At 45.3% G+C, this 288,358-nt stretch overlaps 1 protein-coding gene across 13 annotated transcripts; it reads right to left on the reverse strand.

The window, feature by feature from the left end:
• Positions 1-4,685: 4,685 nt before the first annotated feature.
• NFIA (nuclear factor I A) lies at positions 4,686-236,709 on the reverse strand. Of its 13 annotated transcripts, none has more exons than XM_065737903.1 (13): positions 236,480-236,597; positions 231,271-231,802; positions 111,646-111,711; positions 88,434-88,508; positions 79,930-80,047; positions 77,350-77,477; positions 61,717-61,803; positions 60,639-60,677; positions 52,353-52,481; positions 40,331-40,494; positions 37,592-37,757; positions 30,467-30,558; positions 4,686-8,443 (listed from the first exon to the last, which is right to left on the reverse strand). In XM_065737903.1, exons 1-13 carry the CDS (start codon positions 236,504-236,506, stop codon positions 8,426-8,428), a joined length of 1,641 nt encoding a protein of 546 aa, XP_065593975.1. In that variant the 5' UTR covers positions 236,507-236,597; the 3' UTR covers positions 4,686-8,425. The 13 variants fall into 13 exon arrangements, with proteins under 13 accessions (XP_065593975.1, XP_065593967.1, XP_065593992.1 ...); XM_065737895.1 differs by having other exon boundaries at positions 40,316-40,494; XM_065737920.1 differs by lacking the exon at positions 61,717-61,803 and having other exon boundaries at positions 40,316-40,494.
• Positions 236,710-288,358: the final 51,649 nt, after the last annotated feature.

Consider the following 288,358-nt stretch of genomic DNA (forward strand, 5'->3'; position numbering starts at 1 on the left):
GTCTGCGGCAAATGAAAGGCAGCAGACAATCCTGCTGCTGCGCTCATGGCCCCAGCTTCTCCCCTTCTGTACCATCAGGAACTTTTACATTTAAGAAAGAAATGCAGTAGCCAGATTTGCTGCTCATGCGTATTTGTGAGGTCCCAGCCATGCTGCCTGCAGATAGCATGCTCCTCACCGTGCCCAGCACGCACCCATGCCAAAGACTGAATATTAGGGGAAATCTCTTCCCCAAAGAACGATCAGCACTGGCACGGGAGTGGTGGGGTCACCATCCCTGGAGGTGTTCCAGAGCCGTGGGGATGTGGCACTTGGGGATGACACTTGGCACGGCCCTGGCTGCTTCTTTCAGCCCTGGGATATGCCTCCTGTCCTGATGCTGCACAGAGCTGCCAGCCAAGACAAGGCCAGAGGTGCAATTAGGGGCACCAAGGGGACCACAGAGGACAGTGACATTAAATCTGTGCGTGGCCCAAACCTCCCATCCTGCTCCCATACCTGGATTGAAATCAGAAGGAAGTGTCAGTAAAGAATTATTACTGCTTTGTGTGCGGCTGGTATTAAAAAGCAGTCATTTTTTCTCCTAAGAGAGTGGAAGAGCTGCCTGGGACAGAGCTGTGTGCCCTGGTGACCCCATCCCCTGTCCTCACAGGGCTGCCCATCAGCCCTGGCGCTGCCTTTTAAGGAGAGAACGGGCAGAATTGCTCAAATGCAAGAAAATACTTGCTGCAAATGTTAACTTCTGCACCTACCCTTTAAGGAAAAGCTGTCACATGGTGACAGATTTGAGGCACAGGAAAGAAAACTATTTCTACCCAACTCCCACAGAGGCCTTGCAGGGAGGTGCCGTGATGGGCAAAGCACGGCTGCATGGCTGAGCTTTGGGAGCACGGTGGCATCCCCCACTCCACTCCACTCCACTCCACTCCACCCAAAGATATGCGCACAGTGAATTCATCTCTGTGAACTGCTGCTAGGTGCAGCCAGCTCTGGGCTCAGCGCCGATGGGTTCGGTGTAACCGCGCAGCACGGAGACGCGCCAGCCCCGCGTACGCGCCCGAGCTCCGTGCAAAGGAAATAACAACACGGCCCCGTAGCATTAGCAATTTTTTATTTTCCTTTTTTGTTGCATAGGAAATGCAGTACTTGCTTCCAGTAATTGTATTGTAATGTGAGAAGGTGGTAGCACTAATGGTTGAATACAAGAGTTAAACTAATCCACACCAGCTCAAAAAACCTGCGGAGACTTAGTTGAATAAGAATGGATGCCCACAGTGATTCTCAACCAATTACAATTTTTTTTTTTTTTCACAGAACACAGTAAAACTAAAATGGTAACTATGAGAGTCAATACAAGTATACTAGAGGCACGAGGGGCCTGACTCATAAAAAAATGAACGTGACATGGTATTAACACGGGTGTCAAGTGAATTTGCAGCAGATCTTTCCCGCGGCCTGTGGAAATTTTAGTGCCTCGGATTGAAAAGTGACACCGAGGGACTCGGCTGGACCAGGCTCAGCAAACGGCCAGGGCTGGGGACGAGCTCGGCCATGGGGGAAACTGCGGAGCTGCCCAACGAGGGCACTGCTCCTGGGTGGCGTTCCCAAAGCCGGGAATCCTGCAGCCTTTCCCCGGGGGCCGTCCGCAGCGGCACGGACAGGTGCTAGGCTGGGGACGCTTCCTACCATGCTCCATCTAGAAACTCATCTTCGTTTTTTCCCCTCATATTAATCTGTGGATGCAGATAAAAGGGGAGGGGTGGGGGGGGGGGGCGGAATTCACTGACACAATTGTTTTTGTTCATGCTCGAGCATAGAAGATTAACTAAGTGGAAAATAGTCTTCCCCTAAAAAAAAAGCGTACAAAGTACAAAAGTTCACATTGTATACAAGTGTTGTCCTTTACGAAGGTTTTCTCTAGAGCTCAGAGGTAGCAATCTAGCGTATTTCTCTGGTACAGACAGAATTTCCCTTGCCATCGAATAGCGTTGTACCACGAAGTGACGGAACCCCGCCAGGGCCGGAGCGCGGCTTCGGGGCCACGCTGCTCTCGGCTCCGTCTCCACATCCACTCCCACAGATTTTGTTCGGAGTTTGGGAGGTGGAGAGGGGAAGGGGAGGGAGAGGAGCGAGGGCTGTGGGGGGAGGCCCGGCCGGAGCGCGCTAGGGAGAGGGGGAGCCCCAATTTGGACGAGAAAAGCCCACCAGAGTCCCGTGTTAATAGCAACTGAGCTTTTATGAATCGGGCCCAAAGTTTGTACAGAGTTTTGTTTGAAGAAAAATATTGCAACTGTGCATGAAACTAAACAACCACATGAGGTTTTTTTTTTTTTTCTTTTTTTTTTTCATTTTTTTTAAAGGGTTTTTCTTCTATATGAGGAAGTCTGGTGTGAAGAAGGGTCAAGCATGGGTACCTGGTTAACTGCTGCCCATTAAGAAATCTCCTGCGAGATGAGCTCCATCTCGTCTGTGGGGTTAAAGGACTGTCCCTTCTGTTTGAACTGTATGGGATGTTCTTCAGAGCAAGCTCTGCAATTCTTAGGGTAGCTTTTCGAGACGAAAATCTTACCAGGCACGGATTTCTGGTCTCAAACACCATGTCCTGCCCTCCAGGAAAAAAAAAAAAAAAAAGAAATAAAAAAAAAAGGAAAAAAAAAAGAAAAAAAAAAGAAAAAAAAACCCAAAACACAAGTAATACTGAATTTAAGTAAATGTATACCTCCAAAATACTGAAAACACCCCAAATCAAGAAAAGACAGAATTTGCGTTCTCGGTGAAATATCTTTAAACCTATCTGACAAGAACCAAGTCAGAAAAAAAGACTAACATAACTTTGAGTAATATTCATACAGCTACTAAGCATTATGGAATAGCATGCATTAATATTGTACGGTTATTTTACATCACCTATATCAGAAGGTTCTGACAGACAGCGAAGGCTACCGGTGTAGAAAAATCTTACTTCAGAAGAGCAATATAATACAGATTTCACAGGCACTACATTTTAATATATCAGGTATTATGCTGGTTTTCTTATAATTCTTTCTGTCCTAAAGCTGGCATTATAACAATGACCAAAAAGGCAAGGATCGAAGTAAACGGAAAGTAGATACCAAAGTCGATATATTCTTTTCTTTTCTTTTTTTTTTCTTTTTCTTTTTTCTTTTTTTTTTCAGATAGATTAGTGCATAGTTTTTCATGCAGATAAACACTGCTATGCATTTACATTGTTGGAAAGCAGAGTGAATTGAGCCCAAGTTGTCACATTTTTGTAAATCATTTTGCCAGCCTGTAATAGCACCATGTAATGGATTTGCATTAAACATTAAATTGATTTCAGAATTGGTGACACAGTATTCACTACAGTTAAGTGCTATGGAATAGCTTCAATGTTACCTGCTATATATCAAAGCAATTTTCATCCCACTGCTTTTTTATTGGAAAAAATAAAAGGAAAATGTACTCGATACTAATTAGACTATTGCGCAGCCTTGGACTTGATGATGGCATAGCTGGGTTTACTGTCAAACAGTAATACATGCATTGACTTCGAGACAAAATTGGCATTGTAAGCTTGATTTAATGAAAATCCTGCCTAGCAGGCAGTGTTAACTTCACAAGACCTGCCTCCGACAGACCTCATGAGGTTGGTTGTGTTGTTTGGTTATTGTTTAGGTGCCATTGAAGCTCTCCTTACATTGTCATGCCGGTTATGGTTTTAATTTTGTTCGATGGAGGCCTTCTACCAAACCAAAAAAAAAAGAAACAAAAAAAAAGGAAAAAAAAAAAAGATATTTCCAGAGACACAATGCAAAGAAGTACGGTATTAAACTGACATTCTTAAAAATAAAATAAAAATAAAAAATAAAAAATAAACAAAAATTCACCACAAGGAGAAAAAAAAAAAACAAAACTGTTTTAGGCTATGTATCTGGGTTTTCTCGTATCTTTGTACAGTAAATATTTTATAACACTGTTACTACAAAGCTGCAAATATACGGAACAAAGAGAAGTAGAGAAAGAAAACAAACAAAAAAAGCAAAACAACGTGAGAGGGATTTTGCATATTCCTGTGGGCTGACTGAATACTGCGGAGTCAGAGAACTTGGTGGTTCCTTCCCCTGCGACCCCATTTAGGGGGATCGCAGCAGAGACAAAGTGTACCATGGCTGCCTAACTTGAAGCCCGTAAGGTTTCATTAAGAAAGGAAGAGGAATAAATAATGGCATCGCTGGGGTGTGCGGCATGATAAAAGCAAGTGCCCTAGTTCAAAAAGAGGGGAAAAAAAAAAAAAAAGAAAAAGAAAGGAATTAACTGGCAAAGTCAATTCGCGCTAAGCAATTTCTGGGTCTTTCAATTTGGACGGGTGGGTGGGTGGGTGAATGCAGGGCAGAGGATTTGTGCGTCTGACAACTTCTGCAGAGAAGGAGACGGGAGAGGGGGCGGGGGGGGTGGGGTGGGGTGTGGGGGGAAAAGTTGTTCGCGTGTCCCAGAGCCCACGGACGGAGCCCTGCGGGGCCGAGGGGCTGCCCGCACGCGGCCTCTGCACCTGCACGGCGGCTCTGCAGCGGGCTGAGCAAAAAGGGGACTGCATGGGGGACGCTCTCCAACCCCGGCGGGCCGAGGCCCTGACTGCCTAGCTCATGTTTTAAAGCCTTTAAAACATTTTTTTTTTTGTTTCTTTCTTTCTTTCTTTTCTTTTTTTTTTTTTCTCGCCATTCTGCTCAGAATTCCCTAACTTTAGCGTCATCAAACTTAATGTGACAAAAATACCTTCAAAAATACAGCATACCTGTAATGTCCATTTACAATGGTTCTTCAGTAGCCTATACTTCTCAAGCATAGGAATATGCTATACCATTGAGAGAAGAAAAATAACTGTATTTAAATACATACAAAAAGGAAACGGGAAAGTTTTTAACTTAAATCCAGTTCCCAAAGGAAAAAAAATAAAAAGGAAAAAAAAGCAAAAAAAAAAAAAAAAAAAGCAATTCTATGAACGCTGCCTTTATAACGAACAATCAGAAATTCCACTAAGCTAATTTGACAGAAATTTTTCCTCATTTAAACAACATTACAAAAGTCCTGCATTATAAAATAGGGTAGAATAAATCAGTGTAATCAATAAAACTATACAACATACAAATTACATATCTTCTGAGTGGGCAGTTTGATTCTCTCTCTTTGCAGCCATGACTACAACATGCTCACTAAAAACAACTAACTGCCCAAACTATTGCTTAGTTTGTTTTGTTTAAAAAAGGGTGCAATTTTATTGTATGTACAACCAATTTACTGGTAATACCTTGTCTCATAGCAAGGTTCTGACAAAATGTTTGTCTAGGCTTTTTTTCCCTTCACTGTGAAGCACTGAAAGCTGCTATTTTTTTTTTTAGTGCACATATGTCTTAATAAAGTAATGCCCAGCTAAGTGCTATAGGGAAGGCAAAGGATGCTGGCTAGAGGATGTGATACCATATACTAACAATCACACAATACAATAGAGCAAAATGACTACTCAACCACTTATCAGACACATATGAAAATCCAAAACATTTTATTTTTTTTTTTTCCTTAAATAGAGAATAACCAGTAAACAATTTTCAGAACTTGGAAGTTTAAAAACGTGCATATAAAAATGGGCATTATATACTTTTATTGAATGTGGATTGATTGCAGTCTGCTAATAAAAATGGGTGTGGGATCTGAAGAAAAAGGAAGTTTTTTTTTCTTTTTTTAAGGCTTGCTTGTGAAAGGAACAGTTGTAAAACAAAAATTGCTTGAAGCAGGGTTCAGCTTAGTGCTTCACAGTTTGACTGCTTCTCTAAGAAGAGCCCTTCCTGCATGTGCATTCAAAATCACGAAAGTACAAAGACAAACACCTAAAACACACTGCGTCAAGTGCAGCACCAACTTTGGTCAAATAAAAATTAAAAAAAAAAAAAAGAAAAGAAAAATTAATAATCGCTAAGCTTTTCTACATGATATAAGCAGGTATTGCATATTTTCATATATCTGGGAAAAAAAAAAACAAAACAAAATAAAACAACCCAAAACGAAACAAAAGGAAGACTCCAAATAAAATGTAAAATGCAGCAACATCCAAAAATACTGATAATCTAGCATCTACAGATCTCAGAATAGCACTGCCACTGACCATACAGGACAATAAACACTACTCCTATCTGCGGAACAACTAACATCCTATTTAATTCTAGATGTTGGAACTGACGATGGCTGACATAAAAGTCACATTTACAAAAAGTGTCTCCAAATGCTTGACTAGGGAAAAACCCCTTTCAATATAGGAACATGTGCAACAATTCCACAAATAATCGCTATCCAGGGCAAGGCACATTGATATGGAATTTTTTTTTTGTTTTTTTTTTGTGTTTTTTTTTTTGTGTTTTTTTTTTTCGTTTGTTTCGTGCAAATTAAGAAAACAAAACAAAACATTGTTTCAGGGAAAAGATGAGGAGCAAAGTGTCTTCCCAAGAATTTCAGTTACTTGATTGTATAGGACAGTAGTAGAAACCCTTCTGAAGGGTTGAACAAACATAGTTTAAAGGCAAGTGCCTGGAATAGGGATTACAATATTGTGTCTTAATGCACTCTACTTTACCCTACATTAACTATATAAAAATTAGTTACTAACACTAGAACATGCAGAGACTTTCTCTGATTAGCCGGACTTGCCAACCAGAACGTATATATATGTATAGTATAGGAAACCTTCTTAAAGTTGCATGTGAAGCAAAGGGGTGCTCCGCTGTCTGATAGAAAAAATCACTTGCACTCTTTTTTTTTTTTTTCTTTTTTTTTCCTTTTTTTTGTACATAAGATACAGGACGTTTGGGGTCCAAACTTTCTTTTTTTTTTTTTTTTAAATCTTTTTCTTTTTTCTCTTCTTCAGCAAGTGCCCTTGCTTTGAACTGGCAGAAGTTGTACGATCAGCGTTCGTTTCTGTATTGTTTTCTTTGCAGTCCAGAAAAATGTACCAGTTCAGGGACACGAAGGTGTTTTAATTTCTGGACCGTTCTCTTATTATTCCCAAAGGTGTTTGAGAACTGATAAACCCTATATTGCCGGAAACACGTAAAATTTGTCAGAATTGGCATAATCCATTATAGTGACTTTTAGCTTATAAAATTAACAGATATTATGATTTCATTTTAGTTATGTGCTTTGATAACAGAAAATGATTAATTAGCATTTAATGTAGTTAACATATTGTGGTAAAAGCACCATTAGATTTGTATTTTTTTTTTTAATTTTCCTTCAGTTTTAAAGGGATACAAGTCCAACAATAAAAAACATAAAAAGCAAAAATAGCTCCCCTTTTTCTTGCAAGGCTGTTTTTTACCCCAATAATTTAGAGTCCCGGGGTGGAAGGACTTGGAAAACAAAAATAGAATTTTCAACAATCTCTATCTTACAAAGATATTTAGCTATCCAATGAAATTGCACTTTACTCAATTCAAAATTCGATTGTTTTGATTGATTCCTGTCAGTTTCTGTCAAAACAGACCAACTCCCCCATTTCTGCGTGAATTTTTGTGTAATTGTTGAAAATTGTTGAAAAAAAATGATTTTTTTCTTTTTTTTTTACAATGTAAGTGCAGCATTTCAAACTTTTTTTTTCTTTTTTTTTTTTTTCTCTTTAAGTGAATAGCAGTAGTTCGATGTTTTCAATCGCTCTGCAATCGAGTGGAAAATAATCGCTGACAATGCTCTTATGTTCGTGTTACGTTACCTAAGTGCCAACTGTAAAAAAAAAAAAAAAAAAAAAAAAAGAACCCAAAAAAAAGGAAAACCAACCCAACAACAACAACATCAACGTCAACAACAACGAAAAAAAAAAAAAAACCTGCATTTCTTTTTTTTTTTTTTTCCGATATGTTACAGGAAAACATGCTCTATGTCTGTCCGGTACGTTATATATTGCAGAATTCAGCTACTACAAAAGTTATAGTTTAAGTGTGTTTCGTGATTTCTCAAGAAGTCTCACACCTGTATGGGAAATATTGATGAGGATACTGTCAAACAGTTAGGCTCCATATGGAAAGTGTGTTACAACAGCGAGTTGGTAAGCAGCAGCAGAGGCTAGTTCTACTCAGTGTCACCTAACGCTTACACTACCAATGAAACACTTCAAAAGTTATGAAGCCCAACCATTTCCAGCACCATAGGAGAAATTACAACAGTCCTAAGTTGTTTTAAAAAAAAAAAAAATCTCGAAAAAGTTACGGCCTTTGCCATTCAACCATAACGTTTGCCATTTCCATGTACGAGTTTGCTGTCGGTGTCTGCTCGCCTCCCCTTCCGCCGATGTGAAGTCGCTGCGCTGCGATGCTGCTGCTTCTGTGTTACAGAGGTGGGAAGGGGTCAGGTGGTCTGTCCGGTGCGTGGTGGGAAGCGGAGACTTTTATCCCAGGTACCAGGACTGCAAGAGAGAAGAGGAGAGCGTCAGCCCCGCCGTGCGCCCGGCTGCTGCGGGAAGGGCTCCGCGCACCGCCGTGATCCTCGGCTGCCGAGGGGGGGGCTAATTGAGGCTGTGACGAATCGACCTAATTACAAAGCTTAATTAAAAATACTGTACGAACCGATATATTTTTTTACCAGTGACAATCGCTGGACGTAGCTACAGACGAACGCGGGGGTCATGTCATGTTACAAGTTATCAATCTTTTTAATAGATTATGGCTTGGAGATCCCTCCAGCTCACTTTTGTCTAATCCCCTGAAAAGGCGATACACATTCGTGTCTCGGTGCCATTTATCACCCTGCAGTCAGGGTTTTCTTGGGTATTTAGGCATGTGCCAGCATAAGCATCTGTTGCTTTATACTGCCCTGCTTCAACTGTCTCACTGGAACAGATGCACAGAAACTCAACAACAGGGCTGTTTTCTTGGGAGAGATGTGGATCGCTAGAGAAAAGCGAGGATAAAGCAAATCTGGGGGAAAGTGGATCAGCGAAAACATCCCGTATCTCTGGGCATACTCATGCACGAAAACAAAACAGGAACTTCAACTAATAGCAGTACTTTGGGGAAAGAATCCTTTCCCCCCTCCTCTCCTTTTCGAAGGGAAGACACTCCCTGGGATTACAGCTCTGCGGAGCACACAGCAGTGCTGTCCGTACCCCACTCGCACAGATGCCCGGAGCACAGGGAGTGGTTCTGCTCCTGGCAGGAGGACCAGCAGGGCTGGAGGCCGGGGCAGAGCCGTGGGGTGGGCAGCCTGGCTTGGCCCGTGGGGCAGGCCAAGCCCCAATGAATGTGGGCACTGTTAGGCCTGGGACGTGCAGGGGGATGCCACTTGGCACTGATGTATTGCTGTGGGAGTACATCAACAGGCCGTGACTATTTAGGCTGAAGTAAAATAATACAGCCAGAGAGATCCAGGTATTAGAGCTGCTGCTGATACCCCGTGTTTTTCTCCGGCTGCTGTAACATATGAGGTGTATCCGTGCGCACGTACAAACTGATGACAAGTTTTACCAACTTTTTTCTCCGTTCCTTTTCAGGGTCTGACTTGATTGAGAGTATAATCAACCCACGGAGGATTTATTAACATTTCCAGAAGACTCTGAGGCAAGCTTCATGTGATACTTTGAGATTATGTCGTCTTGCCACGGAGGTAGGACCCGGTAAAATAAATAGCACGGTCACAGAAGTTGTCCTGCGTCCAGTACACCTCATTAACGAACTCTTCCTTCGCTCACCCTTCTGAACACAAACACACAGTTCTCATATCGCCTCCATCTATTGCCTGCAGATTTTCTATTTAGACTTAAGCAGGCTGTAATTAAGCGAAATAGTTCTCATATGTAAAGTTCATAAACAGAGCGAAGTTCCTGCAGGAGTTACAAGGCGGTGCCAAGTCCCGCTCCCCTGTGCAGGCCAGGCTGGGTGCCGGGGGCCGCCAACAGTCCCCCATTTGAGGGAGTGCCTCTCGTGATCAGCACTTGAGCGTGACAGTCTCCGGCCGGGCCGGGAGCCACGGGAAGGCCCCAGCAGGGAGTAAAGGGGTTAAAATTCAGAGCCGATCATTCAAATCTATATCGCAGATGTCCAATTGGCTCCCGTCGCCACTGGCCTGGCCACATGGCTCGGCAGCCGGGTGACGGCAGAGCGGCCTCGCAGGTCCCCCTGACTGCAGCAATGGGTTTCAAAAAGAGAGAGCAGGCAGCGAGGCGGGAGCGCGCGCCATGGGCAGGCCCGGCGCTAGGTTGCGCGCCCATCGCCTCTCCCTCAGGCTGAGCACCGCCGGCAGGGCTGCGTGCCTCCGTCCGTCCATCCAGCCGTCCGGACGGCCGTCCCGCGCGGCCGCGCTCCCCCACGGCCCGGCGCTCCTTCACGCATCTTGCTATTCAGCCTGTGCCTCGCAGACAAGGTTACCCCAGAGCGGCTCTGTAATCCTTCACTGAAATAGGCTTTATTGATTGCTCTGGTCTATTGTTCCCTTTTCAAGTCCCCCAAGTTCAAGTTCATCCTGGTGTTACATCATGTCTCGTTGCTAGCAGCAACCAGACAGCCCCAGACGTGACTATCATTAGCAAGAGCCGCGCTGCGCCCTCCCACCGCCCGCCAGCCGCTCTGACGTAGCAGCCCCGCTGCACACACATTGAAGTATTTATTCTGCCTAATTTATGACCTACACAGCGAGAGAGACCCCCACTCCAAAAACCAACACTGTTGTATATTTAATTAATCTGTCTTTCTCTGGCACTTGGGAAAGTTAGACAAAGGCCTAATTATTGTGTTTCGCTCCCCACACTTTTCTTTTTGGGGTGACTATTTGCATGGGAAAAGAAACGGCGCGGCCCCGCGCGAGTCCCCTCCCTCCAAAACACCTTTTTTTTCCTCCCCTGCCCTATTGACATTTCATGAAATACTTTAGCTGCTTAAGGGAATTAGAAAAAAAAAAATCTGATGTGAATGTAACTCCTTCTGAGTCGGTATTCAGTAACACAAATCAACTCATGACATGTTTAAATTTAAATGCTAACCACACACTCGGAGAGTTACTTTAAAGGTTAGTTTTTAATCAATAGAAGTTGCTGACTCCGGAGTTTTTCGCGGCGCAGTGCAGCTCTGGGGCCTTTGTCTCGCGTTAGGCTTTCAAACTTTTTTTTTTCTCGAGATGATTTTAGCAATGATTTGCAGACACAGAGTGCTATTGTGCTCTTGACTAGCAACATGTCAATAAAGGAGTAGAGTTACCATGCACCGGGGTGTCAATATGACTCCTGCAGACACCGCTCGGCCTTAATGCCGATGCAAAACTTAATTAACCCTTACGGGATCAAACCCAACTGCATGGATATTTTTTAAAACTTCTGTGCAGGGGCTCCGCACCGACTTTACTGAAAAGCTGCTTTTAAAGGAGCCAAACTCCGAGTCCCTCGCAAACAGCTGCGCCGCGCTGACTGTTCCCGCAGCCCGGCTTTGATGAAATGTTTTATGGGCTGAGGCAGCAGAACAGCAAGACAGAGAGTGCATTTACTCATCAGATCCCACCGGCACTGCTCTCAGGATACCGTTTTAATTTAGAGCGTCTCACAGCTGAAACGCACACGCAGAATGATCCTCCTTTTCGACTAATCATTTTAATATTAAGATCTCATATCCCCCTCAAGCCTCCTATACATGTCTAAGTCTTCCCGGATTAGTTCTGAAGAGCTCCATTGTCCCTTTGAAGCACCTGTGAAACTTTCCTGCAAGGGGAGAGGGACCTCGGTGCCTGAATAGGACGCCCAGGAAGTGCACGAAGGGTCGTGCTCTGAGAAGCAAGCGTGGTTAGGAGGTCTCGGGGAAAGGAAAGCAGCCCATGTCTGTTTGCTGGGATCACTGCCTTCTTCCTTGCCTTCTTGCGGGGTGCGAGTGGGGCTCTCCTGTCCAGCCCCTTCACGTTCTGTAATCTATCCGTCTGCACCCAGCCAGAGATCAGCGTATTGCCTTTCTTAATTTGAAATCTCCATTTGAATCATGTGCGCTATCGCAATACAGTCGGGATGATATGATCTCCTGGCATTTTCATAAAAGAGACGGTGTTTTATTTCCTCTCTATTTACTCTGCGGTACAGTTTTACCAGCAAGCTCAGAGCTCAGTGAATCCACTGGAGCTGAGGTTGCCACTCGGTGTGGGTGCGGACCATCCTGCAGAGCATCCTGCGTCCTTCCCAGCACTCAAGGTGAAACATCAGAAAGAATTCTGCAGTCCGGCACGAGATCGTCGCTTCCCTTTCTCCAGTCAAATGAAGAAGTAATCTCATCAGGTCGAAAAGTGCTGACTAAGGATTTAATAAAGTGCCTGCAGATGTGTGTCATCTCTAAGGTATTCAACTCATGTAATGCAAAACAGTTCCACACCGAATGTGCTTATAAAATTCCATTTAACCATTGCAGAGCTCTATTTTACTGTTCTCGGAGGAGTATTATCACACTTTTTTTTTTTCTTCCCTAATTTACGGCACCATGAAAGTTGAAACTCTGTGCTGCTAGTATCTGAGAATCCTCACAGTAGTAAGGTTTTATGAACCATAAACAATATCTACTTGACTGAATCCTAAACAGGAAGTCTGAAATGGCAATTACGTGTCTTTGATAGCAGAGTCTATTTGTTTCTTGTGCTGTTCTGAAGATAGCACAGACACACAAAAATCCTTCAGCAACTTCTGACAATCGGGTCCTTTGTATCGGGAACAGTGAGGGAACACTCCGTGATTCAGGATATTTAAAAGGAGGAAAGCTGAAAGTGCCTCATTGACTTCGGTACAGTTTCTGCCTGTGTCAGGAGTGCCGAAACAGGCCCATTGTTTATAAGAATCTTCTTCCAGCAGTCTTCCTGCATGGTGTGCTTTATCCCCAGTTCCTGAGCTTCGTCGTGATTGCAGCTCACACGTTTTCAAACGGAGAGACAATCAAACAAAACTGTGTTAAATTTACCTCTACCTGCACATCCCCTGCGCTAACAATGAGGCCTTTCAGTTCACGCAAAAAGTGAAGGTTGTAAAGTGGCCCTATCTGTTTTTCAAATTAAAAAGTTAAACAAAAGTCCTCAAGGGCAAAGTTTAACGCTGCGGAAGGAGGTTGTTAATGTGGAATCCAGAACTGGGTGTGACAGTTGGCTTATTTCTCCGGGCGATGTGGGTTATTTAAGGACATTCACACATTTGAAACTCTGACAGACTCCTCACACTGAAGATTTTTCTTCACCTCCTCCACTCCAGGCTAGGACCCTTCACTGGCTGTCTTCTTGACGATCCAGGCCCGCTCTGTTGGCTGGAAGTGGCTGAGCTCACGACTTCAAACGCACTCGCCGCTGCGCCACAGCCGTTGCTGCCCTTGGCACAGCTGCACAGAGTTATCACTGTGCCGTCCGGGTGGGGAAATCCACCTTTGATAAGAGCCAGAATTTAAAAACCGTGCAGCTTTAGAGCTCGCCGGCAAAGGGGCTGTTTGAGCAGCAGAGCCAAACCTGAGCTGCGGCCGTCAGGCACCTGCGCGGTCTCATCGCGGTGCATCAGTTCGTTTGTTTTGTTTGGGGCTGACATTTCCGTCACTGCAAGAACTTCAAGGTACTATGAAACATTAACCCCAGGACGGTGCATCGGGGTAACGAGTCCTTCTGGTTTCATAGAAAAAGTGAGAATGTAAACAGTGAGGTAGCAAAATGGTCCATTAGACTTCACCTTGTGAAAGGTGCCGGCAGGGCTCTTCCCCATGGCAGGTCACTTGAAAGGAAGAGGCCAGAGCAGGGGCTTCGATAAGCTTTCAGGAGGGCTGCCAGGGTGAGCAAGGTTTGTGTCGATTCAGCTTCTGGAGCGAGGGCTCCTGCCGACACAGCGTCCGCATCCCCTTTGCCGTGCCTGCACTCTTCCCACTTGTCTATTGGTTTCTCCAGAGTTTCTTCAGGCATGAAACTTGATCCTACTGTGTAAACCAAAAGGTGGATATCGAAGACAAGGTCACCTTTGTGCCTACGCAAGTTATTTTCTTAGAGCTGGGATTAATTATTTAGTAATTATATTTTCCAAAATGGAATACCAAAAGAGACGTAAGTAGCGGGTTGGTCATCCCCAAAGGGACATAAAACAGTGAGTGAATCTTCTGGTTGTCCAAAACCCAAACCCAAGAGAGTTGCATGCCCCACGACGAGCATATTTATACTGTCTCGAGGAAGATAAAACCCGTCCCGCGAGGGACACTAGTCTCCAGGCGATGTGCACAGTAGCTCTGCATCCAATAGCTTTTGCGAGAATGCCAATTGTGGCAAACTGCATTAAATTATGTGCAATAATTCTGTAATACGGACTTCTGCCTGCTGACTATTAAAAATGTATAGTAGTCCAAACCACTTCTCTCCCGGGACCAACAAGCTCACTTCAGGCAAGATTGCTGCTTGGGTTCAAACCTCAAGTTGGGAATAGCTCGTGTTTTCAACCAAGTCACCCCAAACCCTCCCAAGCCTCTGAAAACACGCTCATACAGTAATTCCTGCTGTTGTTTCAGACATCTGAGTGTTCCAGTAAAGTGTCCCAGCTGGCTCCAGATGTTTCCCAAGTATAAAGCAATGCTCTCAGTACTGGACCCCCTGCTGCCCAAACCTGAAGCTCAGCGGATTAAAGATTGACTGTGCTATGACATATTCACATTTAGTCTGAACATAATACAGCAAAGACTTATCAATGGCAAATGTCTGAAATGTAATCCAGCGAGCAGAGTAGGTTGGCACTTTGAATATGATGTATAAATAATGTATGGCAACTTAAAATCTAAATTAGATCTACAGGAAGAGAAAATTTTCCCTTTCTCTGACTTAAAGAAAGTTCTCTCACAGTGAGGTCATTTTTATGTCACTATTTTTGGTTTGCAATTTTGCTTTTGGACAGATCTTCATTTAAGTTTGGGAACACTGCGAGTTAAAGTTTTGCTCCCAGCTTTCTGCATCGCTAAGGGAATGAGATCGTTTATTTATTAGTAAATTGACTCTGAAATCTGCAAAACAACTTCTAAACTTTCCAGTGCATGCGGAAAGCTTGTGGCAGTTACGCTAAATCGTAACCCTTGCTGTTAGAGAGAGAGAGAGAGGAAAAAAAAAGATAGCTGAGTGAAAGACAAAAAAAAAAAAAAAAAAAAAAAGGGGGGGGGGGAGGGGGGAGAAAGAGAGAGAAACAATCCCATTTTGGTTTTTGTTAGAGGACGGCATACTACATAGATCAGAGACTTTTCAAAAAATAAAAACCCCCACTGTACACAAAGCACAGGAAAATGTGAGGAAAAAAGGAAAAACCTAAAAGCAGCTTAGAATGTGTTAACTCTGCCATTCTGTCAGCTTAAAGAGTATTTTATGCTTGATCAACAGCTCTCTTTTATTATGCTTTTCTTTCATTCATTCAAGACATCAAAGACCAGAACCACCAGTGTACCTGATCTACCAGAAGAACTTGTAAGGGTGTTCTAAAGAAACGGGGGTATTGGGAGCCAGACACCCCTGCGGACAAGGCAGTTCAAAGAGAATATTTCAACAATGATTACATTTTGTAAATCTTTGTACGAAAGACAGCTTATTTCCTGCTTTTTCATGAAAAATAGATTCTATCCATTAAAGTGAGCCCACAGTATGAAAGTTACTTGAGATCTGAGGTACAGCAAGCGGATTAAGTGGATGGTGAGATGAAATCTTTGAGAGAGACGATGGCTTTCTCTGATATTTGTTGCTGCCATAAGGTTCTCTGACCGGGATAGAAACTTTCTTTTTTTTTTTTTTTTTTCATTTGTAGGCTCGCCGGTGGCAGCGAAGACATTTCCAAAAGAAAAATAAACTAAAATGAAACAGAAATGAAAACGGTAACAAATAAAAGAACTAAGAAAACAAATGGCTGCAAAACCCTTCTGACACGTTTAAAAGGAAAAAAATATATATATTCACGCTACTCCCAAAATTGCAGCCCAGCCATTTAAATCCCACAGGCGACTCCGAAGTGCTGCACGCAGAACCAAGCCAGCTGTTTACTTTGCAAAGCCCGCGGTGGTTTCTGCATTGATAAACTATATAACCTCACACACACAGAAGGGATTTTAGCTATGCCAGACCTCATTGCTCTGTCCTGGTCTCTTTATGCGCTGTCGCAGGATAAAAATGATCCTAACACAAACCCTGAAATAATAACTTGCTCCAGAAAGGACATCTTTGTAGATATTTCCTGAGTAACTGCCAAAAAGATTTTTTTTTTTTTTTTTGCCCATTCATCCTTTCAAAGTTTTGCTACAGACACGGCCAAAATTGTCTGGAAGTCATCCGAAATGACCCAAATGTGTCCCAGCAAGCTGCTGGGAAGGTGCACCCTCACCTATTGCTGCTCTGCCGGCGTGGGGAAGAGCAAGTACTGGGGCACGTTTTGCCGAGGGAGCAGGAAAGAGGCTTTAAAAACTGCCTTGTGGTTTACGTTCGCTGTTACGATTTGAAAGTAAATACTCTGTGAAGGGCCGTTTAACTTCTGCACTCTTTCCGCCTCACTTTTTAGACTGCCCTGTATTTAATTCTGCTGGAAGTGCACTTCGATTCGCGAAGAAGTGCAACAGCTCTGCAGTTAAACCTCACTTATTCCCTTCCCTCCGTGCAATAAAGCGTGCAAGTAGATCTTGACCCGCTCACAACTTCTCGCAAGGAGCTCCCACCAGAGCGCTCCGTGTATGCCGGGGAATCAAACAGCGCTCTGCCGCTTCCCCTCCCTTCTGCCAGCAAAACCGAGCCAGGCCTTGGCCAGCTCGCTGCCATCTCCCCCAGCCCCACACTGTGCCACGAGGAGGCGGCTCTGGCCACCAGGAGCCCCCAGCCCTATGGGCTCTGTAGGCCCCGCACCGCTGCCCGCTGCCCAGCCCCGCACCGGCAGCGCGTTTACAAGTTCAAGTTCAGGTTTAAGCGAAATAAAACGCTCCTCGGGAGTCTATAGCCAGCCCTCATTTACATGTGATCCCTCTGAACTTCGCCTGCGCCAGCGCGCCCTGTTTCCAGGGCCCACCGAAGGAATGTTTTACAGTTAGAGCCCGCAGTGCTTTCTCAGGCATTTTAGACCCAGAGGCCCAAGTTTCAAGCTGCAGCATTAAAAGTTTCCACAGAGCTACTGCAGAGAGAGGGAGGAAGGAGGGGGGCAGGGAAATGAGGAGAACAATATCGTCTTAATTGTCTCTATATAGCCCCACAGTTAAAGTATTACTTTTTAAAGGGACATAATTTATTCTGGAGGCACGGTGTTATAACAACCAGTACATACTTTCACCGCGGCGTAACCCGCTCCATTCTTCATTGTGCTCTCTGGTTTTGTTGCTTTTGCAGAACTCCTTGTTACCGAGTCCCCCATACTGTACTTACAGTTTTATTCAATTTAAGCCAGTTCCTGCAGTCCTCAGGCAAGCAAAGCTCTCCCGGAGCCTCGGGAGTTTTGCCTGCATCATGACTGCAAAAATAATCTCGCCGCAACCGCCATTTCCCCCGAAACTTCGTTACTTTTATTGCTTTAGACAATCAGGGAAAGTCATCCAAAAAAAATCAACCCCCAGTCTGGGCCTCCCAAGCTCCATTTGCAGCAAGACAGCCTGAGCGCACGCACACACACACGCTTACACCCCCCCCTCGTGCACACACACACACACACACACTCACACCCTGCACACCCAAACTCAGGGGGTTTGCCCCCGGGATGCTTCCCCCCCAGCCCCCCCTGCAGCAGCCCTGCAGCACAGGGATGGGCTGTGCTGCAGCAAAGTCTCAGCTCTTTGCTTCGGACAGTTTGGGGGACAAAAGGCAGTTCTGAACTGTTTTTCTGGCTTGACCTGAGAATCTTTTTAGAGCACAGGGAGCAAAAGGAAAGCGTGCGTGGGGGAAATAATAACCCGGACCGGAGGGGGAGAGTGCTCTGCACCAGGCTCCAAAATCCTCCCAAAAGCCTTTGGTGCCTGGTGTCTGCCCGGCACCGACTGTTTGTGGGTGAAGCAGACAAATGAGCAGTCACGGTGCGCTGCTGGGAAGCCAAGGCAGCACGAGCAGCACATAGAGCAGAGCGAGATGCGGGATGTGTGGGCTAGGGGCAGCGGGGCTGGGAGGGAAGGGCTGTGCAGATGGACAGACAGACGTGGGAGTGGGGGGTGAGGGGGCTGAGGTGATCTCTCGGATGTGAGCAGAGAAAGGATAAATGTGAGCTCTCAGGAGGGGAAGAGGAGTCAGGACTTGGGCAGGTCTGAGGAGTAGCGGGCAAGGAGATGCAAACCATCTCCAAATTAACACGGCCGGAATAGGGGCACAGAGGCAAATCTGGAGTTTTTGCCACATTGACCTCAAAATTAGACACTGAGCTGGAGGAATAATGAATCAATTCAGCAGTGAACCCCCCCCCCCCCCCTTCCCAAACCTCTCCTTAAAAAGGAAAAACGAGAAAGCATTGAGCTGAACAAAACAAGCCTCCTGAATGCAAGAACTTTTGATGTCTGCATTTCTCCTGATGCTTTGTACGTTGCTAAACTGAACAAACTGCTCTAAGAAAAGTTCAAGGCCGTGCACAATCCCTGGGCTCAGTGTTTTGCACACCGGGTGTGCGGGGCCAGCGGTGACACCGTGGCTTCTCACATTACGTGGCTGTGACCTGGTGCCTGGGGACGTGGTGGCTGTGTCCAGTAGGGTGGGGTGACACTGGATCTGGATGACCAGGGCAGGGAGGGTCTTAAACACAGTGGGATGCCTGAGACGTGGTTGGGTGCTGGCCTACAGCAGAGTGATTTTCACACATATGGGAGATGCCAGTGATGGTGGAGTGTAGAATCACTAATTGAGATGAAATTAAACAAAGTAGTTATTTCTGCTCCATCATATTTCTGCGGTATGGCAGGCAGAATGAGTTGCTACTAATGATCAAATTTAGTAATACTAATTAAACTATCTCAATTTAATTAATACTAACAGAGAAAACAGATGAAATTGCTAACGTAAACCTTGAACTGAAAATCAAAAGGTGTCTCTTCGCTTTTATGAGTCGCCGAATGTGGGGCTTTTCTCTGAAAACAGACTGTACAGAAGTGGCTCTTTGTACTCAGTCAGTAAGCTGCTCCATTGTACTGAGAATTACAGCTCTCCTCCCCGTATTTTTTTTGCATGTTACTACTTTTACTCCTCATATTTCTGAAAAGCCTCCAGCCGCCGCAGGAGGACCTGAGCTCTGTTTTGACTCACGCAACATCAACAGAAGTGATAAAGCAGCTGCAATTACTGGGCCAGACTCTGCCCTTGTACTGCTGTTCCCAGCACAAAGAGTTTATCAGGAGCCTGCGGAGCTCCCCCTGACCGGGAACGAGAGGGGTGGAACACAACCTGTCCTGTACCTTCAGATTGAGCTTTCTGAGACAAGAAAATTGGGAAACCCCAAAACTAAGCCTATCTTTACATCAAGGAAAACTGCTTTGGAATTGTTGAGAGATAACACCTGTAGTCACAAAAAAAAATAGTGTGGAGATCCACGACTGCTGTGGCGACAGCCCTCCCTACGCAGTGAATGTGAATGTTACCATTTAGCTCATTTATTTGAAAAAAACTAGGTTTATTCTATTGTGCACATCTATAAGCAACATTTAAACACAAACAAAAAGATAACTATATTTCTAAAACCAACTCCTGCCAATAGCAAATCTTCCATCTCTGGCTCTCTTCTGCCTAAGTCAGGTCCAACACCATACATAACAGACATGATCTTTAACCCAAAGGACTACAGAAAGAAAGTACTTTAAAAAAGAAAAAAAAAAGAAAGAAAAAACAAAAAAGGAAAAGGAAAAAAGAAAAAGAAAAAAAGAAAAAAGGAAAAGGAAAAGAAGAAAAAGAAAAAAGAAAAAAAAGAAAAAAAGAAAAAAGAAAAAGAAAAAAGAAAAGAAAAAAGGAAAAAGAAAAAAAAGAAAAAGAAAAAAGAAAAAAGAAAAAAGAAAAAAGAAAAAAGAAAAAAGGAAAAGAAAAATTGAAAAAAGAAGAAGAAAAGAATAAGGAACAGGAAAAAGAGAAGGAAAAAGGAAAAGGAAAAGGAAAAGGAAAAGGAAAAGGAAAAGGAAAAGGAAAAGGAAAAGGAAAAGGAAAACTATTTTCTTTTTCAAGATGCCTTCTCTATTGCTGCACTCAATGAGATGGAGTTACAACAAACAGCACAGAAGGATATCTGAAGTTGTATAAAGCTGCTCCAAGCAGAGCAGAGATTCTAGTGTTCAGCCTCAGAGGTGGCTGCTTTTCATCGGCAGTGATTTCTTCTTGTTTCTATCTCGTAAATAAAATTACATTTGATTGGCTTCTGAAATATATTTATCTGCATCTCTTCTTCTGTAACAACCATTATTTGTATAGACGATGCAAGGGTAGGTTCATGTAAGTGAAGCTGCCAGAAAATATTATGATTATGGAGTCAATACTGTTTTGAAAAGTGGATATTAATAAGTGAATTATCTAAAGGCTACTTCGTTAAGCCGCCAAGGTATGGTCAGCCTCTTTATTTCCTTATATTAGATTTTTTTCAAAGACTCTTTTTTTTATTGGATTATTTTTTTTCCTGTTCCACCTCACTTTGGGAATCCTATGAAGGGAGCTGTCAGAGCCAAAATGATACTTTTACATGCTCTGAACTGATCACACCACAGCCAGGTACAATTTGAAAGCCAACTCCTGGCACACAGCTAGTAATCCTCACTAAGAACAGACATCTTTGTCAAATTTAAAACATGAGCAATTTTAAGCAAGCTTACAGTCATTTTGCTGTATCATTTTGCTGTATTCCTTACGAAGCTCAAATCCTTCCCTGTACGCTCTTTGCATTGGAGTAGGATGCTCCAAAGAGAGGCGGTGCTCACTGGTTTGCAAAGATTAAATCTGCTGCAAACTGTCTTTCACTTCTCATCGTTCAGTCCCTTCTTAAGGAATGTACCATTAATTTCAGAGCAAGACAGTCTATTTCGTACACTGTTCACTTCTGAAGTTTATTTATTCCTTGACCTCCCTGTTAAGGACATTAAGCAAAGGTGACTCTCAGAACAGAAGAAGCTGTAATGCCTATCCACTGAGAAGCATGTAGGGTTTGTGGCCTTTAGTTTTTGACCTTCACTGTACATTGTGGCCCTGAACCTTTGATTGCAGAATTGTTAAAAAGTATATATGGCAGTTGGCAAAAAATCTGAATGTTCCAGTAAATGCAAAAGCCATAAATTCAGCTGCTGACCTTTTCCATCCAGGTCACATGTGACACCTACTGGAGTTTGTCAGGCTGGGTGGAATTTATGGGGCTCGTATAGGTATCAGCTGAGAAAGCTGAACTTTCATGAAATGCCTTTCAAAGGCGCTTCCAAAACCCCTGTAAAAAGTCAGTATGTCTTTTTTAAGAGTACGCATTCTAGATGCATTTTAAAAGGTCTCATCATGCCATCTCTGCAAACCTTCAACACTCACAAACTTCAGCCCTTAAATGAATGCTCTTTACCAAACAGAGAAATCAGGCCAGGCATGTAATCATCATGATTACCAACTTCCAGCAACCCCTCTCCGAGCCTGCAGAAGACACTGAAGGTCTGTGCACTCCTTTCATTCTCGTGAGCCCCTCTCTGCCCCTCCCTGAAATCAATTGTATTGATGGAGTATTGTCAGTCAGGGAAATATGATTTGATGGTATCCTAAAGCAGTTGCAAAAGAAGGGGAGGAATGCAAAACCTACTCAGGTCCACACCGTGAGCGTGAGATCAATGTTCTCAATAATACGTTTGCCACCATGTAGCACCCTAACTGTCGCAATTAATAATGTAGAAGGAGCTGATTAACTTAAGTAAAGTGCTCTCCACTGTGTAAACACATAAAGATCTATAGGGCAAAAGAGGAGCGAAAGAACAAAACGTCATTTTTATATTTTATGTGGACACATTCTTGCTTTCCATTCTGCTCTTGTAACAATTACTGTAGTAGCCACTCTGACAGAGTCAATAAATCGATCTGGGACCTGATGCAGCAGCGAGGCAGACTAATCCAATACAGCATTATCTGCAATGGAGGCTGGGGCGGGTGGGGGCGGCAGGAAACCAGCGACGTCAAGTAAAAGCAGTAAGAGTACATAGCTATCATCTGGCCTTATACTCCTAGGTTTGATTTGTGTGTGCGTGCATGCATGCGTCTGAAAAAGCACGCAACTCTGCAGGAGGAAAATGCTCTACCCATACTGCTTGTCCAAAGTCCCTGCAGTCTGCAGCAGGCCCCAGGACCACGTTGCTCCACGAGGACCAGCACCTTTTGGTTCAGTCATGTGGGCAGCGTGGCCACGGGCACAGTCCTGAACCTGAGCCATCTGGTGACTGCCTCCTGCACCCCACAGAGGTCAATACCAGCTCCCTCCTTTGAATGCAACCTCTGCCACAGCCACTTGCCCACCGAGAAACAAATGTGGGAGCCCCCTCCCATGTACTGATAGGAACTGTCACTTCTTGTCAGGCTAAATGGCCACTGGGGTCTGGTATTGTGTCTCTGACAGCGGCTGCACTCTTCTTGTGAGGAAGATGCAAGAATCCCTGTAGAGGAGATGGACCAAAATGATTTGGCCGGAGGGGAAGCTTCTTCCCACCCTGTGCAATAAGTGCTAGGCCTTGTAAATCCATGCTAGTGGGGAATATGAGACTGAAAAAATAAAAGACAAGTTTCCTGCTGAATGGAAAAAAGAAAACTGTTTTTTTGGCAGAAGTTCTTCAAGAAGGAGAACATAGGCCATTGTTATTAAGACTTTTCAATGAAAACGCAGAAAATCATTGCCTTTTAGAGTAATTGTTTAGCTAAAGAAAGGTTACACAGCTTGTAGAGAATTTAGGGAGAAATTAAATCTCTCCAACTCATTCATCATATTTCTGCATTTGCCAACTCTTCCCACCAGGCCCACACTTACTTCTTCTCTCTCTTCTCCCCTACTGTGGAACATAAGTAATGGCCATAAAACCCACAGAAAGGGTGCCTTACACACAGGCTTCCTGTTTATTGTAAGGAAGGGAAAAATGCAGTAAGTTTAATTGCTTAGTTTGGGAAATTTGTCTATGTCCATTGTAAATAATTGCATGCTATATCTATTGGAAATAGGATGCTTAGTGTTAGTTTCAAAAAAAAATAAAAATAAAATAACATATCTGAACTGCTCACTGGAGCCTATGAGGAGGAGGGAGAAAAAGCACAGGAGAAAGGATCTCCCCTGCTGAGGAGCAACCCAGGCATTTCTGGACCCATTTGGCTCCAGCCCACTTTGAAGATAAGGCCACATGATGGTGCTGGGAAGTCTTCTATGAACCCTTACCTTTATAGTGCAACATGTGCTTTCTTCTCGAGGCACACTGTTCTCTGCTGCTTTCTAAGAACTGATTTGAGAGTGAAATTTCATACTGCCCCTCGGCACGAAAGCTCAATTAAATGGGCTTTGTGCTCTGAGCTGAACAGACAGTGAAGGGAATGGGAGTTGGGGAGTGCCCCTGATTTCTGGTCACCTTTGTATCCCCTCTCTGTGGAGCATACTCTGAACTTCATTAGCAGCTGTGATCAGAGCGGCACGTTCACACTTGCGCAGCACTGGGGACTGGTGGCTGCCGAGCTATTATGTGAGCAGGGCACATCAAGAGCACCATGACTGCGTGCAGGCTCTTTGCTCCCATCATGGTGGAACCATCTCAATTTTAACTCAGCAAAGGGTTCAGCCCACGTTTCCTTGACTAATTTCCACAAAAGCAAGTTGAATATGGCTAAACACAAAGCACAGGCAGAATCTGAAGTCTTTCGGCCCACCAGGGTCTGAGACCTGGTGGTGCTTGGCAGAATTGACACTGCTTTAGCTGCACACACTCTCTGCAGACCTACATCACCTTTTTAAAGCCATCTTCAGGCCACCCTTGAGGTCAGGTCTGTACAGCTGCACGCTGGGTGGAAGGTGGGAGGCAGCCCTGACAATCGGCAGCTTGGTGCCAATGGTTGTGCAGCAGGATACTTTCTGCCTTGTAGCTTTCAGAGGTCAGGGTAGGGCTCAGGCCCATCCTCCTTCAATGCCCTTCAGCCCCAGCACTTAGTGTAAATGAAGTGTTCACACATACAGCTTTCTCATTTCACACCCTCCAATGTTCATTACAATGGCTCTGGCTCCAACCTTCAGTTTGGATTTCTCATTTTATTTGTATTTATATGTAGGAAAGCATCCCCCAGGGCACAGGGCCCACATGCCCACAAGCAATCCAAAACTCATGGCATTTTGAACACGGGGGCTCTGCTGGGAGTTTCACAGGAGGGCAGCCCTCACACCCCATTGCCCATATGGGAAGCCTGCAGACCTCTGCTAGCTTTGGGAGGGCAGAGACCCTTCCAACTTCAGCAGCTCTGGAAAGAAGCAGTCCCACATACCACAAATGAGTTTGGATCTGTCCCTGCAAATTTCAGTTCCTACTCAGGACAGAAGTTATTCCTACACTCGAATCACTTTCTGAAGCTGCAGCTATGTTTGCTGCTATAGGCCGAGGGGTAGTCAGGACCCCGCTTTCAAGTGCTCTGCAGTTTAAGCTTGTTCCAAGCTTAAAGCCCCGTGTGCTCACCTACTGAGGTTACCTGACGGAATATGTGGTTCTCAGGGGGCTGAACCGGTTAAAACAAGGGCTTTTACATTAGTGGTCCTCATCCCCATTTACGCTCAAACAGAAGCGGTGCATTCAGCCCTTGGGATAAGTATTCCTGCCCAGGAACAGCCACCTGAGCAACAAGTAGCGCCGCCTGGCTTATAAATAGTCCCAATCAGAACCCCCAAAATAAAAGGCCTGATCTCGTTCCTGCAGCCTCTCATGTTCTCTGCACGTCCCCTGCAACGTGCAAACCACACGCACCCCCCAGACACAAGCTGCCTGCTGTGGTGGTCAGCTGTTAGCACACGGCAGCGACAGCACAGCCTCCTGACCTTGCCCTTCCTGCCCGCGGGCCAGCAGGTGCTACGTGTCTGAGTGAGCAACGCCTGGGCTGGGGAAATGGGAGACACGGGAGGGTGCGGAGGCAGAAAGGACAGGCAGTTTGTGGCACTCCTTAATAAAGCCCATCAACGTGGGGCCGGCAGCTCGGCATCCTTTTCTGGCAGCGCAAAGGGCAGGGCGCTGTGGCAGAGGTTCAGCGAGAAGCAAAAGAAGGAAAATCCCTGCCGAAGCAAGGCGCGTGTTTCATCTGTCGGAAGGAAAATGTGTGCACTGGTTTCTTTCTTCCATAGGGTGGCAATGGAACCTGGGCACAGAACAGCCACGCGGTTTCAGCTGCGCTAGCTCCCTGCTCAAGGTGCTGACTTTGATCTATGGATCCCATACAGCGATTCGGTTTCGGCCCTTCTACCTGTGGGACCACCTCCCCCCACGCCCGCCCCAGTGCGGGGCATCACCTGCACTGCATTCCTCCGAATTAAGTGTCTGGGCAGCCAGGCTGGCTGTTATCACACAAGGACCATCTACTCTGGAATTTGCCTCCCTCCCTCCCTCGCCTGACAGAGCTCACATCTGCTAACCTACAGGACACAGCAGAAAGCTCATTTTTTTTTCCTTTTTCATCCAAGTGCCCTTTGTTTTAAAGTGCTGCCAGTGAAACGCTGCAGGTTGCAGTTTGTTTTCTGAAGGGATTGTGGGGAGGGAGAAGAGTCTTCCCCTTGTCTCTAGAAAAGAAAGTAACTGTACAATTAATAGTTTGTTACGCACCTGAGGCACATGGCCTGTCTTTTTTTTTTTAGAGAAAAATAAAAGCTCTGAATAAGAAAATCACCGTCTCATTCAGGGAACACGGAGAACAGGAGCAGCTCTAGAGGAGCTGGCCATTGCCTCTGACTATCTATGCAGCATCCCTTTTGCTGCAGTGCTGTGATTTACCCCTAGCTTCCCACAGGGCATTACTCTTCACAGAAGGGCTTTTGTACCTTTTTAAGGCAAAAGCACGCCCGTACTTCTGAGCTTGCTGCTCTTCATACTGCTAGTTCTCCTGAATAGCTGAGCTTCTTTTTTCTTTTTTTTTCCTATTATATTTTATCACAGCGTGCTAAGTAAAGTTACGGATCTTTCTTAAAACTGGTTTTCTATTATTAAGGATTAGTTCTGTCCTGAGCAGTGCTGTAGTGGAGTGGTTCAGGGCCCCATCTGGGAAATGTGAACGGGTCCCTTCCAACCCCTGTAATTCTGTGATTCGTTGGCTGAGTTGGCTGTAACTTTGGGGTCCTGCAAAAGCAGGACTGGGGGGAACTGCTATTGCTGTTCTGTTTGAAAACTTGCATCCGTTCCTCGAGAAAGGGATAGGAATAAATATTTGCTTTCTGTGCTTAACAGCATTTTAGAAGCCAAGTGGGATGAATCTGACATAAAAATATGTTTACGTTTTCAAGAGTGGTTTTTCCTGAAGCAGCTGATCAGGACGATATATGGCGCGTTTTCTCTCTTAAGCAGAGAAGAAAACCATTCACTTTCTCACAGGTGGTAAAAAAAGCTGATCCTCTGCTTCAGTGGCTGCAGTGGGAGGCGGTCTGTGCTCTGTGCATCCCTGTCCCCTCACCCTGTAGGCACACAGAGTCCTGGCAGGTAGGAGCGATCAGATGGGGAAGGCGGGTGCTGCTCGGTAGCTGTGTTAGCATCCCATGTACAGTTTCCAGGAAGACATAGGGTAAGGAGGTGGTGAGCAGGGCTCAGCCTGGGGAATGATGTTTAGTGGAGCTGCTGTGCACAGAGTGCTTGTGATCCCTAAAGGAATTGTGTACTACAGAGTAAAGTGAGGGCATTAGAGATTGACCCGCAGTGCTGAGAGCAGAGAGTGACGCCACGAGCTCTGGTCACTGCTAGCTTGGTGTTTCCAGCTTCACAAGGTCTGAGTACGTACCCTGTGTTTCATAAGTACTTTTATCACTAGGTTAGGGAAAAACAAATAAAATAATACCAGCAAATCTACTCAGAACCCTTTATTCTGTTGCTATCGATAGGCCAGTCCCTAATTAATGTGATGGTACTTTCACATTCCCCTACCACTCTCCTTATTACAAGCCCTTGGCAACATGAGAGGCATATCTATTACTTAGTCATGAAGCACCCAGACCAGCTTGCTTTTGAAACTAAAGACTGCGTAGCCCAGGCATACTGTATTTCTGATTTGCATATGGAAATGGTAGTTAAAAAGCTGATGCCCCCATACTGCTTGCAAGTCAAGTAGCAAAAGTAAATGATTTATCAAGCAAAGGTTACAACACCTGTGCCTTTTTGTCAACAGACACAGAGGATGCCAAGTCAAGTGTTTCTTCTAATAGCTCAAACAGAAATTCAGATTCAAATAACCCCCTACACAGGACAATTATGTGGGGAGCCACCAACAGTGGTGTGTGCCACACCAGAGTGTGAGTGGTTCAAGCCAGGCCTGCCCGGTGGCCCTTCTGGGGCTCTTGTGGCTGAATCACGACGACTGACTTAAATCAGTTTCATTCCTGCTCTCTTCTGCATGGAGCTGTAGTCTGGCTACAATCTTTGTTAATACAGGAATACAGCCTTTCTCTGAGTAAAATATTGTATAAATTGTAAGACATTCCTTTAAGGGATTATATTTGACGCAATCTGACATAAATTAGAACACGCTGCTAATGGAAATGTCTATTGCTAATTTTTATAATGCCCATTAAGAAAGGCATGTGCTGTTTTTGGTTGTTTAAAAACAGCACAGGACAGAATGATCCTTGCTCAAATCCAGCCACAGCGTTGTACATTTGTCTGCGATTTTATTCCAATGTTCTGTGAAAGCCCTTGAATGCCCATGTATGGGAAATGTGACTTCTGCAGAACAGCACTGTCACATCCCTGTGCACACACGCACTTTTGCAGCACTTTAAGGCTAATGACTGTGATGTATAACCATTGCCTGTAGTCGAATGACCCACCAATGGGAAGAGAAAATCAAGGCAACCAAAACGCTGATCATAATGTTTCCTTCCAACCTGTAGCTGCACTGTAATTTCCCCTGCCCCCCAAAAAAGAGTTCAGATATGGTCTCTGTCGTTACAGCATTAAAGAGTTGCTTAGCCCTTGCGTTGAAGCCTGACTTTTAGAAGCTGTAAGTGTTTGCTGCTTCCTCTTGTCCAAGGGAGCTGTGTGGCCTGACAGTTAGGGGTCCTCAAGACCCACATTTTAACCCCAGTCTGAATGTACTATAAAAACCCTGATGAAAAGCAGCCACCCCAGCTGCTTCTAATAACGCAGCCCTATTTGTTTTTATATTTTCATTTTGAAAATATCCCAAGTGATCCTCCTCACTTATACGCTAACGTCCTGCAAAAAAAATATTACAAGAGGACAGCTTTGTTTAGAGGAACTCTAGGTAAATCCCAAATCATTGCAGCCAGTATTTTTACCTCACTCTTCTGATTTAAAATGCGGTCAACTTCAGAGTTATTTCATGAATAAGTAGTGAGTTTTACTCCCTGATAAATTATATATTTAGTACCAAGTGGGTTGCGGCGGTGCAGCGATGTACAGAAGCACGGAGATGTGGCCGGAGCCGGAGCCTGGGAGTCAGTCTTTTCTCCACTGCAGTATGTTTGACTTTAATTGAAAGCTGTGCTCCAGTATTGTTTTTCATATTACCGGGCTGTTATTCACTATGCTGCATTACAGGGAGGCAGCTCAAGTAAGGCTAGAGCACTTAAAACGATTCAAGTCATAAATAAGGAGAAGAGTTTACAGTCAACAAACTTATCTGGGAAGCCGAGGCTGCAGGATGCAAGGCAGTTTAAAATATTTCTGGAGACTTCATGTTGTTGTGTCCTACTCTACGATCAATTTATCAACTAGTTGTTTTCCAGGTCCTCTGGAAAAGGTAACGTACCATTCTCCAAAGGGTTTCAAGTTTCCTGAGCTCTGAAGGGAAAGACCAAATGCTTAAGGACTTTAGCAGCGTACCTCACCATTCCTGCTTCCTGCCTGCAGAGTATTTCTGTGTACTCTGGTTGTTCCCAAGACCAGAGAAATAGAATTTAAATGTGAAGGCACATGAAAACTTGTCACGTAAATAAACCGAATGAAGGAAGAAGCCTGGAAAGTGGAGTGCAGGCTGCATTCTGCTCGTGTGTGAACAGAAGTCAGAACTGGATGGGTTAAAGCCCCACACTGCGCTGCCGGTGTACTTTCTGTGACCCTATTTAATGCAGTGAAGGTTGGAGATCCAATGTAGTTTAACCTGTGCTGTCGACAGAGCTATAAACTAAAGCCCCTAACAAATTGTACACAAAGAACAGATAGCAAGAAAACACACTGTGTTGCCAGCCTGTGGCAGCAGCCCTGCAAACTGAAAACCTCGGGTGCTCAGTGCCTTTGTGCTTCGTCAGGAGCAGAGGTGCTGCCATCACTACAAGGCAGGGCTGCGGGACGTGACAGCCACGAGTCTGCACACTGATGAGGCAGATGGACAGAGATGACTGGGAAAAAGAGCTACACGTAGTACTGCACAGTTTGCTGGTCACTGAAACAATCACTTTTTTAGTTACCGACGCCACCTCGATCCAAATATTCTTCATGTTCACCTCTGGGAGAACTGTAGCACAGTTAAGCAATCGCTTCATGCTACAAACTGCAGTTGTCCTAATACACTGCTTCTACTCACTTCTTTTATACCTTCTCCCCCTTGATAACGTGATATTAAGCACTGCCTTAATTTTTTCAACATCTGGCTCAAATTAGCTGCTAACAAAACTGCCAACAACTATTTTCTTAATCGACCCTGGGAATTTGATACAGCTTGGAAAAAGCACATTTAAACCTTGTCCTTCTCCTAAAGAAACACAAATGTTTACTTGAGCTTCTGATTCGACCGTAGCAGGTCTATGAATTCAGCTAACCCAGCTTTATAGGCCTGCCTCCACCGGACTGTTTGCTCTTTGTGTAAGGAAACAGATGTGCTCGCAATTACAGAACTGCCTGCTCGCTCAGCCCCCCATGCAAATGCCCAGCCATGAATTCCAGGTTATTTTTTCTTATGAATGTGGAAGTCCTTGGCAAAGGCTCCCGTTGGGTTCGGGGGGGGACTAAGGTGCACGGTTACCTGGCAGCTCTCTCTCAGCTCCTTTGGAATTAAATGCACTGCCTAGGGAACAGCTTGCAGTGAGAGCCTGAAAACGCACTCCTAGAGGAACAAAATGTGCACTAGCAGCAATATCTTAGAAAGCGAGAGAGATCTTTCCAGTCACAAAAGCAGTGTTATTGCTACATAAGCCCAAAAAAAAAAAACCAAAAAAAACCAAACACAACAGACAAACAAACTGCAAGTGACATTTCACTGTAGTTACTGAGACCATGTGGGTGAAGTGACAGTGGCAATGCAGCTGGCTCCGCGGGGACACGTTAGAGGACACTGAAGAAGAAGAGGCTGCAGGCATACAGAGAAGTTGAAAGCGGCCCACCTGAGTCTGTTGAGGGATATTTACAAAGCTTGGATCCCGTGGTCCAACACTGACGAATCGGTTTGCGGGGGAGGTGCTGGGTGTCGAGTAGGCTGTGAAGGGAAGGGACACATGCGTTGAGGAAGCGGCACTAGATTGCACACGAACAACACCAAAACACACCATCTCAGAGCCACCTAAGCAGATGTTTAACATAGAAATGTGCAAACATTTTAGAGAGCGAGAGTTTGGTTTTAGACACTGGAAAGGCTCGGCCCTAATGATGGGGGCATGGCTGTGTGCGAGCTGGGCAAGGGCTCCTTGCAGTAATGGTGCTGCTGGGAGAGGTACTGCGTGAGCCTTGGGGGTCCTGGCATGGCACATGCATCCCTGCTCTCGCTTCGCTACGTGGGGTCTTTCATGGAGGTTGCAAAGCAGCCAATTTACTGGAGTGCTCACTAATTATTTCGTGCTAATCCAGCATTCTCTCTCGATATAAAGTTTTGGTTTCCATACTGCTGTGGTCTGCACTCTCTAAAATGTTCACTTGATGTGTTTGACAAACTAGGAAGATCCTTTTGGTAAAAAATTAATGGGTTGCAGTTTCACTGGGTGGTAAGTGCAATCAGTCTGAAGGCTGAAGCTGCCTTTAAAAACTGGAATGGCTCCCATAAATGTAAAGCTATTAAATGCAATGCAAGCCAAGAACCCAGATTACTTCCAAACTTGAAGTACTTTAATGATTTTGTTGTTGCATTATATTCTCTACTGCAACCATCCACAATGCCACGTACTTCCAAATTCAAAAGCTTTCAATGTGTTTCAGTCTTCCTCTCATTTGAGAATCCCCCATGCAATCTTCTCCTTTGTTCAATTTTTGCATGTTCAGATCTAAATTGAAATAACCTAAATAGACGCCTTAATACTAACAGCAATTCTGTCTATTTTAAATATATTTATGGGAATGCATTCTGCTGAATAAAATCCCCAGACAATCTAACTATCCAATGAAGAGACAAAAAACAATGTCAAAAGGAAAGTTCCGTGCCAAATTCCAGTCAGGCTAAATATAATGTTCAGGCCTCAACATTACAGAAAAATACAGTGAGTTAGGAGTTGGAGAAGACACTGAGCTGTCTGTGCAGATGAAGCCTGTTGCCTTTCTTATGGCAAAATGTTTGGTGAGGAGTCACTGTGTTGGAGGGGTCCCTGGTTTGAGGCTGAACCAACCCAACAGTCCACCTCTCTTACGGAGACCACAAGCAGATGCACAGGATCTGATAAGAGCCACATCATTTACTTTCCCAAATTCTTTACCACCCTCTGATTGCTTTCAGCTGAAGGACAGCCTTGTACTTAACTGCCTGCGGGGGATTTCCCACTGGTGAAAGTGCAGGCTGCCCACGCAAACTCCTGGCATTCCCACAAAACCCTTTGGAGAGGGGTTCCCAAGTCTCCAGGAACGCAGAACCCTTCCCTTGGCTCTCTACCTGAATCTCACAGACATTTCCGGATGCCTCCTTATTCTCACAGCTAAATGAGACAGCAGAAGTCACCCAAAGTCACCCAGGAACTGCACGGCTTCATTTCTTACTGATCTGAAGGGAGATAAGGTGCTCCTGTCTTCTAAGAATGAATTTTCCCAGTTGTTTCTGGTGAGGGGAGCTTTCATTCCAAAACACTTAGCTAAAGCATGCAAAAATCAGGCAAGGACCACCTTTCCCTCACACAGATCTCAAGGCATTCTGAAGTGCACTAATGCATTTTTCTACAGTGACTTTACAAGCTGCAGTGTAGCCTGTGTGTTGGAGCTTCAACAGCTACACTGGTTGTTATTATCCCTGTCTGCAAATCAATGGAGAAGCAAACCGAGTGCATTTGGTGAGTTGTTCTCCTTGTCTTTTTTGCCGTGTTAATGTGCTTAATAATTCAAAGAAGCCAGAAGTTTGGAAGGATTCGTCTCTCTGTTGCTGGTGCCACGTATAAAGATTTTTCTGCACTTTTTTAGAGGTTTTTTTTTTTTTTAATTTAAATACTGAGCCCTGTGCTGTGCAAGAATAAAAATTCCTTTTGCAGTGGGGAAAATCAACAGAAAGCTCAGAAATCAACCATTTGCTGTTTGGTTCCTCTGGTCTACTTTTAGGGAAGCAAAATGAGTGGAGAGGCCGTTGGATCCCTTGGAGCAAGTGAAGTCCCACTCAAAAGGGAAGGAACTCAAGACTTTGTTTAGAGTTTCCTGTTGGCAGATACTTATGCTAACTGTGATAGTTGGTAGAAAATCAAAGGGAAACCATCAGAACAGTCTTAAACGTCTTCTGTGTGCAAACAGATTCTGAAGCATTTAAATAAAAAGCCCCCTCAAACCTTTCTGGGTGAGTAACTTTGTACACCTTTCTTCCATAATGCTTCAAACTATGTTTAACTTTCTTTCTGAAAACATTCGGATGTCAGTGTGGTATTTCCTCAAGGGCACATAATGGCAGTGCTAGAGCCAAGAAGCAGAGCACTGACACGATGGGGAACACGCATGTAGAGCAGGCTTTGCACTGGGCTCTCCCAAGCTGCTGGACCCACTTCACTGCAAAATGTCCTGAGATGCTGGCGCATTTAACAGGCCATGTTGTCTCAGGATGTTTTATTGATGAGGAATGCGTATTAGCAGTGACTCCTGTTACAACACAGAAAAGGGGGCAGTACCCAGTATTGCTTACAGTCTTCCTTGCCATTTCTTAGCGTCTTGGTATATATACCCTTGCCTCCTGATCTCAGTATTCTGTCCAGAGGTTAAGGGGCAAACCACTCAAAGCAGTTTACACTTGGTTATACTGTTTTGTGGTATGCACAGATGCACTAGCCCTGTCGTGGGATCTTCACACTCCTTTTTATGAAAAGAAAAAGCCACGGCAAGGAAAGGAACAGAAGCCAGGTCTCTGAGGCAGATCTCCTGATCTTTATCAGCCTTGCACTATGGGAATGCACAAACCCTGGGCGGTTTGCTCTAGCCCACAGGTAGCCCTCTGGGCTTGACTAGGAACATCTTCCTGCCCAGCCCAGTCTTCCTGCTACTGGAATTCACTGAGGGTTGTTTGCAACATCATAGCCCAGAGCCAAGGAAATGAATGTGATGCCACAAATTTGCTATGATGCTTCACTTCAGGAACAAGCAAAACAGGAGCTGGCAGGGAAAGAACATTTGCTCACACAGACAGCTTTGATATTTAGCCAAAATGGCAAGAAATTGTATGAAAGACAAGACAAACAAACAGTTTTGGGAATGTCATGTATTTTGAAATTGTCGGCAGCAGCAGAATGTTAATTCAAAATATACTTTCCTGAAATCGTTACTATCAAGTATAGAAGTGTTTTGTTTATCAGTTTTGGACTGAAAAGGAAAACTTTTGGTTTGTAATCTGGATGAGCAATAATCTGATGAAGCACTATGTCTCCCTTCCACAGACCAAGTCAACAGGTGCACGTGCTCGATAGGAAAAGCTGTACTCTTCAGAGGACTGCAAGCCAGTCTATTGTGGAACCGTAAGTGAGAGAATTAACTGGAGAAACACGGTGCAATACAGCAATTCCTACCACAGTGCACTCTGCAGCTGAGTATCTTAGAGGGAACTGCAAATTCTAACAAATTAAATGATACAGTCATCACCCTCTTCTTTACAGATGGGGAAAGGAGCGAACAGAAAGCTGAAATGGCTTGCCCAGGGGATGCTCAGTCAATGCACAGCAGAGAAGGGGAGAGAAATCCAATCTGACTGTGAATCCAGTACTATAGCCACCAGATCATTCTTCTCATCCTGACACAAATGCTGTTTAACACGAAAACCCCTTTGTGCTAAGGGACATTAACCGATAACAATCTTGCCCAACAAGGGAAAATAGCGACGTTTTTCCCCATGCAGAATTGTGAACCTCAGAAAATGACATTTAGTTAAAAAATGCCCTTAGCAATGATGGTGTACAGGATGGCAATTTCTTAAGGACTCCAAAAGGGAATGAGGGCTGCAGATTCTAATGCACAGATTCAGTGATGATAGTGATAGAGTCCAACTGGCATGTAGTAAGGTGGTGTTTTCTTTGGGCAATGAAATATCAAGCCCAGAAAATTGTCTGGTTTGAGAAAACACTGTTTTCTGTTTGTTACGGGTTACCAACAAAAGATCAGATCTGCAATAAGATTGTAATTTTGGGGCTGTGTCTGATACTGAGGATGTGTTCTATTGGGATGGCTTTTTATGAAGGAAAAATGGATCCTCCTAAACCTTGTGAAACCCACCTCTGTTGTGTCATCTCACTGAGGAAAATGCTGGCTTTCCAAAGGGATAGTATGTGCAGCTGAAATGTTCAACTCCCAGAGCATGCCTGGCCACCCAGTAGTGGTAAATCCCCAGTGTGCATCTCCAGGGGCTCTTCCTTCCTCGGACACTGCTAATGTTCGTGTTTTGGTTAATGTCACAGCTGGAGAGTTTCACTATTGCTCTGAGAATCATTAACCACCTTGTTGTGATTTTTAGCTCTCATTCCCAGGAGGCCATGCTGTATTGAACAGCTGCTCCTGGCTCCTGCACCCCTCAGGAGGGCCGTATTCCAATTTTTGGTAGGGCCATAACTGTATTTTGTTTCTGCAGAGGGCTTTTTTTAATTATTTTTTTTTCTGCTGGACCAAAAATGGGAAGGAGAATAGAGCAAAGGCCAACCTTTTTCACTCCATTTCCTTGGGCGGGGAGGTGGGGAGGGGGAGGTTCATTTTCTTCCACACTGCTAAGGAGAGAGTCTGGCCAAAATCTAACATCACTCCTCTCTTTGTTGCATAAGTGACTTTCCAATATCCTAGAGCTCTGCAGGGCAGTCAGCCATAACCCAGCGACACTCCCGAACCGGTGCACTCGAGCAGCCCGTCACCATGGAAAACACCTTTTTGTGCAGCTTTTATGAAACTCTGGTGAATCTGAACTTGCTGTTTGTAGGCTAATATTTAGTTAAGAAAAAATACACACCAGCATAAATAGAAGGGTTGGTACTGATTGACACACTGAATGATGTCCAGTGGGCCCTTACTGAAAGGCTAGGCACTTCGCATTGTCCTTCTCTTTATGTAAACAGCCACTTCCACTGGCTTTAGTATGTATGCAGTGTTTTTGCTTTTTCTCTTAAAAAGCATTTCCTACAGTCTACTTTTCTGCAAAACTTGTCCCTAAATTAAATTATATGCTTCTTTACAACTCAATTCACTATTATTCAAAATCCTTGTTTCTTACCAGAAGGAAGATGCGTGCCTGACTATGTACAGAGCTATATGTTTAGATATCAGCGTAGCTAATTAACAAACAGTAATTATTTTCCTAATCCTTTGTTTAAATACCATTAACTAGCTGCTCTTGAGAAAACCTCCATTCGCAATTAACGTGGCAGCTGTCTGCTGAACACTGAGCCACAGTGACCAGCCTGAGCCCACCACCAAGGTGGTGTTCTGCTAACTTCAGTGGACCGATGCCAATTGTTGTGCCAGCTGAGAATCAGGCCAACGCGCCTTTAGCTTGTTTACATGATCACAGTATCACCAAAAATCGGTATTAAGATGACTGCTGAAATGATGTTGGGATTTTTATTTTTCTTTTCAACACCACACACTGCCAGTAAACTGAGTCACGACTCTGATGACAAATATATGTTGACCTACTTTAGTTTTTCCCAGTTCTGAAGACCAGGAAATAGTAAGGCATTGCTGACTCTACAAAGTGATAACATGACTAAACATTAACCTTTTAGATTCCACTGCTATGTCTTAGTGACAGGCCTTAAAAGATGGTATCTCCCATCAGAAAGTTTCAGAACTTTTCGATAGTGCAAGTGTTGGTCTGAGGTCACAAAGAGGAGTGGAGGGGAGGGAATGAATCAACTGCTTGCTTCAACGAAAATGAGCCGATCAGTTCTAAGTCCTGATTCTAGAAGATCGCATTCGCAATCTGACCAAACTGTCTCATACCAAAACCCATTTGATTTTCTCAGCAACCTGGAGCATCTTGCATAGTTTGCGGTTGTGTACTTTTGCGCAGCAGAAGGCAATGCAAAGCTCTAAGGATGACTGGGTTTGTAAAATGCCCCACGGAACCTGAGCAAATCTCCTCAACAGTATGCAAAGGTTTAGAAGTTTCAGCTTCACATGTCCTGAATAGCGAATTCCTCTTTTCGTATCGAGCAGTGGTTGCATATAGCATTTAAATAATAAGCCTGAAAAGCACACAAAGGGATTTGCTCTTTCGATTAGATTGATTTTTGTTTGTGGATGTTATTTGGACACCCTTCACTGTGGAACAAGTCCCCTACAGTTGCCATTAAAGCACTGAAAGCTTCCCTTTTGTTTTTAAATGTCAGTTTGAGCATAGCTTCATTAAATCATTTCACAATTAACTCCCTGCACATCCAGACTTTTTTAAAGCATCAAACCCAGCTGAATTGCATTTGTTTCCCAGCAGAGTGAGTCCAAAGTGGTATCCCCAAGCGTGTATCCAGGAATTTGTATATTTGACTTGTGGCTACACAAAATACATATGGGAGCCGTGTGGGTGGTGGAGAGAGGATGAAAGCTTTCTCCCTGGGCCTAAGAAATACCACAGCTTGCCCAAAACACAGGGCTCAGGAACCACGTCGTACGGGAAAGACGTCTGGGTTAGTCTAAGAAGACTTATTCCCCAAAGAACTATAACTGAACAGAACTCGAAAGAGTTGTTAGTTTAGCCAGTATGTGTAAGCATTAATGCTTTCTGTGAGGCTATCTGTCTGATTTCCGTGTAGTAACTACCCTGTAAGGTCTGTCTTGAGACACCAAATTGCCTCCTCGCATCAGTAAGGGTGCCAAAGGTCCCAGCTCCATGTCCTAACTTAGGCTTTGATTTCTCTTATAGGCAGTTATGTGAAATGCCAACAAAATCAGAGACAAAACCATAACCTTCAGCTAACTCTCTTCTCACTGATATAAAACAAGCTAAGAATTTGTTCACTCGTACAGAGAGCAGAGAGCTCTCCCCTACATCCTCCGATCTAGTCTGGTCCTCATCTCTGACCAGGAGATAGAGGACGACGGCAGCACGCTGTGCGCTGCTGTCAGCCCTTGCTTCCCGCTGCGTCTATACTTACTTGGAGAAGTGGGAGAGGTGGCCCCTCCTTCTGTTGATGTAGTTGGAGGTTTTGTGTCTGGCACTGGCAGAGGCACAGGCCTAGCCATTGGTGGCGGAGGTGGTGGTGGCAACATTGGGGTAGGAAGGAATGGATTGTGCACCTTGCCTTGGCTGCTACCATTGGGCTGCCGAAAAACAAGCAAACAGACAGAAATTATACTAAAAACCAGCTATTCGGAACCTCCAGTAAAAACAGTCCAGTTTCAAACTATGTGCACTACATTTACAATTACTTTAGACAAGAGGTGGCAAAGAGTGCTGTTTCTAATTCTCCATTGGTTTCAAGGAACATTGTGTCAAGCCCTGCGAACCCTGTGAAACTAAGGAAATTCTCACTTTTAAACATTTATCCTACTAGCAACGGGACTGAATTGCTCTGGATTAAATTCTACCACTCTTTACCTTTCCTGCAGCCCCTTACTCGTGCTCAGCGAGAGTTTCGGCAATATTTTCAACCCCTTGCATGCCCCGTATCCATGCCTCCACTATACCCTTAGGATATCAGTGCTTAGGACTCAAGTGTACATTTCTTAAAGATACTGTGCATTAAAAGGAAAAATAAGCATTTCTGGTGGTCCTAAAAGTCATGCTGATATCTTATTACAGGAAAAATGAACGAGTGTATATTAGAGCAACTGTGCTCCTACATCCCTTTTGAGTTAGCGGTGGTGCAGCTCGCAGGTTAGTAGCTGTTAGGATTCTGGGGAGAAACAGCTGAACTTAGAACTGCTTCATTTTGCACACTAGGAAAAATCCCTCCATGTATTCAGTCTGGGATGTGGTCAGTCCCAGGCGGAATGGGCCTAGCCATGTGAGTGCTGGCTTTCAATTAATCATCTGAAAAACCTGTCCGTATGCGAAAGCGCTTTCAAGCATCGCAAAACCAAGAAGCAGGCTTGGAAAAACAATGCCAGCCTTCCCCCTTCCAAGCTGTGGCATTTACGTTTTAATACAGCCTGGACACTTGAAAACCATAACACGGAGAGGTGCCAAATGCCATCATAATGAGAAAGTAGGACAGCCCGTGAATCAGGTGTTCCATTTTAGTGACAAAAATGAGATCACTTTCGACGGCACTCTACAAATTGATCTCAACACAGTTCTTCTGGCACTGAGCATTCGCTTTTCCGTCGATGGTAAAAGCTCAGCTTTAAATAGAGATCCATATTCTAAGTACTGCTAAATAAAATAATATTTTAATTCCTGTTAGGGTTTCCATTAGCCTGAATTACTGGGGACAAAACACTCATCCTGGCAAACACTTGGGACCTCATTTTCATTTCACCTGCTTTGGCACTGACAGAAAGCCTTAAAGTCGTGTAGGTGCAAATCACACCCGTGCTAGAGCAAAAATGGTTTAGGGCATAAATAAAACTCCAATTCATCCACATTTTACTTAGCAGCACTCCTACTGACTTCAAAGACTGCAGTTCCCAGTGTTTGCAGTAAGAAGCAATCCTTCAGGGATATTTATTTTTCCAACATCCAGTGCCATTAATAAACTAATATATTAGTGACATCTCTCAAACACTATCTTGTCTCACAATTAGGTCCCTTTTTTTTGCCAAGAAGACCCCCGCTGTATGTTCATCGTGTGCATGCTAACAGTTCATAATGCTGAATGGTTTGGGATAAATTAAGCAAATGAATACTCAAGGAAAAAGAAAAGCACTATATTGATTTGTTGTCTAGACATAAATGTATCTGCTAACATATTGCAGACATTATTCAAAGCCAGTCCTGGCTGGAATAAGTAGAGTCAGTTTTTCTGCTAGGGAGAGGAAAGCACCGAGGACAATATAGCTTATTAAATAAGTGTAATAAATTAGATGCTAATAATTAAACTAATTCTCATTAACGCTTTCAATCCTATGTACATAAGAAAGAAACAGTAATTTTGCCAGTTATTACTTCATTGGCTGGAAAAAGTTACAGGCATTACACTTCATGAAATATTCAGAGCATTATTTTAGATACTATTTACATAAAATTTATAAATTCTGTGTTTGACCGGAATGTTATTTCAATAATAGAAAGATGATTCACTTTATTTGATTAAAAAAATGAAAATGGTTACTTGAAGCTTTGGAACTCCGCTTAATTTTTCATAGAGATAAGGGGAAAAGATAACTGCTTACAGAAATAACAAACCATAATAAACTGTACTTTTAACATCTTGAGTTCAAGTACTGGTCAACTTGATCTAAAGTGCTATAAGGCAGTACTTTTTTTTTTTAATGAACTTAGCTGATCTGAAACATCTGTTTCTCACCCTCCCTTTTCCTGCTCCTTCCCCCTCCCCACCCCCGCTGCTCTCCCCTGAACTTCAGAAATAATTAATAAAAATTATTCTGCCTTTGTATTTTGTTAACCCTCGTTCCACTGGGGTTACAGTGCATGCAGCTCAGCCATTTGTGGGGGGACCCAGAAGGCCACTGGGTCACTGCCTCCTCTGACACTTTATGTTGATTTCACTGCAGTGTGGTCAAGAGGGTTTTGTTGTTGTTTTTTTTTTTTTTAATATTTTTTGCCACAGCAGCATTTATGCATTTATTTTCTGTTCCAACCATTGCTCGAGGTGTGCTCCTGTGAGCAACATGCTGTTAAAAAAATAATCCCGTAAGCCCACGGTTAATTTTACATAGGACAAACACTTCTGAAGAAATAAAAACGGCTTCCTTACATTTAGGAACCCCACCTGTCCAGCCTGCTGACCAGCGTCGGGGCAGACAAGTTGGACAAACTCTTTCAGAGTCTCCTGAGGATGATAGCGGATTGCTGGGTGTGAGAAGTATGGCCCAGGCTGTTGGATAATGGGTGATGTTGGAAAATGAAGAGTCGATGGTGTTGCATGTGGACTTGCTATAGGAAAGAAAACAAAGAAGTTATAGAGAGTTTTGCCTTTGGAAAAGAAAACAATTCAAATCTACTGTAGCTTTTTTTAGCCTTTTTAAAAAACGGTACCGTACTGCTTACACATCTGATCTTCACAATTAATATATTAGACCACATTGTGTCCTACGCTCGCTCCATCTAGACCCGGGAAGCAGACGGAGCCAGACGTTTTAAAGGATTTTCTGTGTTTTTAGTGGACGTGGAGAAAGAAATCAGCAGCCCTTTGTGAACGTGAAAACTATTCATCACTTTAAGAGCAGCCCCAATCAATCAAGCAATAAAAAATGTATTTGGGAAATTAGGGTTGATTTAATTGGCATTTCATGTAACTTGGATTTGCACATAGGAATCCATTTGGCATTGTACTGTAAATGGCTGGTAATTCAAAGATGCGCTAACGCTTCTTGTTGCTTTTTTTTTCCCATCTCGGTTTAGGAACATTTATTTTAAGTAATCTGTTTTCATCTAATGAACATGCACAAAGTGGCAAGATCATTTTGAAAATTACATTTACATTACTCCTGAATAATGTTAGGCTCGAATCTTCCACAAGCCTCCAGCCTGCACTCACAGATGAGCTTTAATTTGGTGAATTTATAGGCCAACGAGTCGGCCGTGAAAAAGAGAGCTGGAAAATGTGCTGGAGTGAAGGTGTAGAGTGTAATGCACACAAGCCCATTGGCAATGACAAATTTTACCTTGGCCAATTCCAGCAGAGCTGCAAGTGCTGCTGAAGACAGACTTACGCTCTCCTACCTCATGTGGCACCCTCGTCCCTTGAGACAGACTGGGCTAGACCCTCATAAGTCAACAGTGCTTGCCACTGCTCGCTGTCACCACGGGGCAGCAACGCTGCCTTCACAGTGCTGAGACTTCTCCCTTTCCCCTCTAAAAGGGGAATTTTCTAAAATGGGAATTTGCTCTTTCTTTACAATGGCCGAATGACGGGGCTGAGCACAAGCTCCTCTGTAAATCACAGTTTATTTCTCACCCTGCAGTGATCACTGCATCCCTGTGCTCCCTTGCGTGCTGTCCTGGTAGTCCTTCAGGGCTGTCCACGTGCATTTACTGCACTTGTTCACTGCACACACCCGGTGAGATAAAGGCTGAGCAAGGCAGCAATGTCCTACAGAAACTTGCGTGCTGGCTTTCTACTAAGTTAAATACACAAGGGGAAAAACCAAAAGCCTTTGGCATTTTTGGAAGAATTACAGAGATGCAGGAAAGTTAACCAATCAAATATAGACAAGCAAACGACTGTTGCACGATGAATGTCATGAAAAAGCTTCAGTCGTATACAAACTGAAATCTGCTTCTTAGTCTTGATCATCACCAGTTGAATAACACGACACTTTACTATAATTATGTTTTTAGCTTACTAAACCATTAGCAAAACCAGAGCCTGAAGATGTGTATAGAACACATCCTCAGAAACAGCAGCAAGGAATCGCACCGCATTACCCCACGAACATTCATTAACGATTGTCTGGGCAGCACTACCATGCCCTCCTTTCTCCCTAGCAAGAAAAGTTGCCCTGACACCCACGAAAAATAGCTGTACTCATGCCTGTGTGCTGACATGGGATGGACACAAAGCTGGGGAATGCTCACAGCTATCCCATGGCCAAGGCCAATGCCTGGGTGCCTAGCCTGCTCAACCTGTCTGCACTGCTGTGCTTTGCTCTCTCTTCTTGTTTGTGTGTTTTACAAGCACAGTCAGTTATTTCTTACTTCAGGACTAACAGGCTTTATTTTCCAGTTTTGTTGTAGTATATTTAACAACTCTTCGGAAAAAAAGAACCCAAATCCTCAAAGCTCCTAAAAGCTCCTCTTAAGTATGCTCTTTAGACTAAAAGCAACGTGGGATCCGCCTCAGAAAATGCGGGTGCCCACCATCCGAGCTCACTGTCCCAGACAGCAAGAACCAAGAGGAGGGAACAGAACCTGCTCAGACCAGGCCAGCAGTCCCTGCAGCCCCTCAGTTCCACCGATCTCCCCGACACCCACCCCGAGGTGTAGCTGCTTTAATGGCACTTATGTCATACCCGCTTCACAGGTATGAATGCATCGTCACCTCCTCCCGGCAGCAACATTCATTTTGGAGCTTGTCAAAATATTTTGCCACGAATATTTGTTCAGCAGAAGCTGGTGGGAAGCATTTTGATGACTACAACAAATTTTTTGTCAGCATACATTTCTGCCTTTGGTGTAAAACAATTTTTCCTTCTCTACCTTCGTATCTCCTTTCGTATCTCCCCCCTTTCTACTATGCCAAAGGAAAGATGAAGGATGAAGAGAAATGTGAGAAGTGAAGGTTTGCATGGAAAACATCCAATTAAGCAACAAATATCTTGTGATGTTTTTTAACATTTCTTAAAAAAAAAAACAAAAAAACATCTTAGCACCCGGTCTGCCCATGCTATATGAAACTGTTGCATAACTGGCCTATGTTTCCGCACATCTGGGAACAAATGTGTTCCCTTCTTGAAAAGGAGATAGGAATGCTGCTTTAGTCCAGCAAGAAGGAGAAAAAAATTGTACCCAGGGAACAAGTGGAAATTCTCAGACCATGCTGTGTTAAATTTTTCCAAGGTTTGGTTCTGCACACAATAATTTAGGAAGTGGAAATATTCATAGACATGGAAGCAGTAGGTCTTTGCTGCCTTTGACCTCTGCAGGATGTCAGCGTAGAGAACAAAGTGGAAAGCATTTGTCAATGGTCTTCCTGAAGACAGAGAGAAGCAAAAGGAATGCAGAAGAGATTGGCATTAATGATGCAAGAAGGAGAAAGTCTCCTTAGTCTTGGCCAGCTCTGCAGCATGGCCTTCAAGAGCTTCCTGCTGGTCCTAGGAAAGGCTGGGGGAAGGAAACAGGACCAAACAGGCATCAGTCCTCTGTCTGGGCCAGATCTAGGATTCATTTTCTCAGCGTTGATGGATTGACATAAGACATGATGGAATAAGGAACTCCAAAAGGTTTTGTTTTGCAGTCTCTGACTGGGAAATCCCCAGTTTCTCAAGCAGCAGTAGGAAAGGCTGCTTGTTAAGAGGAAGAATCTACTGACATTAAATGGATCAGTGACAGAAGTGTGCCTGACTTAAAGCGGAGAGAAGGAATTCAGTGCTGAAGGCTGAGAACTGCAGCTCACGCACAGACAACTGCTCTGTGGGGTGGTTGTGAGCACTCACTGTGGTGTGCAAAACCACCCTTTCCAACAGGAGCTGGGGGCCTAACACAACTTTGTTTCCAAGCGCATGGATCCTCACAAACATTTTTAATCACCTCCATTGATTGGTTGTTATTTCCTCTACTCTTCCTAAAGGTCATTTCATCACAATTTACAGAAATGCTTGACAAAAATGATAAAGTCACTCCCTCTGCAAACCATGCACATCACTGTGATGTGGGTTTTTCTGCACACAGGAAGGGGCTATAGCTACTTACATGCTTCTGATGGGCTATTACAAGTCTCAATCAGTGACTGTAAATTCTTTGAGATCTTCAAATGGAAGATAAAACAGATCTTTGTCTATTATTTATTTACTTATTGACTTATTATTTATGTATCCCTAAGCAGCTCCATGCTGCCAAACCATATTTCTCTTGGCGTCTTTCAGCTTGTGACATTTATATTTTATTACTGACCTCACTAAATGACATAAAATATAAGTCCTACCACCTATGAAAATAAGTGTACTCCAGATCGGAGCTTCACTTCTACCTACTGCAGGTATGCAGGAGTTGGACTGCCTGGTGTTATTAAATCTGTTATTTGGGTGGGGAGGGGTTGGCGGCAGGAATTCTCCTTCCATCTCAAGGCAAGCATAAATATTTCAATGCACACATGATTCTAATTCCGTTGAAGCTCACTTGAAACATCCCCGACTTTTTATTGCAAATGAGATGATAATGTATGGTGGCCTGCAACAGATATACCAGTACTTTAAAACTACTGCTATTGGGCCAAGTAATTACGCAGTACAGCTGTTGCATGCTATACTGAATTTCTGAGCACTTTATGAGTTTGTAGCTCTGTGCTGCGTAGAAGTAAGAGGGTTTCTCAGGACCTTTCCCTCGAGCAGTCCTACTAAAATCCCATGGGATTTTCTCCCATGAGCACTGGCTGATGTGGCAAAGGGACTCTGTGGTCACACCTGCAGCGCTCAGATTTCTCCACCAGCACAGCCTAACATATGGGAAAAACATACTGATCCATCCACCTCCCACCTCCTCTTCCAAGAAGCCCTGCCAAGCCCCTTCACCTCCAGATGATTAGGATCAAGCTTCTTTCTTCATAAACTCATCTGAAGTCAATAAAGAGGTCATCTTGTGTTGCTCTTGCCCCAGCTGGGAAAAGACCCCGCACTCCTCACCTGTTCAAGGAACTAGTGGCTTGGGGCTGCAAACCCACTGACCCTTCAGTGCACCAGCTTTGCTAGGGAGCAATGATGAGATACCTCCTGCATAAAGTGATGGTGAAGTTTACTAACAGCTCATTAAACATTGATCAACCTTTCTAGAAATAGTAACATTATAATCATAATGAAACAGGATCACTTCTATCAGCTTGTTTTTGAGGCCGTTATAATTGGCTTCATTACGATTAAGAAAGTTTTTTTTTTTTTTAAGTCATTTCCCTGGAAATGTGATAGAACAGTTTGTTCAGCTAGATATTTCCACTTCAGGCTCCTAGGTTGCTTTAACTCCCTGAATGCTGCAAGCCTTCTGCTAGTATTTAAGTGATGCAAGTGCCAGTTCGAATTATGCAAGATGCATCCCACCCTTTGTACCCCAAAGGTACTTATTCTCAAAATTGACCATATTAGAGGACTAATTGGCTAAGCCACCATGCTGGCTGATGTGAAATGCTTCCAAACACCACGAAACAGCTGTGTTTATTGGAAATATGAAGAGTGACTTTTTAATAAGGAGATCTGGCAATAATCCAAATTTGTTGAAAGGAACTTAAGACTTCTGTGTATAATATAATACAAGAAGTGAAGAATAGAAGCCTAAAACAATACCTTCAAGTCCAGAGATTTTTGTGATGAAAGCAATTACCCAAACAAGAAAAAAAATAATTAAGAAACTTGGTCTGGGACTTGCAGAGGTCCTAAGAGAATTCATTACCTGCTTTTCAGTTTCAATGGGAGCTGAGTCCCTGCAACTCTTTCAAAGCTTTCTGAAAGTCCCCTTTTTTTTTCTCACTGCCCCTTAGGAATAGACCTTAGGGTGATAAACGCAGAGCAATCTTGAATCCAGTGTAGCAAGGACTTGCCTTTACTTCAATACGGCACTGCTGGGGGTAGGATTGAGCAGAGCAGGAGCAGCCCTGAGAGGGGAACTGAGAAAGGTGAAGAACATAGGCACTGCGACAGTCCTGCAATGTGGCAAGAGGAACGCAGACATAGCTGAAATATTCCAACTGTAATGGAAGTAGCTGACTGATGTGAGAGAATACAAATACCCTAAATGTGATGGATGGAAGATCTGTTCCCGCCCATGGACGTCAAGAAGAAGGACTGAACTGCAGAATGCTCATCTCTCAGCTCCTGAAGTCAAGTGCAGGTGGGCGGCTAAAAGTGCTGCTGAAAAAACAGATCCAGTCAGGCTGCCTATCTGCCCCTTTTTGCTGCTCTGAAGACCAAATTGTGAAAGGCACCTGGACCTTTTGTTCAGGAAATTAGAGATTTTGCAGCAGCAAGTGGGAGGCAGAAGGACATTCTGCCCACGAGTTCCTAGCAAAAAGGGGGCATGCTCAAAGCTGTGTTTGGGCACAGGGCTTACTGGTGTACCAGCTGCTTCTGAAAACCTGTAGAGCTGAACTGAGTGCTGGGTTCAGATTCTGGCACAGGCAGGGGGCCACTTAACTTCGCTATTCTGAGCAGATTCTTTTAAAACATGTCAACGTTCTCTTACTTTGGGGAGATCATAATGCTAAAAACTGATCACATGGGTAGAAGAATAAAGACTGTACCTATCGAAAGCACTCCTCCCTCCCAAGATAAAGGGTAGAAGTGAAAAAAATTATTTAACCTATTTTTGGAATTTCTATTTCACATCAAATACTGGCAACTTTTGCATATTATTATTGGTTTTAACTCATATGAGGCATTCACCTACATGAGATAAAAACTACAGCTAGGAGAATACATCATGTCTTTCTTATAATGAAATGCAGTTGATAAGTTTACAATAGAAATGTAAATTCTCTTAAAAACCACAACCTTTATGTGTGTGATGATATAATTCTGCTTTGATACTAAAAAGGGCATGGTAATGGAATCTGTGACTTTGGAGTGATATATTGCTGTTAAGTTAATAGGACTCCACATTCCCATTTCTAATATCAGTGTTTTTTTCCCCCCTTTCATTCTGTAGATGGTAAGCTGATACTACATAAACATTGTTAAAGCTATAGTTCCACGCTACAGTAATTCACTTAACTTTAACATGATTTATGGTTCTGTCAATAGAGGAGGTTGAAAATCCAGAGCTCTCATGCTTAAACATGGGTTCCATATTTAAAGCAATAATGTGCTTTTTGTGTGTGTCTGAAGCTAAAAGAATTTAGCATAAAGCAGAGATAAAAATATTACAGTCCACTGCGCTGTTTCAAGCATGTAGTTTAACTTCACAGATACATCAAAGAGGGCAAAGAATCTGAATGCTGGATTGGTAAAAAACTGAGTAACATACTTTGGTCCTGAAGCACTTTATTTTATATTATTTTTTAGGGATGCATGAAATCCTGTTAGTATTTTTAACACTGCCCTTTTCTTTTTTCCTTCTCCTCATTCTTTTGCTCAGTTAGATCAGCTGCTTTTGTCAGGATGCGTTTAAATCTGGGTCCACTGTGTTAATCACCCCCCATTCTTCTTTCTGGCACTTACCCTCCAGGCTATTTGCCTCTTTAGGAGATTAAGCGACCAAGTCATCTTGTTGCTCTAACATGTCCTCACTGGAGCAACATATTAACACAATTCCTCTGCAAAAGAGCCCTCTTTAGAAGTTTGCTGCAGGGATGACAAATTAACCCAGCATGGTGTCCCACACATCTATCTCAGTACAAATTATTAGTGTAATAGAGCTTTTAGTTATGCATTTATCTAGTAATTATTGAACGGTTATACAAAACGAAGCTGAGCAATCATGGCCCTTTATGAAGCAATCTCAGTGGGTGGCCTTACAGTTAATTTAGGATAGGACTGTCTAAGCAGTTCACTCGCACACAAATTAGCTGAACAGCCTGCTCCTTTAAATATTTCCTATGTCACAGGCTAACTCTTTACAATACAACAAAGGTAGAGTTTTAATTACACGGTTCCTGACTTTTGTTTAGCTGAAGCTTTAACCATTTGCAAGCCTTCCTCCCGGTCCTCCCCTGCCTGGGATATGGCAGTGGATGGGAGATTGGCTAGGGCATCCAGTAATTACAAAGCCCTGACCTTGAGGCCATCTGTTAGGAAACCGCTTTTCTTTCAGACTGCTCTTGTTTCAAAGTGAGGGAACGGAGAGAATCAAAATCTTCACCCACGTGCTCAGCTAAAGCCAGGTGAGCCCTCCCTGTATCCTGACCCTAACCTAGAGCATGACTTTGCAGTGGGGTTGGGGTAGCTGAGCTCTTGGTCAGGGGGATACTATTTGGGGTTTCTACTCGACTGCCACTTACATTCCTACCCTTGTGCCATGGCTACCATACTCTTATGGTCATCTTATGCTAACATCCTTTGATCTGAGGTGTCCGTATCAGAATGGACTTCTACTGCTTTGTTTTTGTCCAAATGCAAAGGAAAGTAGAAGGTTATTACAGTCTGGCAGCTTCGAGGGCAGCCTCAAATAATATGCAATGTTATATATACAGTAGTATATTATAAAATGTCCTTTCACACTGTATAGTTTTGGAATTATCAGACGTTATCATCTAGGTACAGGTGAAGTTGCCTGACAAGGACAGCTAACAGCTACTGATAGAGAGAATTTGGACAAAGAAGGGCACAATGTCTTCCCAGATTTCTGACAAGTTTCTGCCACTTAAGCACTAACAGAGAGCATCATCCTGCCAAATTTCCTTGGTAGACCTCATCCTGATAAAAATCTCAGTGGTTATGCTTATTATGGAGGAGATTACTCTAAAGGGAACCACTCTGCTAGCTGACTTTCATCCCTTCTTCTCTTTATGCTCATACAACTAATTACTTGGGTTTTTCCCTTTGTGCTGAATTTCTTGTCTTGTATCTGTGTTTCTCCTTCATTTATCTCCCTAACATACCATCTCACTCTTATTTTTTTATTTCTTTGCCTTTTCTGCCTTGCTTTTTGGCTTGCAGTATCTATGTTGTCATATTCTGTGGAAATGCATGAATGCTCCAGAGCACAGGCTGCTGTATATCCCAGGTTTACAAGATCGTGGTTAATTTAATGTTTCAGCCAGCTCCAAATACGAAGTCACTAGAGTGTAAGTAGCAATGCACGGAAACCTAAAATCACTTTTGTAAATACTGCTGCCACCCAAAGTATTTAAATACTTCACTGTCTGGTAAAGAGTACAAGCAGACTGGGGCTGATGCTGGAAAACTCTGCGCGGGGCCAGCAGTAGATGATGGCTTTGCAGAACTGGAGTACTGTGGTGAGAAACACCAGCCACCAGATCATCTATCTTGAAGGTATCAGAAGTACACTGCGTAGGAGAAAGAGATCTATCTGCTCGAATTTTCAAGGCTTTGAAATACATTCTAAAACTGATAGCAGTGCTAAAGCCACCCTATAGGTGATCAATTTACCATCTGCCAGGCACTGAATCCTAACCATGCCGGTCCAGAGAAGACATATGGTGCATTCAGAGAGTCATGCCCAAAAAACTGCCATCATCAAGTGAGGCTCCATGAATCACTTTGCTAGCTTAGCACCAAAGAAAGTTGGATCTTACCACCATCTGTTGGAACTACTGAGGAGTCACTGAAGCACTGGCATCCATGCGCCAGCACTCACTGCACATCTGGTCCTATGGTCAGCCAGCTCAGATCCTCGCTGCTGGCTACTGCCCAGCTGGGCTGAGTACTGGCAGCAGCACCAATGCAGATAGGAAACTAGTGTACAGCCTTCCACAACACAGAGCAGTGCAGACAATTTCATGAGAAGAGAGGTTTCCCAGCTGGTTCGTTGAATGGAGCATTTTACAGTGAAGAAATCCTCTTAATGACCTATTCCTCCTCCAAGTTTAGTTCCCAAAGTGGCTCATTGTGCGGATCACTGGGAAGGGCACTCCAGTATCCTGGGACATCCCCAGTGTTAAGATGTGCACTGTGTTCTAAGGAATGCTTGGAAGCACCTAAAAGACTCAGGAATATTCCTGAGAAGTTACGAATCGCTGGTTGTCAATGACAACACCTGCCAGGAATAGTCTACAGCTTCTTCTCTGCCATCTAATTTGATCACGCTTTACAAATGCATCTCATATACACATTCAAGTGATAAACTTGCACAGACGAACATCAGAAGATTGAACCTTCTCGTAACCATTCAGTTGGCTGAGGAGCTTACTCTGATGGCGACCTACTTATTCATGACTTCCCTTTCTCAGACATGTGGAGAATCTCTGCAGAATGAGGATTAAATCCAGCTTTTATCTTCCTGAAGACCACGCAGAATGACCTGTCATCAACCATTTACATAATGCATATATAGCTAAAGAGGAAGCAACATATGTGTACTACGTATTTCCTATCTTTACTGTAAAATCTACAAGTTTCAATAACTAATGGTGGATACGAATCGCTCAAAGATGATATCCTCTTATATGATTGTATTATGCTCCTTATGTTGCCACTTTCGATACCTGAAAAGCTTCTCTGTTCTGCTTACTGTCCTAAAGTACACTGAAGGAAATGGGATAAAGAACAAAGCTGGATTTGCAGAAAATAATCCATCTCAACATATTACCCTTTTACTAAGAGAATGACTGTGGTAGAAGTGAAATAAACACAGCCAGTGTGCTGTGGAAGAATACTGAAGAGACACATCCAGCAAAGAACAAAGAATGAGGTCTGGAACAAGATTTTTCAAGGAAGATGACACCGAAAGAATTCATGGTCAGATTCAGAGGGCCCTTTCCTGAAAGCCTTTATGATTTTGAATGAGTACAAAACAGAAGAAGACACTCCAAACTGATGTTGCAGAACACTATTGCTTAACCTACTGGGAAGCATGATCATTAGAAAATATGTTACTTTGCTCCATAGAAACAAACTACTTTTCTCCTTCCAAACAATCCAAATTTGTCAAAAAGAATCACTGCTCATGGAAATTATGTCAGCCATGAAAGTTCTTCTCACATAGCTGATTGGTATCCCCAGGTGCACAGAACGTCTTATGAAAACAGACTGTGGATGAGACTAAAACAAGACCTCACTAGTGACACGTTTCCTCCCCAAACCACACAAAAAATCCAAAATAGAGAGGGTCTAAATAGGAGCAGACAAAGGCACTTAATGATCTGAAAAATGAGTGAGGTAAAACATAGCTAAATACAGAAAGGACCTATTAACTAATCAATCGACAATTCAAATCTAAAAGGCTGAACTTCTGAAAGAGAGGAATTCAGTGTCAGCTGATGTGCACTGAATATAATGTTAATGGAACATTCATATTATTCATACTTATATCACCAATTATCAAGGCTTTTAAAAGACGATACATTTGCCAGATAGCTCAGATCCAAATTCCATGGGAAATCTCCATAGATCTTGGATGCCTAAATACCTTCTGAGGGTCTAGGTGTGGCTCTCTCAAGGCAATTAATTTTTATGGGATTAACCACAATAAATCAAACTACATTAAGTAAGATTTAGCAAAGTCCAAAAAACAATGAGGTGCAATTCTGACCTCACTTCAACTTAGTGCAACGCTCCTACTTCACACCACATCACCTGGCACTGCGCAAAGAAGCTACTTGTGGTTCACGCTGTCCTCAGTAAAGCCACGCTTATGCCAAGCTGACATTTCAAAACAATTTCTAGCAGGAATTGCTAATGCGTCTTCTTATGCTTCACCATTCAACCAATTCCTTAATCTTCTCTAAATGAGACAAAATTCCATATCAGAAAGAAACATGCCACAGCCATTCACATCTATTTTTATGTCTTCCAAAGAGGTTTGTAAGAAGACATCCATTTTTGTACGTCACTATGCCCAAATGTCTTCCTTTTCAAATGCGAACCGAGTATTGCATTTCGTTTTCTAAGTTAATGCAAGTGCACCTTTCTAACAAAAATGTATAAGCACATCTAGACCCAGAGGACATTCCTGTTACTTGAAAATCCAGATGGAAGAGGACTCTGAAGAAAACCAGCCAAAGCATTGCAGGAACCAACTTCACAGCAGTCCGCTAACAAGTCAGTTCTTCAGAACACTGATACCAACAACACAAGCACTGAATGACTTGCAGCAACAAAGCAAGAGTGTTGGAAGACAGGCATGGTTCAGAAGTGATTGATGAGTCCCTGTCTCGAGTGGTTATGCACTGACACAAGCAGAAGACACTCTACCTAATATATTCTGTCCTCTTCCCCACCCTCTTCAAATGAAAACTTGCATTTCCACCTTTGCAACCACTGAAATGTCATGAGGAGTCGTACCGAACGTCTCAGCCTTACAAAACCAAACACGGACCTCGACAACGACAACCTCCAGGTTCTGGAGCTTTGGAAGCACAGCCTGGCACTGAGTGGGTCACACGTGGCGATGACTTTCCATGACAAAGCACTGGGACGCTGGGTGCTGTGGCTAACTTTAAGCTGCCTGGGGGCTCTTGGGTTAAGCCTCACCTCTGGGTCCTGTAATGACAGGTCGATGGTGCTGTGTGAAAGCCGTTCCAAGGGAGGAGGTCTGCGAAGGCGAGGGACTGCTGAAACCAGACTTCTCTGACTTCTTTAATGCAGTTGGCGATGGCATTCCTGGCAAGAATGATTGATAAGTGCAATTTAATAATGCTAGGTCATGGAACGACAGCCTATGCATTGTGAAAGTGGGTGCAGAAGCAGCTAGATAAACTTAAAGGACAAACGAAATTGAATACAACAGCAAGCTGAAAGCTCACTTTTATTTATGGGCTCTTTTGAGGCAGAAGTGGCCATGGTTTGCTGTGAGCAATGAGTACTAGAAGGCAGCCATATTTTTCTTTTAAATCTGAAATATGGATAAGATGCAGCTTATTATTGCCACTGAAACCTACTCTGCTTTATTTTTAGAAATCTGTAATAGCTGGAACATTTGGATTTTTACAGGCTTTTTATGAGTTCTGTCTTTCACTTACTGGTTCAGTAGATTATTGCAAATGGATCTTTTAAATGTGCTGCAAGACTCAAGGCACAACTCGAGAATGAAGTTTTCTGAGTCTAAACCCTGCCCTTCCTTACTCCATTGACTTCAAAGTTATTTGGAAGTAATATATTTATGTGGTTCCCTTCTGCTTTCAAAAATTTTTAAAGGGTGAATGGTATTTGTGTCTTGATATTAGAAGCCACAGCGGAATTATTTCAGTTGTTATTATGCCCTTGAACTGTATCAAAGACTTCCAATGAAAGGTAGAGTTAAGCTGCCAAAGGGTGAAACCTCTCCCACGGACAGGCAGAGATGGTGCAGTGCTGCTCTGAACGTTTTGTTGTATTCCCTGAGATCAAATTCTGCTGATATGCTACCAATCTTGTGTCCCTTTTGGTGGTACCCATGTGGTGCCAAAGAAATTAATGGAATGAATGCACAGGCTCTCAAATCAGAGCTTTTTATTTTTTAAAGTGTGACTTATGCTTAGATAAAAGAATGTTGCAGCATATAGTGAAGACGTATGTGTGTCCATATTATTAACTTTATTTTTATAGACGTAGAGGCATATGGATATTCTGATTATCTGCATGTACTCTGAAAATAGATAATTTCCAATACATACAGTACTTCACAATTTGCATATCCATAAGGACACAGCAAAACCAAGCTGCAGAACTGGTGGCGTTTCAGGTTAGAAAGCAAAAACTAAGATAACGTGGAAGTTGAACTTCCAGCAGCAAAGCCATTCAATCTACTCTGTATTTTCTGGAATCTAATTGTTAAAAATGGAAGAATTGTCTGAACAATATTATCTCTGGACAGTATCATTAACTTTATATTTAATAACACTAGCTTTATAGTCCCTGAGATGTTGATCGCAATAAGCAGGAGCCTTCTTGTTCTTTATACACTGCTCTGCTGGGGTCTTAATGGTTGCAGTGAGGTTTTGCAGTTTATATTTCAGCAAGTTAAATAGTAAGGGAGTGGTTAGAGCTCCAGAGCTGTAATTACTGCTTTCTGTCTTGAAACTGTTTGCTCCGAGGTTTTGCTGTTGCGAGGGTTGTTTCCTCACAGCAAGAGAAGTTACATATATAATCTTTTAAAAATAATAGCTTGAAATGGACAGACATAAGAAAAATGTCAGGTTGGTTCATTTCATATTGCTCTAAAAGATTTTGGGGGAGGGACAAAAGCAAGCGAGTTGGTTCTGTTTGGGGTAAGTGAGAAAAGGAGGCTGAGCTAAGCTTTCTTCAGTGACATTTTCCAATCGAGGACTGGACATTTTCCATGTCAGGATTTAACTTTGTGGCTGCTCTTTCTGTGAGCATGCACATCCAGGACAAGGACACTCAAAAGAAATGTTGTGTGATGTTGTCCCTGATGTCCTTACGATGGAGGAACTGGGGAGGGAAACAGTGAATGGTGTCAGCTCAGCCCTAAGCACAAAATCAATGGGCAGAGGCAATATTTGTGCTCCTGGTGGCGGAGGAGCTGGGCTGCTGCACTGAAAACCTGCCTGCATCTGAACCGTGGTCTGGGGAAGGGGCAGGGAGATGTGGCTAGAAGCTGCAACACATTTATGTGATTGCATCCCAACACTGAAACTTGAAGCACCATAACAAAGGTGGTGGATGAACTTGAAGTATGGCAGCGCTGAGCGGGGCCGTGTTCATCCAGGGAGGACTTTGGTAGGGTTGAGACAGCTGCTGTCATAGGAAAATAGAGGTTTTGTGAAACTGAGTGGACATACGAACTGAAGTCCCGATTATTGGTTCCTACTTTTATTACATTTGCTTGTTATCATCATTCTGACTGCCATCATTATTACTGTTGCTTTTTTTTTTTTTTTTTTATTTCAGGATATTCTGAAATGTGTTGCTTTGGAACAGGCCAACTCTATCATGTTTTTATTTTGTTTGAGGTTTGTAATGACACATTTTATTGTGAGTGATCATATCCATCAGATTTCAAGAAAAAAATGGCTGCTTCCTAGTTCAGAAGAATATGCAAACAGGAGCTTAATTACATCACTTAATATTGACCAAGAGAAAGAATAAGTTGAGCTTGCCAGCTCATTTCCAAAGCATGTTTTGTCCTTTAAGAGGGGAGGGTATGACAGAAAGTTAGGCAGTGCAAAGCAATTAGCATCATTCACATTTTATGTTGCGCTAGCATGGTGCTCTAGCAGCAAAATTCAAACATTCTTTGAATGGGTTAATAAAAGAAGAAATACAGTCGGCATGCAAGAGAAAGGTTTCCAAGAACAAGCCAAAATATGTCCCATTCTTCTAAATTTATCACAGCCATGTCACATTATCCTTGAGACTGCCAGGAATGTCAATTTTTTTTTGCAATTTTTAAAAAAATATCTCATTTAGCACCATATGTTTGGTTAATGTGCCTGATATATCCTGCGTATTCTTTAGTCCATCCATTTCTAATACTCATTTTCTTGTTTCCCCCCTCACCGAGCCATATGTTACAACGCTGGTCATTCTATAGAAGCTCCTTTCAGGAGCTGAGAGGGAAAGCGAGCGAACTCGGGTTTAATCACCCAGAAAAATTTAAATCTGATTCTCCAGCTCCCGCTCTTAGGTAAGCAATCTCAACACTTCAGTTAGCTTTGTAGGTGCCCGGTGCCTATGGAAATCAGGCCACCTATGAGATGGCATGTTGTATATTAACAACTGCAAGGCAGGAACTAAATGACTAAAGATAGAATTAGGTGTTTAATTTTTGGCACCCATGTATGAGACTCTTGGCTAGTTTAAAAGGTCTTCTGTTTCATACCTAATGAGTTTTAACACGTTTAGTGGTCCCCAGCCCTCAGCTTCCCCTCCTGTGTTGCTCAGGGATGCAGGAAATTAAAAAGTTAAAGCTGGAGCTACCAAGGGCAGAGCCCAGGGAGGATGCTGCTGCCTTGCACCGCTTTCTTCAGCACTGTTCCTGTGAGCTGACGAAAACTGGGGACCACAGCATGGAAGACTGGGTTTCAGCACTTCCCATGGTGGTGCCAACCTTTAAGGACACCTCAGAGGCCCAGCTCTCCTCTGCTTCCTCCCTGGTGCAGGGCAGCAACAAATTACTCTATCCCCAGCCCATCTCAGCTGTGCTGGCCGGTGAATAGGGAATGGAGCCAAGGATCCTCCCCATTCCCTGCCTCTTTCTATCCATCTGCTCTGAGCAAGGAATAAACAAGAACAGCCAGGGCACAATGGCTGGGTGACTCAGGTAGGGTTTTCAAGGGTTCCTTACTGGTCCGCACACAGGACTGCTGTCCAAATCACAGTCACACCTGGCATTTGGGGGTAAGGCTATTTCATGACCCAGGTCTGACTCTCCTCTGAATGTTGTTTAGAGTACAAGAGTCGAAAATCAGAATTACTCTGTTTTCATCTTATGGCAGAATAAGTGGAAAAGTTAATTGCTAAATTAAAAAAAAAAAAGAAAATAAAGGGATTTGTGGCACGAAACACAGATGGAAGTCTGAGTGGGTGTGTTTCCTTAACTCACTGAAATCATGCAATTGTGTAAGTACATATATGCCAAACATATATGGTCTGAGCCTGCTCCCATTAACAGGAATCAGTTTTTTTCAACGGACAGAGGGAACCAGATCAAAGACCTTGATGGTGCTAAATGGAACAAGATGTATACTTTCGTATTTTTTTCCACAAGGAAATATTAATTTGACATTGGTTTTTCAGTTGAAAAGAATTTTAATTGCTGTACACAATAAGCAGAAAATTCAGACAACAATAATCTTGAAACTGTTAGCAGCATTATATTTCTATCAAGGAATTTGAGTGCCTTTTCAACATTAGAGCTTTCTGAATTTTCATTAATTTGGCATTTCCCTAAACACACAAGTTATTTTGTTCATTCCACATCATGCATCACACCCTTTTGCTCAATGCACAATGCAAGCATAAATGGGATCCTCGTCCTTGAGAGACTCTGGTTACTGGAGCCATTGCATGGATGTTGAAGTCCCGCTGTAAGACTTTCCAAAACTCTGCACTTCGCAAACCTCCAGCCCAAGTTTAATCAGTGAGTGCCCAGGAATACTCCATGTTCCTCATCTTCTAAGGGGCACGGGAGCATTGTGGTGTGTTTAAGTCCTCTATCTCCTTATGTCTGCCAGTACTAGAAACGTACCACATAAGAGTCTTCCTTGAGTACAGCTAAAGATCTTCAAATTTTCATGTATGAGACTGATATATATTTAAATGGATCGGAAAATGATGTGTGAGAATTGAATGCACCAATCCTTCCCAGAGCAAATAAATATCTATTAACTTACTTCCCTTTTAGCTATACACTTTACTAACGGAGGTACTGAAATGATGATTAACTTTGATGAAGTAAATGTAGTCATAACAGTATAAGAGAAAAATACCCCTCATCTACAAATCTATAGCTCTATCTGTACTTATATGTTCATCCAATTTCACTAGTTAATTACTAACATTATTCTGACCATACACATCTTAAACAATAACTCCATATCAAGTCGGTCCCATTGGTAGACCAGCTAATATCCACCTCCAAAGACGACTGTTGGATAATTACCCCAATACTCCCAGCAGTTCTCTGCCACTAGACTCGCGATGGAGATTCAGAAACAACAAAAACTATGAATGAAATGTGACTTGGATCTACGTTCTCAAGGGACACTGTGAAAAGGAACCACAGAAGCTCAGATATCACCAGGTGAACCATGAACTCAACAACATGCAGAACGAAGAGAAGATGCATAAAGACAAGTTGGCTGTTGAAGATAAAGCTGATAAGAGGGAAACATTTCCCAAGGAATTTTCATCCTTACATGAAAATTATTCCATCTATATCTGAAATTAGCATCAACAGAAATGCTGATTGGCTGCTGTTTTTCCTAGGGAAGTCTCAATTTCAAGTCTCTTGAACTTTGGATGGCTGTGCCACTGTCAGTCATAGCAAATCTGTTCTACTTATTGCTGAGCGAGCTTTATTTGTCTTCAGCTGAGCTACGATCACACTAGCTGCCATCCATCAGTTAACTGTATTAGTTGCTCCAGTATGTGAAAAATACAGTGCTGATGGAAATTCACTCATTCTAATAAAGTGCCCTTTAGTTTCTATGTTTTAAATGTGCGCTTGCTCCTCTGGTCACATTCAGAGTTACCGTGATCACTGATTAACTACCTGCCAGTGAGCACCTCACTTCACAAAGCAAAACCCAGCTTAATGAACAATGATTGTACAGAAGTAAAATGAAAGCCCCCATCTATCCACTTATCAAACTACTGCATATGCATCAGCAACACACACAACCGGTTTCCTCAGAACTCGACATCTGACAGATATCAGGAAAACAGAGCTAATCTATCCATACCCATCAACATCGTATCATAGGTGACTGCCAGATACTTAAGAAGCTATCCAAAAGAAATGTCACAACTCTTTTTCAAGGCGCTACAAAAGAAATGTTCCAAATAAAATAAAGCAAATGCACGTACAAGTAAATGAGCCAAAGAACTTAATAAAAAGAGATTGATTAAAATGAGGACCAGAATGTTCAAAAAGGACTAAGAGAGAGAGGTGCCAAAGGCGCATTAAATGGATTCAATGGCTTTAAGCTTTAAATGCTTTTGGATTCCTCAGCAATTTTTAGCCAAAAATGATCATTCAAGTTAGAATCAGGATTTTGATGCCACTTAGGATAAAGAAGGGTGATATTTCTACTTTGTAAATGAGTACTCCTCCATTTACAAAGGAGAAGTATCAGTTTTACCAGTGACAAATCTTGTCTACAGAACGTTAAGCTGCATGATGCTACATTCCTTATTATTTTAAACCTCTACCCCATCAAAATCTACCTTAAGTATTTTGGTGCAGTGTTCCCATAGAGCGTATGATCTGATCTGCCCGTATCTGTGTTTACAGCATCGTCCGCTTTGTTTTCAGGGCTGTAAGTGAGCCTCCGTCCCTGCCTTGTTGTCCAAGGGACTCATTCAATGCCTAATAAACTGATATCAAACATTTGACCAACTCCCCAAAAACAGAATTTCATTGGAATTTTAAATTTGAAAACTTCAGTAAGGAGTGTAATAAACAGCAAGGCAGCAGCTCGCTTCTCCCTCTAATTGCTGTTACGTTTCCGTTCCATTCTCCATTTTGTAAATACATATTTTAATAAGAGTAACAACTGTTTTCTAATGATGTCTTTAAACTTCATGATGTCATTTAAAATTCATGATTCCATTTGTTTCATTTCAAACACCATTTGAGACTTCTTCAGCGTACTTGGCAGATTAGACATAGCAGCGGGGACATACTGCAGCCATCCATAGGAGAATATACCTTTATGTGGGTGCTTTGGGGATGGAACATCTATAGCTGTTAGGCAAAAAAATTCCATCGTAAATTTGGATGGCATTTACAAAGCCCTCTAAAAAGTCTTTGCATATGATTATAGCTGAGGTATGATATTTTTGCAAGTAAAAGACCCAGAATAGATTTATGTTTTAACTATATCTTCCTGAGATGCATATGGATTCTAAGTTGCAAGTGATGCTAAAGGGAATTTTAGTAACTGAAGAGGATCGAGTCAAATTTTTTTTTCCCCTCAAAAATCCTTCGCTCGGTGTTCATGTGCCATCAAAAGATCATCGGCTATCCAGGCTATATATAACCACGATGGCTACTAAAAGCCCAAGGCATGAGATGCAGGTGGGTAGATATGCAGATTTTTTACACTTGTGACCTTGGTTACTGCATGGTAATGTTTTGAAATGGCTTTTATGATGACAAGACTAAGTTTGGTGCTAATATCGGCTTTGAACTTAATCGGTATACACAGCCATTGAACATATGTTTTAATTAATAAAAGGGCTGCGGACAGGATTGAAAATAACTCAGATAATTTAACATGCACTGCAAAGTCACCTGATCTCTACACAATTTGATGTGAAGAGTCTACATGTTATTTCAAAGAACGAAAGAGTTGCAAACTGAATTCATGTGTCATACCAAGCTGAAATGGATTTATAATTTGACAGGTCAAGAGTGTACTCGTGGAACTGTTATGCATTGCTATGCAGTGGCTTTATGATACGACTGCCCAGATTCGACAGACACATGGCTGAACAGTCATCTCATTCCTCCATAACACAAGAACTCGTTTGGAGCTGATGTAGAGCTGCTGTGCTTTCTCTGGCAGGTACCCGTAGCTGGTGGTAGGCTGGTGTGTGCCTCCTGCAATGGCACTGCGGGGCTGCCACCAGTAACTCCCCAGCAAGCTTCGGCAGCTCCCGCTCAGCACAAACTCAACAGCTTTCCAACACATCAGTTCTCACACGGGTGATATCAGATAGGTGCAATCAGCCTCATTGTTCTGCATTCTCAATGGCTTTGGGATTCTGGGAGGAACAGGGATCCCCCTGGAAAAAAATGAAATGTTCCTATGGCCGGGAAGGCAAGGGCACAGCAAGGCGGCTTTGGCTTCATTTCCAGAGGAGCTGCCCACGAGTTCTGCCCAACACCTCTACATCCACCGAGCAGCTGAAAACACATCTGACAGAGAGGCAGAGGGCTCGCAGGGAAAAGGTCCCTACAAGTTAATGGAAACAGGCATGGGAAGGGCAGAGGTAACATGGCCGGGCTCCCTCCGGGGCTGTGGCTCTGGCAAAGTGCTCTCTTCCACCAGAGAACCCAAACAAGAGGGACAGCTGGTACACCCCCCAACCACCCCAATGTCTGAGCACCCAGAACAAGAGCATTGGCATTGTTTGAATAGGCACACCCACCATGTAGTGCTCCACGGTGTTCGGGGTTTCTTAGATATCCTAATTTTATAAAAGAAAGTAAAAGAAGAAAAAAGAAACAAGGTGAGAGAGAACACTATCATATTTCGTAGCAAGCAGGATACTGTGTGAAATCTTGGCCCAGTGAAGTGATAAAGGGGAAGCTTTCCGTTTGCTTAAGGGAAAACTTATGAGCAAATAGTAACATTACCGAAATAGCACATTGAAGAAAATGGGTGCATTTAGGCTCAATTAAGCTGTAAAAAGGAAAATGGCACTTTAGCTTTACAAAAATGAAGGGACAGAGGGAGCTATCAGAAGTAACTTTAGAAGATTTGCGTGCACGAGGATGCTGCTTCACTGGACCAAGAAAGCTACAGTATGGGACAGGATTTTTCTTTAATAGACACTTTGCTAGATAGCTTTGTTGAACCTCAGAAACTGCTGCTCTGGCATTATGAAATAATCCTACATAACTTGATCTCATGAGCTTAGGAACACAGAAAAATAGCCATGCCAAATCAGATTACAGGGATCCACCTAGCCCGCTGTCCTCTCTCTGACAGCGGTAATTAATGGATGCCACGGAAAGAGGAAGAGACCAGGGAAAGCATACAGTGATAATTCTCCAAAACTCTCTCCCAGCCTCCAACCATTTGTGATTCAAGGACTTCTAAGACAAAGTTGATACCATGGTAGTGAATACTCAAATTCAAATGCACAGATTTACACCCCCCCGCCTCCCCTTTTTGGATTCCTACCCCCATGAGATTTCTACCAGTCACACAGGAGAGGTTTCACAGTTTGGGGCTGGCAAGTCCAGTGCTCTCGCCACTAACTCTAAATGAGCTAACAGCTTTCGAGCCCAATGATGTTATGTGTATAAGAGCATCCAACACTTTTTCCTATGTAAAAAAGTGGCATGTGTGCTGAGGTGCTCTAAGTGTACATACTTTGGGAGATTTTTTTTTTTAATTTTTTTTTAAAAACAAGAATTTGGCTGTAAACTGATATTAACATTTTCCAGTATATGTGTAAAACACATGTTTCAGAAGAATAGAAGAGAGAAACTGTCACTCACTGGGAAGCTTTAGAGCTATCTGGCTCCCTGGGAAACTGCATGCAACTATTCTGGTGTCCAAGGGTTTGACCAGTGAGTTTCCTCTTCCTGCAAAGAATGAATGCAGAAGTAATAGAAAGTCTGAGGGGGAGGATTTTAGCAAATGGCTAAAGGTACTCCTGTGCTGCTAACTTCAGCAGGTAGGAAACGGGTGGTGGGTGGAAGAGACGGGGTGGGAAGGGAGAACAGCCTGCCTTCCCCTCCCGGCTGCCAGCAGAGGGAAGGGGCAGGGGGCTGAGCTGGGAGAGCCTCGCACGCTTCAGCTCAGCCCTCTGAAATCCCTTTGTGGCGCTGCATTGATACGCAACGATGCCGACAGGTCAGCACAGTCCCAGCACTGCATGCAGCGTCAGGACGTTCTGCTCTGATTGCTGGGCTCTTGCTGTGACCGCCTTTCGGGATGGAGCACGGCTCACCGGGATGGCACAGCCTCCTTCGTGGCATTACCACGGCTTGCAAAACCCCGTGTGCCCGCACAGGAAAGGTGACTTCCTAAGCATCAGGCTTATTTCACTACCCACTTCTCAGGGGAGTTTCTGAAGTTTTCATTTTCTGATCAAATTAGTACCTACGTGTCAATTTATACTTAGTTTATAAAAGAAATCAGTAAAATTAGGGAGCCGAAGAAAGGCTTTCCCTTTCATTTTTGATGTCATGTTGACTTGGCAAGACTCTAACGGCACGCCTGACCTATTAGGGAGTCCCTATAACTTTCCTTAAAGCAAAAATTAGAAAGTGATCGAAAAGTTTTATGGAGGAGAGCAGAAATATAATTCTAAGCCTCTTAAAATTGCCTGAACTGTGAAATCAAGTAATGAACACTAGAAAAGGATCTGTCAGCTGGAATCAAAGCTCAGACTAGTCAGCATTTTCTTCCTAAACCTTATTATGGCGAAGATTTTTCATCTCTGCTCTCTGTTCATCCCAACAAATAAACCGACTTGACCTCCACCTGTTACTTGGTGAAGTCTGCTGTCATCTTTGACTGAACCCTTTTCTTCCCCTTCAAAGCCCTCTGCACCACTGAGGAGGTGGGAACATACAGCTGTGCACCGATTCAAGTGGATACCAGCTCATCACCAGACAGCGTTTCACAGCACAAATGACAAGCAACAGAGGAGAGAAAAATGTAGTGCCAATGAATTCTGGAAGGGGGCAACATTTTTCATCAATTTAACAATGAGATTTCATAGAAAGAAGTTTTTTTTCTGTGTGTGTGCGTGTACGTGTGCGTGATACTATGAACAGCATTGGAGGCAAAAACATTTTGCTTATGCTGTAACAACGAACCCACGCTAACACCACGCGTGAGGAACTGCAGAACAGAATGGGAACTATCCGTGTTTCTCTCAGATTGCACAAGTGGACTGCATTAGCTGTTTCAAGGAGGTTCAGCTCCAAACGTGTGCAGTTTTCTGGACTTAGAAGCAAGCCGTGGCTATAGAACGTAACGTGGCTAAATAAAACAAATACACATCACAGAACACAGAACAGCGAGATAGGTCATGAGGAAAACCGAACAGGAGTCATTTCTTCAAATGTATCATCGTGACAAAACCATGCAAGTAGCTTTCTAATACAAAGACATATCAGAAAAAAGCCATTTCATATAGAGTTGGACTTCTCTGGGTGATTAATGCTACATTCAACAAAGGAGACAGTGTCTGTCTAATTACATTAAATACTTATCTTCTAGGGATTGGCAGGGTGTTTCTGCTCAATGTCACTTTTCATGACAATGTAATGATAGATCCGTTTACTTACCAGTGCCATTAGCAAAAATTGTACTGTTTTCTCAACTGCCCTCATATCACAAAAATATTTGATTAACACACTGTAGCTTATCTAATACTCTAAGCAACATATTCCACATACTTTTCTCTCTATTAAAAGAACAAGATTACAGCTTGTAAAAATTTTATTGCACTCACACAAAAATAAATGAATAACGTGCGATATACTTCAAGTATCTCACTGCTTCACAAAATGGCTTTATTTAATTTAAAACATTAACTTGTGCTTTAAACGTCAGGATTTCGGGGGGTGGAACTAGCAAACAAAGTACTCGGATGCACTGCTTCCCATCCAGCCTTTAGTTATTATTTCCTTTACGTATCAGCACGTCCTTTGAAACTTTTAATGCCTTAGGAGGAAAGAAACAAAAATGTTTCATTCCTTTGCTGAAAAAACAGATAAGGCCATCTCCCAAGTGTTTGGAATTCACCGCACCGTGAACTGACTCCTCACAGTCACACTACTGTGCCAACACACAGAGAACAATAACCTCTGGAAGAATGTACACAGCGAAGGCGGTTTATACAGTAACAAGGTAATTTCATAACTCTGTATTGAAAAGAAGGGCTGTGAGGTAACATCCTCGCAATATATATCAGCTACCTGATTTTTACTAACAAGGTTAAACTACTATCTGTTTGTCTCAGCACTCTTCATAATTCACTTTTTAATGGATGGACAGGAAAAGTCAGCAGCGTATGGCACAGATCATTTTAGAAATAGGACAAGACAGCTCAGGGCAGGATCTGTTTCAAACATGCTCCTTCTTTCTATAGGATCACATCAAGAGTCTTTGCTTAGCCATGACAATACTTCCCATCTACTCCCGAATCCTCTGAGGGGATACAGATTCCTGTATCTAAGTAAGATGGAAAATATGAAAAACAAGGAATCCTTTGATTCTTCTTCCTTCAAGAAGGAGGTGTCACCATCAAATGACCCCAGGTTGAATGGCCAGGCTCCCACCGTGATGCTCCATGCGCACGCAGAAGGCACATGGGCAGCCCCACTCCTGGAGGAGCCAAAAACATCACCCCTGTTTTGGTACAGTACTTCATGCTGCCACAAAATGGAAGCACCCAAACTGACCTCCGTTAGGTCTAACTCAGTACAGCGATGTGGGGTTACCTAACACTGGCCTTAAATCCCATACAAGGATGACACCGCTCTCAACTGCCCCACGTGCTCCCAAAATAATAGCAGACTTAGGCTATTTGTTCCCTGAGATGCAAGGGTTTGGGGTGTGTCTGCAATTATCTGGAGATAAGTCTGACACACATTATCCTTCTATCAATGACATTCCCCTTAGTAGCCAACAGATTATCAGCAGCTTTGTAATGTTCCAGGTGTCAAAGAAGAATTAAAACCACAACAATTGCCCAAACAAAGGGACAAAAGATGGGATACGTGTTTCTGAGCCCTGCATATCAATTTAATATGTGCAGCTGACAATGATGCAAATGTCCTCGGGAGAGAGGCAGCGAGATCCGTGCCCAAACATACACACACCACCGTCAGCAAGATGGCAGGGAACAGAAGCAGTAGGATTCCCAGCCCAGGACACATGCCTCAGCAGGCAGAGCAACCCAATGAAACAATCCTCTGGTTGGGGAGAATTTTGGAAGCACCTGATATGGAAAAGGGCCCTAAACAAGCCAGATGGTACTTTTTGCTGGCAGCAGAAAGTAGGAGACAGCCAAAAACATTACAGCATTTCCCCAAGAGGCCAGCAGATCGATTCTGAACCATTATTTTTTTTTAAAGTGACACCATCGATATAAAAAATAATGTTTCTGTGCATTTATAAATGGTTGATTTTATGAATAATGCACTTAAGAAGGCAACAACTGGAAGAGATGAGAAAGGAATGGATTCCCTCTTTCCTGGGGTGGTTGTATATTCAACATTGGGTTTCTATTCAGTTGCTGCCACTGTTTACTCTGAATTAAGTGCCAGTTTTTGTTCAGGGTTTTCCACTTAACGTTAAGGAGAAAAAATCTGTAAAAGTACAGAACGGGCACAATAGTTCTTATGACATGGGAGAAACGCTGTTTGTAAGGCTGCTTTGCCCTCTTTGTCCCCCACAAAGTACTGGGTTTCTCGATGATCATTTTTTAACAGAGGGCAAACATTTATTTACTACCTACAAGTTCTCATTTGGCTGTGGATTTGCATAAGAAATACAGCTGTTTTGGGGATCTTTTAATTTTTAAAAGCTCCAAATGGCCAGAATTGGCAATTCTGCCTGGATTACAGGACTGCTTTCAGGACTCGTTTTGATGTCGGATGTTGAACCTTTACTTTGACAGTCCCAAGCAGTTTCTTGAACAGCACATTCAGATTACGTGTGGCCAAGTGGTTTGCACTCGAGGAATGGAAAAGGGATGTAGGTTCTAAGAGCTGAAAGGGCAGAGGGAGACAGAGGAGCTGTGAAACAAGAGAACGACCAGCACCCTTTGCTTCAAACACGCACCTCACATCAAGGACTGGCCAAGCTTAGAGAAGAGTCAGGATGATACCCTACTTTCCTTTGTTGCTATTTTAGTTCAGAGCAAAGGCGAGTCCTAAGACAGGGTTAAATCTGGACTACATCCAAAGTGCTTTCTCCTGTTTGGAGCACAGTGGTGCATTAGCGTACTGCATTACAGATAAAACTCCTGGAGTCAAACGAGGGTTGGTGTAATAAAATGGGATGTTACACTGAGTACAAAGAAAGATAATCCATACATTTACAATTTCTCCAATCTCACTGACTGTAAATCCTTTGTTTAAAAATAAAAGGTATTTCCTTCCTACAGGTGGAACCTAAGACTTTGCCTCCAGCTCTTGCTGATTTAAATAGCCCCACTCTCTTCAGTTCTGCTGTTGGACATGAGGACTGCAGGTACCACTTCATCTTATTGGCTTTTTGGAGTTCAAAGATCTTAAGGCAAATCCCAGTGAGCCAACTGAAGACTGTGCACAAAACTTCAAAACACAGCCTATAATTTTCTAGCTAATTTTAGCTACAGGACCTCTTGTGTTATTATTTTTTGGTGTATGTCACACTAAAATAGCATCAACCACTGACGTAAGAGAAAGAATGACCTCACCAGGTCTGCAGGCCCAGCCTGAGCAGCATGGGCAAGAGGAGGTGGGACATGATATGCATTACCTGCCCGCCTTTAAGAAGGCGTCAGTGAACTCAGAAGAAAGCTGTAGCTACTATGCACACTAGATGGAGAGGATGAAGATTTTGTGGAGCTGGAAAGCCAAAGGCCACTTATTAGTGGCTGTATAGGGATGAGCTGAGGGGTAGGGTAGCACTGCATTTGTGCCACAACCTCTGGAGTAATGAGTCACTATTACAAATTAACCACTCTGGAGAAATAATACAACTTTCATCACAGCACACACACTTTTCTGCAGGCTTAGAATCTGCAGCCACACACCCAAATCACTGCCACTTATTTCTCTGCTCCTCTGTGTTAACTGACTATGGTCAAAAAGTTGGGCAGCACTTAGCTCTACAGAAGATAAGCAGGGAACAATTTACTCACTATTTCAGGCAGTTAAGAAAAAATAAAATAGGAGCATCAAATAGAATGATCAGGGAACAGATTTTAAGAGGAGAAAAGAAGTGGTTCTTCTTTACACAGTGCTGTGCTAAGCTGGGACTCACTCCCATGGGATGTTGTGGGAGCCAAAATAAAGAATGGGTTAAAAAACATCTGAGCACATCTCCACTGAAGGCTGTCAAACAAAGATGCAAACAGAGCCTCTGGCTCCTGAAACCAAGCTGTTTGCTGCCAACATCTGAGAGGCTGCACTCCGACAAGCAGCACCGAGTTGCTGTCCTGCTGTTAGATTCTTTCCTGAAGTGTCCGCTACCAGCTCTTGTCAGAGGCAGTGAATTGGACTAGGTGAGCCTAAGGTATAGCTGGGAAGAGCTATGCTGCTTGATGTGAGCATCTGCAGACTGAAATGTGCTGCTCCTAGCTGCTGAGAAATGGGAGAACTGCAATGGGCATCCAGCTCAGGGAAGTTAAGATCTCAGGAGTGCTCCTGGTTTTGTGCAGAACCAGTGGATGAGGAACATCCAGGGTCAGTGCTGCACACACAGTGTGGGAAAGGAAACAGAAAAGGAGATGTAATAGAGTCTGCTTCCTGTTCCCATTCCTGCACCATCTTCTCTCCTTCCCCTAACACTCCTCATTGCACATTTTAACTCTGGGTGTGAATGTCTGCCTTAAAGCGAAGCCTGTTTTCTCCTTCAGAACAAAGATCAAAATGAGTACAGTAGCTGCACTGTGTGCAGCGTGCAGTGATGGTTGTACTGGGAATGTTAATAAACAGTGCCAAGAGCAGAGCTTCTGCGTTAAAAAAGGGTGTATGTTACATCTCCCCTTCTCCCCCATTTCATGCAATATTTACACAGCTGTGCTTTGTAAAATGCGTAGGGGAGTTTTTTGTTATTATTTTTTGGTAATTTATTTACCTAAGATAGCCCAGCATCTGTTTTGTGGTGAGCTTCTTTCACAAAGTTTCACAGTTGCCTTGACTGATGCAAAAGGAGGTCACAGTCCTCACTCAGTGGTCCTAAAACCATTTGTTTCAACCACTTGGCCATCCTGTTTGGCTAATTTGTGTTCAGTTCTGTACTTTTGGTTCGTCCTCTGCTTGGAAATGTGCATCCCTTGGGGACTGGTCTGGCTAGGTGAGTATTTTAGTTATCTGTTTTATAAAATGCAGGAGTGCATAGGAATTTGGAATAATATGCATCATTTACTGGCTCTCAATATGTACTGGATATTGGCTCTGAAGACTACTAATATTTTCCAGCTGCCTCCAAAGCCCAGGTTCAGAGCAGCCTTTGCAGTGGGTCCTTTCCCATGACTGCCTACACAGGTGATGGAGACTTTTCCTGTGTCCTGAAGAATTAATAAAGCTGAACACTTCTGTACCAGCATACCAGGAGATAAAATATTGCTTCTGCTTCCCAAACACATTACAAAAAGCAAGTCTGCTGATCTGAACTGCTAAGACAGCACATGAAAGGAATGCAGTCCATTTCCTAACCAAGATCTAATCTATAGAAGAGTTTATAGATCCAAGTCAACATCCTGAATTGGTCCCAGAAGCAAATAAAAAAAAAACTAGTTCAACTTTGGAAAGACAGGTACAATGCTCTCAATGCGTTTAATCCCATTTTGCAATTAAACAGTCCCATGCTGCACTATCAGATGATCTTCAAGGATAACTGCATCAGAGCAGACCCGTCTGGAGCTCTCAGAGTCGTGTTTGACAGACTTCAAATCAGCAAGAAACGCAGAGACATATTCAAACTGAGAAGGCTTCAGTCCTCCTTCTGTCCTTAATACTTGAGCTTTCAGAGCTCGCTGCTGAAAAGATGGAGAAAGTGACTGCTTTTGTCACTACACTGAGGAAGAGTATCGCTTTCACTTAGTGACACAAGTGAAGTATAAGCTATTTCACTGCCTTTGCTTTATTTGTGTATGTTAAACAGGAGAGGTGGCAGAACATAGCTCAGCCAGCAAGGACATCTGAAGAACATTAGGAACGTGGACTATTGATGCAGCACACCCATTCCAGGAATCCCTTCATCTTCAGGAGGTGTTTCTCCAGCCTTTGTCAGAGAAGAGTTTTCTACACACTAAATCTTTCCTATCAAGCTGAAGAATGACTCAGATGAGGCACCCACATGTGGAGCCAGAGATGAGCTCAAGTGCTCTTACGGCTGTCGCGGAACACTAAAGATCTGCTTTTAGCTTGGTCATTAAAGTCTGTGCAAATGGCACGCGTGGCTGCTGGTAGCACTAGGGCAGTGAAAACGTAGCTTTAATTTGGTGTCAGAAGTGAAGCACTTTCTGTAGTTTTTAACTGAGAGCTCCTGCAGGGCTCTACCCATTTTTCATGGATGGACTTCCTGACGTCTGGAGCTAGATGCAAAAAGCAGAGCCACGGCACTGAGTGACTGACTTCCCTGGGACCATAACAAAGAGGTGTCTTACTCAGGGGGCTGCAGCAAGCTGGGTATGTGCCCAAACACCTGCATGGGACTTCTGCTTTTATTCAAAACGGAAAGCAGAATTTAGGCTGAGTCTCAGGGCCAAGCTTGTTGTGGTGTCCACTTTCTGGAGGGAAAAAAGGAGTCTTTGAGAGGTGTGAAAACATGCAGAAGTTTTCGGTCTGAACAGAATTTGCAATTAGTATTTCTTTTCCCACCTCTCACTTCCTTCCATGGTATAGAAACAGTAATGCCAACAGCATGGCATGTTGTCACAGGTCTCATGCTGCTATTGAATTGCCAAAGAAAAGCTGAGCTATTGATCCAGTGGTAATTTGCTGTCAAGATGACTATGTCTATTATAGCAAATGAGTAGTGTTAATCATTCAACTTGATGAACACTATTGCAGGAGACTGACAATGCTCAGAGCACCACAACTGACCTGCTGCATTTTAACTGGCTTCACTAAGTTCTCGATCTGTGCTGGCCTAGCAACTTAGAGCTTAGGTTATCCATTAAGGTGAAGTTCTGGAAAAACTCTGTTTAAAATAAACAACAACTTACACTGGTGAGTAACTCATCAACTATGCAGCAGCCTGATTCTGATTGCCTGGCAAAGAAACACACACATTTTGTACAGTATCTGATAAAAGATCTATAATGTGCTAACACAAACCTATCATGTAGCACCTGTGACTAACAGATTGTGATATCAAAGTCTTGATGCCTAAGTGCTCCTGCAAATGCATTAAACTTTTAGTGGCAGGAACTGTAGACTGCCAGTGACAAGGAGCTGATATGGTATTTCAGTAGAAGTTGATAAAGTGTTATTGCTCTAAGAAGAAACGAAAAATCTTGAAAACCACTGGGCAGCTTGTGTTTTGATGGGACACTGTTATGCAGAGAGTGGGAATGAGGGAACACATGGACTCTATGGAAGTAAAATTATTTAAGAAAAGCTCTGTATTTTGCAGTAGCTGGAGCATGCTCTCATACTACATTTAACTTCAGGCATCTCCCTGTTCACCTGAAACCATCAGCATCCACATGGGCCATGCTTAATTCCATGTACAGTCATGGAAGCAAGAAAGGCAGCACGAGCCTTGACACACTCCTCACCTGTGGCAGAACATGTAAAGGCTGGAAGAAACGGGGGAAATTGTGTGTTGGAGGCAAGAAGTATGGGTCTGAGTGGGAATGGGGAAGTGGGTAAATGGGTCTTAGGCACAGCACACAGCTTAAACAAAGCCCCGGAAGAGCTCCTTAGAGAAAATGAACAGTTGAAGTCAGTGCAAACCTACAAGGCAACAGGCTCTGTCTGCTGCAGCCCTCGTGGTAGCTCTTCAGCTTAATGGTAAAAATGAGCTTGATGAAATTCTCTCTGCTGTGAACCAAAATGTTCTGGCAATCAGAGAAACTTGATCTGCTTCTCACCTCCCATTAGAAAAAACAGACTATACCATGGCCTGGGGTTGGTCTGGTTGTGCAATGTTCCTGCTGACTTGAGAAATTAAGTTTAATGGAGGAAAAAATGTCACCAGTGCCTGCTGATAGAAAGTCAAGGTGTGTAATGAAGCTGCCACACAGGGTAGGTACAATCTTCATGGCTATGTGAGTGTGCTGCCTGGTTGTTCTTTACACCCTGAGAATTGGAGGGCAACACAATGTCATGTTTGGGAAATACTGAGTGAATGCAATTGGCTGGGATCCTGAATGTAGACCTTCTCTGATAAGAAGAAACTGTGATGTTTCCTTCTTGATGTCTTTCATAAATAGGTCTATGGGATTTTTTTTTGTTTGTTTAATTTTTAAATGCAATGCTTACATTTTTCATATTTTCTACGGTCAGTATTTTGAATCTTTGGCAGCAGTGTAGCACAGTCACTGCAAACTTCTCTGAGCTCTCAGTGTGTGATGCTGACTTTTGATGAGCCTATAGACCTTTTGCCTAAGGACGGGTCAGATGCACTCTGCATCACTGATGCTGGGATAGCTATACAGATTTGCTTTTCTACATGGTGCTGGATGACAACTCTGTTTAAGGGCACAAAGAATACAATCTACAATCTCCCCTGTACCACTTCTCTGGCATTTCCAAGACATAACTCTGAACAGACTTTGACAGCAAACTCATCTGATCTGTTCTTGAATGAGTCTTGCAAGACATTCAGTGAATATGGAGAAGAAGCTTTTTTGCACGTTGAAAGTCTTTTACAAAGACAGCCCAGTCCAGATTTCAGAGGACAGTAGCTAAAACTGCTTGGACCAGCTGCCTTCTACAACCAGCAACAGGGAGAGATATGGCACTCATAAGTTAGGGGTGACTGCCACTGCAAGAAGAATACTCCAAAATAAGATCTCAGCTCTATAGCTGCACTGAAATTGCTCAGAAATTGTTTTCAGACAGTCCCATAGATGGTGGCATGAGAATGAACAGTTCTAGCCTGAGTGGCATAGTAAGCAATCCCAAGGCTGACTTTAAAAATATCTTCACTATCAGAGGCGTGTCCAGCACTCTAACAGGGAACTCTAATCCACTGTAAGTTCATATAATATTATCAACCTCATCAGCTGCTGGAACTGTAAATATGTCTTTCAAGCAGGCAGCATGAGAGTGATTACTAACTCCTGAAAGTTTTTTGGGCTGAAAGACTCAGCTGGTTCCCGGGATTCTGAAGGTGAAGATGCACAAGAGCTCAGCACAGTGTGATCAGAACAGCAGGATGGAGCCGGGGCAGGAGAAGGTGGGTGACCATCCCATGAGAAGCCCCATCCATCTGCCAATGGGAGGACTACGGAGGACCCAGTATGGAAGTGGGTGCACTGCTCTAAGTTGGGCAGGACTACAACTGAAGCAGAGCTGACTGTTCCCTCTGAAATCTCGAGGAGGACAAACGCCTTCCTTGGGATTACTGTCCTCTAGGAATCACACTCGCTTGTGGAAATACAGGTCCCGGGACCTAAGATCTAAGTAAAGAAATTAAGAAAATGCTCCAAATCTACATTATAAACATTTTTTTCCCCATGTGACACTATAGAAGTACAATGGAAGTAAAACTGGCAAGTACTATCCATATGCCGTACACCAAAATGAGTGGCAGAGCAAAATGAGAACATTACTCCTGGACTGACTCACAGAACGCATTAAAAAATGTGTAGGTAGGATACTGATATACATAAACTCAGTCTTCTCTGATGGAATTAAAACAGGTACACTTTTAATTATGGCTTACCCCTATTGCCACCAGACCTGACACAGAGCTGAACAGGCCAGCTTTGTACCCGAGTTCAAAGACAGGATGATGCTGCCTTATTTTCCTACTAAGATCATCTTTATCCTCTCTTGCCCTTCTTCTCAGTTAACAAGAGTTATGTACTGAAAGTGCTGAGATAAAGTAATGGTAAGGAGGATACTGCAAAAGGTATTTGAAAAGCAGAAGTAATTTACAACATGTCTGCTTTGTTTTACTTCCTAAGCCTTCCTGTTGTGAGAGGAAATTCATCTTTTCTGGCAGACTCCAGCCTTTCTAGGCCTGAGAGCTCCCCAGGAGCTTTCGAGTGCAGGTAAATGGATGTGAGACTCAAGGAGTATAGTACAAGAACACGGAATTAATGTTGGTTTTCGCTTTGGTTGTCACGTCTGACGTATAAGGAGAGTGCTATATCCTTGCTTGCAAGAAATATCTAGATGTAAAAAACACAAGGCTGAGTCCTCTGCTCATTACTGTGGGTTTGAAATGCCAAGAATGGAAAGGTCATGTTGCTGGTGGGTGAAGCAGATAGGACCTATGCCCAGCAAGGTCTCCGCATGAGACAGATGTCGGGGTGCTGGGAGCCCTGAGGGACCTTCTGAAGAAAGAGCTCCGAGGAAGGACTGTGGCTGGACAATAGGTGCAGCATGGATTCTGCACACAACAGAGACCCCAAGAGTAGGCACAGGGGAAGCATCCACTGCCTAATCTAAATAGCACACAGAGTGGTTTTGTCCTCTTCTGTTCTCCTGCCAGTTTGCACATATGTTCTGAGTATACAGCCTGCCCTCCAAAGACCACTTACAGGGGCAATCACAGGGAAGCAAAGCAGGAAGAAAGTATCCAAAAAGGGAATTTGTTCAAGAGAAAAAAATGGAGACAGATGTAGAGTGACTAGTCACGGCTGGCGGTAAATAACCCTCTGCCTGGAGTGCTCTCTACGAGGAGTTCACATGTTCCATTTCATATTTCCTTTCTAGGAAGTCAAATCTTTATTTTCCTGGCATTTGTTCCTTTTTTCTTTCCCTATATATTTTTCCCCTCTGTATGGTCTGAAATTGTTTTCCCCTTTTCCATTTCTTTTCTGTGCCGTGTTCTCTTTCAAGTGTGGCATTTCTCCAGCCACCATGTGGGCCTCATTTCCCTGCACCAACCCAGGCAATACCTTCTGCTGCAACCCTCTGTGCCATGAGCTCTGCCCTCTATCTCTACACAGGCATAGACATAAGAGTGCTCCACATTTGCTCCTGCATTACAGCCACCACTTTTTCTCACGTGCACACCTCAGAATTAAGCAAATGCAACACACATAGACAGAATATTCATCCTCTCACTCCCTTAAACCTGTCAAGGCGTATAGGCCAAGGAGCTATCTCTGCGTAAATCTAAATCCCCTGTGAGGAAGCAGTCTACTCAAAGGTAATAAAGCCAAAGGATATATTATTATCTTTGGTGTGAATCCTACTGGGCTGAGAGGTTGGCTGCTGGCTCCACTCTCTGAAGTTTCCCTCCCAGCCAGAAAAGCCATCCCGCAGACAAGCCTAAGCTTCCTCTCCTTGGTCTGATTTCCTCCTCCCATTGTTTGGCTGGTAACCCAAAGGACAGGGTTTAATTATGGAGCTTGGAAACCTGGCTTACGCTGCTCTGCCAGCACAGGACAAAACGTCAGCCTGCCCTCACGACCAGCATGGCTGTGCACCGTTGATACATGCCTTATCCCACACAGCATAAAGCGAACTGCATGGAAGAGAAGCCAAGAGAAACAAAAAGATGGTTTCAGTCTTTAGATTTTTGTGAATTTCACTATGAAAAGTCGAAATACAGAAGTTCAGCGATTTCTGTACTTTAAAACAGCCATTGCTTTTGACTGTAAGTTAGATAGAGGGCAAGGCCTTTCGCTGGACAAGAGAGATGTTGGAAAGGATGAATCTGAAACAGAGCATGGGTTCTATCCCTCTTGGAGAGGAACTGTGTGGCAAGTCACCAGGTAATAAATGCATGCTAACATCATTTGTGTGGCTTTCAGATGACCAATATATTTTCTAGGCAGATGTCCCATTGAAGACTCATGAAAGGTACATTTATGGAGACACAGCATCCATGTCAAACACAGAGGACAGATGTCAGTATCAGGCCCACGTGTGGTCAGTGAGGTAAGGCACAGAGCTGTGTGCTGCACTGGGGGGGCAGAATGTGTCCCTCTGTTACTGTGGGGGGAGCACCTTGTAACAGTGACACACTGCTGATGCCCTGGCATGAAAGGACACTCCAGTACCATCTCGCCCTTCACCACTGATGAGCTGGGGCACTCTGGGCAGTCTCCCTGCCAGTCATGCTCTCATGAGTAACCCTGTTTTACAGAGAAGCCGAGGCAATGAATTCAGAGAGGCTGCTGGAAAGCTATGGCAGAAGTCTCAGGGTGGGGCTGTGGCTATAGCACAAAGATTTAGAGTGCATCCCACACAGGCAGGATAAAGCTTTTTCTTCTCAGCTGCGACAGTGATAGATAGCTTGATGAATCTGAGCTATAGCTAGTTGGTACCTGGCTTGAGTTCCTTATGTTGCAAGGTGATTTTCTGCCATTTTACAGGCAAGCCTAGTCAGAATGTGGGATTTTTCTGTGGTGAGGAAGGTCATGAGGAACAAAGTGCCTTCTCTGCCTTGTTACTGCCTCTCTGAAATCCTCAGGACATGGGCAGTTGTACTTCAAATTCCTATCCCATGCACGTGTGTAATGCTTTAGGTTCTCTTCTTGCCCAGCTCAGCACTGCAGTGCCACAATCTAGGAAGAACTTGGATGAGACCAAGGTGATGACCACATGCGGGGAAAACCACCAGAAGTGACAGCAAAATTAATAGCCAACCTCTGGCTGTTGTACAAATGAAGAACATTTGCCATTAATAAAGAGGACCCCAAACTTTGGGGGGAGCTAGCCTTCAGTCTGACAATGATGTAGAAGCAGTGAACCAGTCAGCATTTAGCCATCTGTGTCTGCAGAGGAGGTTGTGATCTCTCCTTTCGATGGGCTCTGAGCTTTTGTTGGTGTTTTTGCCGCTCCATGAGCAGAGTAGTTTCGTACAAGGTGAAGCTATGCCTTACATCATCTGGAGGCTGGAACTGATGGAGAAAACAGCCCTTAGCATCCAAGGAGCAGGGCACCTCACTGAAAACACCAGAGCCTCGGGGACCGCGGCGGCACGGCAGTCACGGGGAGCCTGGCACTTGTCTGCCTGCAGGTCCACCCTCTGCTCCTGCCAAAGTGCCACATCTGCAGTCAATAAGGGCCCACAAGCTGGCTCCTCTTCATTAGAGGAGAGAGGGCAGCTGGCAGGGGATCCTCCAAGGGCTTTCAGGCACGGGAATCAGTCCCCTCCCAGTCTGGAATAGCCCAAATTTGGTGACTTTCTGGGCATGCTGTAAAGGACAGCTGTTTGACAGGGTCTCCAGAGAAAGCTATGGGTATGTTTCCTACATGATGAAGGATATAGGTGGCTGGCCAAGTGCCCACAGACCTGATTTTAATGCTGTTCAGGTTGAATTTACTTTCCTGTGCTGTATAGTTCATAATACACAGTGTCCTGAACAAGCATGTGTTGTTTTAAAACAAACCAAAAACCATACGAATTTAAATCCAAACAAACAAGAAAGGAAAAAAAAACCATATGTGTTGCGAAAGACCCTTTGGGCTGCTTAGAGGGCCTTCTCAGTGCTGGGAGGCTTCTAAACACTGTGCAATGAAAGCACTGCCTGTGTTTATCTAACAAATAAGGCTTCTGTTATTTTTATTGGCAATAAATATTTGAATATTGAGCTGTAACCAAAGTAGAGACACCAGCTTCACCTTATATGCAGCACTGACCCAGAATGAGATTTGCAATAGTATTAAGCACCCAGATGATCTCAAGAGAAGTGACCGACAGACAGCTGAATACTCAACATAACCCAATAGATGGTCAGCAAGAAAGATCATACATAAAAACTCACTGAGAAAAGGCAGAAGAGCTGCTTCCTAAAGCTTATGGAGTTTGATACCGAGTGATGGTCATTTTGATACGAAGCCTGCAATCACACACTTCATGGAATTACAGATGAGATTCTAAGTCTCTTAAAAGTCATTACTAAGCGTCCTCAAGTGTTGTATAATGCTCAGAAACTCCTTCTACCTTACATGAGTTTGGGGATATTTGTTTAAACAAGATAACTGTGGGGCACACCCCAGACAGGTACTGCATTTTTACCAAGCGAATGTTACTGCTCTCCCAAAATTGGATCTGGACATTTTGACAGACCAAGATAGCGTATCTTTCTCTACATTATTTAAATACTTAAGATATTTGGCAAAAATACAGAAGTGACACAGTACAGAAACATTCGCAGCTGCAGGAGCAATAAAACCACGACAGTGTTTTTGTTAGGCTGACCTTTTCTCACAAGAAGTTACAAGACTTTGATAATAGATCACCTTCTATGCAGCATTCAGTGCATTCTGATAACAAAACTCAGCAATATTTTTCTTGGGCTCCTGAAAGCCATGGCTTACCTGGCTCCACTTCATGCCATCCACTTGACTGGCTGCCACTTCCTGGAGAGCGCCCTTGGCTTGTATAGAACGGCTCCTCACCAGGACTGTCCATCTCATCCTCCACAGATTTGATACGTTTTGTAGAGCTGAAAAAGTAAAAACGCATAATAAATGCTATATATGTGTTAAGGAACAAAGGCACTTCTTTTGGGACACAGCTTGAGCCTAATCTGCTTATGGGAACGACAGCACATCGAGGGCACTGAGGAGGTACAAGTCCTGCACAGCTATCCTGCTCATCCAGCCTCCAAGCACCCACTTTTTGTTTCTGATTTGCTTTATTTCCAACGGCTATGCTTTGATGTGAGACACAACCTCTCATGGGGTTAAATTGAGCCCCTAAACGTGTTAATTTAACAGTTTAACATTTAGGCTTTTGTAGGTCAAAGAGTAGGACATTCTTCAAAGAACACAGAGGTCAGTAAAAAAAATTAATTTGTATTGCATGATTTTTGCAATTTGAATGAATATGTTAATGACATGCAAGTCATTTTGTCAGATTTTCCAAACAGCTTATTCTGAAACACACATTACGTATCCCTTCAAACTTTTCAATCTTTTAACTGTAGCCATTTAATTAACCCAGATTTCAGTCCCATAAGAAGTGTAGATGAGTAAAAGATGGACACATCCATTAGTGATTCATGTGCTTACATTATCATACAAGCGTAAGCATTTTACTCCCTAAGTGTTTGCCACCAAGCATAAAATGCCCCACTAGGTAAGTCTGAGCAGCACTGAAGGGTTCCCCTGTCAGATATCACACCTCCCTTCCCTACAGCCCAGGGGACAGGAGTGTCCTTTCAGTGGTTTTTGGTGGTCACTGACTCTAGACTCCAGCAGTTTGGTGGGGAGAAGATCCCAAAGCCAAAGACACCGAGGTTGGCTCTGTTCTCTGTAATGACTTGTACAGACTGCATGGGGACATTACTGAGAATTTCTCTTTTAAGTACTTTTCCAAGGCTGTGTCAGCTCACTTTTTACCCCAAATCTGTATTCTATTAAGACTTAAAGCATTTGAGAACAGGCTCCTTTCATAGAGGGAACTTATTTAAAAGACATAAAAGATTCCAATTCCAATATACTGGTCTAAAAACGTGCAGCCTTCACCTCACAGCTCTTCACCTCAAGCTCTGCACAGGTACAAGAAATCAGCTTGTGAGAAACAGGAAGGACGATTCTTGTGGTATGCGTGGAATGTAGGTTTGTCCATTCCTTAATTTACAGAACTGTTATGTGTCAATAGGGGAAATTGTGTGCGTACGATACAATTACCACCTGATAATTCCACTGAGTCTGTGTATTTAAGAAAAATATATATTTTTTCTTACTGGGAACAGCCTAATGAGAGGAAAACAAACATATTACCGAGTTATTAACTACCCATGCTGTTTATAATTAGGTCCTTATCACTGCTAGCTATTTGCAGAAGAACAGAAGAGCAACAACGGAGCTCTTAAGTAACATTAATAACCCCACATCTTTGTTCAGGAGTCACAATCAAACTGCAAACGGCACTGGTGATGAGCACTGAACACAGGGTGGGTGCAGAGTTTAGGAGCAAAGAAGAAAGAGAACAGTTTTCAACTGATGTGCAATGGAAATTGTAGTCACCAAGCTTCCTGATGTACACTGAGTGCAAGATGTAAAACATCCTTGCCATCGCTGTAAGGTGCAAGAAGCTATGGCTAAGAGCATCCCTCTAAAGCTTTTCTTTTTTAGAAAACAAAAACAACAGCTATATTCAAACTATAGAGCCTTTCAACATGTGTACTTGCTTACTGCAAAGCTGGTGGCACTGCAGACTGAGATAAAAACATAGAACAACCCTGGGCTGAAGTTAGACTTTCTTATCATGTCTTTGAAATAAGTGATCTGTTTTGGCTGTGGGGGAAAAAAAAATCAATCTGGTTCTTAAATAGCATTCAAGACTACTAGAGTGACTGAGCTTGTTTATAAATCTAATCTCATGGATGGTTAAAGTAAAAGGGTAGGGTGAAAAATAAATATCCTTGTCTGGTAGGTGTCATATAAGCCAAAACTGCTATGAAACTCGGCAGGTATCTGCATTAACAATTAACAGTTTTCAAATAGTTGAGTGCAAATTTCTAAATGCAATTTGAAAATCAGAACTCGTTATAGGGCAAGGCCCTAAACCTATGTTGGTTTCACAGATAACACTTTAAGATCAAGGATGCACATAAGTCTACCTTAAGGTTGTCCCGTAACACATCTCAATATGCCCCCAATTCTCTCCTGCCACCAGCAGGACTCCAACAATTCCGGTGGAACTCCTCCCCATACACCCAACACAGGACCCAGAAGTTATACAGGGCAACATAACTGATGTCCTTGAAAGCTTTAACGAAGAACTTTAGCAGCAATCCAGCTGACCATTCACTCTGCGAATCTGAAACAGCTTCCCATCCTGAGGCCCCCAAACAACTTGTCAAATAATTTAATGGCTACTTTCCCAGATGAATAATGATGTTTGCTTGGGTTTCCAAGTAACTCGGCAGTAGGCAGAGATTAAATTACCTGGTAGAGGATGTGCTAGGTAAAGACCTCCTCATTGCTCCTGGGCTCATGCTGTAGTATGAAGAACTTTCCAAATCTGAGAGGGAGAAATTAGGGCCTGTTCCTGCAGCTATTGGTGCTGGGAAAACAAAAGAGAGCAGTCAGTAACTCAAGTGAATAGGGCATGGATTGCACTTCAAGATCATTTTCTTCATTCTCATGAGTGTGTTTATTTTCACAGTGAGAACAGGTGGGACGTGGAAATTAAGAAATGCTAATGGAAACTGGCATTGCAATCAAGAAAATGTAAATTTTATCCAGAATACAATGTTACATGACACAGACTCTTTCTTACACTCCTCCAATGAGACCTTTTCTTTAAAAAAAGAAAAACACAAAACAATTACGACAGCACTTCTATTCAGTTTCTTTAAGCACTGCTTTTCTATTAATATAATTCTAACACGTAATGAAACTTGTTGCTTTTGTTTTAGGACAACGCTGCATTTATTAGTACAGTTACAAATGGGCAGCATCATCCCTGTAGTGTGCTTGGCATAATGTGTGAGCAGTATAGGCAGGGAAATACACACCTCAGGACCTCTGGGGTGTACGTGACATACATCCCCAAGCACAGAGGTTACAAATCTCCCTGGAGAAAGCACAAATGCAGATGAGAAACCCAAGTCCTCTTCTGCCCATGAGCAGCCAAGTTTTGTTCCGGTCTCCCTTCCAGCTGAATCAAAGCTAGAGACATTTGTGCCGAAAGAAACATTATCTGGTGACTACTTTCCACTGTTCACCTCTCACTAAGGTACCCAGCACCTACGTTTTATTGTAAGGGATATGAACACCTTTCATTTCCATGCCCTAAAGCCTTGGTTTTCCATTAAAATATCACGAGCTCCTACACTCTCTAAAGTTTTCAAGCACAAGCCTATGAACCCCACGTGCTGTAATCTTCTGGGATCGGAGGAGTCTAATGTTAAAGTCAATGGATAATGCATTTCACCAAAAAATGCAGCTATAGGGCATGCAGTCCCACAGCTGCTATTGCTGTCCCAGAGCCATTTGCAGGACAAAGCAACTTGGGAAGCTGACAATTACAGATCATGATTTTTCTCTCACATTTCAGAGCCATCTGAAAAAGGACATACTGCACAATAAAAAGCACAAGTTTGGCCTGGAACGTATTGTCTGAGAGCCCCGATTCACAGCAACAAAGGCGAAGCAGTCTCAATGCCACACAAAGATGCTGAGCCAAGTTTAATCTTCGGTCTGAGAACCTGGCCCATTTTCAAAGACGAAAAAATCTTTCAGTCCGATGGGGCAGGAGTGAGGAAATGAAGACAGGATAGCTCGTATCGCCCAGCGAACACGTCTGGGCTGAAACACAGGCCTTCTGGGAGTGCTGCCACTGACTGTAATGGGGCCAGTATTTCACCCCAAGACTTAAGGAGCTCACGATGTCAGATTTGACAGAGGAATAACGTTGCTTTGCAGCTGCCTCATCATCCCCACAAGACAATTAGTTGTTGTTTGGCATGGATCTTTTAAGAACGTCATTGAGACCGAAAGGGAACAGCCTGGATAGCCACAGACTTTTAAAAGCATGAGATGGAAAATACACAACACTATTAAAACTCGAAAAAATCTGGAATGACCATTAAAAGGAATGAAGTTGGGAAGTAATTTACGACAAGAACACTCAAACCCTTTGTTATCTTCCCTTAACTATCATATGCTTCCCGTATATATAGGAGAGGGTGTGTTAAAAAAAAGAAAGAAAAATTAAGCACAGTAAAATTAACTCGTTTTATCAATTTGTGCTTTCTGCAACAGTTTCCTGACAGCAGCTACAAGAGGCTGTAAAACTGATGAATTTGCATGGAAAAAGAAACCAGTGTAAGTAATTTGTGTAAAAGGTAACACGGACATGGACTGCTATAATTCAGACACCCTGCAGATAGCAGACTGCTGCAGTGTGAGCAGTTATAGGTTAGAAAAATGACCACACTGCAGTCAGTCTGACTTGAATGGAAATCAATCATAAAGGTACTCTCTGCAGCATCCACTCCACAGTTTTCAGCAACTTCCTTGCCAAACAGATTCACTGCAAACCCTTCTCTGCTCGGTTGCTCTGCACCCTCTGCCCACCAAAGCCTAACTTCCAGGTGAAGCACCCCTAAGAAGGGAAGCACCAAATCAAAGCACTGTATTTTGTTTTTTTTTCCAAGGGTACAGTGGCATTCCTAACCACTGCAAGATTGATGAAGCTTCATTCCAAATAGATACAGAATGAAGAAATGCTATCTGGATAATGTGCCTCCTCTCACCTCCCTGTGTTATCCCTCTCTCCCCAAATCCCAGACATTTCTGCTCAAACTCTTGCACTGCTCCTAAAGGGAAGTGAGATGTACCTCCAGAAGAGCTGTGGGGTAGAACCGGGGTGTTGCTAATGCACAAAGTAGCAAATACAAAGAAGGATGCTTTCTTTATCTAGGGCTGAACCACATGCAGGAGCCTGTGTGCAACCTGAGGGTTACAAAAACAAACCCCAACTCTGCCCCACAGAGCAGCAGAGCTCCTCCACAGAAGTGGAGGGCTGAGGGCTGAAAGCTGGGAGCTCTGCATCTTGGCTCCATCAGCAGCAGGGGCCTGCTCCACTCACTAAAAACATGCTGCCATCCGTCCTAATGAATGCTCCAGCAAAGAGACCTCCTGATAGCTCAGGAACATCTCCCAAACAGGAAAAGATGTCAAGAGTTCCAGTTGCGAGACTGAACAATGGTCTCCACCTCCATGACTGACCCATGGCCATGGCCTGGAAGGGCTGCTGGAGGAAGGACCCCTCTTCCCTTGGTGTGCAGGGCTGGGAGGCTGTTGGCCCCACAGGAAGGCCCCGTGCTGGGGGCAGGCCAGGCTCACCCCACAGGGCAGCGTGAGGAGGTTCCCCAGTGGCTGATCCCAGCCCTGTTGCCAGCCCTTCCCTCGCTGCCAGCTTGTTAGCTCAGATCTTTGCCTGAAACATCAAGAATAATAACAGAGAAATTAACAAAAAGCCCTCGGACTTAACTCAATTGGAATATTTATTTTGAAAAATTTATTAAATTAGAGAACAGGAAACCCACTAAATAAAACCAGCCAGGCTGGCATTTGTCTTCCTTGGAACATGGCACTCTCTTTTAGTCATGTTAATATTTAGCTTCTCTTTTTTTTTCCCATCTTTACGTATTTATTTTTACGAAGGGCTGGGATATGACTAAGATCATTACACGTGTAATGCTGCAGCAAAGCGATAATGTGTTTAAGGTTAAATGGGAGAAACATGACATCTGACTAATAAACTTTTTCCTGTGTTGTGACTCCACAAACAAAGGGAAACACACTGTGCTGCTGATGCAGAGAGGAAAGGGGATCTGTTTTCCCTTTTTTTTTCCTGCAAGGCATTGTCTCCCACACACCGCACCATACAAAGAGACTGCGCTGAATACAAGAGATATGAAATGTGTGATGTTCATTTTAAAATTACAAGTACAGCCCGCTATTGACCATCTAATTATGCTGAGTTCCATTTATAAACATAGCTAACCACTAAGTTTATAGAGACTTTTTGTGCTGCTTTAATAGGATATTGATCGAGAGCAAGGTTTGAGTGGACTGCCATTGAATTGTGTAATGGCATACAAAAGGCAAGGTCACGGCAACTGTTCACTCTATGCCTGCAGTCTATTTTTTATTATAATCTTTTTTTCTTCAGCTCATAGCCAAGCCCAGACAGAATACTTGGGATAGCAGCGCTTTGCTAAGGAATATAGAGTATCTTTTTAAATGTTAATTTTCGTGCTGCTGACTTCTTTAACAACCTTCACTAGTGCAATGCTTAGTATAGCAGAAAACATACGGGCTGCTGTTTGGAGAGAGCTGTTTTACGACGCTCTGGCTTTCCCTCACTCTCTCAGCGCTGGGATCTCTGCACGGGAAAGTTTTTTCCTTCTCGGGCTGTGGGAAGGCAGCAGTGTCCTCGCGGCCCTTCGCAGCCCTGCCTGGCCCAGACCCCGCACCTCACGGTGGGGCTGGCAGAACATTCCCCACAGTTTGTTTTGGCCGTGCCTGGCCTCTTGATGAGATGTGGGAGGAAGTCGCATTTCCTCCGCTGCACCCACGCTCCGTGCCGGGAGTGGCAGCAATTACTTTCACTTCTCGCATGCGTGTGCCCGTGTGGCAGCGAGGCCAGCTTCAGCCCCTGCCAGCAGCACCCAGCCGGGGAAATCGCTGCCTCCTGCAGCCTGCCAGGGCCTGGCTCAGCGCTCGATGAATGCTCGGCTCCGCTGCAGCAGCCGCTAACCGCAGCGCGGCTGCCTCCAGCCTGGCACCCGCTGTGCTGCAGGATCCTCGGCTCCTCAAAACGCCTTGGTGGCAAAATCACCTCTTACCTGTGGAATGGGCACAACTTGCAAGGATAACTAGCGGAACCATTTCTGTGTTTATACAGAAGTGGTAAGCAGCTTGTGCGTATCCTTGTGTGCTTGTGGTTTCCCTGGCTCGTTACAGGGACCAGGAGTCACCGCACTCGCTCCGTGCAGCTCCTCTCATTGCTCGCAGCTAACGCCTTAAAACTGAAAGCGTGGCATTTTCAGTCCAGGGTGCAGTTAGAATTCCCTTGTTTATCAGCATGAGGGATGATGTCATTTTGACAAATAACACAGCACAAAACAAATATGTTTCATTTGGCTCTAGCGAATGTTCATAAATCCTAAATCTTTCTTCACATCCTGGGCAGCGCAGTTTATCTGGCTGCCTCAAGGACCTCCAAGGGAGGAGATCTTCCCAGCAGCTCTCTGCAAAAGAGCACATGGTGCAGACTCAGTCTAACCGGGACTAACCCTGCCCCGGCCCCCCAGCCTCTGCCAAGCATGGGCTCCCACCCAATGGGACCATACACCAAGAGCAGCAACCAAGTTCCCAGCCGGCGCCTCTCGCAGAGGGCCATCCCCATGCCATGTAGGTATTTTCCCAGCCCGGGCACACAGGGTTTGCTTGGTCAAAACAGGCTGCCCAGTGCACAGAGATGAACGTCTATCAACTCTTCTGCTTCTGAGAATGTTGGTGTCAGCCCAGTCCTCTCTAGTGATGGGAGAATGAATTTCTCCATTATGTGAAGGGTATCTGGGGTGGACCGACAACACCTCCAAAGCTGCTCGCACCTTCTGTCTGCTAATAATGTAAGAGAGCTGGCAGCTTGGTCTGCAACATTCACAGCAGATCGGATGGAGAGAGAACGAGCTGCTTTCCAGATGAACATGTATGATCTACTTTCTCTATTCTCCTGGGCTCTGCAAGATTCAGCAGCTGGGTAGCATGTCGAAAGAAAATCTCCACCTCCAGGACTGAAGAAAGCAGGCTTCTGTTACCAGAGCAGACTAAGAGTGGTTCAATAGCTCACAGAAAGTGTGACGATCAGTGCTGATAGATAAGATAGACAATGGTAACAGCTGACCTTTCGCTTGATTAATTAATTCCCCAGATTTGCATGACCGAGACAACTGCCTACTACTTGAGACTCCTTGCCATGTTCAACTCTGAGAACTTTACTCAATATACCCAGTACATAAATTGCTCTCAATAGTATTTCCTAGGAGTAGCTTCAGATATCAGCAGCAAAGCCATAGGCAAGTGAAAACCATGGGAAATCACATATTTCTATCATTATATTATCAAAAGCAAGCATGGAAAGAATCATGGTAATAAGGCACACACAAAGATGATCTCTGGAAAGCAAACAAGGAGTGCATGAGAAGACAGCAGAGACTAAATGTGAGGGCTGCTATGGACAGGCAGGTTTGTTGCTTCCCTAGCCATGATGTTTTTAAAGATGCAAGGACTTTTTCAAAGTAAAAGCCAGGGGAATGGACCGAGGATATTGTGACTGCTCGAACGACAGACTTAATAGCTGCCGGTGGGTCTGGATAATGGCTGCTCATAAGCTGAGCTCCCCAGCATGACTCATGAACTGGTCTCAAATGAAGACATGGGAATACATAAACCACCCAGCAAGAGTTATATTGAAAAGCGCACTCTTTAAAAGCCCTTACATGCCAATTTAGGCAAATATGCAATTACTTTGTTGCTCCATTATGTTAAATTATTCTTTGAATATTAGCATGCAAATTCATACTGACTTTGCTGGGAATTTGTTGCTAGACTCTACACTAAACATATCCAACTGGGTAGCCATGGTATGTCAGTCTGTGGACTTCTCAGACCTCACAAAGTAAACAAGGTTACGGCTGGTCAGTACACGTCTGGGGCATCTCCAAGGAAAATCCAGGGTGCTATCAAAAGCAGTGCAGCTAAATCAGCTGCTGGCATTCTTTCCTCCGAGTCAGTTCTGAAGTGTTGTCCCGATACGCTTTGCGGACACTATTTTTGGTAGAGGTGCTGGCTTGTGGACAGGGTATAATACGAAGGTCTTGACCTCCCAGGATTATTAAAGAGCTCGTGAAAGCATGCAAACTCCCATGTCTGGGGCAGACAAGAGCTGGATCTTTGTATTTGACGACCGTCACCCCTTTTTATTTTAGATGAAGCTCACGCCAGTCCTGCTCCTTCTGCATGCTGTTGCCCTCTGCGTTGGAGGTGGTACACTTCAACAGCAAGCAGAGGGAATGTCTCAGACACAGTTCATACTTCGTTTGCGAAAGATGTTGAACGCTAGGATTTTTGATGCATGATGTTTTAGTTTAGTTACAATCAAATATCTTGGAAAACTAATAAGCAGGAAACATGACTCTCGTGAAGTCAGTGCCAAACTCGCAGGGGGGTTGGGATCGGGACGGCTGTATGGCTGTAAGTCCTGAAGCAGTGCACTTCCCTAGCAGCCCTGCACACATGAAGCATGGCTGACAGAGACCAGAGGCAGTTCTGCTGTGTAGTGCTCCTACGGTGAAGATAAGATTGAGGTGAAGTGGGATGCCTTACAGGGGGGGAGGGAGAATCCTTTGGGTTTCAGAAGCCTCGTGCTGTCACACTGGAGTAAAGTGACATGACAGGAAGGCATTCAGTGACCAGAGAGAACATGGTTTTGTCCACCACGGCTGCAAGTACCGGCAAGGTAGAGCATGTAGTGCAGCAAGTCAGATGTCAAAGTCCCTCTTTAAGCACTTCAGTAAGTGAACTATTTCTGAGTCCTCCTGACTTTGTCCTTCTAACAAAACTCCCACCAGTTCTCAGGGAAAGGAACTCAGAAGAAATATTTGCTTCAAATTTTATTCTCTCTCTCCTGTCCGTGTACCTCTCACACCCACGTATCTCCCACTGTTCATGCTTTTCTTGCAGCTTCCTATTTCTGACTACAAAGCCAATTTACAAGGGAGTGCAAGCCTTTCCGAAAGAGGAAATAAAACAGGAAAATCCTTACAGAAACTCAGTGTTCTGACTCAAAACCACAGCTTCTTTGCTGGGGTTGTGCCAGTTAGTTTCCAGCCCCAGAATCTTAACTGGATGTTCAGAGCTCTATATTTGAATATCCGTGCCGTCCAGGAGAGCCATTTTTATCACTGGCTGTACTGAATGAATTGGTTACAAACCCAAAGGATGAAAGGGACATGCAGCTGAGTGGTTTTCCTTGAGCAAGTGTGGCAACTGTGACAATGTAATATTCCTGCATGGATGCAGAGAAGATCTCCAAAGGACTGGTACCTACAGCCCTGCTTCAGCACCAGTCTCCCTGCAAGAGGTTATCCACGTTCTCTCCTTGGACTATCTGGATTATGTCATAGCAAAATACAATCAATGCACCTTTGATCAATGGAACAAGGTAGTGACAGGTACTCTTAATTCACTGTTGTTAGTGAGTATCGACAAGCCTGTAATGATCATGCTGCAGTGTGTCATTCATGCTGGGGGCATTAGCATTCTTTAAAGGTCAAAAAACAAACCCTTCTGCAAGACAGAATTCCATATAGTTTAGGGAAAATGCAAGTCTTGGGAACTTAAAGAGTTATGCCCCTGAGCAACTGAAATTCTAGATCTTCAGATGGTACAGCTGCTGGCGTTACTTACAAGCCCATTAATTTCCAGGTGTACAGTACACATGGAATGGATGAACAAAATGTGGAGAACTGGCACGAAAAATTCCTGGCTGAAGCACACAAATGATCGGGTTTGGTGAGAACAGTCTTTGGATCATGTAGGAGATCCAGCAGCAACCCGACCTGCGCAGAAATATCTCTGCACTCTCACACAGAAGCCGCCCGTTTTCAGCTGAGTACCAGATAAGCTTATCAACTTGCACATGCAAGTTTGCAGCACTTCTTTTTATTATTTTTTTAAATTTGCTTCTTAAACTATAGTTTTATTTTCCCCAACGTAGCCCGTAAACAGTGTTCCCCAGAGAAAAGCAGGGAGAAGAGACTCTCAGTTTTTGACACTGTTTCTAAATGGGGGGAGGGACATGATAAAGAACCAGAGGAGAAGACTGGGATTGCAGAAACCACGCAGAACAGCCACCAGATGATACTTACTTTGTGAGACTCTTACTAGCTCGGTCACACTGAAAACACCTGATGTGACAAAACTGTCCTGGAAGCCCAAATGTCCTACAAAACAAACAGAGTGAGAGAACTGCGATTAGCTTTAAGCATTTAATGACAGTATTCTCAAATAGTTTGCTTGCATTTACACTTAGAATGTGACATCTAATTTCCCACTTAGCAGTAATTATTGTTTATGTAGGTGGGTAACTAGTCATACAGCAACGTAGGCTGCTTTGTGGTTTCTATCTAGAGGTTAGGCAAGCTAACATGACACATCAGCAGGGAGATTTTTACATGTTAAAGCATCTCAACAGGAAATCTGAAACAAAAGAGGACTATTTTAATAAACGGTTACCTCGGATGACCCCTAATGACTTCACAATAGAAATGAAAATACTGTACCTAGGAAACAGACAGGACAGCTAAGTTCCATAATCGTTTTAAACATTATTCTCTAAAGAAACATCTGATTAGGATTATCTACCCATTCATTCAAACAAAACAAGATTTAAAGATACACCCTTCATTTGCTAAGGTTACACTGGGGAAATCTTAAAAAAAAAAAGAGGTTGGTGAAAAAAAAACGGAACGAATGCCTTTCCCACTGAGAAAATCCAACATTTAAAACAAGCTTTCAGCAAAAAATAAAGAAAACCAAATCTCTGCATAGGAAAGGCATTAAGCTGGAACTCGGGACCGTCTTTAGGAGCCGGGGTGCACACGTCCACGCTCACTCCCCCCACTCCCCCCCGTGCCAGCAATGCCTCTACTCTCGGTATCAAAATGTTATTACACTTTGCATAACACTATTTTCCTTCTTCTCTGAAAACATGTCTACCACCAAATGTTCATTTAATTTTCACGGCTATGATCAATGACAAAAGGAGCAGCTTCCAGGCTGCTGCCCAGGGTAGGCGTGCGAGTGGGCTGCAGCGGTTCACGCGGAGCATCGCTGGACCTGATGAGAGGCCACGGCGAGGCCAGGCTGACCTCCTGCTTTTGAAATCAGGGTCAAAGGAGAAATCGCAGGATAAAGAGATTATTAAAAGGACTGTAAAGTCCTGCTTGCCCGCGGGATAAGTGGTGTACCTTGTAAGGTTGTCCTACTTAGAGTCACTGATTCCACAACATGCACACACATATCACTGAATGTTTTGCAGGGGCACCATCTGCTCCATTGTTAATTGTTTGTCAGATGCACCAGGATTTCCCTACGTTCAGTACATTGCACCGTGCAGCAATACCTGCCCACCTCCTCAGACCAAGCAGAACCGTAGGACTAATGCCAGCCCACAATTGCTCTTTGACTTCCTTTTGGGGTTGTTTCCAAAGAAACGCATCTCACCGCTATTTCCTCTTGCAGAACGTGAAGCACGAGGAAGGCACTTTGTGTGCAGGACCACAGAGGGTGATGGGTTGGGGTCAGGGAAGGGCTTGGGGAGGCCCTGGGGGAGGTCAGCAGCTCTCCCAGCCCCTGGTAAATCTGCACCCTGGCAGACAGACCCTGCCCCGCTTCCGAGCGGCTCCTTGGTGCCAGATGAACGCAGTTGCTAAGCTAACAGACTTGAGACAAGTTTCTGCATCAGGCACGTTTTTATACTTCAGCAATAATGATGAGTTCTCAGACTGTGTATATGTATATCTCTGGGCATCCTTGTGTATGTGTATATACATATGTATTATGTACACAAACATATAAATATACACAAATCTGTCATGCTCCAGCTGTAGATAAATGTACTATAAAATATTGAAATTGATGCTGAAATTCAACACAAACAAATTCCTCAATCTGCAAACAACGTTTTTATTTACAGCAAGAGAATAAATTTTTCTCTACTTCAAATGAGAAAACATTCCTACAAGCTTTTATTTTTCCTTATTTTCCACTTCGAAATAGCTCTCAGATAATTGTAAATGCCTTTGTCTCATCTGCTTTGTATTTTACTGCAATAAAGGTGATGACTACATCGTTCTGCTTTTTAGAGACGGTGGCTGGCCCTACACAGTGTTTGCTCATTGACAATTTCCCGAGTATTTTTAATATGAAGACCTACTTTTCATATGCTGCAGCAGACCTGCCTATTGAATTAAATGATCTGTGAATTAAAAATAATTCTCTTAGGTCTTCACTGAAACCACTCATGTGCCTAAAATTAAGCATATGCTTAAGTGCCTTGCTGGATGGGGGCCAGGACGCTTACTACTCCGCAGAGCCCTTTGCAGGGAAGCCAGTCTATGCTGTGTAACTTCTCACACTGTGCTCATCATGACGGGATCTGAGCAACTTCCAGAAGTGCATTCGGCAGTACTACGAACATCTGTCACGTGCTGTTTTTTTCACGGGGCACCATACGGGTGCTGCACCGGTGTCCACTTCCACCTGCATCTCAGGAAGGTTCCTAGCACACAACGAATGGAGGTGAGATTCAGAGAGGTAAAAATAAATCCCAGCTATGGTAAGACCCTTGGGTTATTTTTAAAGGGAAAGCCTAGAGCCCTTTGTGATCATGCAGTAAAACTGTAGCACGGCTACCCCCGCTACCCGAATTTAGCAAGCCCAGGCAAAACCAGGCACGAAAATGCAGCAGAATGGCTTTCAATACATTCTACCTCCCAGGGTCCCCCTGTGTATGAGAAAAATTGATTAAGTTACCTTGGACCTGGTAACTCCTATTATTCATAACATCTTATTTTGCTGAGTATACCATAAATGTCTCCTATTTTTTTTTTTTTCTGCAGGAACATTTCTTATGTGAGTTCACATAATAGTAATTATTAAACAACAGCAGCTAACTAGAGTGGTTAGATTTTCATCCTTCAATGCTGAAAATAAACATTTCACAAATGACAGGTGAATTTCACAATTCTGCCACTTGTTGTTTACTTACAAACATTAGGAAATCAGGGACTCGTTTTGCCAATCATTTATAATAGCTTGGTACCCACAGAGGCGATGCCCTTGGCTAAGAGTTGTATCTTGAACTCATTCTGATAGATGGTTGGTCTCTGAATTTGCAGTTCAGTAGAAGTTCATGAAAGTTTAAAGATTTGCCTGGATAGCTCAGATTGCAAAATCCAGGCCTAAGACTGGAGGTTTTGCTGAGCAGAGATAACAGTGCAAGAAGAGAATGAGCAAATCACGATAAAGAAGCGAGACAAGTCAAAGAGGAATGGCTGGGTGCTCGTGGGATTGACAAAACGTGGAAACATTTTGCACCTATTAACAAAGGTCAAAATGCAAAACCATATCAATCTGCTTGAGCTACTCGACTCTGAGTGAGAAAAATATAGGTAAAGTCAAGCAATTACATATGCAGATGTGAGCATTAAAGAGCTCCTTTACTGAGGAGATGATTAAACATCTTGAAAGCTTGCAAGATTTACTTTTCACACAGCACTTTACTGGAAGACATGCACCGTGATACTTCTGCTACATATCCCAATGATAGGACGTGGAAATTGCTGTATGTAAACTGGTTATCTCTCCAGTTTTGTGTGACAGTCACGTTTAGGTAGGAGAGCAGGTGTTCCAAATGAGGATGAGGGAATTTTCACTCACGTTATAACAAACGACCGGAGCCCATTCACTGAAATTCTGGGTATAAATGAAGACACCTGGGTAGCCAAGGCAGCCCTGACTCAGCAAAGCAGCTACAGCACACGCTTCGTTTTACTCCTGTGTTTGAATAAAGCACACGCTTATCCAGGCTGACAAAGAAAGATGGGCTGACAAAGCTAGGCGGGTGCTTTTGGATATTGTAGAATCTTTGCTTTCAGCCCAAGTCCAGTCCCGCAGGAGTTACGTCATTACACAAGACCTCACTTTGGCTCCTGAGGATGGCTTTTTTTTCTTCCCCAAGAAAAATTCAGGAGAAAAAACCCAGTCTCATGAGACCAAGCTGAATCAAGCAGATCGGGATACCAACTTACAAACACACAGTGCTACCCAAGAGCACATTTCATATAGCGTACAAATGCGATGCGATACAATCGTAGCAAGTAAAACATGAAAACCATCTTTACACAACTCAATGACTGCTTTAATTGGGAAGAAAATTCATAATGCAATTTACATACTCTTTTAGATCCCAGTAAAAGAGGCAGAAGAAAAGGCTTGGATTGCCGGAGCCTAATTCTGATCTCAAAGAAATTTTAAACAAGTCTTTCTACATCGATCAAATGAAGTTTCACCTAATTTTCTCCTAATTTACACTGGCAGAAGAGACATCAGGATTAGGACTTGTTGTCTAATGCTATTTGTTTTGAATTATTAAGCAAACATTCCTATTTCAATGAGTAAACGTGTACAAAGGCAACTAACCTTCGTCCTAAAACCTAGTTTACAGGGAGAGTATTGTCTGCCTTCCCAATTAATGCTGCAAAAAGGAGTCTCAGACGTTGATCGACCAATCAAGAGCTTGTGTTGTAGCTTGAGAAAATCATGACTGATGCAATTACTTTTATGTAGAAGGTCTGAATATGGTCTACAGGTTAAAGTTCACTGGGTTATTGTTTCTTAATTGAACATCAGAAGATGTTTTCAAGGTGCGCGAGGTACTATTGTTATTTAATCAGCAGGTCTCCTTGTGTAATCCCACAATATTATTTTCATTACAAAATGGTCCGATCGCACCATAAATATGCAGGGCATTTTCTAAAGAGAGATACAGCTGGTTCCCAGAAACCCGAAATTAAAGAATAATGGGGAAGAGTTAAGCCTTGGAAAATGAACAAGTCCAAATCCCGTTACTCCCCTTCCTCTGCAGTCCAAGGAACAATGCACTACGCTTTGGAGAACAGCTTTTTGGGAAACCGACTCATTGCTGGTAGTTTGAAATTACATGACAAGTAGTCCCCCAAACTAGCAGCAAAACGATTCCTAAAGCCTTTTTATGTTTGTCATCTCACGACACGTAGCCATCTTAAAACCTTAAAATAGTAATAATCAATTAGGGTCTCAAGCCTATTATCTCAACCAAATGCCTGATTAAAAGAAAAGCCCTCTCTGCTCAAAGTGCAACTCGATTCCTTTTGGTTTTATCCTCTATCTAGATAATCCCATGTTTCACAAACAATGTGGAGCAATACTATTGATTAGAAAATTAATGTCTGTATCACACAGCACACGCAGGCCTTGAGAGAGAGGACGTTATCAGAGGGAACCCGGATCACCCCGAGGACTCCCCAAAGATCAGCTCCTCCACAGCTGCACTGGTGAGGAGTGCGTGAGTGACAGAGAGAGCTCTAATCTGCATTCCACAGCAGAAAGCAAAAGACAGAATATATATACGTCAGTCAAGGACTTCACAACATTAATACTCTGTTTAATTGGGAAGGGAGTTTATTAGGCATGGCCTGACCGGGCCACTGCAGCCACAGGGTCTGCACTCCCTTTGAGAAGCACAGCCCTGGGCACGGCTAGGTGTCCGTGTGCACACACAGGGAGAGGGGTGCACTTTTGGATGCAGGGCAGGCGTGGGGGGCTTGGGATCACCTCAGCAGTGAGCAGCCCAAGCACTCGTGCTGCTTGCTTTGTATCTGAAGCGCTGTGGGGACTCTGTCTGAGCTCACATCTCTCCAGCTCAGATGGAAGGCACCGGGAAGTGGTACCCTAGGTGCAAAAGGTAGAGGTAATGAAATCTGCATTTACTAACAGACCCTATACATAGATCTCCAGAGCTGGCACAACAGCCTCATTTAAATGGCTTTGTACCAAATGCATTCCTCAAATTTGTACAAGATAAACCTTCAGTGGTAGATTATACCACATTTTTAATTCATGGACTTTTTACAGGTTAAGCAGAACGTAACATATTAATGGTGGGACTGAAACCTCTTCTTTTCCCCCAGCAAACACTCCCACTTGCATTCCAGCTTGCAATTTCCGATTTAATTTTAATGCCACAGCAACAGCTCACCTTGGACAAATGACACATTTTCCTAGGAAATAACTGGCCCTTGTGGCATGCCAGCTCTGTTCTCTCTGGCTCACCTACCTGGTGCTGGCGGAGGATTTAAGAAGCACCAGAACTTTCTTTGTGGCCATGGCAGAATGGATTAGACCGTCCAGGGCATGTCGTGTCAGTACAATAGAGGAACACTTTTAAGACTTTAAAGTCATGTAATACAATTCTAGGCTGGATCTTTCTTGTTAAAAAAAGTAGAATGGGAGTGATTGAAAGAGAAAAGGGCCAATATTTGACAACAGAAATCAGCATAACCTCCTAACAGCGGCAGTCATGGATGACTGCCCTTTGACCCGGGGAGATTATGTGGGATTTCAATGACAACAGCTGGAAGTGAGCATGTGAGAATAGAGAACACAGATCTGAGGCCTCCTACAAAAGACTGCACAATCCCTGCCCAGATCAGAGTGTTGATTAGAAATTGTTTCCTGGTCCTGGCTTAATAGAGTGTGATAATGAAAGTTTTGTTAACCCTTCACAGTGTGCAAAATCACTGCTAAATTATTTTCCTTTAAAAAAAAAAAAGAAAGAAAGAAAGAAAAAAAAAAGATAAATGGTGTGTATATAGCAGACAGGAAAACCACTGCTGCCTTCCTCTGCTCGGTGCTGCTGCTCAGCCCTGCTCGGTCTGCATGCTGTGCAATGCCTGCACCAGGTCCACCCGCACACAACGATGGGTGTTATGGATGAGAAGGGGAACCCACGTGCGACGTCTCACTGCGCACAGCCTTTCACGCTCACGGCATTTTGGAATCCTGAATAACAGCACCACCTCATTATTATTTCAGTATGTGTCATCTGGGCTGATAATAAAGGCAGACCTGAGCAAACGTGGTGCCAGCATGGCTGTGTCACCAGCACCACCTGCACGGGTCCACAGCAGCCTCAGCTCTTAGGAGACACAGCTCATTTTATATCCAAGTACAGAGATACTGGAATTAATGGCAACTTATTACTCTTAATGAACCGATCGCAGATTGGAATCAATCATGTCAGGCTTTGCCCAAGCAGAGGACACAAGGATTGCTCCTTTCCCTGGAAGATAATGGTCTTGAAATACTGAAAGCCCTTCAAGTTCATGGTTAAGGACCTTGCACAATGGAAGTCTTTCCAAGATCGATGACAGGCCGTGTGGTTTTCATTTCTGATGACTCCTGACATTGTAGGGTACTTTTCAAAACTCATCTCGGTGAGAAATCAGTTAAATGCAATTTTTTGATGTAACGATAAAAACTAAGAATCTCCATCTCCATCACTGCCATATACTCAATCCGATAAATAAATTAACTGCATTAATACCGATAGGGGCCTATAGTTTGAAAAACAACAGATGTCTTAAATTAGCATATTTCTGTTACAGGTCTTCCATCCAAAAAGCAAATACTAAAGAAAAGAAGAAAAATCATTACAAACGGTCAGACTCGTTTGTCAGCTTATATAATAGTATGCTCCTCAAAAGCCCTTCCAAAGTATGAAGGATGAGATCTAACTGGGATGATTGTTATGGAACATTTATGGCACCCAACAACAAAAAGAGTAATAGAAGGAAAGGCTTGCCTCCTCAAAAACAACTTGGAGTTATTTCTCTTCATGTTTTCACATCAGCCCCAGTTCCAAGAGCAATGGCTGCATGTGCTCTGTCTCCTGTCCTCACTCCTCTTGCTCCCACCCAAGCATCAGCTGTGATGTTCCCACCCAGGTTCTGTCCGTGGATTTGCAGGGAGCTGCTCACAGAAGTGAGGGTTAGTAGGAGACAATGCTGTGAGCACATGCCTGAAGCACAACCCACAGCTCTTGGTGCCGAAGGATGAGTGCCATATCACGTACGGCACGTTAAGTGCAGGGTTTGCTTGCTTTTCAAATGAGAATTTGTTGTGGAGTGTTAATGCCGTAACTACTGTTGATGTTGAGTGTAAAACATCAGTGTGACAATAAATGTAAAGATATCTAAAAACTGGTGTGGAATACTTAGGTATTCAGACTAATCATGGACTGAAATAAGCGCATTTGTTTCAAATCCTGTTTATAACACCGCAGCCCTTCCCTCCCTTAAATCTTCCTCTTAACCATAGTGATGTTTATTGAATACCTGTCATTTCTCCAGCAGCATGTGCCAGCAGCGGCTCACCAGTGCCAGGCTGCATGAAAACCCTTCTGTCTCCTATTCTCCAAGGGGCTCCCTTAGATCAACCACTCACCATACCCAATACTCTGAAACCCATAAATTTGCAGATACAGCAGTCAAAATTCTTAACAGGAAAGTGCACCCATTTTGCCCAGTGTAGCATACTGAAATATCACATGGTGAGAAGCATTTCTCACCATGTGTAAACTGTCAATTTGATTTGAAATTAAAATTTTTGATTAACATGAGCATTTCTGAGCCTCCCGCTGGCAGCAGCCCTATTGCTGAAAAGTGACATGATTTGTGACACACATGCTGTACAGAAGCCCCATGCCAGCAATTGTTAAACCCATTTTCATTCTGCTTTAATACGGTATGACACTCAGGAAAATAATTTTAATATTTAGGAGAAAGAGAGTAAAGGCTCAAGGAGTGAAGTCCTTTATGGGTGTAAAGCAGGATTAGGGCAGCACGACAAGCAGCACGGAGGTCCCTGTGTCTCACAAGGCACGTCTCCTTTCAGCAGCGGGACCATCTGCAGGAGGCTAAGAAAGGTCCGTAGGAAAGCACAAAGCCTTCTTTTAAATCCAGTTGATATTTCAAGCACAGCATGAGGTGCTTTCCACCTAGGAATGCTGAGATGCTTCCACACGGAGAAACGCTTTGACTTCAGTGATTAAACCCTGGAAAGGAGGTAGGGTCATCTGGTTTCCACAGGGCCTGTTATTTTCCCGTGTTTACCACTTCCCCAGCAAGTACCAGTGCTCCCTAACATCTACACGGTGGCTCACTTGTGGAAGAGGAAAGTTTTGTAACTTTTAAGCCTGGGAATCTCCCTCCTCAACGGGGCAGTGGGAAGATTTCTGCTAAGCAGTACCAAGAGAACACGAGAACTGGGGCACTTCTGCAGCCACAGCTTTTACGGCAGCGATAGACTCACTCAGAAGACAAAAGTTCAGTGGGGATTTTCACCAGCGTAAGCCTGTGTCACTGTTGCAAGCTGCTGACTCAACTGTGTCACCTGCCTGTTTCTCAGAGTGGATCTTATTTTTCCAGTAACATCGTGTTCTGGGGAAGTTTATCGTGAAACAAGTATCACGAACAGTCATTCTGAGCAGCAGAACAGCTTTGATAAGTGTCGACACGCATCTGACTTTTCTGCTAGCTCCTAACGCTGCTCATCGCATTGAACACTCAGCCCTGCTGGACCCTGCTCCCAGTAAACACAGAGCCATTCCTAATTGCCATAGTAGAGAGAGGAAAAAAATGTAGGATTTAAAAAATATTAGATGTTGAAATGAAATACCAGCGTGATTCAGATGCAGTGGAAGCGTTCAGTCCTGGGCAGAAAGCCGTGGGCTTGTTTATGTTAATAACAACGCCTGAGAATCCAATCTGCATGAAAGATGTGGTCCTCAATAAAGCCGTGATATATAGTGATTGTGAGTATGTGGATTCTTTTTACATAAGTCTTACGTTTAAATAAGCGTTCTGTATAAACACCTAGTTTTAATTAGTATATTGCCAGGAAATTATACAACTCGACTCAGTGATGCTGTAATTATTTGGGGATCCATAAAGCCCTCCCTCGGCGGTGGCAGCTAGCTGTGTCCTCCACATGCTCCACAGACGTGCACAGCTCAGAGCTGAGCCCAGGGAGCCCGAACCCCTGTGGACACAGAATGGGAGGTCTATAAAAAGTGGTGCCATTTTTTAATTTTGACAGCATGTGGAAGAATTCCCCAGGAGGAGGCAGCGGGGCTGGGGCTGCTGAGAGCTGCAGCTCCCCTGTGCTGTGCCAGGTGATGGGATGCAAAGCCTGCCCTGCATTGGTGCTTCCTCTCTTTTTCCCTTCCTGGCACCCCTCTGTCTTCACACCAACACGCTTAGAAAAGACCACGGCCGGACGCTGCAATAATGGAAGCTGCCCAAGTATCTGCTGAAGATTTGATACTCAAAAATAAGGGCTCTGGGCATGGATGTAAGTCGTGGATCAGCCAGCTCCACCTTACCGCATGGGCCTTCCTCTCCTTCAGAAATGCTTCTTGCACCTTATCTGCTGACAACACCAGTGAGCAAACTTTCATTCACAATAAAATCTATGCAGACAGTGCTGCTCTATTTAATTATTGTCCTTTCCCTTGTATCGCTCAGTGTTTTCTCTGCATAAGGCTCCTCTGCTCCTCACACAGCACACCAACCTCCTCACTTGGACAAGTTTTGGTCCCAGGAAGGCTGACCTCCACCAGGCTGAATGCTTGTTGTCTTTGTGGCCCAGGAGGAATAGAGTTTCCAGAAGCCACAACGTGATAACGCATGTAGCTCCTGAATTAGTAAGCAAAAACCAAAGGATTTAGAAGTGAGATCTCCAAATCCTATCTTGAATAAAGTCATTCTCAAATAGAGTCAAGTCCTAGGCAGCCGAGGAGCCTGTACAGCCCTAGAAGTAACACAGACTCTCCAATGGGGGATCGAGGCTTTTCTGTCTCAATCTAGATCCACTCAACTGAACTACATCAGCCCTCTGCCTCCTCCAGTACTGAGGAAGCCTCACAAGCTCATCAACTGCCTCCCCAAGGAGGGATGATGGACTCGGGCTCGGGCAGGTGAGCATGCATACAGAATCCACAGTGTGTCAGTGGGTGAGCCCCCAGGCAAGGCCCAAAGCAGCAGGGTTAGTCTGGAGGATGTGCAATCTCTGCACAGCTGACATTCTCTTTCTGTTTTATTCTGAGTTTGCATTTTGCAGGGCAGAATGCCCTGTCTACATTCTTTTACAGATGGAGAAAGGACATTTATTAACAAGTACTCGGGCGGACAGCCCAAAACTCTAGACTCCTGGCATGGAGCTATGCGACAGAGAGGGCCAGTGACCCCCATTTGTGTTTACTGTACTTTTACAGACACATGTTGGTGTGATAGGGGCATTCACTTTCTCAGGTTCAGGCCAAGGTCAGGCCAGAACATGGACCAAATTTATTTTTTCTGTCTCTCTGTGTAAACTGCTCAGGATGTAGCCCAAAGAGGGCCCCTGAGTTCATTCACTGCGAGTGCGTTGTGAGGGATTTGACACTGACACAGTAAACAGAAGGGGTGGAGAAGGACCTTCTCCCTCCATACCTAACTTCATGTGCTGGTCCTACGCGTGGCAGGCAGGGTGGTTCCAGGGGAGGTGCCTCCAGGGCTGACATGGCAGAGGTGGGACGTGTTGCCTCGGAGACCCTCAGCTGTCAGTCTCGCGTGGCATGGTGTGATGTGGAAATGCACAAATGTGGAAGTGGGGAGGAGTCCCCGTGTCAGACATCGTATCAATGTGGATGTGGGACAATCTGAAGACAGCACAGGGGTTAGAACTTCAGATTTGGACCACGCTTACCAGCCTGGATCACCTTCCCTGGATCGGCCATCAGGTGTGTCCTAACAGTACTCTGCCTGCTAATGCCACACGCTGGCTTCATGTGAAAGGCAGATCTTTGCTGGTTAGCAGCAGTTGAACAGGCAGAAAGAACGAAAATGGAAAAGGAATTCCACTCAGAGGGACCTTCACATTAAACTAAAGCAACTCAAGTAAAAAGGAAAGCCATCCATTATGGTTTATAATGCATAAACATCCATTTGTTCTCCATTCCTTCTTTGCTTGTGTTATTGAAATACAGAAATAAAGGCAAAAATAATGATGGATGGATTCTGGAAGACTCAAAGTTCAACTCAGGATGGACACAATCCCAGCATTTCAGATTCTTATCTCATCGTAATTGGAATAGCTGAACCTCTTGTCTGCAAAATTAGGCGAGACATCCTGTGAGAATGGGCTCTTTTTCACAGCAGTTTAGTCCCCAGACACATAAAAGAATGAAAACAAGAAATGGAACAGAACATTTTTGCTTTTGAGTAATGGCTGCATACGGGACGTTTTGAACAAGACTTCCCTGGAAGAGTTGAGGAGGAAGCTCCTCCTGCCAGTATGCCCATCCCTAGACACATTCTTCCACAGAGCACATAAACACTTCTCTAAAAAGATAATTTATCTCAGCAACTCCCATTCTGCTGAAGTCAAGGGAAAAACAGAGAAAAAAGTACAAGTGGGTGGTACTTGTACCGTCCATCCCTCTCCCCCAAAGAAATCATTCAACACCACCACGTGCCCTGCTGGACCCTGCCTTGCTCTCTCAGCCTCGGTCCTTCTCTGCCTGCCCCAGGCTTGTTGGGATGTGTGGGTGAGGGCTGGGGGGTTCCTCTAGCAGCAGAGTCTCAGGTCCAGAGAAATTACAGCATGAACCTGAAACATCTCTGTTTAAACTGCCCCAAGGTTCAACACAGAAAGAGACTCTCAGAACACAGTGCATCTCTGCTGATTACAGAGGGAGAGTCCAGATTTTAGGTTCACAGCTGTTGCCTCTCATTTTAATGCCTCATGTGAAACCCAAGCCTCAGAAGTTCGTACACTATGCTAGTGCAGGCCTAAAAAAATTGCTTCACTCGTCCTATCTTGTCATAGGCAATGCCTCCTGACATGCCACGCTTCTGTATTCTTACATTTATATCTCATTGCTGTTTTGTTTATAATTCAGAGAACTGTGAAATACAAGTATTGCTGAGTTATCCTTGTGTTCCTGTCCTTCATCTGGTTCATTTGCAGGAGGGAATAATGATCTGTCACCAAGGTAAATTCATTACCCAGCAGATAATGCCACAGTGTTTCTGCTGCCCATTTCACAGTAAGACATTCTTTTTCAATGATGTTGCATCTCTGTTCTCGTGGGAACAGTTTACGGCTGACATAGCAATAGCAGTAATAACAACTTACATTTATATTGTACACAGGATGATCTTTACTTCTGTCTCCTTCTAACAGTGGAGGCTCCCAGCCCTACTGCAAATGCATCATTCATGGCTGTGACAGGCACAAATCTAGATTCACTAATACAGGGCTGCCTCATTCCTCAGCTCTTTGCTCAGGTTGTCATTTTCTCTCCAGACCCTTTTATTCCGTGCTTTGGAATTGTTTTAAATTGAGTTGTGGACTGCTACCACGCCACTGCTGCAGGTCTGTAAATCTGTGGGGTTCCCCTCCTGCCTCTAACCCCCAGCCGCTGCAGTCCATCACGCTGCTGCCCGTTCTCTCTGGCTTTGTACCTCTTCCCTTCCTCCCGTGGCTCAAACTATGCCATGGTCTGCTGTACAGTGAAATTGGCTCCCCTCTGCACGGCGTGGGGGACAGGGCTAGCTCTCTGCATTCTGCTGTTGGAAATTTCCTAAAAGCAAATTCCCTGTTTTTTTTTTTAAGGTAGAACATGTGGGAAAATTGCAGGTGGTCCACACTGCAAAGCTGGTCAGGTGGGGACACCCCCTCCCCCCCCCCCCCCCCACTCCAACAGGCTCTCAGATGGGCATGCAGCTGTCAAAGAGCCTTCTGTTACAAAAGGAAAAAACTAACAGGGACAGAGGACTGGGTTCTTTGTGAGAGTGCTACATACACAAGAAGCACTCCTGTGTTAAGATCTTAAGAAATGCCAGCACAGGGTTTGGCCCACGGAACGATGGTGTCGACATCTTCGTGCCTGGTCGAGCAAGGAGATACCCAGCTCACCCAGCCAGGCACTGCACTGCCTGTGTCCCTTTGCCACTCTGCAGCACAATGGGGACAGGGGCAGGGCTGGCTGGCTGCCCGGTGCGACCCACTGCCAGGGGTCGGGGCCTGGCCTCCTGCTATGCAAAGCCCAGAGACACGAAGGAAGAATATTCAGATCCCCTCTGGCAGCTTTGCTGTCTCCTTGTGCCTTCAGAGCAAGGTGCTGGCTGTGCGTGACAGCGTGCTGTGCAGAGGATCCCCTTGCTTCAAGTACGAGTGAGGGAGGATGGGAGGTAACGATGAGAGACACTCTAAAATGATTACATTAATTGAGTCTTATGAAAATGGAAAATAGTGGCAGCGTGCAAAACAAAAAACACTATAACTACGTACATCTCTTGGTTGCTAAAAGTGCTTCACTGACTACAGATTTACTCTGGGGCACAGCAGGAAACTTTTCTCCTTTAAATTTAATCAGCACGTTGGGTTTTGTGTGTTGTTTTTTTTTTCCTTCCAGAGAAAAACACCAGTGATCAGATCTGTGCTTCCCATCCACTCCTCAGCGCAGTGCCTGGAGGTGATAGTGTGAACTCACTCAAGAATGCGAAGGCATTTTATAAATCATTTGGTTTCAGAGGGAGGGGAAGAAGGCAGAGGGACGGTATGGTTTACAGCACTTTACACTCCTTCAGCATTTTCTTCAGTGGTTAATGAAGAAATGAAACAAACGACACGGAATGCAGCACCTCCAATCAACCACTTCCTACCACTCCGTAACCAAAACTATCCCAACTCGGAGTGAAGTCGTTGAACCAAAGCTATGGTGCTAATGGAGGGGAAAAAGGAGCGGGGCTGAGCAACATGAAGCAATGTTAAACAATTCACAGTAAACCTGTAAACAATTCACAGTGCTCGCTGAGATAACAGCAGCCATGGGAGTGTGGCTGAGCGTGGCTCCGAGTGGGGCTCCTCACCTCACCTCCCTCTGCCACACTGCTCCCGACAAAGTATGTGTGCACCACTGCAAACAAAAGTCTGCTTCTTGCTTTCCAAGGAACAGATCTGGTATTTTTCCATTCCGCTCACACCGCAGCCAGGCTTCAGAGGGGATTTCATTCCTTGTCTAAACTTTCTTTCTGCTTCCTATCTAGCAACAATTGCAGCTAAAAGGTAGTAAGTGCAATTAAAGAGACAGTGTCTGATTAGCTACAGAGGAGACGAGGCTCTTCCTGGGAGCTCGGTCTCACAGCACTGCCTACTACGGTAACAACGATCCCAGCTTCACTTTCTTCTCTTCACTGGGACACCACTGCTCATACGGATGACTTAATGAAATGAAGACTACTTGGAAACCACCTGATGAAGCCATGAATCTGCAGTATCGGCAGAAAGTTTGTTTTGAGTGTGCAAACTGTATATGAATACAAAGGTTGGAACCTCTAAAGGGAAAATCACGCTGTACCTATAAAAACAGGTATGATTCACCTGGGCGCAACACCACACACAGAAACCAGAGGAAAGTGTGAAATAACTGCATACATTCTCACGGTGAATGCGTGTATTTGGAAAGAGAGTCAACAGAATACCTCCTGCTGGGGTCAGGCAGTCAGAACAAAGAACACGGGACTCGAGAGAGAAAGCACAACTGCTCCTGCACCGTGCTGCTGGGTATGGAACGGGGACCAGCCTTGGGTTTAGGTGCAATGGTACCTGCTGCAACTGAAGGAAGTGTGGAGGTAGGCAGAGATAAGGGGTGTCCTAATGGCCAGGCTGGCAGGGACCTGAGCAGTGCAGAGCTCAGCCCCACAAGGTGTCAGCCTCGAAATACCGCATTCAGCCCTTCTGCAGCTTTCCCAGGGAAAGAGCCAGCACTGCAAAGCTCCTCTGCAGAGCACAGCCCCAAACATGCGTTTTTAACAGCCAGTGGTCTGACCACAGAGGGCAATGTTTCGGCCAAGGAGTGCTTGTGATGGCGGGGTGGCCGCAGGCAGTCAGAGCAGATTCTGCTGCTGGGATGCTGAGTGTAGAGCTCCTGTTCAGTGCCAGAGCCGAGCGGCACTGCCGCACAGAGATGCTACCTAAATAGATGTCAAGTAATGAATGCTTCGGGTAAGCGACTGATTTCAGAGTGTGCTTTTATCCACAGGCCCTGTATTTATAGTTCAAGCCTTTTCAATTAATACGCACACCCTATAAGAATTAAACTACTAATTATCACATTTTACCGTGGTTCACAGAACTTTCATCAGATCTAGTAAATGAAATCACGAGTTCAGCAGAAGAAGCTCTACTGCGCCAAATTATGTCAAGGGTATATCATGTTGATAATAAAAGATCACTTGGTTAGAAGCCTAACCTAGAAGGTTGGGGAGGCGTAAGAAGTTCACATTTTGGATCGTGCTGCTCTGGCGTGGGCGTTTTGTGTTTTTTTTTTCTTGGTTATTGTGGAAGGCAATTTTCCTGCAAGTAAAATTTTCCCTTTGTCTTACATTGCAGGCATTAGGAAATTCTTACACCGAAAGACAAATAGGTAGGTTCGGGGTTTTGTTTTGATAGTCACGCCTTGGCATCGCATATTCTGTCTCTTCCCACAAATAAACTTCCTTCTCCACTGGAGAGAAAATTAATATGAGGCCCACACCACAAATAAACTCCTTTCCCTAAGTGCCCAGCCTCTCGGTGGGCAGGCGTGCTATTCAGAAGCATCCTCTATCCAGCCTGTGGTCCGTTCAGGCGGTAGCAATTACTGCCCCAACCCAACTCGCAGCTGTTAATTAAGCAGCAAGCCTCTCCAGAAGACCTATGAAAAAACGGGTTGCAGTGAAAAGTGGGAGGACCGCAGCCAGCCCCGAGGCACCATGCAGAGCTGGCACCGCAGGCAGGGGACCAACTGGGGCACAGAAAGCCTCGGCCCTACAGCACTGGGGAGGGGAACGGCAGCTTCCCAGGGGGAGCTCCTGGCCAGCCCACATCCACGCTGCCCTCAGCATGGCCCTTGCTGTTATCTTGTGGATAAATAATACGCAGAGAGGAATGGAATGGAGCAACAGAGTATAAATATATTTTGAAACGACTTAGAATAATTGTGGCTGTATTTATGCACCTTATCCACTGGAAAGGTTCACTGCCTTTTTCCCCGTATGTTGAAATAAAAACATATACCCCGGCCACATTTTTATTCCTCCATTCCTTTGCAGCATTCTGCCACTCTGAGCGTAATGAACGTTTCATGTCTTTCAAGAGCTGCTTTGTCATGCTATAAGCATTCATTTCATGCTTTGAATATTTCCTGTCATACTCGCCTTGGAAGATTTTTTTGTGGGAATGCTTTGCTTGTGAAGGTTAATGGCTAGCAGCAGTGAAAACTGAAGTCCTCTGTCAATCCTTCGGTCTCAGACACTGCAGGTCACTGATGAGAAACTCTCCCCTTGGCCCAGTGAGGCTGCAGAGCTGACCCTGGCTGACTACCGCCTATCTTGCCGACTGACAGCCAGCACCCTTCGCTGCTGCCATCACAGAGTCCCCTCAAGAGAGTGCCAGCTCCTGATAAGCAGGCTGAATCCTGAGCCCAGCTGAGCACCTGCTAAATCCTGGAAATGGTGAAGGAGCGCCTGACAATCTGGATCACAAAACCATTTGACTTTGGAGTGTGAATCTCAATGAAAATACGGTAATAGAGAAAAATGGTGTTTTCTTTCCTAGTTATTCAGATGCTTGTCCTCAAAAGTCATGAAACTAGCTGGAAAATAGAGTTGAATGCTGTCAAATTTCAGCCCTAGCCTATTATTATATTGTACTTCAAGTTCTTGTTGGGAGTCTATCTGTAATGAAATAGGATGAAAAAAATGCAAAACTAAATTACATGTAAGATAATTTTATAACCAGGCATATCCGCTCTTGTCTCCTTGGAAAATGCCAGCGCTCAGAGCTGCCCACGTGCAGCATCTCTCTGGGGTGAGGTCATAAAGGTGGGACCTAACCAGACCTTCCTCCTTTGAGCTGGAGAAATCACAGATTAGCTTAGGTTGGAAGGGACCTAAAAGATCATTGAGACCCCACCAGCTCAGAGTGCCCAGGGCCCCAAACAACCTGGCCTTGAACACCTCCAGGTATGGGGCACCCATACTTCTCTGGGCAGCTGTCCCACTGCCCTCAGGGTGAAGAATTTCCTAACATCGAAGCTAAATCTCCCCTCTTTCAGTTTAAGGCTGCTCCCCCTTGTCCTATCCCATCTGCCAAGCTGTCCCCCTGCAGCATGCAGGACAGACCGACCCCAGAACGGCCCTGCTGCTTGGCCACATCCTCGGGCCCAGACAGCGTGCTGTTTCCAGCTCACCACCCATCTCCAAGGGTGCAAATCTGCTCAGAATTTGGTCCCAGCATTTCGCAAAGGTGCAAACAAGCTGACATCACCAGGAGCTTTCAGTTCGTCGCCAGCTATGAGATTCCATATTGAAAATGCTAAGGGCTTTTTTTGAAGCTTTTTCTGAAGCAAAGTTAATTTTAGATTAGTCCCTCAGGCTGTGATAACTCTCCAGTGTTGCTCTGTAAACAAGAGAGGAGAGTCTTCCCGCATTTATAAGACTCTGATGCAAATGATTCTATGAACAAGAGCACTAATAAAAGCCGACGATGCTGCACTACCCTGTGTGCAACTCCCACTGACAGAAAACTTCCTTGGCGTGGCTCGGTTAGGTGCTGCACACGAGGGGTTTCAGGAATGCCAGCCACTCCAGGTGACAGTACCAGACCCAGCACCAAGGCTAAGCTGAGCTGTGGGATGGGAGATGAGGCCTGGCCTGGGGACAGGGCCTCAGCCAGCAACACGTTTGTCTGTAGGAGGAACTGGAGCTACCATTTAAGCTATAATGTAGATGAGTGGTTGGGGTAACCACAAAGCATAGCCGTGTTCTCTGCACAGGGTAGCCTGAGAGGAAGGTTTGAATGGCAGCTTTGCATTTGCGAGCTCCCAGCCCATGGCCTCTGTGGCTGCTGGCTGCAGCCCTCTTGCTGTGTGAAGTGAGAGCACAAGATTTTGGGACCAGAAGAGAGCCCAAAGGAAGGGGCTGGACTCTGCAGCCCTGCAGTTAGGGCAGAGGCAGTTCTGCAGGTCGCTGCTCCATTTCCCAGGCTGCACACAGCCCTCTGCATCCCGAGCTGTGCCAGGCCTGCCCAGTATAGGGGAAACTGCTCTGCAAACTGCAAACTGCACATTCCCACTGATGCCACTGCTTTCTGCTGGAGGAGCAGCATTTCTTCCTTTATTCTTTTAGGCATGTGAATGTAAGCGCATACCTAAGCCCTTTTGGTAAGGTTTTATACCCAAGTCCAGCCCTACTCAAGTGAAGAATTCACAGATGATATTCACAAGTCCGGTGTAATTACTGCAGGGTTGAAAAACGAGTTCTGTGAGTTACGGTACATCATTGTTTTTCTTGTTTTTCATTCTTTTTTTTTTTTTTTTAATGTTACAAAGAACAATGTGCCTTTCATTTCCTGCCGTGCTGTTAAGGTACTTGTAGCTCAAAGCAGCAAGAATACATTAAAACTAAAAAGCATTCGGTTTGAGCATTAAACATTTTTATTTTTCAGATAAATGCCTCTCCCTCTACAGAAATTGTTTGAGCCATGAATTTGGCACACACTCGTAATCAGCTGTAATAATGAATGCTGTCTCGCTCACTTGAAACGGGAGAATTTACCAACTTCTTTAAAAAGAGCTTGCTAATCTACAATTAAAGTGGTGTGCTCCCAACTCTGAGTTACCGAGCGGCTGTGACACATGCTCGAGGAACATCACTTGTCTGCAGCAGATGACGCAGCGTTCCTCTGCTGCACACAGCATTCATTCTGCAGTGGCACTGCTCTGCACTGAGCGCCGGGTGGCTGCCACCAGGTACAGCACTGACACGGCCCCATGCACAGCTGTGCCCTTCCCCAGCGCCAAACCCCTACCGAAGCAGAGCAGGATCAGACCTGTCATGCTTACAGCCACAAACATCCCCTCTTTGCAGATGAGGGGACTGAAAAGTTTAAAACAATCCTGCTTATAAAAAGAAAACCTGTCTGATAGCTGTTGCCACGAATGAAAGGAAGAACGAAAGCCTTAAAGATAGCCCAGTGCTGAGCTTGAGATTCGGTTGCTGCTGATCCCCAGGCACGCAGTCCCTTCGCACACAGCACACTGGCCATTCTGCCAACCTCAGTTCACTGAAAAAATGGTTTGTTTATAAACGACGACCCCCCAAAGCAGTGCATTTAATGAGCTTTTAAAATCGATAATTCTTTTGGTGGTTTTATTTTTTAATTTTTTTTTTTTTTTTGATTGGGAGAATTGCAAAATCACTTTGCGGTGCCAACTGAAATGAAGCTTTTACATACCATTAGGCAACTACAAAAGTGGGGAATTTTCCACACGGGTGTTCCACCCAGCTGGTCAGAGAAAAAAAAAACACATTTCAGCAAAGCATCAGGACACCTGACCCCGCTCCTGCCTTTCTGACGAAGCAGCCTGCTTCTTTGCACGTCCTTCCTGCAAACTTCCTCGCCCACATGACAAACAGACAAATTCTGGGTTTTCTTCCTCTCCCTCAGCTTTCCCATGTTAAGGGGCCAAGGAGATCAGCTTTCTGCCCACTTCCAGGACAAGGTACCTGGGCCTGGGGCCACGCACTCATGACTAAGCCCTGCCCTGCCTGCGTGCTTGCTTTGCAAGTCCATCATGCTGGCTACTCTTTCAAAAAAACCCCAAAAAACAAAACAACCCAAATTCTTAACTTTTCTATAAATTCTTGCAGCAGCAATCAGGTAAGAGACCTCCTGAAAATTATTCTGGCTTCACAAAGGCTGAAGAACAGGTTAGAGGTGGAGTTAAAGCTGCCACCGAGAGCAGAAGATGTCACCATCTTCTCTCTCTGAGATGACTCTGCTCCATAAAATGCAACTGTAAAGGCCACGAGAAAAGAGGAGTGACTCTAAGAAATAAAAGCTTTTTTCTTTTTCTTCCCATGAACTTCACTTGAATGAAGGTTAGATATACAGGTTTTTCTAAATAACACAGACAAATTAAAATGATAAATTAAAATCTGTAGTAGGAGGCCTTCTTTTTCAGGGCTGTATAGCTGACCCTTTTGAACCTACATTACTCAAGGTATGCAAAATATATGTGTATAATAAATAGCTCTAGAATTTATGGAGTGGAACAGAAAGGATATTAACAGGCAAGTAGAGAGGCTGTATAACCCTCACAAGGCCTTTAAAGATTTATTTTTTTAAAACGAAGGAATGCATGCATGTAAAAGGCAGTGCTTAATCGATATGCTTCTTTGTGCCTTACAGAAACACATGCAAAACGACTCCAAACCTGCCCTCAATCTGGTCATTCTGCTGTGAGCATCAGTGGGAATAAGATTATTCACAACACTATTTTTCTTTGATTGTAAAAAATATATATATATTGAAAAAAAAAGCCACCACAACCCCTCCCTGTGTGGGCTCATTCCCACTCTCAGTAAAATCAATTACGAGGCTCCCAGCGACTCCGGAGGGAGTTGGATCAGGCCCCGTGGAAGTGGGTCTACAGCAAGTGCAGAACAACGCAGTTAATATGATTTATTGTGTCCGTTTCTGTGCGTGCAGTTTTTCATTTTCTAAAGCCCGCAGTGTTGCTTTCATCCTCACTTTCGGTAGATAAGAGCTGCAGATCCGTGTTGATCTACAAGCTGGGCGTGCTGCAGGCTGGGGGCTGGATGTGCTGAGCGCGAGCTCGGCGGCCGCCCAGGGGGAGCATCCCCTTCAGGGCCTACAGGCTGCAATGGTAAAGAAAACCTCCCACACGGGCACTGCAAAAGGTGCCTCAGCAGTCGGGAGGATTCATTCTGCTGCGGTGGGGGAAAAAAACAACAAAAAAAAACCCAAAAAAACCCTACCCCTTAGTAAAAACGTGAAAAAGAAAAATCTTTGTCGTGTTTATTAAGAAAAGTCCCTTTCACAGGTCACCAATGAAGTTTCAAGAATTCACTAAAAGCTTGTTTTACAAGGAAGGCTCAGGCTCCAAAACAGAGATATTTCATTTCACTAGGCTTTTACAGATTTTACATTATTAAACACTGACATCACCGCTTTTTGGGCTGGCTGTTGAGTAACGAGCTTCCTTAAGACCAAGAAACTGCAGGGTAAGAAGAACTGTGGTTTAATAGCTGTGAAAGAAAATTATCTAAACATGAAATAATAACATGCTTGGTGCCTAATGCATTCTAAATTAAAATATGATTTAATAAACATGGGCAACATATTCCACACACACACACAAAAAAATCCCAGAATTGGCAGAACAAAAATCACAGTTTAGTCAGTTCTTCTCTTAACCTCACAATCCTTTGGCTACAAATTAGAATTTCTGTGAACAGGATTGATAAGAGAAATTAGGCACTGCCTTTCAGAAACAACAGAAATGTTTTAAGATGGTACACTTAGAGATGAGCAGCATGAAACCCATCAAAACATGAAACCTTTTGCATTTTGATGCGAGGACAATACGGGAACCCTCCAAGCCAAAGTCATAATGGCTCAACGGGCCCTGCGCTCTGTGACCCTGTGACATACACTCCTAAGTTTTCATGCACCTGAACCTTTTCCTCAACTCTTTCTGCCATTGAAACACTGGTCCAGAAGGAGTCCTGATCTAACACAGCCCTTCAACCTCGCTTCAGCATGCAGCTTGGCCAGCGCCCGACACAGTCCTCAAAATGCACACCCACCACACACACAGCTGTAGGGATGCCCTACAGCAAACGGACCGAGAGAGCGGCGCGACGAGCCATAGCGGAGCCTCCCTGTGCTGCTCACCCACAGTACCCACAGCCCTTAAAGCATGCTGACACAGAGCACGGACAATGCTGCTGGCACCCGAGTCACTTGTGTGGTGGGATCCTGCCTGGGATATTCGGAGGTGTGCCCTGAAACTGCACTGTTTGGGAGCACTGCTGCTCAGTTTTGTTCAGCAGGATTTTGCCGCAGAGAACGGGTCTGCAGAAACGTATTTCAAAGCAACCATTTTGTTCTGTGGGACTGCCCGAGGTCCCACGCCACATGCAGAAAGTATAATGCTGGCCGGCCACATACAGAAAGTTAGGTACTTTGTGTGAGAGCATCAATAAACAGAACCGAGCCAAGAGCACACAAACCAAAACAAAAGTGATACAGAGCGCACCCCTAGGGAGGTCATGACTCACGGCCCACGGGACTGGAAGCCTTTGCTACGGAGGAATAAGGGTAAGGGTTGCATACAGCAGGCTCTTTAATGACACCTCCCTAATTTAAATGATTTGTAAAGGGGGAAAAAAAAGTAAAATAAAGCCTCTCCAGGTCTGGAGCATATGTAGCATCTGAGCTATGAGGAGAGTACACAACCTATCTGCAGCTATCCCATGTCAATTATTCTGAATAGTGCTTTTATATTAGACATAGGAAAAAATCTTTATAAATCTGGGCTGTTTTAATATCCCAAAGCAGGAGCAGCAGGTAAGAACTTACCATTTTCTGGCTGGTCCTTAATATCAGCTTCACTTGGCTGGCTGGGACTTTCAGATTGACTTGAATCTGAAAAACATAAAATACAGCCAAAAATTACAGGGTCTGCTGTGGAAAATAGATCAGAGGCGCCAGACTTCCTCAAAAGGCTGAGAGTACAAACTGAGGACAGGAATGCTGCACCAGGACATGATAATGCAATAGTCCTGTGCCTAGGTGATATTTTTGCAAGAAAAAAAAAGGGAATCTTGTTTACAGCACTACGCAGAGTGCTCAGTGTGTGTGTGCATAAATTAAGCTGTGAGAATCCTTCTTTTTAGAAAAGGCAGATTTAAACTACTCTCCTACATGTTTTTTTATAAAGCAGCCTCTATGTTGTATACAAACCAGAGCCTTAATCCAACACATAGTAAAGTCTCAAAACAGATTTTGGAGCTGGTGTATAAAGGTAACCAAGCAACACGACAGAGTCGTGGAGATTGCTGTCTGCCCATTTCTGAAACAAAATCTGCAAAACTGACAGAAGAGCTGAGTTTCCTTAAATGCTTTCACAGAGCTCCAGTGCTCCCAGAGCACCAGCACTGCTCTGAAGGAGGCCGGGAGCTGGATGATCTGCTGCAGGACCTGAGCAGGGAACGGAGCGACAGCTCCCGGCCAACGGCCTCCAACAGCCACAGCAGATTTGCCTAAAATAATAAAATGTCCTAGGAGAGGATACGTGTAAACATGACCGGCTTTCAGTTTTTGCACATTATGAACTCTGTGTTGTGAGGATCGCTCTTCACTTTGAGAATTGCCCTTAGTAGAAGCTTTAGTCAAAAGATGTTTTCCTTCTCAATTATTTCTAACACTCAGAGCTGGAAAAAACGGACCCTTTACCTGTGTGGAAAAGTATATAAAAACAAACAAACAAACAACCAAACACAACAAAAACCAAACTCAGAGTGCTGGTTTTTCAATTAGCTGATAGAAATTTTTCTCCAGAAATTGTTTTGTGATCACTTGAGCCCATCAAAAAACTTCCTGCAGTGAACCAAAACTCAGGACCCGGAAACCACTCGCTACTGCCTCAAAACCACCTCCACTCGTGGCAAAAACTATTCTCTGCCTTCACCTTGACTCCGCAGAGCTTCGAATTAGCTGTCTGAAATCTGACCGCGTTTCAGTGAGAAGTCAATGCAAGATCAAAAGGTCACGACACTTAACTGTGATTAAATTGAAAATCTTACTTCTATTGCAACAGAGTGATAACACCACCCCTTCTTTTTCTTTGAGGTATTAATAGTGCTGGAAGAAGCAGTACCACTGGTGACCTTGGGTCAAGCGATGCTAATTTATTGCTTTAAAAAGGTTCCTTGCTTTTAAGCAAATGAAGATTTTAATTACTGCAGAGCAATATAAAGAAAATGCCTATTTTAAATATTCAAATTTCTTTTTACCTGCTGACTGTACGTGTTAGGTATCATTCAGAGGACAATCTTGTATTAATTAAGAACTATGTTTAAAAAAAAAAGAAGCGCTCACAAAACAAATGCTGATAAACTTCAGAACATAAACATTCAGAGTGTCGAGCAAAGAAAGCTTCAGTGTCGGGGTTTCTATTGAAAATCACTGAAATTCTGCTAAAAAACTGTTCCCCAATGTGTCCGTAGTCTGGTTCTTCTCTTTTATATTCTTCATCTCCAATAATTTCTACAATGGATCTCGGCAAAATAATTAATTCTTACTTCTGCAATTTTGTTTTAAGTATTCATCCTCGAGGTTATGGCTATCGAAGCTCAAGCGGGCGGCAGCGGGGAGGTGCTGGGCACGCTGCCGCTGCCTTCTGGACACTGCATTGTGGCAGGAAGCTTCCCGCTTCCGATGCCACAAGGGTAGAGACAAAAGTAAAATATTAGAAATGGAAAACGTTTACAGTATTTACGTGGCGTTCAAAGTCAACATTCAATGTGTTTCATTTTACAGGGCATGCACTGCGCTTTCGCTCATGACCTAGCTTTTTGTTTTCCTCCTGCAAGCCATGGTTCAATTGGTACTTGCTTTTCTCTTTGAAGCAGGGTGGGAATTCCATGCCAGTGTCTAGGTTTCCCAAAGTTGCCACTACCTGTGGGGCTCGAAACCCCATCACAACCACGCACAACTCAGTGGGGCTGCACAAGGGTTGCAGCCCCTGCCTGGCACCTTGGCCCCGCGGCCGCAGCCCGCAAGCAGAGCCAGCCGCTGGGGTTGGGGAAACAAAGTACTTTTGTTTGCATCCAGGGCTGCTTCCCAACCCAACACTGGGGGCAAGAGAGAGGCTCCACTGTCACACTGTCCACAGGACATTTGTTTGCATGCTGAATTTTAACTTCCTTTTGTCACTCTGCTTACTGGGAGACATTTTGCTCGATTTCGTTTTCCTGCAACCCATCCCTTCTGCTGAAATTAAATATTAATTTCTCAAAAACACAACAAAAGCTTTCAGCAATATCCTTCCTGGGGTGGGACGGGGGAAGGCAAAGCAGGCTGAGGTGGCATTAAAACCAATGGATCTAGCAATAGAGATCACGGTTAAGGCCACCGAACCCGCGTCCTGGGCACACGGCGCTCAGCATTGTTATGCAAGGTGGCATCTTGTGGAAACCCCAGATAAGAAGCCTGAGTTAAGGCACTTAGCCAAAATGTTTATATGCAGAATTTTGTCTCCCTGATTTTATTCAGATGCCGCAGATGATCCGGTACATATAAATGTGCCGCCACATGGTGAAAGGATTGGCAAAATCGTTGCCTCTGTATTTTCCAGGCTTGCCTGGGACGAGCCTGGCGCACCCTCCCAGCAAGCTCGCTGCTTTTTCAGCAGTTGGCAGGAACTCCTATTGGGGCCTTTTTGTTTTGCACACAGAAACTTTAAAATTCCCATTTTGTGAATGTTTGCTGTTCTGCGGGTGCGGGTCCGTGGGAGGGGGACGCCGGTCCTGCTGATTCAGTGCACCAAACAGGTGACCGGAGGAATAAATTAATTTTTGCCCATACATAATTGATATAAATGGAAGATCGTTTTCATAAGCATTTGCATTAAATCAATAAAATCACTTACTATAGAGCAGTTTAACAATTCATTTGATTTTCTCCTTTCTATATATTTGATAGCCACTCTGCAAAACAGTATGCACTTTATGCCTATTTTCTTTAGCAACAACGCTGCCAGTTAAATTCTACCACCTGCAATAATTAGAGCCATTGGAAAACACACAAAACAAAATATACAGTAGATGCGAGCCCCTCTCGAATCCACAGCCCCCTGCGGCAACGAGCTTCATTGGTGCCTTAAGCGAAGGCTGGTAGGAAGCCAAAGAATCTGTATATTACAATAAAGTGCATGTTATTAAGGGGAGGATTTAAATGATTTCAGATGGAGTTGGAAATATTATAGTGAGGGACCTCTATTAGGATTGCTGATTAAAAATAAATAAATAAATAAAAAGTCACCAAGGAATCTAGTTTGATATTTAAGGGAGCTTAGCCTTGAATAGCTCAATGGGTTTTATTTGGGGCTTTTTTTTTTTTTTTTCCTTTAGTTGAAGAAAAGTTGGTGGTTGGAACTCTTAACTCTCACTGTGCTGGAGGTAGCACGAGCAGGGACACGTGAGCCCAGGACAGCGGACAGAGACCCGGCGTCACCGCAACCACAGGGAAACAATCAAAAGAAACAATGAAAACAACGTCAAAGAAATTCTACTCTCTGCTCCCAAACCAAGCACGACTACGGGTAAAGGCAAAAAAGGGGCTGGTGTTCTAGCACTGGCTGCCCTGCTCTGCCTGCTGCTCCGCTCCGGCTGCTCCCAGGCACGCATTACCGGTGTATGCAGGGCGGTGATGCCGACCCCGCTGCAGGGAAGCCCTGCACATCGGCACACCACGTCAGGTTTGGCTGCAGCGGAGCGGGGCCCGGCCTGGCTGCGGGGCTGGCGGCTCTGAGAGGAGTGCTGCTTTGTTTGGAGAGAATGAAACATTCCCAGGGCCGTCTGGCCTGCGGACAGGACCAGTGTCAACAGACAGACGGTGCCGTTCTTTTTGTAGAGTGTGACACAGACCGTGAGGAGTCGGCGCAAACAAATCCCGCACCGAGCGTCATGCCACTTCCCCGTTTTAAACTACTTCCTGGCAGCGGGACTTGGGGAAAGTGGGGCAATTTCTTGGGAACTTATGGAGTGCTTTCCAGAAGGCAGCCCTGGGTGTGCCACTGGGGATCCCTTCCCACCTGCAGAATCTGACCCTGTGCGGTGCCCAAATGAATGGGCGGTGATGGCAGATCGCTCCAAAGCCGACAGCGGTGATGCCGGGAGCTGTGCCTGTCCTGCAGCCCGCACCGGGAAGTGCCCGGGTTACATTTTCCATTCTCAGCATGCTTGGGGAGGGGGGGTGGACATATTGTATAATAAACTGACATATTTTATTCAAGTTTCAGAGTCCTATTTGTAATAAAATATTTATACGGCTGGGTTGTGCTCATGCAATAAATTTTTCATCTATAGTTTTAGGCACGGATTCTACCAAAGATTTATATATGTTTAATAAAAATCTAAATCATGCTCCTTTATATACAACCTTACGTGGTGAGCTTAAGGGATTTACAAACAGAAACCAGCAACAGGACCGAGGCTTTTTACACTCACTTTCCCTTCATTATACATTATAATGTAAACTCGCACGCACCGCTCCGTATATGCCGCAATTATTATTTATGGCTATTTCGGTGGCTACTACTATTTCACTTCAGGAAGGCCCGGCTCTCCGCTGAGCTCCAGCCATCACTTTCAAGCCAACTTTTGCAGGGAGTTCAAAGCACCCCGTTGTCACACGCCACACCGTCACACGCACATGTCCGCGACAGCTCGCTGGGCCCATTGTGCGCCGGGCAGCGCCGCGTCCCTCCGCCTGACACACATGGGCTGGCGGTGGTGAGACCCCGCCATGGCAGCCTGGTTTCTATCGGGCAAGGAGTCTTAATTCCTGTACACTGGGAAAGAGATTATCTTTGATAATGGAAATGTAAATCAAAGCTTGCTGTTGTTTATTCCAGACAGACATTTGTGTGTTAAGTCTGTTTATCAGGCAACACTTTGTCTAAGCCAGGAAGTAGTCAGCCTTTGTAACAAGATGTATGCAAATGATTTTCCCATGAGCCCTTGCCACAAAACTTTTGTGGCCAAAAAAAAACCTCCTTGTTACTCCACCGGCAAGACGCTCCTAAGCCACCCCGTAAGCAGACTAGCAACAAAACAGCCAGCGAGACTATGCTGATGAGCCTGAATGGGACCCAGCCATGTGCCCGCAGTCTGCTGCTCGGCATTGTGCGCACGCCGGGCGCGCCGCATCTGTCTGCCAGGCAGCGCCTTTGTGGCACGGTGGGCGCAGACAAAGCGCCGGGCGGGCTCCTCGGGACGTGGGCCTTCGGGGTGCCCTCCCTCCCGGTGGTGGATGGACGAGGATCTCCGCCAGGAGGACGTGGGACCCCAGAGCCGAACCAACGCGGTTCCGTTTTAAATCAACTTTCTTTGTTCTCGCCAGCCCATAAATGATTTACTGCTATCGCGCGATAGCCCAGAATGCGGGGAATCTCTGTATTCCCATATTTGTTCCTTGATATTACAAACGAGTATTTGATTCACTTCTAAATGTTTGTTTTTAAAACGGTTTACAGCCTTTGATTCCTGCTTATTGATTCATTTCTGGAACGTTTTCTATTTATTCCTTTGCAGTAGCGAACGTTAATTTTGACTTAATTCAAATCGTCATCAAAGGCTTCCTTAAGAAATCCCACAGCGCAGATTTTATTTGTTATAATAAAATATTCCTAAAGTAAACATCGTGCGACTCTGTTTTTTTTTTCCTTCAATTCCGAGAGATACAAAAATCCGTTACCCAAAGGACCGTGATCGGTTCAGCCCTTTTTCCTAGACAAAATAAACACTTTAGGACTTTACTTGTTTGTATTCTCCTCAGCGGTGCTGTATGCATCACCAGCTAAAAACAAAGAAACTTTTAGCTGCTCAGACAAAATGCAGAAGCTCCCCAAACAACGAGGCGGGGGGGTGGGGAGGCATTCACCAAGTCTGACAGTCCATTCAATATGGGGATGATGGCCATAATGCATCCAGGGTCCCCTTGCTAATTAAATATGCATTGGCACAGTTTTGATCGATGCAAGCCATGGATCAGATGACACACCTGCAAAATCTTGAGCCCAGAGCTCCCAGGAAAAGGAAAATACAGGCTGTCTCCTTATCTTTGTTTTCAAAGGCTCTCAATTTCTGTGCTTAGATATCTAATTTAATTCTCTCACCCCTCAGCAAACTGGATTAGGAAAGTCAATACTGCCATTGTGCATCGACAGGAACACACAGCTTTCCTTTTATTCAATTTAGCCATGACCTTTAGACAAAGATAATGACAACTGTCTAAAAGTAAGGTAGGGCCCTAAGGAAGGCCCTGCGGAGGGGCCCCTCTTGCCCGCTGTGTGGAAGCACCCATCAAGCACGGAATAAGTCCCACGGACTTTGCTGCCCACCGCTCTGTGCTGAGGGCCCCACCAGGTGCTGGGGGCTGAGATGGAGGGGTCCTGGCTGCAGTGCTGAGGGAGTCTGGTCCCAGAGCCGCAGCAGAATGTGCTGCTGTCCTCTGTAGAGCGAGGGGAAGGGGCATGACTTCAGCCATCAGGATCCCTACTGGCCTTCCTGTACTAGATAGCATCTTTCTGATCCATCTGCAAGGCAAGGACAGAATGCGCCGCCAGCAAGAGCGGCCTCCGGGCCGTAATCCACTTTGGTGTCTGCAGATACAGCTCGTACCTGGATCACTGATCTGGGCTCAGGAAAATTCACCTCCACGGAGCAGCCTGGCTCCATAAAGCGCTCCTTTCTGCCGTACGGCGTTGGATCCAGCAGCGCTTTTTTAGCTGCATTTAAAAATACATTTGGCATTTCTAGCCGCGGGCCGATATTTTTTTCTCATGTCTTTTTATACAGATTTGGAGGGAAATATATTTGTAACAGAAAAAAATATATATATGTGCAAAGTTGGATTGCAAAGTTTCGGTAATCTTGGGAAATAAAAAGAAGCAGTCTATGTACGAGCTACAAGGAACCATATGGATCAACACGAGCTGCCCTCGTATCCCTGGGAAGTATAAATTAACCTACATTTCATCGCCATAAACCCCAAAATAAGAAATCTAATTAGAGTCTCTACCCTCAGATTCACTTCTACAAAATTTGCCTATCCCCCTCACGCAATGATTTACAGTACTTACATCCATTTCTTCAGAGTGATTTAAATTTATTGAATCATTTCAATTTTTAGAGAGCTTCCATTTGGATCTGTATGGGTTTCTAGACATATGCGGGGCTCAGTTATTTAAAATTAATTGCAGTACAATAATTTTAAATTGCTTCGCGCTATACGAATCTCAAGTGCTTTGAAATATTTGAACCATTCTATTTAGGAGCCATCAAACTGGCAAGCACGGGCAGCAAGGAGTTGTTGTAAGAGCTCAAGGGCTGCACCGACGGCCCCCGAGTGCTGGAGGGTGGGTGCTGGGCATGCTCTGCACACACCGATCGGAATTTATAGAACAATTCTGCACATTTGGCCCGGATGTCAATCTTTAATTAACAAAAACGGGTTCTGTAGTAATTGCGAACCGGTAAAAAATTTCTCAAACTAGAAAAGCACTGTTATAAAATAATGGCATCCATTAAAACTATTACGACTTCTAATGTGTATTTATAGAACGTCCTTTTACCCTGGAAATTAAAACATCTTATTAACATTAAGCAAAGCTTTACGGCACCTCTGTGGGAAAGGTGAGTGTAACTGTGCCCGCTTTGCCAAGGGCTGGGGGCACACAGAGGTGAAGTGATTCACCTCCAGAGCACCGCTTCCAGGAGGAAGGAGCCAGGAGCCGTGCTCACGGAGCACCATGCGCACCGCAGCGGCACTGCCACGGCTCTCCTAGAAAGCCTTCAGCACACTGCCCAGAAAAGGGCTTGCCGAGTGGGGCCAAAGTCACCTAACAAGGGATATTTCCAGGTTAGCTTTCTCTTGCATTTCATTTCTCGCTTATTTTCATTTTCCATTCCTTATGATTCTACGATCTCTACCCTTCTCCTCGGAGCATTGCCTAACTCAACCAAACAGTAACAACAACAGGGTGGCCACTGAGCCGTTTTTGCAATGCCTTACATCATAGAGAAAGGAAGAGGAGATGAAATAGTGAAGAGCACACCGGGTTGCATTGGGAAAAGTCTCCAGGTTGGCCTCTATGCAATGTTACGCTGCTGAGTAAAGTAACATGAGCAAAGCAGGATTATATCCACCATATGGTGAGGCTCCGTTGGCATAGTATGTTCCCCCAATTAATCTCTACCCGTCACCCCCTTGCTATTTATTTATTGTGGCAAACTCATCCTTATGGGACATGGGGCACAGAGCTCCCAGCTCTTCTCCTTGTGCCCAGCCCCATCCTTCCCCGTGCTGGGCTCAGGGCTGCCTTGCCCTGGCCAAAGCACCGAGCTGTGGGCATGGGGAGGTTCAAGACTTCTCCCTGTCAGCCAGGAAAAAGGGAACTGCTCTGATTCCAGACTCTGACAATGAGCACAGCCTCCTGCAGCGGCTTCCAAAGCTCGCCTTTCTCGCATCTCACTAATAAGCGAGCTGTTTCTGGAGACCATCACAGCGTTCCCAGATTTCAGCCCTGCCTCTTGCTAAGTTCTGCCACAGCCAGAGCCGTCCAAGCCTTCCCAGCCAGCAACAACAGAGAAAAGCCCTCACTGGGCAGTGACAGCAGGCACGGCCCCAGCATCCTGCTCTGCCAGCCTGAAGGGCAGGTGCACTGTTCCTCCTAACACAGGATTCAGGTAGGAATCCATACATCAAACAGAACAAAGAATGCTTGAGAGAAATGGGCCCGTTTTTTTTTTTCCTATTAAGGATTATCCTGTTTCACACGAGGAAAGATAATGTTGATAATAAAAATAGGTGTGATTATTTAAGGAATAACGAAAAGGTGAACCAATATTTCATGGAGTTCTTGTCAATAGCACTAAGACCAAGTTACAGATGGGGCAATCTGAACAAAGTTCAGGTGTTTGTTTTTTATTATGGATCTGTACTCGCCGCCCCGCTTTCACAATCCCCTTTCATTTTAATGTACCTGACACCTTTCCTCTTGGCTCCCATTTCAGCCCCTGGTAAGTACATATTTGGTGATAGCAGCAGTTTTTTATTTTATTTTATTTTATTTTATTTTATTTTATTTTATTTTATTTTATTTTATTTTATTTTATTTTATTTTATTTTATTTTATTTTATTTTATTTTAATTTTTATTTATTTTTTTTTCCTTCTGGCAGATGTCTTTTCCTTGTTCTGTGCACTCCAAGGAGTTCACCGTGGCATGCAAAAGATTTCCATTTCAGGTTTTCTTAAGCTTTCTGCAAAATTAAACTGCTGGCAAAAACACATCCAGATATATAAAATTATACAGCAGAAAAAAAAAAAACAACCACCTGCTTGATGGCTCCCTTTCCTCCCTGCCTACCTTACTCTTCTCTTGCCCAGTTCTTGAAAATAATTGCAGAAATATTGCCACCAGCCCAAAGCCTTTCCCAAACTGAAGTCATAGGATTCTGCCTACAAATAACTGCCATCGATTGCTGTTCCATGGATGTGTTTCTACTCTCACAATATTGCAGACTGCAAAGAACAGAGAATTACCATAAAAATCAGGACGCGTTTAGTTGCATCAGTATCATGTTGGCATCAACAACACAGACTCAGGCAGAAAAAAAAGCAGCCTTTTGGTAGGCAGCCTCCTGGTCCTGTGTTCTGCTGGATTTGTACGCCATGCAAGTAGTAGCTCAAGTTAAAACGCTGAGAGAAACAGCATCCTGCATGCTCAGTACCACACTGCAAAGTCTAAGGTACCATGTTCACAAATAATGGAGAAAGGGAACCATTCTGAAATCTCAAAGGGCACCGGGTCCTTACAAATCTATGAAGCAGTAGGACGTGTAGGCGTGGGATCAGACTCCTTCCTCCATATACACATTGAAAAAGATTCAGATTAAACTATCGGTTCCGGAAATGTCACCTAAAATCTATTTATTTCCTCTTGGTCCCAGTCCTGCAAAACTAGATTCTGAGTAAGAAACCAAAAAGCAGAAAAGCCCAGCGCTCTCAGAACCCAGAACTACATTGTATAGACAAAATTTTAATCAAACTTTTAAAGCCATGGTTATGATCCGATGAACAGACAGCTTGACTTGATTACATTTTTAAGTTTCAATTTCTATTTCTGTTTTAAGATGAAAAAGATCATAGAGTGTCAGAAATTTGAATACTGAATAGCAAAAGCTCTTGCAGGTTTAGAAAGCATATAGAAAAGCTGGCAAAAGAAAACGCTATTCCATTGCCACCATCTGCTTTCTGGCATATTGAAGAAACTTTACTAACAGCAACATTTTCTTGCATTAGAATATCTGCTAATTAGTTCTGTTGTATTCTTTTCTTTATTTATTTTTTATTTTATTTTATTTTATTTTTTGAAAGTACCTTTTCCACAGGAGGCAAAATCGCCAGTTTCTGTGTCTGGCTGCACCTCACGCCACGCCTGATAACATTTTCACATTAAGTTCAGTTTACCTCCCATTTTTTTTCCTTTTTCTATCAAAATCCTATCTTTAGCACAGTCAAAGCCTGCAAAAACTTTGCCTTGCTGAGACTAAAGAAAAAAACATCAAACATACGAAGTGTTAAAAATCGCTGAATAACTCAAAGGAAAAAAGATAATTTTGAAGGCGTTTTGGCTGAAATCTATTTCCCTTTGAATTGCATGAGTGTTTTAAAATGTTAAAAACACTACAGAGTGACTAATGAATGTAAAAGAATGATAAAGAGTATGGGTCCAGTTATCAGTGATGTGCCTAAAACAAAATAATTTTGGACAGTCTGCCATGCAAATATTGACTAAAATGTCATAAATAATGTCTGCAACAAAGGGAATCCTGCAAAGGAATATTCTGTTGTACTTAATGCTTTGTCGCATGTGCCTCTTAGCAAGCACCACGCTACCGAGGCTGAGAACTTCACTTGGACAAAGCAAGCTAACGTTACCAGGCTAAAAATATGACTGAAGGCTTTTTTTTTTTCCCTGAAACAAACCTTCCAAAAAAGTAAGAGGTGCAATGTTACGTTTGGAAAAGGGTTCGCATAGAAGTCGGCGGCTCAAAAGAAACAAAGCAGTTGTCCAAAAATAAAAAACAGATCAAACATAACCACCTCCCTGACTGCTAACTGCTTCCTGTGCCATTTTGAACAATATTCCTCTCCATGTGTGTGCTGGTAGGGCAGACGTGCGCGGGGCTTTATCATATTATAGTGAGAGAACACAATTCTGAAGTCTGTCATTGTCCAGAGCTGAGATGCTGCTCGAGCAGTTTGTGGGACCTCAGTCAGACTGCACTCTGCGTGCAGGGTTAGCAATAAAGATGCAATTTGGTCCAAATGATACCAATGCATAGGAAGGAAAGCATGCAGGAAGGGCTTGGGAGCTACTTTCAGAATCTCTGCACTGTGGTCAGTTTGTTATTGAATAGCATCAAACCACGGAGCTGAAATGAAGAACGCCGTGGCAGGTTGCACCAAGGACTCCAGATGTCCATTGTACTGCATGCAATCACAAACAATCCCGTCACCTTTTCTGAAACTCCGCTAGAAAAATTAAGCAGGTGGGACTGCACTGAAGGCTTCCACGTGTGTTTTCAAAACTGTGATTTCTGAGACAAATTGCACGGCCACAGAGATGACAAATAACAAAGATATTTTACATTTCTGAAGCATCTTTCATCCGAGATCAAAGAACTTCGTCAACATTAATTCTCTGAATACCCCTTTGAAACAGAAGTGCTGTTAAACCTATTTAATCTTTATCTAACTTGATCTGCTTCCTTTACAAACCATTAGCTACTGTAGCGTCTAGAGGGAGCGCGGCTCCATGGGTTCAGTGCCCGGACCGGAGCTACGTACCCCTTCAGTGGTAGAACTGACAGCGATGGCGTTCGGGACTCATGACCCCACACGCCGACCAGCCGAGGGAGGAAGGCAAGATTCTCTGCTGCCACGGGGTGAGGGTGCCAGCAGAGGAAGGGAAGCCCCTCAGCTCGCCTGCAGCAGGACGTGCTGCAGGGTTGGAGGCCAAAGAACTGGTTCAACGCAGAGTAAAAAATATTTTACAATACTTGCAGGCCGTGTCACAGCCCATAACGCAGTCTTTGGGCCGAGCTTGTTCTTTACATCACCCAAGGGGAACTGTACTGGGATAAATTTAGCGCCGTGTTTTCTTGAGGCCCCTTTTCCTCTCCCTCCCGCCATCGGGCCCTGCGTGCCCACCGAGAAAGCTCTGATGTCGGCTTTGTAACGCGGATGAAATGCCTCCGCCTGTGTTCTCTGTCCGCTGACCGAGGCGGCCCCGCGAGCGCACGCCAAACCCGCTTTGGATGAAAGCAGCCCTCGTCTGAGAGGTGTGCTTTGTGGTCCTCAGCGGGCCGGCGGCACGGGAACGGTTGGACAGTGAAGAAAAACATTTCAGCTCCCCTGAAAGTTGGACTGTTCCTTTTCAAACAATACAACACAAGATTTGGGACATACTGCTGACACAGCAACATCAGTGCCTCAAAGAAACTGTGGGAAATGTCAAATTTATGGTCCTATGGGTGATTGGTGGAAGGTTTTTTCCCCCCCTTCAGCCAGCCTCTGTCAAAAACAGAGCCTCTAGAAAGTTTTTGGCTACATCCCAGCAAAGCAGAAGGAAGCTGTATCCCACACTTCCCTTGGGACTTAATGAAATATACAGCCTCTGGGCTTCTTTCAATTTGGTCTTTCAGATTGCTAAACCAGTGAAAGAAGGATCCTAGCTGTCACAAACGTCACATGTTTGGGGTCACCTGCTGCTCGGGGGTTCTCATGCCAGTTGTTGACATAATAAGCACCCCTTACACTTTAATTACAATTCACAGTGTGCAAACTCTGCAATCTGCTTTAAGGAAGACGGTCTTTTAAATCAACACTAAACTTTACTACTGTCTGAGCCGAAATGGGAGGAAAAAGATGTCCGGCTGACTGAATAATTGTATTCAAATATCTGTGATCGCGAAGGAAAGTAACCAATATCCAGCAAAAAGAGCAACTGTACTGCATGCACTGCTCCACAAAGCAGGGCTAAAGCCGACGTGCTGCTCGCAGACCTGCGCCCACCCGGCCAGCCCCCACCTGGATACGCCGCGAGCACCAGCAGCGCCTATGGCAGGGCAGTCTGCACGCCCTTTCCAGATGAATTACAACAGGAGTTGTGCAACGGGAGCCTGAACGGCAAGACGTGTTTGTTTTACACTGGAATGCTTTCTTTAGGCCGGCGCTGGGTCTACTTAAAAGTACTTGTTGTTTTGAGAAAGAGATGAGAGTCCTTCAGCTTCCTTGACCACTACCTCCCTTGTGACTGTTGCTCTTACTCCTAGGCCACCGAACATAGATAAATTAGACCATCTAGAGGAGGAAAAGACTAGTCTCCTTGTACGAAAATCCATTTTAGTATCAGTGTACCTAAAAGTGCCTCTCGTTAATTACATCATTTACAATGCCTTGGTTCAACTCGCCTTTTCCCAAGGAAACAAAAAGAGCACGTGGGCCACAGATTCCTCCTGGAAGAACTTCTGCTCAAAACGTTGCCAGCTTGTGGGTCGATGCCCACGGACCACACTGTCCCCATGGGGCAGTGCCCCAGCCCCAGCAGCTGCGCTCCAACCTGCTCGCCCTGTGCTCTCTGCAGGAAACAAAGGAGAAGTCAACAGCACAAGGCAACGCTGGTGCCCATGGAAATCCCACTGAAGGAGTAGCTTTGGCTACGGAAGAAGTCTGCTGTTGTCTGACTGCCTTAAAAAAAAATCACAGTGTTTTTCTTGCCATATACCATAGCCAAATGCTGGCAAGGCACTGCTTTTCCCCTTGGTTGAACAGGACACAATGGGTGCTCCATGCACCTCATCCTGCAGCCCTCCCCAGTGCTTCCTCTCTATCTCTATCAGCGACCTCAGATAAACTCACAACGGTTTGAAATTATCATCAGATTGTGAAGCACTTCAATGAAAATCTATAAAACAAATTTATAGTGTGCATTCATATGTATTATATATACACTTAGGACAAGATTTATCATTTCGCCGACCTTTGAAGCACCGATATTTTTAGATCCAGAAGAAGTGTGTTGATTGTACTACAACCCAGTCCCCTTACAATGGACCAACTCCTCGATATCTTACTATAGGAAAGATAATTGCAATGAATTTTTATTTTTCAGCACATGGGAAGATAAGATTAGACAGTAGGAACATAAAAGCATACTGCACCACATAAAAGATAAGTTTCTGAAAGTTACAATTTACACCCAATGTTACAGATGAAAATGTTCTAAGCTATTTATAGGGCCTTGTGACAGTCCCATTACAGCCCACGGGAAAAGCGAAAAGAACCAGCGCTACCTTTCACTTGATCACTGACCCCATAACCTGCTAATCCTTTGGCAAACAGAAATTACGATTGCTGATAATTCCCATTATCACCAGGTGTATCAGTAACCTGGTCCCAAGGGCTGCACAGACCTCACCATCCATCACTCCTATTTGGAAGGCATCACCTATAAACTGAGGGACTCACCCCAGCAGCTAAATGAGACTCCTCTGGGTGTCCCAATTTGCTTGTGCTGACAGCAGGTCCGACCACATATTTTTTAGCATGATATTCTTCCTCTGTCTTCCCCACCACGAAGTTGCCAGCAACAGTAATTTGTCCAATGCAAGCAATAAGGAGTAACATCAGAGATCTGTGCTTACTTAACACACAAGATATAAAAACCTAAAGCTAAATAGCAAATGAAAAACGGAACGGACTGCTGGGTGAGCAATCCACACGCAGCAGCAAACAGCCACAGCCACTGCCTGCTGAAGGGCACAGGTGCAACAGCAGCAGAACACCACGGAGCGAAGCGGGGCTGCGCCCCAGCACTGAGTGCCAGTCCCGCCGGGCCCTGGGCACAAAGGCTGCTCCCAGTGCCAGGCCTGGCTGCTAAGAACACGCTCAGCACTGACCTTTCAATCACGGTTTAGCTGCATTTTCCATTTTCTTTCTCAAACTTCACCTCCTCTACGGACAGTTTCTCTGAATAGTCTCAAATTTCAGGCACTTCTGATGAAGCCTTTTAGCAAAAAAAAAAGTGTTGCTAGAAATGGCTGACAAGGGAAAAATGTTTGGGGTTTTTATTTTTTTCCCCTACTACACAATTACTAAAAACATATGGTGGAAAAGATTTTGTGCAAAATCGGAGTGTGGTCTGCTTTTCACAAAGCGTACAGGGAGGAAAGTGGTGGCCTCAAACATGGGGTTGGTAAAGGAAAGAGCTACAATGGAAACTATGTCGAAAACGTACCTCTATCAGCCAAGGCAGTAACGCTGCACACAATTACATGGACGCTGCACCAAGCCTGCTCTCAGCGTCTGTGGGTGTGAGCACAGAGTGCTCGGTGAAACCCAACTCATGTTCAAAAAATTAAACCAAAGAATAAGTTATTAAAAAGAGCCTTTGAAGCAGAAAGAAATGATGTGTGAAAGAGAGAACCAGAAGAGTTTATTTAAACACAGAGCGCAGAAATCAGGGGAAACAGAAATTAGGAAATGAGAAGAACAGCCATGGAGGCACCCAGCAGCCTTTTCCTGGAACTGGAACTTCTTATATCTATGAATATTTTATCCAGATTCGACTATCTTTTTCAAGTCCTTCCTATCAAAATTCCAGACATTTTCTTCAATAAAATCAGAAAAGTGATTCAAAATGTACTGGTAGAAGATATAAAATGAGCTGCGTGTGGATATTACAAAGGATCTGGGAACCTTACACCCTTCAGATCTGCTTATTTAACTATTTAGCAGCACAATTTAGAATTTGCATATGACTGGTTTGATGCCAAACCATAAGAACAAAGCGGGGAGTCTCTCTCCTCCTATGAATTTCAAACTCAGGTTTTTTAACTTACTCCTCAATTGCGAACTGTGTTCTCCTTCCCGAATCACTGTGTGGCCCATGGCCTGGTTGGACAAGTACATGCAAAACTTTACAACAATCTGCTCTTCTGTCCCCTTCAACTTCCCCTATCACAAGTAAAAGAGTTTTTTGAACACGCTCAGAAATCAGTGACTGTGCTTGTGCCAAAAGACAGACTTCTCCATTTTGTTTAAAGTAAGCATCTAAAGGCAGTGACAAAACCCAACCCGTTGAGTGCCCGACACTCAATGGCTTACAAGAATTTGGTTCATCGTCCCCCCAAAGTCTATTCTCTGTTAGGTATGGATTTTACTAGGGCATGATGAATAAAACAGGAATAGCAGGGTGGGAAAGGTGACACGGGGAAGACAGTCAGAGAAACTACAGAAGATTACACTGCCATGTTTTGCTATAAATGCCCTGAAACCCAAATTTCTGTGCAGAGGCAATGGTGCACCTCAAGTGCAGCATCCAGAAAAACACCTGATTCAAAGCATGATATGGGACAGCAGAGACCATGGCGATGCTGTTCCCTTTGCCATCCCTCAGTAGTATAGCCAGAGAAAGAGCCAAGCATCCCTTCCTTGCTCCTGGCCCCGTGGAGAGCACCTGGAAAGAGCACTGATGTGATAAAGGCTGGGACAGATATTTGTGTGGTGAAGGACTTTGTCTCCAAAGTTCCCCTTTGTTTCACACACCAAAAATCTACCTTGGAGAAAAGAAGAATGTCTTTTCTTCGTATGTTCACGTTTTGGTTGAAATTGAGGGAAGAAGCTGAAGAAAAATAGTCAGTTTAAGTGTCACAGCACAGTTAATAGGGGCTGAGTCCATTAGTCATGACAGGCAAGCTTGCAATAAATTACAACTGTCTTAATCTCCACTACTAGAAAAATCCTTATCTGGTCTTTCTCCACTCCCTGTTCAGAAGCTATGCCCAGGATATATTCCCGTACAATCTGCTGTGTGCTATTGAGCTCAAGAAACAAGGACACCAGAGGGGTGAACGCACCGAATATATCTGACTTTGCAGGTTTATTGGCCTTACGTAGGTACCATAATCCAAGCAGGAACTCTTCCTGTATCTATGGACTGCCCCTGCTTCACGTGATTTAGAAGAGGGTTATCCTTTAACCTTGCTCTGGGACCCAGTGCCAAGCACAGGTATCACTAACTGCTGTCAGCCCCGAGCCCAGGACTGCCGCCCCACAGGTCCCCACTCTGCCAGCTCGGTGTGGGCAAGAACAAAGACAGCCCTCACCTCGGAGCACTAAGATTTACTGGGCCTACCAGGAGAGCAGGGCAAGCACAGCATCTTCCTCTGCTGCCAAGTGTAAATCTTCAGAGCTCTGCCTTTGACCAGTCGTAAATAAAAATGGGAAAAAGTATAAAGTAATTCAGTTATTCACTTTGTTTCATTTCAAACCCTTGGAGGAAGGAATATATTACATGTACCTTCGTCCTGCATGTAACTTTAATAAATATATAAACCACAGAAAAATATGATTTAGGCTGAAAATACTACCTCAGCTCTAAGTACAATGTCAATAATGCAATGTGATGAGGAATGTACTTTATTGGCCCTCTGTTTTAGAAGCAGGTAATGAAGCACATCTCAGGAGTGCCGAAAAGTAACGCTGAGTTTAAAGAACAGCAGAATGAGGGACTGGGGCACTGTTTCTGTACCCGGCACTGACTGGGACAAACCTCCCAGCCCAATCTGCCTTCTCCTTTCTCAGGACTGCCCCAAAGCGACACATCAGCACTGGCACGCTTTAAGCCTTAGCGCTGCCTTCCAGATCAGATTTACAAACATTTTCAAACGGATCCAACCACGATCTTGAAGATGGAATATTTCTTTATCTACCGCATACCGGAGGAGACTTCGTTGTCTAACTGTTCTATTATTTGTGACATAGAAAAATACGTTTGTGAATGGCTCCATTATTTCAGCAGTTAGCCTTGTGCTGCACAGAAAGTTGCCTTTTGGAACAGCCACTCATTCATTTCTGCTGTGCCTTTGTATGGCCAATGGCTTGGCCTACCAAAAAAGACCCAAACCTTTTTATTTCTTTCAGTGCTCCAATTACTGGAATAGTTTTGAAAGTGGCTTCCACTTTATTTCTACCACATCACTTGTGTAAATGATAGCTACCCACAATAAATCTAGCTATTTTCCAAAGTAGATTGCTCATTAAATATTGTATATAAAAGAGCCCTCTGAGATTCTGCATAATCCACAAAATGTCTTTTAGATATCTTTCTCTACTTGAATAAATACCTGTAATCATGAATGTGAACTGAGTGCTGTGCTTATAAGGTTGAATTAATAAAAACTGAACTTTATGTAAGCCTCAGCTACAGAACATGATGCTAGTGAAGAATTTCAGGTGCAGACAATCAGAGATTACTACACCTGCGGGAATTCACCAATGGTCATGAATGCCCTCAATCTACTTCTGTGATGCAAGTGATATATTCTCTAAGATGATATAGGGCAGGCTCTGTTACTGTGTCCTATACGTTTTTACTGAGCTGAATGTCTTCTTCCTGTTCTACTCGTACTGCTACTTATCTGTAGGTCAAGAAATCATTCCTTTAACTGATGCATTTATACAATGGAGAATATGCCACATGCTCTAAAATTCTTCCTATACCCTAATTTCTCTCTATTTGGATTAGAGCTGCAGAGCCCTGCAAACACTTTAAAAAAAGCAGGGGGGATATGGGTGAAGGGACCAAATGTTTGTGGTGTCTCTGAGTATTCCCTGGTTCAGGTGAAATCTGGCTGCTTATAATAAAGCAGCGGGCAAAAAATCCCAGTTTAATCCTATGGCAAAGTGGCTTTGCCTCCTAGTCACAGTATGCTCTCTGTGTCAGAAAGACGTGCTCCATCCCAGAATTTACTTAAACTCTGCTAAACTGCAGCGATAATTTAAAATGTGGAGTTTTGTGTTACGGATCAGATCCTCAGCTAGATCTGGAATAATTCAATTAACAGCAGTGGAACTACAGAGATTTCTATCAGTTGCGGTAACACTATAAACCTCTTGTAAATAAAGCCTGCATTGTTAATGCTGTCAGTGGTGAAGCAAATTCTCTGACCAGCGGCACACAGACAACCTGGGCAAGCTGATGAATTTCACAAATCATCTCTGAACTTTTACTCACAATCTGCCAGATTGCACACACAGTCAAGATTTTACACGAGTAAAGGATGTAATGTATTTTCCAAAGAAAAGATGACATACCTCCAAAAAAAAATGAAATAAAACAAAAATTAGAATGATTAATAAGAAGGAAGAAGGTGTCTGACACATGGAATGTCAGTAAACTTGTTTGTGATACCGTGTCCATGTCTTTATTCAGTTCTGTGAAACCTGCATCACTATTTGCACGGGACCTTAATAACTGACAACTACTTAAAGACCTGCAGCTATTTTCTCATGTTGCATAACGTAGGAGAGAGAACAGCCTAATTAGTTTACTGCCAGTATAATTTATACTGTAAAACAGAGACCAGTCTCTTCATTCCATTTAAAATCTGTGCTTGAAATCTGAAAACTGAAATCCAAAGCCAAATAAGCTTTGGTCAGGTGTAGGAAAGTTTCCCTAGGAGGGAGCTGGCTCAGTCTCCAAAGGATGTATGCCCTTATCCCTTGCCCTCTCACTGCAGATAGGGAACGATCCAACCCGAATGTTCACTACTAATTGGCAATGACAAATGGCTTGGGTGAATAATGTGCATCCAGGCAGAAGAATTTTGTTTGAGGGGACTCCTGCTAAGTAAGCTTTGCTAGGACTCATCATTTTTGCCGGTTTCTCTCTTTGAAGACACTGAGGAAGAGCAAGAATGATTTGCTGTCCCAGACCTGGAGAACAAACCATCAAAACGTGAGAAGAGGAAAGAAAAACAGGTCTGAAATGTGAAGCACAAATACGGGCAGTCAAAACAAAACAAAACGAGCATCTGGTAAATGGGTATATGAAGCAAATAAAGAAAGGATATACAGGGAGACAAAAGGGGGGTGGGGGGAACCAGCATGAAAGAAGAAAACAACCAAGCAACCACAGAGAAGAGGTGTAAGGATGGAGGCAAAAATGTTTCCTTGCATGGAAGAGGTACGAGTTCTCTGCATTGGTAAGGACAGAAAACCTCTGGGAATAGGTTTTTTCCTGGGGACTGATCACCCCAAAGCAGACTGACTTTTGAGTCCTGAACCTTCATGCTGGTCTCCCAAGAAGGGGAGAAGGCAACCAAGAAGAGTGAAAAGACACAGAAAAGGATGCGTGAAAACATGGCTCTGAGCCATAAGTACACAAAGGACTACAAAACCCCGCAAGGATCACCTATATGTGTCTCTGTGTTGACACAGCCAACTTAAGGGCATGATTTTTGGGAACATGGTGACTAATTCCTTTAGGCCCTTTAAAAGTGAGGCTCATATGTCAGGACCAAACTACCCGCTGCCTACCTCCTAGCATAGCATGTCATTGATGAGGAACAAAAAATCTGTTTGAAAAGCTAATACTGCCGTTACTCTCCGGAGTACAATGTGTTTTTTTTTCCACTCTAATTTCGTTTAACAGTTAACTGAAATCCCCATATTGCTTTCCCCATTCGTGTACCAAAACCTCTCAGCATTAAGAAAACCACAGATACTGTAATAAGTCATGACTCATATCATCCAACATCACCCAAGTAGGAATTACACGTTTTACTGTAAGGATATCTAGGCCATCTCTACATCTAACATCTTATCTACAATAAGGCCAAAACATATCTCTGTAAGTACAGCGGGAAAAAGGAAGTTTTTGTGGTTAAAGCAAAGGCCAATGAGTCAGATGATGTGGGTTCTGTTTCCAGGCCTCACGCAGACTTCCTATGCGATTTTGACTGAATCACTTCACTTCTCTGAGCCTCTGTTTCCACATCTGTATGAAGGATGTCAGAATGTCACATCCATTCATCTTGGTTTCTCAAGTTTTTTGAAACATATGGGTGGGACATGCAAAGTGTTATGATAACTACCACGCATTTGTTATTGTGCTGCGAACAGAATGATTATCTGCTTCTGGATGGAGAAGAAAGTTAACAGAAAGCCCAGCCTCAGATTAAAAAAAAAGCAGGGATTTACACTACAGGGGCAACTCACCTCTGATTTGACCAATGCAGTCACAAGTGAAATAGGAATGCAGTAATACAGAGCCTTGGAGAAGCAAACGCTGACAGACCTCTGAAATCCCTTGACCTTAGTCTAGGTTACTGCACTGTGCTCTATCAGATGCAGCAGTCTTTTTTATTTATAATTCATAGGCATATAATTAAATCTTGCACATTCATTTTGAAAAAGCACAATAGCTAAACCACTAACCCTTAAGCGTAGTCTAGCAGTGGCATTTGGAGAGTCAGCCACACTCTCTCACCTATGCTGGCAAACACATTACTCTGGCTGTGAAGGAAACCACAATGTGGGAAGGAAAGCCTACAAAAGAATGAAAACAGAAAGTGTCTAAGGCCTTGGCAGAAGGACACTAAATAAAATAGAGAGTGGTGACTCATTTTGGCAGTGAATCCACCTCAACCCCTTCAAAGGCTTTGGCAAGAGTCCTCGGAGGAGACCCCAGGCTTTTGCCAAGCCACAAAACACCACAATTATTATCGCAGCAGTCATCAACAAAACAGATTTTGTAAACTGACTTGTTGGCACATAGATTAAAGAAGCTATAAAAAGGAATAACAGCTGTTTGGGTTGCCCTGTGCAGAAAGTTACTATATAAAAAGTACTTTTACACATATCATATAGATATACACACACACACAGATGCACATGATGTGTACATGAAGAATATACAAACAAGCAAAAGTGCCAAAAGCTGCTGAAGGATTTCACTTCTGCTCGTGGAGGATAAACTCACAGGTCTGAAAAGTTGTAAACTAAAGCCCTGATTCTCTTGTCACTCCCACTGCTTTCCCTACGTTCATTCCACATTTTCATTAGCTTCAACAGAGTTATTTCCATTATACAGCAGTAAAAGACACGAGAATCTAGAGCCAATATTGGCCACTTAAAGCAAAGTGCAACAGACCTTATTCTCTTCCAAAAGAAAATGTTTGCATCAAGGAAGCACACTAATACGAGGGGATAAAAAGGCCCAGCAGTCATTTAGTACGAGCTCTGACCCAGATATATCCTAACAGCTCCTGAATTTATCACATTCAGGGGTTAGCTTCAGTTTTCATCAACTAAGCATATTTGAATATTTATATGAATTAAAAAAATCACCTTTAATAATTTAAAATTAGGTTTGCAGCAGATGATGAGCTCTACTGAGAGCTCTAACACAAAGGCAGGAGTCACACAACGAAATAAACTCCTAAAATCAGTCAAAAAGTTGGTGGTGCAGTTTTCAGGCTGACATGCATACTGCAGCTAGGCTTAAGATTTCCTATGACCTGTGGGTTTTTTTACTTATTATATATATCACATAATCATAGAATGGCTTGGGTTGGAAGGGACATCTATCTACCTATCCATCCATCTATCTATCTATCTATCTATCTATCTATCTATCTATCTATCTATCTATCTATCTATCTACTTATCTATCTATCTATAAAACTTAAAGTAAATAGTCATTTGGATTCATAGCTTTTAATTAAAGAGGCATGAAACCATTATCCTGCTCTAATCTTTCTTTCTTTGCTGTCCCCTTATAGTTTCCACAATGATATATTTTTTTTATCATATTGATAAACAAGACTTGCACAGCATTTTGTTCTTTTTTCACTCTTCCCAAATTTGAACTATTCTAAATTTTGGTGACATGTAACATTAAAACACCCTGAAAAATAATTTCAGAGAATCTGCTATATAACTCAATACATGCATCTGGCTCAAGTGAACTCCATCTGCCCTGACCAGTATCCAAGAGTTTTCAATCTTATCTTTTCACCAAAGAATGAGGAGTTCAAATTACATCATTAAAAATAATACCCTGCTCCACGGAAGTACTATGGATATATAGGCTGCCAGGGAAGAGGGTGAATCTGAACTAGAAGGAGGTTTACAACCTCTGCAAAGATGTAAGTGCACAGGTTATGGGAGAAATGTGGGTAGAAACAGCAAATATTTCTCAGAAAAGCATCTGCATCCCTGTGAATTACCTCCATTAAATGGATAAGGGCACAGTACAGTTGAGGCTCCTTGCCATTCCCACAGAAGAAATGATGTGCCCTGTTGACCCAGCAGTAGCACACACTAGGCAATAGTGCAGATGAAGCATTTAGAATAGGTGTTGATCATGTTGCTGCTTTAATACCTTCGCAACGACTGACTCAAGGAAGGTGCTGCATCACCCTGGATGGTAATGCCTGCTTTTCCATTGTTCCATTATGGGGTGAAAATACGCAGAGACCCTGAAAACTCCTGACAGATGAGAATTGGCAAGTTGTGAGCTAAGAGCGAGGCCATGAGCATGGAGCCTTTACTAACACAATCCACCTGAATGCAAGTATTTGCATAGAAAGACTCCGCCATTCTGTTGTTTTAGCAACCATTATTTTCCAGCTGCATAAAGAACCATTTAATGTTTCCACAACTACATGCCCTCAGGCAATTTGTTTATTTACAAGTGCAACCCAAAAATTAGCTAGGAATACATTTGCAGCTTGTACGTGTGGGCAAGCATTTAGCACATGATGATGAGAACACAAATAAAAATCCATACATTGAAAGCTTTTACATCAAAAACATTTGCCTCTTATTCTCATCCCGTGCTTTTATTTGCTTTTTCCCTGTTTTGGATTTCTTTTTTTTCTTTTACAGCCACTTTGGACTATATAATGCATTTTGCAGGCAGCGAATTAGCTAGCACGCCAGCAGAAGCAGTGAGTTTCACCTATCCAAGTATTTAAAAAGCTTGCAAGCACACACTGTCTCCTGTGCAGCCCGGAGATCCCTGTTGAGTCGATGCCAAGTCCCTGAAAAGTTGGACACTGCATCCGGTATTTACACTAAGCTAAAATTCTAATCAGCACTAACAGCAGTGTGTTTTAATTCACCCTTATGATTTTATTTCAATCTGCTAAGTAGCACAACTGCCAGAAAGAAACTGCTATAAACTCCAGTAAACAAATGGGGGAAAAAAAAAAAAAGGGAAAGAAAATAAAAGAAAAATCTTAAACCTGTTGGAGATAAAGTTTGTACCACTTTAGACACAGAGCCCAAAAGGAAAGTCCGAAGCTTTGGTTGACGCTGCTCTCTGCCGATTTCTCTTCTAACATCCTACCTCCTGCTCTTCTCTCTGTTTTCTCCCCCAACGTGCTTGGCACTTTTTAGCCAAGGAAGGAAAGCGCTGATGTTATGTTACACCGGCGATTTCACCTCACGTCCTCCCTGCACAGCGTTCTGCCAAGTGCAGCGAAACAAGAACACAGCACTACTTGAATCTCTGGATGACACTATAAATTGCGGTGCCAAGAGGCCGGTGCCAAGTCCGGCATCTTCCTTATTTTGGGAGAGGGAAAATAAAAAAAAAAAAGAATCGGCAGGAAAATTCTGAGAAGTTGGTCACCATTTTGGACCTGTTCAGTGCAGTCAGACCTTGGCAGCCATCTTACAGCTTGGCAACCATTTTGAGAATGTGCCTGGCAAGCTCTCAGAGCTCGCCGACACTGTTTCAACACAGCGCTGGTTAAATATAGTCCAAATTAAACAATACCGTGTAATATCAGGTAAACTCACCCTTCATAAATCCACTCGGCATGACGGTTTACAAGTACGTCTTTGCAGAGTGGAGGACGTTGTGCTTTTCATCCAGGCCGCACGGTCACCGCGTGCCTTAACCCTTTCTGGGCATGGGGCTGGCGAGCCCGGCTGGGATCCCATGGACCCCACACTGTCCCCTGCAAGGCTGGAGGTGACACAGGGAGACCGTGTCCAGCACAGCACCGAGGACACATTCCCCATTAAGAGGGCCCTGGAAATCCCACAGGGGAGAGAAAGAAACCCCACGTCCGGGGATGACGGGGATATTCAGGGAGACTGTATACAATGCCACGTAAACCAGCAGCTGTTGTGTGAGAAAAACTACTTTCACAGCTTTAATTTCCCGATGAACTTTTCCATGTGCTCCTCTCCCAGAGAAAAAAAAAAAAAAAAAAAAAAGAAAGAAAGTTGAGGAGAAAAATCCCTTCCAGCAGCAGTTAGACATTGCAACGAAGCTGGGTTTGTGAAGGCAGCCCAACGCTGGTGCGAGTTGTAAACAAACACTTCCCTTCTCCTCCCCACCCCGCAAGATCAGCGTGTTTTTGGACCGAGCGCGTTTTCTCTTGGACGGTGCCAAAATCCCAAGGAGGACATTGTGCCAGTGGAAGAAAGGCATGGCTGTTAGAAACCGTGTTGGCCCCAAAGTCGGAAAACCATCGGGCAGACAGAGGCCGGGTGCAGGCAGGATGGGCACGGGGAAGCGCTGCAGTCCCGTGCTGCAGAGAAGGGGTATGGCAGAGAGCTCCATGGCACTGCTCACAGTGGTTTAAGAGCCCCCATACCGAATAAGTTCATTTTTCATATTTAATGTAGTGTAAACACATTTAATAACTTCAGGAGGAATGCGGAGTGAGCGTTTTTACAGAACAAACAGTGCTATCTCCGGGACTGCTGCAGTGAAGTTTAGTCTACATGAGCTCTGTCAGACCTATTAGAATAAAACTTAAAAGATAATACATGGGTAAAATCCAACACTTGGAAAACATAAGTTTGTAAAAAGGCAAATATTTGAAGGTACTAAAAGTGTCCAAGAATTAAAATGACATTTTGGGGAAGTATTTAATATCGGAAGACAAATGTCTATTGGAAATGCTTACTACACATTATATCCTGCTTCTTATCTTGAAATAATTTACAGTGGTACAGAAAAGATCAAGTTTATGCTCTATTAGCATAAAGTTTAAACTAGAAGGGGTTTTTGACCTTGAAGTCTGAATTAAATAATGTCTAGGATTTTTATTCTCCCTCTTTTTTTGCCCTTTTGAAATTTTAATTTGGGGAAAAAAAATTAAAAGCTAACTAATTAAGTGTAATTTCATAGTGAATGAAATAAATTAATTAAACCATAATTGAAACGACAATATTAAATATGACAATATTATGCTGGAGTAGATCAGAATAAAGTCTTGACACTGCTAGATATCTTTTATATTGAAGGACAGTATCTGCAGCCCCATGACGTCAGTCGTGCTAGAATAGTTGGGAATGCATTGATAAATTGCTCCATCGATTCTGTTCTGCTTCACTTACCATAATTATAGCACAGTAATGGATGACATGAGTGATATATTTTTACTTTAGAGAAAAGCCAAGAGTTTGCCTGTTTCTTTATGAGATTAGACCAAATCCCTTCAATTAATACAGAATGATTGATATCTAAAAGTGTACTGGGGTAAGATACTTGCTTCATGTGCACATCTTTAAATGTTATTGGTTAAATATTGAAATAGGATTCAAAGAGCAGTTTCAGTGCTTTAAATAACAGTGTCATTTTGGTAATACGAAAGATGTATTGTCACAATTTTAAAAGACTTCTCTAGGCCTGTTTTAAGTGTTTTGATTTTCTTAGATCTAAAAGTCACATTTGCAGTTAATAATATGAGCCAGGACAACTGGAACTTTTCTCCCAGAATCCATGGAACTCACTCAAATAATGCTCCGAGGGATCGGGGACCCTCAAAGAAGTCCTTGTCAAGGCTACCATCAGTTATGTTGGGGGAGGCCTATATTATGCTTTTCAAGTGTATATGGTCCAGGCTCAGTTTTTCAGCTATGCTTTGTTGAATGCAAGTCCAGCTGAAGCCAACTGATGAGGTCCATGTGAAAAACCAAGGACGGAGTTTCCTTCTGACTACTTGCATCCAGCCCTGCAAACAGCTACTCTTTGAGACCGCAGACGTTAATAAAGAGAAAGCAGAAGGTGACATATGTCTTAGAACCTCAGAAGACCAGCTACATGGTAAACAGCCATATATCCTTTCTCCTCCTGATCTTGTAGGGAAGATGTGAACAAAGACTGGTGAACAAAGATGGGAGTAGATGAGGAAGAGAGATACAAAACTTCTGTCACAATAGATGGATCTGTATTACAGATGCACGGGAGAAGACTCTTGCACTGGGGCTGGTGGGGCTGGTAAGACACTGAGAGTGGTGAGAAAAGAGTCCTGAAAAGATTATTTGTACTCAATAGAAACTTTTTTCAGCCAGTCCATGATACCTTCACAATGAATAATTTCTACATTGTGGTGAGCAAAAAGATGAATGCTTATGGAATTTTGGATGAATCCAGAAATATCTGTTTGGGAAAAAGGACGTTACTGAAATGCAGTCCTAACTCACACAGCATTTCTTCAGTGTATAGTTCAAAAGGACCATAGTTCATTGCTGTAAAAACTTTTAACCTGCCCCCTTCCCTAAAGCAGTAAACGTGTAAGATTGATCTGTACTTATAACTGTTGAATTCATTCCCTTCTCATGTTACAAAGGCTGTCACTGGAAATAAAGTGTAACTTGGGACGACTGTGGCAGCTATCAAACCTCCTCTGACACATTAGAGCGTCTGAAACCCAGACACCCAAGTTTACATCAGAAAATTCCAGCATGTAGCGAACAACTCAAAACCAGCTATCGACCCTCCTATTGATTTCTAGTGGGGAAACCAAGACAGGAAAAGTACCAGAAGAGATAGGATTTCTCTTCCTCTCCTCATCTCTAACTTAGTGGCTGCCAAACTCAGGTCTTCTCAGGCTTAAGCCATGAGAGGTTTGTGTTGCAGCTAGCCAGGATGTCTGCCTAAGATAATTCAAGCTGAAAGCAGACAATGTGCAGTGGGAGCTGATTAGCCACTGACTTCCAGCGTGACCTGTCTCAGTCCCAAAAGAAGCTTCTTGACAGTAAGATATGGAGGCTACAGCGGAGCTGAAAAAAATATGGTTATCTTTTCAGATGTGTTTGAGGGCATCTGACTTTCATACTTGGGCAATTAAGAGAGGTGCTTTTTGCAGCTGGAAAGCCCCAACCCTGGCCCTTAAAGCATTTGGTCATATACTACAGAACAGAGATTCTTTTCAAAAACTCTCTGCAGCCAACATGAAATATAATAAAGATTAAGTAAATCTCAAGATAATTCACAGTATGGAAATAAGGCGTTGACAAAGCCACATATATATTCTTAATTTCTTTTTCTTCATCAGCAAAATCAGTCTGCTGTGTTTCAGTAACTTTGTTGAAAGTATTCCAGATTTGTATCAGCGTAACTGAAGGTACTTTTTGATCTTATGTAGAGGGGGAAATAATAACTATAGGTGTGATTTTGATCATTCATAATTTAAAAAGAAATATCTCATGTTTGCTGCAGAACATTTGTTTCACTCATTATATTCACAACTTAGCTCATATTTTCATACTTAATTCGGACATCGTATGGCCCCTCTTCAAATGAAAGCTTGGTTCTGAATCGATGGGATTTTGCAGCTGAATCTCAACCACAGGAACACCCTTTTCCAATTACAACGTGCGTGGCTGGGGTGTAAATCCTAGTGCATATTTTATACTGAAAGTCACAATGTTAGCAAAGCACTAAAGAAAACCTCCGAAGATCTCCCGTAAAGACCTGATGAGATTGTTGTTAAAAATCACAAACATTTTCAGCCTTTGAAAATGCAACTGTGCTGCAGTATCAGAGCGAGACCATCGTCTGTTGTTTTTAATTTGTTACGTTAATGGGCTGCAAGGTCCAAAGTATTTGACATATATGAACTCTTCTGCTGCTCCGTTCTGTAAAGCTCCAGCATTTTTTACACAGCTCTGCAGGAACACAGAGCATAACGTCTGGAATGTTTTGATCTTATCTTAAGTTTTTAATAACTTTCTTTTTTATATACTACATATTTTACTTTTTTTCTTTCATTTCAAAACTCACTTTGTGGCTGTTTATTCCCTCCCGACTTCAGAAGATTCTGCTCGACTCCATGTCCCCAAAGTGGAGCCGGGAAGGTGCCAGGCCCCACAGGGCTGCCCTTGGGGGGGACTGCATAAATGTGGGGCCCCCCGGCTTCCCTGGCTGAGGAAGAGGAGGAGACAGAGGAAGGGGATGGCTGAGCTGTGGGGCTGCACAGGGCCATGGTGAGGACACCCCGTGGGCAGCTGCTCCCCAGGCAGCCCTGCAGACACTTCCCAGCTTCTTCCTTCATGGCATTCCTGAGAAAGTGATGTGCCTCTCCCGGGGCAATGAATCCACCTTCTCAGATACTGTGATCAGATTGCACTGCACTTGAACAGCCAGGCAGAATCAAGTCCTCAGGACGTGTGCTATTTTTTTTCTCTCTCTCTCTCTCTCTCTTTTTTTTTTTAACAGCAAAGAGAAAATATGAATGCGTGCATTTAGAAAGCTACACCAAACTATTATGTAAAGAGTGCATGTTGGAGAGGGTATTTTAGTTTTTGGTGGGACAGCAGGAATAAGCTTATAAATCTAAGGCCCAGGGTCAACGCTTAAGAAGAGATTACCTCTAAGCTTTACTTATACATTCTATTTTGGCCCAACAATTTACGATGTATTTCTGGAAAAGAGAGCAGCCCCTGCTCATTTCCCACTGGCACCGGGCACGTGGTAAGATGCATCTTCCTGAGAAGTCAGGGGCTAACACCTAAGAAGGGACGGTAAATTCCTGCTGAAGCCATAGAGAAGGCAATCTGATTGAGCTGCAGCAAGGATCAAGTAAATCTTCTCGGCTTCAGGCCGGCACTTTTTCTGGCTCATGACACAGGCTCTCATGCCGTCCCAACGGCTGTCGTACAGCTCGCCGTGACCCTCACCCCAACAGCACTGCCTCGAGCCAAGACCTGGAGGGCTCCTTCCAAAACAAACCCAGACGAGGCTTCTCTGAAGCAATGTTTTCCTGAACCGAGCAAGATGCGACTCCGCTTCCACCCACGTTGTAACCTATGCACATGCCCTGAGGCATGTGACCGAAGCACATGAAAATGTACGCGCCACGCCAAAAGGGAGGCCAAGAGCTTACATCACGAGTTTTCAATGTAATTAGCAAATTGTGTCTGCAAATCTGCACCCCTATGATTTTTGGGGGACACCAGTCAAAGGTGCCACCATAGGGGCTGCCGTCCACACACTTCACTTCACTTCTGCACACTTCAGCTGTGTCACCAAGCTCGCAAAACAAGGCCGTGCAACACGAGCACCCTCACAGCACCACATCGCTGCTGGGATGAGATCCTTACTGCACAGAAATATCAGCAGGGATCATCAAAACGTTACGACAGATACTAAAATGGGATTCTTGTTCGAATGCTTACTTACATTAGACATAAAAGTAATATATTTTAAGTGTGCTTGTAAACATGAGCAAAGTTATTTTACTGACAGAGGCGTTCTGAGAGCACGATGAGGAAGTCACATTGGTACTGCAGCAGCCATCTGAAATAGTGCTAAATGCATTATTTAGCAGAAGTTAATAGTACAGATTAATACGTGGTACACGTGGATTGTTTGAGTTTGTGCTCTAGTGGCAAAGGAGGACATGACAGCGTGTTTGGATGGGGGAAAGCGGATGGCAGAAACCTGCAGCTGCAGCTTCAGCATGGAGCAGAGCAGAGACAGCCCGAGCTCGGTCAGACAGAAACCCACAGCACAGATCTCCATCCTTCCTCCCAGGCTCGATGGGCTGCACTTGGAGAGCCCCTTGAGACTGCGATGGCTCCCTGTGATCAAAAGGAGAAGCGGCACACTAACACCCCTGTCCAGCTTCACAGCAGCATGCTTCCTGGGTCTGCAAACTGCAGGCCATTTCCTAGACGGTAAGGCAACAGAGTGCTACTGCCGAGAAGGCATTCCTCCCTGTAAAAAGGAGGGTGAATGCACCTATAAAAAAAAGGGTGGGTATAACTGCTTGCTTTTTATTCTCCTCGGACTGAGAGGCACATGACAGAAAGCGGAGCGGGATCAAGTCCAAAGCGCTCTCCTCCTTAAGGATACGCTGCGCGGTATCATCAGTGAGTCTCAGCCAATATTGGCTAACAGTCGCTGTCTGTTTGCCAAGCAGAAGTTTGCCATGTTAAACTGTCACTATAATGCCACCTTGAAGAGGCGTTATCATCACTCTTGCGACGATACACGGCAACCGTGAACGGAAAGGGAGGCCGGAGCTCACACATCTGAACAACAGACGACGCTGGTGCTGCGGATAAGTAAGCCAGCCACTGTGCTGCCGCTTATCACAGCCCCGATCCTGCGGGTGGGCATTCCTGCAGCAGCACTTACACCGTTACGTGGCCTCAGAGTATGCCAATTGCTGAATTTGTTAAAAATCCTCAGGATGCAGTAACCTAGGTTTACTGCTTTCCTGCTCTGAATACTGTCAAAAGCCACAAAATCCCCTGAGCATCTCATGGAATTGATTCTGCCCTAAAACACCAGCCCCAAAATTCATTTCCAAGGCATCTTGCCCTAAGACCTTTCGGTAAAAGACAAAGCAGAGGCTGGATTTCCCCCTTTCACTGAGTTTCTCTTGATAGTGAATTAGGTGTATTAAACCCTGCCCAAGGAGAGCATTCCACCAGACAAAAGTGCTGTATGCTGCAGGAGACATATGGACCATATGGGAAAACACTTACTATAGCCACACGGCTTAGCTGGGGTACTGCACAAGCCCCTCATTAATATGGCAAACTTATAAGCCAGACTTACAGAATTCCGGGCCTGAAATTCGGTCAGGTATTGCACACAGAGTAGGAACTTTTTTTCTATTTTTTAATTTAATAATGACCATACAATATTGACTTTAGTAATTACCGACCGGAAAAGCGAACTTCGCATTAACGGCACCATATTGATTTCGCAAACGCGAGAGTACAGAAGCGCTGTTACGTAAACCCAAGAAGAGTTCCAGTTACCAAATCTGAAAGAGCTTGGGGCTCCCGAGGCCTGACGCTCACCGGCCCGACGCTGCTCTCTCCACAGTGCCCCAACTCCTTCCACTCCATCCTTTGTGGAGCTGGAGTCCACTCTAATGGGCCAAATGCAATTTAACTCGTTAAAATAGTTGATTCCATACGTAATACATCAGTGAATTAATACAGCATTCACCGATAGGTTCTGAACTATTCCACCAGCTGTACGCAATGTTTCTAATACTGCAGCTGACATTTCTTTAATTACATAAATACGTTGCGCAGCAAATAACTGCTCATTATTTGGAAACTCCTGCAAATTATGTACAGTTAATTACATTCAGGTTGGTGTATTGGTTATAAATAACTGTGATAAAATGGTGATATCAACGTTGACAGAATTTTAGTGGAATTCGACGTTTTCCTATATTGGAGTAACTGAGACCTATAAGCAGAAACACTGCCTCCAAAAATGCAATTGTAAATGAATAAAATATGTGAGTGCACTGAACTATTTTATTATTTCAACCCGCTATGTATTTTTCTCCTTGATTCCCATTAATTTCATGTTTTGCCTTAATGTATATCCCAAAGTACAGGAGAAAATACTGGAGAGGCTTTTCATTCCTGTACTTTTGTAAAACATTCTGCAAGTTTCTGATTTTTAGAAGCTTGAAAAGGATTTATTTTTGAAGTATCAGGACAACATACTCAAACTTATGAAGGGCTGAAATACAGGCAGCTGACAGATCATTGCTTGTGTACTTCAATTTTAAGCAGCATCCTCTTCCCCATCATCAGAAGAGCTAACTCGTGAGGATAATATGCTGGACATGATGGCCAAACGTTTTTGTGATCAGATCCTTTTTAGGACCAGATCCTCCACACATTTTTTATATGCAGAGGTGGGAATCCCAAACTTTAGAGTCTTGATTCTGCTGAAAGGCCTAAGTGAAGAGCCATGTATACTAAATGGAGAGCAAGCAGTGAGTCCAGCACGGGGACTGTGGGGGGGTGGGAAACCTCAGCACACAAAATAGCTGAACTACAACAGAGCTGTCTAACATACTGCAGCCATTTGCATTCATCCACACAGAGGTTCATAATGAAGCAAGAGCTGAACATAAAATCCTTACAAGTTATGGAGCTCATGCTGTCCCCCTCTATGTTCTCCTAAACGAGTCCGTGCAGTCAGTCCCGGTTTGCCACAGTATAACCGAGTCAAAATGAGCTTCCAGCAAAGGCATACCTACCATCTGCCTGGGGTTCAGCTACCAGCCTCCTTTCCCGAGACTCCCAGAAGCAGCAACCTGAATATCACACCTGTTTATCACGACAACTCCCTTTAACAGATCCTTCTGTTTCCCTGTCCTGACTATTATATCTGTTAGCATCCTGTAGCAGGCAAGGGGAACATGACCTCTTCCCGTACACTAGGGAAGAGGCTGAAATTTGGAGCCACGGTGATGCAGGCTGTCACCAGGTGTGGATTAGCTGTTCCAAGTCAGTGCATGTCACAGGGCTTTGAGGATGTGTGGAGGCGTGATGAAATTCAACACAACAACGTATATCCTCAACTTACCACATCCTTGTCTGAAACAGTCATGGCCTGGAGGGACCATTTCCCATATTATGGTATGTAGTAAAATACAAAAACAAAACACAACTGAAAAGCAGCAGAATAGAATGAAACAAACTGAAAAAATCCAACCAACTAAGCAACAAACAAAAAAACAACTAAAAGGAGACTTGATACCTCTTGCAAGAAAAGTACTGTTAGATGTAAAGCCAGTGATATAAAAGGGGAAAAAAAAGAGGGGGAAAAAAAGAAGAGAAAAGAGGATTTTCTTCAGTAGGGGAAGTTTTTCTGTAAATTGGCAGTGAATCAGTTACTAAATGACATGCCTAAAATCAGGTGGTGGATTATTGGAAATGAAATCTTTGTCCCAGGAAAGCCAACGGCAAAAATCCTATTGATTTCAGAGGGACAGGGTTGTCTCTCTGGACTTAACAGTCAATCATGCAGAATTGGCAACAGAGTCCAAACGTCCCTGTTTGTTATTAGACCACGGAAATCCAAATTAGTTTGCTTCATCTGCACTCGCGACCAGCACACCAGCATTTCTTTTTTGGCATGGAGGTGCAAATAACCAGAGTACGTTCAATTTTTCAAGCCGAGCCACATAAATGAGAGCTCTTCTATTTCTCCCAAGCATTTCAGAGTCCATTTTCTTCCTGGAAGGCACAGGCAGCCTCACCACTAATGGGAGCACCGTGTTTACAAGCAGAGGGGAACTAAGCCTTTAGTGTTTTTGCATATTTGCGATACACTGTGTGGTTGGGACGGAAGGATGGTTTATTGGAAGAAGAAAAGGGTGAGAAATAGCAGAAGAAAAAAATGGGATCCTTAGAGGCTAGCATTACTGTCAAGTACAATCTTCACCTTTCACAGAAAAGCCTTGGTGGGGAACAGTCAAACTAAACTGCAGATACTTAACACTATGTGGTGGTAAATTGCTCCCATTTAAACAACTTTTCATGAAGAACCTTTCCAAATTTAAGTACGTGGAAATCCTTGGGTGGCAAAAGCTGCTATTTTTGACTAATCTTTTTTATCTGAAAGCAGAACCAGCTCCAAACAAATCAAAGGACAATAAGAGAGTAACAAAGCAGAAGGAGAGTGCACGTGTGCAGCACACACTCATGCCAAGAACCAATAAACAGATTCAGAATACCAGTGTGTGCGAGAGGCAAGGTGCTACTAATACAGCACCCAAAGTTCACTGCTTAGATTAAATGCTGCATGGAAATTGCCACACGTTGGCACAGAATGGAGTAAACAAATGATACGAACTGTAACGGGTGCAGGGTCCAAGCGTGTGTCAGTGCAATACACAGAGCGGGACCGGGAAACACTGGAAGTGAAAATTTGAGCCCTGTGAGCATCCCCAGAATGCCCATAGCACATGATACCTGCTTTTAATCTGAATTATTCTCTGCCTCGATTTCTGCTTCTTTTCTCCCATCATAGATGGGACTACCTAGGCTGACAGCCATCGCGGGCCGAGGCGGCACAGATGGGGTGGCTGCAGCTGCCTCTCACCTGACAGTCTACGAAGCCCACCGGGACGCTTCCCCGCTCCCTTTATGTCTGTCTGCCCGCATTTGCAGCAGCGCCTTTCCCCGGGCCTTTATTGAACGTGTCACCGATGCTGCAAGGTGCAGCTCCAGCACGGGGCTACAGAGGGACAACATGCTCCTTCCCCCGTGCGTTCAGCCAGCGGTCCACATTAGGCACTGCTTTACTGCAGCATAACATGCTTGGCTGCCCAGAGGGACTGCAAAGCCCTTGGTGCAACCCAGCAGCTGGACGGACCCGTGGGGCCCACGGGCTGTGTGTGGGGCTGGAGCTCAGGGCCCGTAGGGCCGCGGGTCTGACGCAGGCGCTCACAAAGCTGTTCCTGTGCGGCTTCACTGCAACTCCAAAAAGTTTCCCCCCGCTGTGACTCGTTTTATTGAAAAGTGCCAACCTCTCTGCCTTTGTTTCGTCTTTGGGTTTGTGCCCAAAAATAAAAGAGGGGGTTCGTTTTTCCATGCCCTGCTTTGCCAAAAGAAAAAATTAAAAAATTAAAAAAGTCCAGCTGCCACCTGAGCGGACGATCTTGTTTCTTCCCTCAACTAATGCCACCTGCATGCAGAGCTCCACACATCATGCCCTCAGGTCCAGGCACCTCAGGATTTATGGGGCTGCCGTGTGCTCAGGGCTATTTTGGGTGGAGCTGAGCCCTGATTGCAGCGCGGAAGGTTTTCAGCAGCGAGCGTTCCCAAAAACTGCGCGTACCTCTGCGAAGCGTGGCAGACACGCTGCACATGGCTGCAAGAAGCATGCCTGCACTCCCCAGCCTGCCAGCACAGCCATCACCACCGTATTTATTAAAAGCCATAAAGCCAGGGAAAGGCCCCCCGTTATATTGTCCCTGGCCTGCTTTCTATTAAAGCAGAAGACAATTAATGCAGACTGCATGCCCTTTACTTTGGATGGAGCTAAGATTTTGCTGGCTGCTACACCAAAACTTCCCATGCTGTGTTTACTGAGTTGAATATAATCTTTTTTTTTTTTTTCTTCCTACTTTAATTTCAATATTTAGAATAGCTTAATTATATCTGATATCTCCTAAATGTTAACTTGCTGCCATGGATACTGTACTTGTTTTAGGCTTTACCCATAACCCGAAATGTAACTAAAGATTAATAGAACGCCGAGATATTTTTGGCTGCAAGTGAAATTTAATGAATAAACATTTAAATAAATTACCCCAATAATGAAACAATATGCTATTAATGCCTGAGCTCTGCTAAATGCTTCGCTTCCTTCACAATTCATGCAAATACTGGGGGGGGGGGAAGAAATTACAGTGGTGAACTACATTAAACAAAATCCTTCCTAAACCACACCCATCAAACAGTGTCTCCACAGTATCGGGAACAAAAACGGTGGCTTGTCAGTCAAAGTGTCTAACTACGGCATATGGGTAAAGGTTTCAGTCTGCTATCTCCAGACTCATCTTATGGCCCGGGTTCAACGCTACTGAACTGCTCTCCAGACAAAAGAAGAACTCATTGAAAATGGGTGCTGCGAGCTGTCTGGTCAGCGCGGCCGTGCCGCCTGCGTCTGGGTGCACACAAACTACTGGCACGGGGAACCGCAGCGCGCTTCGCGAGGCTTTAGAGTTTCCTAAGAGCTGAAAAAGAAGCAGCCTGAAGGTTAAAGCTGGCTAGTCAGAATGGCATACTTGGCTGCATATATAGCCAGGTGGCCTGGGCATATTGGCAAACAACTGGCAAACTGCCCAATACATATGGCTTAGATTGCTTTGCTCTTCCCATGAAGCCTTCTTAGACTCTTGAGCAAGCATTCATTTTAGAGCAAAACGCATCCAAGTGTTAAATAAAAGCTTCCCCCAAATACGCTGCATGTAACCTTTTCCTTTAAATAATAAAGAGATAACTATATTAAAATAAACTAATTGTATTTTTAACGCGTTCTCGCCCCGCCTCCGGTCTGTTTCTAAGCAGATCTGCCCCTGCTTTTTGTTAACTCCCGAAGTACCAGATACGCTACTTTTTCCACACGTGCTCCTTTTGAGGGGTGAGTACTCCTGGCAGCATTTAAGCACTTAGCTCACCACACCTCGCACTTGCACTGAAAAGTCGGGCACTGGAGCTACACGTTAGCAGTGTTCTGTGCTGCAGGAGGCACGGCAGATGTGCAGGGCTTCTCCCACTGACTCTGTGCTACAGGCAGAGAGTTGCCTTTACTCTATGCTAAATGATGCTTCACTTTTGAAAAGTGCTTTCTCTCGCAAACTTCAAGCAAAGTCCCAGAAGAAATGTAAAAATGCAAAAAAATTTAAATGAAGCACTCGACACATACTCTAGAGCAAGTATACGCTTAAGCATCAATCCTACAGCACAAGTCCTTGTGCTAAGGCTAGGGTAAATACTGCATTAAAGATTCACAACAGCTTTGGGGAAAGGGCTAAACATATTTAAACAATTAACACATGCCGAACTCTAAGCCGGTGCTTACACACCACTGACTCTAAGCAGAGGTTGTGACAAAGGTAAATTCTTCTAAATTAAAAGCAATGGGACTCCCGTTGAAAGCTCAGTAAATGCTTAAGTGCTCTGACGAACTGAAGCCTCTGTTAATGAGAACCAAGAAATAATTCTCCATTCCAGAAAAAAATGTGCTTGCTCACTCCCATTCCTCTAAAAACCCTTTCTGCTTCAAAAACAGGGCACTGAGGTATGGGAATGCTGTGAGCAAAGTTAAGACAATAACCTTACTTCAGTTTTAATCAGCTATGAACTATGGCTGTAAAAAAAAAAAAAAAAACCCAAAAAGAGAAAGCTAAAAAGTTTTCAAAGGCTTGTTTAATAGCTAAGAATGATCCCACAGGTAATTCTGCATCTCCAATGAATACAAACCTTGATACTAATATGTTTTAATTAAAATCAAGGTCTTGTTAGCATTTTCAAAGCAAGTCTATCACCTGCTAGTAAAAGCAACTTCTAATAACCTGAGCTTCACCATCCCCATCTCTGAGAAAACAAATACACACAGCATATACGGCTCTGGATCTGACCTCAGCCAAATGCTGCAGACATTACCTCTGCTCAATCATTTAATCTCCTTGTCATTCTGGGTTTTTGATAGGGCTCCCTTTCCCCTATACTTTGCTTGTTTGGTATATTTGAATTATGAAATCATCAGGTCAGGGAGTAATTTACTTATATGGATTCTTATTTATATAATGTCTATGTACAAGGAGGACCTGACCTTCACCAGAACCCCTATAAGCCATCATAATATAAATAGCGTACATTATTTACTTAACTTCCTTGCTTCAGTTTCTTTAAGGGGGGAATAATATTTACAGGGATGTTGTGAGGATTAGCTCATTACTTCAAGAGCCTTGAAGATGAAACGTGCAATGTAAATGAGAAATATCAAGTATCAGTGACACTGATGAAATTATCATCACCATTGTTAAGAGCGAAGTTCAAGAGTAAAATTGGGAGAGAAATGTGTCTTTCTGCAAAAGTGCCTTGCCATAGGCCAAATCAAGATGACCTTGGAGCCATCTTTTCCTTCACCTTCCTCATCCCCCTCCTCACTGGCAGAGAGCATCTCTTGGAGCGTTATGAGAACGTCTCCAAGCCAAGTTGGACACACTCCAGGCACAGCCGTCCTCATCCAAGGGCAACACGTGTAGTGCGCTCAGGCAACTCGCATGGCCTGGATGGAGGAAGAGAGAGAGCAGAGCGGTCAAACGGGGAATTGCTGCTGTCCTGCACCCACTTGGCTGCTGGGGCCTTGGCAACTGAGGATTCCTCTTGATGAAGCATACTGGAGGCTCCAAAGATGGGTGCAAGTGGGAAGTTCATGCCTTAGAGACATTCAGATCTGGGCAAACCAAACTTCTGGGTCATGCTACTGCTGGGGCTGAGCAGGCTGAAATCTGAGGACAAATTTCCACGCTGCACAGTGAATGCGCACACAAGAGGCGCGGAGGCTGCCGAGTTTTGCAAGGCAAATGCAAGAAAGCCTTCAGAAGACAAGCAGAGTTTCCACCTCTTAGACATAACCCAAGTATGCCAAGTAAAATCAGTGCTCCAGACCAAAATTTGCTTTCCACCTGGGAAACTGCAGCAAGATGAGACGTCAAGGGGAAAGGGAAGGGGGCAACACCATACAAACCAGGGGGAAATCCTCGCCCGTGTCGGTCGAGGGCACAGGGCCTGGGGCAGCGCCAGCTGGGTGCTGGGAGCAGGCGCGGCAGCCGCCCTGCCCTGCCCGGCAGCGCACACGCGAGGGCTGCGGGTGATCTCATTTCCAGTAGTTGAGTGAAGTAAGTGCGTAAGTATGCAGGATTGGGGCCCTGGAAACCATGGAGAAACTGGGTTTCTCTTTTTATTACAGACAACTGCAGCGCCTGTGGACTGGTGCGGCAATGATCGTTTTCCCCAGAGAATCGTGCCCTGTGATTTTATTTTATTTTTAATATATAAATGTCTCCGTGAGGAAGTTTTGATTAAAAATAAAGACTTGAAAAAAAGGTTAAAAATATTGTCTGGCTAAGTAAATATGCAGATATGAAGCACATGGATAAAAATGAGTGCTGCCATAAACACCGAGCAAGTTTTTAAAAAGGATTTTGCACAAAAGATAAACTTCTCCTCACTGTACTTTGATTAAAGTTTTGAAGCTGTTTATTAGAAGTAATTGCTTTTCCGCAGGGAAAAAGAGATGCATCGATGCAGGACTTTGTTTCTTCTCTTTTGTGTGGAAGCACACGTGAAAAGCGCTTCTACTGAAGAAATACAAGAGCTAGAGTAGTTTATGTCACTGTAAAGATAATAATAAATTAGTGCTCACTGTGCTTGTAAAAGTGAACGGGCCAGCTCGTCCTCGTGCCGACAAACTTAGTAACTTCTCTAAGATTTATACAGGAAGAAATTTACAGAGAGCACACAACTTTTCTTAAGAGCTTCAGAAAGTGGGGTTTTTTTCATATTTTTAATTTTGCACATTTTCTTGTGAACAACCTATAAAGCCCCAAACGGACCCAGGTTTGGGGCTGTAATATTCTTTGTCCTTACCGCTGCCAGCTTTTGCATTTTTAGAAAACTTATCTGGCTCCTGCTGAGCCCTACAGCCCGATGGCTGAGTGGGATCCAGCCCCAGAGCTCATCCACCTTTTTCTCTGAGACAAAAGGTTGTAAAGGAGGCCAAAAGCTCTGCGCTTTGATAACGTTCCCAAACATATGGGAACGTACGGCTTCATGAAACTGCATTTAACAGATGTTTAAAGAAAGACAACTAACAGATCCAGAATGTAGTAATGAGGAAAAAAGACAATGTACATAAATTCAGCTGCATGTCTCTTTATAGCGCTACTAATACCCTGGAGACAAAATGCAAATGAGTCTACTTATTTGCAATATGACACTCTCTATTTTATATTTAATATTTCAGGTCATTACTAAAACTGATTTTCTTTAGAAGCGCTTTCTGCTGGCACCTAAATGGAAGAAGATTTACACAGTCTGTGGCGGATTATACTTTGTCGGTTCTCAGTCGGGGGAAAAAAAAACCACAAAAAAACACAACAAATCTCGACTATCAATTTCAGATTAAAAAAAAGTAAATGAAGAGGCCCCGTACAGGCTGTGCACGGAGGCCCTCCGCCACGCGAGTGTCCTGGAAACAGCTTTCTTTTTTCCATTTTGAAACTTCTGAGCCCAAAATTTGAGTTGGGATAGTTTGGGAGCCCAAAGACCAACTGTTCGGTTTAGCAAACCAACAATGTCTGCTCATTTTGTCCCAATCTTTTCAGCTTAAATATTCACAATGTGCCATTATTACTGAATCATTATCTGCCTTTAGCTCTGACAACAGCATCATAAGGGCTATGAAAGGCTCCTTTCTTCTCGTGATTAGTCTCTAAAACATTTCCTCATCTTACAGTGCTTTTCAGCATCCCAGAATGCACCGCTCAATTACAGTGCTGAAATTAACTGTATGCCACTCTTATTTATTGATAAAAGAATAATCAAGTGCTCCAGCCCATAGCCCGCTTTGGCCACAGGTTTTATATCAAGTTTCAAGTAATGCATTTTTTAACTCTTTGAATTCTTTTCTAAATGGATGGCATTGTCTGCGGCGCGGTGACAACACCGTGTCGCTCGCTGTGTCACACGAGATAAAGCACCCTTCATTTGTTTGGTGTAATCTTGTTGAAAATAGCCTTGTACGGCCAACGCTTTAAAAATTAATCTTGAAAGGGAAGAGTTTGTTTGTCGCTACAACTGGTTGGGATCCAAAGAAATCAGAAGTAAACAAAAGAGAGATATAGAACTTGTTAAACTCTGGTCTGAAAGTGCCTGAGCTCCACACATGCACAGCAAAAGGCACTGCAGTGTGCGCGGAGTGAGGCTATTGTAATCTGTGAGTACAGTGAGAAGACTTACTGCTCCCTTTGGAGTGAGATCCCGGCGTACAAAATATTTAATGCAAAAAAAAAAAAAAAAAGAGGAAAAAAAGAAAGACTGTGGGACTATGGCTTTCCTAAGTGGGCTATTTTGACTTTGACATTAAATTGTGATTAACAGATAACGCGCACAAAGCAAACAGCTTTATGAACAATGGGTTTGCTTCTGTGGAAGCTGGCGGTGAAATTCCTATCAACTTCAAAGGGAGCAGACTCGGGCTCCGAGTCCGTATCACTTCTACCGAAGCAAAAAGATTTTCTATCCAATACCAAGGAATAACATGTAATTGTGCTATAGCTTAGTCCTGCACAAGAATGAAAATAAAAACACTTTCTAAACCTCAAAGATACTTGCTAAGCCATGTATACATTAATCATTTATACCACATGATTATTGTTCATTATTTGGGCAATAACAAATGGAAGGGTGTGGGGGTTAGTGTGGGTTTTAACAAACCACATTCTATTTAAGCAAAGCCAACTATTAAAGAAAGACCTAACTTGCCAAACCAAGATAAATATATGCCATTATTATGATCACATAAAAGCTACTACTCTCAGCATTACAATTTCTCTTATAATTGGTACTATTATAATTAAATGAATGCATATGTTTACAGTTCTTCTTTGAATGGTAAAGTGATTTAGCAATGATGGTGTCTCTAATTTCTTTTAACTGTACTGGCAAACTTCACTTAAACAGTGGTCTAAATACCATGCTCCCACAGTAAATTAGTAAAGCTCCTACTAAAGTGTATATGTGTTCTTATAGGATATAACTGCATCAGAACAGCACAGCTCATCACCCTTAGCATGCACAGGTAAAAATATGTGTTCTCTTCATATGGAATAAAGTACTCTAAAAATCTGATGTAAATTATATATTGAAAATACGAGTGGCTGAGTGGCATACTGGACAAAGGTAGAACACAGGTCCCCGGGAAGGTCTGCACACGTTTAACACAGCTCAGTCCAATGTTTATGTGGAAAGGTGGCAAAGCACAGCATGTTATCTTACACTCTCCAAGCATTTGCTCACACTGTCTAGTCACTATTATAAACCAGTGCTAAGGAAGTTAACAAGAGGCTTTTTTATTTTTTCAGATAATCCCTTTTTATTTCTATCTGCCGCAAGAATTCGTACGGTATCTGCCAACACAATGTCCCAGCACTTGGGTGTCAGAGGGGGACTGGGCCTGGAGACACTTCAGTTGCACAGTTGGTTTTTGGTGCACACCAGGACAAGCCTTAGCTGTGCCCCGTGTGAGAGCCGGAGTGTCCCCAGCTCCTTCACTGTGCCCAGCCCTAGCTGGAATCCCGCAGCACTCCTCCTTCCTAACCGCAGTGAGGATGGTCAGGACCACCTGCTGTTGCTGGACTTAAGGGCCCTACCTGGAGGGAAGGCTTTGGGCATTTGTTTCACACGGCTTGATCAAAAAAGCTGCAAACATTTGAAAGAATCTGGACTAAGTCTGAGCTGTCTCCTCTCCAGTTTGTAATTCCTGAGAGTCGAGCCACGCAGTTGTTTCAGTTTGGGTTCGAGATGTTGATTTGGGCACTGAAGTTGCTAGAAAATAACACCCAGAATTTGTCAACTCAGAGTGAGAGATGGTTGAAAGACAAAAGACCTGCAGGCTGGAACGCAGGCTGCACACAAACCCAGCGTGCCCTGTGGCTGCGTGTCAGCACACGGGCAGACACACCAGCCAAAAAATCTCCTGGGGTTCCTGCACACCAGGTGAATACAACCAGCTGCCCCCATCAAAGACACAGGGTTAGGGTCGGTGCGTGCGGGTCATTACTCGCAAGGCTTCGTGGAAGGTTGAACCAACAAGAACGAAGAAAATAAAACCCCTTCCAGTAAGCTCCATCAGTAACTCTATTAAGGAAAATACGGCACGCTGCAATGCTGGAGTTTAATAAGTGAAACACAGCAAATATGTGAACAGAACTTCTGACTTAATATTCTTTAACAGATGTTTTATAAAGTACAGATTTAAAAGATCTGCCTGTCTTATTGTTCTGGCTGTTGCCATATTACATGGCTGCATTTTCAGTCCCAGATTTTCCCAGCTGTAACAGTTAAATAGCGAGGGGTACAGGCCTGGATGCTGTAGGCAAAATGCCCAAAATTCCTCCCTCCCATGGAAAAACAGCCCGGTCTAAAGGCCATGATGAGAAGGTAGAGTTAATCCTTTTGGCAAAGGAATAATCTACATACACTTAAAAATGGATATGGTCATTTTAATGCACACTATTTTACGAACGATGCTTTAACTGTGCTGCCAATTAGCAGAGCCTTAAAATACCTCACTTACAGAGGCCTGATAACTGTCTTTCCTAACCTTTAGGTGACCTTTTTTGTTTTTGCCCTGCTCATAAACCAGCATATGAACAATCAAAGAAAACGGCACCAAACTTCTCTTCGAATGTTATATATTAAAAAAAAAAAAAGGAAAAAAATACTGAATAAAGAACAGAAAAAAATAGAGAAAAAGCAATGAAACCCAGCTGGACAGCCAACTTTTAAAAAAACCATAAGCAGAAAACATTCTTCTTTAATTGGATGGAGAAGACAAGATCTGGAGTAGGTGCAATTTTATGTCTGCAACAGCGCTTTGCAGAACCCACGCTATTTTCAAAGCATGAGCCCCGCGGAGTGCGATCGGACATCTGGAGCACTGCTCTGGCACGATGCTGCGGGACCCGGGCTCCCATTGATCTCTGCACTGGCAATGGGTGCCCAAACCCCTCCTGTGGTACTGCGTGATGCATTCTGCTCAGAAGAGCACAGAGAAGGGGTTTTGCTGTCAGCCCTGAGCTACGAAGTGCTGCTTCGGGTGTTCGGTCCCCGCGACTCCACAGAAAGTCGAGAAATGAGGTGGTTTTGGAGAGCAGGCTGTGGCAGAGGATTTGAGGCTTTTCAGACACACCTAGAATAGACTCTGCAGTATTTCACCTGAAACTCTGTGTACTCAAACATATGGCTAAGGGAAGGGATACATGCAAAGGCTTACGCATGCACAGTGTTTAGCATCCACCTTCAAAATGTATCTTACAGGAATCGCGGGAGGCCCTCAAAACAGCAAATATTACTCGCTTGATTACTAACATCTTCTCCTTTTATACCAGTCAGTTGAACTCCATGCAATCACTGGGTATTTTTGGTGGCCTCTCAATCATGTCAAAGATCATAAGCCAAGCAGATGGCGTACATCTGGGCTTACCCAGCAGTAAGGAAAATACTCTCCAGCACAGGTAGAATGATAAAGACAGGTTTCAACATACACCATTCATTTTGGACCCGTGCAACAGGGTTAGCCCCGTGTTTCTGTTTACCTGTCTGGAGCAGGCTGACCCGGAGAGGCCAAACAGCAAACATTGCTCATGATGCGAAGCGAGAAGCAGCCTTGCAACATCTCCTGTGCGGTGCTCTGCACCACACTGCGTGTGCCCAGCCGGACCCAAAAGGAAGGAGAGAACAAAGCAGCCATGCAGACCGGGACCAGAGCCTGGCGAGGCTTTCAGCAGAGGACACGACAGGGGGCCGAGCCGCCCCGCAGCAAAACTCACCAGCGGAGCTCTGCTGAGCTCTGCGGACTGGCATCAACCTGCAGCGTGAACCTGCCCCAACCCCTGGGACAGCATTTCGGTTTGTTTTGGCCACATCGTCTGAGATCGTATGAGCAACAGGTTGAGGGCCAAAGTCTGCCCTGGAGCACTGCTGTGCCCATTGACGTAAGAGCCAAAAACCGCTCCTGGCTCGGATGGCCCTAGGAGCTACCTCAAAACACCAAAGAAATTTAGGAATGCTATTAGGAAGGGCCTCTTGCTATTCTCCTGTGAAGAGGTCTTACCCGAGTTTAATGGATGAAATTAACAGCGTTTATTATTCATAGGAGCTGCAGCTCTGTGCCTCCTAACAATGCTTTGGCCTTTTCTACCATAAAACTCGATTGTGAAGGGATCACCTTCCAGCCTGAGTCCTAGGCTCTGAGCCTGAAACGTTACAGGATTGTTCATTTCTGCCACTAAAATGCACAGCACGGAGCGTGGCAGCCCGTGCTACAAGCGCTCAGATGTAGCTAACTTTGCACACAGCCTGACTTAGGCACTGCGCAGCTCACAGAGCATTTGCTTCATTGTACCCAGGATCTAGATGCCATGCATACTTCGTTTGTTCTTTCTTTTCTTTTCTTCTTCCCCCCCAGCCCCCCCCTGAAATACCAAAATATCAGATAGCTGATGACAGGGAAGAAATGTTAACACTGTAGTTTGAAAGTTTTTAACCCTTGCCTTTCATCATCTAACACTTATTCAATCTCATGCCCCTTGCTTCACTGCTTCAAAATCTCCCGTACATACCAAGGCGATGACCACAATGTAAGCTTGTGCACTGACTGATTAGATTTAATTAGATGGATACTTTGTTCGACTGATCTTTCAGCTATAGAGTATTGGGTTACTTAACCATATCGGTGAAAACATTGCTTGCATGTTTGAATGCAATGGATGTGCCACACTGTTCCACATTAAAAAGTGCAATAGTTGGCTAAGTTTTAATGGCTAGAGATTTACAGATAAATGTTAATTGGGTTTGCTCCCCCAGTACACCAGGCAGCGTAGCGAGGCACAATGCACAACTCCAGTCCTGCTAACATCCTTAAACTACCGCAGCTATAGTAAAACCAGAGTCAAACACCTTTTACTTTACTTTTTTTTCCCACACGTTGCTCCTTTCTCATTTCACTGCTTGCGTTCCCTGCTGCCAGCCCTGGTGCAGCACAAAGCCGGCCAACGGGACCGGCATCGCGGCATCGCTCGGCCCCGTTACCGCCGGAGAAACAAACCCAGCTCTTTGGCACCGCCGTGTCCCACAGCCAAAGCACAATAACCGCCCTCAGCACCCAGAGCTCTCTGCAAACACAAGGAGCTCCGCTGTGAATAAGAGCAAAGCAAACCCGGCGTAAGGCAATTACTTTGAAAAAGTCTTTGGGCTCGGTCAGCCTGGCAAAGAAATCCCTCGTACAGCGATGCTGGCAGCCTCCTCCACTGTAACTGTACCTTATACAAATAAAAAATGCTTTTGCCAATAAAGTTCATACTAGGTCCCCCAAAGCAACGGGTTGTTTTGACAGAAATGCCTTTAACACTACGCCTTTTGCCAGTACACAAATGCTGTACACAAAATGACAAATTTAGAAGTAGTACATACTGCCATTACTTGGACTAAAGTTTCTGCTGTAGACGCGGTTCGGGTGAAATGATAATCTGAAAAATGATGTTTATTTCCCTTATCCTTTGTTTTTCTCTTTTTTGTTGTTGTTGTTCTTTTTTTAATCTTCAGCTGATGGTTTGTTCTTCACTCAGACCTTCCAACCAGGCAATGAAGTCTACAACACAACTCTCCTTTTAATTCAATACTCAGAGCCGTGTACGATAGTGCCTTTAAAAAACAGCTCGGTGTAATTATTCTAATCTCGGTGATACCCAGAGCTCAGCTCCCCCCAGTCAATAATTAGTGCGATTGCAGCTTAATACAATTTTCTTTTTCCCCTGAAGCAAATACAATCTTTTTAGATCAATTTGTAGATTGTTACCCTAGAGGAGGACAAGAATGTAAACACACAGTTTTTTCTTTCCGTTGTTATTGTTGTTTTTTTTTTTTTTTGTTTTGTTTTTTTTTAAATACCGTATTAACTCATTTAATTTGCACACAGATAAAAGCGTGACGACGTTTCGTCTCACCCGCGGAGGGGGAGCCCCTACCCGGGCAGGCTGCTCTGGACAGCGGGGTGAGGAAACACGGGAAGCATCCGTGCTGGGAACGCAGCCTGAAGGCTGCCCGTCTTCCTTATGGGCTGAGGGGCACTGCTGTGCTGCTCCGTTCCTCCCCACGGAGCCCACGCTCAGCCCCAGGGTGAGGAGATTCCCGCGAGCACGGACAGGGCCGGCCGCGTCTCAGCTGTGCTGCCACCCAAGGAGCCACACAAGATGCTTTTGCAAGCTGCTCTGCTCGCCCCCCCTCAGATGCGTTATGCAGCTGAAGTCACTCAGCCACGTTTCGGGCAGGTTGCACCTGCACGGTGGGACAAAGGGGACAAAATCCAGCAGCAGTAACGCCTCACTTGATGGCTCCTTCAGACAACCACCGAGAGCCTCAGAGCTGGCTGCAGTCCTGTTCCCCGCGACTGCCTGTGCTGCTGGGCTATGAATAAAAGCAGGAACTTAATGAAAATACAACGTTACAAAAGCACTCCATCGATAGGAAGAAGACGGGACATGATTGTACTTCAACACAATGAGGAATGTGTTGCACAGACACATTTTTCCACTGCCGCTTCCACTACTCTTCTAAGTACACATTTCTGAGGACAGCTCTTAGTTTAATGACTTTTCAGAGACAAAACAGGGCCTTGATTATTCAGCGTATGTAAGAAAATAGCACTGTGACGGACAAAGGAGAAATGAGGGGACCTCCGAAAATGGACACGAATGTTGAACAGAAGGGGCAGCTAAATGAGACACAGCAACAAGTTGCTGCTGCAAAAAAGAAAAAAAAATCGTCTCATTCAAGAGGAGTTTGTGTGAACACCATCTGGGAGCACCTAACAAGCCCCACTGCAGGCTGAAATAAGTCTGCAAACACATCTCTGCCTGGATGCCCTCAGCACAGCAGCACCTGGACTTACAGCACAGGTGAGCCATGGGAGAAAAAAAATTGTTCACAACCTGCATGTATCCTGTTTTAAATGTATACTTGCAACTGTACAATGGCTTTTTTATAAGTTCATAAGGTTGGAAAGGACCTATAAGATCATCTAGTCCATCTAGTTTTTGGGAGTCAATGTTCATCAGTCAGCCGACGCACATTTAAATCATGAATATCTCTGCAACCAGTGCACAATTTGAAATCTTGAAGGAGTTTCCCTGCCACAGCTGTGTGCCCACTCACCCCAGAGCAGGTGGGTCTGTAAGTCCAGGACACCAGTTAACCCAGAGCAGGAGCACCGCTGCCCAGTGGCTGCCTGGCTGGCAATTTTGCCCGCTCAGTGGCTGTCCTGGCATCCCCCTGCGCAGCAGTGTCCCCAGCCACGGGGCAACATTCCCACTGCAGGGTGTGCTTGGACCATTAATCTCTACAAGGGCAGAATTTGCCTCTAATGCAATCAGAAGCAATGGGAAGGAAGGCTGCCACTAATGAGAGCCAGCTTAATGTAACAACCGACTTGCACGTCTCTTATCTGAAAACACCTCCCCCTGGAAGCTGTGGATACATTACAGGCTTAGAAAGAATTACGAATGCATTAATTCTTGTCAGTTTTGTAGTGTCCTAACCCACAGCTGCTTCACCCACTGACCTGGTAGCACAAGTGAGAGCTCTGTAATTTAGTAAATGAGAGCCCAACTGAGCGCCTTGCACTTGGGCTGCTATTTGGTCCTGCCATGAGTGAGGATACCCACTCAGGCACCAAGATCATCATTAAACAAATTTTAGGATCTTTGGTCTCAAAATTAAACCATTTTCTTCTCATCTGTTTTGGGTTTACACTAATGCAGGTTTACACGCGTTGATCCTGCCTGAGTCAGGGTGGGCTGATGTTAACATGGAGAGCATGGAACTGAGGAAAGTGCTGTTGGGGTTGAGGGATGAAGTGCTGACTTTGGGAACACAGCACAAGCCATCCTGTGCTGTGGCAAAGCGATGGGGTGGGTATCTGCCAACAGGTTGACTGGGGATGGAGGCAGCTCGCACCAGCACGGTACCCGTGTCTGAGAGGATCCATCCAGCCAAATCCAGGAATCACTGTGTGAACACGCTCCCATCCTGGCCCTGCCGTGGTTATTCTGCTGCCTGCACCCTAAAATAACCATCACCTGCGCTTCCTAGCACAGCCGATGTGAAGAACCCAGTTGGGGCCTGTGCACACGAAGGCTGTGAAAGCTCCACTCCTTCCGTGCTGCGGGGCAGAAACAGAGCCGCTTCCATCGCAGGAAAGGAGAGAACATCCTGACAAATGCCTGTGTTTTGGACGGGTGACAAAGCTGTCATGGGAAAGAGGCAGCAGCTCCTTTCGGAGCTGGGAGGTGGGGAGCGGGATCAGGAAACTTCTGAGCTCTTCTGACAGCCCAGGTCTGGCACTGGGCCACCGAGCCCCGCTCCTTGCGGCACATCGGTGCTTCACCGCGAGCGGATTGGCACGCGGGGCTTGATGCCTGCTCCATGGTTCCTATGAAATGCATGGAGTGTTCAGAGACCTGAGTCCAGCACTGAGGTTGTTGCACAGCTCACACCCACCTCTGTAATAAGCACAGCCCGCTAAGCCAATTCCGCACTGAGTGAGGCCCAGCTCAGCCTCGAAGTGCCCGCCCCATTAGGGACACTGCTACGTGTACGAGGGCTGTCCTCACACATCATTCACTGCTCTTCACAGAAGGATCACGAAGGGAAGGGCTTGTGTGCATAGGGTGATGGCCAAGGAACCCAGGAGGAAATTAAACTGGAACAGGGACAAAGAGCTTTTAAAGCCCTGCACTGCAAATCCCACTCGTGGGTTTCATACAGTGTGACGTGCCACCCGAACCTGACACCATCCCTGCTCCTCAATGCTGAGCATTTAATTTGGGCTTTGTTCTCCGTGAACACTGCCAGACTTGCTTCTCATTTGCGTTACTACTGCCTGGTGCCTGGCCCCCATGTCTGCATTCAGGAGCCTCAGTGCCAAAGCTGACCAGGGAGAGGGGCAAGGGCCTCCACAGGGAACACGAGTGCTCAAATGCACTGCAAGGAGCTACGTGCCACCTATGGCTGGCAGGAGTAGTAACAGATCTGCCCGGGCAGTGAGTTTAACTGTGGTTTATGGATTAAAAAGCAGACCTTTTCTCTCAGCTCCTCAAGTTTTTAGAACATTCTTTAAAAGTGCGCTTTGATTCATGATGTTAATTGCATTCCTCTGCAAACAGCGGAATTCCAGGTTTTAAATATGCATAGGAAAAAGTTCTAAGAAGAAATATTTTCATAAATGTTAACATTACCAAAGTCACCGTTACTGCTAAGTAATGAGCTTCATATGCAGGATTTCACGGCTGTTTCCTTCTTAACCATTTCTAAAGCTTCAGCACAGCGCAGTGCTGCGGGCCTGACGCACGGCTCCTTCACTCCACTGCAAATTCCTAAGTTTTGCAGGTGTCACACTGGAGCGACACGGTGACGGATCAGGCCCTAGCACAAAGAGTACACTGTATACATTTTTATTGTGCAATTTATTGTTTTTTCCACTGAGCTGGCTATATTGTTTTATCCAGTTGCGTGACAGGATGTCTAGGAAACAGCTGAAAGAATTATTTGCAGCGAATTTAAAACACACGGCATCAGAAAGATGCAGACGCAAAGATGTTTTAAAGCAAATAACAGGGTGCTTACCCCTGTGTCAGGTCAGGAAACTTAACTCCTTCGTATCGTAACGTGCACGCACGATAGGCACAACAGCTCTGCTCCTTTATGATGTGTGCCATTGTCCCTGACCTTGCTTTACCTATATTAAAGTCAAAGCCAGTTTCCCAGGCTTTCCCAGGACACCAGTGGACAGGGAGCAGACAAACAGCCTTCCTCTCCCAAACACGTCTCCCAGTGAACGCTGTAAACCTCTGCAGATGCATCCGTCTCTCTCCACCGATGAAAAACACACCCACGTGACTCGCTGTAACTGAACACCTAGCTCTGAGAGAACTAACAGAGGATTTCCCTTCCAAACCTGGAGAATAAATCTCACTAAATTAAAGAAAACAATCTGGCAAGAATGAAGCTGCAAATATTGTGGTTGAAAGAAAAAAGAGGTTTTGCAGGCTAAAATGTGTGAATATGCAGACATTTCAGAGGTCAGCTACACAACTCTGATGCCAGGACTGCAAATGCCACTGTCCCGTGCGAGAAGAGGGTATAAATAGTGTGATTTTTCTCCTGTCACTGCAGACGTGCAAGGAACAAGTCCCCAAGGCCTAGCTGTAGGGTGGGGTGGCCTTTCCTTGAGGTTTACAAGATTTTGTGAGCTTAAGCAGGACAATGGATATTATTTATACACTGCTTCTGGAGGTTAATCACAAGGAAGTGAGCCCTCAAACCAGTCCCACTGCTTACAGTGAGGACTGAGAAGCCACACTCTCCACTTAACAGCCCCGAGAATATTTCACCACGGCCACAACAAGCCACCAGAGGATACTGGCACTTGAGTGGCAATCACCAGAGTGTCATCATCTGCATCCAACATGGAGATCTGCAGAGCCAGTCAGTACATGCTCTTCAGCTGGGAACATTCCTCGCACACTTATTTACAGTAGGACTTTCATACACTCAAGTGCTCTTGATCGCGTAGCACCCAAATGCAGGATCCCAGAGGGACCCACCCAGCAGCGAATACATACATATACTGAAAATGTGGACAAGCAATAAGCCCAGGGTTACCACGTACTTGTCTCTAAGAAGGTTTCTCCACAGTTAATGCTTAATCAAATTTGTTTTAACCATGGCTTGCTACTGGCCAGCAATTTTATTTACCGTCGACGTCCATTTTGAACTTTTTAAAGAAGATATCAGTATTTGCGTCACTGAAAAAACATCCAACAATATTGCTTAAGACCTCACTAATCCTTAGGCTTGTTTCCTTTTAACCCAGAAAAGGAAGTTTTTGAAACAGTAGCGCTCGTCTTTACAAAATCCTGGGTTTGATTAATCTGACTAGTTAATCTTCACACAAAATGGCATTATTTCCATTTCATGGAAGAGGAAACTGAGACACAAGCAAGTCTCAAAATCCTTGAGGTCAAAGGCAAACTGTAGGAGCTGATCTCTCCACTGGGCATAACCTCCACATCTAACTTCCCAAAAGGCCTTTAAACTGCGTTTATAGTACGTATCAAATTAGAGAGGACCTGAGAAAGTGTAAGAAAAGTCATCCCAACAGTTATTCAATTTCCTCCACTGCTATTCATAGCAGCACCACAAAAAATCAACAGCACATTAGACAATAGCGTAGGTTTGGTGGCAAGGGCTTTACCAGGCTGACAGTCAATATACATTGAAAATAAAACACGTGCCAGACTCTGAACTATGGAAATCACAGAAGCCAACGGAGCTGTGCTGTTTCACTCTAGCCAGGAATCTAACTCAATATCTGCTACAAATATGTAGTAAATAAAAAAAGGCAATGAGCTCTGCTACATAAATAGCTACATAAATACACTGGCATTCTACCCACCAGCAATGGGTCACTGGAAGAGAACCGAGAGCACGCTTCTAGCATTGCCTTGGAAGTACGTGACTGCCCAGAAAAACAAGAACCAAATCCATTACTTTCCTTGTGCAGTGTGTAAAAGGAGTTCTACCTGTTTGCTTTTTATTCTTTCATGTACTTCATCAGTTCTGCAGGTGGGGTGACAACACAAGAACCAAGATCAAGGGATTCATTGCTCCAGTACTTACGGTACAGAACAGAAAATGCCACTGGGAATGCCTGCTCTGGAAATGTGAACGTGCAATAGTGGGTGAGAGGCAAGAGCTCATTCTCTCCATCTTCCTGTCCAAAATCCTACCTCCAGTCCAAGTGCTGCCTTCGGCATACTGCTGATGTTTGTATGAGGGAGAGACCCCTGCCTGGAAGCTTGAGCTGCATGTGGTCCCAGACCTTCCAGCAGCTCAGCATTTCACCATCCTTCACTTCCAAAAGATCTTTCCTCCCCTTGCAAAGGAAATTAAGAAGTTAATTCCCTCAAGATTTATAATATACCTTTTAACTAATTTGCTGTGATTTAGGAGATTGATCACACAAGCTGAACCTCTGTTTAGACAGGGACCACTCCAGATTCCCCTTGGGGACAGGAGCAGAGCGGTTTTTACACCAACTCTCCCCAACCACAAAGTTTGCAAACAAGTTCAGCTATGGACAACTGATGTCTACCACCAATTTATCCTGGTTCCTGCATGCTGTGGGTCAGATACTTTACTGCCGCATTTGCATGTGTTACTGGAAGAGAGCTCAAAAAGGGGACGTCAACCCACTGTGCTACAAAGAGGCAGAGAGAATATATAAATAGAAGAATATATTCAAACATCAGAAGCCATCTTAGGTTCTTTCCCCTTTTCTGTTGCTCCTCTTCTCCTCAGAAAGACAACTTGTTCCACTACCATCACAGCGAACAAAGCCTCGCTTCCTGTGAATTCGTATCGCATGTCTTCATTCCTCCCTACACAACATCCTGCGCTTCTCCCCCAACTCCTTTATGATTCATCTTCCCCTTCCCCGCGATTCCTCCCGTCTCGACCTATGGCCCTCACATCTGGAGGAGCGAGAGGCAGTTTGCGTGTGGCTGCTCCCAAGCTCCACGTGCTGACGGACGTGCTGGGCAGACAAAGGTGAGGCTCGCCTTGCAGACATTCCTCTGGGAGGATGCAGATGGGGGTGTCCCTTCCCTACTCAGCCACCACTTTCAACAAAAGAAAGGAGAAACTTGGTGTCTTTGAGAGCTTTTATCTGCCTGCCATGTTGGAATGAGATTGGTCAAAGGGATAACAGGTACTCCAGCAGTACCTACAGAAGAGGGGGAAGCTGTTGAAGAAACCCAGCTATAATGTGAAAGAGACACAACAAGAGAAATCGCTTCCACTTCCCAAATGATCTCCGCTGAAGTAGATCTAAGAGGCCAAGCCTATCTTGGGAGGTGCAGGGATTCACGTTCTTATGTTCCTCTGAGCTCAGAGGCAGAGGTAAGCCGAGTTGCATGTACCTCTGGTCTTCAAAGCTTCTTTCAGGGCAATCTGACAAGGTTGTGTTTCAACAGGAATATGTTATCTCTCTTTCCAAGGCCGGGCAGAACACTTCCCAACAGACAACTCAACAGGCCCCAACAAGTGATTAAAATAAGTTAGGCTTAGGGGTTATTTTCCCCCCTTCCCCCTATTTCTATTCCAACATCTAAAGCCAATACTCTGGAACCAGTTGAAGCAGAGAGCTTGTTCCAGCAGCTCTGATAAGGACAATGGGCCACCAAGGAGCTGGATGGGGAGGTGAATACTGCCACAGAAGCCATGGCATTGCCCACACCGCCGCCAACTGCGTGGTTCTGCTGGAGGAAGGATGAGCGTGGAAGGAGACTCCGCCATGCAGTGGGCCGAGGATGGTTTATGGGGATGGCAGAATGGATGTGGTTAAAATTTTAATCAGGATGACATGTGTTGTTGACATATGGCAACGCACCACCATCTGGATTCAGAAACAGACCTGGGTTTTCAAGCTGTTGCTGGCCAAAGCCAAGAACATTGCTGAGGTGCTAGGTCAGACTGGCTGGGAAGGGTTTTGCCAGCAATCCCTCTTGACACAGTATTGCTTTCATTAAAGCAGCCTGCCTGCTTACCCATCTGAGGTGAAAGAGGGATCAAGACCGTGAAAAGTGGAAGAAGCAGTGAGAGGAAAGGTCAGAAAAGGAGCTGAGCTCACGCACCCACTTTCTGCCGTGCTTCAGCCTCTGCGGCGCTCAGGTTACTCAGCTGCAGCCACTCGTTTTGTGGTCTTGCAGGGTAAGCCACGTCCTGGGCTCCTGGCAGGAGCACTGTGCTCTGCGTGGGCAGTGTCTGCCTGCCTCCCAGCAGCAGGCATCCAGCACAAGAACAAAGCACCTGAGGTTCAACTCGCTTAACCATTTCACTCCCCTGCAGGCCCACTGTGTGCCACACCACCCTCAGCTGGGGAGAGGGAAGTGCAGAGGGAGGAATATGTGAGCCACATTTCTGTAGACGGATCTAACAAAGTAACAAAAGCAAATGAAATAGAAAATTCCAAGACAACTCTTAAAGGCTTAAAATGTCAGAGCAGCTAACATTTTATCCTAGCAGAATTCCTCTGGGATTAGCTTGGCTTTCCAGGCATAATAAAGTGTTTTACAGTTCCTTTATTTTACCCATCCCATTTCTCTTTTTTATTTGCATAACACTCTCATCAATTAGTGCGTCTCTGTTTGCTCTCAAACAAATCCAGTGCTCATGGCTAAAACTACAGCACAAGAGACACTCAATAAACTCCCGCACGTTGCGAGCCGTTGCCTCATCCCCATCTGATACGCCGCTCACTTGGACGGGTTTGACTCAGCTTCACTGACCTGAATGCAAGCTGCTGGGGCCTCAGCATCTCTGAAATTTGGCTCCAAATCACGAGGTTGCCATGAAACGTGCCTTAGCCTAACAAAAGCCACGGATCTGGGTACACCGGGAAGTGCTGCACTGCCTAACATCTCACTCCACAAGACAGAGCAGGGAAGCAACGTGCTAGCCAGCTTGAGATCAACAGCAGAAATTCCCCTTCCCTTTAGCAAAGCCAGGTTTTCGTACTCTGTCTTCAAAGGGATTACCGATAACATTCCCAACTACAAAGCTTTTGTAATTTTAGTCTAACTCCGCAGAAACAATAAAAATCAGATCCTACAGTTCTCATTTGTGTCTGAGTAAAACACCATTCCCCAAATGCCGCTCTCTGAGAAGAAACTGTGTTGGCACCATCGACTCCACCTTTCCTTTGCTTGGCTGCATGTTTTAAAACTCCAAGCTCTGGAGCACAGGAGGATGAATTTATGATACGGGAGGCATCTACGTGCAAGCTCTAAGAACAGCAATGCAGTTAACATCCAGTTTGTGTGCTCATTCCTCCTTCTGCAATGCAAGAATATGGCTATATTTTAAAGTTTTGTTAAACTATTTTATGGGACAGATCTCAGATAGCATTTTCTATTAGGAATTCATATACGAATGAGAACTACATCACATTTTACTCTACTTGAAGTTCATTTTTGGAAAGCCACAAACAAGTTGGAGATTAACATCAGTCATCCCAGACTTCAGACAACACTGCTACAAGCTGGGAAGTATAGATATTAAAATTTATGTTCATCAGTTGCAAAACTATTAGCTAGTTTGTGCATATCCACCCTAAAAAGCCATAACGTTACGTCCTGATGTCAATATAAAATTTGCAATGGCTTCCTTGTAGATATTAATTTCAGTGAAGCAGTTAGCCCCGTTGCCTGGAGAAGGCAATATTAAAAGAAGTATTTTATTTTTCAATTTATATAAAGAAGAGAACTATTCCCTTGAAAAATGTCCCCTTGATATGTTTCGTAAATAGGTTAATACAATTTGAAATTAAACTTGATTCTGCAGCATGATATTATAATGTCGGCAATGCATTCCAGAAGAAAAGCCAGCATTCATCATCAGTTCCAGCGCAGAGGAGCTATTTCACCCCAAAGCAGCAATGCCTGTGCAATGAGCAGGGATGCTCCTGCCCTGCCAGCCCGCCCACAGCCCTCAGCTTTCAGTCCCTCAGTCCCTCTGGCTGGGAGAGCACTGCCACCCATTTCCATTCACTGCAGTGCTGCGTCACTGCCCCGCGACAGTCCCCAGTTCTCGGGCAGCACAACGCTCTGAGTATCAAAACAAACATTTTCAAAGCCTCAAACCTAAAAGTTGGATGGGTTGAAAAGAGGCTCCTTAGAAAAAAAAACAAAAACCAACCACAAACCAATAAACATCTGTCACTGCACTCTACCTTGGATTTTGTTCAAAGCTGGGGGAGAGAACACCTCTTTGAAAATTTAGATAGGCATTTGATTATGGTTTGACAGTCACATGTTTACCCCAACATTGCGTTTCACTTGTGTCATTTTGCAAACATAAAATCTCAAGGAAAGCAGAACTGGATGCATTATTTACTCAGCCACCAGCTCCATCACAGCCCTTAAATATCACTTACCAAGGCACAGCCACCTCACCTTTCTCTTCAGACATCCACACCCCTACTTATCCACTTTCCTTCATCTTAACCTTGTGTCAATGTTTTCTATCTCCTTTTTCCTTTCTCTCATTCTCTCTGCTTCCCTCTCATTTTTGCAATTGTTATTACTTAACCTTCAGGTACCCACTTAAGCAACCCACCAAATAGCAATAATGATCACACAGAGTCAATAGTGTGGTACGTAATCACCTTGCCTACTGTGTTAATGTCAGTTATCTTTTGCTAATGTACATGACATGCTTTATCTTTGCAGAGTGGCAAGAGCAAATTGCTGTTTGTTTGGGAACAGCTACTGTTGCCACGTCTGTGCTCTTTTACTACAAAAAAGAACATATTACAACGTTAAAAAAATAGTGAGAGCTAAGCAATATGGACTGCCTACTCACATGTAAGAAACCACCAAGATGCCGCTGTGACATCCACACGGCACAGCAGCTGAAGCTGGGCCATAGATGGATGCTGCTCAGAGATGGGGCACACCACCTACAGCTTCGTGTCTTCCTGCAAGTTACTTCTTTTCTCTCCTGATTTATTGCTCTTCGGTTTGCTTTGGTTTGTTTTCCAAGTTCCAAAAGCCAGGTCTTTCCCTGGGAAGAGCACACCGCCCAGAGATGCTGGCCACGGGACAGAGGGGATCCATTGCAGAGCTGGGAGTTCCCCAAGCCCTGAGTGCCAACAAGGTAACCCAAGGCAAGGCAGGTTTCTGGGCGTAAAGCTCATGTAATTCCTAGCAACTTCTAATGCTCTCCAGGCCACAAGGCCACAACCCCAGTGCCGGCACACAGAAGCGTGCACTGCTGTCCTTTCCACCAGCACCCACATCAATACGCTCAGAAACGTTCTACAGTTTGGTTCACTTCTACAACAGCACAGCTTTAACAGCCAACCGCACTGAGAGAAACGACCCAAATACACCCAGGGAAGAAGAGCTTGATGTCCAACCGTATCTGGCCTTAAAATACTGGCAGAAGGGTTGACTTCTTTACAGTACCAGACTACAAAACCTCAATTAAAAAACTGCCAGAAGATTTTTTTATATGTTGTTCCAGAAGGATATAAAACCAGTTATGAGCAAAAGATCAGCTTTTTACATGGAAAGTCCGAACCATAATTACTGCCACACTTAATGTTACTGCACACCAGGATGACTTTAACTCCCACATCATTATTTTTTATTTACTATTTATTTTGCATTTTCTATTCTGTACTTGATAAGGCATAAAAAAATCCAAATTAAATAATATAACATATCATTAATACAGTTTATTTTCCCCAAGGCCAAAAACATAGCAAGCCAGCTTGTTTACTCTTGGCCTATTCTTTCCTGTAAGCAATTCAAAATAGGGACGATAAAGAGTGGTACACAGCACTGCATGGGTTCAACCTGAAACAGCATCTTTTGTGACTATTTGCATTTCTCATGTGAAAAATCTAGCAACCAAGCCATACTCTTAAAAAAAAGCCAGAACAACAGCAGGCTTTTCTAGTACAGGAACACAAGGACATGGGTCCTGTATTTCTTGTAGGCAGACTGAATGTGAGAAACAGCACAGAAACTGTGCACAGTCTTATCTGTCCTCTAGAAAGGTTTCAAAATGCAATCCCAACAAGGTATCTGGTTTAGAAAGTTGGCGTTTATCTGCTGCAGGAATATCTGTCTTAGGAAGACACTGGATTGATAATAGGGATAAACCCAAGGGGAGCACTAAGAGGATAAGAATCAGACCATGCTCCAATGGATTTCGATCCATTCTAGGGGAAATCAAGTTGCCTATATAAAATGTAGAGAGTAGGAAAAAAATGTGGTAGAAAAGGCCTATAGCCATTCGTTTGTGTTCTGGGATGAGGTAATTTCAGGGCTGAGGACAGTTGTTTCCCATTTTTTGCGAGCATGTCCATTGCTGCTCAGCAGGAAATCGCAGCCAACTCCTCGTCTGCCACGGTCTCTCCAGGAAGGCTGCCCTTGTCTCCCGTATGGTCCCTCTAAGAACACACCCAGCCATGGCTCCCTACAGGTGGAAGGACCACGAGATGTTCAGGGACCACTCTGAAACCAGAAAGTTATCAAGAGGTGTGGGCGCATGGTGTTTCCCTGACACTATGGGCCATACTTGCCCTGGCCAACTTCCAACTCTTGTAATTACATGCTGCTGACCCAACGACCCCTCGGAGTTTCCATAAGCTGTGTTGGTTTTCACTTCCTATTGTGTTGCTTTGCACTTTCCAAGAGTTGCTGTGTGCAACCCCAGAGACACCTGCATTTTGCAGATGAAGCTACTAAATGCCGCTTACCTTCTCAAGGAAGCTTAATTAAGTTATTGCTGCAAAGGTGCTTTGCTGCTAGGAGCTAAGCTCAGGACCAACAAACCCAGGTAGCGCTGGTTACTTTAAGAAGAAAACCAGTATTTCTGCATATGTCCCCTTTCCTTCAGAGGTGCAACGTTAAAAAAGCAACGGAAGAGTTTCCCAGAAGGGCTTTTTGCCCTGTTTCCAGCCCTTCTGACCACCCCAGCGCAGCTGTGGGTGCCGCATGCCACACGCCGTTGTTTGTTTTCCAAAGGAAGAGGCGTTAAAGGAGAAGCCACGACGCCTGGGGCAGGTCAGGGATCCGCTGCAGGGAAGACAGGGTTAACCCAGCCCCGAGCACTATGGAGCACGTTTGAAGGAAGTCTCACAAAAGTAATTTTAACTCTCTCTATCTCGCCGCCTCCCTCCTTCCCTTGCTCTCTCCTCCCCGTCTTCTTCCCCCCTTCCTCCTCCCGGTCGTACGTTATTCCTCATTCTTTACATCGCGGTTATATTTACTCCTCGTTCCATTGAAGCCGTATATTGAAAGTGCCAGTTCCGAGCTTCTGCTGTACAAGGGGAGGGGGGGAAAAAAGTGCTGGTATTCAGTTCCTGCGAGCTCTTGCTCACTTTGAGCACTGTTCCTATTACACAATCATGTGTTATTTTGTTGAATTTTGGCATCCATCGAGCTTGCCTGGTCAGGAGCCAAAAAATTAGAGTGTGTCAGTCCACCAGTTCCTCTGCAGAGAAGCGCTCCCCTCGCCCAGCGTGTGCTCTGCGCTCCTGGCCCCAGGCCAGCAAGGGAAATCCATTTTACATAAAGAACGCGCGCAGCTCGAGCGCTCCGAGACTTTTTACCTACTAAAATAACTTTATGGACAAATGCCAGTCTGCGAGACACATGCGGCAGAGAACATTTGGCACCGAAAACAAGGTAAAGCGTTCCGCCGAGGTACCAAAGTTTGCAGCAACGAGGAAATGGCTGTCAGTGCCGTCGTGGCACGTCACGTGTCCTGGCACCGCCCGCCCCATTGGCCGGCCCCGCCGCCGAGGCAGCCGCCATGTAAGGAGCGCAGAGCTTCGCCCCTCGCTGCATTCTTAAAATGGCGGACCTGCCGCGCTCCCGGCGAGGCCAGCCCAGCCCAGCCCAGCCCAGCCCAACCCAGCCCAGCCCAACCCAGCCTAGCCAGCCCCAGCCCCAGCCACGGGGCTTGCTTTTTTTGTAATAATTTTCCCCCTCCTTTCTTTCCTCCCCAACCCCCCCCCCCACTCCTCCCCTCCCCTCCGCTGAAGTTTTTATAAACCTTTACAGATTTGAGTAGAAACAGATTTCTCGCAACTTGCTCCGCGTCTCAATTTCACAGCTCAGCATACACTCAGGCACTGTCAAAAGCTTGACAGCGTTCCAGGGAAAATATTAACTGTAAACTTTCCAACAGGAATTGAAGGCGCATGGCTCCCGTCAGGACGTCCCCTCTGTGGAGGAGCAGGCGATGCTATCACGGGCTCCCAGAGCCCACCACGACCCCGCGTGGTCCCCCCCGGCCACGCTGCTGGGCACAGCGAGGAGGGATGCGGCGAAGCACGCCGCGCGCCTCACGCTCGCAGGCCGGACCCGTCGAACACTGCATGCTCTGATGTATAAATATTTGCCTCTGGCTAAAGTTCAAGCAGCCCTCTGTGGCTGCCAGACACAACAGAAAACCAACATCCAAGGGAAAGTGTTTACTGCGGCAATGGCCAACGCCGCCACTGCCAGCGAACTTGGCCGGCCTGGCCCAAGGGCTCTTATCGCGGGCACCTGGACTGCCGCCATGCTGCCACCCTCCCCAGGACATGGGGGGTCACTTAGCATGCCCACCCGCTCTGCAGGAGATACACCTCACGCACCCGCTGCTCCTCAAAGCCTGCATGGCGGAGGGCAACCTGCGGGCTGCCCCAAGGCGTTAACCCTCCATGAAATAAACCTCACTGCTGTCCCCTTCAGGCGCCTTCTGCCCAGCCCCATTTGCAAAGTCAAAATGTTATCTTGGCCTGAACTGCCTGCACTTACACAAAAGCTTGCAAACAGTCACTCCTCAGCAGAGCAAACTGCCTGCGCACGCTGGAGAGATACAACAGAAAGCAGTCCCATATGGGGATGCCTTTCAGCAGCAAAAATTAATAGGTTTTAAAATATATGGCACTAGTTGGTGATGCAACACTGTTTAAAGGATACAAAAATAAATTTTCTCACCCCTCTCCCACCCTCCAAACCAAACATGTCTTAAGAGTCTTCACCAAATAAGGGTGGTAGCATCCAAGCACTTCAACTCATGAATCAGCAGCTTCATATAGTCAAAAATCACTATGGAAAGATAAGGAAAAGAGAAGCAAAATGTTGCAGAAACTCTGCGTTGTTTAGCATTCACCACTGCTAACCTCCAGGAGAAATGTAACGGCAAATATGCGGCTATTGGTGAACTGACAACCACAGAAAGCTACAGAACTGTCCAAGAAAAAATGGGGGAACTCTACAGGATGCCTGACAGTGGTCAGGGTTGCTACCACTGTGGTCATCCTTGGAACAAGATACCCCAAAACTTGCAGTGCTAAAAGGCAATAAAACAGACACACCAAGCCCTTGAGTCGTTCACGGGGAGACCCAAGCAAGCTTCACTATGACCAGGGAGGAATAAGTGTATCTTAGGAAAAATGTCTCAAAGAAAGAAAGTGTAGTTAGTAAGGAAGGAAGACAAAAAGGAAGGAATGATAAAAAGGAAACCATGCCTCATTATCAACACTGAACTAACATGCAAAGACAGTTACATAAATAGCTATTCTGATGTCACCTTTAATATTTGCAAGTAAGCCACTGAAATATAGGACTTTTATCACAGAATATATATACTAAAACGGATTTTATGCCACAAGGTACACTGTTTGCTATAGCTCTCATCTGGAAAAAAAAATCTTTACTCCTTACTCCTTCCTTAGTCTAGGTTTAAAAAGTTGCAAATACACTGTAAACTCTCGCAAAGAATCATCAACTTATCACATTTTCTATCCCATTTTCTAAACAGAGTTCCTAACAACTGCCCGCCCCATCCATTCGGACACGACCCCCGAGCAGCCGGTGATGTCAGCGCCTTCGATCTCCTTTAGACCTAAGAAGCCCAGCACTAATACTATCAGGACCGGCTTCCAGGAGGCCCCGGCGAATCATGTGAAAGAGGATCACAGAGGAATGTTCTGTTCCCACTGTGAACAAGACAGAATTAACTCTGAGATGCTTCCTTCTGCTGCCCTGTTTGTCTGAGAGGTCAAGACGATTAGCCCTTGTATACTCGGAACCAACCGTCAAAACAAAATAAATGTTAAACCTTGATCTATTTTGATCAGACAAAGGAGGCATGCTTAGGAAGGATCACTGAAGACGCTTTTAAGGTGTAGTGAGTTAGGATTTCTCATTCTGCTTTACAACAACAGCTGCCTGATAACTTTTTCTTTTTTATTTCAAGAAGATGCAAGGATGATTTTTTAAAGCATGATTACCTTTTTTTTTCTGGTAAAGAAAGAGGGAATGTGGATGGAAGAAGGAATGCCTGATGTTTAAGCGATTGTGCATCAAAAAAAAAAAAAGAAAAAACAACTAATGTGGCAAGCTTAATTCATTCCAATTATTCTATCAGGCAGATTTCTATGGAAATGTATATGTTGTTTACCACAGGAAGGTTTCTTTACCAGTCATATCTTTGAAGTCCAAAGATTAAAACAGAGATACACTGAAAGCATTAAAACCGTCCAAGTGCTTTGATATGGTGTTTGTCTACATTATGCAGAAGAAAAGGTACTTACCAGATCTTAATTGACTATATATTTAAGAATGATCATAGCAACATATTCAGCATATTACCAATGGGTATGAAATGTTACACCCAATAAATGCGGTGTGACACGTACCTAATGGGTATTCTATCATGTTCAAAGACTATAAAACAAATACAGCAAGAAGAAAAAAAAAACATCCAATTGTATCTTTTTCATGAGCATCAATGTAAATATAGACTGAAGCAATCAAAATGCTGGAAATACAAATATTCCTTTTAAAGCCACTGAATCCATCACTTTACTAGGAAAGGCTTAGCTATGTTATTTGCAATTCCCTCATTGCACAACAATGTACATTACTGTCTGTAAGCTCTAATTTGGCATGGCGCATCATTAATGACCTGAATGGTGGCTGTTTCACACATACATATTTAATTACAACAGCTGAACAAATTACATATTTATGCTTTATAAAGGGGATTGCCAGTCTAATTCATTTGCTATGCATGCAGGTACAGGGCTCCATCTGCAACAGCATCTGCACAACAAGAGCTAACAATTATCCATTGTAAGTGAGTGAGTGTATCTGGTGAAACCTGTAAGAGATGCAATCGTATTAACCACTTCACTGCCTACAAACTAGTATTTTCTCAATGGACCACAATATTTTAAATAATTTATCAACAATAATACTACTTTGCATTTTCACAACATCCCTCATCCGAACATCTCCAAGCACTTTATATGCTATAAAAAATTAAGCCTTAAACACCCCTATGAGGAAAGTAGTTCTTCTCCCAACAGCGCGTACGGGGAAGGGAAGGCACCTAACCCTGAGGGACGGCTTGCTCCAAGGACATCGTGGGCTTCAATGCACCTGTGCTGATTTATATTATATTAACCTGTGATCCCAAGTGAAAGGTGACGTGCCCTACGTGAAAGGTGAGACAGAAATTCGAGGGCTGAGAAAGAAAGTCAGATCTCCGTTAAATTAATACAGCAGTTAAAGCCTTAGAAGACTTGGCTTCCACGGGCTTTTGATCAAGCTTAAAATTATTATCCACAACCTACCGTCCTTAATTGTACGAATAGTCTTACTGCATTATCTAAAAAGCCTTCCAAAACATGAATAATTATTTCCAAAAAAATTGTGGAAAAATGGCAAGAGATCAGAATAACGGAAAAATATAAATGTGATATAAATCCTCCAGAAAGGAGGGGAGGGCTATCCCGGCAATAACAGTCTGAACTGATGCTTACAAATAAAAAATTAACAGAACAAAATCAAAGCACATAAGGGAGACCACTGAGCTGCCTGAACCAATTAGTGTGACCATTTCAGCATGGATATTTTCTGACAAACTCGATATATCTATGGTGTATATGAAGTAGAATTCCAGCATTAATAGAACAATAGGAGCTATATATTTAGATTCTGGCAAAATGCTTTGAACAAACTCTCATAAAACTCCACATTCTTCTGGCTCGGTTCTGAGGTTATCACACGGATTGAAAACTTGTTGTAACGGACAAAAATTATGAGCAATCACATCCTGAGCTGAACCTGCTCATTTAGTGAAACGCTCTCAGGGAAGGGAACAGCCACGAGGTGAGCCCCATCTTATTTAAAAAATTTGCTAGAAGAAAAATAGTGCAGGAATGAAAACTTAAGGCCCCAAAACAGATGTTTGACGGATGTCCAGAAGAGCCGAGAAACAAAGAAAGGTGCTGGAAATCTAGAAGCTGTCCGAGCACAAAGTGAATTAGCTTCAGTAAAAAATGGACAGTAAGAAAACCAAAGGGGGAAAGAAAAGAAAAAAAGAAGAAAGATGATGTCAAGATGAGCATATGAGTGACAACAAAGGGATGACGATACAAGAGATGCGGTGCTACGTGGCTGTAGCAAAAGGCAGTGGAACTTCAGGGAATGCAACACCTTGGAGAAGTGGGAGATATTTCCTTACTTGGGACATCTACAGGCAAAGCAGATAATCAGTGCTCTATAGGGAAGGCTGCGTACCGACAAGACAAGATCAAACAAGCCTTTTCCATCTCTTAATTTCTTTGGCTTTGCAGGAATGTTAAACAGCTTGAGAATTTTCACATGGTGAAGATATAATAAATCTGAAGATCAGCCCAAGTACAGGGTTATGGAAAATTATTTCAACTTCAATACCTGAAAGAGGAAGCATTTAGGAGTAAATGAATCAATAGCAAAGTTTCCCATTATCATTTACAGGCTCTATTTAGAAATAAATAGGTCTAAATAGGCTCCTTGGCATGGGGCAGCTGCAGGTCAACATTCTACATCAGACACTGTAATTTGCCATAAGTGCAGAGGTGCTCATTAATTACAGGGAAATCTGAAAGTATCCCTCAGGCCTCGGCTGCGGCTGCCAAACTGTTCAGTGAAGTGCAGGCACCCTCCAGGAAGTTCTGCTGTTGCTGCTGCTTTAAAGACATGATTGGGCTGCGCAGTACAAAAGATCAGCTGTCCCAGGATGGATATCTCAATTGGAAAAGCTATTTTATCGAATTAACAGCTATGGTGTTCTGTGAGAGCACCAAGTGCCACAGCTGCTTCCATGTCAGCATCCAACATCATCTGGATCTGCTGGCCTCACCGACTTCCCCGGAACACGCTGCTCTGGCTCTCCCTCAGGCGACAAAGCAAAACACGAGGCAAAGCGACACGATAAGAAATAAAACACAACAATCTCCCTTTTTAGAGAGGTGAAGGGTGGAATAGGAATTCCAGACATCTCCCTCCCTCAGCAGCGTGGCTCCCACTTCCTCTTGGCCCAACCCGCCTCATATTTTGGGATCCTGGCACCAGCCGGCGGCGGAGGGAACTCCACATCGCACCGCGAGCCCGCAGCAGGCAGCACGCACACTGACCGACGGGCGCTGCGTGCACCAGGTTTGAACTGCTCCAAAAGGAACTATAATATATGAAAAGAAGGGGGAGGGAGGTGGAATTGTTTAGTGGACAGATGCCAGACGACATCTCTTTAATTGCATTTGGTTATGTTGCAATGTCTGCTTTTTCTATACCCTTAATTAGGCAAGAAAAATCGGGCCAAAGATCATCCCAATTTCTCCCCAGCTTCCTGGGTTAACATTACACAGGATCAACTCCTGGACCCAAATGCCCTGTCACAGTACCTCAGGTGACCCTGTCAGCTCTGAAAGCTGGTCAACAATCCTCTTAATGCTGGGAAGCACTAACAGAATTGCCAGGGAAAGATGCTTGCGAGAAAGTAAGATTCATTTAGTGTTTATATCCCTCCACTCCCAGACATAAAAGAGTCCAAAGCGATCCGTTATCAAACTTATGCTTAGAAACAAAGGGGAAGAAAGGCTCCGAGGGAGGCTGCCTGCCCTGGGCTCAGCCAGGAGTGCTGCCTGGGCTGGCAGCGAGGTGCAGAACCAGGCCAGCTGGTGTTTCCACCATCAAGGTGTTTCCCTCCAAGGACTTCAAAGAAGCAGTTTTCTGCTCCGGGACCATGGGAAAGTATTCCATCTATAGGAGTAAATCTATTTTGATAATGTGTTTTCTGGGACGGCTTGCTTTTGCTTTCTTTTCTTTTGTTTGTTTTGTTTCAGCTAGTTGGAGCGTTCCTGTAAGAAACCTGGGGTCAGTTTGCAAGTTATGAATCTGAATACTTCAGCAGCAAAGCAGAGCGCTGCATTTTAAAGCCGTTACGGGACTGAACCATCATCATGCTTAACTTGCTCCATTTGCATATCCGATTTTTCTGTGCCTCGTGCCATAATCACTCCTCTACATAACGCTGCAATTTGCAACTGGAGAGATAATAACAATTTAATAAACAAGATTATAACTCCAGGTATTTAATAAAGCAATGGGAATGCGGGATTACAACGGAACGGATAAGGTACTGCACTGAAATTCCTACAGAGAAATTAAAGCTGAGCAAAAACACAAAAAAAAAATAGCAATAATTGAGAACAGATTTTTGCAAATTTTCCAGCCTTGTTCTGTAGGCAGCTATAAGTCTTTAGACTGTCACTGGTAAAATTCCACTCCGATACTCCCTGGTCTGTTGCAGTGTGTGCCTCCAGCTTCAGCAGCTGCTTGCATGACTGCAGTGCTCCTGCAGTTGTGTTCCTGCAACACTCGGAGCGTCCCTGAAATATTAATAAATGACTTATATACAGGGGTCTAATCTAAGAGCTACTAATTAATTGGGCTTTGTTGAGTTGCTTGGAAATGAGATGTTGTTGAAGCATTTAGCATCTCGCCGCGTGCATGCACAGCTGACTAATGTGTTAAGAGCCTCAAGTTCAGATGTCCGACGCTGATCCAGACTGGCGGAGGCCTGCAAGGTGCAATGAACTCTCCCCCAAAGAAGTTTACTGTAAAGAGGCCAAGTCGTACTCTTAAAAATAGACTGCGTTAGCTGGATCCAAGAATTACAGTCCCCTTGGCCAAAGGTGTACAGTTGGGCTGACTTCTGCTCCCTCTTGTCAGACCTTCTTGAGCCCAGAACAGTCAAAGCTCTCTTAAATTAAGAGAAACTGCTTACAGATCTAGAAATTTAATGCCAAACAGGAACAGCTCTGAAAACAAGTCACCATGGGTCAGGCAACGCACTATACCGGGGAAGATGTGAACTTTCAGCATTTGCCAAGCCTAAGCAGTAGATAAATGAATCACAGCGTTCCAGGACTCCAAATTATCTTGGAACTTTGCATTTTGTTGACACATTCATCTCTTGCCCAGGACGGAGCGAGGCTGAGCGCGGCCGCAGCCCAGCACTGTGCTGGAGGAGCAGCAAGCTTCCAGGGAATACTCTGAACGAGCCCAGACACCACTCCAAAAAGGTCACAGAGAGCAAAAACCACGAAAATCCCTCCCACTTCCCATCTGGCAAGCACAACCACCCTAGGTGATGGACAGTATGATACCATTGGTATTTCCTCACATAGCGACCTAACTGTCAAACTGACTTGCAAGGAGTATTTCTACCCTAAAAGCAGCAAAAAGAGCCTCTCAGTAATCATTCTGCTTTGTTCTGAAAGTAACACTTTTACATCACACTATTTTTAGCCTGAATAGTTGATATTTCAATATATATATATTTGGAAAATATAAGTGCGTTAACGCGCTGGAATTGGACTCCTCCAAAATACACTTTCCTTTGGTCCACATATATTTTAGGCTCTGCTACTTTCTGACCTTAGAATCAATTTGGATAGCAAACTATTATTTTTAATAAGTTCTAACTGTTCCTCCCTTCCTAAGAAGCAGAAATCTGCTGCCAACACACAGCTCCAATTCACAAGAATATTTATTGTGCTGATAATTGAACTCCAGTCATATGACTGAAAGGCTAACACAGAAAAAAAAAAAAAAAAGAAAAAAGAAAAAAGCTCAACAGTAATTTCTAGACATCTATAAATTTCTTATTCTTTCTGCAGAGAGGAAGCTCCCTGGGGCTTTCTGGATAGCCTCAGTTTTATTTATCACCCACTCTCTTCCAATCTCTGAATGTCATAATTCTTCCTCTTGCAAAGAGATGAACATGGCCTCAGTCACACACGATCCTTGTATCAACGAGACATTGCTAAACAGCAGTCGTGGTAATGGAAAATCCTGTGGTCTTCCTATCAGTTTTAGTTCCTATTGGCTAAAAAGCTCAAATCTGAGATCTGAACCACACTGTGGCCAACTGTAACCGCTGCTGCCCTCTGAATGTGTGTCAGGGAGAGAGATGGGGCAGTTCTCCAAGGGATGTCCCACGCATCGGGATGGGCAGCCTCTGCAGGCCTCACGCTGCTCACAGCACTGCAAAGCTACTGAGATTCCTGCTGTCATTTCTGCACTAAGAAAACCAAAATACTGTATCACTGCAGTTCATGTACTGCACTAAAAACCAACAGGTTCTACCTAATCAAAGGTACTTGTGTTTCTCCACTAAGAAGTGAACGCGTGCTCGCAAGGAACAAGAATGCCTACTTCCAGAATCCTGATTTTTTAACTAAATGAGCTCCAACTGCAAAAAGGTCATAAACTTTCAAGAAGACCTCCAAGTAATCTTAAATATACTTTGCTATTTTCACTTTAGTTTGTCTACAATATTTTTAATACAAACTTAAAATACTTTTGCAGATTGATTTTATCCTTAGCAGTTTGGAAAAACACGGATTTTTTTTTTAGTGCCTTAAACAGACTTTAATTTAATACCACTATTTTTGGTTCAATCACAATCAAATCTATGTTTATAAAGTCTTCCTGTGTCCAAATAGCTTTCTGTGCTCCGGCACACATTGTTTAATATTTCTGCATTAAAAGAAGCTTCTTATTTTGCTCAGTGTAGGTGACTCTGCCAAGAAATGTCTCTGAGCATGAATAAGCCATGAAATATACATTCAAAGTCAGATTAAAAATATGCATCTTTGAGCTTGGAATCGAGAATAAACACTTGGAATCAAACCTTGGCCCTACTAAGGTCAATAGGAAGAGTTTAAAAGAGGGTTCTTTGTGATGACAGAGGTGGGGCCTGCAGCCTCAGCCTTGCTCACTATCCAGACTCCAGCCATTGCTGCCTTTTCTCCACCGGTAAAGCAGGAGTAATGTCACCCCCTGTAGTGGCAGATGATGCTGGAGAAATTCATTCAAAGTTGCATTTAAACACACAATGTCACATGAACCATCCCTAATTTCAGTAGTTGTTCTTTTTTTCACTCAACTCTTCATGCACCAGGTAGTATCACCAAACCCAAGTTGCACAGCAGGTTGTGAGCTTTTGGGTTGCTACTCTGAGAAAACTGATATGTATGTTAGTGAAGCTGGTGAGCAAGGCTGCGGGTTTCTGAAATGCCCAAGCAAACTATTTTTTTGTTTTTAAAACATTTCTGAGGAGTCAGTCCAAGTCACTGGTCAGACTGAGGTCTCTGCCTACCAACCCGCGCATGCCTCTGAGGAAAACAAGACCTGGACGCTCATTTGCCTCCTTCAGTGCTGCTGTGCCAGTTCCCACTGTCTGACTAACTCCTCCTGAATGCAAACTTTCCCTTTCGCTTGCTTTTGGGTTTTTGGGGTGTTGCCTTGCTGCTTTTTTTCTCTCCTGCCAAACAATATGATAAGTCCAGCCTTGTTTCCCAAACAAATGCAGAACTTAGTATTAACAGACAAGCCAAGTCCCGCTGCAAATGGAAAACATTGATAAGAGAGTACAAAGAAATACTCTCAACTACTGGCCACAATTAAACTTCTTTTCTAATGAATCATTACAGCTGAGCGCACGCACTGGAAAATCATGTCATGGCAGATAGCACCGGACCTCCACTTGCCAGTGGCCTGGGGTAAGCTTGGCTATTCAGGCCCTTTCCACTCTTCCTGAAAAATTTCCGGGGCATTCCAGCTTGGGGCAGTGTTTTTTCTCTAAGTGACAGCCTCAAAGAACTACAGCTGAACAATGTTACTCACAACAACTTCTGGGCTTTTTAAAGCTCAGCCTGCAGGTTTTGCTGTTGCCCAAAGCCAGCTCTGGACAGATCTTTACAGCAGCTTACGCTGGATTCCAGCAAAGAAAGACTCTACAGTTTTATGCGGCCATTTGTCTTGGACATTTCAGCAATATCTGGCTCATTTTGTTTTATGCATTTGTATGTACGTATGCACTTACTGGTGTTGAACGCTATCAGATGGCTGAGCTCAAAAACTGTAGGTGATGTAGAAAAAGAAGAGTCTAGTTTGAGAAGTTGGCTTGCCACATAACCTCAAAAGCAGGAGTCCTACTTAAGACTCAGTTTCCCTTAGTTTTTCCCTTCTGGTATTTTCATATTGCCAATTCAATGCCTGTTTTGCTATAGTTTTTGGGGATGTTTCTCAAATGCAGTCAGGAGTCACACATGAATCTAACTCCCCCCCTCTGGGATGCTGCAAGGCTTCACGAGCTCACAGCGTGCCTTGTTCTGTGCCACTTCCTTACTGTGCTGGAGTGTCATTAATAGCAAAGTCATCTATACAGTAAACTAAATCAAAAACTACGGTAAAGTCCACGGCAGTATGTGTTAAGGGACTGTATGGAAACATTACAACAGCATCACTGGCGCAATATGTTGTGCATTATGCAGATCAATGATTGCCCAAATCAAATAAGAATCAAAGCAGCACACAAAACACAAAGGTAGGAAAAGCTCTGCGAGACCACTCCGCCCACCACTGTGCCCACAGAGTGATCCCCACAAAGACATCTGTAGCCCTTCCTTCTGCTTTCAATGACTTCAGCTGAAGGGCATTTAACTTTACCCCCGGAGAGTACTCCACATCTACCACGATTCTTTGATGGCATGTTTTTTAGATGTACTCCCAAGTCCCAACCTAAATTATCCTTCACTCTCCTCAGTGTTCACACCCTTCATACAATCAAAGATCTTTTCCATCTTCTCCCTCGGGTGAGCTATACATATTTAGTGCACCAGACTACGATAACATTATTCTCAATAAATAGCACACACATAAAGAACCCATTGACTCAGAGGAAGTCTATCTATGGACCAGGTTGTAAAAGGAATAAGTACATGGCAATCCGGCCTTAATCTTCATCCATAAATCAATAATACCAGATACCCTCTGCAATTTCTCTTTGTTCTGACTTTCCCTAAATACAGTCATTAGAGGTTCCAGTAATGCAAATGCAGGATTTTTTTCTGTAGTGAAGTCAAACAGGAGGACCGGTGAACTCCTTTATGTCTCAAAGGGTGCTGCCATACAAGTGATACAACTTCCGTGGACTCCCTACAGACCATCAGCTCATGTTCTTGCTTGGGCAAGGCTGCCTTCGTGGCCCTGGAAGGCACCAAGAAGGTAGAACTCTGCTGAGTGGCTGCACCCTAGGGAGAGTAACCAAGAAGGGATGATTTTTATGATTGTTCATGGGGTAAAAGAAAAGGAAAAAAAACATTTCTGACCCTTCGATGAGGACTGTCGAGCAGCCCAGCATTTAATGGTTTGTATACAATAAAACAGCTATAAATGCATTGCTTATTCTCACTGTAATCCTTTTTCAAACTGGTTCCCCTAATGAATATAAGGAGTATTGATTTTTAAACCCATGTAGGTTCTCAGAGACAATGCAGACTGACTTAATTATAATCAATAAAATTTACAGACAGTGATGCAACCCAGCAGAAATATTCCTACCAAAAAGTATGGCATAAGAATACTCCAGTTTCCCTATTGCACTGCTGTAATATGACCTTAATACATATTTTATTATGTATAGAAGCCTGCATGTCCCTGCATCCATCAGAGGATCACCTGCATCTCCACAGTTAGAACTAATTTGGTGATGTCTACAGTTACCTTTACATATCTTTAATGAGCGAGGGAAGAAGAAAGTTCCAGCAGCCTTGGTCAGAGTTACTGAGAGCATCCCTCTCCTTTTGGATTCTCTCCCATCTTTCAATCTACTGACTCTCATCGTCTTTATCTGAAGCTATTTCTATTGCACTGATAAAGCACTACAGGGCAGAAAGTCTGAGGCGAGACTTGTCTCACCTGATTGTGGCTGCCTGCTGGCTGGGCACTTCCCAAAATGAGCTGCCCTGCTCCATCTCAAGTCAACAGGGAGAAGCAGGCAGTTGCAAAAGCATTCTGGGGAGCTGAGCTGCCCTCGGGGAGTGCCTCTCCCATTTTGCCAAACAACAGAACCAGCCCAGACAACCTCCTTCCATCGAGCACCTATGCTCTGGCAGATAAAAGGAGATGAGGTGAAGTTAAGCACAAAGACTTTGGATCACAGACTCTGGGTGAAGAAGTGGAATGAGAATTTGATGTAGTTCAGAGTACGATGGAAACTCTCGGCATCTTTCTTGAAGAGGCAGTGGAAATCAATGGCAGAAGGAGGAATGGGGCAGAAATCTGAGTTCTAGATTGCCTTCTAAACTTGCTTTGTTCCATTTGTCTCTCCTCTGTTACCTTGCACCCACCTGGATGTTTGGACCCTCCATTCCCAGTGGAAGGTCACCTTACAGCATGTCTGTGCTATGCAATTAAGAGGTCTGTACAGCACCAAAAGGTCCTCAGCAGCAGCAACCACCCTCACCACCGCCCAGGAGCCCTACAGACCTGAGCCGAGTCCTGTCACAGCACTATTTAGACCTACTAATGCGATTACTAGTCATGAAGGGATGACATCTCATGTGCAGCACTTGCTTTCAAAGCCTGTGCTTGACAAAGTCCCACCTTGCTGACACACCACTTTGCACCTTAGATGTCAGGTGCTTCAAGGTAATAAATTAAAAACAGTAAGGCCTCACCTGTGTAGTATGACCAAGAAGACAAACCTCTTGAGATGATGACCATTGTCTGATCAACACAGGACCAAAGAGTCACTTCTCTGAAGGTACAGTGCCCAGACAAAAGAATAAATAAACCAAAGGATTTGGGCAAGGAGGACACAGTGGAAACTGTCATTACTGCACTCAATAGTTCTACAAGAAAATAGGCAGGCTGCCGTCTCCCACTAACTAATCTCTGTGAAATTGCTGTACTACTAATTACCAGTATTAAATTTGAGAGGAAACAATGAGAATAAACAGTTTGACCACTCATGTGGCCCACCTTTCTCTTTTCTAAGCGCTTCTGAAACAGCTTGGTATTAATGGCTGTGCCTTTCTCTCCGTGACAAATGAGTTTGTGTTGACAGTACAGGCTATCTGTAAGTGTTGAATAAGATCTAAGTAAAAAAACAACAAGAAGATACCTTCTTTCGTAAATATCTTTCAGCTGGCACAGTAAATTACATTGATTCAGAAGTGACTCATTTCCAACACTGCACACATTAGCAGCCAGTATTATTCAATTTGAGATTTTAATTTATAACATACTCTTGGTAATGTACTCCTGATACATTCCTCACTTCCCTACCCGGTGACTGACAAAAGATGAAAGATCTTTACTGTATAAATATTTTATATTAAACCCTTCACTCTGCCGTATTTCTTCCATTGTCAGTTCCCATTTGCGAACACTATACATTGTCCCAAAAAGTGCTGATGTAGGCAAAGGGCGTGTGCTTGTACACAGCCCTGCAGTAGCCATAACCAGGGAGCCTGGGGATGCCCGTGTGGGCAGTGAGCTCCGATGGCCAGGGCCTGGGTCATCCTGGCACGGAATAATGAGCCACGACGATGCAATTCAGGGCCCCACAGAGATGCTGCTGGAAGCAGCCATCCCTCAGCCCTGCTCAGGGTGCACAGCGGTGGCTTTGCAAGCAGAAGATGTCTGCTTCTGCCCTCAGCCCTCGACCTGGGTGAGAACGGGAGTAAGAATGGCTCTTTGCTAAGTAAACGTTTCACGAACTCTCCTGTCACCTTGTCTCGGGGTGAAACTGTGTCAGCAGGCAAGATTAGATAACTTGACCTAAATCGTCCTGGAAATCTGTGGCAGACCTCAGCTCAGATCTTCTGACATCCTGTCGCGCGTATTACTGACGAGACCAACCCTAATCTAGTATGAGAATCCCTTTCCAAACAGTTACTTAGTAAGGGCTAAGTGCCACCACCAGACATCCACAATAAAACCCTCCTGGCTGAGGCCAGATTTTGGCTCCTATTTCTGAATTAAATCATTGGATGGCTGTAGCCATCAGCTACGTATATTGCTTCCTATTCTTGCTTGTTAAGCACTTGCTATCTAATCCAGAAACGCTCTCAGCCCCGTGAAGTGCACAAAACAGAAGTTATACATTCTGCTCTGGGCCGGTTCTTTGGGCAAATTAAAGTTGCAGTTTATTGTCCGGTTGTTATCACTCTGCAAAAGGTCCCTCACGCAGCTGCTCTGACTTTCTGTGGTCACCAGGAAGAGTTATTTCAGGACCCCACAGCCTGGATTGTGCACGTTATTTCACTGCTGGATTTGAGGCAGCACATGCGAATGCGTTACCCTACTTAGATACATAAAAAATAATTTCAACAGGGCTAAATTACCTTTATTATCAACCCTGGTAATTCCACCACAGCCATTTTCTTGACTGATGTATGGAACACTATGAAATGAATCCTCTGAGAAGAAGATGGAAAAAAACAAGACAGTGATCAATGGACTCAATTAGTTACAGTATAATTCTACCAAGATGAAAAAGACTGAGGCGCGGTGCAACTTCTCTAGCTCGGCTCACACGACTCATCGAGAGCCCTCCGCTAAAGTGCCCACAACTCCGAATCCACGCGCTGCTCAGGGAGAGGAGCTACCAACATCCGCAGCAAAACGCCGGCGGTGCAGAGAGGCTGAGCCACAGGTGGAGGCTCCCAAAGAGTGTTTTGTGGACTAGATACACATTATGTCTGTATTTCTTCACACATAGAAAGCGTTATAACAACAGCGAGATTTCTCTAATGACAACAAAATAAAACCTTCCCAACAGCACATCCACACAAGGAATAGCAACGCTGTCGCTACGGAGGAACAAATTTCCCCTCCTGTAACTCCCCAAAGGCTCCCAAACTCATGCTTTCAGCATCTTTGGCACAGAGTGCCAAGAAAGCAGATTCCCTTAACGTGCAGGTCATCGGGATTGCCCTCTGACGTCCCTGCTCCGTGCCGCGTGTCACCTGCTTGTCCCCAGGGTCACCGGGCACGCTGCTGATTCCCTGGTGGCCAAGGAGCTGTGGGAGGAGGGGAGCACTGAGACAAGGGGCAGTTAATCACGTTATTAAGATCTTCATCGCCCACAGTACCGAGCACATGGAAACAGTTGGTTTGCAATATCAGAACGGAGCGATCTGCGTATTACGCCTGGGACATTACCGCACCAGGAAATATGTAAATGTCATCATCTTAAAAGATAAAGGCATGTACAGAGCGGGGCCTTTTGCATGTAAAGGAAATAAGATGAATGAAGAAAGCTGATCAAATGATTAATAGAATCCATAATCTTAATCTTATTATTTCTAAAGAAGAAAAGGCTGTTCAGTTAAGAGCTAGTCGTCTCCATTTCATTAAGAACAATTATATTCTGACCGATCAGGATCTACGCCACGCAGCCCTTGCAGCAGACACGTTTCTGGATTTCCTGTCACTTCCCGGAGCTGTTGGGGTCTGGGAGGTGGGCCCAGCTCTGGCTGGGGGTCTTACAGCCCCCTCTGAAGGTGGCAAGGAAGGCAAACACGCTCCTCACGGTGCCACAGCGCTTGCAGAGCTACCCACCCTAAAGGGACTAGAAGAGCTTATAAAATGTTTTCACACTCCGTTGGGTTAAGAGACAGTGGGTATTAATCCTACGGCTGCTGCACCAAGCTTCCTCTTTGTGGTCAGCAGAGAAGCTGTGTGGTTGGGCGGAAGGAGTCCAAAGGCGTTTTTCTTTGGACTTGTTAAAAGAAAAAAAAAAAAAAGAAAAAATCTGTGTTAAAACAAGAGAAAGTAGACCAGTTACACAGCAAAGCACAAACCACAGCCAGTCCTCTCTGCTGTTGCTTTCCCCCTCAATGTGGCCTACAGCGTTTCTGCTTTCCAAAAAAAGGTTTAATTTAAACCATACAGTGCTACAAGCTGCCACGTTTCCAAATTCCACATTCCTTTCTAATCTGTGCACTTCAGAACTGACAAATTCTGCTTCCAACGGTACCCAGACGAGCTGCAATGGAGGGGCTGCTGCAGAGCAGTTGTTCCCTGCAGGGTGAGGAACACCGAGCCCCCGGCCCCGCGCTCGGCCCTTCTGCTCCACCTCCAAAGCCATTGGATTTAAGGGCCGGATGCAATTTTTGTAAAATCACAGCTCTCTGGGGGACTTTTCACACAAAAAAGCAAAACACTTCCAGGGCTCGGGGAGGGGGGGGAATTCCCAGTCTGGTACAAAGCCACAGAGCTCCCCATGGCTCCACGAGAGCGCTCTGCACTGCGCGGCCCCCATTTGTTTCCACAGTTCGGCCCAACAATGCGCAGCCATCCTGCTTTGTCCTCGAGCAGCAGCAGCCCTTGGTGACACCAGAAGGATGTGCGAGCTGCCCAAGGACTAGGCCACAGCCCTCCACCCTGGGCACGGCCCACTGAGATGACCGCACCATGCCGTCCCACAGACATCAAACGTGCAGCTCTGGGTGTGATGTGCACACAAGCACTTCAGCTTGCCCGGCAGCCCCCACACCTCCCGGCCATCGGGCTGACAGCACTCCCCATCAGTAGCCTCAGGGCTCCCATCTTCACCGGCACCCAAGCAACACTATAATTGTAGGGCATACACACACATGCAACTATTTATTACATCTCCTGCAAACAAACCGTAGCAATCTGCTGCGTGACACGGCACAGGAGCACCAAAAAGGCTCCGAGCCGATCTGTGCCGTGGAAAGGAGGACGCGCAGCCCGCCGGGCTCCCCACCTGCTTTCTGCACCCACCGTGCAGCTCCTCCTGCCAAGCCGCCGCGCAGGAAAAGCATATGTCACACCTCAGAAATCATGGCATTTTCAAACTTCACTTTTTCTCTTTGCCTTCTGCTTTCTGATCCCTAAAAGTGCAGGCAGGGAACATTTCAGGCTTTTCTCAAGAGTCAGAAACTCAGTCTTTTTTTTCTCTTTCTTCTTTTTTTTTCTTTTTAATTTTATGACAGCTGAGATGCACATGTAAATCTTGGATACCTGCAACCTTAAGGAAACCATCAGACATCGCAAGACTCACCGGGAGAGCACCAGCACGGTAACAGCATGCATCTTAAACCACCATTTAAATCACTGAATACTTCAGCTCTATGTTTACTTTCAAGTAATGTCAGAAGTCGAGAGTAGAAGGCCAGGTTCTTAGCCAGTGTAAATCCATTTAAGTCGCGGGCTCTTTCTCTGCTCCAGAATCGTTGTGTTTATATTCAGGCAATGCACTCGACAGGCACCAGATGAACGTTCTTAGCCTCAGCTCAATGATTTTTCTGGAAATGGAAAGAGCTTATACGTGGGATCACTGCCAGGGTAGGAACTATGGTTTTCTGAGGCTGTGATTTCCAGTAGGAGCTGGGTCTGTATTTCCCTTGCGCTCCTTTGACAATCCAAGGCTACGTTCATAAACTCGATAAGGTCCTTTTAAAACAACAGAAATAGTATAGAACTGGCACAGAATAAAGAACTACACTGATGCAGTGCACGCCTTAACAAGTCAGCGAAGCACTCGGATTTAATACCAGCGTGAACCTGAATCTTTATCACGAGTGCCAGGGCAGTCCAATAAGGCCTGAAGTTTGAGTAAATGTCAGTCATTCTCAGTTGTCCCACCGGTAGTCCCATAATGGGACGTGCTAGCCAAAAATGGAAAGAAGGCACAGCATCTGCTTATGTTTAATTTATTTTTGCATTTTGGCGTGTTGTCCTGGGAGAATCAATGTTTTTAAGTGGCTGCATCTTTTTAAGCCAACTTGCTGTTCTTCCCTAACACATCAAGGACACGTTTCTGGAAATGGAACGTGCTCCCTTTGAAACCAGGTATGGCAACCTTACGCTTTCAAAATTCAGTTAAGTGTTTTTAGCGTGCGATTCCCTCAGTTTCACTCCGGCTGAACTCCAGATTCCCCCCTTCAACAGAGCTGTAATTCTCATTAAGAGAGCTAACGTGCGCAGATCATAAGCGAAGAATAAATCCCAAAGTGCATAACTCAGCCCAACAGAGAGCAAGGCATCTCAGCAAAGCACGACGGGCACCAAAGTTCACGCAGCTCCTGTGGATGCGTGCAGAATGACCCACAGCTAAAGACATCCCTGGCTACCAACCCTGGCCGCAGCTCAGCACCGGGCAGAAGCAAAGAACGCGTTCATTGTAAGGTGGTGAAAATAAAGGGCAGAGCTGCTCGGTGCGCAGTTTGGGTTTTCGAATGCTAATTTCCTTTTAATAAAAAGCTGCTTGTTTAAGAAGCAAGAACGGTTCTGGAAACACAAAGGTGCACCGGTGTTGTTACAAGTAAATGGGGCTGATCGGTAGGGTTTTTAACAATTTGGTAACAAGAAAAACTGGTCACATGCTGGGACTTTTTATGCCAAGTCTCAGCCAGAGCAAAATTTTATGACCGAGTTATAAACCCTTGAAAATAAGGGTTTATAATAGAAACGCTGACAGACCCTTAATTATAGCAGCACTAGCGGGCACTGTTGTAATAAGGCCCACATATTTTCCTCTTTGATCATTATTTATAGGATGCATTGGAAATCATCCCGTTTACAACTGTAGGTGGAGTTTTATCCATCAGGAAGGGGAGCGCAGCGCCCGGTGCTGCCGGCAGTGACGGATGCCTGCGCTCCGCCGGTTTGTATAAGGGGTTGAAGTTCAGGCTGGTGCAGTGCAGCATTCCCCGGGACCTGCTGCCTCTTTAGGCAGGCGATTAATCACATGATCGATAGACCATATGATTAGGCACTAATAGCTGATAGGAGGAGAGAATAAACAACCATAAATTTGCTTTGTACTGAGTAATCCAAGTGTAAGAGAGGTCAGATAATGGCCACATAAGGTCATGTTGCCTAAGGAGCCCATATGGGAGAGATGGAAGATACATACATTTTTAAATATCTTCAATTACAATTGCATCACCGGGCAGGCCTCGGGCTGCCAATGTGCCCCTCACTCTGAGCACGGCCACGGCGTGCATGCAGCACTCCAGGCAGGCTGAGAGCAAAGCACAGCAGCCTCTTCCACACTGCCAAGAGACCACAGCCCGTGTGATGACTTCGCACTAAATAGCCGTGTTGGTTCGCTGTAATTTAATTGACACCGGGAGGGGCAGGTGCCCGTGCATGGGACAGAAGCGGGATGCTCAGCCCACCGGGCCGTGAACTGTCAGCTCCCACCCTGCAGCTCTCCTCATTCCTGCATTAAAAAAAATGGCCTATTTAGCACTCAAGATGCAAACCAGGTTTACAGCCCTTTCTCTCATTCTTTTTCACAGTAAACGTACCTTTTGTCTATGGCAATGGATTTGAGAAGAAACACAAATGTCTGGGTAAAAGGAAGAAAAAAATCCTTCAGTCACCCCAACAAAGGCAAGGAGTTTACAAACCTTCCCCATCATTGCCTGGGTGCAGGCAAAGGACTTACTTCATTAAGTTGAAACAAAACTCGACCAGTAAAACTGCCAGCTCTGCCAGAGCCAACCAGCAGGCGCCTTGCCGCATGCTCCTGATTGACCATCAGCAGACTATGGAAATCGCTTTCTCTGCTGAACAATCGTGGGGATAAATGCTCTCCTTTATCTTTCGGGCTATTTCTAAAGTCCCCTTTCTCAGCCTCGGGACATTCAGGGGCTGCGATCTCATTCTGTCGCTTCCCAGTGGCAGTGGGAAAGCACACGGTGGCTGCGGGACTGCCCTGCAGTAACTGTGCGTGCAGCCACACAGACCGGGAGACAAGGATGCTGCCTGCACCCATGGTAATACGAAGCCGTGCTTCAGATACCGTGCAGGCCCTTGAGTTTCAGAGCAACTGAGATTTGAGTGCTCCCACAATGTCAAGCAATTCAGAATCACTGGAGTGCTGCAAGAGCCGTACATGCACTTGACTTTGTGAGTGAGTATATGCAGTGCAGACCTGGGCACCTCTGCTGCTGTGCTCCCAGCTCCTTTGTGCCACATTCTGTTCACGTGCAGCCCTGTGGGCCATGCAGTGCCCACTGCACCCACCCGAGGACTCCTGGCTGTGCTGCAGGCCCTGGGTGCAGGCTGGAGCTCTGCAGGTGCTGCCCTCCCCTGCTTCACTTTGGAAGAAAGGCCTCTGCCACTTAGCATAAACACACTTGACTTGGAAGGCCCTGCTAGGCACATTAAACTAGAGAAGGCTCCTCAATAATTTGGAGGGTAATGTAAACAGCGAGCATGAACACAGCCGAGTGCTTAGAGCATGGGCTCTGTGATCTCCATCTGCATCTCTGCGATCCCACTGCAGAGCCAAAGGCACGTCCTCCCCAGAACACCCCCAAGATTGACTTAAAAAAAATAGATTTCCTTTTGCATTTTTTCCTCTTGTTGGACTGCATCCTGCCTTTGCCACGTGCTGAAGATGCACAACTCTGATAACTATCTCTTACCCTTGCAAATAATATTCATGGGTGTAATTACATTTCTCTCTGCTCGTGCAGTTGTCTGGCTTATCCAGCCCGTGCATCCTTAGCCATCTGCTCTCTGGTTTAATTTTAAACATTAACCTAAGAGTAAAAGGGTGTTTCCTGAGATGAATTCATTCAAAACCATTCATCACGTATTTATTTGTGCCACAAATAAAGAGCGGGAGAACAAGCTGCAGATCTTAACACAAGTAAGAAATGTTACCGATGTGCATGGCTGGATTCATGTCTGTGTAACTCATCTTTTTGCTCTTCATCAGGAATTCAGCTGTGTTTGCAGGAGAGGATATCTGTGTGAGCACACGCTTTCCCCTTCCCAGCCTTGGTGGGCAGAGCTGCTGGAGCCTCACGTGCTCCTCGAGGACACCGACATTTATTTCATTAACTTTCCCCCCCAACTTACACAGAGGACCCGCATTCAGAAGAGCGCATGAATAATGCGGATTTCAAAACCGCATTATTACAAAGGATGTTGAGTTCACACACTGTCAACACTAATAAACCCCCCAAAGGGCTAAAATCCAGGACACCTCCCACCCCTCCGTGCCCCCTCCCTGCTCACAGAGTGAGGCCTGCAGAGCCCACGCCCTACCCAGGGATGGGACCAAGGAGGGTTTCACGCTCTGTGAGCCCCACGCCTGGTGCCTGCTCCCTGCCCTCGCAGGGGAAGCAGCAGGGCCAGGCAGTGCAGGGGCAGCCCCAGCCCCTTCCTGACCACTTGCAAGCTAAATTAAGATATGGAAAAACAAGTGAGCGAAACAAACACTCGGAGGAATGGGGTAAGAGTAACAAGGTCACATTGTTACGCTGGCAGCCATTGCCAAACTTGCAAGCTATCTGAAAGTTATTTATATAAAAAATAATTAAAATCAGCTGTCCCATCCTGCCACACCATCTCCCCAGCACAGGTTTGCTCGTGCCTCGCACGCCATGCAGCGGGGAAACTGCAGAGCTGTGGTGGAGGTGGCAGTGGGGTGCAGCTGGCCCATGGCACACAGTCACCCTGTCACCTGTCCCCACCTCGGCGGCTGCCACATGGGGATCCTATAACGAGGAGCATAATGAGCACCATTAAGGTGTCCCCAGCGCAGGGACAGCTCGCTGGTGCTTCCAGGGGGAGCAGTGAATCCATCAGAACAACCCCGTGAGAGGGATCCAGGAGATGAGCTGCACCCTGAGGGCTGCTCCCTGCCTGCTGCCGGCCTCTCATGCTCCAGGGAATGTTGTGGAGCCTTGTAGCACCAAGCCCTCCTGTGCCCCTTGCCAAACTCCATGGAATTCCTGCACTCCAGAGACTCCTGACAGCAAGAGGCAGCAGTAGTGCTTATGACTTCACCTTCTGCTGGCACATCTGAGCCACACTCATTGCCAGAAGGACAATCCCTGGCCCAACATTAGAATTACACCACCTGAAAACAGCTGACCCCTTTACTTTTATTACAGGTGGAAGACACTGCAAAATCCCTGGGTAAGACCGGGGCAGATCCACAACTGCACTCAACCCAAAGGCCAAGCACGACTGGCCCACCTCTCCCCATCTGAAATCACTGAAGCACCCACAGCATTGGAATCACATGTTTGGAGACACCAGTCATGCTGGAGACCAGGAGGCAGAAGAATTGCTCACGGTTCCCCAAACCCTCTGAGATCCCTACACAGAAAGCATCACCAGTGCTGGGCACTTTCCAGCAGCACCTTGGCATGGTTACTGAGGACAGCACAAATATTACGGATGCCCTCCAGCAGACACCTCCCTGGACAGGAGCAAGGCATGAGCTTCCAGAAAGGATCAGCAGCCATCAGAAGCATTTCCATTCTCCAGCTCACGCTGGCAGGCAAAGGAAAAAGGACACAGCCCAGGTTGGCCCCATTTCCTTGCTAACAGGAGGTGTGAGTCAGACCAGCAGCTTCACCTGGGCAGATCAGAGGAGACAGGTCAGCAAGAGGTGACACTCGTGGGCAGCCCTGATCCCTGCTGTGAGCATTGGGTCACCTGGTGCTCCTGTTTCCCTCTCAGCTCACCTCACATGATCGGAGCAGTCTCTATAGCATGCCTGGCTCCTCTCAGCCCATGAATGGGAGATGCTCTATCAGTGACACCAGACTGTGCCTTCCACATCCCAACCCAATGACCCACACTGGTCAGTAGGGATGGAATTGTTCTCCCTGAGCACCAAGAAACCTTGCTCAGCCAGCTTCTGAAGTAATCCCTGCTCCAGGCCTACTCAGTCCCACTACAACCAGCAGGAGCACAGGTGGTGGAAGGAAATTTGAGGGCAGCAGCCCAACCCCTGTGCCCCAAGAGCTGCGCGTGATGCAGACACACTGAGACAGGATGTCTTCCCGCAGAAAGACCGAGTAAATAGTGGATAATGACAGGATTTCTATTATTGATGCTTCAGCAAATCATCTTGGATCCTCAGAGGATCAATTAATCATTGGGATTGTCAACACCCAACTCCATGTTTTAAGTTTTTGCCATCCAGCTCTCTCATCCTCCCCTCCACACAAATGATGCTGGGGGCACAGTGCCAAACAGAGCAGAAAAGAAAGACGGAGAAAGAAAGCTCCGAACAGAGAGGCCGTTGTCGGGGCCGGACCCTCGCGCCGGCAAGGAGATCAAATGCAGCTGCCCCATGGCTGCGTGCAGCTCAGCCCGGGGGCAGGCAGGACAGGGAGCAGCCAGCCAGCCTGCGCTGGGCACAGATAATTAAATCATCCGATTGCCGGGCAGCCCACATTAAGAAGCTCATCGGTTTGCATGTGGCCCCTTGCTGTGGCCACCCGTGAGCTAAGTCTTGCCTAGATGCTAGTAGACAATTAAGACAAATTGTATGGCTGAAGATCAGACCCGAGCACTGCCAATGCCCTTGCCTGGAAGCTCCACTGTGGAATGAGGGCACATGTGTGTGGGAACCAAGGCTCGGAAGAGAGCTTTTAATGAACAACGTGCCAGCACTTGTTGCCAGAACACACTCTTCATTTCAGCTCTTGGAGAAAACAAAACCCTTAAAACCAGAGTTTACTACATTTCACTGCTCTTCAATATGGCTAGAACTTCAGGATGCTTCTCCTCAAGCTAAGTTTGTATCAGTGAAAATATGCTTCTTGTTAAAAGAAACTATTTAAAATGTGGAATCTAAAATCAAGCAAAAATAGCAGACAGTATGTTCAGCTTCAAAATTGGCTTGCACTCAACCAAGTATACCATAAACAGAAGGCAGAACTGACTATTTTTATCTTAACAGCCCTTGGGTGATTAAAATTTGGGGCCAGAATAAACAATTTTTTTCCCCATTCCTTGCAAGAGAATATGTGACATGGGTTTGGAGTCCTTTCTAATTTTTTAACTCCCTTCCTCACTACAAATTGTTTGCATTAGCTGTGTGCCCATATACCCAACTGCATGAAGGTTGTGTTGCACCAGGCATGGCACAAATTACAGGAACACACAGACCACTGTGCCCTACAGAGATTACCATGTAAGATAAGCCAAAGACAACAACAAAGTGCTGTAGGGTGAATAACCCAAAAGAACAGTAATCGCAGAAAATAGTGAGGAAGATGGTATATTTTGTTAAGCTTATCTGGATGGTAAACAGACAACCAGTAAATAAAGAGAAGCTCACCTTCTGCAGATGGTCAATATTCCCCAATAACTCCACAGGGAAAGGGATCTCCAACAAGAGACCCTTCCCCAGTGGTGGTCAGCCCTTAAATGGGGTCTGGGAGATGTGGAGCCAGACTGCACCCCTTCCAATCACACAGGTACATTGCCTTCACCTGTGCTCCTGCTCCTGCTGACTCACTGCTCGTCTCAGGTGATCAATCAGTGGTTCAGGCCTTGATTCAACAATTCCCACACAAGTGCTAAGAGAGAGCAGGTGAGAAGTTAACAGGGGAAGGAATACACTGATACGCAGTGTATGTGGGTTTTCTTTATGAGCCAATCCCTGTAGCCTGAAGGCACACGAGAGATGAGGGTCACAGGGACATGCCTAGGACTGAAAGGACCAGATGGGGTGAGGAGAGGTGACACGGGGACACAAAGGCTGGAGGAGAAGGAAAAGAGGCGGAGCAAAGAGATATGCAAGTGCTAAGGCAGAACATGCCGGGGAGCCAGCAATGAGTCAACAGAGCAAGAAGTAAATGGATGGATCCACAACACAGGATGGCATTGTAAGGGGCAGATAACATTGGGTATCCACATGAGTGAGTTCAAGATGGCCCATGCAGAAGAGACTGAGAAATGCAGACCACAGAATTCACAGCTTTCTAGCAGCCGGAACTAGCCAAAAAAAAAAAAAGCAATTATGTGTTGAAGGGTGGGCAGGGCAAGAGAGAGTTGGGGAGGTACAAATTGTTTGCACGTTTGCAGAACAAAGAGTTGAAGATGGAGGCCAGGTTTTGGCCATCAGTTGGCAGGGCTTCCAGCAACAGGAGGAAAGAGAAGCAGCAATGGGAATGGGAGGGAGCAAAAAAGTCCGTTTTGATTGTGTTAAATAATGCTGATGGTTCAACTGCTTCTGGAGAGGTGGTTTTGGTACCACACTAAGCTGTGGGACCGTGAGGAGGTGGAACAGGACAGGGGCACTGGGCATCACAGGATGAAGCCATGGGAGCAGAAGCAGCTTATCTGAAAGAAGGTGTAGAGGAGGGAGCCTGAGTGGGGAGTGGCTGTTGGACACCTCCAGCACAGAGAGGTTTGGACACTGAGCTAAGGAATCTGAGTTTCTTTGCAGCAGCACCTGGCAGATTTGTTGGGACACAATGTACCACCAATGCTCAGAACTTCCTGCAGGCCTTCAAAACGTGACTCCTCATCTTTCCATTACAAACTACGCTTTTTAGTACTTCAGTTGCGGGCACTACGGTCCACACTTCACAGCGTAGGAACTGCTGTGTCCTGCTGTGAAGACCACCCCAGCAATATTTATTTAAAAGTAACTAAAAAGAAAGGTTTTCTGAAAAGATCCCTTAGAAGCTGCACAGATGTCCAAAACGATGGCAGAGACGTGATACACAGCAGGCCCAAAGAGTTCACACTGAAGGCACCTGACACAGAAGACATTTGTGCTGCTGAATAGCATTATTCTTGGGAACTAAAAAGCCAGCAGAGAAGTGGGTAGGATCACAAAGGAGGGCTGAGCCAAAGGCTGGGCAGCCAGTGCCTTAACGCTGCCTCCAAGGAGGATTCCAGTGGTTTCTACCCACAGTTAATGAATTTACTTGTAGTCATCATCTGCTTTCACTGATCACTAAAGATCAGCTCAGTTCATAGGAAATAATAATAAGCACGGGTTGGGGGAAATTGTCTGACAAAATCTTTTTTTCTCCATCCTCTCCTTCCTTTCTTCTGACACTGATCACCTTTAGACGAACCCTTTTGAATCTGTAGCATTATTTTCTTTTAAGTGCAATCATTATTCATAACTTCCACATCCAGCTCAGGGCTATTCCCCCAGTTGAGCGTGTTCCCGTTCGCACTGTGTCAGCAGAAAGGGCTTCTTACTACTGAAAAGCCGTTGCATGTGCAATAAACAAATAGCCTTTGACATAGTGGTTAATTATATCAGTTAGCGACAATCTCACATGCATGAATGCTGTGCTAATGAAAACACTCTGGCATGCAAAGCAGGATGGATCAGGACATTGAAGTGTCCAACCCTACGAAGTGCAGCAGCACGGCCCATGACGTGCCACAAGACTTTAGCTGCACCCAGGGGGAGCGTGGCTGGAAGGAACTCCATCACGTTGGATGCCAAGTACGGGGATGTTTTAGGAGCTGTGTAGCTAGATTTCACATAAAGGAAGCTGTACGTTAAGAATATAATCCTGCACTGGTGACAATGACAACACAGATTTCCATTAGTGTGTAGCCAACGATGAAAACATCTGTTCAATACAGCGTCTGTATCTCCCATAGAGCAGCAGCTCAGTGCGGTACTGAGGAGCACGGACCCAAGCACGCCTCTCAAACCTTCCAGCCCAGGTGCTCTCCTAAGCCACAGTTCCCATTCTCCCGCACTCCACAGAGCAGGGCCTCCAGTCTGGACACTTCTGCATCCCATTACCTCCCCAAGGGAATGCGGGGACCAAGCAGACAGCCCCACCTTCCAGTGCAGGGTCCCCAGTAAGGGACCTCCCCATGACAGCCGCTGCCATGCTGAAACCTGCTGCCCTGAGTGCCTGGCCCCCATGCACATGTGCTGCGCAGATGGATGCGCGGCTGTGGCTGGCCCCATGCGTGCTCCCTGCACGCTGGCTGTGTGAGCAATTTGTATGTTTACCACAGCCTTTCGCCCAGAACTTCTGAATGTCTGCAGCCAAAAACACAGGAAGGTGGAGGGGGAAAGAAAAGGTGGTGAAAATAAAACAGGAGACGCTCACGGATGGCTACAGAACTGCAGTTGCCATCGTTGTACCCATTCCCATGGCCAGCAGCCCCTCAGCAGTCAAAAGAGGACAGGAACAAGCTGCAGTCCCAGCAGCACACTTCAGGGTCTCCATCCCTTTGGCCAGACCAACACAGAGGGATCCCCACTGCATCCTCAGCCGCCCGGGCTCCCTGCTGCCCCCAGCCCCCGCTGCAGCACATGGCCATCTGAAGGGAGCATCATTGGGCCACAGAGACCCGGCCTCCTTCCATCCCGTAACACTATGCAGAGCTAACCACAGCCTTAATGTCCTGACAGTTAAACTGCTTTTATCTCTTCTGTTTTCCACAAAGTTCTCGCACGATAATCCCCCTGTCATATTTTTTACCAATAAAATATATGAATAGCTAAGCTGGTGGCTAACTTTGCAGCAATATGAGATCTCCCCTTATACAAAACCCCTATCAAGGGCAATCTTTTTATGGCTCTCAGAAAGACCATCTCAATCTTTGGTTTTAACTCTCCTCTCCCCTCATGCGGCTGAGGAAATGGACTGGCCCAGCACTTTGAGTAAACACACCATTAGCAACAGAAAACTTTCCCTGCTTTGTTTGGCCTACAAACGTCCAAGTGGAAACACGGAGGAGCGTTCTTCCCCGTTTCCTTTTAGCCATGGATAAAGCCCACGCGCCACGAAGGAGAAGGTTTTAATTAAAACTGGCACTCCTGCGTGTGCAGTTGGTGGCAGAGCCCCTCGCTCAATACATGACATCACTTTGGACCGTGGCAGCGCGACGCGAGGCTGCGAGCAGGCGTGTGCTTGGTTTTGGCACTGGCAGAGCAATCATAAAAAAGCACTTTAGTGTTTACAAATGAGGCCCGAGCTGAGGAAGGAGGTGCGGGTGCTCCCGGCGGCAATCCCGCTGCTGCAGGCACTGCTCCCTGCTCCTCTCGCTGCCGTGCCGGTGGGGTTGCAGGATGTGCCCGGACCACCCATTGACTTCTTCGTATTTCATCACGGGCATTGCAGCTCCGCTCATCTGCCCCTGCACCTCCTGCACCATTCCCACCAGGGAAAACCTTTGAAGAAACTCCCAGATGTATCTCTGCGCTCCCTAAATCCTGGTGCTCCCACGCTCAGCACCAGCAGCTCTCCTCCCTGGCTGCAAGGAGATTGGGGTAGGGAGCAAATGGGACCATCATCCATCTCACCCATTTACTTGTTATCCTCATAAAGGCAAATTGCAACTGATTGCCTCCTCCTTTCACCTACCCCTCCCTACCCAATGCGACCCTGGGAGCCAGGCGCAACCCTGTGCAGCCCTGTGTTTAACTACAATTTGCTGATTAGCCGCAGGGTGGTGCGTATCACAGGGGGGATCAGATGTCTCCATTCTGATATTTTTTAATCCCTGAATGAGTAATGGGATGCTCTGAGCATTAACACACTGAGTATCCCCTGAAATCTGCTCTTAAGGGCATGCTGGCAACCCAGTGCAGTGCCCCTCTGCTCAGACAAAGGGATGTGGAAGTCCATAGCCCCAAACCACAGCAGTGCTTTGAGACCAGCTGTGGGTGGACCTGATGCTGCTGTAGGATTCTTCAGATTGGAGATGGCTGCAGGGCTGGGGCAGCGGTGGGTGCCAAGGCCAGCACCCTAAAGCAAACCCCAAAGGAGCTGCGGGGCCAGAAGGAGACTGCAAGGGGCTGGGAGAGGTGAGCAGGGACACATTCCAGGTCATGGAGAGAAACCTTGGCACAATCTCTGTAATAAAAAGTGCTGCGGAAAACACACGCTCACTGTGGGAAGCGGGAGGCTGAGGATCTGCGCTCACAGCAATGCTGGCGTCTCAAGGAGAGGTCATCTGCACAACGAGCAAAGAGGGAATTTCTGCTGGAGGTAAATAAATAAGGGCACCGGGAGCACTACGGCCCCGGGCAGCCTCACCCCAGGCGCACATAGGTCTGCAGGACGCTGCTGTTCTCACACAGAGGGGGTTTTTGTGGGTTTGCCAACATTGCAAAACCACGGCGTAAGCTGGGTGAGAAACTGAAACCGTTTCAGCAGTCAGCAGAGTGCGATGCTGCGTGCACAGGGCTGAAGCAGGCTGTTGTGCCTTTCCCTGCTTCGGGACACAGCTTCCCAACCCCTTTCACATGGGACAGATGCTTCTGCTTATGGTTTCGTGGGTAACATGAGTACTTAAAGCACTTGGGAGGATGGTGGCTCATCACGGCACGAAGCTGTGCTCTCCAGAGGGAATCTGCGGCAGCGGCCAGGCCAGGAGGACTTTGAAACTTCCCTTCTTCGTGTACCAACCTCTGGGGACGCGGCCGATCACACATCATTGCAACAGCCCTTTGGGGCTGGGAGTCATCAGGTCATCTTGCCAGGTGGCTGGAAATGCCGCGCCGCTATCTCGACGGGGGAACACTTAAGGAAAGTTCATCCTAATTAATTAAAATTGTGAATTTAAAGTGGATTAATTAAACTGCATTAAATCCCTGTGTAAACTGCTCGCTCAGACTTAAAGTGTCTTTATTAAATTGCTAAAGCAAATTAAACTAAACCAAATTAAGGCCGTTTTATTTCTAAATGACACTGTCTACACGAGGACGTAATGCAGTTTAGCTAATCCACTTTAAAGTTATTTCACATTAATTTCAATTGTCCCTGTGTAGACGAGCCCTAGGAATCCAGTCGCACACGAGCCTGTGTACAAATATGGATAACAACACTGCCATTTTTAGATTGCCTTTTTAGGAAATTATTTGCAAATATCATCTTAGACTAGCAAGCAAAGAAGTGATTTTCAGTGGGACCGGCATGGGGAAGGACAGCGTGAATGTTTCTGCCTTCGTCCCTGCACAGGGAGACAGGGAGGAAAGGGAGGGACGTACCCAGCCAGGAAATCACTTTACAAATGCAAAGTGCGCAAAAGGTGGTCCTGAGACTATCAGAGCAAGAAGTTTCTGCTCCCAAGAGGAAAACTTGGACTTTAAGGATGAAATAGAGGCGATGAGGGAAGCAGAGGGCTCTGGGTGCGATGGCTGCAGGCTCCTGGCTGTGCAGAGAGGAGCTGTCAGAGTGCAAAAATAAATGTTGGTGGAGCTGGCAGAAAGCACCGGGGCTCGGGTTGGGGAAGGGGCCCCACAGAAAGCATCTGGGGCTGCTCCTGCTGTGCCGGAGCCGGGCTCTGCACAGCCCCTCTAAATGAGCAGGTCTGCAGCGAAGCACCGCAGCGCTTCGTAAGCGATTTCTCCTCTAATGGAAACAGCCTGCAACACCCAAACTTCGGGGAGCTGCGCAGGAGGAGAAGGGTTAAGGCAGCCCTGCGGTTTGCAATTTAGTAGCAGTCAAGCCCTCAGCAGTGCAGACCTTCGCAGGGAGGCTGGAGACGCTGAAATAACTGCTGGCTGGAGCTGCGGCACGTCCAGAGGCAGCGGCAATAAAAACAGAGTGGATTACATCCTTTAGAAACCCTCAGAAAAAAAAAAAAAAAGGAAAACAAGAGAGTAAAAAAAAAAAAAAAAGAGAGAGAACGAAAGAAAAGCGTAAACCACAGATTATGTCTGCTGGCTGTTTTTTGATAAGCTCTGTTACAAACACAATGCTAATGAGTGCAAGGGACATCCTCTGTGTGGGACGGCTGCTTGACCGCATTTTGTCTGCATGTGGCTGATTTCCTCTCCCACTGCCAAGCCCTGTGGCATCACTCGCTGCTGGGGCTTTTCCTTCGCCTCCTCGCCTCGCTGCCTGGCCGGCCGTGGCTGTCAATATTTCACCCAACCTGCATGAGTCAGCAGTAACCGAAGGAAAGGACTGCAGGGAGAATAAACATGCCAAGCTTTCCCTGCAAAGCATGTCAGGGTCGCTGCGCATCGGCCCCGTGCCGGGCCCGGGTAGCTCTGCAGCTCTTATATTAACATCGCACGGGGTTTTTCTCAGTTGATCCCCAAGTCCATCCGGCTCCCGGTGTTCATTTATTCCTTGCTAGGGTCGTGGCTGCCCCCTTTTATACTGCCGGGCTCTTTAGGAACCCAGTGGTGATTGCCTTCCCAAGGCATCTACTGGGTTGCGTATAATTCCTCTAATTAAATGTAAAGGAGGGATGGTTTGGTGGAGCACCATTTCATCATTTCCCCTCTTACTTCATGCTGTGGACTTTAATGAGGACCTAAAACACCATCTTGACTTGGCTTTAGTTTCAGGCCAGATGAGCTTCGCTTGTTAAGATGGTCTCGACTTGTCAGGAAAAATAGCTTTGTTAAGGTCATGGAATGCGGAGGGTTTGATTAAAGCTAATCAAGGAAAAGAAACCAGACCGAAGCATTGCGAATCAAACTCAGTTCAACATGTTTAACATAACTAAGCCTCGCCTATCTGTTAAAAGCAGACAGGAGTAAGATCATGTTACCAGAGGAATGCCTGAGCAGGGGGCGCGGGGACAGCCGTCGCTTCCCCTCACCCCAGCGAGGGCTCGGGCTGTGGGGCTGTGGGGCTGTGGGGCTGACGTCCCTGGGGTGAGGGCACAGCGTGGCACAGTCAGTGGGAGCAGACGCTGTGGCCTGCTCATCTGAAGGGGTTTCTGAATTTTTCTATATTCCACAGGTATGTTTTTCTATATTTTACTCCGCTGCCCGGTCTGACAGCTGGCAGCTCCTGCTTCCTCCAGGCAAGGTAATCATTGTCTTTTAGTTTTACTTTGTTCCTACTACATGTGCTGCTCCATGAGCTTGGAGCATCTGAGAGCCGCACAGCCCCAACCGTGGCCAAGTCCCGTCCCTGGAGCCCCACAGACCCCTGAGAGGGCTTTGGGATCTGGGGACAGCCTCAGGCCCAGTGCAGCTGTGAGACAGCAGAGGCACTGCAGGATCGTCCCTTCTTTTCGGTTTCATGCTTCAAAACCTATAGCTTGAGGTGCAGGAGGATTAAGCAGAGGGTACAAGCTCTCACAAGCAAAAGCAACTAAACAAGGCTGGGATTTTTATTTTCAGAGAGGAGTTGGACATCGGGTGTTATGGAAGGGGCTTTTTAAGGATAATTTTCTGCGGAGAAGTTCAGGAACTCCAAACATACACAGGGATATCCTGCTTAGGACAAGGCTTAGCATTAAAAAAATAGTCTAAACAAAAACGCAGGACTACTCCCCTGCTCGGCTCTGCTGCTCGGTGAAAGATGGACAGGAAATTGCCAGCAGTGGCACGGAGGCTCCTGCCAAGAGGGAGCGCGGAAACAAAAGACCCTCTATTGTGTAAGAAAACCTGACATCTATACCCCTCGCTATATTCTGAACTCCCGTAAACCTTTCCCGTGATATATGATTTGCGAGAGCTTTCCACATTTCAAGTGCCCCGTTTCCCTCCCTGCACGCACTCACACACACAACGAGATTTGCATCAACGCCAGCCTTTAAAAGCTGTTATTTCTTCCTCCTTCACAGCCACCCCCCAAATTATTAGCCCTGCCATTAGGAAAGTAAATGAGATATTTGCCCTGGTGAGAAGCAGGAGCAGCCCCGCGTCGCACAAAGGGCTGAAGGAGCTCAATTTTCCTCATTACTCGGCTGGTTCTTCCAAGAAAGCATTCAGCACAGAAGAGGGAGCTTTTTGGTAAAACAGTAATATTTGATATTTCTGCATTTCTTTTGCAAGCCGTACACTGTAATTGACTAACTGGTCACTCTCAATTAATTATATTTAACAAGTAGAAGATGCAGAGCAATGCTCCCTCCCCCAAATTATGTCCTTTGGTTATTTAAATAGGTGCAAGTAGAGGGAAGGGAGAAAGAACAAGTCAGTAAAGTATCAGCTGTGGAAGTTTGTTGGGAACTTTCCAAAAGCCTACATCTGCTTGGCAACAGCTCAGAAAGGGATATGGTTACTCTTTTAACAGTAACACAGCTTTCCCAGGCTACAATATATGAAAAACAGCTTACCCAGCCCCGGGAAGGGCCCAGCAAGGGCTGCAGCTCCGCACAGAGCCCCAAGCCCGGCTGCGGGACCCCCACCCTTCCCAGGGCTGCATGGGCTGGGGGAAGAGGGAGGGGTGGGGGGGAAAGGGCTGCGGTGCTGCCACCATTTTGGGGTCCCTTTTGGCACTGCTGCCACCAAGTGCTGCTCCCCACCACCAAGTGCTGCACAAAGATTTTAGGGGAGGAACTCAGCACACCCCATCAGCGAGCGCCGTAACAGCCGCCTGCCTTCACCACAAGCAGATCTAAAGGTATTGGTTTTAATTATAGCATTAATTGATCTCTTCTTTTTTTTTTTTTTTTTCCCAGCTGCTAATTAGAGAGATAATATCTTGGTTGCTTTACGAGCATTAGAAGTTTTGTTTGCATGGAGATACTTCTGCAGCGGAAACCAGAAGGTGGACTTAGCGGAGAGCAATCGTTTAGCAAAAAGAAGAAATGATTTACCACAGTTGGGTGCGTTTTTATATTTTAATTAATCTTGCTTTGGTCGGAAAAAAAAAAAAAAAAAAAAAACCTGAAAAACTTCACGCAGCTCATTCTGAGACCGGAGTGCAGGGAGGCACGGGCAAGATTTAGTGCCTCTGCCGGGTCAGGAAAACACACGAAGAACCCAGGAGTGAAAACAATAGTGCAGGAGAGCGGCAAGCGCGCTTGGCATCGTGCACGGTGTGCACGTGACGGTGGATCTGCAGGAGGGCCTGTGCTGAGAGCCAGGCTGGACTGGGGCCTCCCCCAGACCTCCCCGGGTTGGAGCAGCCAGGGGCTGCAGCGTGGGGTTGCACCGAGGGCAGCAGCCGGGCCAAGCTGTGGGCACAGGGCTGCAGCCCTCAGCCTCGGCCCCACGGCAGGACGGCGAGCTGCCTGGGGTGACCCGTTTCTGCAGTCATTAGGGCCTGACTCACCAACCTGTTAAGACCCAATTAACAAAAACGTTACACACCAGTGATGCGTGTTTTGTCCAGAACTTTTAATTCCGCAGTTTTTCCAAGTAAATTCTCTCTCTCTATTTTCCAGTCATTAAATCCCTTCCCCTGGGTGCAAGCGGTTGACTTCCCATTGTGTTGCGAAAGGGTTAGCAGGCCAACAAGTCCGAGGGAGAAGGGTGTCGGTACTTGTTGCCACTCTGCGGTGGGAAGAACAAACTAAAACTAAAAATAAAACCCTCCTGGCCTCCCGCACCCGGCGTGCAGCGAGGGGCTGATGGGGAAAGGCACTGGCTGCAGCCCGCACAGGGCTGCGTTTGGCAGATGGGTGCAGCTATTGAGCTGATGCAGTAGTGGGTTTTTGGCTGCCCAAGTGGGTAGCCTGTTGTTTACTGTTTATGGATTTGTCAGTTTTAATTATTGTGAAGTGCCCAGATGCTCTGGCGACCAGTGCCACGAGCATTTAGGGAGCAAATACATAACGAAACGCGCTTGGAAGATGCCTGCTGCCCCCATGCCTCTCCCCGGTCCTGCTGGGGCCCTCAGGGCCCACACACCCAACCCAGCTCCGGCAGGGCCCAGCGGCTCTCCTTGGCCCTGTTTCCAGCCTAGTCCGCCCCTCTTTGTCTTTCTAAGCTCCTTCTGTTCCCCGGGGGGGCTGTCCCAGCTCCCCCCATGCTGGCAGCCCTCACCCAGCCCTGTCAGCTCAGCCCCCAGCTCCCAGGCCGGGAGCAGTCCACCTCCCCACACCTTCCTTTCTTTTACCGTTCATCTTTTTAAGGTTACTGGGCTCTGTTTTATATAACAAGGTTACGTGCATGGCAAATAGCACAAATGTATACCAGACGTGGACATACCGTAGTCCCCCCCCCGGTTACATGTGTACTTTTCATCTGCAGCAATGCTGCACGCGGCCTCCTCCAGCCCGCTCCTCACCGACTCCATTGTAATCCATATTCCTCCCTCGTACGCGAAATGCTTTGCTAGATAAATTCCACTGTATTTCAGAAAGTTTTCCACAGCTCCCTAAGTGTTTCCATATGACATTGTGCTCTACAGGTAACTTGAGTTAGAGCCATTCCTTAAGCAAAACTCCCTGTAAAATTTTCCACTATCTCAGCAGTACTCTATGTGCTGTCATTAAAGCAGAGCACATATATTTCTGAGCGGGATTTGCAGCGATGTCAGATTGCTCGCTGAGCCCCAGTTAGGTTTTATATATATATATATATATATATATATTTTTTTTTTTTTTTTTCTGACTTCCTCACTTAGGTCTTTCGCCTGTTCATTTACTGAAGCCCTTTTCAAGGGTGGAAGATGCAGCTCCCTATAAAGCACACGGCGCAGGCTCACAGTGCATCTCTGGCTGGGAGCTGTGGGATAATGCCAGCCTTGTTCGCGCTGCCTTTTCACTTTGTTCTCAACCGTCGCCGTCCCTTTTTCCACTGATTTCCACAGGAACAGCAGTGAACCCTAAATTACAAACACCTGCTCAATAGATCATCTCCAGGCCTGGCAGCCCCAGAATGGAGGCAATGATCCTCGCTGCTGTGGGGAAGGCTCGGTGCGGAGCCCAGTGCCTGCCCAGCACTCAGCCTGAACCAAAGTGCAGCAGCAAAACTCCGCTGCGTGCAAGAAAGACTTTAATTTGCAAATATACTCGTGAAAAAAAGAGCCATTCCTGCCATGCTGACCTGTCCTCCAGGAACCATTGAGCAGCGAGTGTGATCTCCTAAGCAAAGGCAAAACGTGTAACGTCGAAGCAGAGCGCTAATGATGGAGGAAAAAACCCGAGCTGTGTAAATATCAGGATTACAGCGCTGCGCGTACGGCGAACGCAAAACATCTGGCGGGATGCTGGAGAGAGGGGATCCAAGATGGCAGGGAAGATTAATTATTTTGCAACTTATTCTGGTTTCAATGAACTTTCTCTGGTTATAATCAAGGTTTTAAATGGCATATTGGATGCACGCTGGGCAGTGGTAAGCTGAGGTGGGGTGCTCTGTCTTTGGGAATGACAGAAGCAATCAGCCAGAAACCCGACGTGTAACCATCCTGCGGAGACGGTTACGCTGAAAGAGCTATTTTGCCACCGGTTTAATTAATAAGCTATATGATTGGTTAATTTTATACCACTCTGAACTTTTGTCAGGGAAAAATGGTTAATTTTAGAATGAATGGATTTTATGCAGCAGAAATTGCAAACAAACAAGTTTTTTAAAGGTAGGAGGACAGAGTTCTTGTTTTGCTTTTTTTTTTAAACAAAATCCACATTTTTATTACACAAATAATGCCTATTATTAATAGTTTCCTTCAAAGACAAAGAATCTTCCCTGTCTTCAAACCGCTTTTTAAAAAGCTATTAAGTGCCCTGTTCCCATCCCAGGGTTTTACACATGCAAATACACCCCTAAACGGTTTTAATTTTCTTCTCCCCCCTCATCTATCTCCCTACTTTCCAGATGGACCACCAGCTTCCCACGACTGCCAGCAACAGCTTGTGTATTGTTTGTTTAAAACAAAGATGATGCATTAAATATCATATACAACGTGAGGAGAGGGGTTAAGGATAACACTCTTGAATCAAAGCACATCACTAAGGCAGCCTCAGCCGCAGCCCATCACTCAAAGGGATGTTCAGTGCAACGGGAGATGGGATTTTACCATCCTCTGCCTTTAGGGAGGTCGCTCCGTACCCGCACCGAGGATGCCTTGCATCCAGAGGGAGTTAAACTTGTGCGAACGCTCTTCAAATTATACGGGCTAACCAACAATTATGTCATTTCATTCAAACATTCATTCACCCATCATGTGCCCAGATTAAACAGTAACACTTTGTTTTAAACATTCTTCTGAAATTAGCAGACCAGAATCTCCTTCACCTACATTTAAGCACTCAGCCTTGCACGGAAAGTAGCCTTGCTTGAACTCGGACAGGTCTGAGCAAGAGTTTAGCACTTTAAAATAAGGTGAACTCTTGCCTGCTGTATATTTTACATGCAATTATTAGATTTTTCCTTCCTGTATGCAGAGAGGATATAGAACTACTATGATTTACTTGAAAAATTAGGAATCTGCAGAGAGTATATCTTGTATGCTTACTTATACACCCCCCAGGCGAGGCACGGCGGGCGCACACACCTCGTGCCGCAGAAGAGCACACAGCTCCAGGATGCCCAAGTCTGGCATTAATGCTAAAATCTGTAGTGCTACCAACATCTCCAAGATGCCAGTTTACTGCCATCAGCTTTGTGTGACAGGAGAGAATAGCAGGCAGATTGCGTATCTAATGAGCCACACATATTGAAAATCCACAGCAATCTCTGGAATACATGTGGATTTGTCTAAAACTCTAAAATATGGCCTGCACGGTGTCCTGACTGCCAAAACCACAATGAATTCACTGTTACTGTCACTGATCTCCATGTATGTTACATATGGTTGACATTTTTCTTTAACTCTCATATTTTTTGCATGTGTGAGTATATAAATAGGGTAAGAGAGAGGCTGGGAGCAGGCAGACAAACAAACAACTGGCTGCCATGCACAGCGCTGCCATTAGGCACTGGATTAGTCCAAGGTGTGTTATACCAATATACAACCCCCCTGCCCCCAGCAGCCCATTTTTAAGCACTCATCTGTCCTGGGAACCCAGATCTGCTTTCCACGCTTTACAGGAAACCACTCGACCCTAGGTAGGAAAGGGCTGCTCTGAGTCCTGCTGAGCTCAGCAGGAATCCCGAGGCACCGCAGTACGACACGGGGCACTTCTTAAACCCTGCGCATTCCTTCAGGTCTTCATTTTCAAACATTTAATTCATGCTTTACCTTCCACGATCTGATATTCACATGATATACGCTGCGTTGGCCGCCTGAGCGGAGCACGAACCCCTTTCCCACTCTCTTCCAGAAGCAGGAATAAACTCCCTTTTATTAGAGATGCAATATTACATGGCGTGCTGGCAGAAACGTCCTGTGTGAACTAAGAAATAATATTTCATGCATTCCTTCTACTTTCTAGGCAAATGTATGCCAGATTTTATTCCACCACAGCATTACAAGCGGCACTGCTTATCTCTGTTTCAGTGCACTTCTACTAAACAGTAGGTCAGCTGAAAACTTTGTTTACTGCCTGAGGAGAAGCAAATAGTAGTCATGCATGGTTGGCAAGGGCTTGTGATATGATATATTCACTGCTGTTATATGGCTCATCATATAATTTAAGTCTACTGTAAACAGTCTATTTATGATACGCATCCCTTTTGGACATGCAAATTCTTTGGCTAGCGAGAACAGCACTACTGTTATGGGTATGTTCTGTGAGGCACTCTCCACTGGTAAGTGTTAATAAGAACATAAAAATGGTTCCAGAAGGAGAAGACCTCCCTTACTTTTCACTTGAAATAAAACCACAACAGCTCAAGCGAGGTGTTTCTTCGATGGATTTCCCTGGAGTCCCTCTCGCTCCACTTGCCATCTTTCAAGTCTAGCTGTTCCAACAAGCTGGTTTCTTTGGGCATCCAATAGCAATCGGTTTTCTTTCTTTTTTAAACTATAGCCACTCTGCAATGCTGTGGGGATGGTACCCAAAGCAAAATGAGCTGTCAGCAGCCCTACTGGAACATTGAGGACAGCATGCATGAGAAATTTCAAGAGCAAAGCAAAAGCATCCAGTCCCACTCGGCTGAGGACCCTGGGACCATCCCACCATGGACCCTCTTTGTGGCATTTCTCTCTTGCACTGTGCCATGCCTGCCACCAGCCCACGTCTGTGTTTTAGGATGAGCAAGCCCTGAGTGCTGCTGCCCTGATGCTGCGGGACCAGAGCACAACTTGTTGCCCAACACTGCGTACAAGAGCTCTCTTCCTACTCTGAATGACAACCCATTCATGATTTCCTCTCTTATATTTGCCATTCGGATTCTATAGCAGACACTCAAGCAGCTACATGCTGCTGACCGAGGGCAGGACTTCAGGAGCTGCTGCCAGTTGCGTGCTGCACCTGATTTTGAACAAAGAGATTGCAAAGGCATGTGCCAAAGATAAAAAAAAAAAAAAAGGATGTTATCATTGATTTTTTTAACTTCCCAAAGCTCTGGAGAGCTCTGGGTTGTCTGAAGCCAACGTTTCTAATAAAAAGTCTTGTGGTGGCTTTGGAGACACGTGCCAGCAGAGTGCAAAGCTTCGGGCCTCTCCTGGAACTCTGCAATATGGGACTGATAAAACAACAGGGCTGGATCCGACCACCCTGCCCTAAAAAATTATCCATCTTCCACAAGTTTTAACAGACATTCTTGCTAAAGGGACGTGACAGTGGCAAAAGGCATTAGAAATCTATTCAGTTTTTGCAGGTAAATGTAGCAGTATGACCAGGACTGGCTGCAGCCTTGTTTATCACAGGCGTTACTGCCATGAAGCAGGGAAGGTTAAGGAGAACAAGGACAGCATTATCCCAGGGCACAAAGTGCGCCTGAGCGGATGGGCAGTGGAGGAGTGGGTGTCATCTACATATCTACATTCATTTGAGAACATACCCGTTTAATAGTTTGCTACATTTAATTAAGCTTCTGCATCTCTGCTACGTGGTCTGAAACAGACTGATAACTGCATCCTGCATAGCAGTAACAGCACGGTCTGTGCTGCAGCTGGGCTGCGCAAATACATGGTGCAGGTCTGCGTTCTGCAAGTCTGAGATCTCAGGGAGACAGAACAAAAAGGAACAGTGGCACTCCCACTTTTATTCTCGACAAACTCTGCTATTACAGAACCAGTTAAATAATTTGCCCAAGGCCACAATGAAAGGCTGTGGCAGAGCTGGAAGGGAAAGCAACCTCTGCACATTTCCAGCCACGTGCTTTAACCAGCCCAGTGCCTTCCCCTATCAAGGATTACCATATTCAATACTTTCCCAAGTACTTTTGAATAATTGTAACCACCACTTACTTTCATCTGACTGGCTGCGAAAATCTACATCATCCCTCGGTTTAATTTCTTTCCCCAGGAAGAATTGCATTTGGAAAGAGCAGGAGCAAGCCTGAGCCTGCTAATTACACCACAGTACCAGGACGGAAAAATCATATAAAGGTATTCTTGACATTATATATGCTCGTGTCAGTCAGGGCTTCTAAAAAGACAGGAAAAAAAAAGATCACAACTTGTTCAAAGTAGACCTTACAGAAACACAGCTGTTCTCGGAAACACAGCTGCTCTTTGACTGGTTGCAGGCGTTCTGTGGCCATTTCATGACAACAGTGGAGGTGCAGGAAGAGCTGCCTTGTCCTTCACAGGGTTGGGGTCATCCACAGAAATAGGAGCTACAGGACGAGCATGGGGCAGGGATGAGTGTGAGAGACAGATACCTGCAATGGCTGCTCAGCACTCAGACCATGGGCGATGGATCAAATGCATGTTCTGTGACAGTCTACAGGCAAAATGGGAGGACAGGAGGAAGGGCAGAAGGAAGGACAGAGGAGGGAGGGAGGGAGGAAGGCAGGAAGGAGGATGGCAGGAAGGCAGGCAGGAAGGAAGGAATGCAGGAAGGAAGGAAGGCCTACAATACTTTTTTGTTTTTAGAGCTTTGATTGTAACAAATTCCCTCCAAACTTGTTCCCTTCTCACCACCCATGCTGGAAGCCTGCACAAGAACAGAAGAAGGGGTCGTGCCTAGGCTTTACCTGTCAGCATGTGACCAATGCTCCAAGACGACCCCCAGTATTCATTAAATATCAGCCAAAAATTATGGCAGGTATAAGCATAATTTAAATCATTTAATGCCCTGCAATTTATGCCAAATAATGAAGAAGAATATAACACGATGCCAGTTCTTCTGATGAATGTGATCATGCTTTACATTTCTTTGGAGCTTCTCCTAATGAAGGGCAAGCAGAAATTTCCCCCCTCTAAACACTTTCCAGCTCTGCCTTACTTTCTAGTGCTTTCCCCCACAGTAGACATCATTCATTTTGCTGAGCAACTGCATTCACTTCTATTATGCAGCTATTAATTACCTAGCCCTGATGGCAAGGTGACAGCGTATTGCATAGCCATCAAGAAGAGCAGATCAGAAAGTTCAGGAGGAACTGGGGTTTGAATAAAAACAAGGTTGATATCCACATCTCCGCTCACAGGAGGTGTATGTGGGTGGCAGAAGGATGCCCAGGCCCAAGTGCTGGGGCAGGGCTGGGCTGGGAGAGCTGTACCCCAGCTGCTGGGGATGGCTGAAGGAAGAATCGCTCTCTGTGTTGCCCAGGATTGCTTGACAGGCTTCACAGGAGCAGGAATAAGAAACAAAGAAGAAGGGAAACCCAAAGGTCCTCTGGGAAGGAGGAGCACTCTCCTCTTCTTGTCACATCTGGAGACAGATGTTCTCAATATCCCCAGCTCTGAAGGGTAGGAAGTGGTGAGCAAAACTTGAGGAGCTTGGGTACTCTTGGCAAACAGCACCTTTTTTTTTTTTTTCCTTTTCCCTCAACTTTCTAGAGGCCTAAAATGAATCGTGGTTTTAGTGGGATCCAAATCTGTTCCTAGCATCTTTTCCCTCCACTTGAGGGATCTGCTGCCTGCCGTGCCCTGAGGACAGGGCCCTTTGAAGGAGCAGAGGGCTGCTCTCAAGGCAGTGCTTGCAATGCAACTGAAGAAGACTCACCAAAAACCCACACCTCAAATTCAGACCTCGCACATTTCCAGAGCAGCTGTCACAGGGACCGACGGGCTCGTGTGCCTCTATTCATCCCCTACAAGCACTTTCCTCTTTAAAGGCATCTGGGGTCTGCTCTGCCATCGCTGCACGGGGATTTATGTACGTTGCTCCCATTAGCGTTAATGGTAGTTAGACACATACAGCAATTTCCCTCACGCTTCAGGAAGAGAACAGAGCCTTATGGATGAAAAGTTTGCTATTAAGGATTCTTAATACAATGGAAACATTCTGTCTCTTTTAATTGTAATTTACTTCTAAGTGTAACCGCTCTGGGTTGGGAAAACCAGGATTCAGTCCAATTCAATTATGCAATTCTTGCCACCTGGTAAGCCTTGTTATTTTATAAAGAGTACTGTAGTAGAACTGGCAGATTCATTCATGTTCAGAGCGTAAGCGCCGTATACTGTGTAATCACTGGCTCATAAAGAAGAGTGCAACGCGAAAGTCAACCGCTCAATTATAATGCAATCTTTAAGAAAGAATATGCAAAATCGGTAGGCGAGATTCATCTTTGGTTCAGCTGTTTTATGATTCTAAGTTCCCCGTGATCTTTGCTTTGCAAAGCTTCACGGCGCAGCCTCAACTCGAGCGAAATCCAAGCGCAGTGAGCACCCAGCTCCGCTCGGTCGCTGCCCACGTTGAGACTTTGATGGGTCACCTCCACCCGGGGGCACTGATTGGAGGGGCTGCCACATCACGGGGATGGAGCGAGAGTTTTATTTGGCCTGATGTACACTCGCCCTGACTTAGCTAATGAAGCTGCAACGAGATAATACGGGAAAGAAAAATACGGCCCCAGAGTCCGGGAATGCTTTCATTAGCACTAGCAGACGGGCACCTGACAGCTGATCAAAACGCACTTGCACACCCTATCCCATCGGATGACAAACCCGCTGTGCTCCTGCTTCCCTGAAGTGAAATCCCTCAGCACCGAAAAGCCCCGAGCACCAAAAAACCCTGAGCACCAAAAAACCCCAAGCACCAAAACACCCCGAGCACCGAGCTGCTTGCATCGTTCCCTCGGCATCGTGCACAGCTGTCCCTGCTACGTGCAGAGGCAAAGGGAGCTCTTTCATAAAGGTGAGCCGTGGCAGGAGGGAGCTAAACGGAGCTTTTTTTGCAGCTAACAGTTACGGGGTTTATCGAAGTAGCAGGACTTGCCAGGGGAACAGTTTTAATCTATCCAGGGCAGTAAGTGTCTGCGGGAAAAACTCCCTTTGTCTCCAGCAGCTTTGGATTAAGCCCAAACAATCCGCTTTGCCCGTGGCACGCAGCTACCAGAAGTCAGACGTTCAGGAGGGACGGCTCAGAGCACAGGACCAGGACTTTGCAACAAGCACTGAGAGTTCTATACACAACGCCCCATAAAGTTGACTCGTTTTCTTACGAAAAACATATATCGGAACTTTATTTTCCACTTCTCCGTCCACATTTCTGTGCTCCAAAGTAAAGAGTGAAAACGTGCAGCGGCCTTCGGAAGTTTGAAAGACTAAGCTCTGCCAAGGGAGGGCTGAGGCTCTCCCTGCCTCTCACTGCCATTGTCACCGTGTCCCCATCACGTTCCCAGCCCTCTTCCCGGGGCTGTCGGGTGCGACTCCTCAGGCCTGGCCCCGCGAGCCAGCAGTGGGGCCGGGGGTTGCACGGATGGCACGAGCTCTGAGGACTCCCCACCTGACAGCCTCGGTATCAGGAAGAGGATGTTTTGAACCCTTGCAGCTCGATCACAAAAATGCGAAGTATTAATTAATAGTATAACTTCAGTTTGTATCTGAGTTTGGGCATAATGAACCTGCCAATTTTGATTGCAAAGTAAAAACTCATCTCTTTATTTTGGACAAATAGGGTTAAGCTTCTTAAGCAATTCTTTGTTGTTTTGACTTCAACAATTTATGCAAATGAGATGTTAATTAGGGTAATTGTAACTTAAATTATGCTTGTGTAAACCTCTCCATTGGTAGGAAAGTGTGGGAATCCAGACAACTGGTATTTAAAGCAGCTGTACTAACTCACTTCTGAAAGCAAAGCATACCAAGATCACTTTCATGTCTTTACAATTTGTTTTTATGAGGTGATAACATTTTTACAAATACCATCATTTTTGCTTTTTTATATTGTAAGTGACAGTCTGACATTTTACAACTGGCTTATTGAAAACAAGAATTGAGCACTCTCGCTGTAACGGACATTAACTGCTCAATAGAGATTCACATGCTAATGAGGTGAGAGGGGCTCCAGAAAGTTTTGATAAATGCGACACACACTCTAACTAGCAGTGAATGTGAGTTGACAAAGAACATCTACACCAGGGTTCAATAAAATGTAACCCTTTAAATTAATCATACTGGCAGTATTTAATAGAATGCACAACAATCTCTTTTCTGATGGCTATAAAGCAGAAGAAATGCAAAGTCTCGACAAATGAAAGTTCCCACATTTCCCTCTTCACACTGCTACTTTCATTTGAACTTCTACAATTGTTAAAAAAAGGTAGTTACTGTAAATAACAAAGTAGGAGGTTTAATTGTTTCCTTCTTTTAAAGCGGGATCTTTTCTTCACATTTCTTCGTCTGGATTCTATTGAGCAAATACCCCGGCCCTGAAGACTTATCAGAGAAAGCATAACCCGTTGTGCTCAGAAAATGTAAGGATACTGCGTTGGGAGAGTGGCTTACAGGATCACTTCTTGGTGGGCCAACTTATCCCCTCTTCCCTTTCACTAACTACAGGAAGATACAACTCACAGCTGATCACAGTCAGAACGGGACGTTTGGGGGCAGAGCGTGGACTCTTTGCACCAAACCCCCCGAACTGTGCTGAGGTTTTGTCCAGCGAGAGGCAGAACTGGACCTGCAGAGAAGGAGGGAGAGGTGCAAGATGTTCCCCCCTGCAGGTGTGCCTGTAGGTTGGGTGCTCATTTTCCAGCAGTGCGGGTCCACCCCGCTCCCGACCACGCTGACCACGGCACACGAGCTTGCCCGATCCCAGGAAGCAGAAGCATTCCAAGGATCATCGCAGCTCTCGCACCAGCGCAATGCACTAATGTGTTATTTCTTCTTAAAGCGACAATCCCTAATACCCTTTTTGGGTTTAGCCCGTTTTAATCTTGGCAGGAAGTGTAAATCTGTGCACTCAGCAGCATTACAGGCTTGCTGGCTGTCAAAGTTTTGTCTCGGCCAATGCTTGAGTGGTATTCTTGTCATTTCACCGGGGTAGGAGTCGTCTCAGTCTGACATACAGAATCTCCCAAAGCAGTAGATTATGCCAAAGCACGAGCAGACTTACCCCACTAACTGCACTTCGAGTCATTTTTGGTAACTCACAAACTGACAGAGGATTGCTCCTGTGGGTTCCTACGTGAAAGGGAAGGAGCCCTTTGCCAGCAGCCTCACGAATGCAACTGGACAGGCAGAGAAGGGAAATCTCCACAAATGACCACGGGAAAAAAGATCCCCACTGCCCTCAGCACATTTCCAAAGCGATGAGTGGCTCCTGCTCAGCCCCGAGACCGCCTGTGCCCACACCCAGCCGTGCTCCCTGCGCGGCACCGTGCACTGCTCCGCTTCCTTCTGCGCAGGAACTGTGAGAGTCTCAAAAAATGAGCGAGTGGAGAAGCGCGGACTGCAGCTCAGAAATGGCCATTTAGCCAAATTGCATACCTGTGCTGTGTCAGCTATATGGTAGATTCATCTCATTCCATTGGTCTAATGGATGGCAATTGAATTTAATTAGCAAAACTACTTTGACTTAGTCTCATACTGTGCTGAATGTAATGAAATCTTTCTCCTCTCTCGCTGCCCCCTCTCTCTCTCTTTTTTTTTCTTCAAATAAAGAATGTCCTTAACTGCATTCCACTGCTAGAATATTAAAAGCTATATATGTTACTCTTAAGGACAGAGTACAGCCATCCCCTTTCACAGGCTTCAGATTTAGTTATTGTATTACATAACATAAAATAATTAAAAAGATACTTCGATAGTTACACACAGTATAAATTCAATTACCGCGATGTCTCCATTAAAAGCACTTTTATAGTATGAATAAAATGCAAATCCTCTTTATGGATCAATACCAGAAACATAATTCTAAGCTTCATCCTGAGAAGGAAGTTAGCTTTAATAAATCATCCTCTTAGATTAAAAATAAAAAAAAAAAAAAGTTTCAAAGAGATGTATTTGAAGGTATTGCGTTAAAGCAGCCGCTGGGCTTGGATTCCTTCTGGGCGAGGAGCTCCCACTGCCCCGGAGGATGCACGTGAGGAAGGGCAGCTGGCACCGTGCTGAGCTGCGTGCGTTGACCCAACGGACGGGGCAGCGGGATGCCCGCAGTAACGGGTCCCCCCAAAACCCATTTTAAGGAACAGAAATCCCCCCCCAATGGGTTTGGAGGGAAAATCACTACCAGGCCTAACTTTTGCCTGGCCGGGCACAGCCAGACAAGTTCCTATGATTGATTATGGTGGTATCTCTGTATCTCTGACTTTGAACCATAACCTTTCTTGCACACAATGACAGTTGGGACCTACCATTTGCCATCTGTAGAGATGGTGGGGGAGAGAAGGACTTTGCTTACATTAATCAACCAATTAAGAACAGACTTAAACAAAACACTAAAGCATAATAAAAACCTGACTGCTTAACAGCTTTCTACTTTTAATTGTTGCCTTCCTGTCGGCTGCTCATGGGCCACTGCACCACTGGGGCCAACGAAGGGGACGGGGCAGTTTGATGGGATGCTGGGGATCCTTTGCTGGGCAGGACCCAGTCACCTGCAGCAGAAAAAATGCAGAATGTCCTCATCTGTGGCTGAGGAGGGCTGCTCTGCAGGCGGCCATTTGCAAGGCCAGCTCTGGGCTGGGACCATCAGGACATGGCACCGATGGCAGCGACTTGCTTCTCCTGCCTCTGTGTGACCCACCGGCACAGCCCCCTGATGCCTCCTGGACTTCTGCACCTAGGGAAGCTATAAAAGAGGACGAGCTCATACCGTGGAGAAACAAAACACTTATTAGAAGGAATCGGCTCGAGGCATTTGCCCAAGCATTGCTGAATCAGCCCTTCACCACGAAATGGTGTGTTCTGTTTTAAAGAGGTGTATTTACGGACATAAAACGTAAATAACTCGACATCTGATCAACTAAGAAAATGAGCCGGGTCACTACAGTAAACATATTTTTGTACTATTAAATAATTGCAATACGGAACAAATTTGCAGGGGTTGGCCAAGATGGTCCCTTCAGCCCTACGCTCCACATCTCTTTGTCTATTGTTCTTCTTAATACGTTGCATCTGTAAAAAAAAAAAAACCCAACCTACTTTGTACAATTACTGCACTGAAGTCCCAAGCAATCTATCAAGTTGTCATACATTTTCTTCACGTTAAACCTTTCTGAATCTTTCCTTCTTCTTTTTTTTTTCCTACATGTTGAGAAAATGCAGAAGAAAATTTATTTGGCCCCCAAAAAAGCCATGCTGAAACATGTCATTCATCAAGCCAGGCAACAAGACGTGTCCGCGATAGCATGTCAGGAGAGCAAGCAATCCCCAAAGCAGTGGTATTAAACTTGTGGATGGTTTTTAAATCAACAAAATTCGGAGCATAAATGAACCTGCAGCCAACAGGGCTTTGGAAGAACTCCCTCTGGATTCTGGGATTCTCCCTCCCATTTTGCAGCCTCTGGTGCTCTGCCCACTGCCAGCTCTCCGCCACCCTCCAGACCCTTTTGCTTTGAATTTGCCAACGTGCTGCATCAGCAGTGAGAGGTGAAGTGAAATTGCAAGTCTGTTCCCAGAGAGGGAGCGTGGGAGCTGGGAGCATGCCTAGCAGCACCTCCCTGGGTCCCCACCGCAAGAACAGGGACATCACTTTTTTTTACCCGATTCTCTTCAAAACCCCAATCATTGCACTGCCATGGCCTTTAGGGCTGACTGGCATTGTAAAATAAAGGCAAAGCGTGCACTTTGCCTTGGTGCGAGCTTGGGAGTGCCGAGGCCTTGTCTGTGCGCTGCTCCCACTTCTCACAAGACAAAGAAGCCCGGGTAGGCTCCAGGAAATCCCACGTGTGACCGTAACTAATTCACACCCAACCCCGATCGTGGCATTGTGGGGTCTTTGGGATGATCCTCACCTCTTGCCCAATGTCGTCAACACCCCATGCTTCATTATCTTCTTTAATAATTCCATGGTATGTAATTCATTAAACAGACTCCTTATTTGTAAACAAAATGAGAGCTGCAAATGCATGAAGATGGTCGCACTTCCTGGCTAAATGAGAGGCAGACAAAGAGCCCTAATGATGCACCAAAAACGCTAACCAAAAATGTACTCTTTAAAAAGATCACCAATTTAATGCTTTTTTGTATTTCATTTATCAGCCATGTAGTCATCATTCCCCTCCCTACCACCATCTGTACACACTTTCCCAATAGACCACCACAGCTGTCCCGTTTCTCACACAAACAGTACCTTTTATATGCTTCCCAACTGTTTTTAATAACTGTTCTGTGCACGGCACTGTACTTCCTTTGTTTTCTCTAAAAAATAAAAAAATAAAAACGCGAAAAAGAGATATAATGCGAATAAAAACAGGTCATCACAGCAATGAGGGGAGGAAGGCAATTACGATGTTAAAAGCCTCCGTGCCCGCTGACCCGTCCTAGAACCGCGCCGGCGGCTCTGTGTATCCATTGGGGAGCTGAAAAGTTCCCTACAAAAGTTGCCAAGGCAGATGAAACCCATGCAGAAACACGAGCGTGGCGGCCGAGAAATCATCATCCCTTCTACTTGAGGAAAGAGTATTAAGGTTAAACACTGCTTGTGTGACTGGAGTAAGTTTCTCAAGGCTCCCAAAGCAAACGTAGCAACTTGAAGGCACTGCTGCCCCGCGTTGCAGAACTGCATGCACAAATCCATCCCGTTTGCTTTTTCAGCTCCCAATCTTTTTGCTCTGCCCTGGGATGCTGGCAGCTCCCTGGCTACAGTGGGAGGGCTGCCTGCACCCAGCCCCAGATGGGAAGCTCCCTGCTGCTCCTCTTGCCACGGGGATCCTGCCCCACAGCGGGTGGCCACACACAGCCCAGTGTCCTCAAGTCCCAGCCCTACATGCTGAGAGCTCTCAGCAAGGGCGACAAGCCCACAAGGAGCTCCTCACTGCTAAGAGCATAGAGCCGAGATGGGACACTGACCCTGCTCGTGCCGTCCTCCTCCTACAGCTTCATGCCCTGGACACAAAACCTCACTTTTTTTATCTAAGAGTTTAGTACTAAAGGCCATGCATGTGGAATACAACTGTCCGCTCTCAAAATCCCTACCATGATTGATCCCGTCCAAAAAGCAACAGTGCCCACGTTTTAAGTGGGCTTCAGCCATGTTATTTTGCCTCTCCATCCCATTCAAGTACCCATACTGGAAAGAGCAGACAGCTCGGGGATGTGCGTGTCCATCCCCACACAGCACCGAACTTCCCGGTGCATGTTCGTAACCTCATCTACCTAGGAATAAGCTGGACCAGAGCTGAAGCTGATGTCCTCTACGGGAACAAAGCAACGCCCACCCTGACCACAAAGCCCCACTTCTTGCCCGAATGTGCCGCGTGCCCCCCAGCTGCTGCACAACACCCAGCCCATGCTCACAAGGCTCTGGCCGCTGGTCAGGCCAATCCTCCTCCTCCAACACAAGCCATTTGTGGAGCTTTAAAACAAAACAGTTTGGGATCTACTTTCTAGCTCTGCAACAACTACTTTTTACTTTTGGACACAGTAGCAGATGTAAATAGTTCTGCTGGCTATTTTTAATGAAGTCCTCATCGCGTCAGGAAAAGTCCTTGTCACTACACAATGCCAGCATTGCAGCGGCTATCTCTGCCTAAAAGGGATCACTACAATAGCTGTGCTTTGGAAAACCATCCTGCTACAAAGAATTCATTCTTCTAATTTACTTGAAACTACTTTGCCTTAAAAAGGAAAAATAAATAAATAAAAAGAACTGAATTACATTTAAATTTTACCCTAAGTTTCTAGCATCACTCGGGGATTTGGCTGTTTCCTTCCTTATCAAATTAAAGCCGTACTGGGTAAAACAATCAGACAAGAATTTCAGAGAATATCCTTAGGATGAAATCTGATTGACAATGTATTTCTGTATTGAAATCTCCAGCTAGCGTTTATCTTGACAATAAATGTCGCAACTACCCTAACTTGCCTTTGATACCTTTACAGGGGTTCACACTGCTCGCTCGGTGCATTACAAGGTATTTTGTAACACATGTACTGCCTTTAAACACCAAAATATTCCAACGGTAATTTAACCAGACGCGCTGTTTATTGCAAAGCTCATGCAGCTCATTATCTGTACCTCACACACAAGACTAAATCCGTAGGCGCAGAAAAACACAACGTGAATAAAGCTGTCTCAACACCCCGCTCCGTGCTCAGCTCCCCGTCCCGCAGCCTCCACCCAGCAGGCTGCACATCCCCCTGCAAACTTCCCCGCTGCCCAGGGCTGCAGGTAGGACTGCTCCAGGCCTGGGGGCTGCACGGAGATGCCTCCCGATGACGTATTTCTCCTGAGCTTGCAAATGAGTTTTGTACGTAGGGATGATGGCTGCAGGCATCACTCCCGAGTACCTCAGTGTGGGGTGACGAGGGCTGGGACCAGAAGGGATATGCTCACCACAGAGGATGGTGCAGAGAGGGTTTTGGTCTTGTTCAGCTACTAATGCTATGAGTCACGTTGTTAATATGACAAATGGATGAAACCAAAGAGCAGGAAAAATAGCTACACCTCTGCGGTCATGGCACAGTGCCGCGGTGGCAGGGTCAGGAGGATTTGCTGCAACCCGCAGCTCTTGCAGACAACGCAGCGCTGGTTTTATGTCCCATGCAGTCACGGTGCACCCCGAGCACTGCAAGCCCTGTCCCAGAGCCTGCAGCAGGACTGCGCATCACTGGGTGGGTTCTCTGGGTGCACAAAGCCACCAGTGCCACCAGCCAGGCACGCAGCTTCCCACTGCAACAGCCAGAGTGGGCTGCCAGCACCAGGAGGGTGAGTCGGGCAGGACAAAGCCATCTCTGGTCCCCCGGGTGACACCACCGGCCTTTCCACTGCTGGGTGCCACAACAGAGGCATGAAACCTCCATGGCACGTCCTCTTGTGCGTGAATCCTTCACATGGTGATGGTTTTGAGTGACCTTGTTACATCACTGAAAAATCAGCAAGTTTTGTACCACTGACTCGAGCAGAGAGCGACCAGGCACTGTCAGCTCACCTGGCTGAACGACCCTGCCTTGGGAAGCCCCCGGTCCGATGACAGTTCTGTGATTCACTACAGATATATCTCACCCCAAAACATGAACATGCTGAAACATCCAATCATGTTCTGGCACGCATGCAAAAAAAAGCCCATGGCAACAAAGACGACAGCTTGCCAATGGCAGCTGCTGCACGCACACACAAAATTAAACTATATTCTTCTGAAAAGGGATATTATTATGGCATTTGTTTCCCTTACCCATCACCCTCACCCATTCCCTCATGAAATAAGGGGAAAATATCAACACATATCACACATTAGGAAAGAAGGACAGAGAAAGAGAGAGGTGGGCACTGCTCTTGGCAGGAACGGGATGGAGGGCGCAGATTTTAGCAGCGAATCCAACTGGGTGGATCAGAGCTGAATGCATGGAGCTGCCCTGAAATACTGGCTCACCTAAAAGCGTCGTGTTGCAAATGCAAGTATGACATTCAGGCTCTACACCGCAAGGAGCATAGGGAGGCCCGATGATGCTAAATTTCAGCAAGTTTGGTCAAGCTGGCCCTCAGCTATAACACCAACCTGCAAATGCACTTACATGCGTTAACCAAATCTGACATTACTCATCTTCACTCCCCCTCCCCGGTGCGGCCCTGTCTGATGCCTGCCACGCCGTTATGCAATGCACAAGATAGCCGTCTCCTCACTTGCGAAGATAAATGTCATATCAGACCTCTGACATCATGTATTCTCCAAGTAATTATTTTTGATATCATAAGAGTTATGCAGGGTGCACAATAAAATTAAAAAGTAGAAAGCAAGGTTAATAAGATTATCATGTTGGCATAATAGGTAATGCATTTTGCAGTATATCCTAAATCTGCCCTCTCAGAACGTAATTAAATAACTGTGATTTATATTTTAAAGGAACGCAGACATGCAGTGTGTCCTCCTGCCCACATATGCTAATTGCTCTCAGCCCCAAAATCACACAGTTGTTTGCAGCTTTTTAATCCTCACGTGTATACATAACCTGATCCGGGTCCAATCTATGAACAATGAAGTGCAGGAAACTTTTAGAATAGCATGTCATTAAATCCGTCTCGATTTTATCTCGCTCCTCTGACGGATGTGCTCCGAAGCCCGTGGGGATGCGGGAACACTGAGCTAGACATGTGGGGCATGGAGGAGTGCGGCACCCAGGAGGAACCCAGGGATGGATGCCCTCGGGACCGCCCGGGCTCGCCGCAGGGCCTGCGTGCCATCAGGGCAGCATCAGCCTCCACGCTTGGCTATGGGCACTCTTCCCAAAAGCAAGGGAGCGAGCGAGCAGCACGCCTGTCGCCTTCCAGAGGAAGGACCCGGCAATAAAAAGAGCCAATAGTTGGCAATTTTTTTCCTCAAAATGGAAGGTTTCCATCAGCTCCTCGGTGAGCAGCCCGGCCCCAGCCAACCTTCCCCATCCTGCAGGCAAAGCCAGACTGACAGAAACACAGCAAGCCGCTCCGTTCTCCATTTTGCACTCGCATGCCCGAGGCTGGCACACAAAATGGAGGGCCCTGCACACCCCGCGGGCATGGACCCACCTCGTGGTGGCCACGACGTCCTGCCAGGCCTCCAGCAGGGCAGCCCAGCACTGGGCACCAGCACGGAGCACAGAAACACATCACCAGTACGTGTAAATACCTTTTCCAGTGGGACTACGCTGCTGTGAGGGACCCACTGGGCCGTCAGAATTGGGCACGGGATGCTCCTCCACAAAAAGAAGTGGCTGGGACAAAGCTTCCCCACTCACTGTGGGTATGGAGCCGTCCTTTCGGTGGCTACCATTCATTAACTGCAACCACAGCTGTAACGGATGAAGAGAACGCCACATGGGTGGAAAAAATAAACCGAACCGACACAGCCCTACCAACAGCTCTTCCCTACCCAGAGTCCTCACCGCCGTGAGGAAACACACAGGGTCGGCTGCTGTTAGGAAGCTAAAATAATTTGCCCTGAATTTACAGCCTGTAATTCAATCTGAGGCTCAAGCTCCTGCCCGCGCCGGGCCGAGCAGTGCGGGGGCAGCACCGGGGAGGACGGTCCCCGAGAGCCCTGGGGCAGTGCTGCGGGTGCACGGCCCTCAGAGCGGGGATGGGGTGGGGGCTGCACTGGTGGTGCTGCCAAGGGGAGGAGGAGCGAGGCGAGGGATGCCCTTTCCTTTACATCCGATGGCGAGAGAGACTGAGAATCATAATAATAAATAGTGGGTTTTATGAACAATTAGGATTCCACTGTCTCTTTCAAGGGTTTGAAAAGCTGACACGATGTTTTGGGTTCTCCAGCTTCAGCTTTGAGGCCTCAACCAAGAGAAACATTCAGCCCCGCTGTGTACAGCAGTGACCACAACAAAGATTGTGGTTTCTCCCACACTCGCCTTAAATAGATCTAAATTAATGCTATTCATCATTGGGTGGAAAAGAAGGGAAATATAAAAGTGCAGTCGCTTGTAGACAAGCCAGCAGCATTGGGTAACGCTCTCACAAAGCCCGCTGCTCTCCGGCCAAGGCCGGCTCCCGTCCCCGCACCTCCGGGCAGGAAGGCACGGAAACGGCAGCCTGCCCCATCACCTGGAAAACATCCTGAGCAGATCGCACACGCCTTCACCCAGTGTTTATTTGTTGTTGCTGTTGTTGTTGTTGGAGAAAGGGGAAAGCTAAACCACATGACTGAACTCCTGCCAGGGCTTTGGGACGGAGCAGGCCGTCCTGAGTGCCGCACCACTTAGTGTCTGCATTATCACAGATACTCACTGGCTCGCTTACAGCGGCGCGGGGAGCACAGTTGTCCCGACCTAAATCCTGCTGCTGTCACCTCCCGCCCCGCAGAGCTGCCCACCCCGCGCCCTGAAACAGAAAGCACCGATAGATGGAGATATCCTTCTGTGCCATGCAGGGTGTGGGATTGCCATGCGGCCGCTGCTTGGGAGCTGGGGCTACGTCCTCAGCCACTTCCAAGTGGGGCACAGATGCATACTTTCAGCGCTGCTGCCGTACTGGGACCTTTCACCAGTCTAAAGTAATGCAAAATCTGCCTTCTGCATTTCCTTGAGGGCAGAAACGCTACAAGAAGACATCGTTTCACTTCTTTCCTTTAAACGTATACACGTCTCTGAATGGCCAACATTAATGGAAATAAAATGAGCACCCACTGAGTCCCCAGATCTCACCGGGCAGTGATGTTCCAGTCCCCCAGGACGTGGACAGGGAGCCCAGCACACCGCAGCACCGGCAGCGAAGCTGGCTGAGTGCTTTTGGTACGAGTCAACGCGATAAGCCGTGCGCTCTGCAGAAATGCATAGGGACTATTAACATCACAAACAAAACTTTAAAAGACTGGTTTTGATGCACGCTGGAACAGCCGTGTATTGGAATTAGGTTTTCAAAAGCCTTATATGCGGAGGAAATGTCACGGATGCTTTAAAAGTCTTCAGATACACGTAAAAACGACATGTCTATTACATATTATCTTCACAGAACAAACACCATTTGAAATGTGCCTCTTTTTAACTACCATTATGAGCTGTCTAAAGAGCATTTTGGTTGAAACTTGGGAGGAAAAAAAAAAAAAAACCCACTGATCTTACACCTGCTCTTTAGCAGTGGGAAGTGGGTTCTCAATCTGTTAACATGACCATCTGGCCAATCTGCATATCACGGCGATCTGGATTACTGTACGGAGGAATGACAATAACGTAGCCAAAACAAAAGTAAAACGCATCAAATACTAACAGTAGCGCGGCCCTTTTGATTTTAAATTAAATAATAAACGTGGTATCACAGCAAAGCAAGGAAGTCGTCTAAATAATTAAAAACGAGCCTTCGCTACGGCGTAATTAAGTAAACAATATGGTGTGCGTCCTATAGGAGCCAGCACTACTTTGCACAGCCAGACAGCACACTTTTGCAGAGCGGATGGCGGGGGCTGGAGATGCTGCGGCAGCTCTTTGCGTGATGCACGGCATTGTCACAGCACCTCTCACACCGCCGCACTGCCGGCCGGCCGCGGCTATTAGCGGGATTAATGCAGCAACAATCAATACCAACCGTACTAAAAGATCACGGTGCAAAGCGGGATGTACCTTTCGGCCTCGGAGCTGAGTGATACCTCCAGAGCATTTCGGCTATCTGCAGCCTCGTGCTCTATTCATCAGTTGTTTCAATTGGGGCCTCTCTGCGGTGCTCCATGTAGAAGTGTTTTAAATCTGCCAGTGGGAATCGCAAATGGGTCCGCCAAAAGTTCAAGGTCGTGTGCCATACACCGCTGCCCAGGTAATGGCCACAGACTGCGTTTAGACCCCTCCGCCCCCCCCCCCCCACCATGAATTTTTGCAGTCACAGAAATAAGGCTGACTTTTTGCATCTCCTTCTGCCTCTTATTTTAAATGTTAAGAGAAGCGGGGGAAAAAAAATAAAAATAGCTCATTTGAATAAAAAGCCATCCCCGTCTCTTCCTTAAATTTCACATTTTTAAACGTCTTTCCAAAAGATTAAAAAGCTTTTCTCCCTCAGAACTATCCTGCTGGCACAGCTCGCCTGGGACGGTAACGGCAGCCTTCCAGAACAGCCAGAGTCGGGCACGGCCGTGTTGCTCCCCGGCCCGCCAGCCAGCCCTGCCCACTGCCAAAGCCTGCAGAACTGGGACCCTTCACAAAATGTCACTGCTTCCATGGCGAGCCTTCCCTCCAATCTGATCACATTAGCAGAAGGAACTCCAAAGCAGTAAAAAACTCCTGAAAGTTCTCGGTTGAGTGCCTACTAATGAACAAAGGTTAACTTTATCTAAAAGGTCAAATGCCTGGTGGCTAAGGTTGTGACCTTAACAACTTAAATTGTGACCTTGCCACGTGCCTAGTATATTGCAGATTCTGATACAGATCATCTGGTAAAGGACTGGCCATAAATTAGCTTTACTGTTTGACTCCCACAAAGAAAACGGTTTGCCACAATGGTTTCCAACTTGTCATTTGATACAAGAGCGGAATAAGGGAAAACTAAAAAGCAAACCCAAGTTTAGGGTATGAAAATGCCACCTGCTTTTCGTTAAGCAGATTAGAAACTGCAAACCGAGAGCAACACTCTAAATTTCAATACATTTTTGGTCAACCTCTAATTCACAGAACACCGATCTCCCTTTCCTCTCCTTTCCCTTTCTTAACAAAAATGACATGTCGTTTGTGTATTTGCATATTTTTGTTTTCTCTTTCTAGCCAGTTCTTAAAGGGAATAATTGATTTCAGTAGCTTTGTGAGAAGCACTATTTAAATCTGAGCACATGTGTTCTCTTACAGATGATAGTGCCTACTGAAGAAAAAGCGAGGATTCAAAGCAGTAATTATCGTACATGTGTAGAAGGAAAGGGACATCTCGCTGCTCAAGTCCTCTCGAATAAGGCGCCTTGGATGGGAACGCTCCCTCAAAAAAGAGAAGAGTTAAAAAAAAAGAAAAAGAAAAAGAGGGAAGAAAAAGCACTACGGGTGAAAAGGTCACAATGGTTTTGGCACATATCTCCAAGCACGTTTCAGAGTCTGTGCCTCCTGCCAATACTGGCAACTTCTCAAAACTTTTAAGGAGGTAAAAACATTGTTTAGTGTTTACAAATCTTCTGTACTATAGCAGATGCTTGTCAAATCCGCTATATGTAAGTTGACCGGCCTACCTAATATCTGTGCAGGCGCCTTCCTCCCCACAGCTACCCGGTCCATACATTGCTGGAGCCGGCCCTGATGGAGCTACAGACAAAGGACCCTTAATATTTTCCTTTTGTACCGTTCCTGTTGCGCACATGGCACAAGCTGCCATTACTGCGGGTCTGCGGGAACCAATGGCTGGCAACTTGGCCAATGTTCAGGTGCAACAAAGACTGCTGGGATACCTCGGAGGGGGGAAAAAAAAGAGAGGAAAAAAGGGGAAAAAAAAAGGTAGCCTACAGATGATGCTTCCTGCGCACCTCTGTGAAGCGACGCAGGGGATGCCCGCCCTGCGATACATCCTAAGCAGCGCTTTGTCCCCGTGGTGGTGCGGTAGTGAACCCGAAGCACGGCGAGCACTGCATGCTGCAGCCAGAACCACAGAGCAGTGTGCACCCACTGCTTTCTGCAAATCCGCAGCACCGAGGTCCCGAGCCCCACACGGACTTTCTACAGCAAAGCAGCTCCGACAACCTGTGCGGCCGCTGCCCGTTGATGATGAGTGCAGAAATACATCCGAGTTTGCTACCGAGGGTAGTATTTGCCAGCAGCACGCTGATAAGATGCTATATCCCTAATCACAATATTGAACTTTTACGGTGTCGCTCGCCTGGCAGCTGCATCAGGAAGAGAACCTCTGGCCCTCACAGCGCCCACGCCTGGATTTTCCCTTTCCCCCCCCACCCGTCCTGTGTCCCTGTGATCCTCCCCGTGGGCTGAACCCAGCCGCTGCTTTCTGCTGGCAACCCCTGCCCCGTGCAGGAGGCCGCTCTGCACTAAGGAAATGCAATAGGGACGGGTATTTAGCATCCTAAAGAAACCTAAAAGCCCGAGGCAGAGCCGTGGCCCTGTTCTCCCCGGTTCACATAACAAAGCGCAGAGCAAATAAAGACCTTTGGGCGGCAAGCAGGTGAGCATGGTTGAACCACGCTGCAGGGCTGGGTGCTGGATGTGGGGAAGGCACGAGGAGGGACACACGGTCAGCCCCAGTGTGGGCTGCATCGCGACGGCACCATGAGAGAACATGGAATGGCCCAAAGTTCCCATGCACCCCTCCAAAACAACGTGCTGTTGGAAATGCCAACTCCCACTGCTGCAATTCACTGTTTTCCTATATATTCACATATACGTGGTCGGTATGAATATGATCCCGCCTTCACCCTCTGCCCTCCCCCCCCGCCCAGCCCCTCCACTTGCAGGCCAGCCTGAAGCCAGGCCAACCTGCACGTCCGATATCATACACACATCCCCTATACGTCCCGTATCAGAACACCAGGGCCCAGCACTGCACTTGCTCACGTTTTTCTGCATCCCAATTGCTCAACAGAGACAGTGCCATGTTATTCCCCGCACCAGCCCTCTGCTCACCCTCTCACACATTGAGGCAACCCCAGGCAGGTGGGGGATCCCCGCATTTTCCATTTCATCACAGATAAAAACATTTCAGCCCTCCCCACACTCAGTATTACTCAAAGAAAACATTGTTTCAAGAACTGTCTAGATTCTTCGTGTATGGACTGCCATGTTTCAGGGCTTGGGATTTTTTTGTTGTTGTTAAAAAAATGGTTTGGTCTCATTTTCCCGATTTTTTACCCCGAATGACAACCTCACATTTATTATCGGCCCCTTCCCTGCCAAGTGGGGCTCTTCTCCCTTTCCCATCTTTCCAGGTGAGGATGCCTGGCAGCTCTGACCTCGGGTATCCCAACCCCTCTCCAACTGTTTCATGCAGAACAGACACAAAGTTTATTTTAGAAGAAAAGCGACTAAAAATAAAATGTAAAAAAAAATAAAATAAAATTCCTCCATTGCAGGAAAAAATAAATAATAATAATAATAAAAGCCTGGATAACACTTGAGCAAGGTGCCCAAAACACCAAACCACCGTTAACCCCGGGAAATCAAGAGCTGTGCTCCCCAGAGCCCGGCGTAAAGGGGCGGATTTGGGGCCACGCTCCCGCCCGCCCGCACCGAACCCGCCGGGACGCAGGCGCGCGAGGTGGAGAAGAGGTATAGAAAGGCACTTACCTGCGGCGTGCACAAAGTATGCCAAATATAAATCGAGTTCCTTAACAGAAACTCCTATATGGTGGGGCTGTACGCACAGCCCGGGGTTAGAGCACTGTGGGGACTTTACAAGGCGCTCGCCATCAGTACTTTCGAGCGGAATACCTTTAAATAAAATCACCATAACGAGGTCCAACCTCCAGACCTTATCTGCCTGGCGAAGGCAGTCAATTCTTCTCATCTTGCCCTTCTGGTCTGGATTGGAAAGGACGCAACACGGAGGCTTTTTTCCTGTGACTGTGAGAACAAAATCCTCCCGAAATTCAGGCCTGATATCTTTCCGAAGCTTTGCCAGAAGTCTGGACGCCCATTTCTGCTTTACCTCGGGTTTTTCACTTAAGAGTTCGTCCTTCACGGCCCTCTCTTCCTCTTTTGACATGCGTTTCTCATGTTTTTTGAAGTATTTTCTCTTTCGGGCTTGCAGGTTGAACCATGTGTATGCAAACGCTCGGACGTGAGGCAGAAGTGCTTCGATGAAGGGATGAAATTCATCCTGAAAAAGTCACAGAGAAGCGTTGGTGTCATGCAAAGCACAGCAAGGCCCGAGTACAGCCGAGCGGCCCCCAACCCCCCGAAAGCTGCAGCGGGGCCGGGATCGGGCCCCCCAGTCCTGGTTTGGTGGAGAAAAGGGTGGAAGGAGTTAAAGGCACGGGGCCGGCTGGGTGCGGGGACTCGGCCGCTCGCAGCGCGTATCTCCCTCTGCTCCCTCCCTGACCCCGCTGCTTGCGGCGTCGCCAGCATGTGCCCGCCAATTTGGCAAATTCGGAACACTCGGATGCCAATCCCTGTTTCTGTGGGGAAGTCTGAAGTATAGCAAAACTTTCCCGAAGATATGCTTGGAAATGTCAGCGCGCCGTATAGCAACGCGCCGACGGAGCCGCGCGTGCACACACAGCCGCCGTGCTCTGCTCGCTGCAGAAACGGAGGACAGAGCCAGCTGCAATCTTAGCAAACACTAAATATTATTAAACAGAACAAAACAAAACAAAAAAAAGTGAGGATTAGAGTCCATCAAAAAAAAAAAAAAAACCTCACATATTTTAATCCGAAACTGCGGTCCGTTGGGACCCCAAAGACTTTTGATAAAATAAAAGGAGGCTCCAAAAAGTGAAAAACGCAGTGGCAGAAAACTTTGGCACGACTCATGCAAACGCACCAACAATTATTATTTTTTTTAGCGCGCTGGGCCGTGTTTTCATAGGTTTAAAAAGAAACTCCGTACTTGGAAAGTGAGTTGTGCCATCCTGAGACACTGCTCTGTGCAAGGACGTGCTACGGATCCCCCTCCACCCGGGCACAGAGTAATCACGATTACAGATCTGCTGACCACGAAAAAATGCAAGAAAGACCCCTTTACTTCTGAAAAAATATATATATGTAGATATAGATCTGTATGTAGATACAGATCAGTATCCTCAATATGCGTCACGTAAAGCAGCAGAGGGATGGACCCGAGCTGTGACACGCTGGGGCCGCACTCTCAGTTCCTACACCAAATGAATGAGCGCAGTGCACGTCACAGTGCCCACGGCCGATCCCACTGCTGCACGGCCCAGTCCCACCGCCTGTAGGACCTTGTCCCACCGCCTGTAGGGCCCGATCCCGCTGCTGCAGGGCCGGGTGCCTCCAGCCCTCAGGTTGGGCCCTGCGGGGATGTACAGTGGCTCCTGCACTCTGCAGAGCCGCTGTCCCATCCCGCAGGGCAGCGCTGGGGTTTCACATGAGTTCACTTTATTTTTTTTAATGAAATGATCACACGGAGCGTGTTTCCGACCCAAATCATTTTGGGAAGTAAACACCGTTATAAAAACAGGTATCTCGTGTCCTTCTGATAGCATTATTTGAAGTTATATTTCTTTTCATAAAATGAGGAGAAGTTGAGCACTCAGGAGCAGAAAGACCCATCAGCAGACACTGCCCTAACTCAGGAGCTCCTCCTGACTTCCCCTAAGGCTCCCCCGCACTGATTCTGATGGCCCTTACACTGTAAATACTTCAATCCACTGCGATGTCACAGCGGTCATTTTTACTTTGAGCACAGAATACGCGGAGCCGTCCACCCTGGGCAGTGCCACCCAGGAACCACAGGACGATGGATGAGCATTAAAACCGAAGCAGGTAAAATAAAATAAATCACTCTGATGATTGACACATTCCTTTTTTTTTTTTTTTTTCTCTCTCTCTTTTTGTGTTTTTTCCCCCTCCTGTACTGGATGGAAGAGATCATAGTTTCAAATTTCAGTAAAGTTTATGGGGTGGGGGGGAAGAGGGGGGGAGAGGAAAAAAAATAAAAGATTGCCAAGAGTTTGCAGTCGGCAGATTCACAAAGTGGGCGAAGGCACGCGCGGAGCTGCTCTCTCTCCCCTACGAGGGAGGGAAAGAGAAGGATTGAAGCTCCCTGCGAGCTGCCAAAAGCCCAAAGCCAGCTCCTGCTCCTGTTCCTCCTGCCCCATTTGGGGGGGGGGGGGAAAAAGGACCTCTGTGGGGTCCGGGTTGTGTGCACACAGAGCACGGCCGGAGCGCGGGGAGCACCGCTGCGAGCAGAGCGCTCGCTGAGCACGTCTTGGTGGGGCTGAAATATTGCAACTTTTCTGCTTTCTGCAGCGCTTTGTCCTGACGGATCTCATGTGCTCGGGACTTTTTTGGCTCGACGCTGGACGCCATCCAAGAGCGAGCTGCTGTAACCTGCGCTACAGCGGGAACCTGAGCGGGGAGGGAGCGGCAACACAGGAAAAAAATACATATCTATAAAAAAAAAACAAAAAAACAAAGCAACAACGAGAAAAAAAAAAAAAAACAACCAAAAAAACAACAAGCACACTTGAAAAGAGCTGGGGAAAAAAAAAAAAAAAAAAGTCAACAAAAATATCCGTGTGAAAGCAGGGGCTGGAGGCAGCGGGAGGTGAGCGGCCGTGCCAGGCTCCGGGCGCTGCTCAAAATGGTGTGCGGCGAGAAGAGGTTAATGGCTCACACAGCGACCCGCAGCCCCGGCACGGCACAGCCGGCACCGCCGCACGGACAGCACAGCACCGGGACTGCGGGGCAGGAGGGGAGCGGGGCTGCGCGGTGCCCTTCTTGATTTGGGGATATTATGATAGCTGAAAAAATAAAAAATAAAAAGTTTGGCAAGTGTGTCACTTGCAAGCGTGCTAACAGATGTGCAGAGCTGTCCGCAGCCTGGCTGCAAAAAGAGAGAAGGTTTTTAGGAGAGAAAAGGAGAGGGGCTTTGCCTGTCCCCAAACTCGCCCGAAGGGAAACTTTCGGAGCGTGTGTGCAGGACGGGCGCTGACCCTCGGGCTGCAGCAGGCGGCCGTGCGAGAGGAAAGTTGTGCCGCACGGTGCCCAAAGTTGGCGGCTGAGGCCCTCGGCCCCGAGCTCGGAGAGGGCAAAAGGCACTACCTGGAAACAACGTAACCTGCAGTAGCCCTTCTCAGGCTACACTGTATTTCTGCGGATCCACTGGAAACCAAGCCGGCCGCAGAACCCCTGTGAATATTTTTACAATCCGTTCGCTTGTAAAGCTATTAGGAGATGGGCATGTGTTCCCCAACCGCTTCCGAGATCCTCTGCAGACACGGACGGCGCTGGGGTTTTCCTGACAGATGACACAAAACCTGGTGCCATCCAGGTACAGCGCCGGGACCAACACGCTCCAACTCTGATTTCTGTATCTCCCTTTCCGAACCACTTTCCCTTTAAATCTGAACCAAAACTTCACCCAAATGAAAAAAAAGACGCACACACACACACAAAAAAAAAATTCTCCCTTCCCAAACTCTCATCGATAAAAGCTCCCATCGATCCTGGAGGGGAAAATAGGAATCCTGGAGGGAAAAACAGCCAAGCCACGGGGAAGGGCTGCCCCTCTCCTCTCAGGAATGACAGGGAGAACCCAACGGGGCCGCGGAGGGAAGGAGCTCCTCCGGAGGCCTCTCGCCCTCGCCTCACTTTTCCAAGTGTGCAACAAGAACGTGAGATTTTTTTAATAGCAAAAAAAAAAAAAAGAAGAAAGCAGTGGGGGCAGCGGGTCGGAGAGCCCCATCCCATGGGTCGGGGTTACACATCCCCACAGCGCAGCCAGGCCCTGCCAGCCCCGCACGTGGGGCGACGCGCTGTGCCCCCGTGGCCGTGGGTGCCAGGTTGGGCAGCGGTGTGCGGGGCAGCCCTGAGCCCCGGCCCTGCGGCTGCGGGCACTGGGGGCTGGCGAGGGGGGGAGGGGGGGAGGCCCGCAAAGGGAAGGGGATAAAGTTTGTCGGCTCCCACCCTCTCGCCGCGTTTTGTCGCCAGAAAGCGCTCGGAGAGGCTTTCTTGCCAGCCAGAAAGAAAAAAAAAAAAAAAAAGAATAATAATAAGATAAAATAAAATAAAATTCAAATTAAATTAATAAGAATAATGGAGTCAAAATCTCCTGCAGGAGGAAATAATCTGGGGTAGGAGCCCGCCACAAAGCGTTTCCTCGTTAAACCATTATATCCTGCTAATTGGAGGTGTGCAATTTAGCGTCCTGCAGCAGCGCTCGGGGTGGGGGGGTGAAGGGGGGGGTCGGGGGGGGAGTGCTGCGCGGCCGTGCAACCCCGGGGGCACCGCGGGCTGAGCCCCCCCGGCCCGAACCGCCCGTCCCGCGCACGCGAGGGGCGCAAAAGTTGCGCGGGTGGTTCTCCGCGGGCAGAGAGCGGTGCGGGAATGGGGAGGGGGGGGGGGGCGTGGGGGGAAGACGGGACACGGTACGAGTCGGGGAGAGCCCCGCGGGAAGGCAGCACCCCCTGCACTGAAGCGCTCCGGGGGGTGCGCGGAGGGGCCGAGCGCGGAAATCGCGCGGGGTGAGCGCGGCGGGACGGCGGGGATCCCCCTCCCCCCCCTCCCCCGGAGCCCCGCGGTGCGGTGCGGGGTCGGAGCGGAGCGGCGCGGGGAGCGGCGGCGGCGCCGCATCGATCGCGGATGACCAAGCACCCGGCGGGGCGCGGCGTGCGGGGGGCGTCCCGCAGCCCCTCGGCTCTTAATTACAGCGTTAATAAGTAGGCGCCATTAGCCATGTGCCGACACAAATGGCCGTGCGGGAAAAGGGGGGAGAGGGGAAAAGCAACAAAGTTGAAGTTTCGGCGAAGCGGCCGCGTTCGTGCCCCGGCCCCGGCCCCGCAGCGCGGCCCCATCGCGCCCCGCAGCCGCTTACCTGCGTGAGACAGAGCGGAGAATACATGACTGCTGCGGGGGGCTGCGGGCGGAGGTGTGCGTGTGCGGGAGAGAGGAGAGAGAGGGGGAGAGGGGGGGAAGAGAGGGAGAGAGAGGAAAAAAAAAGAGAGAGAGAGAGGAGAGGAGGGGGAGCCCCGAGCCTGCTTCTTGCTTTCACATTTCCAACTCTGCCAAACTGCAGCCAGCGCGGAGCCGCTCCATGAGCTGAACTTTAACCCCGCCTCGACTTTCCCGCACTACGCGCTCGGCATGCCTGCCCCGCGCGCCGTTAAAGGCATAGCGCCCGCCGCGCCGCGCTGCGCTGCGCTGCGCCGCGCTGCGCGCCCGCTCCGCGCCCGCTCCGCTCTGCGCCGCCCGCGGGGGCGGGGAGGGGCGGGGAGGGGGCTGCGGCTCTACCGCCTCCCTCCGCCCCGCAGCGCGCGGCGCAAAGTTTGGCTGCGGGAGAGGGCGGGTTGGTGGGGGGGGGGGGGGAGTGTGGGGGGAGCACGGGCACGGCGGGGTGCGGGGATGGATGGGGGGGCAGAGGGAGCGGCGCGGCCGGCGGAACTTTGCCGGTGCGCCGGCACTTGTCGTGCGGTGCTTAGCGCGCTTTGAAAATAAGGATGAAAATGAGAATAGAGATGAGGATAAAAATAATAACTTGGGGAAAGGAGATGGGGGGGGGAGGGAGCATCGGGAACATCATTCCGCCTCAATTCCCGGCTCGTAACACCGCTCCGTAAAGGAGAAGCGCCTCCAAGCCCGCCCCGCATTGTTTTGGCAGCGGCAGCGTTTGGGGTTTTTGGGGTTTGGCCGCGCTCCAGCCCGCGCGCGGGGAGTCCCGTCCGCGTGTCCGTGTGTCCGTCCGTCCCGTGGGAACGGCGTTTTCCCACCGCTGTCGTCCCGACGGCAATGGGCGCAGCAGGGGCGGTGCTCGGCGCTGCGCTCCCCGGGCTGAAAATACCGTCGGGGGCTGCGCGCAACGCTCCTTTCCGCCCTCGCGCAACCCCCAAGACCCCCGCTCCCCCGCGCAGGGAACTTTTCGGGCCGCGGGACGGCTCTTTGCGCCCTCTAGGTTTGGGGGTGCGACCGAGCGCTGCGCGCAAGCCGCTCCGCAACCGCACAGAGCAACGCGGGGGTGGGGGGATTAAGCGACCAACGCCGCCTCCAGGAGGGGGTTCCTCAGCGGGGCGCGGATGGGAGCGCAACTTGGTGCTGTTTTTTTTCCCCCTACCCAGCATTTTGGTAAAAGGCAATATTTGTTTTGTTTTGTTTTTTTTTTTCCTAAATAGCACTTTTCTCTCTCTTTTTCTTTTCTTTTTTTTTTTCTCTTAACGTTTTGGGTGTTAAATCCGGAGGTTTCCGCCGCTCCGTCCCTAACTTTGCCGGAAAAGGGGAAAAAAATAAATAAATCCCGGTTTAAAAAAAAAAAAAAAAAAAAAAAAAAAAAAAGGAGCGCCCCTCCCCCCCCGGGGGAGTTCAAACGTCGCAACACCCACCCCCGGCGCTGATTGGTCAGCGGGGAGCTACGTCACTCCGCCCCGCCGCTCCCATTGGTCGGCACTCCGGTCCGTCCCTGCGCGCCTTTGTGCGCGGCCGCGGCTGCTCCAGACGGCGCGCACGGAGCGGGCGCGCACGTACGGGCGGCGCTCGGGGGTGGGGGGGAAGGGGGGGGAATGAGGGGGGAGCGGGGGAATCTGCCGAGCTCAGCGCTTTTCTGCGCTCCCTGGAAAAAAAAAAAATCACTAAAAAAAAGAAAAAAGCCGAGCCCCGCGCGCAAACCCCGCGATCAAACCTCGCGCAGCGCCCGCGGATAACGGCAGCGCGGTGCCGGGCGCTGCCTGTGCAGGGTGACGCTTTATTTTAAGTGAGAAAATTGTTCCTAATCGCTAAAATAAACTTGAGCCGTTGGGAACCCGGAAGAGAATGGGCGCCGCAGCCAATTGCCGCGCGCCCTCGGGTCCCTTTTTTTTTTAATTATTATTAGCCTTTTTTCCCCCTCCTCCCCCTCCCTCTGGGGCCGCCCGGCGTGGGGCTCCGCGCTGCGACTTTACCGAAGTAACCATTTCTCTACTCCCCCCCCAACCCCCCTCCTCCCCCCACCCGCACCTCCTCCTCCTCCGCCTATTTCCGGAACCGCGATTTGCATCGCCGCCCGCCCCCCCCCCCCCCCCCCCCCCTCCACCTCCTCCGGGACCCTTCCCAGCTCCGGGGAGGGGGGGGTCCGCATGGGCTCACCTGCCGGTAGCCGCCCCCCCCCCCCCCCCCCCCCCGTCTCGGAATGCTCTGCTCCTCCGCTGTGTGCACGGCCCTTGCTGTAAGCTCTGTGCTTTGCGCGCACCCCCACTTTGCTCCGCAGCCCCCGTTCTTTGCTCCCCCTTTTGCTTTGCACCCTCCCGCTGCTTTGCCACGCTTTGCTTCGCACCCCCTTTTGCTTGTTATCCCCAGCTCTTTGCACAACCCTTACTCTGCACACCCCCTTTGCTCTGCCCCTCCCCTCTGCTATGCATCCCCCCGCTTTGCACCCCTTTGCTTCACATCCCAAGTTCTTTGCACCTCCTTGTACTTTGCACCCCGTATCCATCCAGCCCCGTGCTGTAACCCTCTGCGTTGCACCCCCCGTTACCTTCACCCCGTTACTTTGCACCCCGTTGCCCCATCCCTTACATTGCACCCCGCTTGGCTTTGCATCGTCCCTTGCTTTGCACCCTGCTGCTTTGCACCCTCTCTAACGCTGCACCCCCCTGTTTGCACCCCACTGCTTCCACCCTCCCCCCCCCCCCCCCCCCGGAGCTGCTCCCAGCGGAGCAGTGCACACCGTACCCAGTGCCCCCGAAATAGCCCTGATTCCATCCCTGAAAGGATTTCCTGGCTTTGTGCGCCTTAACGCGCCTCGGCCAGCGCTGCAGAACAACGCTATTATTCACAGCTCCGAGGGTACAATCTGCTAAAGTCACTTAATAAAAAAAAAAAAAGAAAGAAAGAAAGAAAGAAAAAAAAAAAACCTTCAAAGGGCGTGAGAAATGCAGGCAAACAAACAGCGGTCTGCACGGGTCCCTTCATTAGCAGAGCCCGAGAACTGGGAGCCCCCACATGCGTGATAACACTGCGAGATTGAGGGGGGGTGGGGTGGTAAAAGTGGATCTGAAGGTTCGTCACTTTTTTTTTAACCCAATTTACAGAGCGGTGGGCCCTCTGGATGGAGTGCTTTCAGTGGGATTTAATGACACAGAGCACTGAGCTGAGAGCAAAAAAATAAAGGGAAAAATAACCCTCAGTGCTGGCCCTGAAGAGGTGACCCCAAAGTTGGTTGCAAAGAAATGGCCTCCAAAGAAATGACCCCAAAGTTGGCTGTGGTTTTCTGCGCTTCCCCTCGCGGTGACTCTCCCTGGGCCAGCTCCGGGCAGAGGGATGCGTGCAGCATAAATGAAACCACCGCGTCCCTGTGCTGTGCAAACACACGGTGGAAAGTGGCATAATGAGGGATTTCCACCATGTTTATCAGCCTACAAAGAGAGCTCTGAGTGGGAGGGATGGCTGTCACCCACAGGGACGGGTGTGCGACTGCAGACGTTGCTGGGGCAGAGGCAGGGACAATGGCCACGCTGTGCCCGGTGGCATCGCCGCTGCTGGGGGTGGCTGCTGGGGCTCTGATGGCCTCAGAGATGGGTGCAATCCACCCCAGTCCCATTGGGGCCTTTGGAGCCTTGTGCTGCCCCGACCCTGGTCCCCAAGAGCACAGAAGCCCCATAACAGCGGTGGAAGTCACAGCCACGGTGCTGAGCACCCAGCCAGGAGCTTTGGGATGGAGCTCTGATCTCCACATTGCAAGGAGGAAAGTTAAATCAGCAAACTAAGGTATGTTTTTGGAAATTCTCAACTTACACCACTACATGTGTGCAAATGCTGTAGTGCACACAGCGATTTCTGCCTGCAGGTGAGTGGGATAATGGGCAGCACCAAGGCCCAGCCCCAAAAGTGCCTGGATTTGGGGATCTGGGATCCCTCTAAGGCATAGAAATGGGATGGAACTCAGCACTCTGCATCTCACTCCATCCCACCTTCACAGTGTCACCAGGGCTGGCATACACAGAGGGGCACGGACCCATCCTGTTGAATGTTTTCACCTATCACCAGCAGGCACCCTGCAGCAGCCTTCTGCATGGCACGGGCACTGCTCAGCTCAGCAGCTGGCAGCGTGCTGAGCTCAGCCTCCAGCACAGCTTTGCACCAGGAAAGTTTGTGCCAGAGTGGCTCGTGTATGCACAAACACACACCGTGCTTGCTGCAGTCCAGGATACACACGCACTGTCATATCGATGCAATAGATACATTCCTATTGTTGCTGCTTTCCACGTCAGGACGTTTTATATTTGGGATTTGCTTAGAAAGGTTGAGATTCTGTAGTGGTGTGAAAACAAGGCCGTGTGAAGTCGCTTGCTAGGCGTTACAGCATCCAGGTGATACGGGTTACGCCTGATGGGAACCGGGAACACAGCACAGACCGCTCCACCTGAACCAGCAGCACAGTTTGGCCCTCACTGCTGGACGTCATCTCCCCACCTGTGAAAACCAAACCAAACCCCACAGCAACCTATGGACCGAGTCACTTTTTCCCCCCAACTTCCCTGTGCTGAAGCTCTGGGAGGAGGCAGCAATCTGAGGGCCCTTCCACACAGAGCTGCAGCAGCCAACAGGTGCAGGTTTATGGCTGCTCCTCCGGCACAGCTCATCGCGTGGCATTGCTCTCCCCATCACCCCGCACGGGGTACGGCCGAGCTCTGCGCTCTCTTCCTGGTGGACAGGGAGAGGGGAGGTTTCCATCACGGCTTCCGCCAACTCTGACTTTTCTGACACACAAAATTACCCTTTTCAGCCTTAGATGAGGGATTCTTGAGCGCGGGGTGAGGTTGTAGGAAGGAGGGACGGGAGTGAATGTGGTTCTTCAGAACCCCTCCCCTTTGTCACTCACGAAACTCAGTGGAATGAAATGAAATGAAATCGTTGAGATTAAAAAGCGATGCGCTCCAGTGGTGATTGGGAACTTTTCACATCTCTGTGCTGCCAAATTGTACAGACAGCTCCGTGCCGGTGGAGGAGCAGCGGGAGGGGGGAGAAATAAAAGGGGGGGGGGGGGCTCAGCTGAAAGTTGCGTGAGCCCAATGCACAAAGGCTGCACGCACCCAGATGTGCAGCGGAGCCACCGCTCACGTCCCAGTGCTGCACGAAGCTGCTCCCCGTGCCCGGAGCAGCCACAGCCGCATCCTCCAGCGCCGGAGCTGTGCAGAGCAGTGCTGCAATACACAGCACTGCCGCACTGCGAGCTCCGCCAACGGCGATCCCCGGGACGGGCACCGTGCGCTGGCACCGGGGCTCTCGGAGCAGCTCTGGGGTTTGGTTGGGTCGGTGGGGGCTTTTTTGCCCAAGTTTTCTTGCAAGGAATTGAGCGGAGCAGCGCAGCGCAGGGGGTGCCGTGCCGTCCCTATCTCTGCACGCGTTCTGCCGGCAGCCAGGTGAGCCGTGGGGCGCTCCCATCGGGACGCACAGGCCCAGGGATGGTTGGGGCTCCTGCAAAAAGCCATCCATCACTGCTCTGCTCTGGGGCCGAGGGAGCAGAGGGACGCGGGGACGTGCGGGCGACGGGTGGATTCCTCCCGTGAAAAAAGGGAAAGACCTCCCCAGCCCCGCTCCTCCTTTGAATGCTTCCTTACAGATATTCTATTCCTTTTTTTCTCTCTTCTGATTCAGATCGTAGCTAAATATAGAAGCTCTGTCGCCCCGCAGCTGCTCATTTGCAATTTGTTCTGCGCGTAAAATCTCTTAATGCTACAAATAAACTTCGGGAAAGTTACATCCCAATAAACAATGAGGTGTTGTTTAAAATTACATGTGCTGCTGTATTATTAGGTCTCTACCGACACTGCAATTATCTCCGGGGCTGGTGGGACCGCATTAGCTGCTCGCTCAGACGCAGGAATAGCTGCTGCATGAGCCCTCTGCCATTTTTATGAATGGAAAATACTTTAACAGATCTCTTCCCCTCTCCCCTTTGTCCCCGCCGCAGAAGGAGCCCCTCGCCGAGCATCTTTTCGCACATCACTTTAATAGCCGCATACATCCTCCATACATCGCGATGCACCACGCGCTGCCCCCCACTCCCCCCGGACGGATACGGACGGGATTAACCCTCGCTTCTCACTGCAGGGGACGCGGCGTCCGTGTGTCCTCCTCCGCGGCTGCGGATGATGTGAGGACAGCGCTCGGTGGGTGCCCGCACCGCACTGCCGGACCGGGGTGGGGAATGAAGCGATGGGAGTTCGCTGCTGTGGGGTTGGGGTGGGGTATCTACATCTTATTATTATTATTTTTTTTTGGGAGGGGGAGGGGGTGGGGGGGATGATGAGGGGTAAATAAAGAAAGCTCGCAACCTGCCATTCCTGCCTCCTCAACCGCTGGTGGAGTCAGTGGTAGCCTTTGTCCTCTGGGGGACGGGAAAAGGAAAAGGGAAAAGGAAAAAAAAAAAAAAAAGGGAGGGGGGAAACGAAAAAAAAAAGATAAAAAGCCAACAACCACAACAACAACAAAAAGAAGTTAAAAAAACAAATAACACACACACACAAAAAAAAAAAAGCGAGGAGCGCAGCCCGCGCAGGTCCGGCCGCGCCGCTCCGCGCAAAATCCGCGCAAGATCCGCGCTGCGCCGCCCCCGGCCGGGGCTTCCCCGACCTCGTCCTCTCTGCTCTCTTGTCTTTTCCTCCCCCCTATTCCCCCCCCCACCCCCCTTTTGCCGCAGTGCCGCCCCGCAGTACCGCTGCTCGCAGCTCCGCTCCGCGCCCGGCGCCGCGCACACGCGGAGAGCGGGGACTGAGGCGAACCGGGAGCCGCCCCCCCGGAAAAAAATAAATAAATAGGAAGAAAGGAAAAAAAGAGAGAGAGAGAAATAACCCCAGGAAGGAGGAAAGGCATGGGGCAGACGTCCAGCGGGCGGCCCGGCCCCATGCACAGCCCCGCCGGCACCGGGGGGAGAGGGGGGGGGGGGATCGTAGTCACCGCACCGCCCCCTGCCCCGCACTGCCCCGCACTGCCACACGTAGCACACATACACAAACGAGTCCCCCATCTCCACGTCTGCACGAATGCACGTGCATAGCACATGTACACACACACATGCTGAGCACGTATAGGTACCTGCGCACACACGCATCTGCACGAGGAGTACACGCACAGCACATATACGTGCACACACACGCACACGTGCACAGGATGAATGCACACAGCAGCCAGGCATGCACGGGCACACACAGAAGCACACATGTGCAGAGCACATACACACGTGTCATGGTAGCACAGAATACTCTGAGTTGGAAAGGACCCGTGAGGACCAACACATCCTACAGGAGGTTGCTGAGGGATCCTCACAGGCTGCTCTGTGCCTGTCAGGGTCAAATCACTAAAAGCCATCAGTAGGGTCAGGGCTTTGGGCCTGGGACGTCCGTGCTTGGCCTCTCCCTGGGCCCGCAGCACTCTTCCTATCACTTCCTTACGTGTCACTAAGGAACAAACCCTTCCACAAACCCACCACGACTCAGGGCCAGCACCTGCAGCCCTGCAGCTCTCCCCTCCCCCCTTCCCTCCCCTTGCAGCCCCAGCAGGCACTCACCTCCCACCCCACAATAACCCCAGTGCACAGCAGCATGAGGCCAGAGTCGCTTTTGCTGCACCACTGAGCTCCAATATTTCCCCACATGTTGAATTCGGGGAATGCCTCCATGCTCACAGTACTTCCGAGCCCCAAACTTTGTTTGGTGTGCGTGTGCCTCACATCTGCTCGGCCAGGTGACAAACTGCCACCCCAGCAACGTGTCCCCAGCTACGCAATTCCCATTTCATTGCAAACAGCCCCAAAACCTGCTCCAAAAGACACACCGAAGGCCCATAGGAATGGGATATTGTTCTGAAAGCACTACAGCAGAGCACTGCACTGCTCCCCAGCAGAAGCAGCCCACACAGCCCGAGGCCGTGCAGAGCTGCGCCGTTTCCCGGCAGCGCTCGCAGGACAGCTGGAATTCATATCAGGGTATTTTTAACGTGCTCTTACAAATACTTTGGCATACGCCTATCCCACTCCTTTTTAATGATGTTGACTTCATTTCCTTTAATACGAAGGAAAAAATGTGACACCGACAGAACTTAATTACATTAATAAGAAGAAACAATAATAAATAACTCCAGTTGTGTTGCAGCGGCGTTGCAACACACGGCGCAGGAGTTTCACTGCTGGGACATCACCTCCCCACAGCCGGGCTCAGGGTGCCCCGGGCTCTCTCCTCACCCCACACCTCAGCACCACGTAAACTCAGGCCCATTCACACTGAGCCCCATCAGCAATCCCAGTGCAATTGTGTATGCATCTGTGCGCGTCCGCGTGCACGCAGCAAAGGAACATCCTCTTCATGCACGCTCGCACATCACGCAGCGCGGGTGCACGTCTGAGGACACGCACGTAGCCGTGGCCGTGCACGCAGGCCTGCACGCTCGCGTGCCCAGCCGTGCCCGTCCACGCGCACGTGTGCACGCGCCGCGCTGCCCCGCCGCCCCTGCCCCGTGCGGCGCTGCCCGGCTCGGCTTGTGGCGCCCCCTGCAGGCCGCATCCTGCCACTGCCACTGCCGCCCGCCGGCCCCGGCACCCCACGGAGGGGTATGGGGCCCCCAGGGGAGAAGAGGCGCAGACGGGTTTCCCACTCGCTTTCAGACTGTCTCATGAACAGGGAACTCGGGTGTAAAAACGGGGTGGAGGAGGACGCAGCACGCAGGCAGCCGCCCCAACCCGCGCAGGGAGCCGCTCTGCCTCGGCCGGCACCTCAGCCCCTCTGATGTGCCCACCTGGATGTGCCCCTTCCTGGGCCACCAGTGAGGGCTGTGGAGCGGGAAGGCGTCCAGCTGGACCGCCAGCGTTGGCAGTTCGCAGTGGTGTCTCCGAGGCACCACCTCCCATGCGAACATCGCCATCCACTTTAGAGAACAGGCGAATCGTGCACTTGAGTGCGTGTGTGCACGGAGAAAGAGTTCCTTTGGCTTTCTGGGATCGATGTCTCGAACCCCTGTAGGAAGGCCCTCTTCACGCCACGTTTTACCCTGGCAGAGAGCTGTGCAGAGATGCTTGAGGGCCACCTCGTAGGGGTGACTCGCTGGTGTTCACAAAGTGAAATACACGCTTTTTACCTGCCCGGCCCATTTTTTTTATTATTATTTTTTTTTTTACCCATGTAATAAAATATGACACTAGAGGGCGGCCTGTTAATGTAATTCAGTCCCGAAGCTGCAGATGGAGACGCGCAGTCCCTGCGTTGCGTCGCTCTGGGGCTGAAAATCCGCTTCACCCCCCCGGGACAACCGGAGCTGCCGGGACGTGAGGAGCGCCCGGAGCATCGCACCGAAACCCACAGCAATACGTACTGCTGTGAAATGCGATGTGCCGACGGAGCAGCGCACCTTGTGTTGCGAACCAAGCTCTTAGTCAGTCCCGGAGGTGAAAGTGGCCGGAGCTGCCCTCTCCTCCCCGTAATGCCGGACCCTCGTCCTGCCCCAAACCTCGGAACGCTTTTACAGCTAAACAATAAGAGCGCGGCTACAGCCTGCTTATAGGGGACAGCAAACAGTCCCCGCTGATGATGGCTCAGCCACCCCGTGCCCAGGGGGCTCTCCTGCAGTTGCAGAGCCCAGTCTCCTCGTGTCAAATGAGGGTAATATCTGCATGCAATTTAATCAATCAAAGATTCAAAATATTTTTAGAACACCGCACTCGGTTTGCATCAGAAACGCCACGTCTTATCTTAGTACGCAGTGATGTCATTGCTAATATTTACATCCTGTCCTGCCTGGCAGCACGGGTCTCCTTGTGGTGGGCTGTTGACAACAGCACCTTTTCTCCTTCCCAGTTTTAAATCTACTCCTCCGTTGTGAGCCAGCAGGCAGAGCGATGCGGTCACAGCGGTTGGCCGTGGCTCACGGCACCGTGAGCGTGTGCTGACACCCATGACATTGCAGGCCATTGCACGTGGGATGTTTGCATGTTTGAAGGCATCCCTGCAGCTCGCTCTGCAATAGCTTCAGTGCCCTGAGAGCACCAGGGCAGTTTGCCACGTGCAGCGTGAAGCATTTTAGGCCGAACTTCAGTGAGACTTATTGTCTCAAGCAGAAATTGGCCCAAAGTTACAGAGAGAAAGAACTTAGATCGGTGGCCGCTTTTCTGAAAGCTGATATTCCTTAGCATTTAGCAATAGCATGTCTTCAGTTTTTGCTAAATTGCAAACGAGCAATTAATTTTTCAGCACTTGTGCAGAATACTTTAAAAATGGAAACATGAAAGTCTTCTATTAAAATGAAGTTGATAGTATGCACCTGCCACTAATGTACTGTACACTGTGTCTTCCACTCATTATAGTGATGATTTGGGTTGAGATCAAGAGTCATATAGTGAAAATCACTTCAACACGTGCCTGTTCATATGCATAAACTCCTGTGTACCAGATGGCAAAATATAATGACATCTTAAACAGCTAATTGCATAAACCTTGTAATGCAGATAATTGCTGAACCAAAGTATGAGTTAATAATTTCCCACTGTATTGCCTGGCTTGACACTAATTCTAAAGGAAAGTTGTGACAATTCTAACACACTAAAGTTCACCAAGCGGTAATTAAAACTAGCACTTAAAATCATTCGACTTTCAAACCCTTAATTACAATTCAGTGGGATCACTTTGTAGAAATCTAACATTTGTAGATGGTTACATGATAGCTGATATTTCCTCATCGTCCCTCTCGTGGTGTCCTTGCAAGGCACGCTTCAGGAGGCACAGACCTCTCTCTGGAACTGCAGGGTGGTAATGATTTCCATACCAGTGGTCACTGGGAAGCACTTGGAAAGCAGAGGCTGGGAGTAGGAGTGAACACGCGCACTGCTGTAGTTTGTTTGCAGCTTAGGCATGGCAAGTAGCCATTTTTAATCACCTGATGATATAAATACTAATAAACAACGAGCCACTACCACAAAGCGTGTCGGTTTTCAAGGAGCGGGTTCAAGAAATAGTTTTGTTTGTGTTTAGAACAGGCACAGACCTCGCAGAGAGACCTCGAACACATTGTGGGCTGTTAGCCTGTATTGAAATAACTGACACGGGATCGAAACAGTAAAGAATGGAAATGTAATTAATGGCAGCAAATACGATTTTAGGAGGAGTAAGCCTTATAAGACAAACCCAATTTCTTTCTTTGATGAGGCGCATCAAATAATATGATGAAGGTAAAGACTGAATGATAAAGGTCAATGAAAAGATGTGATATTCATTTTTTATGGAGATTAGAATTAACACTGTGTGATATTCTGATCAAAAAACATTAGAAATAGCAACAGAGCGTGCACTAATTAGATTAGCAATTGGCTAACAGCCTGTTAAAAGCTAGCTACGAATCAGGAAGCGTTATCAAACAGGAGAGTTTTACCAGGATCAGCATCGGGTCAGATGTTAGTTAATGTTTTCTTCAATGAGCTGGATGTAAACACTGTAAATTCACAGCTGATAAATTTGAGGATGACAGGAACATCAGTGGAGTGACAGACAATGATGAGAATGATACTCCAAGTGATCTCAATTGCTTGATGAGCTGAGCCCATTCAAACACAATTGGTTTTAATACAGACAATATAAGATTATGCAGTTTCTGGTGCTTGCAGTTTTAAAAGATTGTTGGAAAAGTGGAGAGGGTACAGAAAAGAGCCACAGAGAGGATTTCAGGGCTGAAGGAAGTGCTTAATGGTGAAAGACTTAAAGCACTCAATCTGCCTAGCTTACTGGGAAGAAGACTGAGACGTGACATGGGTGTAATGTGCAAGGATGTATCTGTGAGATCACTCTGGAACTGTCTGCTAGATACTGATGAAACTCTTAATCTTTCAGAAAAGAATGGCGGCCTGCAAGCAAGTCGAGCACATTCAAGAGAGAAGTTGGACTTGAATAGCAAAAATGGCTGAAGGCTAACATTCAAGGCACAAAGTAGATACTGTGCTTCTTGACATTTTCAAAGCAAGACCAGAAGAGCTGCCGTAACCAAACATGAATTAATATGTTTGATGCCAGCACAACAGCACATAGTGATTTGTAGACTTTCAAGGGATTTTCTCTAGCCTTCAAAGCTGTGAGTCTATGCACATCAGCAGAAATGTTTCTTAAGCATTTGGGAGCAGGAACGTACAGCTGTGCAAAGGAATAATCAAGTAATAACAAGTCTAACACATTTCGTGGGCTCTGCAGACATGGGCCAGGTGTGCAGATATAATACGTTTGTATATCTGTTATAACAGATAATTTCAAAAGGTAGGGTCTGTGTTTCTGCACGGGTGTGGAGCTATGGGAAAGCATGGAGAGGCAGCCCCCTGCTGCAGATGGGCTGCCCCTTGCTGCCTGCTGGCTGGAAGCAGCTGGATCCTGGAGCCTGCTGCCTCTGCTCTCCAGTGAAGGAGAAGCAGTGACTGCAGCTCAGGGAATCTCCTGCCTGGAATTCTCTTTTATTTGCGGTGTGAATGAGACAGTCCTGGATCAGAGCAGGTCACAGGCAGAATGCTAGGCTGAAGTTCACCCCTTTCTCTGAAGCAGTACTGCCTCAGCAAATGATTCCCATGAGAAAATGCTGATAGTTACTCGTCCTGCTGCTCACACAGCTTCTTGCCTCTGTGACCTTACATACCTGCCTCAGCAGTTCCCAGACACATATCCTATGCATCCTTTGCATTCTGCAAACATGTTCCTCTCTGCTCCCTCTGAAAAGCTCAAGAACTGCCAAAACCACGATCAATCATAAAATGTTTGGAGGCTCTGCCATACCACCACACTGTGCATCTGGTCCTAGCTCAGTGTACTGCAGAAGGGAGAGAAGCAGAGTCTTCATCTAATTTCCTTCAGCTGTAGCATCTTCTTGGGGGGGTTCTGTCTAAATTCAGACTATGCACAGCTCAACTTTGCCTAAATACCTTCTGGGTGAGATGAAAACTGGGATCTAAATGCTACAGAATCCAAAAGCCTAGACTGATTCTGTGTAGGAGGTCAGAGTAAAAGCTCAGCACAGTCCTTTCTGCTCCTGAACTTGTTAGCCCATGAAACCTAACTACCAGGTGTCTGTTGTTTCTACTAATTTTACAGATGGAGGGGACCAGAGATTCTGGTAATTCAATAACAAGCCGAAGCAAAAAAAGACACTGGGCAGCATTATTAAATGGTAACTCATGCCAAAAGCTGGGAGAGCACAGGAATGTCAGTGACAGCAGAGCCTGGACAGCTTGGTGGTCTCAGGGACTTAGGCAGGGATCGATCCAGTGGCTGCTGACCTGCCTTTTGAGCTTGCAGTGGTGTTGGCAATTAACTCTACGAAGGAAATTGTCCCACTGATTAACTCGGCAAGTTAAAATGAAACAAAAGCTGAAATGATTTACTGGGAGAGACGCAGTCTGAGGGTTTCTTTATCTTTGAAAGGGCTGTCAGATCCAGGATGAGATGGTATGATATGAAGGAGACTTATTTCTCAAGCTGTGATCATAAATGCTCTTCTATTCTTTCAATGGAAAGTCATCCGATGGGGATAGTTTATCTTCCAGAAGTTAAACTCTAGAAAACAAGACAAAATACACTGTCATATCTCTTTACTTATGTAGAGTTAGAATTTCTAGATACCTACTATGTCAACATAGAATGAAAACACTTTATGATAATAGATTTGATCAGACAGATGTAAGAACTATCACTAAAGCATCGTGCATTCTGACCGTTAGCAATTAAGGTGGATTTATCTCCAGTGCTTCCTTTCTGACCAGCTTTCACTGCCATTCATATAGCACCAATGTAATACGGATTCACCGAACATAAATGTAACTCAGAGTGTTCCTACCTGGCTGTGGCTGCCTGGCACTGTCCAGAGGAGGTGTCATCTTCTCATCTTCTCCCTTCCTTTCTTCAGGATGCTTTCTGGAAGGAGTCAGCCACCACATTTTAGATTCTCCTAAAACTGCATGTCTGGTTTTTACTGCGCATCGTATGTGTCCTGATATGCTCAGACATTGAAGGCAGACTGAAAGATGCAGTGGTAGGTAGGTAAGATGCTTTGGGAAGAAGGTGGGCCTCCAGATTCAGTTTTCTTATGATTTTGGAGCATGTGCCCCCTACCACTGGCCCGATAAAATAGCCTTACAAAATACAGTGTGGTGTGGGAAGTGGAATCAGCTCCCAGGACTGGTGAGAAGTAACTGGAGATCTGTCACTTTTCCAGATGAACATCTGGCATGTGATTTTATTTACTTTGATTTCTAAGACCCTGAGGCACCTAGAGATCAGAAAATAGTTCAGTCTGTTCCAAAAAGAAATGCACCTTTCTTCTTAGCATCAGTTCTCAAAATGTTCCTTTGTGTACCTCTATCGCCATGTGTAATGACTTGCAGGTGCCAGCTGGAACACGATGCCTTTTGTCTTTTCTCAAGTGCTTTGGCCAGCACGGACCCAACAAACTTGGTTTACCGTGATTAATAGGTTGGCTATTGGTCAGTGACCATTGGAAAAGGACGTCTCACAAGATAAGAGCTTTCATTGTCAGTCTTATGGATTGCTTTGCCTCGGGTGTACCAGAGCAGTATTGCTGGAACAATTTGCACCTGAGTCTGGAGCCAGTGAGACGTACACGGACGAACAGGACTCTGCAAGAACTTCCAATTTGGGTGGCTGATGGGCACCAGAACAAGGAACAGAAACCACTGATCGTGATTGCAATTAGACTTGATTTATACACATTGTTTACTTATCATCCACTCCATATTCCACCAGTTTAGGTTGTTCATGTGGGCTCTTATCACCATCCTAAAACCCTCCAGCAATGTTTGCTGTCTGCTCTGTTAACTGATGATTTCATTGTTCATTACACCTATTTATGTGCAACTGTCAGGAAAGGTTTTGTCTTTCATCTCAGTGTAAGTGAGACCGGTATCCTCTAAATCACGGTGGGATTTTGAGCTAGGCAATGGCTTCGGGGAAAAACCTGAAGTTTGCCTTCACAGATAGAATAAAGTCTTCATAGAGATTTTTGTTGCCCAGCATAATGGCTGCTGGAGGCTTGTCAGGTAGCAGGAAGCCTTTCCCAGGGAGATTCTGCAGGGCTTTGACATTTATAGAGTTGCTGTCGGTGTAGCATAACCTCAGGAGCATCATTATCACTGACCTATTGCAGAGCTGCCACCATTTCATGTACTGTATTCTTCAGCAGAGCAATACTTATCAGAGCTTTTCTTAACTCCTGCCTTGTCAGTGAGACCTATTTGCTGTGTCCCTTATTTCTGTTTAAAACAGAGTAATAACAAAACAAAGAAACAAAATTCTTAGAAATTAGAGTTAAAGTTCTTAGCCCTTCATAGCTTTCTGTAGCTCTTCTTGTTTTAAGTAAGCAAGAGACGTCCCTTAGCATTTATTTATGCAGCTGCAGTGGTCAGCATTGGCAGAAGCGAGGAGGGATTCTGCAAGTTTTGACTGCGGCTGCTCCGGGGGAAGCTTCCTTCTGACAGGAGAGGTGCCAAGGTCCCTGGGACTCCTGGTTGCTGGCCCCAGTTGTGCTGTGCTGAAGCTCTAAGTTAGAGAACTCAGTGACAAACCATTTCTGAAACTCTTGGCCATTTAATTTCTACCGGCTGGCTCTTGTTTACTGTATAGCTCAGTGAATAGACTCTAACGCTGCTTTTATTTCATGGTTTCATTTCTAGCCTCCATCACGTGACAGTTTCTTTAAGGTTTCTCCCTGTAGATTATTTTCCTGTGGTGACTGAGGTGATGCCTACACAGTCACACACTGCCTTACAGAGCTCCCATTGGGGTGCTTCACACATCCATACATGTCTGTGGCTCCCACTAATGCTTGCCAGTTGGACTTCATTTGGGTTCTGTCTGGGGCTCCACCATAGACTTTCTGAGCAGGTTGGAGCTTTGCTGGTCAGTTCTAATGAAAATAAATGCAAAGTTGAGATTTGAAAACTTGCATTTTACTTCTGTGTACTTATTTTCTGCATCTTTAGTGGTTCTCATATCTCCAGGCTCCCCACTCTGCTGGTATTCACATGCATATAAGTTAAGCGATGACAGAACACTTTCCATCACAAAGTTGAAATCTTCAATATGTTTTGTAAAACTAATGCATCTTGTGCCATCTGTAATCCCACTCCACTGCAATTCAGGGACATGCAAATGTTGAATCATTATTATTTGTTAGCCATATGAAAATAATGACTCATTTCAGAGTAATTTGTACTGAACATGTGTCCACATCTGAACGGGGAAATGACCAAGTCAAGATACGGTCTGTCAGTTTCTTCACCCAGGAGGTTTTCTGCCTTTAAGCTACACCTGGGAGACTTTTTAGGTGGACTTTTTATTATTTTTTTAGACTATGATCCTTGGTGATGTTTTCTGAGCTATAATTCTGGATGCACTAGGGACCAATGAACTAAAGTAAAGCCAAACATGGGCAGGAAGCGCTGTATTTCAGTACCAGCCTCTCAAGAATAAATTTACTTAGTTTAAATCTTCACTTTCTACCTCACTGTATGCTTTCAGGCTTGTTTTACTGGTCCTAGAAGTGTAAAGGAGTAACATGATATGACAGTATCCGTTTTCCAGAAGATCTGGCCCCAGACTGAACTGTATGACGGGCAGAACCTCATATAACAGAAAAAGTCTATTGAATTCAGTCCATGGGCACTGGGACACACTTCTGAAGGCCAAACCATAGGCACATCTTATGAAAAAGCCAACTGGCACATTCAGCAAATTCAGCAAGTGGTAACTCAGTGTTTTCTGTCACACGAGGTTGACTAATGCTTCCTGTTCCAAAAGTTGATTTTCAGCGCTCGTAACTCCACCAGGTATTAGCAATTAGAGGACATTCTCCACACTTCATGTTTTTGTCAGGCTGATTTCTTTCTGGATTTTTTTTCATCCGAGCCAATTCATCTCTCTCTAAAAAAAGGCACTAGAAAAAAAATGTTTCAGTGTTTCTGGCAGTTTGTCCTTGAAAAGCCGCGTCGACATCATGGTCTGAAGCAATAACTGGGAGATTGGCCTACATCAGCCATTTCTTAAGAGATGCTTCACAGTAGCCTTGAAAATCCATCAAATCTGAAAAGCCTTTACAAGCTCGGAGTTCACACGTGCTCGATAGAAGTTTTTCCTTTTTAAGCATTAAGTTGCTAAACTCAGTGCAGGTTTTATAGGGTACTGGCCCCACATGGGTAGCACACACAAACCTGTCTCCCTATGCGGGGTTGAGAACCCAGCCCTACAGACTTCCTTCAAATATCCCCCTACTTTTGTGTGCCCCACTGGTTTCCGGTGAGCATCCCATTCATGTGCAATGGGATGTAATTTACAAATCAGATAATGAGTTAAAATGACCGTGCCCTCATTGCCTAGTAGGAAATACGTCTCTTAACTGGTACTAATGGAGGGCAGCCGTTAGTTACTCTTACATGAAGGTGCATTCATATTGAAATTTTATACTGACGTTACAGTGCATTTGATTAAAATGCAAAAGAATTATACATTAGATGTCATGTGGCTGGATGGGAGCGTAATTCTGCTGAGTCTGCAGATGCAGTCATGCAGGTGTTTCTGTAATTCCGATTCAGTTGGTGAAACCGTTGATGTTCAGTGGCCCTCAAATCACATAACCATCTGCAGTTCAGCTCCTTGTGAAAGGAATTCCTTGTTCTTTTTTTTTTTTTTTTTTAATCAGATACGATCACTGGATTCCTAAGCAAAACTTTTGTGGGTTAGACAGCATTTAAACATCAGGTGTTCTGCAGGGAGGGGAGAACAGATGAAGTGCTTGATGTCTAATGCAAGGAGAAGCGAAAACCTAGGCTTTTTGGAGGAGCATTTCCCTCACTTCAAGAAGCGTTGTGCTACCTTAATCAGGAAAGAGTTGAAGCCTGAACCACGTCCAATTTGTGGTTTGCAAAACTAAATCAAGTCTGGCCTTACACACCTCCCTATAAAGTAGTCAGATACCTGGAAAAAACTTCAAACCAGAGGTTTTGTAGTCAAATTCATATTTTCTGCTTAGATCCATTATTAATGAACATGATTTTATCATCTACAACTCTTGCCACTTCCAGTTTTCACAAACATCAAGACGACGCTAGTTACTTTCAGCGCAGAGAGAACTCGGACGGGTCCGTGACTGCCAGAACAGCTCCCATGCACTTAAAGACATGCATGCACATGATTTCTTTGCTAGACTGAGGAATTCTTATTGGCAGGAAAACGTGACAGGGAGTAAAAGAGCGTAGGAAGGGGGTAAGGATAGCAGGGACAGAGCTAGCAGGAGCAGTGCTCCCTCCACAGTGCTGCTCACGGTGCAACACAACTGCTGCCCTCTCCTACAGTGATTTCCAGTCCATAGGAGCATCCTTCCAGTCTGGGAACATCTAGCGCTTTCTTAGGATTTGAAGCAGGATGTCATTAACTTTTGGAAGTTGATAGACTTTATGTCATTGGAACGCGCTGTGAAGTAATCTAGCTAATGTGCAGTTTTGTCTAGAAAATCTCCTACAACTGAGCACGGTTTGAAAGAAGAAAGCAACTCAAAATCACAGACTGTTTCTTTTTTTTACCTCCGGGGTCACTGTGTTTATACATTTTGAAAGAGTTACTGAACTAATTTGTAAAAGACTTCTATTTTATATACCAAGGAAAAATAAAGACCTCACAAGATTTTTAGTCCGTCAGCAACATATGGAAACGAGAAAAATCTGTCCTCAGTTGCTGAAGTATTTATTTATCATTGAAATCCTAGACATTTGCATTCAATGTAAGGGCAACGCAAATCTTATGTATAACCTCCTAGAGAATTCGGTTAAAAGCAGTTTTGGATACCTGTAAGTAATTATGCTATCACATTCTCTAACGGATTTAATTCGGGCCAAGTAGCAACTACTGTATGTCCAAAAGATAATGAATTAAAGCAATGCTTTGGCATATCCCCTTTCTGAAATGTTAGCAGCCTCTCAAGTGACTTGAAAAATAGGCTTCAATAAATGGACAGGAAAATATATGCAATTAAATTCAATCAATAAAGCTGTCCTTGACCAAAGTCCAAACATTAAAAACAACTCCAATTGAATTATGAGAAATCCTTTTCTGATTTTAACTAGATTAGTTTAATCACATGTGCACCAAAGTTGCATGCCATTCCTCAGTAAGTTTATGGAAACAAAAATCAGCGCACGGCTCTGCCTCTCGCTTCAGCTCAGCCCTGGCTTCTCCTTAGAGGAGAGCACTGTTCTAGAAGAGCCATTTTCTGTAACAAGGTCACTCATTCAGAGGAAAATGGCAGAGCAGGGTCCCAGGTGACTGCCATAGTTACCAGCCTTCTCTCTTTCACTGCCCTACAACTCCTCATCCCCACACTACAAGGGCTCTTTGTTTCTCCTGGGGGAGCAACATTTCTGAAATCCTGAAAAGCAACTCAAATTGTGAAACCTCCTCCAGATCCCAACTAATGAAAAGGTTTTGATTTTTTTTTCTTTTCTTTCTTGTGCTTTTTTCCCTACCATAATGATATAGCTGAGGATAAATGCTGTAACAAAATCAGAGATGCTCAGCATTATGAGACTATGCATAGGTACAAGCCACAGACGTAAATAAAAGCAGAAATCCTTCATAAGAAATAAACAGCAAAAGGCATATCAGACACTGAGAGAGATTAGGCCTTTGCAATATCGGATATCACAAGAACCTTCACTAATAACCATGTAAATACTCAGCTCCTCACCGAGAAATCTCGGTGAGGTTGGAGCATGCCAACCAGGGGGAACTGACAATTTAAAACTTTATATAGGAACACCTAACCTTGTTCCTCTTTACCTCAAGGAAAGCAAGGGCTTTCTGCCTTCTCTTCCCCAGGGATGTAAGACAGCTGGCAAATAATTTCACATAAACCAAACAGCCATCAGCTGGTAATCACAACCCCAATCTACTTGCCCACCTGAGACCTAAATGAGCAACACCTGAGAGTAAAGCAGTTAGGTGAGCTCCCTGAGCTGTCTTGCACAATGCAAGTGTTCTCTTGAATATAGAGCAAAACCAGAATATTAGATTATTTTAGAGCTGACATTTCAGCTGCGAAGCACTTAAGATATGAAAAAGATGTGAGGAAATAATTCATAAGTAGCAATGTGTTTGTTGAGTTTTTACTCTTCAGGGACTTGTGGTTTTTCTGCACTTCTTTCCAAAACCAGGGGAGAATTACGATAAAATGGTTTGTCTTGGATAAGGGACAGTGCATCAGAAGCAAAGTTATTTCCTGCCCTCTAACAGGAGAGCACTGGAACGAGAAAGGGGGAGTAAAACTGTTAGTGGTAATGGCTGCAAGGTTCAAGACTTGCCCTGATCTTGTTCCTCCTCCACTAGCATGAACAGTAAGGAAAATCCATGAAAATGGCTGTGCTCATCCCCAGTCTGTGACTTCCAATGTTCCCACAATGACATAAACATAAACACGACAGAACTGAACTGTAGAATAATATGAAGCATTGCAATGTGAGTAACATCACAAATAAAGGCTCAGCGCTGGCATTACGAGATGGGAGAGCTTGTTCTGATGAGGTCCCGTGCTGCCATTGTTTGATTCAGATTGGCTGATACTTCCAGTGTGTCTGGAGCCCAAGATGACTAGAAGGACACCTGTAAAAGGCAAATACCTTCCTGCTGACAGCAGAACCTCTGCCTTGGACACTCTCTAGCTGTTTGCACACATACTGTGAAGCCCAAGAAGCTTGCATTCCCTTAGCAACCGAAGTTGGCACCTGTGATATTTGTTTTCAGCGACTGACACCAAGAGTTTGAACTTACATCTGTTTTACTGAATTATGATAAAACAGTATTAGTAACTGCAAAAAACAGCGCTAATTTGGACAATGCTGTCCAGATAATTTGCAGCTTGAGGCGCCTGTAATTTCATTCCACATATATATCATTTAACGATATGGGAAATCACACAGCAGAGGAACATGACAAGTCTTACACAGGCTGGATCTTGACAGTTTGACCTATTCCCAGCTATAAAACTTGCTTATGTAGAAGTTTTCCTAATGTCTTTCATAGTTCATTTGTGAAGGATTGTCCACCTGGTGCCTTATCGCATACCGTGGAATGAGTCCAGGAGATGGCAACAACATGAACTGCTGTGGGGGATAACAAGGACTCTGTTATGACTGGGAACGTTTGCAGTACTATAAATAACTCTATCAATATTGTGATAATGGCACTTTAAAGAGGTCTATTTTACAAGTGTTGAATGTAAGAGAGACCACAGCTGTGCTCATTAATTCTGAAGTATGCTCCTCTCTGTGTACAATTTGCAGGTGTAACAATAGGAGTGTTGACTCAGTGCAGGTCTTGCTAGTGTTTGGATTTAAAAAAAGGTCACAGTAGCATGATTAGTTCTTAACAAGTCTTTATTGTGTTTGGCAGAAGGAAAGCAAATGATGATAGTTTAATTGAAAACAATAAAAGTAAAATGGAACTTTGTTACAGAATTCAGCTATACGTAAATAGCTTCTCCCCCCGCAAAGAGCAAGTACCGTAATTGACAGCAGTAGATCTTTTGATAATTAATTGCAGTAAATTATCACTTGGCACAAAGAAGGCATAATTCTAATTAATTTGCAACCTTTCCAGCATAACACTGAATCGAAAATGGCACTGCTGTAATCTTTTTTTTTTTTGAGCTAATATAGAGCTGGAGTGCAGACAACATTGTGATGCTTTCCTGTGTTTTCCTTGTTAAGAGTTGAACTTGGGTGATTCAGTCCCTTCCACGCCATGCCTGTACTACACAGAGATGACCCAAATGGGCAGCAGTTTCCTGCAGTCAGAATTAATCTGCCACAGCATGAGATAATAGAAGTACGTACAGGGATGCAGGCAGATAACTGGTTCAACTGGGGCTGGTTTGGGACATCAGTGCCTTGATTTGGGACATCAGGGCTGTGAAGAGTTCCTTTCATTGTCCTTTTGACCTTGGTATGATTTGCAGAGAAGGTACAAGGTACAAGGTAGCGTGGGCAAGCCAGATTCTTTAGGCAGAACTAAGAAGGACTACAGCATGGGTCTAATTCCTCAGTGTCCATCTTGTTAACAACTTACAAATAAATTTTCTTAATCTCTGGGAGCACACATCCTTCTTGGCAAAATGGCAGGTCCTCGTGAGGAGTTGTGATGTACAGGCACCTAGCTAATAGCACAGACAGGTTTTAACTCTGAGGATACAATGGGCAAACAAGTCAGTTTTCCTCAGACTGCTTTGTGAGTGCTTGTGGATGAGGTGCCATTTCTTCCTTGTCATAACTAGATACAACAGTGAGGCTCCTGGCTAATGATTTGTTAATGGAGTGGAGATCTGGGCCCCAATCTGCAACTGTGCACAACTCATAACTCTTCTCTGCCCCAAAACTTCTCTGAGTCCCTGGGAGATAATATTTACCTCCCACGCATCAGTGTTGTGAGAATAAATTAACTTTGGGAGAGTATGTTGAGTTCCTTGGAAAACAGTTACTAAATAAGTACAAGTATTATCATACATTAAATCAGATCAGCTATTAAAAACGAGAACAAGTCCTCAGGTCTGCAACCCTCACTACATCAGTTTCTTCCTCCTTTGCTGATTACTGTTAGCCTTGATAATAATGAACTCAAAGACGATATTAGCAGCCTAACCTATACTATGATTTAATCTTGATTGCCACAGATCAAGGTTTGATTTAATTGCTCTAGAATTAATTAGGAAGAAAAGCAAGTTATAAAAAAGATTTTTCACTCTAAATAAAGAAACTGTTTACATTCAATTGGAGTTCATGTTAGAACAAATCATTAAGCTAGAAAAGATTACATCTGGGCTGGAATTAAAGTCAAGCCGATTCATTAACCCAAATGGTAGCCCAGAGATTACCAACATGGTATTTCTGCCTTGGTGATCAAAGGATCAAGGGATACATGACCAGATGACCCTAATTGAAGCTGTCTCCACCAAATTTTGCAAATGAACTTGAGAGTACTGAGAAGATAGTCCCATACTTCTGTCAGTGTGGAGAGCAAATCTGCTCTAGTAGCCTCGCTTTGCACACATGGCAAGGGAAAGGAAAGAAGAGAAAGCTAATGACAATCCTTTATGCAGTACATAAAGTAAGAATATTTTCCTTGAGTTATGGGGGACACTTATCCAAATTGTTTATAGTTGTCTGTTACCACTTCTGAAACGTAGTGAATTTACAGTCCGAAACTTCATCGCTATTGCCCTGTCAATGACCTCATCACACCTGACCTACAGGGAGTACCTTCTGGTGGGTTAACCCGTAAATCAGCCCGCACGCAAGGCCCTTCTCTCAAAAGCTTGCCAGTTGTGCTGAATTAGGTATGATAGTTTTATTGTGTGAGCTACTGTTCACCGGGGACTGAGTAGAAACTGCTGACTGTATTTCACTCCAGAGCACAGGATGAACTTGAGCCTTGGTCCCAATGGTGAAAGGCCAAGCCCGTACCTTAATGGGCCTCTGAACCCACAGACTCAGCTCTGCAGATGCTTTGTCAAGGTAATAATCGGAAGCATGAACTTGGGTTTTGTCTCAGGTTTTAAATAAGAAAAATGCACTTAAATGCTGAAAAACGATAGGGGTGTGACTTCTTTTGAAAGACTGGTATAGACATTAGTGAAATTCTACATATCCCTCTGTGGAAAATCAAGAGTCACTGAGCAAATGAACTTCCTGAAGACAGAGACTATAATTCATCTTATAAAAGGGGTGGAATTGGATGTGATAACTAGTGATGGACAAACTTCAAAAGGTCCAGAGCTTGTGCTTGGTTTGGATAACCATCCAGGAGCTTTGATGCACATCCAAACCTTATCTGGACCTTCTGGGCCTGTAAATATTGGGATGGAAATCTTGCAAGAGCAGGCTGTCTCAAGAGGTTTTTCTTTTTTAGTATTTTGGGCAAGTATTTTCTTGCTGTGCTGGAAATACAACAAAAAGCCAGTGACAAGAAATAAGACCTTTTTTTAAAGAGTACTTCACGAAATCTAAATCAAGAATAAAAAGACGCTTCTCCTGAAATGTTATAGACGTCTCCAGACATTTTTTGGAGTCAAAAAGGGAAAAGTTTTAAGTTTTTGGAGAAATATGCTCCAGTTTCCTCTGAATCTTAACTGTGCTGCAGTCATTTTGAGCTGGAGGCTTTTTTTCATTTTCTCTATCTTGGTACAGCTCCTTCTATGTGTAACATTAAAAATGACATACATATTTTGCATAAATAAGATATAAATCAAGGTAGCATGAACACTGGCACCATCTGAACTGTAGTTTGTATATATTGCAGCTAGATAAAGTAAAACATAACTTCCAGAGGCAAATCTTTGCACAAAACCTCACACATTTTTGTGAACGTTTGTGTGTGTGTGTGTGTGCACCCATGTACATTTTCCTAGATCTCTGTGAGTGCAAAATACATTAGAGTTGCTGAAACTTTTTCTCTTGTTTTTGCAGAGGTGATGATTGTATAACTACATTTCGTGCTAAATAAACCAGTGCAAAATGTTGTGGATGAAGAGAAGTTGGCTCCTTGGACTGGTGGACGGCCTCAGAGGTGTGTGACAGCAGAACATGGCAGCTGGTGTGACAGCAAAACTGACAAGGAACTTATTTGGAAAATTGGATTGACCAAGGCCTAAATGAGCTCTTTCTCAGCAGGATACAAGCTCTGGGATGGGTTGAGCTTTAGAGATGTGCTGAGGATCTCAGAGTGGGGCCCACTGCAGAGCAGGCATGGAGCTGTCCTACGGTGGGGTGAGGACACATGGCTCCTTGGTGCTGGTGGAGGCCATGCCCTTCAGATCCCATGGCTAACATCTCCTAACCCGCAGCCAAATAGGATCCCCATGGACATGATATCACTTAACAGTGGGTTATTTATTTCAAATGTTTGTGAAGGAGCTGTAGTCTGCTATTTCCATCTCCCTCACCTGCTGTAGTCGTTGCTGCCTGCCTGTCTGACAGTGGGCTGGCTGTGCTCTGCTCTCGTGGCTTTGTCCAGCTTCAGGCATGGGAGTGTCCCTGCTGACTGCAGCCTGGAGCTGGCTGGGGTTCTGAGGAGCTCACAGCACAGAGCTGTGTGTTGGCCTGGCCCTTCATAGCAGCAACACCTCAGCTAATTTGCAAAGAAATAGCATTAAACATCCTTGCTGGTTTAGCATGGGATATCTAGTAAATGAGGACATAAAAGCCCAGCCAGTGAATGCAACAAAAATCAGTATCCGTATGCAGGAAGTGGCAAATCATGTCTTCTGCCATTACCAGAACTGTAAAAATTCCTTCCTTTTTCAGGCAGTCAGTAAGCCACATTTTGACATCTTTGTACTCAGCCGAATATATATTTTATCTTAAGCAGTGCACATGAAATAAACTTAATGTATTAATAACTTGGGTAGTAGATTTGCATCCAAAACACCATTATTTTTATCTTGTTTATTTCTCTTTAAGGTCACAAAAAAAGTATAAAATATACACTTGAAATATTCCAGAATGGTGCTGCAGAATTAGGCAAATCAACTACGTATTGGCATAACAGCACTAAGAATAGAGATCTCCACAGAGCTTTGCAAAAAGAGACTTTTTTGCAGATGGAAAAACTTAGACAGAGTTAAAGTTAGCACTGTAAAGAGGCAGTGAAGGAAAACAAGTGGTGAGTGTCTGCTCATGCACACATGCTTGTTTCCTTGTTTTTTTCCCTAGTGTTGACCTTTGGCTGCCCCAAAGTTGCCAGAGCATTGATTAGATGCTGCAGAAGGGGAAATGGTGGTGAGGTTAGAAGATAAACTGCAAAGAGTTTCAGGCATTCAAGGGATAAGGCCGAGTGAGATGCTTAAATACTAGATGTGTCCAAAACACAGCTGAGGTCCTGATGGGATCAGAGTAGCAATTCATCACTGGAGATGTTTGCTTTCTGCCATCCAAGAAGAGGTGTGGGTCAGAAAACCACCCTCATCCTCACAACACCTCAAACCCAGAGGCAGATTAAAGAAGAGCAAAGCAGACTTACAGAACCAAACCGACCCACGGTCTTGTTAATGGATAAAGACTTCAGATGTGCTTGGGGTGAGAGGAGGTGAGACAGGACTAGTCCTCCTTCCACCTTCCCCCATAGCAGAAACCCTTTTATATCCAGAATGGAGCAGAGACAGCAGGTGGCATGAGCTCTTCTCTGCCCTTCTCAACTTCTCTACTAAATTATACACCATGGTTTAGTACCAAATGGCCAATCTCAGTGAAGTTCCTCTCTACTCGTTTCACGTCCCTTACCCACCAGGGATGTTGGAGTTCCTTAAACAGAGGGACAGGCAATGTACCCACCAATAAGGAAGAGCACCCAGTGAGGACCATTGTTAGTATTTAAAAATAATCCTATTGGTAAAAATATAGACAGCAGAGTCAGTGGGAGGCCAACCCATTTGATTCATAGACTTTGATTGTACGGAGGAGGAGAAGCCAGTTCCATTGCCTCTTCATTGTGGGGCTTTTTGGAGAGATGTGGTGGGGTTTTGTGAGGTGGGAGTTGCCTCATGCTGGCCACCAGCAGCTGTGAAATGTTAGTTGCGTCTTTCAGATGGGGAGTATTCCTTACATCTAGCTCAGAAATATCCAAAATATCTTGGGAGAGGAATCTGTGCATAGCAAGGCAGACAGGGAAGGAGGAGCCTGTCCTTTATTTTTCAGACATGATAGGTGATGATCCTGTTTCCTAGGGAGTCAAGAGCTGAAGGCAGATGCCGACTGAGAAAATTTGCAGTGAAAAAAAGTCCAGAATAAGATTCTTGCATCTGCAGGCTCTAGAATTGTATACGGATATCTAATTTCTGCTACCGATTTTAGGAAGCATGTTTTGCAAAGTACATGAGTTGTGTGTTCACATGTATTCAGGATTTATTTGCATTGAACTTCATTGAAACTCTGGGAAATGGCTCGTGATGATTTTGCTCCAATGCTTCTAGGGCACATGCAAACAGAAACCAAGAGTATGTATGGCAAGAAAAAATGAATAGGACCCACCCAGGAACTCTTCAGAGAAGGTCTCTTTAAAACTGAAGGAAAATAATTTTTAAAGGTGTATTAATCAGATTTTTAAAAAAATGCTTATACACGTGGTGAGAATCCTGAAAAATCATCTAATGTATTTCAGTATCTGCAGGAGCTTTCCAACCCCACGTCTAAAAGACCTGGTCTTCGTTACGGAGGTCTGACCAGTCAATGTATTCAGTCTGTAGTCAAAAGGTCACCTAGCTGAATACCAAAACTCATATACCATTTTTTTATACATATGGAGTATTACCATAGCTGTTACTTCATTTTTTCTGAATAACATCAATTATAATGCTGTAACAATCTGCAGGGGCTGAGGTTTTGCAGCTGGCTGCCCAGTCGGAGCTATCTGGGGCTGAAGTAGTGCAGCCAGGCCATGCCCAGGCTCTGCTGCTCACAGTGGAGGAAAATCTCCCTGAGGGTTCACCAACACAGGGACTTGGCCACCAGCAATGGTGCAGCTCAGATTGGAGGAAAAAAATGCAGATAAAACATAGGTGTCTTCTAGAGGGGAAAGAAAGCATATTAAGCTCTTGCTCTGAACAAGATTGCTTCAGCCCTTGGAGAAGGTGAGCTATTGCCAGGTGACCATATCGTAACCCGAGGGAGCAACAATGTGATGGCGAGACGAATTGCTTCCTGGAAGTGCTTCGCTCTTCCTTGCCTGCCAAGGATGGCTGAGAGCTTTCTCAGAATAGGCACCTAGTTTTCAGGCAGTTAAATGTAACTGAAGTGAATCCAGCCTTCATGCCCAGATGTAGGACATGCTGTTTTTGGGAGCTATGGCACATTTGATGTCAAGGCCATTATGGAAGTTTAGAAATGAGATTGGAGCACAGTTCAGAAATTATAGGGACTGCAACTCCTCAGATCTAGATGCTGCTGCTCTCACACCCTTGTCATGCGAACCTTGGAAAAATCACTGCAGACAGGATTTTTAAAGCTGTTTAGGAATGAAATCCTATTGGTTTCAGGTGATTCACCCAGCTTGTGGTCAATGAGAGTTCGGCATCTAAGCGCTGCTGGGATTCTTGCCCTTAAATCTCCTCGCTTTGCAGTATGAGGATAACACCTGCCTGCCGGGCGGGATTATTGTACTTGGAGATCTTTGGGTGGCTGGTGCTGCCGGTGAAAAGTGCAAATTTCAGATTGTCTTGCACGTCATGTGCTGCAGATAGCATAGCCCTGCGGCGCTGAGCACCACCGCAACAGACCTCAGATTGCTGTGACAAAATTCACAGCACAATCCGATCTGTGAGATCAGCTGCTCCTTTCCTCCTGGCTTCTTATTTACTTCTGGTTGCTGTGACTCAGAGCCTTGAATAAGGAAACAGCAGCAAGGTAGAAAGTTATTTATTTCAGTCTGTTTTTCACTAGAATGGAAGTATGTGCTTTATCCCATAAAATGCAGCTTCTGAAGAGGAAAGGCTTGCGGTGTCAGAGCTGGAGCGGTAGCAGCAGGCACAGGCTGCCACAGTCAGTTGCCCGGCTCTCCCAGTAGATGATGCTAAAGCGCGACTGTTTTGGATGATTTTAAGGAGGGTTTCTCCGGGAAACTTGCCATGGCAGAAATGCTTCTGGGGTACTGTGCTGCAGGAGCAACACGCAGCAGTTATCCTGAAAGCCCGGAGACCAATCTGCTCCTGCTCTGTTTATCAAGAGCTGCAAAAGGAATGGGTTTAGACCTCGTGCAGGTTTTTAGGATTTTTAAGCTGACCTTCCAGCAGACTGACATGCTTACATTTCTGCAGTTCTTGCAGTGAAAGCACACTTCCAGCACCTTGGCTCGCCACATCTTGCCATCCGAGAGCTCTGCTTAAACGAGAGATTTGTTGGCACTTTGCTAAACCTGAAGTTGTGTGGCCCCCCACCTTTGTTTCCATAACACGTTGCTGACCTCTGCTCGGTGCAGTCAGACCCATCCAGGGTAAATCATTTTGAATGTAATATTCGGCACAGGCCGTAGTTTTCTGGTTGCTTTTGAAACGTGCAGTGACAGTTATTGCTGGAAACAAAGCAGCACTTTGCCTGTAGATGCTGCCAAAGTTCAGCTATGTTTAAGCTCGGGCTGCTCTCTGGAGCCAGGAGAGGAAGTGGTTCTGGAGTGGGAAATGTAGGCTCAGATATACATTTCCCTGGAATTTAGGAAAATTAGAAGGAGTTTGGCCTTGTCTTTGCTTCCATTAGAGCTTTTTTGAGGACTTCTAGGGCAGCCAATATAATTCACTCTGAAATGAAGTTTTAAAGTTCAAAGCTTCATCTGGAAGTTATTAATAAAAACAATAAAAAATATAAACTTAAACCCAGCACTTTTTAGGGAGGAAAAATTGCCTTATTATTATGATATTTTTTTTTCAGTTGGATGATTTTGTATTTCGATAGCTGAAAAATATATATTCTTTTCTTTCAGGCAAAAAGGCAAGTTATTAGTCTCTTTATGAGACTTCTGGGTCTGCAGTGAAGGCACACATGCAGCCTTTGACTCTCTATGACCAAGCTATCAGTCTGCACTGCTGTGTTAGCAAATGCACACAAGGTCCCTATCCTCACAAGCACAGAACAAAGAACATTTTGAGGAAAAGAGGTACAGAATGACAAAACGATCTCTCTGGATCCCATGTTTGATATGTGGAGGAGCTCAGAGAAGGACTACATGTCTCTTGATTTGCGCCTGGTCTGCTGGCCCATTATTGCTTGTATATGAATAGTCATCAATTATACACAGGGGCTGTATGATGTAAGCCTGCCCTTCCCTTCCTACATTCCTGTGTACTAACATAACACACGTTGTCAGTGATTCAGCACCGGTGTTGCTTTGTCCCTGACTGATGCTCTTCACTGGATCGGGAGTATATCCTGGGACAGTCAAGAATGCGTGAAGATACACGGACAGGGTTGTTTTTCTTTCCTTTAGAGAAGTTGGGTGAGAATCAAATTGCCTGAAGGAAACTTTGAAGAGACTTTTAGTCTCTTTTAAGAAAAAGAGATTCTGCAAATATCACTGACCTCGCTGTAACTGCAGCAGTTATCTTGCTGCCGACTGGATTTGGTTTTCTGGAATTCTCTCGAGATATTGTCTATTCAGCACACGCTGCATGCAGCCACTGCAGAGGCCATTTGAAAAGTGGAGATGTTTTGTGTCCCTTGCTCTTTGGAGCTCACTTTGGAGCTTTCTTTTTTTTTTTTTTCCCACTCTGTCAGAGGCTTATCAATGGAGTGGGACAGATGGAAGCAAGTTTGACAAAAGGTAACAAATCGGATGAACTTGGTTTTGTGTGGGCCTTAGGGTGGAGACCAAAGGAAGTGGATTTGGAGCAGGGAAGTTTGCTGATGGCCGACTGTATGTGAGCTGGAAAACAGCCCGTTGAGCTCTTGGATCAACTTCAGGACTAAAAGAGCAGTATTATACTCTTGGGGTCCTGTCATTAGGCAGACAACAGATATATGTGCATGGGCAGAAGGGATGGAAAAGGAGAGGCATGGTGTGATTTGTACAGAAAATCCAGCAGAAAGATCATTATAGAACTGCTCAGGTTGGAAAAGACCTTTAAGATCTTCAAGTCCAACCTCAAACTAACCATACTACCCACCACTAAATCATATCCCTGAGCAAATTCATTATATCAAATGGGAATATGAAGGACAGCATGAGAAATCTGTGCTCATTCCATCCTGTCAGGCCAAATACAAAACTCAGTGTGTAAGAGAAAAATGTGATTTTTCTCAGTTGTCAGTGACTCGTGGTATCTTCTAGAAGTGGAGCTGATATTTAAATAGGCTGGCAAATGCTTATTTCACTTTGGAGTTGTCACTATTCGATAAGATTACTCAGAAAATAAAGGATAAATAAGGCTGATGAAGATTCTAAAGCAGCTAAAAGCTATTGCTGAATGAATTACTTCAGTGCTGTACTCTGTTGTCAGAGTAAGTGTGAGGTGCTACCCTTTTAAAAATGGCCAAAGAAAATAAAATGGGAACCTCCTGGCAATAGTATTCTGACCTCAGCAAATGCCTTTGTCTAATTTAGACTGCATTAGCCGCTGTGTTCTTCACAAAATCCTGGGTAGAAGAGGGAAAAGGATTTATAGATGGCATTATGTCCTAAAGGGATTCATACAATGAAATTATGAAACACATTTAAAAATACATAATTAGCACTTTACATCCATAAATTTCCAAAGTGATATTTTTAAAAGGAGGACATTATCTAACTCCACGTGAACTAAATAACTTTAAATCAAATGAGACGATTTATGTGTTTGGAAGATGTTTATATTTGAAATAAGAGCATCATTTAACATCTCTTTGCCTTTCTCTCAAGCTGATTTATCTCCCGTATTTCTGGAGGTCACTCGTATTGGTAGAAGTCAGCATTTGTTGTGTTTTGCAATGCAGAAATTCTTTTCATTCCCTAACACTAGAACAATATTTCATTGAATTGCTCTGGTTTATTAGACTAGTTGCACAGATGTCCTCTCTTCCTGAGCCAGATGTACGGAGTGCTGCTTCCAGCTTAGCCCAAACTGGAACATGTTGACAGAATAACATAACTGAGACCAGACATATTGCATTTTACGCTAAAGGTCATGCAAAAAGCACTGGCTGCATATAGCATGGACTGTTTTACATAAACACACATTTGGTTCAGCTTTGGTATAGGGATTACTGAAAGAATGCTTGGGGAGGACAAGCTATAAAGCAGTTAGAAAGATCTGACAGTTGTTGAATGAATTACCCCCAAATGGGTACATCTCTCTGTGAGCAAGTGTGAAGGGCTCTCTGCAACACGGAGTGAAGGAAGAGTCTTGAGGAAATGTTTCTGCTTGAGACTCTTTGAGATAGACAGGGCTATTTTGCAAGCCTTGTCTATCTCAAAGATAGATAATTTTGGAGATTCTCTGAGGACTTGCTTTCTGTGGAGTGGGTTCGATTCAGCGGCACCTTTACCTTGCTGATACCTTGCACAGCATAAGAGCAGCAACTAGAAGAGAAGAATAAATGGAATCACCTAACGAGGAAGTTGAGTGAAAGCAAGTGAAGCCAGAAGATTTTCAGTGGCTCCAATAATTCTTTGGTGAAGAGCTTGCAAGAAGGGATCCAGATGTTGCATATGAGAAAAGACTGTCCTGCAGAGTAGCTACAACTTCAGCTGCTTCAATGTCATGCTCACATGAAGGTTAGGCAATGGGCCCAGATGAGTATGGGAATGAGGGTGCAAACCCAGACTAGGGGCAAAACACCAAATGTTTCTTTGAAAGAAGAGAAGGAAGGAACAAAACCATTCTGAACGTTGACATTCACCTGTGACATGCAGCATGTTATTTATTTTTCCCAAGAAACTTAACCCTTCCTAGTTTTCTGCTCTGAAAAATGGGTACAAACATTAAGTGTCCTGAGGATACTGTTCACTTTAATTAACCTGTGCTCATAAAGTTTTTGAGTTAAAAGACAGTATGGACCGTAAGTGCCAAGTATTACTGGTAATACGAACAAATGCACAATAGCAAATGAATATAAGCACACTGCAAAGAAGGAATGTCATTAAGGAAAGAGGTCCCGTTTCAAGCTGCCAAATACAAAGGAGTGAGTCATTTATTTTCACTATGAAAAACATTTCAGTGTTGCTCTTTAAGTGATTCTGCGTATGATCATTACTCCTTAGCTAACTGCTCTGTATAACTCAAAGTGGTGACACGGTCTTCTATTCCCACCTAGATACTCAGAAAATGAAGACTGCGAAATAGAAAAATATAGATAGTTTGGAAAAGGCATGTCTACTTTGCTGTGTTCTAAATGCAGCCTTTGTCTTATGCATAGTTTTGCTTTTATTTTTTTATCTGAAGACATCCCTGTGCATATGGGGTTGTACTGCTCCATGCTTTGTCATTACGGTTGGACCAAGATTTATGAGTTGATAACTGTCTAAATGTTGGATCACAAAGTATCATTTTTGTTCTCAACTGACCTTAGCTGTGACCTGTGGGACTGCAGGCAGGGAGAAATGTGTGATTTCTGTACAGCCAGGCAGGGTAACGCAATCTGCTGGCGCTGCTCAAGCACAGCTTCACATTTCTGTGAGAGTGCATTAAATTGGCCTGCAGAAGAGTTGCAATGGGTACAAAAGGTGGTAGGAGGTTCTGCCCAGGCTCCTTTGGATGTGCTCAGTGTATGTAGATACATACACCTGCTTACTGCATTCGTTACAGTGACCACTGCCTTTGCTGGTGATGTTCTGCACAGTGGTGGGCTCAGACAGGCTGCTCCTTCCCCTCATGGCTCCCTCCAAGGCAGAAACAGAAAGTCTTGCACGTGCCAAGTGCTGTTACCCAAACACAGCCTTAGTCTCAGTTAGGGTTTCCAACAGGTGATCAGTGCAGGTTAATGACAGCAGCTCTATGAAGATGAAGCCAAGTGCTCAGGGGCATCCAGACCATGTACAGAGTGCTCAGCAGGTTTGGGTGCAGGTCTGGCAAGGAGCTTGCCCACATGAAGTCTCACCAAAGAGCCAGAGTCCAATGCAGTGCTGTTCCCTGAAGTACTACAGAACCATGCTGCCTCAGAGTTACACAAAAGTATATTACTGATATATTTAGACACTCTGATGATGACTCTTCTTTTTCTAAGCAAGCTAACAATGGGATGCTCATTTAGTAGCACTGGGGCAAATCAGACTCAAACCCTCTACAGCAGCTGTCTCCATTCTCTCTGCTCATGAAGGCAATGAAGAACGGCAGCCAGACCCCCTGGATGGTGTTGCATGAATTGGCTGTGACAGGATCATTAGGAGAACACAGGTTTGCTATGCTTTCTAAGTGACAGGGCTGTGCAGCTCACACAGCACGTTCACCCCATGGGCATCGTTTCGATAGCAAAGAAAATCTTTGCTGCTTTAGGAAGACTGAGACCACGACTTTGAACAAGCATGAGGCAGGGGAGTGCTGCTAGGCTTGTTTCAGAGTTGCAGTTCTGGTTCTGCCTGGGAGTGACAGAAGAGAAGGCAAAGACCTAATGGATCTGGGAGGGGTGAGCCCTGTGCAGCACAGGTGTTGCTGAGGTAGAGGTGAAGGTGAGTGCTGAGGTCAGTGTGGGATTTCTGCACCTTCTCTATAGACACCTTCAATGCAGTCAAAGTAATTCTGGTCTTCAGCTCTGTCACTCAGACTTCTTTGCAGAACTGTGTTTATTACGAAACAATTATAACTGCAAATTAGGAATGGGGGTGTTCTAGCACCTCCTCATATGTATCTAAAATAAAATTAGCGTAGTGAAACTATTGTAACCTTCTGTTGTAGGTTCAAGTCAGGAATTAAAGTGAGATACTCATTTAGTTAGGTGCAAACACTGTACATGTTGGCTTCACTGCCCATTTTCTAATCCCAGCAAGCCTATTTTCTGCACTAAACAGCCCATCGTGTTTGTAGAGACTTTAAATAAATGTACAACTGAAAGCACGGCTGGTCTTATTGACAGCAAGCTGTTGTTCCACAGCTTTTGGTGCTGCGGAGCATCACGTCCTTGGTTCCTCCTGATGGTGATCTTCAGAGGAGGACGTATTCGGGTGATATTCGGTACTCAGAGCCATCTCTTCACTGCCCTCTTTTGCTACTGACCCTGGTTCAGTTCAGAGCAGTGTTTCTCAGAGCCTGGTGTGTGGACTGTCAGGGGAACAGCAGTAGTTGCAAGCAAGCCACAGATTACTAAGTATTAAGACAGAGCCCAAATAGGTAATGCCTGGGTGAAGAGGAGGCCATGCCATGGGTGGCAACAGTGGTCTTCACTTTCTAACGGTCAGACTTCAACAAGGAAAGGGAGAAATGTTGAAAGGAAAGTGTTACTGGCAGGGTGTATCTTACAACTGGAAATATTTTATGGACTGCTTCAAGGGAATAAATGCACCAAATATAACTACATTAGAAAAAAAAAAGATTGTTTTGCATGCATATGTTTTATAGTTAATGCAGTGTGTTTCACGTTACATGTGACTTGCTGAGCTAGTTAGGGTTTAGGAAACTCTTGAGAAAGGAAGTGATCTTGACATTTGCAATTTATTTGTACAAAGATCCAGAAATGGAAGGTTAATAAAAAATAGATTTGCCTAAGCATACTATGGCAAAAAAAAAAAAAAAAAAAAGATTGAAAAGCAAAATAAATAATTGGGATGTATATGAAAAATAAATATATTAAAACCAAATAAAAATTTGAAGTATAATTTGAAAGGTAGAAAATGCAAGACTATGAAACAGACTGTCTACCATGTATATGCACAGGCTTTAAGTGTAGTCAGGATGGCAACGTTATGTCTGTAGTTAATGTATCAGTGCAGAGCTTCTCAGGTGAACACTGATTTAACCATGGCCCTTCAGCACAGGTTTAAGCAAGGTACAAAGGGATTATGCTGCATACATTTTAGAAATCATACAGGTAACTATTGATGCTCTGGTTATATTTATGTTCTTTGTTAATGAGTTAATGTGAAATAACACAGCTATGATCTGTGTATTTCACTGCAAAAAAAAAAAAAAAAATTAAAAAAAAAAAGAAAAGAAATTCCCATTGCAAAATTGGAATTTCCACTTCAGCTCCCTGTAATGTTATTGATGGCATCCTTAACATAGCTGTACTGGAATGTCCAGGCAGATCAATATTTTAAGTACTTCTCAGTCATCATATGGCCAGCAGTGTATTTTACCCCATGGTTAATCCCGTGGATGCCATGCTATGTTTGCCTGGAGGCCTGTTTCAAGGTCTTGATTAACACCACCACTCCATGCCTAGTTAAGCTGGCAGAAGCAAGCTCTGCAACCCAAATGGGTTTCCTGTCTCCATGCTCTCCAGATGGTTGCTTGTGCTCCCTCCCCCTGTGCCAGCACAGGTGTTTCTCTGACCACGCAGTGAGAGATCAGGAAACTGATCTCAGTGAAAATTAACCCTTTTTTTTAATTATTTTTTAGATGCCTGATTTTCTCACAGTCTGATATCTGTGAGGGTGTACAATCTCAAAGTGAGAGCAGCAGGATTGGAGGGGAAAGACTGGGTTCCCTTCTCTGGCTGTTTATTTGGAGATACAAGGAAGTGCAGTATGTAGGTACCAGCACCCAGCTGGATCACAGACCTCTTCATTGACTTGCATAAAGAGAACACTTCAACCCCCACCCAGCTGGTGAGAATATTGGCCATAAAAGCAAGTCCCCATGGGATTAGCAGAGCAACCACTATTTGGTAGTAATTGCCTATGCATAAACTCTTTCCTCAGGGTGAGGGAATTCTTTCTAACTAAAATCAGCCAAAATCCTGACACTAAGTACCACCTAACTTCAGTCATTTATCATCTGAAAATGCATTGGATTGGTTGCATTAGGAACAACTTGATGCTTCTATGCATCTAAAGTCACCGTCTCTTACAGACACTGCTACTCCTTTTTGTTTCCCTTAAATTGGGAATTGTCTATTTATCTCCTAAGACTGGATTCAGCCCACCAGAAAAGATCATCAGTTTGAGACGAAGAGGATAAACTGGTGCTGGTGGCACCAGCTTGTTTCCAGATGCCATTTTTCATGAGCACAAGCATCTCCTCACCTTCCACTACCACAGGGGTCCACCACAGGATCATCCTTGATACAATAATAACAGATCTGCCCATGAGAAGGCACCAGACAGGAAAATGTGGCTGTAGGACCAGAGGCTGACCACATTTTCTGCTACCTGACTGATTATGGGGTGGCAAGTAGGAACTGCATATGGCACTTGAGCCGACTTCTCGTACTCATTCAAAGGGACAACTGTCATGTTACACTGGATGTGAACACGACAGAATAGGACATAAGGTGATATGATATACAGTATGATATGATAGCTACAGGTTAGGTTAGCTGCTCAGAGATGGGAACTGCACAGCCCTTGAGTGCTATCACAAGCAGTCACTCTGCCTGCCTCTGCCAAAAGGAGAACTATCTTGCTGTGCTCTTCCCCCAGAAGACGTTAAACTAATGATCCTCTTCTATGTGCTAACATGTCTCTCCTGCCATAAGCCATGTCTTTTCAGTATTACGTGGTTGTCTTGCTTTTATTCTGAGTTGTGGCTTCTCTGTGTGGGTTTGGTTCCCACACATCCGTGTTGTGGTTTTGCTACCTGAGCGATGGTGCCTATGAGATCACATTTACTCTCAGACAGTTTGGCAGAATACTTTAGAAAATGAGATAGGTTTGGGGCAGGAAGCAGCAGCTCCCACAGACAGATTGGCATCAAAGCTACTCAAATGACTGGCATTGCCATTGAAATGAAAGGAGCTGGAGATGGACTCCACCCAAATTACTGGGCTAATGATTTGCATCTTAGCAGATCCCATCCCACCTGTAACAGTAAACTCTGTATTCTGACCTGAAGGGTGTCTTGTAAGGATTTCAACAACAATTTGATTAATTTGTGCATGTGCTAAGAGTAAAAGAATTTGTTGTAGAAAATCAGCTTCCCACTCCAAACATCAGTGAGACTTTGAAGTGTGAGAAGCTTGGTTCCCCGACATTAGGGATCGGTTTTTCTTCAGCACTATGCACACATGGCAGAGGAGAGGCTGTCAGTAGCTTTCTGGACTCGTGTGCAGTAAGAATTACCCTTCTAGTCACTTTCACCCCTGTATTTCTCTGCGTCCAGCAGTCTGTGTGTTCTATGCCAATGACACAAGCTTCTGCTGCTGAAGCTGCTCCTACCCTTGGCAGCCAAGCAAACGCTGTCCCCAGCACACAGAGGACATCTCTGCAGCTCTTGCTGACAAGGAGCAAGGCTCCAGCAACTGCGGTGTCCTTCGTGCAGGGCTTGCTGCTGGCCTTGCATTCATTCTGCTGCAGGGAGATGCATTGCTGGTGCCTGGAAATGATGCTAGTGGAGGGTGGTGGAGCCAGAATACAGTCCACTTTTCCTCTAATGAATTAATGTCAGTTGTTTTGATGAAATGTGTAAGACCTTTGCATATTTACGCTCTAGCCAAATACACCTTCAGGACCCAACATCATCGTCCAAGATGTTATAATTAATGAAATCCCACTGTGTTGTTTTTATTGTTGTTTTTCATAAGGGAATCTGCAGCAGGGAAAGAAAATAAAGCAACAACCCAAAATATATCATAAGATGGAATGGGCCAATTTGAACAAGTATTGAAGGAAAAGTAAAACTCTTTGGAGTTTTGGAATGAACTTCTACTAAAAAGAGTAAAGGAAAAATCAATTATCCAGACTACATTAACTATCTTAATTTACAAGTATTTGTGGAAGATTTCCTTTTGTTCAAATGGCTGTTTTGAAGTTCAGATTCTCTTTTTGCTGTCTGCTTTACCTGAGTTTGAGGTAAAGCATGAAACTTCCTTTAAAAGCCATCCTACAGCAGTTTGTCCTTAGGATATTGTTTTAAACATAATTGAATTGCTGGGGTACATTAAGCATCGCAGTGTTTTAAGCAGGGGAAATAATTTAATGATGTGGTCCTTAAGACAGTTAATTAGCCTGGCATGTATGAAAGTGTAACAAGAACACCACCTACTGTAAAAGTGAATGTTCTACACTCCGGAGCACTAATTCCTCATAGCTTTACCCTGCATGGAAATCATTAACCCCTTTTGTGTCAAATGTCTTTATCCAACACGAGTGGGTTTGGAGATCACAGCTCTCAACAACATTAGCCAGAGGCAAGATCTGAGGGGTAAAATAAATTGCAATCAGTTTAAACGTCAGTAGTGATAATTTATGGTAAGATAATTCCACAAGTCATTTTCATAATTATGATGGATTTTTTTTTTTTTAGCTGGAAATAGTAAGGATTTAAACAAATTTTCCGATGATGTCAGCATGGTTTTAGAAAATTGCTCACGGTGACCCTAGTGTACTATCGGTGCGTGGCTGGCTTGATTTATTCAGATGGGATGTAAATGACTACATCCAGCACTGAGCAGAAGGTGGCAGAGGTTGTGGGGCAGGGGACAGCAGCAGCAAGGACCCTCCACAGCTCCCCATGCTGAGAGCAGCAGAGAGGTCTGTGCCCCTGTGCAGCCTGAGCTCTGTGTCGCTGGGCTCTGGAAGCTCTCTGGGCATTGCACAGGCAGCATTGTGCTGTATTTGCCCACTTGTCCATGCCTCATTCAAAGCAAGGCATGACAAAGGCCTCCCAAACAGGCCTGCAGACTCAGACCACCCGGTGGCTTTCAAACACAATCGCTGGTTGTGTCTGGAAATCACAGCTTTTATCAGAGCTTGTATCTTGGTGTACCTCGCTCTTTTAAGCTATGCCGCTTTATCTGCCAGTAACAAGGCAGTGATATACGGCAGTTGTGTTAATGCCCCAGGTTTGAGATCCCAAATCCTCAGAGAACTGCTCTGCCTCTTATGGAGGCTCCTGTAGGCTGGTTGTGAGACAGTTCGATGAGAGGGTGACATCTCCCACTGATAGGATTACAAAAGGAGAAAGGAATGTGATGGGGAGAAATGGCAGAGGAATCCTGCAGGGAGCACAGCAGAATGCTGGCCTTGTTGGAGCCAACACAAACGTTGCTCTTACTTTTGATAGCCCTGATTTCACCCAAAGTCCCTTTCTGGTTTTATGCCTGCTATTGAAATTGTTAGTGTGGTGGGATTTTTTCGTCTAGTCAGAGTGCAGATTTTGTGATTTCCAGGGGACGTTCAGAGCTGGCAGGGACAGGAGCATTCCTGATTAAACAAACTCCCTAATAGACCAAGTCTTGTGCTGCTAAACTCACATGCATTATTGTGCAGGAGGCCAAGCATATTTCAGCCACAATGATGGAGTGGGCAGCACTCTGTCAGATCAATTATGTACAAGGCCCATCTTCTCTATGATTCCCTCGATTTTTCCTCCTGACAGTTCACCTTGTGCCCAACCTTCTGTTCTCACAGAGAAAAACCTGCAGACAATAGAAAAACCTAGGGCTGTTTTTCCTCGTTGCAAAATAGCACAAAGTAACTCCTTCCTGTCAGGTTCCTCACGACTTCTCACACTAATTTATCTTCCCCAGTTTGGGGGATTCATAGCCTCTCTCTTTTTTTTTTTTCTTTTTCCTTTTTGTTCTCTTTGGTAATGTGAAAACAATGAGCATGCTCTTGTCTGCAGACTCGTGGTCCCTGCACAGCGCTGGTGGCAGGACCACAGCCTGCTCATCTTGCACGTGGCCCTCTGTGCTGGAGCTCTGGCTCTGCCCATTCCCACCCTGGGGCAGGAGGCCTCACCTTCAGCAAGCATGGTGTATCCCACACCACAGCCCTGCATGCACCACTGAGGCCCAAGTGCAGCAAATCTTTCATTCTGTGACAGCGTGCTGCTGCCCAGGGACTGAGGTGCTGAGAAATATGAATGGAGTGGGTTGAGTTGGGGACTGTGAGCTGGTGCCTCACCTTTCCTCATTCCTGAAGTCAGTCTGTACTCCTGGGTCAACGAAATGAGTGTTGGTGCTACCCAGGCTGAGCACAACCAGGAGAATATGACAGAGAAGGGGCTGAAAGGCTCAGGAAAAGCTTCTATTATTCCTCCTATTATCCCTTCTGTGAGGAGTTAGATGCCAGAGAGTTTAATTCCTATGAACTCAGTTGCATGCGAGCAAAACCAACACAAAGCGCAACCAAGCGCATTGTTATAGGTGGAGTCAGATTCCCATATGTAATAAGAAGTAGCGCCACATTGAATCAAAGCTCAGACAGATGTATACATACAAATGTGAAACAGAAGTGATGGCTATCAGGAGGGACCTCCTGGAGTCCTTTCAATGTCGTGCTGGTGGGACTCTTGGGACCTTTCTCTGCCTTTGGTGGAATTGTCTAAGCCTCCCTGCAGTCATCTGAAAGCTTCAGATAAAGAGTTTTGGCTCAATTGTTCACAATGGCCAGTGTTAGTGATGTGTGTACTGGGAGAGAGCCCTGTGCCTCTCTGCACGAGCTAGAAGCTTATTTGCCTTGAAGTCAGTGCAAAGAACATTAAGTGCAGCTGGAATGACTCAGGAGTGCTGACCACAGCCCATGCCCTGAAGACCTGAAATGGTGATCACTCCAGCCAAGGATAAGCACAGATTTTTTTTATCAGATTGCTATCTTCTACAGATGCCTTGTCTTCCTAACAAACTGACTTCCTTCTCCAACCTCTGTCTTCTCTTATCAAAGGACCTTCGTCTTTTGGTAGGGCAGAAATTAAATTGTTTTTCTATCCATGTCTATTTAAGCTGGGAAGAATTCAAGGTCCCAGTAGTATGGGTTTTCCACAGTCTTTTATTTTTTTTACTTCTCACTGTTTTCCCTTTTACTCCGATCTGACCAGTTCTGCTCTCACTTTCCAATCTTACTTCTCTCTCCCCCTGTAACGAGAATACTGATAGCAGATATATTATGTGCTAAGTATTGCATCAAGCAGTCACAGCACTCTAGGATCACAGTATTAGGCATTCGCCATGGCAAAGTGGCAAGGTTCATCCATGAAAAGTCATTCAATTCATTAACTGAGAAATATTCTCCTAGACAGCCTTAGCATTTTTTGTCTATGATACCCAAATTGATTTATAAAGGAAGATTGGGCAAAAAATAAAATAAAATTCAAGTTTGAATAGCTAACAACTCTGCAATAAAATGGTTTCAAATGTCAACAAATGTCATTATATGGCACGTAATTTTTTTATATATATAGCTAATTGCTTTTCCTATCAATGACTCTGTAGCAGAACCTTTCTAAAAATGGTTCAGGGGAGAGCAAGATTATATCTTTAAAGATACCTACTGCATCTTTAGCAAGAACGAACAATTAGTCTTTTCTCAATTGAAAAGGTCAGCACTTTATAAGGTCTCTGTATTTAAGATTTTAATTAGAGATCAACTGTGTAATGATGGTGCCTGATGCTGTTGTACTTTACGTGCTGTAAGGGCAGACTGCAGATGGCCTAAGTCCTTGAATCCTTTAGCATCCTATTTGGTCATATTTCTAGTAGAGGTTTTTTAACCTATCTATCTATGAAGTTAAGGCCTCTAGCCGTGCCCTAACCTGAGAAGATCAGTGAAAAATTAAATCAGCTGCAATCAGCTGATCCTGGAATAGGGCATGGTTCACCTGAAAATGTTCATCAGGGAATGATTTGAGAAGAGCATTAAGCCCCATCACGGAATCTTGTAATTCCAGCTCCTACCACTGCTGCTTTTCTGCTGGGTGCTATTGTGAAGGAAGGGCCCAATAACCTAGATTACTAGTGAATATTTCAATCTGACAGCTCACTATCTGACGGCAGTGCCGTGACAACAAGTCTGGGTCAGATTCAACACTATTATGTAACCCACCAAACAAACCTTTTTTTGAATACATTAAAGGCTGCTTAAGTACAAAACCCACTCATGCAAATCTCAAAATGCAGGGAAATATTTGGCTGAGGAGAGCTTTTGGACACCCTTTTGTGCCCACACATTATAGCAAGTGATCACACAGCCTCCATAAGAAACTCCTTTGCATTTCCAGCATCGAAGAAATGTAACACATGCCCAAATTCCTCTGGCAAGAGGAACAATCCTAACTCTGACCTCAACTGGAAGCTGGCAATGCCAGCTTTGGAAAGGGAAGCTCAGACTGCTGGCAACCCTTGGCTGGAAGCAGGTAGAGGAGGGAAATCAGCCCTGGGGAGAAGTCTCCATGGAAAATGTGTGATTTTTTTTTGGTTTACAGTGTGATATCCAACATTTCCTAAACCAGTAGATTATGCACGGCTAGAAATGCTGCCTTTTGTTTCCAGGAGAGGGATGAAGGTGGTAGGACTCGAGGCGAGACATCCGCACCCCTTTTGGCAGGGCTGTGGTCGGTCTGGCCACTGGTAGCAGACAGATGGCTGGTGTGCCTGGCAGCCTGGCCACTTCTTCTGGGCTGAAATCCTTTCTCAGTGCTTCTGGAGCCCTTCAGCTGCATTTCAGCTCTGATTTAACCATGAGCTGGATTTAAATAGGGCACTCGCAAGCAGAAAGAAAGGTGCCAACCAAGGGTTTCATACCACTTTGTATTGTTTTATATTAGCACCTCAGGAGCTGTGTGTGCAGGCAATGGTTCAAAGCTACAAAAAACAACTGTCGTGTCACGGGATAAGCCTGTGTTGTAACCATATATCCAAGCCATCTGTCAACCTGTCCTGGGCAGAAGTGGGGACACAGCAGAACCAGGAGGGAAGACACACTTGGAGGTGCTTCTGAAGGGCTGCGCAGCAGTGGGACTGAATGTTGTTTGTTCTTTAGGACCCCGGGCCCTGTCCCTTGGAGGCAACAACAGAGCTCACTAGGCGCATAAGACAAAAAGACTGAGCAGAGAAAGCTACTTTAGAAGGGGACGTGAAATTGAAGGGACTTTATGCTGAGACAGTGGCAAGTAATCATCAACAAAACCGTTTGCAAGAACACAACAACCAAGTTCTTCTGATGTCCAAAGGATTGGGAACCCCTCACAGAGGGGGTTGGCACAGATGGTTATATCTATGAATATTATACCAGTTCCTCAAGTTAAAGAAGAATTAGTTGACTAAGTAGATGTGTCCTCTTTTCCTTAAAGTGCCACATGGTGACAGATCTGGAGTAACTCCATTAGGGTTAGTTTGAACTGCCTTTATAATCCAAGCAGACTTTGGCTCCTCTGGTTTTAAATGCTTCAGAAAACCTATACTCCTCATACAGAAAAAGAGTGAGCACAGTATTAAATTTCATCATTTCCTCATAGTTCACTGTGTAAGCAGGCAAAGAAAACACACGTTGTGCTGTTTTAGAATGGAATACTCTCTTTGGGGCCAGTGAGTAAGAACATCATGTTTCATATATATGATAGGCAAGGTATTTGATTATTTGTAGAAATCTCTGTGATTCAGCAGCACTGTGGGCTATGTGAATCAGAGGGTGACAGGAAGAGATGTTTGTCTGAAAGTCTTGTCTCCCTTAGCAGCCCACCAGGTCTCTAATCCTCAGCAACATGCTTCCTTTCTCCCAGAAATGAGGTCTTTCCTGTGCAGCCTGGCTCCTGCACTCCAGCAGCCTACCTGCCCCAGGTTTGGAGGAGCTTACACATTGGTGTAGATGAGATGGATGCTGTCTAAGGAGTTAGGTTTGAGTCCTCTGCCAGAGGTGTAAATTATCTGAGATATGAGTTACACCTGTGAAAATACTGTTACTTGTGTTCTGGTAAAACCTGCTGCAGATTGTTAAGAAGAAAAGCTCGCCCATCATGTGTGCCAGTATCTGCAGTTGTATCTGCCATATGGACTTACTTACAGTTGAAAGTCTTTCTGAAGGAGACATTCTCAGAGCCATTGATTGGTACAATAACAAATAAGACCAGCATTCAGACTACTGTGTAACTCAGATGTCCAAGTGCTTTTTCAACCTCGAGCATATCTTTAAGATAATCATTTCCTCCTAGAATCAACCTAGATAGATGGGTTACCTCTGGGTAGCTCTTATTTCCCAGTGGATCTAAGGAGGGAGGGAGACCTAACTTCTGACTTCTTAATGCATAGTCAGCTATCATTGTAAATGGACCAGATCCAAATTTGTGTACTTTAAGCAAGGAGAATGGAAATCAGTAGGAAAAAAAAAAGATGGACAAAAATAATTTCATTTCTGTTACTCTAGTTTCAGTAATTTTATTAGGCATTGCCCCTGTGCAGTCACATACTGCTTTCTATTACCCACTTTCCTGTACGGGCTGCACTCATAAGAGTAAGAGGCACAATGGCCCATGACTGGGTAGGTCAGCATTTTTTATTTCCTTTCAGCTCTCTCTAATGAAAAGCACATGCGTCCAGTAAATCTTGCCTTTTCCCTTATTAAACCAGTCGATGTTCATTATTGAGATCTGTGCCTGGCTGGGTGGGAATCAATAAGATGATCCTTTTAATCGCCTCAGTAATCAACAAGCTATTTCTTATTTCAATCTCAGCCCAGCAGTCATTGAAATCCAATGATTTATCTGCATTACACATCCACTCACACACACTTACAGAGCAGGGAGGCTTTGCGTGTGTATGATAGAGGGAGTGAGAAGGGCTAAATTTCATGATACACTTTAAATTAACGTGTCACAGAGGTGCCCCCAATGTTATTATTTACTTCCTAGGTACACACATGAGGACAGAGCAGGAATTAGATGATATGCCAGAGCATGCAATGCAAAAGATGAAACTGCAGAAAATAAAGGTACTTTTATCAGGAGGAAGGACCAAGAGGTTCATTATGCCTACGCTGAACAGTTTTTTGATTTTTCCTGCTCATTCCCCTTTCTGCCTCATACAGGGAAACAGCACGGTGCTGCCAGAAGACCACTGTGCTATCAGCTCAGTACACACAGCTCTGCTGCCTCAGCTCCCCCAGCTGTAGAATGGGAATCTTTGGGCCAATGACCTTCGTAAAAGCTTAAAGAAAATTATTATATAGGAGAATTAGTTCTGTCTCTAATCATGGCTATGTCTCAGAAACAAATGCTGCTGACTCCTGGAGTCTTCCTGAGCCACACGTTCTGTTGCATGAGCTTAGCTTGCACTACATGAAGCTTTGCTTAGGTAGCAGTGCACACAGAGCCAGGTGAGTCCTGTTGGTATGCTTCTTTATGTGGCTGTATTTTGAGAGTTTGGTCATAAAACTATTTTTCTCTCTCTTATTTTTGCTTTAACTCATCCTGTCTACATAGAAATCAAAATAAAAAGCTAAAGGAAAGCAGCATGAACCGTAGGATAAAAACTTGCACTAAAGCAAGCCGTTCTCAGAAGCTTGCACAATGTTTCTAGGTCTGGTTATCTGAGTAAAGATTCTTTTCACAGTGAGATAAAATGAACATTGCACACCGGTGATGTTCCTGCATTAAATGTAGCTCAACTGTGCAAAGAAATGAGCTGGGCAGAAATGGCAAAACCTTGCTGAAATAAGCAGCAAGTCTTTCACTGATTTGAGTGATTTCACCCCATCTTTCCTTTTTTTTTTTTTGTTTTTTGGCCAAAAGATCATTACTGTATGAATTATGGAACGTGTTAACAGATGGCAAATTGGACACGGGGACTTTTTCCTGCTAATTTATAAACTTTGTTTTCTGGAGAACAAAAAATTGGAGAAGAAGAAAGCAAAAAGCCAATGTGTGAGAGCATCAAGTGCGGGCATTGGTGCATCTTTCAGCTGTGCCTCCCACTCCATAGGGTGAGCAGTGTTTGGGCTGCAACCCGACCCGGCTGCTTTCTCCCCCAAACAGAGCTTTTTCTCATAAAATTCAGTCAGGCACTTCTTCTCAAGTTCTTCATACACTTTTCGCAAGAAAAAAGAAATCATTCATATCTCTCAAAGAGAGTCTCGGATTCTTCAGATATTTTCCATTATAAGCTTTTGGCACCATTATTACCCACAGATCGAGTTACTTTTCTGATCCCTCTTCTTTCATCTAGTAAAAATGGATTATTTCATTATTAGCCTGGAACCATTACTGTTCACAGAGATCAGGTCTGTATATGAACAATGCTGTCCCCAGTATATTACTGAAAATCCCGTGGCTGTTGTAAGATTTTCTTTAAACATTAGAACGCTACTTTTTTTCAGAAATCAGCATAGTCACTTCACCTCTGAAAGGAAATTCCTTCTCTCTGAGTTACACAAAAGCAAGATATGGGCTTGCTCAGTGATTTATGGAAGTTCTTAACTGGTGCTAATCCTATTACATTTGTGTACATATATATATACAAATGTATTTCCAATGCCTATGCTAACATTTATTGTAAATTGACTATATTTTACCTGTCTAATTAACTGTAATTTAATGTTGCTGTTATATCAACTCTGCCAATGTATTAGAAGAACTCCAATGAAAAATTGCTGGACGGAGTCACTCCAAAATCTCTGGTCTGATCAGTTCATATGATGGGAAACTATCTTTGTTGCCATATGCCATTTCTTTTTTCTTTTTTTCTTTTTCTTTTTCTTTTTCTTTTTCTTTTTCTTTTTCTTTTTCTTTTTCTTTTTCTTTTTCTTTTTCTTTTTCTTTTTCTTTTTCTTTTTCTTTTTCTTTTTCTTTTTCTTTTTCTTTTTCTTTTTCTTTTTCTTTTTCTTTTTCTTTTTCTTTTTCTTTCTTTTTCCCATTCCTCCTATTCAATTGGAAATCTATCTGTCCACATGTGCATATCAATTTTGAGAAGCTGGGAAACCTCCAGAATGAAAATGTAGATCTGTGACATGAACTGAAAAGGGAATGTTTTCACGAAAGTGTTAGGAGATGCATCCTGCCCTCTTTCCCCTTCCTGCTCTATTTGTTGGTTCTCACAGCAAAAGCCAACCCTCGTGACTGGGAAAATCTGTGGAGCTGGGTGAAGATTGCAGTCCTTCAGGTCCTGGGACACTGTCCTCAACTGCAGGACTATTGCTCCTGGTCAAGCAGTTGTAAGTGCTGTTGCCTCTGCTTGCACCTCTGCTCCATCTTCTCTAAGAAAATTATCCTCTCTCGCCCTCAAAGCATTTTCCTGCAGGAGATCTCCTGTCTTCTGAGAAGTGGGCTAAATCCAGCCATTAATTTTGCAAAGACCACCAATAATTCTGTGCTGGTGACAAGTCCTAAATGCCAGCCACACGGACAGAGGCAGAACAGATGGGGCGCCAGGTAGAGAGCTCTGCTTCCCATCCCCACTCCTCTGAGAGGAGCTTGAATTCTTTATGTCCTCCATGTGCTTGCTAATTAAAGTGTCTTATCTGCTTAGACTCCATCACAACATGTTTTCTACTTAATATGAGACAAATGGTTTCCATAAGTAGAGTCCTGACTTAGACACTCAGTTCATACAAGAGCGAAGATGATGGCAAGATTTTAAAGATTTATTGTGTACTGCTGTGTTACATTCTGTGTTTAGATTAACTTTTTAACTGAGCACATTGCTTCCTTGGTACCTCCTTTCTACGCATGCTGTTTCTGTCCTCATTCAATGCAATGTCAATGAGGCAAGAAAACCCCCCACCTTTGATTACAGTTGCTTAGGTTTGTTTCTGAATCTGGAATTTTGCAGGAATCCTCTGTCACACTGAATTATCTGATAGAGGCGAGGAAATATCTTTGTGGACTGTAGGCTCTTCCAGACTCTTTGTCCTCCATGGTAATGTCCCAATCACAGTGAAGTGCTCCCAAATGTACAAGGACTATTTAAGCTTTGTAAATGCCGTCCTCCAAAAATCACTCCACATAAATGTTTCATGTCTCTCCTCTGTGATGCACAGGCCCCAAACATTCAGCTGTGAGGGTGTTTATATTTGTGGAACTCTCTTGAACATTTGCTGTGGATTTCAAACAGCTGCTACACTGAAGCACTGGGAATAGTAAGATCATGAATATTCAGGTGAAGCCACTGGAATGAACAGCCGTTAATAGAATAAATGCCTAAACAGTTGTGTAAGGCTTATTAAGACCTATTGGGGCTGAGATAATAAATTCCCTCTTTGACATGTTGCAACTACTGTAGTTTAAACATTTTGGACCACCTTTTCGGAACTGAAAGAAGAAATTATGTTAGTTCTATGTGATAACACAATGAAACACCTGGAAGGCTTGGCTCCTGCATTAGATTTGGCAGAGAGATTTTAACGTGCTAGCTCATCCTCACTTAAAATCATGGCACTGTTTATTGTGTTAGTTGTCAAGGTTATCCAAATTACATACAGTCTGGAGTGTGCACAGCTACCTCGCTAGAGAGAATTTTTTTTTCCTATGTTCCTTTCAAGTTTGGAAATCATCAGTAATATTATACTTCTGCATTGGAGCAGGAACATGGACAGAACTCCATTGTACTAAAAGAGAAACTAAGCAGAGTATTAGGAAAAAAAAAAAAAAAAGTGTAGTCAAGTTGTCTTATCTCACAGTAGAAACCCAACAAAGTTCAGGAAACCTGCAGGCACTTTTCTAGCTGTGCATGTTTAAAAAAAGATCAGTGGTTCTGCAGGTGACGTTCCTGTTAGGAGGACACCTGGCTGGCTACAGCAAGCACAAAGCACTGGATTTGAGCTTGGAGTATCAAGAGTGCTTAATTGTTGCAGGAGAACTGTCTTTTCCTTTGAAGTATCTGTCACGTTGCATTATGCGGTGCTGTATTGCCTGGTTCTGGCATACTATGTCATGAAACATAAAATCCGACAGGATGCAGTGTATAACTCTTGCAGGTTAAATTTTAAAGGCAAACTCAGTAATATTTGATCAGTTACCTGCTGTCAGTTCAGATAAAGGGCATTTGATCTACAATAGCAGGGCTAACTTGTGAGAAGCAAACCTGCACATGGCAGCACAGTGGTGCATTCAGCCCTGCAGCAGCTGTGAGCTGGTGAGCCTCAGCAACACAGCTCAGGTGCACTTTGAACTTTTAAAAATTAACCCGTTTGGCTCTTTCTCAGCATTTTAAGGAATTTTTCAAGCTGTTTACTAGTCTCTGTGAGAGATGAGCAGATTCTGGTAGTTGTTTTGAGAGGAAATTCACAGATTACATCAAATATTCAAATAAGTGACTTAATTCCTCTGAAATTGGTACAAAACGTTTAACACACTGCACTTTCTGAGGCCTTCCTGCAAGTGGTGAGTAACCTTTCTCATCTAGTTGCATGAATGATCTCAGATGTGCTTGCTGACTGCGCTGATGTATGCAGCATGCTGTATAAATCAGCCTCCTGCAAGAAGGAGTCAGACACTAGCCACGATGAAATAAAAGCTAAATTCCCAGCATTTCCCTTCACCCCCTTCCCCACTTTCCCATTTTTCTGAGACCTGTTTATCAATATGAGAACCAAATCTGTTTCGGAAACTTCTGTGTCATGGTTACATTTTGGGAGGAAGGAACAGATGGAATAGATTAATTAGTCAAACTATGTTTAAGTAGAAAGGCATTTCTTTCCATGAGTAGCCACAGGCTAGAAAGAACATATAAGGGACAAGGAGAAGTGCCTCAGGACTTCTTGCTTGCTGTAACAGCTTCCCAGTTTAAGGCTTTCAGCAGCATAAAGGGCCTTTGATTTCAGCTGCTATTAAGAAGTAGGTCAGGAGGTGCCTGGTTTGCAGGAAGGCAACTGCTCCCTCCAGCTTGTTAAAAGTAGCCACTCCAAAACACTTTTTGCATGTTATTTTTATACAGACTCTGCTTTATAATGACTTCAACTTGCTATCCTGTGATATGAAAGCAAGTGGTCCTGCTGCTAGTATCCATCAGTGCATGCTCTTGCTCTTCAGCAAGTGCCTGCCTAATACGACGCACCCTCATCTGGCTCCAGTTTTCCAGAGCCTCAGGCGAATACTCATTTCATCACCTCCCTATTCTTCCTGCTTGGAATAGAAAACTTGCCACTACACTTCTGGCTCCAATGCCTCTTCTAGCTGCCACAAAGCTAGGCTGGACATACCGCTGCTTTGGAAAATTAACATGATTTTGTTTCATTTCTACACTGATCTCTGGCTGCTCATACAAACCTAGGTGAACAAGGAAAGCCCAGGAAAGCAACTGGTTTAGGAATCTCTGTGCCCATGTTTCTGGAGGTTCAGCCCAGCCAGCTCCTGAGCATCTTGGCTAGGCCCCAGTCAGCCTGCTTGCAGGGAGATGCTGAAGCAAGGCACCTCAGTGAAGATCATGGCCATAGAAATACACTGTGCTATCCCACATAGAGAAATACATGCCTGCTGAACTCCCTTCAAGTGCTTGGTTTTACCCTGGACTGTAAGGGGAGATAATAGGCTGATCTGGCTTAGGTACACCTCACTTGAGCACCTGGTAGTTGGATCGAGCTCTTCCTTGTGCTGGTTTGGTTTGACTGGAGTAATGTCCACATATAGACATATTTGCTAATTAAAACACAAAGCTGACCTCTCTGACAAGTTTCAGAGAATGTGTTTTAGTGCTATTTCTATTCTTATTTTCTGTCATGGGCAGAAAATGAAGACGGGCAGGAGTTTGGGATGGAAACGGTTATTTCAAACAACTGAGATGAGGAAGATTTTGGCTATGAGGGAGACTTAAATCTAACCCAGATGCAGCTCATCAGGGTCTGAAATAGAAGAGTTGCCCCCTGTCACGGAGTAGCACCCATGACTGGCAAAGGAAGAAGGGATATCTGTGTTTTGGGATATCTGTGGCTGAGGAGAGTTCAGCCTCAGCCAGAGGAGATGTGCTGGGGCTGCCGTGGGCAGCAGGGTCAGGGGGAGGGATAGAGCTCACTGCGGATCCCGAGGGCGTCTGGCCCTGTTGGCAAAGGAATGGGGCTTGGATTTACTGCCGACATGGTCTGGAGTGAAAGTGGGGCAATCCTTTACCTCCTCAACTCCATCTTCCCAAAACAAGGCAACAACTGCATACTGCAGGAGTATTGCCAAGTGCCTGGGCTGATTTGAGCACACAGATACACACAGCTATTCATTCAGGTATATGCATGCAGTACACTCATGCAGAGCTGGCCAGGGCTGTAAGCTGAGCAGCCAGGCCATAGGAATTAAACTCTGAATGAAGCTTAATTCTCATGAAAGTTGACAAGTGACCCAGTAAGCTAGCAGGTGACAGAAAAGATATGATGTAGGTCCTTCTAAAGGCTTGCTTCTTTTTGAAATAGCTTTCTGAGATTGTTGAAAAAATTATACCCATTCAAATTCCCATATTTGTAATGGCTTTGCTACAGTTATGAGG

Source organism: Cyrtonyx montezumae, unplaced genomic scaffold (genome assembly GCF_038088225.1).
Source record: "Cyrtonyx montezumae isolate F1298 unplaced genomic scaffold, pur_monq_1.0 scaffold_1, whole genome shotgun sequence".
Lineage (NCBI taxonomy): Eukaryota > Metazoa > Chordata > Aves > Galliformes > Odontophoridae > Cyrtonyx > Cyrtonyx montezumae.

Excerpts from the sequence above, each read along its gene's own strand:
- NFIA (XM_065737895.1), bottom strand. The coding sequence starts at position 236,506 with ATGTATTCTCCGCTCTGTCTCACGCAG. Across the intron at positions 60,678-61,716 it reads GATAGCTCTAAAGCTTCCCA|GATATCTAAGAAACCCCGAA; the intron begins GTGAGTGACAGT and ends TTATAAAATTAG. Across the intron at positions 52,482-60,638 it reads ACACCGTGGAGCACTACATG|GAATGCCATCGCCAACTGCA; the intron begins GTGGGTGTGCCT and ends CATTCTTGCCAG.